The sequence below is a fragment of the Anopheles coustani genome, chromosome 2, assembly GCF_943734705.1.
Source record: "Anopheles coustani chromosome 2, idAnoCousDA_361_x.2, whole genome shotgun sequence".
Lineage (NCBI taxonomy): Eukaryota > Metazoa > Arthropoda > Insecta > Diptera > Culicidae > Anopheles > Anopheles coustani.
This window is the reverse complement of record NC_071289.1, coordinates 5,335,437-5,562,178: the sequence shown is the minus strand read 5'-3', so window position 1 is coordinate 5,562,178 and position 226,742 is coordinate 5,335,437. Positions and strand designations below refer to the sequence as shown.

The window sequence follows — 226,742 nt, the reverse complement described above, 5'->3', positions numbered from 1 at the left end:
CAGAATGTCACATATTAAATTGTCGGTTTTTGCTTGGTGTCGTGTGGCCCCGACTGAACCACAAAGTCCCACGTTCCGAGCATCGAGCGTACTGCTGCACTACCCTTATCGCCGGGTTGCAATCGTTGCCCACGACTTTTCAATTCCCGTTCGGATCCGGTGCTTTTCGAACGCGACTCGATGCTGTTCGGCGAGAAAAATGCTAATAGAAATGTAGCTCGCAGCGTCCCGGGGGTTTGTGCTTTCCCATTACCCGGAAAGATCCTTTACATCCGATACACTCGCTTCCAACCGAGACTTCGCGATGTGTTTTGCATTTTTGCACTCTCGCGCTGGTGGATCATTTAGCTGGCAAAGGGCAATATAGTATCGTCCCTGTCGGTATTTTCCTTTACCTTGCCATTTTACGAGGTCAATAGTTCAGTAGGGCCGAACACAACCGAAGGGAACGTAAAACAAATCGATGGAATCTTTCGCCATGATCAAAGTGAAAGTTCACCTAATTTGTTTCATTTGCATGCGAACGGAGTGCATACATCGTATGGAAATGTTACGCTTACTACATTCCTGTTTAATGTATTTTTCTATGTGACGAAGCTTTTTTTCCAGACGGGTAAATTATTAAATTCGTGTTCAGTTTTTATTTCCCTACCCACTTTACAAAATAGTGCTTTATTGATACATTGTAAATTGAACCCGTTACATGTGTGCAATACCCGTGTTCCATCCAGCCAGAATAAATAATTTAAAATCAATTCCAATTCATGATTAATTTTAATGACTTTGTACGATTTTTCACATCCGCCGGAAAATATGGACTGGCACAATCAATCCGGGTCAAACGTGTGGATTCTTTTTTTTTGCCACCGCCACGGATTTATTGGTCGCTCATGATAAATGCAGCACTTTGATGTACTAGTGAACAGAAACAGTAGAGAGAGAGGAAATGCAGAGTGGTTGAAGTTTTTTTGCTGCAGGCATTTGTTTGTTTTTTCCCCCTGCTCGATCAAAGTCATTATTAATCGCGCTCAGCAAACGTGGAGGAAAAACAAACGCATCAAGCTGCTGGCAACAAACGGCCCGATATCGATTCGAAACCGATTAATGAGGTTCCTTATGGCGAGGGGGGAAAAATAACGGTACCGTAGAAAAACAGCTGGAAAAGCGGCACACAAAATGGCGCAAACAAATAGTAAAAATCGGTGCAGAAATCAACGAATGAGAAACATATTTTAAACTATCGACATGCATCATCGGTGCAAGCGAGAATTGATCGCAAATATGCAGCATATCCTAAAGGAGTCCTTTTTGGTAGAATCTCTTTGTTATAAAAAAAGAAAGAAATCGAACTATATCCAATTGTTGATACCATCAACGGTTGTGCTCCGCTTCCGTGGTGCAACTGTGGACAATTTGCGACAGTCACCGACGACGACGCACTCATTAATTTCGTATAACCTTAGGGTTGATACGGTTCTCGATTATTGTGTGGCTAATTAGCGCACTCCTTACCAGAAAAATCGGTGACCGAGAGATAATTGTGACCGATGTGTAATTTTTTCTAGGTACCTCGATTCGATTCGAATGAAAAGTTTATAGAATGGGAGACTAAATGTAACATATTTTAAAGCAAAACATCCTATTATGACTGCGAAGAAAATTGTAAAAAGAGATTTTAATTTAATTTATACTTCATGCGGTAATGTGTATAGAACGACAAAGTACTAAATTATTATTCCATTTTGTGAAACATCAAACGAACAATTGTAGAGAAAATAATTTAAATTTCGAAATTTGATAGAGTATTAATAAAATCGTACGGAAAACGACTCCTTGTAAATAGTATCTTCAATCATCATTCATACAAAGACCGATCACGAGCACAAAAAAAAACAAAGCTGATTATCCGTAACAAAAATCGAACTAGAATCGAGAAAGACGAACAGTAAATCGAGCTATCTAAATTCGCTTTAAATCAATTGATACGATTAGAAACAAACGATCCAAATACTCATACGCAACTAAAACGAAACACATATTTGCTCTGAATTTCGGGCCGCTAGTGAAATAGTTTAAACCTGAATCTCCAGTTATCGTATCGAAATGCTTGAGTAGCTTGTATGGGAAAGCGATTTCTCCAGCATGAGCACCGTATTGCCATCGTTTTGTACAAAATGTATATTAGACTATTCGTAAATCATTACTATAAGTAATTTTATCGCTAAAGCACAAGCTAGAATTTATCCGAGCGCTAGACAAAAAGCGAAAAATCGCACATTTGAATCGAAAAGTTTGATGTGCAAACCATGCAAACAATGATGCTGAAAGATATAAGTGTACTATTCCCAATATAAACAAAAACATCCCAACAAAACCGAAAAATCGATCATCTTCACTCACGTACAAGATGATGTGTAGTAACATTTTTATTGAATCATAACCCCCGAAAGACCCCGAAATGTGTATCACTTCCGTGAGGAAAATGTATGAGCTTCTGATAACAAGAAAAAAGTAAAGCTAAGCAAACACTAAACGAAACAGATTTTACGAATAGAGAAGACACATTTAAAAAAACTGAAAGTATTTGTAAAATCCGTAGAATCACAACATGTAAAACATAAACAAAATGGGAAGAGAATTTGTCAGAAAACCAAATAGAAATAGAAAGTAGTATCCAACGAAGGAGCTAGCGCATTGCGAAACAAAACAAAACATTGAATGAGCCAAACATTCGACAACACCTGGAAGATGTAGAATCCGATAGTGGCAACAAAAAAGTGGTAAAACGTTCCCAATTCGTCAACAATATTACTGATAGCATTTACCCGGCACAAGGGTCGGGGGTAAAGGTGAAAATAAGAAAAAACACAAGACAACCACACTATCATCCTAGCAGCGTAATGACAGCATTCAGTAACCATTTGGTAACATTATTAAAAACGGAAATAAAACATGTGAAAAATAATGGCACGTGGTTTTTGGTTTCGATAACGCAGTGGTTTTTTGTTTTTGCTATGGGTAACATATTTTCTGGTTGTAGCATTTGCTGTTAAGTATAATCGGTTCGCAACCTGAACTCATTTCCTGTAAATGGGTCCTTCAGAGGCCAATGTTAAGCCTAACGTAATACCGTGGACCGCATCCTCCGGCAGCAACAGATGAGATAATGTTGAAGGGCAGTTGGGCGGAAACATTTCATTTCATCTGCTGGCACGAAATTACTTTTTTTTCCCTCACCCGGCCGGGGTCTGGTGATTATACGGGGCTGTTCACCTTATTTTCCAAGCCATTTTCATTTTTGTTTTGTGCTTTTGCTCTTTCCCTTCAAACCCAGCCAGTTTATCGCATGTACACATGCCCTTCAAAGACCTATCCTTTTTTGCTTTCGTTGGCATTTTTTTCTCTCTTTCCGGTGGTCAGTTTTTCGTGTGTCCAAATCTACACTAATCCTTCGCCGGATTGGCGCAACATATCCGAAAGGACATCGGATGGAATTGGATGGCTCTCGCCAAATGCCGCTCGCCGCACTCCGGGCGCAAATGAACAAATGTGCCCACCAAAAACCCGCAATTTCGTTCGTCTAAGGGAGAAGAAGGTTGAAATTTTGTAATAACATTGACCTTTAGGCCGGCCGGGAAAACTCAGTAAAAAGGACCCACGGACGAATTCGGCCCGTTTCCTGTCACTTCCACCAGCCTTATCGCGTTCGCCCATCATTATGGAAGGACTCTTTTGGCCATTTGGCTTTTGGCGTCCTCTGGAGCCTTCTGGTTATGTACGATGGCACATTGCCTCCCACTCACCAACCCCCACCTCGGTGCCTTTCTCTGACGAAGCTCATGCAGACCTTCCTTGGAGCTTGGCGTTTTTTTTTTATTTTATCCTTCTTTTCCGACCTCAAAAGATTTCCAAAAGTCACATTAAAGCCGGAACATGCCCCACCTCCGTGGAATCCTTGGTCGATTTTCGTGGGCATGTTTTCGTTGGAATTGAAAAACGCCATTCGCTGGTCCCAGACTTTGACCTCGGTTTCTTCAAGACAAGGGAAAATAAGACGGGAAACACACGATGAAACTCACATCCAACTTCTTCAAGGACAGGAGAGGGAAAAATCCCGTTTGTAATCCAATTATGAGAACACGGGATTAAATATGGTTAGGCGACATTTTTCCATTAACCTTTCATTTTCCCGTCCCCAAAAACCGTTCCACAGGCCTTCGGAAAACCCTTAATTTCTACATGTGTGCCGGCTCCAATCTTGTTATTTAGCCCACTGCCTTCGGTTTCCATTGGTCACCCATTGGCTGGCCAAGCAAGCCTCTTCGTCGGTGTCCTTTTCAGCTGAAGTGATGCCGTTTAATAATCCACCCCGCAAACGGGGAAAGGTTTGCCAGCGGCGGGAGATTGACTTTTCCCTTTTTTTCCGGGAACAATCTTACCCGATGGTAAACCTTCTTTGGAATGTGTTTCGGTGTACTTTCTTCGGAGCTTTTCTTCGCCACGGAGATAAACAAGCGAGTCGAGTGTGTAGGACGCTGGAAAAATTCCGTTCCGGTTGAATAAAGTTGAATAAGGCGCACGTAATGGTGGTAAATTTGCGGAAAAACATGTGTTGGCCGGTTTTGCGGTAGAACAGATATTTGAGAAGTCAAAAAGAAAAAGTACGTCCATTTCAAAGGTTCGTGGAACGATGGAACATTTTATACGACCGAAAAAAAATCATGCTATTTATTTAATTGTACTAATTCACAGGTTTTATCTTCCATTCGGAAACACTTTTAACTGCTTTAAACAACGCCTTTCCTGTTCCATTGTTTTCCCTTTTGCTTCACCCAACGAAAGGTCCTTTGCAACCACAAAACGCAAGGACACAACACATTAATGTCCGAAATTGGGAAGATAAACCCCGACCCAAACCCGTCAAACTGCCCGGGCCATCAACATTAAAACTATATCGATGCGGAAGCGTGCGGACGGCAAGGGTTCGAAACGGACTGGCCAAGCCGAGAGAGAGGGTGGGGAAATTTATTGGACAATTTGTCCATCCGCAAACCGTCCCCAGCCCTGGAATGTATTTCTCTCCCAAATGCTGGGGGGGTTGCGGAAACTCATGGCCAAGGATGCGTCGAGTAGATTTTCGACTAATGGAAGAGGATTGGATTTTTTCTCCCCCACCGTGAGATGTAATTATGATTAAATTATAAATCAAAAGCATCGGCCCGGGAGCGGTTTTCCGAACGGCGGGGTGTGGAGGCAGATCCGGTGCGCAGATGCGTTTCGTTCGATGGGTTGTCGGTGCTGGTGGTTTATCAGAGAGATACCATCCTTTACAACCGCTGCGGTGTCCCTTTGCCGGGGTTACGAGTCGTAATTTTTGGTAAATCTCCCACTCGAAACCTCAGCGATAAAGCCGGCTTACCGGTTTGCCGGAAAAGCGCATTGTTCCGGGGGGGCATCCGAAGGGTGAGTTTGAGAAGGGGGGAGGGGATAATTACATTTACGAATTGTCACACGTCACCCGCAGATGATGTATGAATGCAGTTTTGGCATTTATGACCGTTCGGAGGGGAATAATTATCGCCAATTGCTGGTTTGATGGCAGCCAAGGTTTTTCATTTTTAAAACATTAGAAAAGGGATAAGAACGGACGATTGTTCGATGCGATTAGCAAACGGTAAAAGCGATAGGTTTCAAATATTTCCATTAGATTAAACGTCACCATTATTTGATCAACTCCGCAATAAACAACTTGTTTAAAACCATCCAAACTGAGGCAAGTTGGAACCAGTAGCAACATCTTTAAATTGATCATGAGTTTTAATATTACACAAAATTACACTTTAAAGAAACCCCCCTCATTCTTGCGTGGAAAAGCGCGGTTGCAATTAGGCAGCAAATGTTTTCCTCAACCATCGGAAAGCAACTGCCATAAAAGGAAAGTTTTCCAACCGTGTACGTACGCGATAATAAACACTGTTCCTCATCATGACGTTCCCGGGAAAAAAAAGAAACCCACAAGAGTGTATGGCAACAGCGTGGTGTCGATATGATAATCGACTCAGGGAAAACCCTTGCCTACCGCAAAGCATAAAACAAATAATCCACCCCCAATGATGAAGGGAAACATAATCTTCCGTATCGGGCGGGAGCATTCTGTTTTATTTTCCCATTTTATGGTATCACTTGTGTGCGGGAAAGTGATTAAATTTTTTTTCCCGCATCCATCGCGAAGATGTAGGATTGAAATTGAGCCCCAATGGCGCTTTCCGAAAACTTCACCTTAACGTTCGTCGTGTCGTCGGGAAAATGTGGGGTGTTTAAATTTCCAAATTTTAAGTAATTTTCTCCACATCCCGAAAAGCACAACCCCACGTGCTTGAGGTAACACCTGGCACGTGTGGTGTAACAGCAGAAGTGTGTGTGCGTGTGTACGTGTTATGTAACACAAGGATCCCAACAAGACACACCATGTTTCAATTAAATGTTACACGATTTTCTAACGACTCCAACGTCGGGGAAATGTTGCTTTTCCTAACCCGCATCCTTTGCCAACCCGGCGCCACTGAAGTGGCAAAAGATTTGGGGAAAAAGTGCCACGAAAAATAGAAGGCATAAAACCGCCAAACCAGGAGAACGGGAGTGGGACTGCAATCAAGCGGTGTAAAAATGTCAGGAAAAGCTCCAGCTACCCAGGTTTCGGTTTCGATAACGCGCCAACGGTGCTTACTGTGGCGGGTGGGTGCGGGGAAAACGAAAGGGGGCGAACCCACCTGTGTCGCTAATGGCTGGAAAAGCGGTTCCAAATCAGCACTTGTCACTAATTTCAACTCCCGTTCCGCGTCGTCGCTTCCTTTCTTGAGCGTTTCGGGAAAAACGTGCCTATCGAAAACCGGAACACTTTAAAAGGTGGCTGGTTCGACTCGGGAAACATAAGGGGAGCTTTTGGGGGAGTGAATTTTCCACTTGAGAGCTTGCATTTTCTTGCCGTTGCGATTATCTTTCGTTGTTCATCGCTTTCACCGTTCAGCCATATCATTGCCTAGTTTACTGCCAACTTTTTTTTGCAGAAGGAATGCAGAACTTTCTTGCAAGGGAAAATACTTCTCCACCATGAAAGGTGGGAAAGCTTTTCCATGTTTCTCGCAGATGGTGGATGTGCGTGAATATCTGTTCTTTATCTCAATTTGAAACACTCCGGGTGGTTTTCCTCTAGAGACTATTATTTTGTCGAGATAATATTCGTGCGGTAAATTTTGTCAAGCATTAATTTTGCTTTCTGTAAGTCTGCAAAAAGCTAGAACCACGAAGGCCATGCTTTTTCAGGAAAAATAAACGATGCGTTGCTGCACATTTTCCATGGAATCACAGTGTGCTGTGTGTGCTGTAAACCTAGCCATGGTTTCCTTTTTTTTTTGTTCGGCAAAAGAAAACACCACACTCGCTTGCAAACGAGCTGGGCGGTGGGAAAAGTTTTTGACTGGAAGTGAAAATTAAATACCCGTCCTGGTTCGTCGGTTGGTGTATCGATGTTGTAGCCTTTACCCGGGAAAACCCCCCCGGTCGGAGGTGGGTTTTCTGTCAAAAGTTTACGCCCTGCGGAAAAAACAGTCAACTGCAGTCAACTTTCGGTCAAACTGTTCGAGCTCCTGACGGGAAAACCTCCTCGCCGACGTTGCAACGAAGGGGAAAACTTCCACTTCCGGGTTCCGGCGAATGCACTCTAGCAACGGTGCAAAGGAAAGGAAACTACCGGCGAGCAAACATGGCCGACAGGTACGATGGGGGTTCGTGTAACTCGCACACCGTATAGAAGTGGCAGTTTCTGCCATTTTCTTCTTTTTACGTATAATTTTCTTCTCCGTGCGAAACCACAGGTAGAATTTTCTCCAGGTCCAGGGAGGGCTGGTTGTGGTCTTCGGATAAATGGTTACCTGATAATAGCCGCTGACATTGGTGTAGGAAAAGTTAGCTCAAGCCATCCTGAGGTGTCTCGCTGAGGGGATCAGGTTTCCCGGATATATTTTTCAAAATCCTTAACTGAAGGTGTGATTGTAACCTAGTTGAAAATGTTTCAAGAAAAGTTGAATATCATCAAAAATAGTTTAGAGTTACGTCTAGAAATAATTAGGTTTTTAAAGTTGTCAAAGTGTTAATTTTTATGAAAGTTATGTTTTACAACACTAAGCTACATTTTCAAACATTTGAAAACATTAACTAGTTTTTGAACTAAATCCTAAAATTTACCGCGTCCAATGCTTTGTTCGTTTAATCAACGAAATAATAACTCTTTTATGAGTGGCCGACAGAAAGCCATTAAATCAACCGGCCTTTACCACCACCACAACAAAGTTGACTTCCAACACAAGGGGACGAGCCAGTTCTTCATTACGAACTCAACATACGAATTTCGCAAAACAATGGTAAACATGTATGCAAATGCAACGGGAAAAAACCCATTTCCCTCTGGCCAGGCAGATGCAAATATGCTAGGATGAATTGCCATTTACACTTACTAAATCATAAGCCTTATCGGAACCTTATGGCACACTACCGTTTCCCCGTGGTACCTTCGTCTCTCCTCTTCCCCCACTTCCTGTCCTGCAGATCGCTGCACCGAGTGACTTGCAGCGTAATGTCTCGACACCGAGCTCGACACCAATTCTCCCCCCATTGGGTTGGGAAAGTGCATGCGAAGGAACAAGCAAGTAGTAAATTGAACAAACAACGTCTGCTTTTCTATTCACTCCCGGTTGCGCCACGCCACCGAGGTCGACGGGTTTTCCTCGGGTGAAACGATTTCCCCCGGATTCCACCCGTAAATGGGTGGCAGGGTTAGCATAAATCTTCAACCCCCCCGTTATCCCTCCCCGCAGTCACCCAAGCGCGTGCAAGGTGCAAGAGACCTGCGCGAAAGTCGTCGGGAAATTTATCGTTTCCATTAATTTGTCACAGCGAGATATAATTTAGTGAAGTATTAATTAAGTGGCTAACCGGTGTGAGGCCAACGCTGGTGCGGGCTTGTGTGGTTTGTGCGTTCTGGGGGATAAGCGAAAAAAAAGGAAGCCATTTGACCGGCACGGGAAAAAGAGGTCAATGCGAAGATTGTAATTATAGGGCCGGCAGGTGGTGAAAAACGAAATAGGTGCACAAACGAATCGAAGAAAATTACTGAAGTTCGTGCAATCAACAAATCATTCACAATATGACACCGATTCAATAAGCATCCTAAACGGCATCCCTTTGACGCACACCATCACCCGGAACGATGCACCGGTTTCTTTTTATCTTTAAAGAGTTCTTGACTGATAAATTGTTCCTGAAATTAGATTTCTTCACTTTTTCTTCCACCCCCACCCCCAAAGTGCCAAACGATCAAACGGAAAAGATGATTGTTTTCTTTTCTCTTTGAGCTTCCGAAAGATATCTCTGCGCTTTTAGTTTAGTGCTTTTTTGATTTCCCAACACAGACTTTTCCACCTGGCCAATGACGATTCTTTACTTCTCTCGTTATCTCCGCTAAGGGTATGTATGTTGGTGTGTGTGTGTGTGTGCTAGCCCTGTCCTTTGCCTTCACGTTTTCCCCCGTTGCAAAACTTTTGCCCAGGGTTTTTATGAAGGCAATTTTTCATCATTTCCCAACTCTCCCTTGTTTTGGGACCATATCTTTCATCAGCGGCACCTTCTCTCTGCATCCCACCCGGGGGAGTCTTTTCCCCGTTCTTGCTGTCTTTCAGCCTTTTTTTTCCTTTTTTCGGAAGGTCTTGAGTGTTTCCATTCTTTAGAACTTTTTTTTCCCCTGGTTGGGGAAAATAAAAACTTTCTTCGCACTTTTTCTGCCAAGCAAACAGGAGGTATGTGTAGGTCTGTGTTGTGTGTGTATGGAAGACGGAAAGGAGTTCGAGCCATTCTTGTTTGCATTCGTAATTAGTTCAAATTTATTGTGTCTTCTCCAGTTCAACCCCGGGACGCCATTGTTGCTTGCCATCGCAGGTGCTTTAAATTTCAATTTCCTCACCCAAACAGTACACCCGGAATGGTTATATTTATATATATATTTGGCAAATTAAAAAACACATTCAAAATGAAGCCGCTTCTTCCTTTTTTTTGTGGCCGTTAGGAAAGAAAAGCGATAAGGTATCCCCAGTCGGGCGAGATTTCCATCGCCAGCAATCACCGGCGAAGATAAGTTTAATGGTGCAAATAAATCATACACTTTGGTGGACTTGCCGGTTGGTTGGCCTTGCTAATCCGCCTGCGTTGGAGAAGCATTTTCCAGCAGGACATACCGAAAAAAATGGCACTTTATGTCTTAAGAAGGAATAATTCGGATTGGTGTTTTTGGTTTTCTATTTTGGCTTATTTCGAAGCTTATCACGTCATTGTGGTTGGTAGCTTTTGGGTGAAATCTAAAGCATAAGAAGGGATCTTTATGATGTAAATAGAATTAGGAAGAAGGAAAGTGTGTTTACCTTCTCGGACACGTGATTTTCATTTCCTTCTACTAAATATGAACATTTGCAGCAAAATAGCACCTTCATCCGGAGTACGTTTCCATCGATTTTCTCCGCACTCCCCGGAAATGCCATCATAAATCTTCGTAGACGTAAACGTGGCGCTTCGAACGAACAAGGGAGTGTACTGAATAATAAATACTTGTTTGGGAAAACCACACACTGTTGCTTGCACCGTTACACCAGCGTTTTCGCGGTGCCCCAAACACGGAGAAAATGCAACACTTGTCGTAAATTGGTCACCAGGGTGGCATTAATCTTTCATCGTGTCATTTGATGATGCTTTTTAGCTCGCGCTGGCACGAGAACCCGCCTGATGGTTTACCGTATGTACATGTTTTCGAACGTTCTGTGACAGAATGATAGAGTCCTTTCTAGCCCCCAAGGTTGTATTATTTGAAAAGAAAATTTAAATATTTACTTGTACCAAAATAGATACAATTTAGGTTTCCACTCCAACATCAGTTTTAAATTAAATGATTATGTAAAACATGCAAGCGATAACACTGTTTAATCGTTGCGCTGCGTAAAACACAAAACCCTACAATTCGTGTCGAACATTAGTGAAATCTAAGCATCAAAGAAAATAACTTCATTTTGATTGATGTCGGCTAAAAGACCACCCTGATTTGAACCAGCTCGTTGCAGCATTCTTTCCTCGCTGGCTTTTCATTCGCTGGAATTCCCTCCCCCTTCGGCCGGGACGAAAACGCGCCCCCTTTTTGCCGACGAGTTTCCGTTTTTAAAGCCGACAGTACGGGCGACACGTGACCACCATTATCAACGCGTAATGAGTTTTGAATTTTCAATTAAAGTTACGCGAGCGCGCCTTAAAAAAGACCTTTGGAAAAGTTACTCCTCGTCGAAAGATTAAAGAAACCGACCACCTTTAAATGCAGGACAAAGTGCTGCAAAAGAACCCTCAGCTAAGCCTCAAACGCTATCGATCGCCGAGTGGTTGTTTCGCCGGTGGAAAAGGTGAACTTTTCCACCCACTTGCGCGCCAAGTTTATGCCATTAATCTGCTGCCGATGCCGATGAGTGATGGGCTAATGAGCCACTTTGGCGTCCGAGCCACGCGACGCTCGGTTGCGGCGGTTTTCCTGAAGTGTGGTCTGTCCAAAACACGACAAATAAACCGATAACGACCAGTGGTAAGTCTTTAGTTCCGCAGGGAGGAACGCATTTTGTAGCACTTTTGCCTGCTTTCTCAAAGCCTTCTACAGTTCAAATGGAAAATATTACAATTTTAATGCAAACACCTGCTTTTATGTTGGAAAACGTATCTATGGAAACGCTGACTTCAAGTTATATGGTATCCTGTCTGACTTACCATAAAGGATGTTTCTAGGGAGTGAAAACTGAGCTGAAAATAGCCTTCGAATATCTCATCCTCGGGCGTCCCTCGTTTGTTTAGATTTTATTTATTATGATTAGCTTATGAATATGAATTTCATGAACACCATTTTTCAGATGTTTCCCATTTGAATCCCTTCGTGAAAATTCGATTCCGAACAATCCGGCGCGATGGAACGGTTTTTAGCCGTTGGGTACTGGCCCGGAAAAACAAGAAGGGAATAAATCCTCCCGGCCGAACGGTAGGGGGAAAAACCCTGAGCAACCACCCTTCGCATACCACAACCATTTCACTGGGGTTGGTTCAATGGGAGGCCTTGCGTGCATCCTACTGGACGCGCCGACGAATGATGGATTGGATTAAAATTTATGTACATTCGGAGATTAAGAGTCGGTGTAGAGATCCGTGGTTCCCTTCCGACACCGGTTGGTGGTTGGGCCGGCACTGAAGAGGGATTTATCAATTTTTCGGTTTCATCATTTAAAAACCAGTCAGTCGGCAGAACCCACCAACGGGGTGGGGGGATGTAGTCTAGATCATAAATTATCCAGAAATTAATTACTTCGCGCTATCACGACATCGATTTATCCTTCGCCAGTTCCGGCGGAGGGAAGTGGTGGAGATTGTGCTGACACGGGGCAACATCACACGGTGGACATGCCAAAGAACGAGCAAACAACAACGAATGGCGATAAAGCACGAATATCGCAACGGCGAGGGCTTATCTTTCCGATTCGCGTCTGCGGCTCGCAATCCGATTGCAAGCGATGCAGAAGGAGAAAATAAGGTGGATTAGTTGTGCGAGCAAATGGCGATGAATCAAATATTGATTCAAAATCCCGGGCACTGGGACTTACTTTTTAAATCGTTCCGGAGAGGATTTTCAAATGGTGGAAAAATCCCGAATCAAGGACGCACGGATGCGATTAAAGGCAGTACATAATTTAATAACTTTCCATTCGAGGAAGACGTTGCTGAAGAAGACGCTCAGAACTCAGGCTGCGATAAGATGAAACTGTTGCATGTGGAACTGGGCGGTTCTTCCAACGCTTGACACCTTCGGGAGTTCCATTAATCATCGCAATGATGCTCCCAAAAGGACGAGACTAATACAAGGAACATTTTGTTTGCTTTCAGCTAAGGTGAGCTGCATGTGACAGTTGTTTTGGGTGTTTAGCATACGTTTCAATGCCAGCAGACGACACACACAATTCCGAGAAGTTTGACGGCCAGACATGCCGGGACCGTCGGGATGCGGGATGGCGCTTTGATAAATTCCCTTTCGACGCAATTTTTCCACCACTGGGCTGGGTCCAAAGGAAAATCACTTTAATCCAAATAAATAACGATGTCGCTCGCAGGCGAAATGGCAGATATTTTAATCCAGCCTCTCGCCCGTAACCGGCGGCCTTTGGGGCAGGTTGATACTGCTGTCCCTAATTGCCCGACAGTCGCCACGGACGGACGGGGAGCACCAGGGGGTGGGGGTTTGGGGTTTCCGTCGAAATGACAAATGGAGATTTAATTGTGCAACTATTAATCCTGACAGACGCCAACTTCTTCTGGTAGGTTCGTCCGAGTACGCGAATCGTTCGAATCATGGCTTGCTGTGACTGCGGAAAACGGGGAATGGGAACACATCCTAGCCAGTCTGCCAGCTGCAGAAGAAGGACCGTTATCAATTTGGCTCAACGAGGGGTTCTCCAAATGGGGTCCCCATTTTCTGCGCACCAGGATGCAACAACACCTGCATCAGGTGTCAGTATACGTTTCGCTTTTCCGACGCCATTCCGAAATTGCTAGCAGATTAAATTGTCCGGTATTTTCCCGATTTTTCATTTCGATGTCCTGGAAATCGGTCCTCATTGACTTTGATATACCATACCAATAATGATTTATTTGGGGGGAAAAATAAAATCACAGTCTTTCCTTCGAACTGAACCTAACCGACCTTCGCATTTGAGTGTTTTGTGGATGAAATTATCAGTCTCACAACCGTTCAATATACCAACACTCGTTTGCTTACGGTGAGGATATTCAATGGTTACGATCGGTGCATTAATTTGCACCCAATCAAGCCTCATGCCAACTACATTTTGCTACGTGGCAAAGGTATTAGTAATCAAAGTGAAGCACTCACAGGGATCGGGATTACGAACTAATTTGATTGCACTAAACCATGTGCTGTTGCATCAAATATCAATCTCGAGAGTGTTTGTACAGTTCCGGGGGAAAGGCGTTCGGTTTACGGTTATAGGAAATTGAAACAATCCAGGGCTTTGTGTATTATCCGGTTTGAGATGGGATTAATTTGGAACTGCATTCATATGGTAAATTGAAACATAGTCCTGTTTTCGTATTTTGTGTTATTAAATACATTCTCATGATGATGTTTTGGATAAGCCTTTTTATTATCAATTTGTTATGCATTAAAAATTACAAAATCAAGAAGTTATAGATTTGTTTTAAAATAAAATCATCATATTAAATTGTTGTTTCGAAGTTTATATCCTTTGTGGAAAATGATGCTGTCAGCTTCAACTTACAGCACATTAAATCACTTCAAACCGAATGGAAGGATTGTTTTTGCGTCTAGACTCGAGACAATGTGCCCACTTTTTCAGTCTTCAGTCTTTCGTGCAGTCCCAAGGCAGCAGGAACGAGAGGGGAAGTGTTTTCCCACCAGAACTGCAACAAATTGAATAATTTATCGTCGAACAGATCGCACGATGCATTATAGAAATTGCTAACACTCCGAAGCCGTTTCTTCGTCTTACCGTAAAGGAAACTGCAAACGCTGCCCTCCAGCCAGGGGCCGATTTAATGCTGACTTGTTGAGAATCTGGCTGTAAGTTTACGATTCGAGGATTTTTTTTTTGCTGTTCCCAGACAGACTCCGTCACAAACAAAGGCTAGAAACGGTTGGTTTTATTTCGTGTCCTTCGAGAGAACGCATTTCACGGTTGGCAAGCAACACTTACTTAAAAACGAATTCTCCTCCCGGGGTTGTTTAAACGAATTGAAAAATAAAGTCCTTTAAAGCCATGCTCCGGAAAACTCCTCACACTACCACCCCCCGCGAGGGAGGGTATGAGCGGGAGTAAAGTTTGATTAAAACCCGCCCATTGAAGTCGTGCCCGTCAACATTTTTGGCTCAGGCCCGGCTTTCCAATTAGTGCACCCATTGTTGGCAGTATCAAATTTGCATTTTGATAACCACTCGTATTTAGGTAGGTGCGGAAAACCCTGGAAAAGTTGTGCGCTAGCGAGCAGTAGCGAGAAGGAGAAAAAAAAGAGTGCAAGCTAAATAGTCCAAAAAGCACTCGGGCGTGCGAAAGCTTGCTTTTGTGCGGTTAACCTTTACAATTTGCGAAACACAGCGCCAAAACACTGAGTGCACATTCACACACACACACAGCAACCTCCACTCAATCTCCATCACCAACGGCAACATCATCATCATCATCATCATCACCATGGTCGTCATCTCTTGCGTCGGATCGGACGCAGCCGGTTCATTAAAGTGCAAGAAACAATGGAAAACCCTTTTCGGTGGCGCGAGAGATTCATCTCTATGTGTGTGTTTGTGTGTGTGTGGGAAAATGCTAAATGCGGTTTTCACGGAAAGTGTGCAGAGCCGAGTAAAACAACAACAAGCGATAGTTGAATCTAGTTTACTCCATAATCAATTTGCATATTCCATTAAAATTTCGCCAACCATTTATCGTGTTTCGGACTCCGCTGATGCGTGTGTTGGTGATGGTCCTTCGCGAGGATCGAAGCAGGCGCTTTGGTGAAGTAGGCAGTGGCAGAGAGTTTCCCAACTAGCCAACTTCGGGCTGCGCAGGATGATCCTTCCGAATAGGGTGGATTTTCCACGAGTCGATGTTGTTTTTTGTAATCCCGGGTGAACATTTTAAACTATTTCGGACGCCATTATTACGTTTAACTACTTCTTGCTACTGGAAGCTCATCATTTTACCATCTACCGGAAGCATGTACCATTACCCTAAACCCTAACCGGTTAGTGGTTTTGTTGAAAAGCTGAGCTGCTCCCGAGAACGAATAATGTAATTGATTTTATGTTAAGCACACTCTGCCCGGCCATTGTTCGACGCGCACTTTATTATTCTTTTTCCACTTAGATCCGGCGCACTTTTGGCCACCGTTCCGTTCCGAGGGGAAACTTTTTAATAAAATCAATTACAACAACATTCCCTTCGCTCCTTGCGTTTTGCATCCGCTGGAGGAAAAGCGCACTACGGGGCATACCGGAAAACTTTTCCGGTTGATTAACGGGAAGGAAATGAATTAGTTATACCTGCTTCCACGCGAGCCTTGCGAGCCCCCCCGCTCTTGCTGGACCTCGGGGGGCCAATCGGTATTGGTTAGCCATTTTGAAAGGCGATCCGAGCTGATCGAATGTGAAAGTTTGGAGGTTCAAACGGTGGCACAAATGGGTGAAAACAAAAAGTTAAAACCCACCCCACTGTGAAAAGCGGGGCTATGGAAATTTTACCCAACGGTTGTTGCTGTTGAAAGTGTTCGATGTTGTATGGAGTGGAAAATCAGCTCCTCTTCCTTCTTGTACGATCTGTTGAACCTATGCAAGCTCCCTGGTAGAACAACAAAATAAAACAATTGAACCACGACGTCAGTCTGGGCAGGATGTTCAAAAGTTTGGGAAGCTGGGAAGCTGGAAAAGCGATGACGTTGAACATAATTGTGTGCTTTTGTGCGTGTAAATGTTTTATGCAAAATTTCTCCGCTGTTTTACATGCATCTAAAAACCAATATTTTTCAATAATTACAATCGATATGAAAATTAGTTGTTTTTGACGTAAATGATATTTTAAAATGATTTGAAAAATATGCATTCAACAAAATTGCTTCTCAACAAGTTTTTCAATACAATTTACCCTTTTATGGATATGTTGTCGAGATGGATTTCGTGTTTTCCAATTTATTTATTTTGCAAACCAAATTCACTTTAGTTCTCTTCCCGATACGTGCGTTTGTCATCAATCAGTGCGGCAAGTGTTGTCCACTGCTGCTAAACTAGACTACCTGCAAATGGACATGCCTCCCGTCCCCATGTGTGGACGGAATTGCAATACTACACACAATTTAGAACGACGGAAGCTGTGGGCCAGTGAGTTCCTCATTTTATTTTTGTCTTTTCGCAACCGAAACGATACGCTTGACGAGCAACGGAATTTCCCGCAGGCTGGCCGGAACGATACCGTAAATGACTTTTCTTCCTATTCCCGATCGAATCAAGAGCGAATCGGGCCGCTCCCGGGCGCCATTCGACGTTCCACCGACGATGTTTTCCAATCGGTTTTTGTGGCTTTGACGATGGCGTAACTTTTTGGGGGCTGCTGCTGCAAACTCCCGTCACCTGGCTGCGTGTGTGGCTTTCTGGTACGTGCCGCAGGCAAATGTTTTCGTGGAAGCTGCCTACCCGGGGAGAAGCGATTTTTTTTACCTTCAACCCGCACAAACAACAAACAACAGATGAAATGACTGCGTGAAAAGCGAACCCGCAACGCGCACGCAATCTGCGAGTGATGTTTTCAAATATAAATGGATACAAACCGATTGGATTCTAGGGTTTTGTCGAAATGAAGTTAGAATGATTGGGCCGCCGATTTTGTGCGTTGTTTTTCAGACCTAAACTTGATTGTGTGACGATGCGGAGTTTGCACCACGCGACATAAAACTGATTTTGTTTATCATTCCTCAGAAAGGCTCCAATTTCTCATCATTACCGAAACTTGGATCAACTTTATGAAATAAATTAAATACTTTCACGTCCAGGAAATCAGCATAAGGAGAAGGAACATCAACTCCATCCCACCGGATACCAGCAAAGCGGCGAACCAGAAGTCTAATAAAACGGTTGGCAAAAGTACTTACAAATGTTGGGAAGTGGTCCAATAAAATACCTTTCCTGATCGATGAACCTGCCCTACGTCCTGTGTGGTCTGGGCTGGCCAGCAAATGATAGAACGGTCCATTCTCCCACAATCGCGCGCAATATGTTTGAGGGTTGATTGTGATTTCCGCCATTTCGGTCTGCTCGGGTCCGGATTACGATTCATGGCGCTGGCGGAGTGAATAAATTTTCCACCGACCGGAAAGCGGAATCATTCGGTGAAGGAATATTGAATTTATGCCAATTGCCCATCATGAATTCGCGGTACCACCCCGGCGGGGAAAGAGTGGAAAGGCGGAACTCGGGCTGCCGGAGAAATTTTAATATTCTTCCATTCGCCCATCGCTTCGTGGTCAACGGGGTGGTTCTATGGAAAGCCCGACGAAAAGCTCACCGTACGGAGCGGTTTGACGTCAGTGAAAAGTTAAATTAAAGTTAGACGGCCAACATCAAAGGGAAACGCGTTGGTTCCGGGATTAAACCGGGTTCGTCACTCGGACTTTCCGTTGGTGGTAAAATATTCTATTAACTTGAAGTCCTCCCATATTCCGCGTGATTGCATTTGGTATGATTTGCTTGATTGAGGGAGTGAAATTAGTTTGCAGACGATTTTAAATTTTCCATAAGAATGAAAAAAACCATGAGATTGGCGCTGGATTTTATTTGAAACCCAATTTTCAGAAGCAAAATGTCCAACTAACCTCATTATTTCTCTGTTACAAGTGGTTGCTGCCCAAAAGACGCCCGGTCAACTATTTCCAAACTGGAAAACAGGTTCTGGGAAATGAAGCAAAATGCCGACTCAGCGTAAACTAGCGATTCATTGGACGAAAAAATTCATTCCCTCGGCCGGGAAAATGTCGGTTTTGCTTCGAAGCGACTGCAAAACTTTTCCCAATTTCAAGTGCCCAACGCCAATGCCCAACGAAATCCGGTGTGAACTGAATGATACAGAACACCACGAGAAGGAATCCCAAAAATGTCAATGGCAATTGCCCCGCGCGCTTGCCCCTTTCCCTCGCCCCTCGCGGCGCTTTTGGGGGACAGATCTTCTGGGACACTGATAGCGTTTTCGGGATGGTGAAAGTTTCAAATGCCATGTGCTCCAGTGTCAATCGAGAAAACGGAATTTCGCACCCACCGCGGGGTCTTCTATTTCAGCTGGGGACACGCTGCAATGACGCGGTGTTTTGTGGATGAGGATAGGAGAACGTTTTTTTTTCAACATTCGTCCCAAAAAGTGCCGAATTTTTCCATTTCCATCTCGCTTACCTCCGCTAGCATTGGAGTCAGATTTAAGTTTTATGTTTGACTTTCGAACCGTTTGGCCAATTTTCTACCCTCGCTTGTGGCGCCGATCGGGTGGAAATGGGAGTAATAGTTTTCCCAGCATCCGATGTCACTCCCGGTACTTTTGGAAAATGTGCGAACCAGCCGGTATTCGCATTGATTTTCCTATTACTTTGTGACAAGTGCTGTAAATTCATTCTCATTCAACGAACGCTAAATCCTGATGGGTTTTCCCTCCGGATCTCGGGAGGGAAAAAATGGCTAACTGAAATTGCTAGATGAGTGCGTTTTACATTTACCCACCCAAGGGCCATCGGTTGTGCAACGCTGCGTGCTAACTTTCACCGTAAAATGGCGCACAAAACCTCGACCTGGCCTGGCCAACCGCTTTTGCCAACGGGAGCTACGTCGCGTTTTCCGCTGGCATTCGGTTAACTTTTGCAATTGAATTCGCTCGATTTGATTGTGCCAGCGGCACAACAAGTGCCAGGATTTCCATAAAACCGAACGACCCCGGGAGGATGGTTTCATTTTCATTCGCCACCGAGCGCCATCGGTTGCACACTCGTTAGCATTCAGCAGTTTTGCTATTTTAGCTACATGTTGCTTTCGACACACACACACACACACCCACACACGGGGAGCGTTGTACGAGGTCGAGCCTGAGGTGTAATATAGCCGTTTAATTTGTAAATTTACTGCAATGGGGTTTTGAATGTAAGTAAATGGAAAATAAATCACAACCCACTAAACATAAAAACATACAGTTTTATATTTACAGCCATGATCAACTGGTTGTTGACAAATTATTTCAATCTGTATAAGATTGTGATTGGACATCAGGGTATCTCTTTGGAAATTCTTTACACCTTAATTAGAGTCACGCAATATAGTTTCTAAACCATTTATTTTATTTCTTAACAATTTTACTGAATACAACAAATATAAAAAAAATCGGAGCAGATCAGTTTTGCACATATTCGAGCGATGGAGGCGCCTGGTTATTTAAAGACAATTTCTATATGTTAAATCAAGCAGTTGTTCATAGTATTTTTCCTTTAAACAACGAATGGGTTGATAGATTCACCATTATTCCGTTCAAGCGTACCCAATTTGAGCGCCTGCTGAAGCGTTCCATATTTGCACTGGTATGCTTCAAAAGAAACCGTACGTGACGGTTTGCTTAGTCATGCGTTATGCAACTATTCCTTCTTCAGCCTGGCACTTCAATATATCTTCATACACACCTTTCAAACTGCTGCACCGGGCTGTGTTGTACTCCCGGAATGCCGAGCAAAAAAGTGGTATCATTGATTTTCCCTTTGAGTCGGCCGACACCCCCGGGGAGGGGAAAGAGGAAGGAGGTTTCTTTCGAAAGCAACCACACACCTTCCCACCACCCACCGCGTCGATGACGAGTTCCCTTTTCCCAGACGTCGCCGAGACGCAATAAATTATTCCAGGGCACACAGAATGCACCGGAACATATTTCATGTTGTATCATCCCGTCCTGCCTAAGGGGGTGAAAAAGGGAAAATGGTGCAATGCATCCTTAGAGAGGCTTGAAGAATTTCCCGATGGCTTCTAGAGAACGTTGCGGCTGTTGCTATGCAACGGATCCAATCACTTTTTGTTCTTTCAATTGGCTATCTTCACGAAGAGTTGTTTGGAAAAAACTTTCGCAAAACAATCTGTTCAGTTCTCAAACTTTTCACGGTTCATTAAATGTTTTTGAAGGAATTGAATGTTACTTTTTCCAAATGCATCACGCCGCATGTGGCAACACTTACAGTTTGTTCCTCGAAGAAAGTAGGATCACCCAACTCTTATGCTTCCCCACGACAGACTCCTGTTGAATTTTGAATGCATCCCTAAGCGATTTTCAGTAAAAAGAGGAAACAAATGCGAAAAATGTACCCAAAAAATCCGACGTGTAATGCCGGTTCAAAGGCGCGCGGGGAGATAAAAGCCACCTTGTCTCGGCTTGGTGGGTCGTTGGGTTGCTTCGAGTCTGCCACCTACAGAAGATTCAACTTTCGGAAGGTTGGAAACGGGAGCAAGAAACATCTCCCACATGGAGCCGAATCGGTAATGTGCATCCACGGAAGAGAGTCTACCCATGCCTGAGGGAAGAATCATTTCTATATGTTTTTTCTCTCCCCCCCAGAACAGATCATGTTCACAGACTTTTCCAGGCCGATGTCGAACATTCGGCAAACCGTATGCGTTGTTCCGGCGTTGAAGAGGATGAGCAGATGAGTTGTGGGAAAGGAGGGAGGGAGTGGTGAGACTGAAATGCAACGGGCGTATTCCGGAGCCTTTTGCAAACACTGTCGATCCTTTCTGCGTCGTTGCATTTAACTAAAGTGTGGTGCATTCTTCAACGCGGCCTGGCGAAGGGTGAAGGAATGTTTCGACGCATTTCTTCGGGGAAGTTGTACCGTTCACGATTCATTCGAGCCTCTTTTCGGTTAGGAAACACATTTTGCAAAGAAATATTTAAAATTAAAAAAAAATCTTTCATATATTGTTTCCGTTCTTTTGTGTTGTTTCTGATGCACGCCTATACCACTTTTGTTTCATTTGTTTACATTTGTTTAATGAAACCAGAGTATAGTTTGTGTACGTTTCTTACGTACTCTATGTTGAATTTACCATTTAATTCTTCCAAAATGGTTCCCACCCCCCGGAAACTACCGTCGGTGGGGTTTGCCGATCGGAACAGAATGCGCCATATTTCACCAGCTGCGACATCTGCTCCAAATAGTCTGCGTACATCGGCACCCGAACAGGAACAGCATAATGATGACAGGGAAAGTTTGATAAACAATGTAAAACACATTCCAGCACCAGCACCGAAACTCGAGCCGACAAATGCACTATGAAAGTGTCCTTCCCGAACGAAATTCCCCGCGCGTATCCTTCTAGGGCAGAGATTCTCAAGTTGGATTATAATGAGGAGTGGTTTTGATAATTGAAAACATTGGAGATTTACTAGAAATAAAAGCTTTCATTTGAAATATTATTTGCAACTCTCTCGAAACTGTTTTAAGAAGATAAATTAAATTTCATAAATTGGCAATTAATTCCAAATGTACATAATTAAGATCAACAACTTGATCATAATGACGATCGAAATAGATTCTCTGTAAATTTTTAGCTTCACGATTATTTAATAAATCCTTTTAGAGTGTTTCTGTAACGATATCTCAACTTCATATATTGAGAATCACTGGTAGAGAGGCACCCAATAACCAGCGTAGGACGTGTACACCATCTGGTGTAAATTCCTTCGAGAAGCTGCCATATGAGGATCTCATCCGTCCCATCCGTCGCACCGATTTGGCCCCGCAATCCCGAAATGCAAATATTCCTTCTAGCGGCGTTGGTGAAACACTAAAATTGAGGAACCTTCGTTCATCGGCGCTGGTTTGTGAGACGGTTCCCGCAGATCGTCGAGCTGGTATGCATCGAAAAAACACAAGAACTTCCTCTTGCGGGTTCCATGGAGTGAGTGAGAGAGGGCAAGGGGGAGTGAAAATATTTACTCCACCAACGGGGGTGCTTTATTATTAATTTTCTCTTTTTCCTGACACTTTCAGCACGTTCTTGCGCTCCGTAACAAAGACACTTCCGGGGGGAGGATGACCTACCCCACCACCAAGTGTATATGTCTTTCGTGCAATGATGTTTGAATTTAATTTTTCCCTTGGGTTGAATTATTTTAAATGAAACTGTATCCTAAACGTCGTTAATTTTTAAGTTGATATTTTTGCACTGGTACGAAGTAAAAACAAAAAGGCATTCCAAAAGAAGCATTGAGTCCTTTCCTTTACAGGTTTTCCATCAATGACTGACCTGAGTGCATTGTGATGGGTGGCACTCAAAGAGGATTACCTTTTGTTTCCGTCGAGAAGGAGGCAACTATCACGAGACCAAACACCTTGCAGTTGGAAAACTTTTAATTGAATCAACGTTCGATAAAATATTTGAAGAGTCTAGCTCGTAAGCTGCATCAAATTGCCACTTTAACTAACATAACTAAGAATCGGCAGGTTGCCATAGTTTAATTTCAATATCAAGAAAATTCGTGATTAATTTTATACAGTAGAAGTAGAACAACCAGCCACAAACAAGGTTATGGAAAGATTCCTTCAAAACACAACTTCTTAATTGAACTGAAAATATAATTACCAGCTGTAAAGGAAACTGCTTGTTAATCGTTTCGTTTCCATGCTTTCGGGCATTGAGTTAATAACATTTAGATTTGCATCTGCATTGTTTAAATATTGTTCCTTGTTCAGAAATTATTTGACAATGAAAAAAACCATACAATTCCCATAACATTCCCACCCCAACGTACCATCATCGCTGGGCAACAGTGGCCAGGAAATCGAGTTTTATCATCACAATAATGGGGGACAGGAAACGCATCGAATTAGAGCCGGGCGGGATGGCGACCAACCATATTTCCCGGCTGGTCGAGTGACACAATGAGACCTGTCGACGGCAGCAAAGCCCCGGCTCCGTTGCAATCTACCTTCCGGCGGCAGGAACTTGCTAATTAGCAATTATTTGTACTTGAACTTTTCAGTTGGTGAAACTTTACCACGCCACGCAATGCGAGCTGGCCATTGCCTGCGAGCGCATCGTGAAACTGACGAGCCCGGTCGGCCCGGGTTTCTTTGTGTGTGAAATAAATTAAATCTGAAAATGCTTTTACCTTACCCCTGGGTGGCAAGGAAATGAATTCCGGTTACTGCTGATTTAATTTGGAGCGTTGAAACTTTCCGAAATGTAAGCAATGTCCGAACAACTTTCTTCGCAACGATTCTTCGTGAGAGCTGATGGCAGGTATGGAAATGAGATTTATAACGAAGATTTACAGTAGGAAGTTTTCGTTTCTTTCGTCGCCTCGTAAACTCCACCTGAATTCTTTTGATATAAAAATTTCTTTTATTTACAAACCTATAACAACATTATTTATCGGAAAAGAAAAAAAAACGAACGAACAAAATTGCATCATAATAAATGGAAACGATCATCCTTGCTCGCGTTGCCTTGGCTACACTCGGAGTCGAAACGATGTTGTTGACTACTGGCGGCAATTTGGAATAGACACCGTTTCAACACCGATGACGTAGGCAGTAGTCCTTAAGCCTATCTCACCGGAGGAGCTTTTCTACCGCGTACCGGTTCTATTGCAACGATCATTTGTTACCTCAATTTAATCTACTTACATCTAAGGTTTTTTTTTTCTCTTTCGTTAGCTGTCTGCATTCTTGCGCATCTTTCCCATTTAAAAACAAGTTGGATGAACACACAGTGACTGTTTTTAGTGTTTTTCTTCCGCTTTCCCCCTTTTCGGTTTTCGCACCGGTTCGACTTCCATTGCCATACCGAAACAAACAAAAAGAAAAGGATATTTACAGCATTTACTAGGCTCCAGGAGCTGCTTCTTTTCCCGCTTCTCGACCGACTGCCACCCACTGCCCACTGTTTGCCATCCGGCAAACGGATACTGATTTTTTCTTAACTACATATTTACTTTACTGTGGTGGAAAGTGCCCCCGAATGTTCTTGTCTGTTACAAAAACAAATTAAAGGAGTGTAGAAGCTTCATTTGACTCAACGAAAAACGGATAAAATCGATGGATTCAATCCTCACCCGGAGTGAGGTGGAGTATGTAAAAGCAACGAGAAAGCTATTCAAACCAGAACGGAACGGAACTATTTCGCAGTGAGTAATTGAAAAATGGCATATAATGTATAACTGCATACTGGGAACATGTGTCGCCACGAACGTCGGATTTGCGTTTGATAGCATCCATCACGGAGCCGGATAACCAGGCAAAAGCACCCGCCGGGGGTGCCGCTTTGCAGAGTGACGAGTATCGTATGAAGTCACGTAGGATAACCAGTTTATTTCTTCCACCCGCTACGAGAGGCACAAATTAGCATTTCTGAACTAAGTATTCCACATGAAGAACCTCCTCCTCCTCCTCCTACCTATCCTCCTTACCCTGCCGACAAGCAGTGGCGCTTTGTGATATGTGTGTATCTCGTCGTGTGCGATGGCAGAAAGCAAACTAAATTACGCGGTTTAGGTACTAAAGGCGCGTTTCAAACGCAAACACAGAAAAGAAAAACAATTGTCCTAATTCGTCCGTGGCATCCCTATTTAAAAACTGCCCCTCCTTCCGTACAAACACACACGCTCAATTTCCGTTTTACCTCTGGCTACTATGATTTTCCATTCTGTTTACTGTTCACACTTTGCTTCGCTTTCATACACTTTTTCACTTAACTATACACTAAAGTATCACTTTGTTGTACGGCGAGAAATGAAAATCTTTCCCCGAATGCATGATTTTCGTCCCTCGTTCACGACCTGACCCCAACCCCACATTCAAAGCCCTCAAAAATTCTGAACTTCTGAACAATTCTGTGTCGGTTTCGACTTTTAAGACCAGCCCCGTTAACGATTGTGAGTTTTGGAATTTCGTTCTAATAATTCATTACTATCTAACCCGCCTGGGTGGGGCCGTGACTTTCGTTACCTTGCGCTCCCGTCCCCCGCACGTGCGGGCTTTCTGTTCCTAATGCACTAACTGCAATCGGTTTACTACTATGGCGTCGCTTTTGATGCACTTTTTTTGTCAGTCTTCAGTGTGTCTGCCCGCTGTTTGGCAAGCTTTTCCTTCAACCCGGTGACGGACATTAGCGTGAGCTGTGGGAAAGGGAAAAATGAGGTCATTCATATGCTCACTAGCGCTTGAAGGATTTTCATCGTCCGATGGTTTACGCACCTCCAGACTAGGCTGTTTCTTAACCGCCGCGATCAGTTGTTCCGCTTCCTTGGTGAACAGGAATACGACGGGAATCTGCACGTCGTCCCGACCATCACCGGACATGGCAAACATTTGCTGGTTGTTGATCGAGGTGTTTGGCGTGTTATCAAAGACTATTGCCGCGACGGCACCTGGGAATGAAGTGGGTGGAAATTCAATAAAATTTTCGGCGACGATTCACATAAGTTCGTTTCGGTTATTACCGGCAGATTGTGCTCTCCTTGCCTTGTCGACAAAGGTACAATCTCCGCGTTCCATGATGACAATTTTCCCCCGAATTTCATCCGCATTTTTGAGTGCTGCAAAGTGAAAAGAACAACATATTAGAAATTCCGTCTTCTAAACAAATCATCCGGGGATCACTTACCGCTACACATTTTCGGAGGCTTCGCGAAAACGGCCCGCTGCTCGATGGACATATCGTTGACAAGCTCCATACCGAAGTGGCTCGGACCAGCCTCAAGGATGTGCAATTCTTGGTCGCCCTCGCGCTTGAAGGCAACCGCCTGTAGTTGCGTGTTGGGGATGGAGTTCGATTTCGACAGTTCCACCATTTCCTGCATGAAAATGAGTCCTCGTTCTGCATCCTCCGGGGATTTGGCCTAGGACAATATGAGGATCGGTTCAAATAAAACTGTACGTTCCCATTTTCTTGTGTACCAACTTACATTATGGAAGCTGTGTAGAAGCTGAACTTTACCCTCGCCTAGAGAAACCATCGTAATACCCATGTCATAAACTGTTCGTAGATGATCCGTATTGCTTGCCTGAAAGTCAGCCGCTCTAAGTCGTTTGGCACTCGATATGCGCGGACAGACTCCCGTAACAAGGTCACGTAGGGGGCGCCGGACTGTTTCGGGAAATAACTTGTTCGGGCTCGGGCAGGACCGCATGTAGTCGAGCATGTGCACCTGGTCGTCCTGATCTCGCACGGCTGCAATGGAAGGACATTGGTTAGCTCGTCACACCTATGGCAACCGTGCCCCCGGAAACGCCCGTCCTCACTGAGTGTGTGGTTGCCCAGCTGGCCGAGCGTTAGCGGCAGAAGGTGCGCTTCGGTGGTGAAGATGAAGTCTTCGATGTTCAGTATCAGATCGGCCGGATCGGAGAACAGTAGGAAGAGATACTTGAACGTTTCGGACAGGACGTACGAGTCCATCCGGTCCTCGTGCTTGCCGGTACGGACATCGTTCACCGCGGCGTACCCGCACGGGACTTTGGCGTGCTTTTGGAGAGCTTTTAGTGCTTTTTTGCCCGCCTGCGGAGGAAAAGAGAGACATAAGCATTTCCTACTCCAAGCAATTAGTATCGAATTACTCACGTGTAGATAATAATGATCTCCCGTGGCGCGGTACAAAAAGTAAGTTGATTCTATAAATTCCGGTCGAAGATGGTGCTGACCCCAGTGGACCTGAGAGTAGAAAACAAACAACCTGTAGCACAAGCACAACCATCATAGCAAGCGGGGTGTTTACCTGGAAATCGAACGTAAATGCCTCTGGAATGAAGGTGTGCATTTGCATCACCTGGTAGAGCATTTCGTGTGTCTGCACGGCGGGTTTCAGATCGCCCGATAGGACCTGAAGCCCAGGCCAGAACGCTAGCAGTGCATCCATGAAGTTGCGCGTCTTGGTGTGCGGACGGTGCATCTGAACGTCGAGCAGCATTGGTCCTTGGCTGATGTACTTCATGATCGCGTGATAGTGCCGATTGAAGCGGGCCAGATAGCGCTCGTCACCGAGCAGAATGTAGGACTTCAGACAGTACTCGTAGTATGAGTCAATACCGGCCCCGACACCAGACTCACGCCGTATCCAATCACCCGAGTGTACGTTCAACACTGTCCCCATCAACTCCGAGCTTCGGTGACGCATTTTCCACAGCGAGTCCATGGCGGCGTGCGCTTTCACCTCGAAGATTGGTTCACCGCTTAGCCGGGACAGGGCGGCAAACTCGAGTAGGATCGTACCGGCGCAGGCGGTGCACGTTTCACGCGAATGTCGTAATGCTTCCACCTTCATACCGTGCTTTAGATTCACCTGCAAATTGTGAAACAGCGTTAGTGGTGTTTCGGTTTGAATATTTTACAAACCTTACCCTCGCGTGCGGTATTCCGGTGGATGTGTTGAACGCCGGTAGTAATCGATAACCGAGATCCTTAGCCATTTCCAGCAGTTCTCCCCGATACCAGGTCATAACGTCCGCCTGCTTCTGTACGTACTCGGCCAGAATGTGCCCAGACAGAAGGCCACTAAGAAAAAGGAATCAAACAACAGTTTAGAAAGTTGCTTTACCAATAGGTTGATAGTCTTTACCCGATCATTCTAATGTTGGTCTCGAATACGGATACGATGATGTCGTTGTCAAATTTTACATCCTTTATCACCAGTTTGACGGCATTTTCGAATTCCTCCAAATCGCCCAACACTACCAGCGTGTCGAGCGTATCCACCAAGGTCATGGAGAAACTGGAAACGAATAAAAAGTAATTATTTGATGAGGAAAATGATTTAAACAGTGCTCTGTCTGGATCAAAACACTAAAGTAAAAGTAAGCCACAGTCTCTTGGCCACAGAACCAACACTGATGTTCTCGTCTATTTAACTAGCGAAAGGGACATTTTCATTTAATTCATGTTGATGATGATGATAAGATTCTGCTAGGTCATAACCATTTTTTCATAAAGGTGATCTTTTAGATAATTAATTTTAGAAAACATCAATCCAAGTGACCATGGAAAATGAGACGTTGATCGTTGAGCAATTCATTGCGTTGCATTTTTAAACCAAGCGAAACACATGATAAGACCTCGTTCGAGGAGTACGATACGAGGCTTTCTTGAGTTTGAATCAAACACATATTGTACCAGTTGCTTCTGTTTATCAAATGAAGCTACGTATTAATAAAAGTAAACAAAAACCCACGACAAAGCGGCAACTAGGGCGCGTCAGTGTCGGTGAGGTAATTCCCTTATCATCTCGCTACTTTCGGTACACGTCATCTGTTTTCGTGCGGTTTTGTTCATGGGCCAGGAGTGGAAAACATTTGGCTAATTAACTTACTTCCCAAGTGTATCGTCTAGGTCGCCTCGTGACGGCGTCACACCCCGATAGCGGCCAGTGCAACTGAGGGGCATGAGCTCGTCCGCCGGGTACGCGTTGTCCATGTACGCCCGGTACGCGTGGTAGAACATTTCACGGGATTCTTCCCTATGGTGAGGGGGTGCAATAAATTAGTGATGAGAACCATTCGGCACCTTCCTTGTTTCCGGAAGGACCTTTGTTGGGCGTCTTGATGATCGCGGATCTTACTTTAATTCGTTGCGTTCTTTGTTGGACATGTTGTGTGTCGGCACGGAGGGAATCTGGTCATCGGCCAAGGCTGCCGAGAGGACCAACACCAGCACCCCGGTCACAACCGTGACCAAGGTAAGCGGCTTCGGGGGTGTCCAACGGGTTGGCTGTTTTGAGGCTGTTGCCCCATCTTTAACTGTCCTCATTGTGTCGTTGGTGGCCACCGTTGGATGTATGTCACTTACTGTTCACGCACAACACACGTACACCTTCCGGAAGTGCTCACTAGCGAGGGGTTGCGCAGGGGTGGACCTGGTCTGTCGTGGCGATCGGAGGCGTTGATCCACTTCGTGATGAAATGAAGTGGATTACGTTGTGTTTCCTTCCCTCAGCCGCACCACACGCACACACTCCCCTCTGACCCTGAGACTGCTGAGACTCCGCTATCAGGAAACGGACAACCACATCGACATATTTCTGACCGTGAAAACACCAACCGAACCTGTACCTTACGCTTCGCGGAGCGCGTCAAAGACGAGGGGAAAGCGCGCTGAGGTGGCCCTGAGGGCGCTGTACCATTGGTGATTGGTGTGTGCCCTTGTTTTCACTCCGCCAGGTACTGTTATTCCATGCGTATTGGGCAAAATAAAAACTACACGAACTGCACTTCCACCGTGGATCGCGAAACGATTTCGTTCTGGCAAACAACACGTCGTTGAAAGCGTCGACTTTTTGGGGGCTGTGTTGGACGGGATGGAACAATAACGGGGTTGACTAGCGGTTCTACGTTAACTAGTTTGCAGCGAAGATGGACTTTCCTGCTGCTGAATTCCGTTTTTATCCCGTACAGCAGCCCGTGGCGACCTTTCTCCGAGTGTTGTACGATTATTTTCGCCAGCGACAATTTGACAGAGCGCAAAGACAAGGACAGCAAACGCAAAGCGAAACAAAGATGGCAGACCAAACGTCACTAGTGTCAACGTCAAATCGAACGCGCACTTTTTGATACAAAATAAAACGCGTTGTTTTGGTCCGTTTATTTATCGATCCCAGAAAAACCCCCGGTAATGGTAAGGATTTTACTAGTGCCCGAAAAAAGACAGCAATGATAATCCCAGTAATCATATTTCCAGCGAAAAAGTCTCGTGCCCCAGCGGTGCGTACCGTCAACGTCAGTAAACTCTCCATTCAAAAGTCCCTTGTCGGCGCAAAAACGGAACCGAGAATGTCGCAAACGGGACTCGGACAAGGGCAATGCCAGCCCCCAACCGGCACCAAAGCTATCGGTATCCGAGCACGAAATAATGATCATGAAGATTCTCAGTCAACCATTCAAAATACCCATCGCCAACTACGTCCCGGAACACTCCACGAGATGCCTGGGGATGAAAAGGGCGGCGGCCCGCCGCGCGTTGCACGATCCGTTCGCTTGCAATGCGCTGGTCCTGTACAGTCCTCCGGAACTGTCCGAGCACGATAAGCTGAAGATGGATGCGAACAAGATCCAGGTGCACGTTGTGGTGGATCCGCTGCTGGGCAACATATTGCGTCCCCATCAACGGGAAGGGGTCCGGTTTATGTACGATTGTGTAACCGGCGCAAAAGGAGACTTTAACGGATGTATTATGGCCGATGAAATGGGGTATGCATGGCGTAGTCAAGAGCAAGAAGGACCTTCTATCTTTATTCGTTATTTTACAGACTTGGTAAAACGCTACAGTGCATCACGCTACTGTGGACACTTTTGCGCCAAAGTCCTAACTGCAAACCGACCATTAGCAAGGCTATCATCGTGTGTCCGAGCTCGTTGGTAAAAAATTGGTACAAAGAGTTCGCCAAATGGTTGGGGTGTCGGGTGAATTGTCTTGCGATCGATGGTGGCTCGAAGGAACACACGACGAAAGAGCTGGAGCAATACATGGCCAACCAGAGCCAACGTCATGGGACACCGGTGCTGATCATCAGCTACGAAACGTTCCGCTTGTATGCTAACATTTTGAACAACTCCGAAGTGGGTGCGGTCCTATGCGACGAAGGACATCGTTTGAAGAACTGTGAGAATCTCACCTACCAGGCACTGATGGGATTGAAGACGAAGCGAAGGGTACTGCTGTCGGGGACACCGATCCAAAACGATCTGACAGAGTATTACAGCCTGTTGCATTTTGTAAATCCAGGCATGCTCGGCACAACAGCTGTAAGTAGAAGAATATGTTTAAAACCGTTTTCCAACCGATTAAACATTCAAACGTGATTCTGGTTTCTTTGCAGGAATTTCGGAGACAGTTTGAAAACCCCATCCTCCGCGGGCAAGATGCAAATTCGACCGATTCCGAGCGTGAAAAAGCTGCTGAGCGCTTGCAGGAGTTGGCGGCGCTGGTCAATCAATGCATGATACGACGCACGAGCGCCCTGCTCACGAAATACCTTCCGGTCAAGTTTGAAATGGTCGTTTGCGTGCGGATGACTGAGGTGCAGGCGGCGTTGTACAAAAGTTTCCTGCAATCCGACTCCATCCGGCGTAGCGTGTTGGAAAAGTCCGAAGTAAAGGCCAGTCTAACGGCCCTTTCGAATATTACTTCGTTGAAGAAACTGTGCAATCATCCGGATCTGGTGTACGAGAAGATCCAGGAGCGTGCGGATGGGTTTGAAAATGCGGCCAGCATACTGCCGGCGAACTACAGCACTCGCGAGCTACGGCCGGAACTCGGTGCGAAACTGATGCTACTCGATTGTATGCTTGCGTCCATCAAGACCAACACGACGGATAAAATCGTACTCGTATCGAACTACACGCAAACGCTGGATCTGTTCGAGAAGCTTTGCCGCAAGCGAGGCTACGGGTACGTCCGACTCGACGGTACGATGACGATCAAGAAACGTGGCAAGGTGGTGGACGAATTCAATCGGCCCGATTCGAACGATTTCATCTTCATGCTCAGCTCGAAGGCGGGCGGTTGCGGGTTGAATCTGATCGGTGCAAATCGGCTCGTGATGTTCGACCCGGACTGGAACCCAGCCAACGATGAGCAGGCAATGGCACGCGTTTGGCGCGATGGGCAGAAGAAACCATGCTACATCTATCGGATGCTCGCGACCGGATCGATTGAGGAAAAGATTTTCCAGCGGCAAACGCACAAGAAAGCCCTCTCGACGACGGTGGTGGACAACAACGAGGATGGCGAGCGACACTTTACACAGGACGATCTGAAGGATCTGTTTAAGCTGGACGAGGGAACACTGTCCGATACACATGACATCTTCAAGTGCAAACGGTGTACGAACAACGTTCAAACGAAGCTTCCACCGGAGGACAGCGACTGCATGTCGGATCTCGTGCACTGGTACCATTGTGCCAACAATAAGGGCATCCCGGACGATATCCTTTCCAAGTCGTGGGACATTACTCGGTGTGTCTCGTTCGTGTTTCACCACCGTTCGAATTCCGCCGTTGTCGAGCAACAGCTGGCCGAACAGAAGCGACAGGAGGCACTCGCGGCCAGAAAAGAAAAGGAGGACGATGACGCCGGCAAGGAGAATCGCAGGTACGATTCCTGTGCGGAGGAGGAGGAAGACGAGGAAGCGCCCGACGACGACGATGAGAAGGATAAAGATTTCGTTTTATAATACATACGGGTTTACGGTCTTGTAAGCTTTTTTTTATTCTGAAAGGAATTCCATCTGATGTTGTACATAAAAATAAAACGATAAAGATACGCGCGCGTGGCGAGATAGAACAAGAATTACTTTAGTACTCGCAGGATGAGTGTCACTTACTTCGGCTTATACTTAAGCAACGTTTCCAGCAGTTCGTCCGCTTCTTCGGCCGTTTTCACCCGCAGCAGTACCGAGGTCGGGGGCGGTTTCGATTCCGGCGTCGGCAGACACACCATCATCACGTTGTTCTTTCCCATTCGCTGCAGTGGTACGGTTTCGTTCAGGACGATGTTCAACAGAATGTTACCCAGGCTCGTTTCCGCCCGCACCAGCAGCTGCACCTTAGTGTCCACCTTCTTGATGTGTAGCGTTCCGATGCCACGGTCCGAGAACGAGCCGCCCGCTTTCACAAACAATTTGCAGCGCTTCGAGTACAGGCTGTCCTTTTCCTCGACCGGAGTAAACTCCACCTTCGGTGGTTCGTCTTCGTCCGCTTCGGCTTCACCATCCGGCTTCGCGCCGGCAGTGTCTCCATCCCCGGTGACCGGCTTGGATACGTTACCGAAAGTTAGCCCACCGGGTATGGAGGATCCGAAAAGAGTGCTACCCGGAGTGGCTGCCGGTTTACTGCCGAATGTGGACGCACCGGCGAAGAAGGAAGGAGACGAAGTCGGCACGCTGGTGGACGATGGAGTGCCAAAGGTGATGCCGGCCGATGGTTTGGAAGCTCCCAGTGGAGTTGATGCAGTTATGCCCCCGATGGAACCGGAACCGAAAGAGAACGGTTTGGCCGCTCCGAAGGTGAATCCGGTACTGACCGTCGCAGTCGCCACCGCCGCCACCGGTGAAGATTCTGGCACCTTTGCCGGGGAGTCTTTGACCGGAGCGGAAATGCCAAAGGAAAAGGTGGGCTTCGGTTTCTCCTTTTCTTTCTCCGGCACCGAAACGTTCGGTTTCTCTTTTTCCGGGGTTTTCGCTCGTTTCTCCGGTTCTTTCGGCGGTTGTTTTTCCTTGGCTGCAACTAACCTAAGAGCTTGTTCCTTTTCTGCCTCCAACTCGGCGAAGAACTTTTCGTAATCGCGGAATACCACGTGGAGCTTGCAGAAGGGTGCCGCCTGGACATTCGAGGAAATCCAGTCGACGAATGTTTGATTCAGTTTAATAACGTCGGCCTGGAAATTTGCCTTCGCCTCGTCAGCACTCGAACATATCGGCCTCTCCCCTGGATCGGTTGGTTCGTCCCCGCTCCCGGTAGGTTTTGGGCCAAACGTGCTAGTAGATGATGGCACTTTGTTGGACTCCTTATCCGCCTCTTTGTCGGTTGTGTTTTTGGAAGCCCCGGTGCCGGCAAAACTGAACATTTTCTTGAGCGTATCATCGGGTTTCTCTTTCGCGGCGCCGAAGGTGAACGCCGCTTTGTCCGTGCTTGCCACCGTCGATTTGGTGCTGCCGGCCGGAACGCCAAAGGAATATGCCGGCTTCCCGGTATCGGCTGCACTTTCTTTGGCCGGTAATGAACCAAACGTAATTTTGTTAGCTCCAGCTCCTTCGACAGCATCATTCTTCGGTGGAATCGAACCGAAAGAAAACGTACTTTTTGTAGCTGTGTCTTTTGGGGTTTTGTCTTTTGATTCGGAATCTCCCGAATCTTTCGCCTTTGGCGTTATCGATCCGAAAGAAAACGTACTTTTAGCAGCGGCGGCACCACCCGGCGAATCGGATTTGCCGGCGAGCGAACCAAACGAAAACGTACTTTTCGGGGGAGATAGTGTTGTTGTTGGCGTTACGGCGGTGTCCTTACCGGCAGACCCAGAATCGGTTGAATCTTTTTTCGGTGGAATCGAGCCGAAGGAAAATGCACTCTTCGAGAGTAAATCAGGCTTGCCGCCCAACGATCCGAAAGAAAACGTACTTTTCGGGGAACCTATTGTTGCCGGTTCCTTTGCCGCCGCTGGCTCGGCTGAATCCGTTTTCGGTGGAATGGATCCAAACGAAAACGTACTCTTTGGGGCGCCTATCAGTCCAGTCGACGAAGCATTCGGTGCGTCGGTCTTGGGGGAACCGAATGAAAACGTGCTCTTAACGGCCGTACCGGCCGAGTCCGATAGTGTTGAGGTTTTTCCAAACGAAAACGTACTTTTAGTGGTAGTTGTAGAGGTTTCCTTTTCACTCGCGTTTGGTCCTGAATCGGTCGTTGCAGGCGAACCGAACGTGGATGGTTTCTTATCCGCCTCGGCCGTGGCTGCCGGTTTGGGGACATTCGATCCGAAAGAAAACGTTTTACCGGCTACATCTCCGAAGGTGGTGTTCGGTTTCGCTGGATTAGTTCCGAAGCTGAACATGTTCTTGTTGGTGTCGGTATCGTTGTCCTTCGAGGACGATATGCCAAAGCCGGTGGGGGCCGGTTTTTTCGCGCCTTCCGTACTGTCCGCCTTCAGGCTAGCCTGAGATCCAAATGTGAACGTATTTTTGCCAGCATCCACTGCTGCCGCCGGTGCGCTTGCGTTGGATCCGAACGAAAACATCGGTGTGGCGCTACTGCTGCCCACAGTGCCGCTGGAAGACACACCGGCGGCGCCATTACCGTTCGAGTTCGCACCGAGAGTCGCTAAAAAGGAGAATGTTTTTGCTGCACCGGCTTCCGGTTTCGTGGCCAGCGGGGTTGACTGGAATCCCTTGAATCCTCCGAACACGGAAGACGTCGCTGCCGCAGTACTGTCCGCATCACCCGCAACGCGACGCCGGGCCTTCTTGATGACTCGCTGTTTTATAACATCCTCGCTTGCCTTGGCAAACTCGCCTACTTCTTCCGGTGTTTCGTCTTCGTTCCAGTTCAAATGGTCGAGCGTCGATTGTGCACCGCGTTTGGCCATCCTAGGGGTCGAGTATCTTCACACACGGGAAACTGAGCTTGGCTAGGATATAGATTTTCTTGCGTTTCTGGTCGTCGTGCGATGTAAAACGTGAAAAGCTGTTTATAACAATTTGATCTGACAGATAATTCCGCCATCTGGTATCGTACGGTTTACAGGGGTTGGGGTTGAAGCGGTGTTTTATTGAATTATTACGTGAATCCGGTTTGAAAGTACTAGTGGTGGCAAAATAGAATCACCGCTCCAACTCCGAATCCCAATCATGCATATCATGATTGCATATCCAACTTTTCGGTTATATCTATCATTTGATTAATTTATTCAATGATAATTTACGTGAGAAAATCACAATCCAATCAAGTTAGCATAAAAGCAAATAGAGTTTCAAACAAATCAAAGTTCATTTGAATCCGTCAAATAGGATTTGACGGCCACGGTCCGAGTTCTCCGAATCCCGATTTTGCCAACGCTACAACGAACCACAAAATATCAACAAACGCAACGATAACAAATGGAATTCCATGCAATATTTATTGAATTGGTCAAAGAAAAGTTTGTTTCATTGCTTTCCGATGTTCTCAAGCCGGTAGAAGTTGTGATAAACTTGTGAAATCGTTTCCTGCGTCTGCAAACCATGTGCACACAAGTGAATCATGCCGATAGAAAACGACAAACTAGTACCAGCATATGCAGTTCGCTACAAGCAAATGGCCATATTTTGGGAATTGTGTTAAAGCCATAGTTTGTATTACGATGTACCCACTTGGTCTCGTTAGAATACTTCAGTAATACTACGCTCCGACGCGTACCATATACACCCGTTCTGTTAGAAGTTCGTGTTTGGAAGTTTAAGTACCCCGTAAAACACCGTCCAAAATGCCATTCCGCGATTGGAGAATCGTGCGGGTGCTGAGCGGAATTGCTATGCGAATATGGGCCGCCAGTGGAGCAGCTCTGATAGCGGCCTTCCTGATATACATCGTTTACGGTGGTCTTTTTACCTTTCTGCTACTTTTATTCGCCCTATCAGGTAACGTAGAGTCGCTAGCAATTGTTTGTCAAAACGCACCTTATAACTATCATTTCTAACTTACTCCGTAGGTATTCTTTACCACGCACAGGACAACCTACTGTACCATCCAGAGCTGCCAGCCAATTCGCGAATATTTATCCCGGTTCCATCGATGCACGGGTTGCCTTACGAAACGTTACACCTGAAGACACGCGACGCCATATCGTTGCACGCTTTCTGGATACGACATCCGGGAGAGAAGGGTCGCTATGTGCCTACGATCATATATTTCCATGGCAATGCGGGCAACATGGGTCATCGGTTGCAAAATGCCAGCGGATTTTTCCACACCCTTCAGTGTAACGTGCTGATGGTGGAATACCGTGGATACGGTCTATCCACCGGCACACCGAGCGAGAAAGGTTTCTTTGCCGACGCCCGTACGGTGCTCGACCATCTGTTTACCCGGCACGATCTGGACCATGGTCAGATAATAGTGTTCGGTCGGTCACTCGGTGGAGCCGTTACGATCGACCTTGCCGCCGATGCCGTTTATGGCTCTAAGCTGATGGGCGTGATTGTGGAGAACACGTTCACCAGCATCCCGGATATGGCGGTCGAGCTGATCCATCCGTGCGTCAAATATTTACCCCTGCTCCTGTACCGGAATCAGTTTCTATCGATCGATAAAATTCAATTCGTTTCCGCCCCGATACTATTCATTTCCGGCCTGGCCGATACTCTAGTGCCTCCGAGGATGATGACGATGCTGCACACGCGGTGCGGTAGCATACGCAAGCAGATGCTCCAGATCGCTGGTGGATCCCATAACGATACCTGGGCTGTGAATGGGTAAGTAATAAGTTGCTTATATGTATTTTATCTAATCACACATTTTCGTTCAAGTTTTTGGGTTGACTGAAAACTGAATTCTTTATTTCATCAATGGCAACTTGATTGAATCGTTTTTATGCAAAACGATTTGCCACAAGTTAGTATAATCATAACATGACTTTCCCAGGCTTTTCTTTTCTTAATACAAAAAGAAAAATTATTCACGATGTTTGCAAAGGTATCCAATTAACATTCAAATAATAGCTCGGTTTAAATTATCCTCTTAAGATTAGCTATTTCACTCCGTCCCACGGTTTCGGTAGCCAACCACCCCGAAACGTTTCTTGATCTTTGTTCAAAGGCATGTCGGCAATCGGTTACGGGGTTTCTATTCATCGTTGAACGTCGGCAACACAATATCCATCTTGCCGTGTCACTGGCAAGCGAGGTTTCTAACTGTCACGTCTGGCGTAGCCAGAGCGATCACTCGGCAGACCAAAAGTAATGACATGGATCTGCTCTTGACGGCGGTTACAAATTCCACTGGCCCCGGTAAACCCCGTTTATGTAAAACCGCGAAGGTGAAGGTATATGTGGGTGTGCGTGATAAGGAGTCTCAACCCCCAAAACGGTTGAAATGGCTAGAAGCGAGACGCGCGGAACGTCGGAGATACAATCAACCCCAAACGCCGTTTCTATCGTTTGTAATTTCCAGTCGCTTTGGGCAGATTCCTCCTTCGACCGACGGAGGACCGACTTCATGTCATTGGCGCATGTGTGACACTTTGAATCCTTCTTGGCATATTTGTCTGATATGGTTAAACTTCGCTGACGTCGAAATGGCTACAGTAAGGGATGAAATTTGTTTCCATCTGTATTTGTTCATACATGTTTTATAGTGCCATATTTTGTATTTCGATCTGGTAACGAAAGAAAGGAATACAAAACCAAATGCTACACAGGGATTCGGTATCATGCATTTCCCTTCGAACGTTTTGATTTCTTAATCCGTTTGAAAACTTCATCTTGCGCAACACTGTGGGTTATTAGCTTGCAACACAGAAGCGACCCCCGCCAGTTTGCGACCGAGCTTCCGTCACAATGATCCGAAAGGGCTTCCTCTTGTTCGTATCCATGTTCGACGACCCGACCCGGTCCCGGTTTTCTTCTTCCCCAAGCCAGCGAAAATATATTTCAAATATTAATTACGCTCGTGCTTAAGTCGGTTTTATCCCATTTTATATTTCTGACAGACGGATCAGTGCGGCCGGAGTTTCTCACACTCGTTCGTTCGTTCGTTGGAGGTTGCACCGTTTGTGCCTTTGCCATTGCTTATTCGATCCCGGCGTTAGGGATTCTCCCGGGCTATCTGTTGTCGGGAATATGTTGGAAAGGGGGGAGCGAACGTTACTTGAATGTCTGGCGGTGTGAATAAACCTACACATGATAGTCACGTCGTTCGCGAGTGCTTTAAGATTTCCCTTTAGGCAATTTACCGGTTTAGATTCCGGTGGGAAATTTTGATACAGCCTACTCTTCCTTTGTTGAATTGTGATGCTATTTAAACAACTTTCTCGCATCAGAAAATAACCTTGTGTTTGGATTCAATTTTCATTATTTCACACAGAGTCTCGAATAACAAATTTAATGTTCTTTAATGAAGGCTTTTATTTGCGGACTCCAAAACGAAAGGGTTCCGGGCAACACTCCATCGCCACCGCGTAATGACAATCTGTTAATGTTTCCCTGCAGACACTGCCTCAAAGGGGCAATATGTTCGCTCGTCATCATCATCATCGAGCACGAGCGCCCGCAACCGATGGCCGTTGGACTAATTCCACTTCCGGCTCCTTGCTTTCACGTACCGGTGCGACTAAAAATCGTCAGGAGGACGGAGTGTAGTATTGATAGGATTATTCTACATCACTTGATATGCTCTTTTACATAAATTGAAATGATTGTTGCGATTTCCGTTTTTTCCCGGTCCACCGGTTCCGTTCCCCTCCTTCGCTCCCTACCAGGCGTTAAGGGGCTCGGCAAATGTACGTGCTGTTTGTGCGGTTCGGCAAGGGGTTTTTTTTGTGTCTCTTCTACAGGATGTTCCCTTCACCTTCACCATCACGACGTTGTGCGTTAATGTGGGGCACGGTATGCAGGGCACACGTTAAAAGTTGCTTTGTTTGTTAATGGGGGACACGCTGGTGACGTTTGATGGCATTAGTGCTGCTGACGAGGGAAATTTCTGTCACAAAACGGCGCCGAGGCCCTTTGCCCCTCCCAACCACCGAACGTGTTAGTGAGGATTCCGGATTCCCTCAAAGGGGCCATTTTCGTGCACGACGTGGAGCAAATCTTTTAAAGGCGGCGGGGAGAATGGTTAAATTTTTCCGTTTCCCCGAAGGTACGAGGTTTTTCGAGCGCGCCTCCGTATGTCTGTCCTTAGGCTTTACGACACTTGACGGGATTAATTTTACATTGTTCATTGTTTCCGCCTTTTTTCCCGGGGCCAACGGGAGGTGTGTGTGTGTGGCAAGGGCAATGAATGGATTTGAACCCATTTTTCATCATCAACGCATTTTGCACCGGGCGATGATGGGCGTGACCGGGACGGGCGCGGGTTTGGGTTGGGAGGACAAGTCTTCACAATGCAAACACTAATGGAGACGCCGTAAAAGGTGGAATGGGCGTTTTGGGGGAAAGGTATTAACGCCACCTTGAAGTGTGTACGACTTTCCCTCTCATCACGGTTTGTTTCATTTGTTGGTCATAAAATGTAATAGATTTAAAATGCTTTACTTAGAGTAAGTATTAGTTCATGTCATTTTAACCAAAAAAGGAGTTACTGCGGTATCTAATTATTCAACGTTACGATGGCAAAACGTATTTATAGCTGCGCATTGTTGTGTGGAAAATGCGTTCCGATTGAACGACGAAGGAAGGATAAACGCACCGATTTTACAACAACCCGTCGCATGACTGCCAATCGTCAAAAGCCGAATCGGATCTGGTTGCTTTTAAACCCCCGTCCACCTAATGCACTTCCGTCTTATCCTAACCCCAGAGGATGATAATTTGCGTGCGGCACGGGAAATTGAATACCAGAAAGACACGCACGCATATTCGGGAAGCATCAATTCATCGGTATGCGACTCCGGCAACGTCCAGCCGGGGGACATATTTCCGAAATCGGAGCTCGGGTTCCCCGGCAGCGGACAGGTTGTGGTTTACCGGTGTGTGAATAAAATATCAAACCAGTCCAGCGCTCCTCATCAACCACCATCAGGTAACATGGCCTGGGGTTGGACTGGTGTGTATGGCTTCGGATGTATCGCACCCAGAACCTCGGCCCAGGGCGCCCTGATGCTGGTCGGGTGCTTCAATATTCATGGCGCATCGGATTCGGTGCCCAAGCAGCAGGCCCAAGTGCACATTACTTTGCTTAATGTAGCGGCGGTGCTGCGGTTTGGCGTGTAAGCATTATCCCGGTTAATGTGAATGCATCAGGTAATCGGATTAGAAAATGAAGCGAGAGACACTCACAGGCCTTGCGGTGGAAATCGGCGGCTGGGAAAGGGGACGATTCCTGTTCGAGATTATTCCATCGGAAGGGAATTACTATTCGGGTGGGCAAACCAGATTGGCGGGTTGTTGAAATAGGGAAACTCACATTTCTCCAGAACCAACATGCTTTATGGTTCTTGTGAGAAAAGAAAATGTTCGTATGGAGGCGCCTGGTACTTTATGAAACTCTCTGGAGAAACTTTTCTCCCAACAATATTTCTTTGAACGGGAAAGGGCATAATGAATAGTTTCCATCATTCCAGTTGATCTACAAATAATATTGTGCGTTTAGGACGCTGGCCCGATGCTCGACGAACGTTTTAATTACATAATTATTTCTGAAACACGCCTTGTTCCCGCCAAGCTAACGGCATCGTTCACGCTTCCGCTACGACATACTCTCGGAAAACCTGCGCGCCAAGATGCTGCCATTAATTTTATAATGAGATGATTTATGTAGAAAAATTAACTTCTTCAATCGACCCCGAAATCGGGCGCCGGCTGGCAACCAACAAAACACTCGCCGCCCCCTCCTCCCGGCCGGAAAAGTGATTTTCTGCGCGCGTGCTGATGAGAGAACCGTCCACCGATTTGCGGCGATGGTGATGCCGTCCGCGATTTGGGGTTTTCTTTGCCCGACTTCCGGAAACGCGATCGGTGAACGCGACGGAAGCGATGATTAATCGTTTCACATTATTCAGTACTTTTCTTCGGGGTGGAAGAACATTTTGTGCGTGAAAATTTCGCCTTTTTCCAGCCCTAAAAGGCCCGACCGGTGGGGTTCTATTTTGGGTTTATTACATTCGACACCCGCCAAAACGCGCACCGGTATGTTGCAAAAAGGAAGGCAACATTTAAATATGAATAATGTGTCCTGATTGTGTGGGATTGTGTGCCTAAAATGTGCTCCACCGCTAACGTATTCTTTTCCATTTTCCCTTTTCTCTCGGCAGGTACTACCAGGGAGTAGCCCAATTTCTGAAGGAATGTAGAGAAACGAAGGGACCACTGCAGACGGCCCCGGTAAGCCACAACGTGTGGCCGCAGATAGAGGAAATATGAAGTCGTCTAGTCGCCTTACTGTGGCGAGGGGTGTCCATTGAATCACCCGTGCCCGGTGGTGGTAGTAGCACATAGAAATAAGCGCGTGCCCCCCCCCCCCCCCAGGAAAAAGCGAAAGTAATGGATAGAACAGCAATTGACCCGTAATGATGATGACTTAACGGGATTGAATTGAAGAGGGTCGGCACGACCGAACGGGAAGTACCGAGTTGTTACCGACTCTCGAGCAATCGAGATAAGCTTGCCTAATGAAAAACAAGTGTGTAGTATAAATGTAGAAAAGTAAGAACGCACCAGAGGACAGTGCGTGTGTGTGAGAGACAGGAGGATAAAGCTCCCAAATGCGCGCCAAACAATTAAAGCCTAGAGAGGAAGAAATGTATAAAAACTCCCAACCGCCCAGCCGCACGGCGGTGGAGCACATAAAGCAAACCGAACAGCTAACGCACCGTGGCGCAGTGGCCGTCTAGTGAAGCCAGCAACAGCAGCAACCGTAACAATAAACAGTTAAATTTTGAGCATTAGCATAATAACAATATTAAAATAATAAATTAGCGTAAAAGTATTTCTCCTGCCTTCAATCGTTTGTTCGGCTCACTCGTTTCGTTTATCCTTTTATTATGTTAGCGTCGTGGTTTGTTCGGCACACCCCATGCCCACCTTGGGTGCAGGGAATCTCAATTCTGGTGGCCTCGACGCTTTTGCGAACGTTCTTCGCGCGCACGGTAAACCTTCTAACGTCGGTGCGGCTCGGATTGTCGGAAGACGAAACGCAAATTACATAAAATTTTTATTAGCTTTCTTTTCTCTCTCTCTCTTTCCCCGACAGGTACGATAAAAGGTGTGTGCGTTGCTGCCGGCCGGGTGTAGGATTTGTGCGTGGTCGTGATTTTACGGCCGCTGCCAGCCGCCCGCAGGACGTGCGTAACGTGCGTTCGCGTTCGTGCTCCTTTCGTGCGACGGTAGACAAGATAAATCGCGGCAATTCGAAGTTACGAGTGGTGGGGGAGGGCGGCTGGGAGAGAAGAATATCGGCAGTGTCAATGATTGAATTTCACCGTCAAAGAGAGAGGACGAAGGGCGACGGGGGCACAGGTGAAAGCAACCGTGGTGGCATCGATCCTTATTAAATATTGACGGGCCGTGTTCGTCGTGTAATGCTATTTATTGGGTTCGATTTTTTGGCATTACGCGTGCTCCTTGGCCATCCGGTGGATTCGGTGGGTAGTAAAAGGAACCTTAGCAGTCCGTGGGTAAAAAAGGAGCATCTCGGAAGGACGTCTTTTCTTTATCAGTTCTGTTACGCATGATTTGATATGTCTTACGGTGGAAGGTTATATTTTCCATGGCGCAGTAAAAGATTCGCATTTTTCCATTTAACTTGATTATTTTTGGACATGATCAAGGTTTCGGGAGAGGCATTTGGATTGGGTACTTTCTATATCATTCGGAGAAATGAATGGCAACACATTTACCTTACCTTTAACTTTTTGTTACAACTAAAGTATGAATATTTGAAGTTCGCAACTTTTCGCTTTTATAAATCCTTTCGATTCGATTCAACATAGTTTTCATTGGAAAGAAATTCAAATACAACCATTTGCGCAATGTAAATTTACATCAGGACTCAAACAAGTAGGCGAACATTACGAATTCAATCATCTTTCATTCATTGAAATAGAATTTCTTCCCTTCTACGGTGTTTAACAGGTAACCAGCACCAGAAATCGAGCTATTGTACGTCGAGCGAATCGTAAAAAGACTCCTTGGAAACGTTAACATTATTTGCAATGTCAAGGAATATCTAACACATGCCCCCCCAAACCCAGCAGCACAAAGGCTCTGGTGCGCCAAACTTTCCAATAGGGGTTTGGTTCCACCATTGGGAAGCTTTTCCATGGACTTACGGGTGGAAAACGTTTCCGAAACACCCTTCGGGCGCTAACTTGTGCCGCGTAATTTGTGCTTTCAATCCGTCCAAAGTGCAAGAGAAAACTTCCCATTTGCGAACCGAAACCAGCATCGTTTGGAAATTTGACTGCTCGGTGTTCCGTTCCTTACCACAGGCTCTCCTTCCCCACCATTGCCAACCAGTGTTCCGATCATTGTCATTTTCAAACGTTATCGTACCGGTATAAACGCTGGTGGATGTATTTGGTGTTGGGTTGGTGTGCGCAAAAAGTGTCCACCTCCTTGCGCCCCTGAATGGAAATATATTACAATTAATCCTTTTTGTGAGGCAAACTCTTTGCTTTTATTTTCTTCTTTTTGAGTATCCTTGTACGGTTGTTACGCTCCTTGAGGACCAGGCCAATGTGGCATGACAATGGAAAAGTTCGCCCTTGCCAAACCCCATGGCCCCGATGGAATGGACGTTACGGCTAACAGCGGAGAAATGAGTTCTTGTATTGCCCCAGCCCTCGAGAGCTCCAATCATCCCGGCACTCTGTTGCATTTGTTTCTTTTTGCAGCGGAGGCCAATGATTTTCACCTTGCCTTGTTCGGGGCGTAAATTTTCCTCCTTTTTTTAAGGTGCCTCCCCGCTTCCTGCAGAAGGAGTTTTTGAAAGAATGTATTGTACGTTGGGGCTGGGGGGTGGCGCTTTGAAAGACACACTCTTTGGGAAAGAGAAATAATGCATGCAAGAAGCATAAGGATACTTTTATGCCGACGGGGTACGGTTCGGGTGGAACATATTTTTAAGCTTCTTTGCATACTTTTTTGTTCTTCTTTCGGGTGGGTTGGAAACTTTTCACTCGGGCCGGAGTCCGAAGGACGAGAGACGACGTGAGTTATTAATATTTTTTCGGTAGCGTCCATCGCTCGAGCGTCTCGCGTGCACATCGACTTCTACTGCCGAGCCGTGCAATCAAGCGATATTGAAAATGCAATCCGCTTTTCGGAACGAAACTTTTCCTGCAGAGAACCGCGTCAGCGCTCACTGGCGGTGCGGTGCATTTTACAGGGTGCCGGTTTCGGAAAATCACTGACGTGGCTCGGTCCGTGCCGAGGATTGGTTAGATGGGTTGAAACAAATTTATGCTAGCCCTTGAAGTCATCATACATATTTTATTTTTCGTGGCGATACGTATTTTGGGAACGTGGAGTGCGGATCGGTGTTACGATAAAACATGGTCTAACTTTTTTAAAAAGCAATCGAAAGTGTTAAAAAAGATACGTTAGAGAAATATCATTGATCTTTTTTTTAGAAAACAATACTTTGTTGACAATTTTTCCTGTAACCATAAATCGATATAAAATAAAATTTGGGTTCAATCCCGAGCGATTTGCAAAACATGCCCCGGAATAAACTAAGTCCGTATCCACAACTTCTGCATGCATCCTTGATTTGCCTCTCCGTTCTGCATACATGCACAGAATTCCATAAGCATAGTCTAATGTCCTTTTCGGACAGGTCCAACAGCCCAAGGACTCAACCCAAGCAAAACAAAAACAGCATCAAACAGATACACTTTTCCAACTCCAGAATGTGTAAATACACCCCGGCAAGTGGCACAGTAAGCATTCTAATTAGTGTTGTCCGCCGTACGGTATGAAATAAATGTTGAGGATGTGTCCTACAACATACAAACACACACACACACACACACACACACACACACACACACACACACACACACACACACAATATATATATATACACAGATGTTCCGGAGCGTAGCAGCAGGATCGGAGCAACTCAGCGTTTTACTTATCCGGGGTGGTAAGTTGTTTTTGCCAGCAACTTCGCTGTAGAATGAAAAGTTTTTCCGCCCCACGAATGGCCACAAATGGGTTGTGTTGGTTCACAAAGCTCGGTGGCCTTAGATGGCTACGACGAAAATATATAAAAAAGAAACTACTTTTTACTATTTATGCACAACCGCAAGAGCTGCGAGAAATCCTGCCACTACAAAGGGCCGAAAAGAAGAAACCCGCTACCAACTGACCAGGGTGGCCACCGAGAGCGAGTTGGTGGTGAAAGTTTTGTTCCAGCTTTTTCGTTTCCCCAAGCAAAAGTGTGTGTGTGTGTGTGTGTGTCGACCATTATTATTGTATTTTGCAAACTGTCCACCTAATTGGTTCTGCTCATGGGAGGCAGCCACTTACCCCCCCCCCTCGTTTGATGTTGTTTTCTTCCGTTTCTGCTGGCGCTTTCCGGTTGGTTGGAATTTTCGGGAACCCCCGAGGCAACGCCACACCGAGTTTTGGGCGCTGCATGCCCACATGATTTATTGTAACTCAAACCGGTGCTTAGAGGAGATGCGTTTTAGCTCCGCCAGCCCACTGTTTTGTCTGGAATGGGGGGAAAATCAGCGGGCTCGTTGCAATTACTGGGCACACACGATACGCCCTTATTATCTGCGATTAAAATAAGTGCACCAGCAGGGGGGCGGGGAGAAGGTGGGATGGTTTCGGAATGCCCGCTGACAACGGGTTGCAGCGTGATGTAATCGTATGCACTTGTCGTAAACTCGTGGCAAAGCTCCCGGAATGCGTTTGATGCTATGAACAAAAGTGCGTGGTGATGTTTCAAGTACTTTATTTTGAGCTGCATGATTGACCAGGTTTTGGGAAAGTTTACTGGTTTATTTCCGATGGAAATGATAGTTTGAAGGTTCGAGGAATAACATAGAGTCAAAAATCCTATGGAACTGTAATAGAATCAAAAGGCGAATAGTAGATTACAAATGTGATTAATTTTAATTAAAGGTGAATAGTCTGTGTCAATATAAGAACCCAATATAACAAAAGTAGTACAACAGTATCATAAACCAGGTATATAAAACTTCGTTTGCAATGTTAATAACGTAAGTTAAAAAGAGCTTCTAATGTAATTTTACTTTCGCTATCCAAAGGTAAAAAACCAACATAAACAACGATAAAGTGCCTGGATTCTCTGAATAATCAGTCAAATTTGATTGTGCCATACCTTACACTTTAATTTTTCACCTCTTCATCAGTGGACGTATAACACTTTGAATACAATGTACTGGAACTCGAATGAATTGAGGATAATTCCCTTCCCAAAAAAAAAAGGTCAAATACGGAATGAAAGAACGTATGGGTGTTTTTCAATAGGCCAAAAATTGGACCTGCACAGTTTTTCGAGAGGACTTCATTGGGAAGGGGCGAAACCGATGAGAAGTGCACGTGGTGCATCGTCGACCAACTTTATTGGCCACGGTATGTGCAATGTGCACCGATACTCTTGCCGATACGCATCGCACGAAGGACGCACCCGGTCACGGAACCGAAACGGAATGCGCACTGATTAAATTCACTTCGGATAACCTTCCCTCCGGCTCGGGCTGTGGCTTCCCTTCCCCGTGGGGTTACTGGCGATGCGGTTCACCGCGGATCCTCGGACGATTCGTCCTCACGAGCACCACACGGCGCACATATTGCCACTTCGAACAACTGCGCGGAGTGGAGTGTGCGTGTTACAGTTCGAGTACGCACGCACGAACACGCCAAGGGCCGCCATGGAGTAGTTCATCCCTAAAAGGGGGGCGGAAAGGTCCTGGCCGTGCGTGTCTTCATCCGTCCGCCAGAATGGATATGCATGAATTGATCCATCTAATTGAAATGTGCACAATGCCGCTGCACAACCTGCGCCATTTTGAGGGGGGAGGGAAATTTATCCGTCCGGGCCGACTCACACCAGGAGGACAAAATAATGGATTCAATGTCAGAATTAAAAACCAATCAAAATGCGATTCAGCGACAGCAAACAGTCAATGCAACCGCAGCACCACAGGGACAAACATCGCATCCAACCGGCAACCCGGTGGTCTTTCCGGATCCTTGGACTGGGATTTTACTGCCGGGAAATTTAATTCGCTGCGATGAGTCTCAAGCGGGGAATCAGTCTAATGCTCAAGCTCTTACCTCACAGCGTACAATATTGCTACAATTTTTAGCACTCGGTGCAAAGCATTTTTATCAATAAATAAATAATAAGAATAATATTGCAACAAGCAGGATAAATAAAATACTGCATAATACGGTGCAAAAAATTTCACGAAAAAGGTGTTTAAATCAAAAATGTTTACTTTTGAAAAGTGTAATTAATTAATTGACAAACACCCTCGTGATGTAAATTCAGAATTAATTTAATTTTTTCGTCGAAATACAATTTTGTTTTGTACAATAGAAACCAGTTGCATATTTTCCCAAGCACATTAGTTAGCTATCTCGAGCACGAACAATTGAAGCTCAATTAATCTCACTCACTCACGCAGTCGCGGAATTATGTGCTGAAGTATGCGATTGCCTGCGATTCGGGAAAAATCAATCAATTTTAATAACTACCTTCGAAATTGTTGGATGAAAGTGATGGACATAGGTACAACAACTTGCCACAATATAAATCATTGTGGCTCGTTTAGTTGGAGCCGGCAAAAATATGCTAAATGTTGGTAGAAATTTACCCTCGTAGTCATTGGGGCTTCCAGGGAGGGTCATTATGACGCAGCAAGTTATGTTTTTAATGAAAGCTTTCCATTAGGGCCAACCTGACAACGACACACACTTTTGCCACGTCCACGTCAACCGCAGCCGGCCTTCCTCAGGACCCTCCGAACGCCTCACCCACCCCAGAGGGATGATTAGAGCTTTCGTGTCAATGATTTCGAGGCACGTACCAAGGGTTCGATGGGGCAAAAAGGGGTGGAAGGAAGGTGTAAAGTCTCCTCTTCGGGATGGAAACTGACGTGTAATAGGCTGAAAATGTTCACAACTATGTTTGAAAAGCATACACCATTACACAAAACCAAACAAACGCACACTCCCATCAAAGCATTGGGTGGGTGGGGTGATTCAACAAAAATAAGAAATAGCCCTGTTTTGTGAACGATAGAATATGTTTTGGTTACGCAGGGCTTTTTCGCCCTTTGAAATGTTTTCCAATGAAAAGCCAAATGCACCCATCGAGTGGGAAGCTGTGTGTATGCGCATTTTTTCCTGCTGTCCATGCAAAAACTATCCAAACATCAACAGTTTTGCTCCCTCCACCGCGGCCACACCAACCTTGGTTATGAAAATTAAATTAACTTTCCTTGAATAAATATTTGCATTATGTTTTCGCTCACGCACGCACCCAGACAAAGGGGGCTTTAGAATTAGAGAAACAATCCAATCATAATTCTGCCGAAGCTTCAAACAAACCGAAAAACAAACATACCGGGTTTGGGGAATGCGGGTTGAAATAGGGAGAGTTTTCATTGGTTTTTGATTTGTTAAATAAGTTATGTTGGGTAGGGTGATGCGGTGGGCAATGTTTATTAGCGCCCATTGTTTGCCTAGTCAGGATTATTTTAGGCCGGAGTTTGGTAAAAAATAACAGTAATCCAACGCAAACCAGCTGTAATTATTCCACAACAGCGCGATGAAGGATCCTTTGTGAGTTGTTTTAGGATTGGATACAAGTTATTAATAACACAGTAGGCAGTAGCTCTTAGAACTCGTTAGAACATAATGCTAGAGCTGTTAACTTACCTGTTCGATTGGAACGAAAGTATTTTTCTAGTTTCTTACTTTGTTTAGTGGAGGTATGAGGAGGGGAAAATCATACCAAAGTTTCTCACTCCACATGAGATTGTAGGCAGCCTGCTCTGATTGACTGTACGCAGTTGCTAACTGTCAGCTTTTTTTAGCTTCTCGAAGACAAACTTTTTGTTCTACGAACCAAAACAAAAAAGGACACAGAAGAAACTGGTGCATGTGTACGTCAAAGTTGGCCGTAGAAGAAAGAGCGAATCTTGTGCGAAAGTTTCGATCCCCAAAACTTACACACGACATGCATGCAACAGGGTTTCTTTTCTGTAAAACGCCAGAGTTGCCCATGGTGTGGCAATTAGAAAATTGAATCTTAAACACAACTCCATCGTCGTGCTTTTCCCCGTTTCCGAGGAGGTGGCTCGTCCTAACTGAATTCTCGCAGTAAAGTCGTACGAAAAAGTTAAATAAGAACTTAATTCCATTTTCATTCCTAGGGTACGTAGCGAAAAACGCCCACGCCCGACGAGTGTCCCCAAACCCGGGCTCGTTCTCGGTACACATTAATTGCCGTCCTGGCCAGAAGATGCTCCAGGCAGGGATGGATGCAACGCCAGCAGGGCAAAGATTTCGAAGGCTTTTGCTGACGGGAAAAAGAGTTATTTCTTGCATGCTGCTCGGTTGCCTCCGCTGCGGTCACGTGCTCAAGGAAAAATCCGGAGAAGGAAATTTCCTTCCACCGTACCGAAACCGTGATGTGATGGATGCCGAAGGCAACCTGCATCCTTATCCCGCTCGCTACTAGGACACGTACGCCGTTGGGGGAGAAGGAAAGGACGCTGTAAAGGAAAAGGCAATAAGGAAAGCTAAGGAAAAAAACCTTCTCCTTTGATGGGTATTTAAAGTTTTCCCTTCTCGTCGTCCTTTCCTTTATCAGCCTGGTGGGCGGATGTTTCTTGTCGTTTCGAGCTGACGTTTTTTTTTCTTCCTTTTCGGCATCACTTTGCCGCTCGCTGCGCTGTTTTGGAAAGCCACTTGCCGCACTCGGTACAATTTTCACAAGACACTAATTAGTGGGATCGAGTTTGTAATGGAGACGAGTAATTGTATTACACTGCCCGTACCGGATGACGACCGGGGACACTTCTGCTCGACCTCCCATGCTGGGATTACTCAGCTTAAGTTTGTGTGTTACTTTAAAAAATGCTCCTTGGAACACCCATTTTCCCAGGTGGATTAAAATGTATAAGCCTGCTTCGATCTATTTTCAATATGACGACACACGCACCCACCCACACACATACGCACTGATGAAACATCAACAGTTGGTCTTAATTTCCCTCGCTGCTCAATATTTCACGTACGCCAAGGCGCTGGGAAAATCGCTCCGGTCGGCGCACGGCACGGCTTTCCCTGAGCCTCAGCTGGCGTTCTTGGGAGCCGGTAGCGTTTGACACCTTTCTCACAGCGTCACACGCTGGTTGCTGGTGGCAGTTGTGTAATTAATTTCGGCCCAATTTTATGGATTTTAATTAATATTCCCGTCACACCTATTGATTAATTTATTGTGGCAAGCGCAGCAGGTCTTCGGGCGTCTCGTGCGTCTTGCCGTGGCAAGGGCGATACTTTCACCCCAACAAGAAGGCCGACAAGGCTACTAAAGCCGGTTGCACGAAATGAGCGAGCCGTTTTCCCGAGGTTCGTTAAGTATACATTGTTGTTTTAATTTTTCATGAACTGAAACTAAGATGCTGAGTGAACGGTTTGTTGTATTACAAAGAAGAAAAACTTTTAATATTTCTTAAATAAAAAGTTCAGTTTGTATCAGTGATACTTTATGCATGACGGTATTGGTTCATGATTCATGGCGGTTTTGGTGGAGTCAACTATCGCCAGATTTCTCTATCGAACTGATTTCCAGATTAAGTTAATTGTGTTTAGCTGGGGTCCCTTTAAGTCTTAGACCACGCTGGAGCCTCGTCCTCGTGTTTTGGTGAAAAGTGAAACTGCGTTTGTCGTTGGTATAACGAACGCCGACGATAAAAGAGCCGGTGGTGAAAGGTGGCGACAAATGTTTCCTATATTTATTAACATAATTAGGACGAGAACGCACGGGCGAGAGTGGCGACGCGGCCCCTGTGAAGTTATGGATATGCTGCTCCGTTTTCTTTAATGCGTTGCGCTGTAAAACGGGCAGTCTTTGCCAAGTCCAACATCGGGCCGGCCCGATACGGGATCGAGCACATCGGGGCCGGGAGAAAATCTTTGCTTCTCACGCGGCCCGCGTCTCGTTCGTGCCGGGGCAAACGTATTTAATAAGCCCCGACGTCGGGCGGCATGCGGCATCTGTTGCGATTGTATAATTGTATAATTATCGTTGAAACCATTCCAGTACCGGGACGTTGGGAAAGCTCGGTGGATTTCCCAGCCCGAAGCCGGACGAGTGCAGACGAGTGTGGTTTCTTTTTTTCCTTCGTGCCTTTCCCGTTTTCTTTCCCGGAGCGGAAAAGTGCTTCCGAACGTTATTTGCATGCGCGTTCAGGGCGCACCGGAGTTAGTTTTCCCCCCGGGGGGTTATGAGCTTCCATTTGCGATGCGGACCGCGTGCCGCTTTCCAGCGTGTTTAATATTTAATAATCCAAGATTTGGAACTAAAATGGCTTCTTTTCGTGTGAGGGCACGATTCGGGGCACAAAAAAAAAACAAGCATGTTTCACGTGGCGCATATCAAACGGAGACAATTGTTTTGAATGTTTGCCTTTCATGCTGCAATGCAAGAGGAATAAAAAGTGGCGTGGAAACTGTTCAAGGAAAAGAAAAGTAGATTGTATGCTCTTGATGTTTTTTTTCAACAATAGGTCATAACGGGTTTAAGTAAAAAATAAACAAATACACGCTTTTCTAGCTTGCAGCTCGCCGTAGATCATTACTCTACAGAATGCTGGCGTACGCTTTGGCAGGCAACAAAAAGTAACCACCGCCATGAGCTAAAACGTTATCCAATTACCATAGATAAAGGAACCTGGTTGTGGCCGGTACAAAAAAAAACTGGCTGCCAGACATGTAAAACAGAGCATAAAAACGGGCTCTTGGTTGACTTCTACCCGAAAACCTTAATTAGTGGCGAGCTAAAAAGTGTAATAACCAGCGGATCGGAAAGGGATTTAAAAGGCACCTGTCCCGATGGCCAGCGGTGCAAATGGGAAAACCCGGTGGATTTTCGGAGGAGAAAGAGAGAGAGAGAGGGGAATGAAAAGGAAATCTGGATGCTGGAAGCAAACATCACCAAAAATCGCCCAGCCTCGGTCGATTGGGCGGAGAGTAGCGTATTAAAACATAATACAACATTCAGCCGGGCGAAAGGAAAACAGCGCACCCTACCATGCGCACCGTCGACTGTACTTTCATTAAATATTTATGCTTAATTTTACATCCACGGGCGATAATAGCAACAATAAAGGCGCACCAACGGCAACGGCAAACCGGTGATGCCAAAAAATATAACTAGCCACACGGATTTTCCCCCACTCGCCCACTCCCGCACGGTGGTCGGCAACGTCGTTGGCCCGATGTTTTACGCTTTCCGGTCCGGTTCCAGATCCGGCCCGGGCTTCCCTCCGTCCGTTCGCATTCACTTTTATCATCCTGTTGTTTTTCTTCCGTTCACCCGAAAAACTTTCACCCGAGCACATTCGTCGAGGTGAGGACGCTGTGGGACGATACAGTGCAAGGGCCAATGGTGCTTGATGAGTTTCCTCAGGAAAACCCCGAGCGTTGTCATATTTATTTTACGAATTCGTTTTATTTTTTTACCCCCCTCACCGTCCCGTCGTCGTTGCCCTCCTTGGGGTGCACCAGGTTCATGCTGGCGAACTAATGAGACCATTTCCCACGAAACACCAGGGCTAGAGAGATAGGAGTGCCTGTTATCTTTCGGAGGTGAAGGCGAGAGGAAGCAGGGACGAGGGATGTTCACATTTTTCACCATGGAAAGTTGTGGCAACTGGTGCGCCTTTGCAACACACGACGAAGCGCAGGTGTTGTTCATGACAACTCCCTCCGAGCGGGAGTGCACATGTTCGTGCTGACCGCTTTCTGCTTCGCCCGAGTGGATCCGAAATATGAATACAATAACGGGGACACACTCGGAGACCCTGGAGTGGAATATTAAAACATGCAGCTTCCGGTTCGGGGTCAGTTGTCCGGCTCCATTATGAGGTAACGAGAACAACCACTGTGCTGACGGCACGAGGACATATTTGTTGCTTACCTAAATATCACAACTTCTTGCATCATTCATGGCCTGCTCAGTTCCAATGGGACTATATTTTTGAAAACTATTTAATGGAAGAGGGATCTACGTCACATTAGAGCGGAAGCTTCATTAAATTATAATATAGTTTGTAGTTGGATATAATTAGCTCGTGCCTTTCCCGAGTCTATTAAATATCAGTCCGCTTCAGACGATGTTCAGCTCTAACTCTTTTATATTCTTCCTGCTCCTTTCTAATTCGTTCTTCTTCTTCTCGACGCCGTTCATGTTCCAGTCGTTGTTCTTCAGCTTTGGACACTATTTGTCGAACAGTACCAACGTGGCCGCGAATTCCATGCTCCAGGAACACATCGAAACTAACGTCAATCGAGAGCTTGCCCTTGATACCGACCTCCTTCGCTAGCTGACTCCAGTGGATCGCTTCCAGGTGTGGACACCTGAGAAGCTCCATGATGTCCACGTTCGGACGGAACGTCTCCACCACCTGCAGAAAGTGCTCAACGACCGCCAAGAGTTGCGGCTGATCGACGAACAGGGGTAGTAAGTCTTTGAGGCTATCGTGCGCCTGTTGGAGGCCCCGTCGGACACCTTCCAGATCGACGCTTGCGAGCGGGTTGCCAATCCAGGACTCCTCCAGCTTCAGATAGTCGGCGGCGACCGTCCACAGATCCCGGTAGGTGGCGAAGTTATTCCGGAGCTCGAATAGATTATTCAAGCTAATCGGTGCCATCTCGAACAACTCCTGGCGGCGATTCATCGTATGCCCTTGGTCGATGAGTGCCTGCAGGGTCTTCCAAAGACGCCGCACCTCGACCGCCATCTCTGCCACCTTCGACACGTCGTACAGCATGGTGAACTTGGAGATGTAGACATTAACGTCCTCGATACTGGCCGTGAACGACGCTTCGTCGGCAAACTGTTGCTTGCGGAACTTCTCCACCTCGGACTCGTGGAACTCCCGCACCTTATCCATCTGCTTTACGACCGTGCGGGGGAAGGAAAGGGCGTTCCACTTTTGCTGAAAGTCGGTATCCGGTAGATTCCACAGAAAGCCGTCCAATATCTCGTACTCGTACAGTATCCCTTTCATGCGGTCTTCCATGCGGGCCACCATGTCCGGCACCGTCTCCATGTACTGGCGGATATCGTATATATGCTCGATCGAGACCGGCTTTTCGCATATGCGCTCGCTGATGGCGTTATAGTCCGCTATCATGGCGGCCGTCTTGAGTTGGAGCTTTTCCGTGAGCATTTTTAACAGTGCCACGGTCAACTCCTGTCGTTTTCGAATCAACACCTTCCGAAGTGGCTGCACGTCGATAAGGAACGGTCCGATTTTGATCTCGAGAGGTACCGTGTGCTCTAGATTCTCCCGCAACCGGATCTGAAGCGCAATGTCCTCTTTGATTTCCGATGAAGGTTTGTCAGCCGACTTCGCGCGTTCAATAAACTCTTTGATATCGGTGAAGAAGAGCTCCTTGTAGGCTCCGTATCGTGCGGCATACGAGCGAAGGGGCAGGAGTGCCTTTTTGTAGTAATCCAACAGCTTACTGCGACGTTCGACCATAGCTTGGTCTATCAGCCCGACCGAAGACAGGTATAGATCTCCGGAGAAGATGAGTGATTGGATCAGCGATGGCTCGACCGTGTGGATGAAATGACTTTGCTTCACCGTATCGTCCATGATGTACTCCAAGAGTTCCGGAAACCTTCCTGGCTCAGTTGAATAGTACGGTGCTTCAGGTCCCATCTCTAGGGTAAGACTAAACACTGCCGGTCTTGACGGTACAAAGGGACTGTCGATGAGGTTGCCATCCCAAGAGTAGTCTTCCTCGATATCCCAAACAGCGTTGCAATCGTTCACCAAAAAGTCTACGTACTCACGGGTTGCGCCAAGCAGAAGACTCCGGAGAGCATCTTGCATCCGATACTGTATCTGGTTCACGAGTCGTTTCAATTTCAATTTGGAGTAAATTGTCCACTGCGTCACTCCGATATTGAAATTACCTGGTCCGATCCGCGACAGTGTCCGGTGCAGATGCATTGTAGTTCGTTCGATCCAGGTGTTCTGGAGGTACTTCATGGTCTTTGCTATCTGCGCAAGGTTCTGCTTTTCAAAGTCATCGAGCGCCATTGCCTGCTCGGATGTAGCGATGAACAGCGGAAGTTTTCGTACCATCTCACACTCGAGGTTCACTAGAGCTAAGGCGTGAAATACGTTCTTGTCGACCAACAACGTTTTGCGACGAAAGAGATCTAGTAGCTCATCAAAGTTTACGGCTTCTTTTTTGGCGAAAAGCGTCCTGTATGTAGACCTTCTGTTCAGTTGGGGCTTTTTAATTACAAAAGTTGTATCTTCGTTCAAATGTGTCCCGACTGCCAGTGCAATATGGTATTGTTCAAATATTCTCTTGAACACCTCATACACCTCATCACTGTTCGAACGACGGCGAATACTCTGCTCGAGCATTTTCCCAGGAGCGTAGTGACCATCATTGAATACGTACGAGCAAAGGAATCGAAATCGGATGGCGTTTACAGCCTCCCGTCGTTCGACGATGGCGGTCTTGAGGCGATCAGCGTATTTGCAGGGGTTCTCAAATGCAAAATATAGAAGAAGGCGAGGAACCATATGATTCGAGCCAGCGTTGGTGCCGTTCAGCATCGTCACTTCCCAACGATTAGTGGCGGGATGGTGCTTTTCTACACTGACTCGTTCCCAATGAAGCGAAGTCGGAATGAAGGCGAAGGCCTCCGATTTCTGCCACAACTCGGTTGCTTCCGCGCAAAAACAATCGTACTCCAAATCGTCGAATAATTCCAGCGGTAGAAAGGAGGCACTGGAGTTTAAAGCAGGTTTGTCAGGAACTCGAATATGGAGGTCTGTATCTTTGATCCCTTCTTCCGTAAGAATATTTTCAAGATGTGCTACTTTATTAATGCATTGGATCGAGTAATCGGGAATGAATTGGTATTTTACAGCACGTTTAACCTGGAAGTAAATCAAGAGTAAATATAATGGTGCTATACTAGCTTAGCTTAGAATAGCTACATACGAGAGAACCAGTTTTACAATGTCCAGAAAAATTGTTTAAGAACTTATTCTTGGAAGCCTGTTCTGGTAATGAAACGTGCCATGGCAAGTGGTGTTCGTTATGCCAGGAAAATAGTGATGGTTTTCGGCTCATTTTCACCACAGTTTCGAATGGGTTAAAGCAATACTTGTGGGCACTTTACAACTATTGAGTTATTGGCTTTCGAATGGAACAGGTTTCTTGGATGATTTTTAAAAACTTAATAAATGCAAAAGGTTTCCATGGCAAACGTCAAGATGAAACGTACGACATGCAATGAATAAAACAGCATGTTTTGGAATGAAAAATATTCTTGTCGATATCGATTTCAACTCTTCGTTACGAATTATTCGTTTGCATAAATCGAAGGTTGAGCAACACCACTTTATAATAGCGTCCGGTTGATTAAATTAGTTTTCCAGAAAATATTCAAATCCTAAATGTTCCGCAAACACCAAGGACGTTGGACCGACGGAAGGGAGAAACAGACGAAAAACATGGCGCTCATTTTCACCCCACATCAAACGAACCGAACCCCGGCAGTAGATGAGCTCCGAACGGGCGAAGAAAGGGATATTTATTCTATTTCTTTTGAGTTGGTCGGTTTTTGCGGTTGTGTATTTTGCTTCCTTTAAAGTTTATCTTTTTCCACCGTTCCCCAAACCCTCCCCCTTCCGAGCCAAAGCCAGTCCGAGCCAAAACACGGGCCTCGAACAATGCCAATCAAAAGAGATGTCCATTTGTGGCGAGCAGCATTTTTTTATCTCTTCAACGCTCCGGTGTTGTGTTTTTCAGTGAGGACCATTTGTTTGCTAGGCTCAGAAGAAGATGAGAAAAAATGGCGCACCCCGGAAGGTCGGCATCGCAAGAGATAAACGAAGCTGGGAAAACCTCGATGGGTCCGTGAGGGAGGGCTGCATGTTTGTTGTGGCGATTTTTCCTTCATCCGTTCGTGCACCGGACGGCGTGGCGTTCCGTCCGGTACGAAACTTTCTGACCGCAAAATGGTCAATCTTCTCCTTTCTTGAAGTGTGTGTAAGCGTTTTTCTTCGGACTGCTCAAAACGTTTTTGTTTCTAAAATTCCTCCGACCCTCGTGGTTCTCTCTCTCTTTCGGTTGATTTCTTGACAATGGTACGCTTTATCCGATTAGTGGGAATAAAACGGAAACCCCGGACGAGTAATGCGTCCGAGCCATGCGGATTTGCAGGAACAGCTTCGGATCTCAATGTGCATTAAGTCGGGCGGAGAAGAATAGTTTTTAATTAAACTTCTTGACTCAGCCTTTCGAAGAAATGAGTTAACGCACTGCTGCGGGTGTTTGAGTTTTAAAAAAACTTAAACTTTATTTCCTACAACATATGTGCGGGTTAATACCCAACTATCGTGTTCGGATGCTGGATACCAACTGATGATCGGTTCGCGATCTGGATCGTTGGTTCACGGTTTTCTGATTCTAGGTGGTCCGCGTCGCTGCGGGAATCTGCAACTCAGCATAATGCGGGCGGTCCGCGTTGCTATGGGAAGCTGCAACTCAGCATAATGTTGTGGTCCGGGGGCCGCGTCGCGATGATCGAATGTTGACTCACAATGTATGCTCTGGCGATGTCCACAATGTATGCGATGGCGTTGTCCACAATGTATACGCTTGCGTTGTCTTGACTCCTCCCTTCTTAAATGACTTTGTCCTCAAAGTCTTGTTGCTGCGTGGAATGATGTTGGTCTGCTTACGAATGTTTCTCCGCGTTGCGGTTCTTGGTTTATGTTTACTTTTACCATTCTCTTTCGATTGACAAATAAGCAGATTACGGTTGCGCATATGAATAGTAACATGAAAGTTCCTCCGAATGCATGAATTTTCCATTTGATGGAGTTGTTCTGTAGATTTATACTTTGTAGCGTTTCTCGATGTTGCAACGTAAGATTGTTTAGATATTCTATCGGTGGTCTGTCTTCAATTTCGCTTATGTTGACTTTTATTCCCGCTGTCGAGTGGTATGGTTTACCGGGAATGATGGCTTCATTGTTTGAATAAATTTCTCCGTTGATGATTATGTTGCAATTTTCAAATTGTATCAAGTATGACCCGTTCAATACTTGGTTTGCATTACTGCAATTTGACGATATTTCTGCGATTGCATCATTAATGAGAATATTGGCGTCATTAATGCGTTTCACCAATCCTTTCGAGTAAATTTTTTCGTATTGACATTCGGCGTCTTCTCGTTTCACGAGTTTTTCTATGCATTTGGTGGGTTGTTGCAGATTTACTTGTTGGCATATGTAGAAATCTTCCTGCTCTTGGCATCTTTCCGTAATTTCGAATACATGCGTTCGATTTCGTATTATGAAATTTTGTTTTACGATAATCCGTCTCTCGTGCTGGATTATGGAGTCAATGTATTCGTATTCGTACATTTGTGTGGTTACTTTGGGGAACTTTAGTATGTAGATAATATGCGTTTGGTTTACAGCAACTTGCGCAGTTGATTGCCCTAGCAATTCCTCTGGAGTACGGTAAGTAATGTTGTTACTCTCTAGGAATTGGGCTATGGAGTTTAGATCATCTAGGGATAGTAGCTTGCTGCTTGGAATCCCGTGTTTCGCGAGTATGATGGCATCTTCAATTACTTCTAATTTTTCTTGTAGCATGTTCATGTTTGATAACAGGATTAATTGACGAATCTCTGTCTGGTGCGTTTCGTATCGTTGATTTTCAATGTTGATAACCGTGTTGGCGACTTCTGTTATTTGTTGGAGTCGTTCATTTAAACCTTGGTTGATAACTACTTGTTTGTTGTTTTCAGCAATTAGGGAGTTTATCGTAGAGTTAATAATGTGTAGGTCGTCTGCGTCTGGATTTCCTGCGATCCATTTCCAAACTTTTCCGATCGTGTCCCATCGTTTTTCTCTGTTTGTAAACGGTCTAATCTTTCTAAAGGTTTCCTGTAGCGTTCTAGCTTTTATATTAATCAAACTTTCAATTGATGCCGTATAGATTCCATTTGGAATTTCTTCTAACGTTTTTTCTACTGCTTCTTCTATGTTTGATAAATCGATTGGATGTATCGTCCTTACATATCCGATTTGAACTTTAGCTTTACTTATTGGTATTATAGCTAAGGGATTATTACTTAGATCATATATGCTTATATCTGCTACAATAAGCTTGATCAACAGGGTTGTAATCACTCTGTAACGATAGTTAAAAGAATTTCAAAGAGTGTATTAATATTTCTTCCTTATTTTCTTAGATTCATTTTATGAATTTTTCGATTATTCGAATCGATTATATAAGTTGGATGATTCTCCTTTACTTTCATTATATTAAAACGACTGTCGCGTTTATTATTTGTTTTCTTCCTTTCATATACGTATTCATTTTCTTCATAGTCTTTATATTTTTCATCTTTGATTTTTTCATCATTCTTTTTGAATATTTCGAGTATTCTTTCATTTGTAGCTTCTCTTATTCTTGCTCTTTCTTGTGGATCATCTGATCGTTCTCCTACGTACACATTTCTTGGTGTATCCTTTATAAATGAGTGAATAGTATGATTATATTTATAAACGGCTTGTTGCACTAATGTTATAATACTCATTTCTGGATTGAGTTTTTTCGTACATCTCGCTATTTCTCTGATAGTCGAATGGCATCTCTCTACTTGACCATTCGTTTCTGAACGATTAACTGGAGTTTTGAAGATTTTGACTCCTAGATTTAGTATTGATTGTTCGATTACATTCGATACAAAAGTACATTCGTTGTCTATAACAATTTGGGCTGGCAAGTCCCAGTCATATAAAAGTTGTAGTAATACTTCCTTTATGTCAGCGATTGATTTCGATTTTATCGGTCGAATTTTAACGTACTTTGAAAATTTATCGATTGACGTGATAAATAAAAAGTTTGCGTTGTATGCAAATATATCAATATGAATTATCTCTCCTGGATATGTCGGTATTGGTGTTTTTACTGGTATAAATACTTGTGGTTTTCTATCGTATTTTTCGGTTTTGCATATCTCACAATTTTTAACAATATTTTGAATACTTTTTCTCATTCCGGGGAAGTAGAATTTTTTTATAAATTGCAATGAATTTTCCTTAGCATTTCTGTGTGCAAAATTATGGATATTTTTAATCTCTTCGATTTGTTTTTCTACGTCGCAAAGATCTTCAACTTGTATTTGAGAAAATCTAGCTTTAACTGTTTTTGGATTGTAAAGGTTTTTATAGACTTCTTGGATAATTCCCATTGTTTGTTCATCTGTATGAATTCCATTAATTACGTTTGGATTAATAATTTTTTTGAATTTATCTTTGATAAAATCAGTAGTAAAATTTGGTTCAATGAAAATATGCCTTTTAAATTTCGGGAAAGGGCTTATTAGTTCGGAAGAGGAATTAGTTCCGATTTTAAATATTAGTTGGTTGCGGAAAACATTAATAGGTGCTTCTGTTGAAGGAATATATGAATTATCGTCTTCATCAGCTGAATGCTGGGTTGGTGTTAATGAGTTAATTTGTATTCTTGAAAGGGCGTCGGCTACGACGTTCGATCTTCCTGGTTTGTAGCATAACTGGTAATCATGTTCCTCTATGAATGATTTCCATCTTTTCAGCTTTGCGTTGTTGTTCTGCGGTGATAAAGCAAATGTTAATGGTTGATGATCAGTTTGGATATTAATTTTCGCTCCGTATATGAAATTTCTCAGTGTATGTAGTGCCCACACGATGGCAAGCATCTCCTTTTCGTTTGTTGCATAATTTTCCTCAGTTTGGGAAAGAGTTCGGGAAATGAAGGTTATTGGTCTATCTCCGTCGTGGCATTTTTGTGAAAGCACAGCTCCTAGTGCTTTATCTGATGCATCTGTTGTCAGTTCAAATGGCTTCTGGAAATCTGGAAAAACTAAAACATCATTAGAAGATATTATGTCTTTCAAGGTTTGGAATGCGTTCTTTGCATTTTGATCAAATTTAATAGGAACATTTTTTGATTCGTTTTTTGAAATTTGGCGATGGCCATCCTCCCCTCTTAGGAGTTTTGTGATGGGTTTTGCCAAGTGTGCATAGTTTTTAATAAACCTGCGGTAATAACCTGATAGTCCTAAGAATCTTCTCAGTTCTTTAAGGTTCTGTGGTTCTGGGAATTTTTTTATGGCTTCAACTTTTTTTATGTTTGGTTTAAGTCCTTCACTTGAGACAATGAATCCGAGGAATTCTACTTCTGTTTTTAAGAATTCGGATTTGTCTGGCTGTATTTTGAAATTTGCGGCTCGCAATGTGTCTAAGACAATTTTCAAATTTTGCAGATGTTCTTCAACTGTTTCACTAAAAATGATAATGTCATCGATGTAAACGTGACATATTTTTCCTATATGTTCTCTTAATGTGTCGTCCATGACGCGTTGGAATATGGAGGGTGCATTTTTTAATCCAAAGGGCATGCGTACGAATTCATATTTTCCATTGTTTATCGAAAATGCAGTTTTTTCGATGTCGTTCTCCGACATGGGTACTTGATGAAATCCTGATGCTAGATCAAGGGTAGTGAAAAATTTATTTGAGCCTAAATTGGCTAAAACAGTAGATGGATCCGGAATAGGATATTTATCACTTATTGTTTGAGTATTTAATTTTCTGTAGTCTATGACAAGTCTATATTTTTTTTCATTGGCAGCGTCCAGTTTTTTTGGAACAATCCACACTGGTGCATTGTATGGGGATTTTGAAGGTCTGATGATTCCATCATTTAGTAGTTTTTCAATTTGCCTGTTAACTTCACCTTTAAGTGCTTGGGGATAAGGATAAGTTTTACTGTAGATTGGCGATTCATTTTTTGTCCTTATGGTAGCTTTTACTTGTGAGGTAAAAGGTAATTTAGAATCAGGTGGTTGGAAAAGATCCTGATATTCCTGTAATAGGTTATGTAGCTGTATTTTTTCGTTTTGGTTGAGATGACTATCGCGGATGTTTATTTTATTTACTTCCTGTAGTTCATATTGTTGTAGGGGTATTACATTTATGCCGTCAATGATTAATTCATCATTGGCTGTGTCAATAACTGCTTTGATTTCTTTCAGTGAATCGTGCCCTATTATGGCATCGAATGATTTCAAGTTTTCAAGATGGCAAAATTTTAACATTTTATCTGAAAATGGTTTGAATAGTCGAGCTTGTGAATAAGCTTCGATTTTTATGTCTCCTGCTACTGAAGATACATAAAATGGTTTATCGATTTTATGGGAAATTTTAGCATGTTTCGGGTGGATATAGTTTTTATTAGAACCGGTATCAATGAGCATTTTTAATGGCTCCGAGGCGTTACCATAAAAAAGAAAATAAGGCAACGCCGAGTTTAGTCTAAAAAATTAAGTTCTGCGACTTCGACAGTGTCACTGAAGTTGCATCCTTCTTGTTTTTCAATGGTTCGGAGGTATCTCTCGAACGATTGTAATGTGTTGTTATCTATTGTATTGTTCGCGGGGTTACCGTTTTCGAATTGTTGTGGCGGATTGGCATCCGTTATGTGGTTCACCGTATTTGAGTATCCTGGCTGTGTTTGGATATTGTTGACCCTGGGACGTTTTGGGGGTCGAACGTTGTTTGAGTTAGGGCGGTTTCCATAGTTCACTTGTTGTGTTCTGATGGAATGGTCAACTTCCATAGGCTCTGGTGGCGGTTGACGTTGAAAATTGTTAAATGGTTTTTGTTGGTAATGTTGGTTGTTCTTTTGGGCGAAATTATTAAAATTTCTGTTTCCCGTGAACGGTTTGGGATGGTAAGGCCTTGGTGGCGGAGGTGGATTTGTATACCTTATGGGCGTTGGTGGCGGTAAGGGAATCATATTCCTTGGTGCCGTTGGTGGGATATATGGCCTTGGTTTGGTTAGCATTTTTCTACACTCAATATTTTGAAATGAAATGCAGTAGCTGTACGCTCCTGCAAGGGATGTCGGTTCATAATTTCTAATGAATTTATAAACGTCTCCATCTAGTCCTCTCATGAAAGCATCGATTGCTTTTTTGTTGTACATTTCGATTAAAGCTCTTGAGGCTTCGGGGTGTGTGAATCTTTCGTCAGTGTTTATTTGATTTGCTATAAGCGAGAGCAATCTATTTACTTCGTCGTAGTATACTTCCAGTGAGCGGTTCTTCTGCTGCACGCTCATAAGTTGGAAGTCTAATGTTTCCAAATCTCTCTTTTCACCGTAATACGTGACCAATGTTTTTTTGATCAGGTTCCAATTAATGCCTACGTTTGAAGCAACGAGTGAATCGTTCGCTTCACCGCGGATTTTTCTGCGAATGAATTTGCAGATCATATGGTATTTGTTTTGGCGTTCAAGTGTGTCTGTACTTTTAGTTTGGTACAGTTTTACCAAGCTGTCTACGTCACTCAACCAGCTATTCAGTTCGCTGGGATCCCCAGTGAAATTTGGTAGATCCTTTACCAAATCAGGGATTTTTTCAATACTTTCGGGATTTACACTTGTTCCATCTGGCTTTGTAAAATAAAGCGGTGGATCGGAATAATCGATCTGAGCGGGGGCGACATTGCACGCTTCGAGTGCGGCAATGCGGTTAATAATTTGGTCAAGGTCTGGTCTCGACATTTTGAAGGAAAAAGATTGTAATGAATTTATAAGATCCTCCAGGATTTTTTGTTTGTTTTAACACGTTTTTCACTTCACTAGGTAATTTTACTTAATATTTGTTAATCGCGTTTTTGTAATCACTTGATTTTTGTTTCACAATTTTGTGTTTGTTTCACAATTTTTACTTACTGTTTTTTTTGTTACTTACAGTACCATACGCATCCTGTATCGGGCGATGGTTTTATGATTTATGATGCTCCTCTGACGGGCGTTGTGTTTTACTGCTCCTCTAGCGGGCGTAGTTTAGTTTCTGGAAAACCGGCTGTGAATGACTTCCTTCTCGGTGTAATGGATGGCTCCTTTTTGTCCTGTGTGAGCTGCTAACTGCACAGGTGACTCGGGATCCTTTTTACACGGCTGCACTCGGCGATCAGGAAAGTCTTTTTAAGTTTGGGATTCGGTGGTAACTATCACTCTAGCGTGGTTACTTTCACTTTCACTTGTACTTAATTTCACATAGCGCGGTCCCTATTCGGGCGCCAGTTAACGCACTGCTGCGGGTGTTTGAGTTTTAAAAAAACTTAAACTTTATTTCCTACAACATATGTGCGGGTTAATACCCAACTATCGTGTTCGGATGCTGGATACCAACTGATGATCGGTTCGCGATCTGGATCGTTGGTTCACGGTTTTCTGATTCTAGGTGGTCCGCGTCGCTGCGGGAATCTGCAACTCAGCATAATGCGGGCGGTCCGCGTTGCTATGGGAAGCTGCAACTCAGCATAATGTTGTGGTCCGGGGGCCGCGTCGCGATGATCGAATGTTGACTCACAATGTATGCTCTGGCGATGTCCACAATGTATGCGATGGCGTTGTCCACAATGTATACGCTTGCGTTGTCTTGACTAATGAGTCGTCCGAAACAAAAAGACCAACATGCTTGGATATGATTGTGCAGATTAAGAACAGCGGAATCGGATTAGACTGTCCAGCTCGAACAACCATTTTGTGGTTTAAAAACCATTCATTAGCAACATTTGAATGGTGTAATGTTTGTTTAATTCTACTTTTCCTCATTGTTGTACCTTTGATATGTTCTGATGTAGTATGAAATACATCAAATGGATTGAATGTATGTAACGTTAGTTCGATTGACTTAACAAAAGTCAGTGATAAGTAATAGGCAGAACTTACTTCATGTATTGTCCGTGTGACGAGAGTATGAGTAAAAACTGAGTGGATTATATCGTCCTGTTCATTCCGACGAAGTTGATCTTGGTTGGTAAATTTCTTAGTAAAGCCTTTTCAAATGTGTCACCGGTGGAAACTTTTGCCCCCCCCCTTTTCCCAGCTAACGGTGCATCAAAGAAAACCTCACGGCACATCTCCGGAAATCTAGCCGATTTCCGCTTCGATATTTCTTCCCTGGAAATCACATGAACAATCTTCGGAACCCTGTTGCAAGGCGAAGGTGTGGGTGACACCGGATGAGGATGGCTTATAGGAATATAGGAAAGCATTCCAACAACATCAAGCTGAGACAGTTTCCCACAGCTTCTAAATGGATACCCTCCACCGCCATCCTGCCCACAAACGCTTTTCCGGCACCGAAGACGTTGGTTGGCTTTCGGTGCTGAAAGTTGGAGAATTTAGTTTTATTAACTTTTCTCATATCATTCATATCGATTATGGATTTTCCTGTCGTGTCGGTTTGTCCTGCTGACGGTGTGGCATTTTCCTCGACCGGCCCACCGTGTGGCTTTCCGTTTTTCCGGGGGCTCGAAAGGAGATGGCTTCAACATTTTCGGGGCGATTTAGGTTTGCTGGGTTGGAAAATATAAACCGCCAACACCGGCAGGGGGGAAAACGGCAACATATTATTGTTGTTCCCGAATCAATCGAGAGATTTTCAAAAGGAAAGGATGAAACGTGCATGTGTCCAAAGGAATCGTCTTTTCCCGAACCCGGGGCGCGTGTTTCGATAACCGTCACGCCGTTCTGTCTCTATTGTGTCGCCCAACAATGACAAACGAAACGGGAACGGAAGTTTTTCCGCTCCTTCCCAACGCCCTTTTTTCTTCCCTTACCTTCTCCCATTCCTTTTTCCAGGTGAAAGAAGAAAAGTTTCTTCTCGGCGACCAACGGAATGGAACGTCGCGTTTGATAGACCGTGCCACGTTCTTCGGAAAAACCCGTTCGATTGACGTTTCGATGTGTACCGAATGTTGGAGACTTTTCCGCCCAGAATAATGCTTCAATTAGCGTCGTTCATGCAAACTGTAAACGCCAGCAGTTAGCGAAGAATATCAATCATTGCGCGGGAAAACTGGAGAGCGATATCACACCGCCTCCCACCCTTTCCCAGGACGAGGCGGAAAAAGCCACCCGGAAAAGCACCGACACGTGTGCGAGTTTTCGAAACAAGTTTCGCTGGGAAATTGCTTTTCCACGCACACACTGGGAATGACTAGCGAGAGTTGTGTTCCTTTGGCAATTGTGTTTATCTTTGCTATTTTACAAAAGGCGCCTCGGAGTTGGGAAGTGAAGTCATCCAGTTTTCCCCGCCCGAGCGCCCACGGTAATGTTAACAATTATTTTTGATAAATGTGTAACACTCGACCGACACGTGGAAATGATCCCTCCCTTCCTGACTCATCGTATCAATCATTGTGGTGATTCGTAGCTCGTGCTTTCAGAAATTCCTTCAAGCAAATTTAGACTGTTCCTGTTGGTTTTAATATGAAGAACTCATGAGTTCAATTATTTAGTACCATTTGGAAAAGCTGCTGGAAGACTTCAGAATATGTGCCATTATATTCGAGTGAAAATTTGCTGTCACCGATTTGGCGACGTTCGGTTACAAGCCCAAATTGGCTTCGTAGGGAAAAAAGGGAAAACCCTACAGCAAGTCGATTCCCTCGATACATGACTTTTGCGTCGACAGCCGGGTCCTGCTGTTTGCTCTCCACATTAGCATACGTCTTGTGAGCCTGGATAAACATCTTTCGGCCAGTGATACGGCAAAACAAATACGACTCACTCGTACGTGCACGTACGTGCGGGGCGACCATGGTGTTCGCATGGTCGGTGCAATTACTTTGTATTTCTTTCACGTAAACCAAACCAATCGATATTGGTTTCCGTTATTGCCGGTCCGGGCGATGACTGGCAGTGATGTAAATTCGCCCGTCACCACACGTGTGTATGCTCATCAGCATACGCTGACGAGAAAGGGGGTTCCGAGATCTCCGCACGCCAATGTACACGCATGGCCGCTTTCCAACCACCTCACCCCAACCTTTACCCCATGCTGCAACGCGTCAGGGATGGAATGCAAATCGGATGGAACCGAAACCGAACCGAAATGCAACCTGCGCTTCCAAGTGTGTCTTATCGATCGAGTCGCTTGCCTTAGCGTCATTCGTTGCAGTGTGCATCGATGCACCGGGAGAAACCCACCCTCCTCACTGGACGACGCTTTTCGACTGGCCAGTATTTCTCGGAAGTACCTCCCGAGTAGAGCTGCACACAATAAGCTTCATTACAACTGCCGGAGCCGGACAGGACTAGCCTCCATCCAATCGAGAATCGGACCCCTGAAAAAGGTGGGTTCGTTTTTAATTGAATGACCGAAGAGAGAGAGAGAGGAGGCCGTTCCGGGACGTTTCGGATGGTGTATTGTTGCAGATTCGGTCCGAAACCCAACCCACTCAACGATCGGGATCCCAACGACATCCGATACGTTTCCCTCCCGTACGTAGGAAAAGCGCTCTTAAGAACTGTCCCCACAAACCATTTGCATCGAACTTTCGATGGGTTTTCGGAAAGCGAGAGGTTTGCTTTCCCGGGGCCTGTAAGTGTTAATTAGAATTTTTACTCTTCGACCGTCAGGGCGTGGAAAACTCATCTGAAAAGTTCGAGGGCAATTATTGTGAGTTTCAGGGGATTCTGCTTAGGTTCGATTTTGGTTGTTGTAATGCTGTAACAACTTTGGGTTCTCACTCTGGTTTTTCAAAATTCGCTATCTTTTTTTTTTGTTTTATCGTTTTCTAATTATTTGTCAATGACATAATGAATTTATTACGGCTTTATGATTAACTAATCCAAATCTAAAACGGTTGCTCTCTACGTTTTATTTATATCGAAGACCATATTATCCAACCTGTATTTTATTATCCTTTCGTTATGCCATTCGATATATTTTATTTTCCCTCATGTCAAATTCATCTTCCCGAGAAACCTTATCTTCTGTGCGTTCTTTCATCAGTTAATTTGCGGTATTTTCACGGTTCTACCAAACAACAGACCACCTGAATGCCTACCCGGGAACGACATGTTTATGTTTTTCTTCTGATGTTTTTGTTTTCCATATCCACTGGTTCGGAATTACGATTCCCGTGCTTTCACGTGCGTGTCCGTGTGTGTGTGGGTGTATATCGTTTTCTTTTGCCCAAATGGTAAACAAACAGAATGGGCTTGGAACTTGGCGCTGGTTGGTTTTCCGGATCCGGAAGACATCTCTCCCGCTGGTGGAATGTTTTCGACCGGAGATGTATGTGCCGGTTCCGGAAAGGACACCCGCCCGGGGGAGGTCTCGTATGAAATTATAAATAAGTCATTAAAATAACATTACTTCAGCTTCCCGGGAATCGATGACGGCATGTCGTACGGCGGTACGACAGCGTGCCCCGGTGTTTGAAGTTCTATCTGAAAATGCGGGAAAACAAGGACAGAAAAAAAAACCACTGGCGAAAGCTCCATCAGCGAGCGGACGATCTCGCGAACGGCAGTTCCGGGAAAAGCGAGGACTCCGCGCGGTCGGAAAACATATCTTCCTATCTCCCCGGAGAATGGACTTATTTTTTCTCTGCTTGCTTTCGATTTCTTACACGAATTGTTTGATTTTTTGTTTCCGTGTTTTGCTTCGAGGTCTTTTGGTGTTTTCGTTTTCGTGGCTAGCTTGTGTCGGGCTGGTCCCAAAGGAAATCGATGGGTTTCCATCTCCCGAGGCGCACGAAATCGGAGCACAATCGGAGCCGGGGGAGAATCAGATACGGCTGTTGTTGAAATGTGTTCTTACGTCGCTCGCTTCATCTTTCAGTCTACGCGAAAAAAAAAACCTTCCGTTCCTTCTGTCCATTTACCTTTCCTTTTGCGTTTTTGTTTTGCATTCCCAGTGAAGGTTTATTTTTCTTGGTGAAAAATATGATTAAATATGCCGTTGCCCCTGTTGGTTTAATGTTGCTCTTCAGCGCAAGACTACGTTCGTCATCGTTTGGCACACATTTATTTTTGGCTGCTTGCTTTCACGCCTAATTTAGGGCACATTTTCCATTTGCCACTGATTGTATCAACGCTGCTCATGAAGCGTTATAGTGTTTTGGCGAGGAGAAATGTTTGTTTCGGTTCTTAGTAATGACTTGTACTTTATAAGGTTAATGTAATGAAAGTATCGGGTAATTGGGTTAAGATCTTTCGGCATTTAATTGAGAAGAAAACACATTTCTTATCAAACCATCTTCAAACAGATGAGTGCATTACGAAATTTGTTTATTCAAAACAACATTTTTTAATGCAAGATTAAATTTATTAAAAAATTAACTAATATTTATAACCTTATTTGTTCTAATAATTTGTTAAGAGTTTATTTTAGTATACTTTAAATTATGTGTTAAGAACGAAGAAAATTCTGCGAGTCTTAGATCATTTTAACTTCACCTGGCACAGCTTTTCCCTTAAATTCCACCTGCACAAAGCAAGAGATTATGGTTCCATCACGAAACTCTACCGGCGCGCACGACGCATCAAAAGCAACGTCTTCGCCTTTTGTGTCACCTAAATGTTTTATCTTCTCTCTTTTATGTTACTTGCGGAAGGAAGAAAGGAGGTGGTTCGTTCGGTTGGCAGAATCTTTTATTGATTATCATCGCATATCGCTGCCTGCCGCATGCCGTGCCGGCAACAATGGCATCGGGGTGGTCACAAAGCCAAAAGGATCAAGGCACAGATAATCAGGCTTTCCCCCCGGGGGGGAGACAGAATTCAACGGCACAGAATGCCGGCGCATATTATGTGCTCGCCCCGACGTGTGCCTAGGGTTTCCTTGAAGGGATTCGCCGGCGCACACTGATGTGTTGCGTGCTGCACCCGGAAGCCCGGAATGGCTCTTTTACGCTCTGACACATGTCGGATTTTTTGCCATCTTGCCGTCCGTCCGGGTTGTTGGAAAACATCTAAGGTTGAACCACTGGGCCTTAGATCTTAGGGCCGACTTTGGATGGTCGTTCCTTTCGGACGGACGGACCAAGGAAAGGTTGGCTTCCAAAACGCGAGGAAAACTCACTCGGAACCCGCAACGAAACTGGCACGAAGAGAATGTCCATTAACCGAGGTTGAAGATGCACGTTTTTGGACGTCGGTGGAAAAGTTGGCTAATTCCTCTCCCGAAAACCTTTCCGACATGTGGCTCACACACACACACACATACACCCAAATGCTGCGTGCCAGTCCCAACGAGGCCAATGAACATGTTCATGTCGCTGGCGGGACGATGCTCCTTGCGTCGGAAGGTGTCTCCTGAAGGGGTAGTTTTTACGAGTGCGCCATTTTACACGCGACTGGTAGCAGTGGCAGGGGGTGGACGAGGGTGCTAGTGGGCAACATAAATAACCGACTCGCAGGATGCCGCTAATCTACGCTCATTTTCGAGGGCGTATTTTATTCACGCCACTCGTGATCATCTAAAAGCGCACTCCAGCGCTTACATTGGGATCTAAATGTGGCCCAAGGGCTTGGGGAGGGAGACGGGGGTGTTTGGGTGGTTTTATGGTGATGGAAAGGGGAAAACCCACCACCAACCATCCTTTACCCTTCGCTTGCCGGAGGGAGGGTGAGGGTGCTGCATGGAGTGTCATAAAAAGCTGGCACAAAATGTGAATATATCATGTGATGTGCAGCGAGTATGTTTTCACAATCCGCAAGGTATCTGCCCCCCCCCCCCCCCCCCCGTCACCCATTTCACTCCAGTGTTTTTCCTCACGTAACGTGTCGGTTATTACTCTCTCATACACACACACACACACAACGTTTGGTCCATGGCGACCCAAATACCACGGTGACATTCGAGCCGCGAGAGCAAAGTGCTGCTGTTCGAATATAAACAATTTCGTGGATGGTTTCATGGTGGATGAAGAAGATGACGACGATGATGATGGTGATGGTGATGATCATGGTGGGCTGTAAAAGAAAAGAAGCGAAGGGGGGAAAAATAACATATCGTGCGGAGAGTTAAGTAATGGAGTGCACATACTTTTGGGCTAAATACAAACTAGCACTCGTGTGTTGACGCCAGTTGGAAAATGTCTGGTGGCTTTTGTCTGTGGAAACTTTTTTTTTTTGTCCCCAATTACATACACCTGCACATCCGAAACGGTGGCTTTCGTGTTTGGTGTCGTTGAAAGGAATTATTTCTTTTCTCTCTCGTTGGATGCAACACAAAACTGGTTCAAAGTAGGCGGTGACACTTTCGCCCAAGAAAATCGCAAATGTATTTTACATGATTGCTAAATTTTCTTTAAACATTGCTTTAGTATATTTCAATTTTGTATTTTATAATGATCCATCTTACTTACATTCGAAATGTAAGGAAAAATCTTTCAACCTACCTCCAGCATGCGCATCGTTCGCCCACAAGTGTGCGTGTTCGAAGGAATGCCGGCTCCCGCATCCCAGTGTACCAACGCCAGCCGACACGGGCGTCGCATTTTCTTTTATTATTCATTATTATAATGAGCCAGAAAACGAAGAGTATAACATTTTGATGATACAACAATACCCTTTTATCATTCATTTTCATCCCGGGGTCCGGGGGTGTGCCATTTTTCCGGCGAATCATTTTCCCGCTGCGCACATCCATCCTTACACGTACGCACGTTATCTCTTTCCCTGGCAGCTTTTTTCCCTCCCCTGCATTTGGGGCCGATGGAGGAAAGGTGGGGCAGTGGGGCGACATCACTCATAAACATTGTTTGGCTAAACCCCATCCCGGTGGTTCCTTTACCGAACGGAATGCGTCTCTCTCTCTCTCTCTCTTTGCCCTGGTTTCGGAAGGAAAAGATTTATTTGCGCACGTCCTTTTCCAGCGAACTTCGGTTTGAATTGTGTGTGTGTGTTTTTTTGCACACAGTCTTTTTTTTATGAAATCGCTGAAGCTTTGCGTGAGGTGAAAGATCTAGCATTTTCCGCCAAAGGAGCGTACACAGACAGCAGACAGACAGTCAGGAACGCGAATGGCGCGCTCCGATTTTCCGACGATCGTTCCGCGTGTTCGTGTCGGTTATGAAATCTGAATGCATAATCTTGGCGGATCTTTCGCAAGAAGGGAAAAATATCCGTCCAACCATCTTCGTAACGCAAGCGAAGGACCGAAATCAAATGCGTTCGTGCATTCTAGAATTCACCCCGGCCTTTCATCGAGGATGTTCTCTAGCATTTGGTGTTTTCTTTCCGCCTTGCTTTCCTTTCTTTGCCCACCCTATTCCATTTGTTTGTTCTTGCAATACAATATTTTTCTTTGTGCCACAATCTTTTCTTTTCTCCCGGCCAGTCCGACTGTCTTTCAGCTCCGGCGACTCGCGCCATTAATGGACGGGAGTCAAAAGGCGGCGGAATTGAAATGGCACGCATTCTTTAGTTTTCGCGCGCGTTGCGGCCAGATTTGCATTTCTTGCTCACGGGTGCAGCGTGCTCCGGACGAGAAGTGAGACTCTAGGGGATGGAGGTGATTTTTTATGGCGTTTTTTCGTGATGCATATTCACTGACGTGCTGACAGTGCCCGTCTTGTAAAGATGGGATAAATTCAAACCATGGTTGCATCACAAATGTATGAATGAAGAATAAAATCGTTCTTGTTATATTACATACCCATTTCAACATAATAAAAATCATATAACAGTTTACCTTATTGGAAGAAAGATGGTTTAAACGTTAACATAGAATAGCAACGTAAACAAACTATCTTCAAATACCAGCAGATGAGAAGATATTATAGAAAACTGATGATGTAACTCACAACCCTTTCAGTACATGTTCTCAAAACACTGACGAATACAAAAGAAACTGAAAAGAACATGTTTGTGGTCGTAGCGTCATTGTAGTTCCGTATTCATCTTGAAGGAGTTGTTTTTGAAAAGACAACACAAGCGCATTGTTTCCACCCCAGACGGTTCTGATTATGTGCTCGTGTATTCCAGCATTATACAGAGCTTTTGTGCCCGATTTCAATTTGAAAGCCCCTTTACATCGCAGGTTCTGGTACGTACGTAACTACACGTCAATAATGCCAATGTCGCTGATTACCAACAACTTTGTTTTTAAGAGAATGTCTATATAGAATAGTTCCGTAATTTTTCAGATCAGCTTTTTGGTTCAAGTTGTTCAAACCGAAGATGTTTTGTTAGAGTTGTTAGAGCAAGATATTCTAGAAGAATAACCAGGCGCCTCCATTATGTTGACTTCTAAAGTATTTCTAAAAAATAAATTCCATGTAATATTGTGTTTTAATAATCACTCCACTCTCGTAGGGTCGTATTAGAAGAAAATAGAGTTACTGCGCATGTTTTGTTCACATGTTTCTTGGATAAAATTTTTATGACAAACACCAGGCGTCTCCATTTAGTATGTCGTACTACTTTTCTGTCGCAGAAAAGAAATTGTTGGTTTTACATGAGGTCAGTTTAAAACACATGGTTTTTATACACTCACGAATCTCCCCTTGACAACTCGTTTCATTCAATTGCTTCTAAGGTTCAGCTTCCCCTTTGGCAGAAGTAGCATAAACCCACAGAAACTAATTATTTCCGATCTTGGAGCAAAAATAAAACACTGTCCATGCAAAAAAAAAAACCCGGGTGAGTGTCCATCAAGGTGCATCGAGAAATCTGTCACTCTGCGGTTTTCGATGCCGTTGAAAGAGGATGTCAGTGCCCAGAGGTCAGCGTGCACCTGTGTGGAAGGTCACTTCGGAGTCAATTTGCATCCGCATCACTCTTGAGACTGGTGACAAAGGGCCCGAGTTCCGAAGGCGAAGCCCATTACGACCGGAGCAGTTGTGGTCAGTTCGGGGAAGAATTCTTAATTTTCCGAAACGTCCCCTATCTCGACTGAATATGATGGACGCTGATCGTTGTCCAGGCAAAAGAATGGGAAAGGTGGATGTAATTCCGGTGGGAAATGGAAAATGCTTCGGGCACTCGGGGACATGTGATGTATTTGGGAGCTGCGACTTCCAGAGCTGCAGGCCGATCCGAGGTCCAGGTTGTTTCCGTTTGCGGTTCATCTCGAGTCTTCTTTGGAAAACCGGGTTGGGGCATCGTCCTCGAAATGGAAAATGCAATCCCGTAGGGCTGGCCAAGGGTTCTTTCCAATCCTTTCCCCGAGTGAAGAGCAAGAACTAGCGTCCAACCAATTGTTTTTCTGTTTTTTTGAACCCAATCCTTTCCGTTTTTCCACCTTTGGACCGAAAACACCCCCTGGGGGGGAGGAAAAACATGCCGATGGCGTAGTTTCTCGGTTCGGTTGTGCAAGTGCACCGCGCGCATAGTTTGCATACTTTGCACCCCTCGAGGGGGTTCGGCTTCCGGTGCCGGTTAAGTGAAATTTCATACGCAAAGTTGCGGCCGACCTCCGACGTTCGCAGTCGGATCGGAAGTAGAACCTTCTCCCTCCCTAACGCTCTCTTCCTCCCTCTCTTCCGATCTCCCATTCGGAAGGTACGGACAGATAAACTTTCTTCATTATTGCGCCACTAGCTCCACGAACCATTGGAGGGAAAATTCGGCCGAAGTTTGGCCAGAAAGGAGGAGAACGCGCTTGCTCCCACGCTGGAGTGCAATATCGGATTGTTGTCGAACAAAATTTCCCGGGTTCGGCCCCGTTTTCGATGCGCGTCCGCGGCCACCGTTTTTCGGTGGTTGATTATTAAGCACTCGATGGGAGGAAAGTGTGGGAAGCAAGGGGAGCATATTTGTGGGGGGAAGGATGCAACGGTTCTTTAAACTTCGCCAGAAGTTCCGCAGGGATTGTTTAATAAATCATTGCGTTCTGACTCTTTGGGTGTGGTTTGTTAAGCTTATTTGGGTTGTATTTTGTTTTGGCTCCTGAAGAGGTAAAAAGTAAATCAAACTATCCCAACTAAATTGTTTATCAAAAACGATCGTTAAGCTAGGGTAAAAACATGGTTCGGAAGCAATATGGAAAGAAGCTCGAAATAATTGCATGTTAGGTTTGTTCTTTTTGCATTTGCGTCATTAATCAAGGAACAGATTTACTTGAAAAATGCATGTTTTAACAATGTATGCAATGTCATGAATTTTCCGGATTTTTTTTCCATTTCCGCTTTAGCTCTCTTTCGCGCTGTTAATTTATTTGCAGTTCATCACTTTTTGACAGATTTGTTGTAAATGTTTCGGCTGTCTCCAATGAACTCGCACCAAACAAAATGGCCCCAAACTTACACCCCATTCATTAGGCCTTCAAATTGACCATCAGCCATTTTCGCTCAGATTTAGTGAAAATGAAAATGGTGGGAAAAAGGAAAATAAAACAGAACGTAGACTCTTCCCCCGAAAACAGTACGCGTCATTTTCCGCAACCGACAAACACAAATCAACCGCCGCAACCGACCTCCGGTTCCGGATCGGCGCAGCTTCCCGTGTGACATATGGTTCAGGTTACGGAGAAAAGTGGGAAAACCCAGGAGGTTGGAGCCGAAACACACTTTCGCGCGTTGATGGGAAGTGTTAGTGCCGTTGTTCCCACCCTGTGTGACGCCCCCCCCCCCCCCCCCGCTCCGCGTTCTAGTTTCCATGCCCAGGCCGTTTATGAGCACTCTAAATGCTGATGAGAACTCGGGAAAACCGGTGGAGCTTCGGTGGACTAAATTGAACCCCTGGACCACCTCCTCTTCCGACGGTGGTTGGTAATTTTTTACACTCCATGGGCGGGCTTTTCCATCCGGAACCTTCCCGCTCCCAACAAAACCATCGCACCGAACCGTCTGGTCAGCTGGTCCGGCTTCGGGTTTGACCAGTTGGCAATTTGTTTCGACTCCCTTTTCCCCGGAAAGAAGAAAAAGGAAAACATGATATCTCCAACGAACCGGTGCCAGTTTTCCCTCCTCCATTGTCGACGCTCTGATCGTGTGCCGTAGGAAATATGAAATGTTCCGCCTCTGGATGCGACATGGAACAGCGTGTCGTGGGACGTTGCAGTTTTCCATTTTTTCCCCCCCATTTTTCCTGGGTGTCCTTCCGCGCATACATGGTCCATTTAATTTAGGGCGCTTGTTCACATGCTTTATTGATGCTGACGACAGACTTTCGTGGGTGAGTGTGTAGTTTCGCAAAAGCAAAAAAAAAACTATAGCCGAAAAAACAGGAAAGAAAAATGGGCACCAAACAGGACACATTTCCCACCGATGGAACAAAACAAAAAACCAAATAAAAAATTAACGAACACTTGCACCGAAACGTGCCTTATCGACGGGGCAGGCCTCGCCCATTTCGCCCCACGCCCCGAGGCGGAAAACTGCACATGCTGTGGAAAATGGGTTTCCGTTTGGTGATTATTGTTTACTGCCGCTAGTTACTAGTTGCTAGTTTTGCGGCCCGCAGCCATTTTCCCCCCGCAAACATTTACTCCCGTTTCGCCGTTTCGGTTTCGTTACCCCGAGCCTCGGACATTTTCCCCGGGAAACGATGTTGGTGAACGATGGCCATTTTTCGGGCGCATGGTCTTGGGGACACATGATAAAGTTAAAATTCATTACCATGTTCAGCTGCTTCTGGTGCAGTTTTGGGTTCGTTTTTCGGCGGAAGAGAGGTGAATTTAAACATCCAAGTATTTTCAAGCCCGTCTCGGTGGGATAAAAGGACACCGTTCGAAGTTGCATTTCCCCACCCCGCCCTCTTCGGGGGGGTCGGCAAACATGGCGTGTGATTATAATAAAAGTAAACAAAATGTAGTAAAATTCGTTACATGCACGAGTGTGCTTCGTCATACGATCGCGAGTACGAGAGGGAGAGTTTTTCCAAGGCAAGTTTCGTTCGTCCCCTTTGGGGTCATAAAAAGAACTGGAACTGAAAACAACCATCAGCACTCAGTGACAGTGGTAAAGTGAAGGGAAAAATGTTTGAAAAGAAATGCTACCAGTCCGTCGCCCTCGCGCGAGATGCTGTTTACGACGGTGCGCCACTTTTTATACCGTTTTCCTTACTCCTTTTTACAACAAGGATTTGTTTTTGTTCAACGTGTATTTATTTTGTCTCATTATCAGCAAACGACACCAGCTGTTTGCTTGTGTTGAGTGTGACGAAAGGTGAGTTTTTTTTCTCTATCTAGCCATTTTCGCTGCAAAATGAGGTCGAGAACTCGGTCATTAAAACGGTGTTTTGTTGTGTTGTGAAGTTTATTCAACCTTGTTCCGGGGAAAATACACTCGGCTGAAAGAGTTTCTTGCTGATGGGATTGAAATAGTTGAATAATGACTTTATCAGATGAGTTACTTTTATTTTGCTCGTGTTTTTAATTATTTGCAATTTTCATTTCAAGTGGCTCGTACATTTTTAGTATGTGGTTTTTTTTCGTACAACCAACGGTACAAGAAAAGTGTTGTAATAAAATCTAACTACGTTCTTTGTTGTTCATAATAGATGGATATTGCCGGTGGAAAGTAGAAGAAAACCCTCAGCAAATGGTGGTGAAGCAAATTCGTAACAAAACTTCTGTTGCAAGCAATGACCATCAACCGGCATACGGTTTAACACAAGAAGTAAAAAGAGCACACATACACACAGTTACAGACTAATCCTTCCCCAATCTCAGACTTAACTTCTCCCCGGCCGCACCGGGGTTTTCCCGACCCCGTCCCGGTGAGCTAAAATTAGTCTGAATAATTAATGTAACTGGATAAAATACAACCGAAATAACTTTCTACAATTTCACCGCGATCCTTCGCCCGGAACTCGGCCTCTTTCCTTCCCCGGAACACACACACACCCACACACACACTCACTTGTAGCGTGTGAGACTTCAGCCCCGGTGTACAAAAGGTGGTACTGAATTTTTAATCCTCAATCCCATCCGAAAGCGCTCGCAACAACACGAACGCTGGCCCGTCCGAGTCGATTGCCGGAGTCGTTGTGGAGGAAAATTGAAAAAGATTACTTCGGCCGGTGGTTTTGGGCCCGAGGAAGGGAGGGGGAGGGGGGGGGGGGCGAACCGTGCGCAAACGATGCTGTATGTTGATGGGCACTAATTTTAATTCATCGTTGGGCATGTCGGTGGGCAAAAAGGGACGGACCCGTGGAGAAAGTTCCATGAATTGTTGAATAATTTGTCCACATGTTCCGCAGGCGGAGGTGGATTTCATTCATTGCAGCGAATGTCTGGGAAAGGTGGAAAAATAAAAAGGCCAGAGGAGACCCGAAAAGGTGGAAGAAAACCGTCAACATGGGCAGAGAGTGAGTGATACGTTGACTTGATCACGTGAAGGATTGTCTTATTTGAACCTTCACAAGATAAACCCATGCCATCATGTGTCTGGAAGATTTGATTGAGATTTAAAACGCTTCCAAAAGCAAGAATTGGGACATTTTGCATTGCGAACAATGTATTCGAGAAATAACAAAGCTGTTAAATTACGAGAGCTGTCATTTCGATGTAAATTATTAATTATTTACCTGTTAGATTGGAAATAGGTTATAAAGCTCTAATTAGGAAATAACAAATCATTGATGCTGTATTTTAATGAAGAAGGAATGTTGAAAAAAGAGTTCACTTGTCGATCGTTTTCCCCGCTCGAAAACCTTCGTGCAGTAATTGCTTAATGACGTATCGGGGCCGGCCGGAAGGAAAACAAAGTGTCTGTCGAATTCGGCATCGAACGAGTCCATCTGGCGGGCTGGCAGGGAACGACGACTTTTACCTCTCAAATTACCCATTATTGGCCCATCCTGTGCCCCCTCCATCCACCCTCTGTGTGTGTGTGTGTGGCTTCAAGCTGAATAATTCATGAACGGTTTCCGTCGGTCGAATGCTGCCGATCGGGTCGGAAAATGTTTTCCACGCTAATCTACCGCCTCCTCCTCCATGCGGGGTCGCTCTAGAGACGGATCCTTTTTTCCGCACTCACACGTCCCAGCGTCACTGTCGGTTGGCCAAACTTACCTTCCCTCTCCCCGCTCCGCGGTCGACCCATTTTCCTAACCAACCTTTCCGAAGTGACAAAGGTTTCAATTAATAATAAAAGCTTTTTCCGCACTATTTCCGTTGGCAATTTATTCGATTAGCGACCAGCGGACCGAATCTATCTCCATCAGTTCGTGGATACCTGACCTGTCTCTGGGGTTCCGCTTGATCCGGTTGCCCCTTCCGTCCTCCGGGAAAGTGGTCAGTTGACTTTCAGGTTGTACTGAGTGAGAGAGAGAGAGATAGGTTGGTGGAGATTTTATCAGCCATCGGTCGTGTCGTCGAGTCAAGTGATCCCGCATTCCGGCCACGTACACATTCGACCAGCCACTGGCCATCTCACCCGCCACCCCCCCTCCGGAAACGTCGAACGGTTGGATCGGATGTGCCGCTTTTTTCCGATTCCGTGTCACCGAGGTGATATTTTGCCGAAGCCAGCCTGCCTGGATCAACCCGCGCGCCGCTTTCCACGGAAAATTGTGATGGAAATCGGATGGCTCTGTGCATCGTTAATCTTAACGCTCGCCTCGCTAATGGACGAGGATGAGCCTCTGACGGATGGTTGGTTATTCGGGCCGGGTGGAGACTGACGAAAGGATCTGTTATCGCGCGACGTTCAGGCCGGTTAGCGAGCTGTTATCGGACAGTAACAGGCAAGCCTGCTCGATGGAACGGAGGCGGACAACACGGACAAAAGAACGCTTCGAAATCATTCCGTTGTTCTACAGAGCGTATGATAATTACAGCGAACAGAACTTGTACAGCCATTGTTGAACAATGCTAAGCTAATTAAAACGACGGTATCTTACAAATCACCTCGGAGAAAATTTTATTACAAAGAATACTTACAGAAGACATTCAACTTAATAACCTCTGCTTCCGGAAAGGTGATCTATATTATTTTTTGTTGAAATAGAATGCTCATCCTGGTTTACGAACTGTTTTTGAGAAGTTGTTAGATATCTAACCAGAACTATGTTTGATTCAAGTCTACTTACGTATATTGTACGTTCTTCTAGGTATTGTATGGTGAAGCATCGTTTTTTGTTGACACTTATGTGTGAAATTCTCTAGAATATAAACTTATAAACAACATTGATTAAATTTGTTGAAAAAACAAAATTTTTTTTATGAAAATAATAACAAATCCTGACCTCTTGCAAATCATTCTGTTTAAAAACAATCAATCTCTAATTTGATACATTCATAAAAAATGTTAAATTTGTAAAACAAGTTTATAAATTAAAACAATATCTAATGTTTCTGAATTATTGTAGAATGTAATTGGTCTTGTCCGAGTAATGTTTTCGAATTTGAAAAATAAGAGAAGAATTCGGTTGGGAGCAAGAGAATTTCTGTAATTGGAAGAACTTTTGCATCATAATGTATTCCCAAATGAATAAACCGAAACATGTGGCAGTTTAACAAATACGGAAAGGCTTTAACACATCTCTCTTTGCTCATTAATACCAGATTTTATCAAAAGTTTTAAAAGATGATTTAAAACACTCGCAGATTAGAAACACTGGCCATCAGTGTGCAAGCAAACAAGCATCAATCATGGCATTAAAAACACGCAATTCATTAGGTACGAAGTATTAAAACACGAGCACAAAAAAAAACCTCCGGGACCCTATCAAGATTTCTCAACCGGCAGTCATTTAATTCAATACAAAAACCGGAGCTTATTCTCGTTATATTTGGCGAAAACCCACCGCTTCCGGTGGCGGCGAAGCGGGCGGAAATATTCCGTTCGCATGCCACGGCCTTCTTATGGGCAGATGAAATATCTGTCTTCTTCTTCCCCCTGCTCGGCTAAAGGTGCACATTTACCATCCCGCTAATGGTTTCCTATGCCGTAAGATGTGTGTTTGTGTGTGTGTGTGTTTGGTGGATATGTTTTTGAGGATCGTTAAGCGCCCACCGAAGAGAGCTAATGCCCTAATGGGCCCGGCGCACGTTAGCTCACCTCCGCCGCTAACATATTACCGCCATAAAGCAACCCGCTTCGACCTGTTCCTTGCGCGCCCGCCCGCCTGCACCGGAGTAACGGTGACGGTAATCCATTGGCCATCAAACAACGCCCCATGCAGGGAAGGAGGTGGGTAAGATGGAAGGTACGTGGAAAAATGCGCAAGAAACCCGAGAGCGCACAGTTTCCTTCAAACTTGACGCCCTGCAGTAGGAAGGGGGTGGGGAGAGAGGGACATTAGGGGAGCAGAATGGGAAAAGGAAATCAGTCCCGGGTATCGCTTTGGATGTAATCAATTTCAATTTGCGCTCTGCGGTCGCCTTTTCGATTCCGTTCACCGAAATCTTGTTGGGCGCTCGGAAGATGAACGCCGGAAAAACTCCGTCCCAAAAAGAGATTCCTTTCCACCGAACGATTCATCATCGCGATGGTTTACGGCCAACTGCAGTTGGCGGGGGAGCGGGGAAAACTCTCCCGGAAGGGGATGAAAAATATTCGCCCAGCGTCCAGCGTTCGCCAACGGGATTGGTGAAGATTTTTGTTTTCAATTTTACTTTTATCCTCCACGTTCTGTGGTTTTTATTCTTTTGCTCTCGGAAAAACCCCGAAGGAAAACGAACCCCGTCCGGGGCTCTAACATACCGAGCATGACCGGTCGATTCGTTCGGGACTCGAAACAAAGCCCCCAACACCGGACCTTCCATTGGGGGCGGAAAGATGGTCGGAAATAATTATTCGCTTTCTTCACTTTTTTGATGAAGATTAACTGCTTATCGCTGTGGTTCGCCGAAGATGGGAAAAAAGGAAGGAGGACGGGGGGACGGAATCGAATCGAAATCGAACGGACCGAAAGTTTCCTTCGTCGTTTCCTGTCCTGTCATTACTGTGAGAGCCGGCATCTCGTATCGGTTGCTTCCGGTATTTTTTTTTTCTCGGATTGGCTTTCGCTTCGCTTCCTGTTGCGATGGGACAACAAATTGATCACCGGTTCGATGACGGATGCTTGCGTGGAAAGTGGGGAAAAAGAATAGAACACTTTCCCCTTCCTGTGAAGCAAGGCTGTTTTGTTGGCGGAAAAGTTGTAACTTTTTCGTGGCAGTTAGTTGAGAATAAGATAAATGTCTGGCCGTTCCCCCTATCGAAAGAGTTTTGAAAATTAATTACCGTAATGGTTTAAGACAGTTAATGGAATAGATAATCATAAATTAATAAACACGCAAAATATTAACCTATTTGTACATGTCGAAATTGGAAAAGAGAAATCCATAGCCTACCTTGCTGCGTCAAACAAACTTGTTTTTGTCAGTCAACCATCTAGTTGTCTTGTTTTCAGAATGGAAAAGCATTATACAAACATTGCATTGAACTAAACAACATCAAACGTAAAATAAACTGTGTCATATGTAAAACTGTTAAAATAAACTGTATTTCTTCTTTATTGTTCTTGGAAAAAGGGGTAATAAAATTGAATTCAAAATGCAAAACAAGTAGAAAACATGATACTCTGAAGAGGTTATAAAGAATTTGAAAAGTACTTATACAACATTTCGGAGTTCATCAGTAACGATTTTAACGAGAATATTTAATTTTCAGATTTTAATTAGAATTCGTGATGCAACAACAGTATCATTCCAGTGCTCCGTGTTACGAAACCTTCTCACCTTTCTTTTCAAATTAAACAACACAAAAGCACAGATGAACACCGCTTTAAGCTGAACACCTTGACGTTGTAAAGCAACACTTCGAACAGAAGACAAGAGGTGGAACGTGTTTAATTCGGTTTTTCCTCCCGATTAACGGGAATTTTGCGAGTTGAGAGAAGGGAATAGCTTTTTCCCGGAGCTGTAGATATGCTGCGCGACTCTTCAGCACCTCTTTCCTTCCCTCTTGCGTTGCCTTGGGGTGCTTAATTATTGAAATTTTAATAACAAATCTGCCTGCAGAGTTTGGGTGGAAAACGTGACGGTTGAGAAAGCCGACTGCTGCTGAGAGAGAGAGGAGGAAAAGGAAGTGAATGGTTCACGTACGTCCTCCGGAACGCAGCCGAAACGAATCAGAGTAATAATCTCCGCTGGGGAGGAGGTTTTTCCGGACTTTCACTCTGCCTGATCTCTGCGTCAGGAAAATTGGAGCATTTCTTAAAGCCTTACAAATCCTTCCCATTCACCGACATGCCATGGGTGAGGAAAAGGTGAAAAAGTGGGCAAAGAGGAAAGGGAAATCCCTTTCGGTCGCCTTTTCGCTCGTTTGAGAGAAAGGCCTTTTTATCTTCATTCAATGGGATTATCGGAGGGTTTTCATTCCCAGCCTCCACCCTCTCTCGGCCGAGGTGAGCTTGCATTGATAACAAATCGTTGGAACGTGAAGATTCCTTTATCTTGATGTTTGCGCCTGACATCGTTCACTTGGGAGCCCGGTTTTCCCCTTGATCTTACCGTTAGATGCAACTCTAATGTTCCGTCTTCCGTCTTGGGTTTCCAGAAAGATGCGTTCGAAGAAAGACGATGTAAGAAATTAATCGCAATGTTAGCGGACTCCGAAGGTTGACGGTACTTTTCGGAAAGAAAATGGAAAGATGGGGCAGGGTTCGCAACGTTTGTCAACGGTGGAACGGAGAATCGATAGGTTATTCACTTCACACTTCGGGTAATCCTTCGAGTGGAACGATTTTCACGTAACGGAAACGTTGTGATCTGCCTTTCGAGGACTTCAGAAAAGAAAGGTAAAGTGAGTGCAAACAGGAACTAGTTTAGTGGAAACACTTCCACAAACTCGACCGAGGTTAAGAAAGTGGTCTGTAACTCCAGCTCCTGTTTGCTTTGCCTTACGTTAAGAAACCTTTGTGGAGAAAAAAATCATTCAAGATCGATTTTTATTTCACAGTATCAAAATTACTTACCTGTTAAATATTTCACTAGTGTTGTACAGCTGACTTCTTATATTTGTATAGTTTCGGAACCGAACAGCACAAGAAACTTCTCATTTTTTTTTATTAATTCAATAGTATTTCTTTTGGTTTTATTTGTTTTGTCTTTTCAATAGAAGCTTACATTTTTTCACCGTTCCCAGTTTTTGAGCCCACTTGTTTTCATCTAGGTATGTTCCATTCCGTTTATTTTATTTCATCCGGTGCTTTTATCTCCCTCTTTCAAATCAAAACTTACTAATACTCTTATGCATGTCGAAACTGTGTTTGTGTGTGTGTAGTTTGTGATTGGATAACCTTTGGGGGTTTCGGGTTTGTGCATAACATACCATTAGTTTTCTTAAACCAGTTACCAGCAAACATCTGGCGTTGATTCTCCCCCTTCACTTCCTGTATCAATCTCCTTCATTCTTATGTTTAGCAGTGCTTGTAATCGAATTTCTGTAAATTTCGGTCTAACCTGTGGGAATTCACTTTATTTTCATGTTTGTTTCCTTTTCTTACCTGCCTAGAATGATAAAGAACATTCTTAGCTACATTGTACGACGCTTTTATCAAGGTTTTTTTTTATCTCTTGTAAAAGGGCCACTAGGACCAGGGGACTGTCTGCCTCTTGTTGGAGTGTTTGTCATGATGCGATTTCGGGTTTTATTTTCACTAATTTGGTTATCTTGTTGTACGCTCTAAGAATCTAACAGTGTATGCTTAATGGATGTGTTGCACTTTTGTTTGTCTTTTCTGCAACGTTAAACGCTCTGGTTTTTGTTTATCTCTTCCGTGAGTATTCTGTTAGTACAGAACAGAATGAACATAATATTAATTATGTTACATTTATGGCTATTTCTATGTTCTCTCCTTTGGAACTGTGGCTCTCCTCGTGTCCACTCTTCATGTCTAGTTTTAGTGAATATTTGCGCGTTGTAAAATCATACTCACTTTCTCTACTTGCAAACTGATCAAATCCCCACTATTCTCACTTTTCCGCTTGGGTGATAAATTTATTAAGGTTCTAAAATTGATTTCCCATCCGTTAAATATGTCTCGCCTCTTTTTCACTTCCTTTCTCTCATCGCAGCATCGTTCAAGGGAGGAGCCGGTTTTCCGTGTAAGTAGTTTCGTCTGCTTTGCTTTATTTATTTCCTCTACAATATTTAAGCTATCTTATATCAGTTTGTCATCACCTTTCTCGCCCTTTTTCTCCGCGGCCCCGGGACGCGCGGATTCGTGTGAGGTGAGGCGTGATAGAGTGTGTTGGTCCTTTAACAGCGTGTGGTTTTTTTTCTTCATTTTTGTGTTCATATCTATAGTTTATATATGTATATGGAGACAGTACAGGTTCCGCCGTTGGGTTTGTATTTTTAACCCAAAGCTTCCATCACTACATTCATCTCTACAAGTAGCTTTAATAATGTATAACTTGTTTTTTTTGTTTTGTTTCTGATTCCTTCTGGGGGCTCGATACTGCCCATTAATTACTGCCTTTCCACCGCTTTTCTCTTGAGGGAGATATGAATACCATCTTTGTTGTTGGTTGGTTGAATATAGTGAATTGCCTGTGTTTGCGTGTTTGTGTCGTGTGGTAGTGTTTGGTTTCTTTCTTAAATTCCTTTTTGTATAAGATTCCAGTAACAAGTACGCCTTTTCGCTCCGGGCTTCCAACCTTCCCTCCAACTCATCCAAAGGGATTTCAAGCAGGGGGGGGATAGGTTTAAAGATTCCATTGGTTTGTCCCCTGTGAAGGGGTTCATCGGTGAGGCGGCGGGATTGAGCACCCTTTTGACCTCTTGACCCCCGTTTCCCTACGCACTAACAGCGACGGGGGTGCATAAGAACTACAAGCTAAGGGATCTGTCTTGCCTAAAGTAGATTCGATTCGCTCTCTCACAAGGGTTTTCCTCACTACACATGGAGCCACTCGGTTCGGAGTACCCCGGGTCACTATCGGTATAAGTCTCGTTAGGGGGTATTTTTCTCTTATATAAAAAAGTGATTATCAAGTCGGATTTACAAAGAGCACGGCTCCCAAAGTAATCCTATGCACTTAGTTGGCTACGCTTTTTTTTTTGTTTTCATCTGATAATTTTATATTTTGTTTTTAGTTTTATAAGGATTTCTATCGATTTAACGAAATTCTTTACTCGTGGTCGTTAAGGGCATGTACAATCCTGAACGTTCTAGGACTTGCTGATTGCTAATCAATTTTCAATTTCGATAAACTATTCTTTCCTAATCTTTTTCCTATTCCTAATCCCAATTTCTAATAATTTTGATATGCCATTTCGTTCAAGCAAACTCAAGCAAAATTAAATTTTGTATTAAAAATGGAAAGAATTAGTAAAAGGAAATGGAAAGAATTAGTAAAAGGAAATGGGTCACAGTCGGGATGAAATATTTGTCAAAAGAAGCTATACATTTGGTAAGGCAATAGTTCTTGGGAAGAGTTATGAAACGGATAGAATGGTTAAAAAGTTCCAAAGCATCCTCCTGAATGGAGGCTTGGTGACCTACTCCATCGCATTATTTTACATTATCATACAGAAAACCGGATTATGATTTTCTCCCAGTAACGTTCAAGAGTTTTCTTCTTCAATTCTCTATCTATTTAGTACAGTTGCATCGATGCCGAGTTTGCTCCGTTACTTTCCACTTATTCAAGTACATTCGGCATGTTACCCGGTGTGATCGGGGACCTTACAGTCAAGCGAAAGTTTGAAGCTCTACGCACTGGGCTTTTGTTTGCTAGTTTCGTTTTTCCTTTATACACTCTGCCACCGGGGTGAAGACATGAGTCTCACGGTCTTTCCTGGTGATGGGCAGATATTGGCTTAGCTCGTCCTATTCGAGGATTGTTCGTGATGTACGTGTGGTAATCCGTTTGGTTTTTGTACAAGTTTTGTTTTTTTTGTTGCTATAATTCTTCAAATTCGTTTGCATCTTTTTATGGTTTTTCTTTAGTTTCTGTTTTATTTTATTACCTTCGTTTTCCTCCGATTGCATCTGCTGATCCACCCCCTGCTAATGTTACTCTATCGCTTACGTCCTAACTCTCCCACCCAAATCCGGGTTTTGGGGGTAGATTCCGTGGAAAATGCCTACCGCCTCACAATCCTTCCCCCCGTTCCCATGAGTGTCATTTTGCTTCCAATACACATTGATCTTATTTACAGAGCTCTATCTCCCCTGGGTTGTGTTTGTGGGTGTATTTTGTGTAGTGCTTGTGTGATTGTTGTACCTTACGATTATTTTAACACGAGTTTGTACAAACTGAAGGGCTTTAGGCAGGGAATTATTAGTGCGCACGCTGTCCAACTCCGGCGAGCATTCATTTTCCTCACCGTGCTGTGGTGCTTAGTGGACTAATAATGTGTACCATAAGGGGGGTTTCCTTCCTACACTTGACAGAGAGAGATAGAGAGAGAGAGACTATAACCACCGTCTTTGAGTGGGTTTTTTTTTGTCGAGGAATACAGACAGGATACAAGCATGCCAGGGGTGAGAGATGGCTACATGTATGGGTGCGCGTGTGTGTGTAAGTGAGAGTTATTGTGACGAGCATATCTGATAAGTCTGATAAAAAGGCACGAGGAAATTTTCTTTTCTTCTTATATCTTCGTTTTTCTTTCTCCGGAGAAAGTGTGTTTGGTAAAGTTCCACCAGAAGCTCTACGTGTGTGTGTGTGCATGTGTGTGGGTTGTTTGGGTTTTCTTTTGCTTTGTAATTTTGTTGTTTGGGGAATGGTGAGTCGAACGGATATTTTTAGAACTGAAAGAAAAGGTCCTTGAAGACTTAAATCAATAACAAACGATTAGGCCAAAGTAAAATTTCCTTAAATTAGACAATACCATTTCCGTTAGGCTTTGAATTCTTTTATTGTGTAGTCAATGATTACTACGATCATGTTACATAGAACTTTTGTTAAATAGTAGAAACTTAAACCCAACTTCCAATGAACTTCCTAGAGTCACAAGGTTAGTGGATCATCGTGTCAATTCATCTGCAAAAAAAAACGATCCAATCTTTCCTCCTGTTTCTTCTGCTCTTCCCTCTCCAACTTCACCCACCCACCTCTACCATGATGGACACCCACAACAGATCCAGGGATCAAGCATGTAACTGTTGCGTGGCAGGCATGTTTTCGCTTCCGATACTTTTCCTTTCCGGCGTGTCAGATTGCGTGAAAAGTGACACAGCTGTTTTGAGCCAGTCAGAGATCATTAATTTTTCCCACCATTGCGATGACAAGCGTCCCATGGAAGAATGATAGATTTCCTTTGTTACTACATCAGGGTCAAAAGGAAACGATGGAAGTAAATTCATCAAGTTGGGATGACTTTTAAAGAAACATTATTTCAAATAAAGTTTTTGGAAAATTCAAACACGATGTGGGACTTACTGATTGCAAGGGGAGAATATATTTGGTCTATTGAAATCAAATAATTTCTTTAAACTTGGATTAAGTACGTTATATAAATGAACCATTGAAGCCCGGTTTTGTAATGGGTATGATTAAGAAAGCATTTAGAAATTCAATAAACGCTCCAATCAAACCTTGCAACACAACGCTGACGCCGACGGAAATTGTTATCATTACTTGCACGGCATTAAACCGACCTGCTCTCCCTCGTCTCTACCACAAACCACTTCCGCTTCCACCCGATTCCACCAGCGAGCGAACGCATTGTTGTGGTAAATTAAATTATCTTAAGACTTTATGTGCATCGGAGGAGCGCTGAATCTCTGGCCGGCCGATGGTTCGGTATTGATTGGAAAATATGTGCAATGATGCCGTTCCGAGCGCTGCCGCAAACATATTGCACTCTCTGTAATGTCCGTCCCGGCCGGGCACTCGAAGGATGAGGAGTTAGTTTTCCCCACTTCCCACTTCTACACCGGGTGGAAGCGTTTGAGCGGAGACTTTAGTTTAACGTCCGCAACGGTCGGAAAACCCGGCTCCGACGGCTCGACGTGCTGAGCTGATGCACTAAAATGATTACGATGTGATTATTCGAAGCCACCGAGGATCGAGCCCCGGACGTGGACCTTACCCGTCGCTTTCCCTGGACACGCGTGGGTGCGAAATTTCATAATTGAATTCTTGATTACTATTGACGCCGTCAGCCGTCGTTTTCCGCAGGCGGTCGGGAAAAGCATCACGAAAACCCCGTCCCATGGCCTTCTCGTCTGCATCGGTGCAACTCCTCCATCACGGTACAGGATTCGATCGAGATGGATTGAATGGATGGACGGGACCTTTTTTGAAAAATTTCCCTCAACCTCAACGTGCCGAGAAAAATGGAGCGAATCAAATTATGAAAATGGAAGGTCTCGGGGGGAAGACCCGTCCAGGCTCGGTCGGCGCAACAAAGGGAAAAACTCTTTTCCCCTTCCCTGGTGTGCGTGCGTTAATTGGTTTCGGGACGCCAGATACCCGCCCCTAGGTTGACCTTGGCCGGTGGAAATGGGTTGGAAAAATCAATTACCCTTTTGAGAAGTGCACTTTTGCGCGCCCGTGTTCGAGCTTTCGGTGCACTTATTTCCACCTCGGAGAAGGAAAATAATTACACGAGCTTCAGCTGCACTCGGAGGTGGATTTTCCTTCTCAAGTGGTCTCCATTACACGAGCATGGATGTTTTTTGTGGAAATAATGAACGACGACTTCGCGATGTTCACCATAATTACAAGCGTTCGACGAAGGAAAGATCAAATGTGTCTCATGGAAAGCCGTTGGTCTAGAGCTGATCTCCGTATTCCTATGGCGAGGAAAACAAAAAGTTGAAAGAGGAAAATTTCGCGACCAACCCAAAGACGAAACGATTCGTCGGTAAGCCGCTTAAAAATCGAGCGTTTCTTAACAGATTTCCGTGCCGGGCGGGATCGTCTTTTCCACCGTTATCGGCCGGTGTGGTTTCTGGTGTGGGGGAAAAACCTGCCAGCAAACTCGGAACATTTTTCCGTCCGTTGTGGCCACATCAAAGGCTCCCGCCTTTTGGTTCAGCAGATTTAAATGAATCTTCGAACGGCATTTTTCTGCCACGTCGGTTTCGCACGAAAAACCTCCCCGCCGGTTTTCCGCCGGCGATGGTGGCGTTCAAAAATATGAAATTAGGGAAAATTAGAATATCCCCGGCACCACGGCCAGCGAGCGGTTTTTCATGGGGCTTTTTTTTTGTTTGTGCCATCCCATTTTGGTTTATCTTTACGTTCGCGTTAACTTTACCGTCGCCACCACGCGGTGATGTACTTTTTCCGATTTTTCACAGCCACTAAAGTCGCTCTTCGCGGTTGGTCATTGCTAAGCATTTTTCCTTTTCTGTCTGTTGTTGATTTTCACAAAACGTTAAACCAACCGAACGGAGAACAAACAGCAGCCTCAAGCTGCCGGAGGGGACGCAAAGGCGAGAAAACAGTAAAATGGACATTCGAAATCTGCTTCCGTCAGCAAAGAATGGAACAAAATGAGAAACTAAAAGGAAATCGTCTTTGCGGATGAGAGGGGGGAGGGTTCTTACAGCTCCAAAGGAAATCTTCAAACCGTGTGGCAGTTGGATGGAAGTCGGTGCTGATGGAAAACCACGCCAGCGAAAAACACCAAACGGCCAAAGTCAAACGTACGGCCCTGGGTTTAGTTAAACAAGAGAGAGCGCGCGTACACACACACACACTCTGTGAAAATGTAAAAAAAAGAAAAACCCAGGGCAAAAGTATGCGAGGAAAAAAGAAAAACCCGAGATGTCTTTATCTTGGAATTAGGGCATGGAATTAAATTACAATTCCCCCTTCGGCTCGGCCCGTCGGATCGCGGCCTGGTTCTTCGGCAAATGGTCGTGATAAGATTAAAATACGCCGATGAATTTTCACTTTTCTTTCCGCGAACTGCGATGGGCGATGGCATTATCAGTACGGTTATCATTATTACTGTGAAAGCGCCGGCCGTGTATTTTGTTTCTCGCGGAACCGGCGTCCGTCTCGGATTTCTCCGGCCAGGAAAAATCCCCGACCCGGGGGCGGGCGGGAAAATACGTGGCGAATTTGTGCCAACAGCTGGCGATAATCTTGCTGAGAGCTTTTCCCGACAATCGCCGCCAGGGTGAAAACTCAACGGGCTCGTTGTCCAGATGGATTATATCGGTAAGAAGAGAGAAAATGTTATACAAGGATTCATGGGAAGGAAAAATGTCCCAAAATTTGTTTATTCAATTCATTTTCCGCATGCAAATAACCTGCTGATGGATTTGATTTTTCACATTGTTGACTTTCACAAAACAAAATGGCCTGCCCATGGAATTTGTTTTAGAATGACGTGCGCCTTCAAAAATCGTCCTTGAAAGTGTTCAAGTCAGTCTTCACCGAAATACAACAATTAAATCGAGGCAATCCAATTTTCCGGTCGCCTCCTTGGATGGCTTGTTCACGGAAAGCGGTTTAATTGGGCCACGACGTTTCCCATAGCATGCTGGATGGAAGTTTCGTTTCGCGTTTCGCGTTCGCAGTTGATCGACGTCCAAAATAGGAAGCGCAACCCGATTTTTCCGGCGTTTTTCAGCACGGTTCGTTTTTTTTTCTTATCTGCCTCTCAACCGAACTTCCCGGAAGTGCGGTACAAAGCGAGGAAAAATAAAGTTTAGCTTACGTAACAAGCTAAATTGATGCAACAGTAGCAGCATTCGGAAGGGAAACTTTTGCCGTCTTTTCGAAAGGCAAGTGAAAACTCGCTGCGCGGTCCTAATTTGTAATTTCTTACCCATTTTCCGCCCCCGGGGGTGCTGGAGGAAAGAAAAATGCGAAACGCCAAGAAATGGCATCGCAATCGCGTGCTCCATCATCGAATGGTGCCACGGGTGGGTATGATACCATTAATTAAAAAGTTTATTTTATAATTTAATATTTACGCCGCACCGTGGAGTGCACTTTTTCTTCCCTCCGTTTCATTCGTTCTTTGTGGGAAAATTCATTCCGACCCCCTGGAAAGCGAGTAGTTGTTGTGTGTGTTGTGATACAAAGTAAACGGAAAGCGCAATCCTGATGGATTGTAGATTTCCATTCGTCTACTTCGGTCGGAAAAGTTTTTTCCGCTTGTGTCCATTTTTACGTTTCGTTGCTTCCGAGGGGTTGCATATTATGCATCTGCATTCCGGGTGCAACTGACGTACGATCCAACATCCGGTCCATTTTAAACCGTTTTTTTAATGCTATTGTTTACCCCGATGACCAACTGACCTCCGACGTTCCGGCTCGTGCTTTCTCAATCCGTGTTGACGTGCGGAAACGCAAGGAAAAATTCTTTTCAAACAAGGTCGTTAGCCAAGGCTTTGGCCGAATTTTGTAGTATTTGTGTGTTTCAAAGGCTCGATATTCCGGTCGAAAAGTAATCGGGGCGCAGGGAAACTATCTTGGAATCGATGCAAATCGCACCGGCCACGGTTGAATGGAGGAAATGAAGGCAGTCTTGTCCGAGGCAGCGGTGGAAAACAACTTTGGGGGGGGCTTTTGGGGTTGCAGGAGAAAAATTTCATAAAAATGCAACGAACTGAAACGAACGAACCGTGGCGGGCGAGGTCAAAAGGGTGGTGAGTTTTCGGTAACCTCGATTTTTCCGTACGCCTGCCCTACTTGCTCATGCATGAAAAATTGAGTGAATTTTAGTATGGAACAAATATGCAGATGAAAAACCCCCCGTTGCTCCAAAGCTTCCAGAGCGCACCCTTTTTTATGGAGAATGTTTTGTTTATTTTATTTTAGGTTCACATCGATTATAAACCGATTTTGGGTATAACAGAAATTTAGGTTTAAAAAATCGCAAACCAAAAATTTTACTTGAAAATTCTATTTTCAATCTTTCTTGTGGCCTAATCGTTTGTCTTGGTTATAGAAATGACAAAAATAGAAAAATAGTGTCGTCGAAGTTGTGCCTATTGTGGACTGAATGCAGATTTGAAAAATTCGAGCAAAGAAATTGTTCTGTTGTTTTTAATGTGTCGCTTAAAGTTATCCTACACTTTCCCTCCCATTTCCCTACAACCGAGATTAAAGCTTAAGAGACACAGTATGGAAATATAGAAGTAGTCATTCGTCACTTTATGTTTCTTTTACCGCCATCTTCTTCCATAGTGCATGTGATGGATATGAAACATTCCTTTCGATCATTTACCATTCCGTTAGACAGACATTCGAATTCATCATTGTACAACAGGGTAGGAAAATATACTAGAATTCACTCTTAAGCGGGTGCCAAAGTCGGTTGGATTGGCTTCACGATAGTTTTTATCTCTCTTTCCGATACGCTATGGACTTTGATAGCTTCCACCGCAGTTATGATTGTTCTCCTGTAGGAAAATATAGTTTCATTATAGTTCATTACCTTTTTCGTCTTCATTAAGCATTTTCCACTCGGATGGATAGGTTTTACTTGCTTTAGCCTGTCGAAGATTTATGTTGTGCTCACAACACATGTCGCTTTCGTCTTGAAACTTGCCCTTGAGTTTGAGAGTTTCGATAGGTTTGTCACGGCACGAGCAATTCGAGTAGTTAAACATTTGTTACACATTATTGTCACAGAAAGTGTTTTACAGGGTTGGGGCTTGGGAAGAAAGAAGAATTAGAGTCTAGCACCACAGATGAAAATAGTAGGATCTGTATCTTTGCCCTCAACAAATGTTCTCTTACGTCCGGTAGGTTTTGCAAACGATGTGTGTTTTGTGTGTTTCTTTTTTACATTAAATTTCGTTCAATCGCCTTAGCAATTACATTCGCTCGTAATAATCAAAGCTTCGTTTCGTTTGTAACATGGGGAAAAGAGGGTTTTAATTGATTCAATCGTGACCGGTTATGGCGGAACGTAGGCTTTTGATAATCTTCGGCTTATTTTACTGTTCTTTAGGCTTTCGATTCAGCCCGTGCTGCCGATTTGTCAACTGTTTTGTAGCATCTTCTAATTCTAATTCGTGTCACTAAGCATTCAATTTAAATGTACAATTTAGTTCAGCGGGAAGACAAGGTTCACTTATGCGTAGGTGCGTTCGTTCGTTTCAGTACTCCACTCCCCTAGGGAACTTGGCCCAGGGAAGTAGTTATCCTATTACTTTGCATTACAATTCATTTTTCAGAAGATTTTCTTTAAGGAACGCAAGTAGATTTTGTTAAACAGAGAGAAAAGAGACATTAGAAATGACGATAAAAACAAATAAAAGCATACTTACAAGAAACACGAGTAAACCAACGCAACTAAACAGTTGGAAAAAATAATAAAAAAAAGAAACGTGTATTTGTGTGTATGAGTTCTTCGGGATGTATGCCAGGATAGTGTATTTCATTTGACAAAACATTGAATCCACATTTTAAAACAACCGCGACTCATGAACGCCAACAAAAATTTCGGCAAAATAAAAAAAATCGATGTTTGTATTTCTGGTTTAAGAGTGTGTCACATGCTTTCTTTATTTTCACTTCGAAGATTGTGTCTTAAAATGTCCTAAAGTGAGTTGTATCGTTACATAATAATTAGCGTGTCCTGATGTTTGCGATTTCCCTAGCGATGTTGGTTAAATAATGAATAAATTCGAATTCCAGCCCGCGCAAAATGATGATGTAGGAATACTTTTTACGCTCATTTAGACTCAATCAATAAAATAGAATGTACAAACTAATTTACCTGGAAATTATCTTTTACGTAAATTAATTGAAGTGCTGTTGTGTTCAGATAGTTAAAATTTCACTTCAAAACACAGACAGAGTGTTTTCCTTTTTTTACTCATCCTTCCAATGTACAAGCTTAACGCTCTAATGACCGTGATAACCTAGCTCTTATGTATCGAAAACAGTGTCGAGGGGTTTTCTGAACTTATAAAAATCCCAAAGTGTGGTAGAATGTTTAGTGAAATTCTATATTTCCCTGTCTCGTGTGTGAGCTGTGTGATGTAATGTGTTCGGAGTGTGTGTATTTCGGCTTAAAACAAACTGGCTTTAGGGGTTAAAAGGTAGGAACATATTAAATGCGTAACGGAATTAAATCAGACATTAATGGCGTAAGATGGAACGAAAGAAAAGTTTTTCCTTTATGATGCCCCCCTCCCGTTATATCGCAAGGATTTATTATGATATCGTAAAAAAACTTCACTGGAATCGTTCTCGTTGTGTCGCTACTTACAAACGTTTGTCCACGAACAACACAATGCCCGCGGGACACTTGATGTAAGGTTCCGTTACATATCCGTTACATAATTATAGAGAATAATTATAACTATTTCACTAGATTATCCTTTCCCTTTCTTCCTTCTTTATATTACACATGGCGTTTTGCTTCATTTGGTTTGCTTCGGTTCACAATCTTCCCGTCCTAAAAGCGACAAATGTACAGCTTTCGTAGTCATTTCGTCAATTAATCCCACAACGAGAGCTATTGGGGGCGGCTTTCTGGTGCCTCGATTCTTAATGCCATCAAATCCTGTTCGATGTTCGACCAGAAAGGAGGATACTAACGCGCACGGGGGTTCGTTTAACTTATCGTAAAAGCTTTTACTATGGCGGGTTCGAACGTTGAGCTAGCGGTGGCCCTCCCCATGCATGTAACAGGAACCCGGTAAAGTCTGTTTAAAAGTCCGTCCCCCAGCGGCGCCATCGGATGTAACGGATCCCGCGTGTACCGAGTATTTGGTGGGATTGATTTTGCTTCAGTTTACCTTTTTTCCCCCCAGATTAGTTAGCTTTCCCGTACATCTTCTAAGCCGTGGTGCGGATTTTCCATCTAACTAAACGCTCTCTAAACACAGTCTCGGAAAGGGTGTTAAACTATTCACAGCGAAGTTATACACTCTCACCTCAAACATCACCTACAAAGGGCATGAGTCTTGATGAGTAGGTTAATGCTTTCGAAATCCTATGCTGCACTTTTCGATATGATTTGTGCCTTTCGCTCGTGTCCTTCGTAGACTCGACAAGCACTTTCGTTTCTGCTGAAGGTTATCACTTTGACTATGGTCTTCAAAGATGTATGGATGGACACAAATTGTAAGACGTCGATGGATTGCATTTTCCACTACTAAAAATCGATTATGTCCACCGCCGTTTTCCCATGCTTTTTTTTAATTTTACCACCATTGTCTCATTAAAATCACATTTATCTTGTAGTTGTTCGGGTCTGTTCTTTGCTATGGGAGTGAATTTCGGGGGAACTTTTCCTTTTGCTTTGCGTGTGCCATTGTTTGATCCACCGAAAGCGGCCAACAAACGACATGGAAACAAAGTAGTTCACCGGTTTATGCTCGATTTTGGGACAATTACAAGATGTTCTTTTCCCTGTTCCGGGAACTTTTCTTTAACTTTTCCATTTTTGCTTAGTTTCTGGTCAGCGTTTTCGTGCGCTTCGCCGTCATCAGCCGGACCGGATCAGCTAGAACGGTGTGCGGTTGTGCTGCGGGTGTGGAAGTGTGTTTGGGTAAGTATTTTAAATTTTGTTTTAAATTTGTACAGCACCACAAGTACAGTTATCGTTACAAAGTTCGATCAACCATTTTGGAATTTTGTCTTCTTAAATGTGGTGAAAATACTCACTGAAAAGAAGCAAAGAAGTGGGGAGAGAGAGAGAGAAGGAAGAGAGAAAAAGAGAACAGTTTTGATTTACTCTCGGTTGTCCATAACGGTACAGTTGTGGGATGGTGCGGAAAACAACAGTTAAGACATGTGAACAGAAAACGGAAAAATCACAAAACAAACATTTGTTTGACAGAAACGGTAAAAAAAAGGATCAAATCAAAGTTGCCAAAGAATGTGAAAAACGAAAAACACAAACGTTCACACACACACAGGCACACCAACACGGGACAATGGATCGAAAGTGCACGAAAATCGGGATACCAAAAGGTGCAAAGCTGGTGCCAAGAAAAAAGGAGAATGAAAAAAACATTTGATACAAACCAAATTTCGAGTATAAAACGAAGCAAAATGGAAAAGCAAACGGAAACTGTTTTTGAAATCGATAAAAGAAAGACAAACGTTCGAAAACAGGGCAATTGAAAAGACAATCGAATAAAATGTGGGAGAGTAAGTGAAAAGCAAAAGAAAAAACACACTCCATAACAGAAACAAAATAGTTGCATATAATGAACAAACTAATAGAGCGAAATTGAGTGTCGCCAGGGACAAAGGATTAAAGTGAATTCACGAAACATTCAAATCGGACTAGGTACAAATGGTGGTTCGCGACAAAACACACGAGATACCGGTCGAAGGGGTGGTTTAATTCGATTTAGTTTGATCAATCGTTTTGTTTCGTTCGTTAGTCCAGTTTGTGTGGTACTGGTTTTTTTTTGCTCTCTGTTTTGACACTACGTTTCGCTTTTTATATGGCAAAAAAGAAAGAAAACATAACAACACATCCGGTCTATGGCAAAACGTGCGAGGTGATGATTGGTGCTTATGTTCTGGTTGGATGCTTTTTCTTTTCGTTTGTTGAAAAATTGATTTGTTTCTCTCTCTCTACAAGGAAGAAGAAGCGGACGGTCTGTACCCAAGGTTTTTCCGCTGCAGAAAGAGGTGGATCTCGCGGAAGTTCGGCCGGCTCGCCTCGTTGCGCTGCCAGCATTCGCACATCAGATCGTAGATTTCCCGCGGGCATCCGACCGGTATTGGAAGAAGTATCTGCGAATGAGAGAAGGAAAGGAAATTTGTGTTAAATTGTCTGAAAATCGTCCGAAAAGCTACAAACGATTTTTGGGACCATCATAGCAAAATGAACCTTTGAAGGGTAACAACCATTGAAATATTCTTTGAAATTCACTTGGTCAGTGACGAAAAAGAAACCGGTGTAAAAACGTCTCCCACAACTTTTAATTGCGTCCACTTGAGACAGTTCCTTGAGATGGCCCCCCCTTTTGTGTTGGGCTTTGTTTCGTGAACAACATGAAAATTCTCCTTCCTCTCCGACGTACACCTGCTTGAAGAAGCCCTTAATTTAGCAGCGAAACTCCACAAGGAAAGTGGAAAAATCGTTTCAAGTGGTGTGTGCCCGAGTACGGCAGAGGTGGTGGACATTTTTTTAAAAAGCTCCAACATCACACTGATGAGGGGGCGATTGTTTTTTCAGAGAGGGAAAAGGAGAAAAGGGTGACATTAAACAACAGTGAAAACGTTCATTAGAAAAGTTAACGATGAAGTGGCTCTTCATACGTGGTTGGACCTCGGTGATTAAAAGGAGAGGAAAAGTGGTTCGACTTGAGACTCGAGTCTGGACTAACAAACAAGACAAGTGGAATGGAATGGGAAATTGTGGAAAAAATGCAGGTACACTCTATACGGGTTTGCATGATTTGTTTTCCAGGTTTTATTTTGCCCAATGAAATAAAATTTGTGGAAGGTGAAATTTCGCCCGCTCATGACGGAAATCAAAAATTCACAAATCGAATTGATACTTTGTTATCTTCCGGGAAGTATATCCAGCAAGCTGACTATCAACTAAAAGAAAATCTAATCCATCTCTGTTTTCCACTGCCGGAAGCGGAAACTGCATGTGTTATCCTTTATTTTTCCGACCAAAATCAGAGAACAGTATAGGAGAAACATAGCACTTCCTTGTGTTGTAATGGAAAATGTTTTACCTTCCATCGATGGAAGATGGAGGACAAGTTACGGGACGGTACACGGAGATGAAGTAGAGAAAGCTTCAAAAGCTCCTTCGCTTTACGTGAATCAGTAAGCATGAAAAAAAAAACCGAAAGTGATCCAAAAATCACCTTAACAACTGACAGTCACCATTATTATGCCGGGCTTCAGATCTTCTTCGGTCAGGTAGTGCTCGGAAAAGCACGGTACCCGGGGAAAATTTGCTCACCCACTCCGTCAATCACTCGAAACTCAATTCGACGGAAACATAGCCGTTCCCGAAGGAAGAAGGTCTTTGCTAGCTGCTTTTTTTTTGTGTGTGTCTTCGTTACTGCTCACTGCACTTCCGTCGTGGTAAATCGTGGAAAACCTGGCGCGATCGATTGATGATTGAGTGACGAGTGGAGCACCAGAATCCGAATGCCTGGTTGGGTGGTGCCTGTCGTCCGGAGGTGAATACCATGCCAGGTGGAAACGACTATCAATTTAAATTACAACTGATGAAGAAAGACACTTTTGGTCTGATGGGTTCGATGGATTTGGGAAGGATATTTTTGAAAATGGAAAAAGAAATCTTACAGTGAAGAGAGTAATCGTAGAATTTTTAAAACATGCTTCAACGAAACTGTATTTGCATTAACAAGCAATTTCATTGAAAGTTTTGTAGTTACCTGTTTTACAATATATTTTTAATTGGAAAAAAACTTGTCGTGAATGAAGAATAGTAGCCTATGGAAAAGCCTTTTCCGATCATAAAACCAATGATTGCTACGATTGTGGTATCTGTTGTATTCGCTACAAACACCTTCCAATGATGTCTGATTGAATGGAACGTCAACTATAGGAGTCTTTTTGATGATTTTAAGTGTTTCTTCTAATAAGATGAAACATTTCTCAACTGATTGAACCGTTTATGCACATGTATTATTGTACAATAATACAAGCTCATTTTTCCTTCAACATTCGCGACCAACGTTCCCATTCCCGCGTTGAGCGACGGAAACCGAGCCAAGTGTTCGGTTTATGTAAATTTACATTAATCATTCATCGTCGGCACTAGTTGAAGCGTGAACAGGAATAATTGATAGTTCAACAGCATCCAGCTTCCGATTGCTTCCAACACCACCACCACTACTACCACCACCAACCGGGAAAAGCTGGGCAAATTGTGCGACTAATAAATCGTTGCTCGAAAGGATTTGTTTGTTTAGTTTCACAGGGAAAGCGGGAAGGAAAGCGTTCGGAAGGAGTGGATGAAGTTAAATAGAGTTCTGCAGAGCTGTGCATGTCTGCGAATGGGAGGTGTCCGGATGAGGTAGCACAGAAGTGGGAACGTTGCTTCCGCAATTGCTTCCTGGGGACTTCAGTAGTCTGGTGAAGCTAATTAAGATGGAACAGTAGGTTCGAGTAGTCCTTGAAGGTGTCTTCGGTCACCGGGAAAGCGATCGGTAAGAAAAAGATGCCACAGATGGCAAACGGGAACTATCGCATCTTCTGGGCTCGACTCGATCGTGGTGATGGTGATGATGATGATGCGAGTAATCATTATTCATAGTGTAATTTAATATTTATTACAACACCAGATTGTGCGTATGTGAGTACCGGAGGTGGCCTGTTTGTCGACGGACCACCCTCTCGTGGCATTGCCACCTCCTACTCGTACGAAATGAAGGGTGTTTTAAAGGGGTAGCAAGGAACTCTCGCGTCTCGGAGAACTCAGTTTGTCAGTCAGTCAGTCAGGAAGTCGGTCCCATTGTTTCGAGAGCGGTTACGGTCACAAATGATTGACGTCTCGTCGTTCGTGATTCGCGAAACGAACAAGACGATGCCACGGACTGTATGTCAAAGAACGGGGACAAATTTATGAATTTTCAGCCCTTCGTTAGGAGCAGGGCTTTCCAGCTTCCCGGTAACGTGTCTTGCGCGCCACATTAGTCATTAATATTAATTACCTGATTAAAGTTTCAACCGTTCCCCCGTGGTGGGCGACGTGCAAGCTGTTGTGATGCAAAGCCCACGTGTTTCCGGCGCTCTTAAAGATCATACGTGGCCCTCTTCCCTTTGCCTTGGCAAACGATGATTGACACAATCATTGGCACAACACACAACACTTTCCCTGCTCGTGATTAATCGAAAAATGGGACGCCATTCCGGTGAGGAGTACAATGGAAACAAATAGCTACCACAGAAACCGAGGTAGGCTGAGACAGAAAAGGATTGGCCTGTTGGGCCGCAAAGAGTTTTGGAAAATGAATGAACGACAACCACGAATATGGCACAGGTTGAGACACCGACTTGGTAACATTTTAAGAAGCAGTTAACTTTATGCTTTAGGGGGCAGAAAGGAACTGGGAACGGGTGTTAGGAGGAGTTCCCCCGGGGCCGGGAACGCAAGGGTTGAATTTCATTAAAAGCGGCCTAATGAACATAACATTACGCCCAACACAAGGGTGCCATATATATTCTACCAAATGATGAATTTAATTATTTTTCTACCCGATGGAAAAACGCGTCCTTGCGTATGAGGAGTTGCGCGAAACCGAGGGCACATACGATGCACGGAGTTACATTTTTAATGACGGAATGGAGGCCCCAGTTTTTCCACCCGGAAAGAAGACGCTGGTTTTCCAGCTGTTACACGGACGGTGATTTGGGTTACGAGTTCCCGTACAACCCGTTCCCAGGGCGATGGATTATTCAGGTTCATCATTCATTCAAGCTTAGGGAACCACAAACCAGGTCCTAGATAAATATAGGACATATTTTGCCCCGAGAGTGTGACGTGTGTCAGCTTTATGTCCTTAGAGGTTCTAAGAGACACTTCAATGGAAAATCCAACTTCAATGGATTGGGTTCATCTCAAACAAAGACCTCCGTTGGCATCATTTACATAAGTGCAATAGACTTTTTTGGCCTTTATTTAAATCAGCACCGGAACTCGTTCAACTCGGTGTGGATAAAAATCCATCCAACACTTAAAAACGTCAAAGAAAAAAACATGTATCTCCCCATAACCGAAAAGGGTTTCTAACCATCAATAATCATAAGAGCATGAAAAAGCTGTCTACCGGATGGAAAATGAAGCATTACGAGGCGATAACGATAAAAAAAAAAACACAAAATCCTCCGATTTTCCATCGGTGATAGCAATCCACACGAGTATTCCCACGGTAGGATCATTTTCCAATCGGGGGAAAAGTCCGTCAAGTGGCTGCCAAAAGCATCGAAGCAGCATAAATTGCAGTTAAACTGAAGCATTACACGCGGATGAGAATTGCAACTCGGGAAACCCCACGCCCATCGAAGGAAATGGCGACGCGCGTAAAATATTATTCGAAGCAAGGAAGCTTCAGCGTTCCGGCAGCGGCAAAACACTCACGGACAAAGCCCGATTCGAGCATTCCCGGCATGGCGAAAGTGAACGACATTCGCGGCAGAATGTTGTACGTTGTTCACTTCCTCTTGATACCCGGAAGGGATTGTGCTGGATGAAATCAACCGTGTGATGTTTCTTCCCAAGTGCAATGTGCCATTCTTTTACACCCCGGTACGTGTTTCAAATCAAATGAAAGGGATCATACTCGTAAATGCTTTTGCGGGTGTTTTTTCCGTTTCGAAGCTTGTTTCTATTTTCTGGGTTTTATTCCAACGATATCCCAACGGTTTCCGGTTGTGCTTGTGGGAGCTTTCTTCCGGTGCGTTCGCGTTAAGCTTTGGAGCGTTCCAGACATCTCTCATCAAGTTGATTGCAAAGCTACCGGGAAAGAAGTGTAAGTCTTCTCCATCCGTGATGTTTCATTTACCGAATGTATTGAAGGTTTTCGCATTTATATTCCCCGTTGACAAGCGTCGGAATAGATGAACCTAACGATATCGGAACACATTGACGCATCTCATGAGTCGTGAGCAACCACCATGTTTCGTCATGCATTTTTCACGATTAATTGTCCTCAATGATCCTTTCAAATGGAACGGTGCCCTTGACATCGTTTCCAGCTGCGCTACTTACGTGTTTCTTGTTGTCCTGATACATGTGACCGATGTTCTCGATCACCTTGTCGTCGCTCAGATTCTCGAACGGTTGTTCGCGCGCGAAGGTCAAAATTTCCCACAATGTCACCGCGAACGACCACACGTCCGACTTGGAGGAGAATTTGCCCTGGAAAAAGGAAAAAAAAGGGAAAATGGAATGCGAAATAGGACACGATAATGGTAGGCTTTCCCTGGTGGTTTTGGACTTACCATCAGCACGCTTTCCCAGGCCATCCACCGGATCGGCATGGGTTGTGATTGTCTTCCGGCACCCTCGAGGTGGCAGTAGTCCGCAGGATATGCTATACGATTTATCACAGTTCCTAGTGTACAGATTTTTATCTCCAGCTGTGGTCCAACTAAACAACTCCTGTTTGGGGACGTCAAAGGAAAAAGGGGAAACATCATGAATGATTTGTATTAATTGACCATAATAATTATGAGAGTAAGCAAGAACCACACAATCTATTTATTTGAAGTTATAATCTGTTTCTTTTATGCATCAAACTAATGTAGCATTTGATTTTTAAAACGAAACGTTCTAATCGACACGGTTAGAGTGTCTTATTGTACGATTCGTAGAGAATTTTCGCACAAACTCTCCTACACCACAAGTTAATGCCACTGCCCTTTCTCCGATTCGGACCGTGCTGTATAAATCAACTGCACTCCAGATTAATTATTCAGCGCCGCCGACCGCTCGCCATAACTCATTCGCCAAGGAAGTAAGCGTATCAATTTCCTGGCTGGTCGTCGGAACCGGGCGGAAAGAATGGAACATGGTTGCCGTTGCCGGAACCTCCCTTGCATGCTCGGTTGTTTGCGTAAAGCCCAGACCCGCCCGGATGGTTTGAGGACCAACCGTTTGCGTTCCGGAACGTCCAATTTTACGTTCGAAACCACGCGGCGGTACCCGGGAACGGTTCATCACCTCCGTTTGCGATCGATCGGAACACCGGGCAAAGGTTCCCTGGATGGACCGTTGTTACTCGCCGTGTGCCGTCTCGCAACCATTACCAAGTGTGTGAGAGAGAAAGAGGGAGTGCTACAACAATGAACCGGGAACCGTTTATATAATAAATTAAATCCTAAATAAATAAACGCACTTATTTCGATTTTGGCATCGGTTCAGTCGGTATCCGTACAGTGCCCCGGTATTGGGGAAATTACTGAGGCCCTCAGTTACCAAGGGCAAGATTGGCTGGCCTCTTCTCAGGCCCGGTGGATCTGGGCTTCCCAAGCCTTCGCCGAACTCCCGAGCGATAAATAATGCGAATTATGGCACCGGAGAAACGGAACCGGGAAAGGGGTTTAATTTTGAGGTCGAAAAATGTAACAGCGTTCCGCAAACAACATAGCTTATGCCGGCCGGTCTCTCCGCCTAACCCGGGAATGCCAGCCAGCGCGCTTGGTCTTCATTTTCCCGGTGCATCCAACGGACCCCGCCGTGCATCGTAGTTTGTATTGATAAATTATTGGCCACTTCAGAGCGACCGTCGGTTGCCATATCGAACCCGACCAGTGGTCCAGCACGGATGCTGATAGCCATAAGTGGCCAGGAAAATTGGCTGGGGCGAGCGCGAAAATGGGCGCGAAAATAATTTCGTCCATTGGCTGGCCTTGCGGACGAATGCGAAATGCCGTCGTTGTGAACGTTATTTAATTTCGACACGACTTCGCCGATGCATCGCCGAACGCGCTGTCTTGCCAGAGAACTTCATCGGACGAACCCCCTGTAACGTGTGTGTGTGTGTCTGTGGTTTCGGAGGTTCCATTCGAACCAGGGTTCGGCCATCGTTTCCATCGACAGCAAATGGATGGCTTGCGGTGCACAACGACGGCCGGTCCGTTGCAACAACGCCAGATGAAGGAAATGAAAAATTTGATTGCTAATCAGGTTTGACTTTGGTGTCCATGGAGAGAAAGAGAGCGAGAGGGAATTGGCGAAGGGATGGAACGCTAACATCAGCAAGAGTGGGGTGTTTGATTCGGATCAACAGCAGTCATGGCGATCGTAATCGTAACTTCGGCGGGATGTGTTTAAACAGTGGTCAAGCTGGAGCGTTTATATTTGGTCATAAAATAGGTCTCAATTTTCCCAGCCCTGGATCCCAGGATTTTTTTTGTTCCCAACACCTAAACAACTAAAACTTATACAAAATAATACTGTTTTCGATAGTGCTTACAAACATTTTTCAATATTTTATTTATTCGCAAAAGTTGGCCAACGCTCACCTAAAGTTTCGACCATGAGTGATGACAACCCTTCACCCTTTGCTCATGGGTCGTGGGGTAATTTTGGTGCTCGTAATGGTAAAATGTATCAACAGCCATTCCAATACCACCCCACCACCACCGAGACGGACGACGCATCCCCATGGCCTCGGCCATCCAATAAGTCAATCGAGCAAAGATTAGCCCACGATGCACCAGAACGACGGATGCATTTGGACGGTGGTTGCGCGAACCGAGTTGCATTTAATTTCACGACTAACGATGGGGTGTTTGGGGGTGCGGTTCGTGCACCCGACTCGCCTCCCCCCCCCTCTCCAATCGAAAAACCGGCAGTAAAATCCCGTCGTCCAGGCCGTAAAGCTTGAACCATTCGCGATGACCGCCGCCGCGACCGGTGCAATATTCTTGATTGGATATTTTATTATCGTAATCTGCAGTGCAGACGGATGATGATCTCCAATGGGCTCGGACCCACATGGTACTCTGTGTGTGCGTGTGTGCATGTGTGCATTCCCCGCCTCGTTTCGATTTTTCTTTTCTCGCCCCATATGTTTGCCGTTCGCATCTCTTGGCGGGGCGATTGCAAAAAAAAACGAAGCAAAAGCCAGTCGAATTAAACACTTGTGCGGGAAAGTCGTACGCACATCAATTTGTTGCCCGTTGCAACGTTGACCTCTGCGGGGTACATTATTAAAATAAATTATGGCAAGCTTTTTGCGCGGTAATGTTGATTATTGAATGTAATCAAAACAAATGATCCAAACAAATGCAAAATCCGGCCACGTGAGCTGCACCCAATCCGCGGCTGGTCTGTTGCGAATTTGCAACCCTCGTAAAGCTGATGCTGTTCGAGGCCTCTTTTTTATTTATCATCAATTGTGTTGAAATTGCAACTAAAAAAAAAACATCTGTTATATTTTAGCTACATGCCAAAGGGCAACAAATAATCCTCTATTATTGTTAGAGTAACGTTTCGCCAAAGCTGATTTATGTACTTCGGGACAGGTTTCGATTGAAAAACCGCACCGACCGTTTTTCGCAGGACACAAAGGGAATTGAATATGTGAAAGGAAACATTTTACAAGTCATACCACGTAGCAAAATTATAAGCTCCGTTACAAACATAATTACGAGCTCCATTGTTTTTCGAACGTAAACTCCGGCGGTGTGGTTAATATGTGCGGTAAAATTGTCACATGTCAATCACCTGGCACTTGTTTTCCATCCTCCATGCCTGCCATTGTTTCGGAAAACTGCGTTGACAAACTACACTGCGGCCTGGGGGAGGTTGGCGTTGGGGCTTTCCACGAACGGACCGTGTCGTCACGCTCGGAACCGGGGGTAAATTGTCCAAATTGTGCGAAATGACATTTGTCAAAATTACATAAGAGTTCAGTACGGTTCTCGTATCGGCCCCGGGGCCGGGAGGTTATTGGTGTCAGCCCACTCGGACACCAGACGTGACAATTGGGGGAAGAAAAACCTTTGTCATGTTGCAAATAAATAAATTATTCAAACCCATCACCAACTGGCGGCTGCAACTGAACGAATGAAACGGGAGGAATGAGGTTCGGAAAAGCTCCGACAAGTGGATCTGCAATATAACGACGGAACAACAATGAAAAATAAACGCTGCGTCGAGAATATGTGCAAAATGTGGTGTTGAAAAGTGACTGAGTGTGTCCGTCAGGGTTTTCACCGGTTTTTCCATCGGTTTCCTTTTTTTCTTCCCCATTTTTCCTCGGCCATTTGTGTTTTCGGTACGTTTTGATGTAGTGAATAATGGATGGTGAGTTGTGCAACTCGTGCGCCTGTGTGACCACCGAATGGAAGCTTCGGAGCGCAGAGTGTGGAAAAGCCTCGCCCCCCACGAAGGCTTCAGTGGTTAGTGGGCAGAAAACTTGCCAACCCGGTCGGCTGTTACAATTGTTTCCCACCATTTGGGGAGAAGGAAGAAAAACAGTACATCAAACAATTGGGATGGGAAAAGGGAAAGATGTTTGATTTACTGACGCGCGACTCAGCTCGATGGGGAAAATTATTGCTGCTCCCCCCCTCCGGAAAGGAGTGAAAAGAAAACTCTTTACTCTTTTGGAGTCATTTTTCACATGAAAAATTGTGCAATAATTCAAAAGCTTAGAAGTGTAGTAAATATGTTTGAATATCTGTTTTTACTTTCTTTGTAACTTGTGTAACGTTTGGAGGACTTTTCTTTCTTTGTAACGGGGAAAAAAAAACCGACCAATGCTCGCTGTTGCACAAACATGGTTGATTTTTGCAAAACCACGTAAAGCAAACAATCGACTCCACCATCGATTGCGCCATCGTCAAACAAACCGTTTCGTCTGTCAAGTGCAATTCGATTCCTACTTTCAACAGGTTAAGCCCACAGTGGTTGGCAAACAAACAGAGAAGCGGTGGAATAAAAGTGGATTTCTCACACAAACACACACCTGAGTTGGATGGAACGCACAATATCCCCTGAGGGAATGCGACGTAGCTTTCCAAACCCATGGAAAGGAGTCCTTTAGAACCTTTGGCTGGGGAAAAACGGGTGTCCAGGGACGTGTTCAATGGAACAATTTTCATATTTATTTGGTCGGGTTCTGAAAGTGGGCAGCTCATCGTCAGGAATCAAGAGCGTTTTATTTTTATTCGTTGCCGGCGTAATGTAATATTTTCCTCATCAGCAACAGTTGATGCTGTGTTGGCCGTGCTTACGAAGCACTTGAAACGATTTCGTGCAGCAGGTGCACGCGGTATCAACGACACTCCAAATTAGCTCCGTTTCGATTGATGGAGAGTGAATTAAATTAAAAATAATACACCCAACACGATCGGCGCACAACTGGGTCCTCAAACACGGGCCAAACTTTGGCAACCATTGATCGAGAGGAAAGTTTGATTGATCAGGTACACATGTGGGTGGAAAAAGTATCACAATTTTTTCCCGCTTCTCTGGTGGAAAATTGAGTTACAATGGAGTAGAACGGACGAATCAATGCGAACCAGTCTGTCCCTGACAGCAATGACATTGATGGATGAGTACCGGAAAACCCCTCGGCCGGCAAGGAAGTGGATAGCTTCCCGGTGGCCACGAAATGATTCGTTATCCGCTTCCCCCCCCCTGTTTCCCCGTAGTATCGGTCGGTGGAATCAGTAATTGATCGAAAGTAAAACGTAAAATACGTAACCGGCGGCCAATCGACAAAACGCGGAAACACCTGAGCGAAACCTGCACAAGGAAGGCGAGTGTTTAATTTATGGTACGACATAAACCCCCGGTTTCGTTCGCAACACCCATTTCGCGAAGGATGCCACTTTGTGTTTAGAGGGTAGAGTTGGAAAGCTCCTCATCGGAGCTTCAGAGTTCGACGCTTCGAAGATCCGATACCATGTGCCGAAGGTGAGGCCATAAATTCGAGGCTTTACCGAGGAGGAGCTTCCATCTCGACTCTAATCTCCACCGTGGTGTGTGTGTGTTTGTGTGCCTGTGGTAGGCAGAATAAAGGATAAACCGGGTACTTCTTGTGCACCTGACATGGTGGAAAGGTGCGAGGAATTATCGTAAAGTATTATCGTAAGTACTGTTACGGTCATTTATGGGCATTAAGTGGTGTTTGCGATCGATGAGGAAAAGCCGGGTAATCGGCTGCGAGCGAAACATAATACATGGTTTTTAATGATCACTTTGTAGGGATTAGAGATCTTGTAGATTTCCGGGACAAGAAAAACGGTCGTTTGCGCCATGCATCATGTGCACATTTCAATATTCGAAAATCGTTAAGATGTCTATACACTTCAACCAACGGGAAGTAAAAACCATTTCAAGGGCATTACAAAACTCAGTCAAATGTTTAATAGATGTGTCTTTACATACAACGGAAAAAAGGAATCAAGGATAATGGTTCGTGCATGCGTAATTGAGATAAAATACCTTCAAGTACCGTCCGGGATACTTGTCATTAAAAGTACTCGTACACCTTTCCAAAAGACATCGAATGGAGGGGGGGTGGAAAAACCCTCATCTCGTGAGTAGCACCGGTCAATTACCTCGGCAGCTTGGTGTTGTTACCGGCATTCCGCCGTATTATTAGTCATCGTTTTAATGCTCATGCGTCCACGAAATGTTTCGCTGGGTCGAAATCGAGGACGGATTCTTTCATGGCCAGTGGAGAACGCAAGAATAATCCATTCTATTACTTTGCGCCGTCTACTAATGACGCCACACGCCGCGGCGGGTAGGCAGGATTTAATTTATAAGCCTACAACGGGGTTTTATTTTCCCTGGGAGTACGTAGCAATTATGGCTTTGCGTGTAATATTTACTGTTATTATGAAAGATGTCCGACGATCCGAGGGGTTCGATATTCGGGTTCCATAAATGTCCAAATGTAATCTTTTCTTTTTCGGACGCGCCGAAGGTTTTGGCAGAACGAGCGACCGCAACTGAAGGATTATCGACCTCGGAAAATCCTCCTGTAGAACGGGGTGGCCGATCGAGGGCGTCAAATTTGAATTTTATTAGAACTAAACAGTGCCGTTGTTGGTGAATTTTTATGAGATGGAGTAGTGTGCTCGAGTGAGGGTTCATGCTACAAATCAACGCGAAGGTCTCCCCACCGGGTCGGGGGGAAAACCCCCTCTCCTCTGGTGTTGTGCAGGATCCTTAGCGTACAGAGCGATTTTCGATGGTGGATGGTTTTTATTTGTTTTAGGATTTATGGGCGCTTGACACGAAACGGGTCCCTCCCCCACTTGGCACTGCTGTCCCCACTTGAGCAGGGTTGATGTTGCGACAGGATAACGGAAAGGTAAAAGGGATCCGCCAGTGGACGGAAGTTCTCTATCAGAAACACTAGCGTAAAGCGCATACATACCACTATAAAACCCAAGGTGCGAGTGTTGTGTGGGGACCTTCACTCACATGAATAACGTTGAGCCCGAGCTGCAACTGACAGCAATTGTCGAAACGATGTCAATGATTAGCTTCGTGTGCCCGGGCACTGTGCGTCATTCCACACATTTTGGCAATAATAGTAAAACTAGCGGTGGAACTACGTGCGGCATTTGTTTAATGCACTTTGGTATGTACCTTTGCGGTGCGATAAAATCTCTGTTTATTGTTAATTTACCAACATTAAAGTCAATGATGCCAGGGATATTGCTTGAAACCGAAAAAAGAGTCTCAGTGCTCAGCGGGAAAACTTACTAAAAGTATATTAATTTACATGAAGGAATTATTTGTGTCTCATCACTAAAAGAAAAAGTATCGCAGGTTTGCAGGATGGCTTTTTCCTTCCACCCACTTTTGGCGAGATTTTCAAATCCTGTTTCACAACATCCTTTTGATTTATCGCGCTCCTGAAGGCAACATTCATTTCATCTGTCGTTGGGAAGGCGTTTTCCCCTCCACGAATTATGATTATTTTGCAACAACTTTCTGGCTCGATCTTTCCTCGAATTCCTTTGCGCTTTCCTTTTTCACTCCCCATTTTACACCCCATTACCCACCACTCCCAACGCCGGGGGGGTTTTTCCCCACCGGCATTCACGCTGTCAGGTGCTGAGATGAATGGACCTCATTATGTGAGCATCCATTTTAGAGTCCGTCCGATCTTTCATCTCCTTTCGCGTTCGGTTTTCCGCAGACTGGCGCGAAGGGTGTGTCATCATTATGCAATCTGTTGACTTCGTGAAAATGGATTGAAACAAAAAAGACCGTCCCTGTTCAACCTGCTTTTCGGGAACGGTTGTTGTTCGGTTCCTTTTCGCACCTTTCGGTTCGGGAGAGCTTTTCTCTCTCTCTTTTTCCAAGTCAGGTGCGTGGAAAGGACGTCCTTTGCGGGATCCGAATTTTCCTTGGTTTTTTCTTTCACCCCGGCAGGGGTAATGGGGCAAGCATGCAAGCAGATGAGTAAAGGTGGGAAAAGTAGATAATATTTTCTCGCTTCCAGAATGTTCCAACGTCCGACACACTAAGCTTTTACCGCACGGTAATGATTATGATAGTGATTTATTTCCGCCACTCAGCTCGGCCCGGGGCCAGCTTTGGGGTGTTCATTTATCAGCGCCGGTAGGTGGTAAACAAAATTGGAAAATGCCCACCCGCGTCCTCTCGCCGTTTGGGGGTGATCATCTTGCCACTTTCACTCGAGGGCATCCTCCGGGCGGATATGGCGCACCTCATTGTCTGTCGTCGACGTGAACCATCCCACCACCGTCGTCCTGAAGGGATAGGGCGTTTCCTACTTTTCCTTCGGACGATTGAAATCGCCTCCTGCCTCCCCCTCCCGTGGTGTGGCCAGTCTGGACCCAACCCAGGAGCGGTGTAGGAAAAGTGCATTAGCAAATCATTTGAATAAATAATAGAGTTTGTGCAGGGCGGAATCCATTAGCCCACGGGGGTTGCACCAGGACGTTCGCGGAGGGTTCTTCAATCCGTCGTCGTTGAAGCTTCGAAAGCTCAACCCTGGAGGGTGGGACCTCGAGGTACTTGGCGGCGGAAAGCTGATTCGCGATTCTGCAAAATCGTTTAGCAAACCCGTCTTGGCCAAAAGGACTCAGCAGACAAAAAAGAAGAACTATTTCCATTTCAACACTTTCTTTTATATCCACCCTTAAGTTTTCCCGATGGACGGCCAGAATGCTACCCTTCGAACACAAGGACATCCTCAGTGGCGTGTGCGAGTGAGTTCGGCAAAAACGGTTCGATGCGTTTCGCGCATCCGTAGAGCATGATGCAAAAGACGCCCCAACGCGGCAATCGCGGGGTATCATAATGAATCCCACTTAATAGTGAAACTCTACTCGATTTCTCCATTACCCGTCGCTCCTCTTCTTCGCCTCTCGATGTAGAAGAGAACTTCCGGTTAGTAGCACGAGGCGTCGATGGGATTTAAATTAGACGTAATTCAATTCCAGAATAAACAAAACGATGACAAGCGCGTGTAGAGCGGCGGTGGTAATGGAGATTCTTGCCAATTGATCGGTTCTCGGATGAACTGTTGAGAGCTATCGATCGAGCAAGGAAACTTGGGAAGAAGTTGTTGGAGAACCGCTCATGAACACTGGATCGCGATAACAAATTGAATTCAGTGTTTTGATGTCGGTGTACGATAATTTAAATTATTCTTAATCAGATATAAAGCCTCTTTTACCAGAACAAAATTAAATAAAACCACTTTTACATCTGTTTTTAGTTGTTTCTTTGTTTTATAAAATGTACTTACCTAGTCGCTAGATCGCGATGCACTACGTTCATCTGTTCCAGGTATTTCATTCCCGAGGCTATTTGTGTTGCGATGTAAATTAAACACCCGTAGCTGCAGAGTAAAAATGTGAAGAAAAAGAACACATATGGTTACCATACAAATACCCATATTTTAAGTTGAGTTGAAAAAGCGTTCATGCACAAAAACGGTTCCTCCGCAAAATGTTTTACACGTACGAGGAAAATGTTCGCCAAGAGAAAAAGAGTTTAATTCTACAAGAAAGATGGCGTTAAATTAATCGAGGTACTTTTTTTTTTAGTGGATGTGGGCGACGTTTTCCCAGCGGGTTGGGCAGGAATACCGTTGTTTATGAGGACTTCTCCTCCATGGGCCGGAGTTAAGGCTGTTCGCAAGCACTTTCCCGATGTACTTTATGGTTTAAAAAGTCACACAAACGCGGGCGGGAGGACTTTGGAAAGGAGGGGGAAAAACGAATAAAATAAAACCGCCACATAGTGAACAACGGTCGGCGAGTCCTTCACGCCCATGCATACCGCCAGTGTGCGATTGTCGTAAAACTTTCTCCCCGACGCTGCAAAAAAAAAAAACATTCATGTGCACAATTCCCCGAAGTGGGGTGGAAAAAATGCAACTGTAAATTACTTAAAGCAGTTAGCGACTGCAACGCCTCGCAATGGCACCCCGGCGGAGGAATAAAGTTTAACCCGGCACAAGAGCAGGGGAAACAAAAGTTTTTTTCCTCCAACACAACACAGTTTCTCTCTCGAGTGGCCATTATAGGCGTACGTGTACGGACTGTGGTTGTAGTTGTTCGTAGCAAAAATCCTTAAATTTATAAACTTAATTTCCTCGCCCCGTGGCAACACAAACGGAATGCGTGGTACGTGTCCCCGGGTTTACGGGGACACTGTGGCTCCATCGCCGAGGTCCACGTTTTCCAAATGGGAGGCCAACTTTATCAAATGCAGTTTTTCCAACCGCGTCCAGTTGACCAACCAGGCTAGCCAAGGTTGACCAAAGAAATCCTTTTCCATTCCAATAACCCGCTCGAGGTGGTGGTCATGGACAAACAAACGCACACGACACCCGGGGAGGTGTTGTTTCAAATAGGAGGCGAGCGTGTACGTCGTGAGCTTTCCTTTATCCCCCGTTGGTGCTGGCAATCCTTCGTGGTTGCGTGGTACGAGAACTCGGGCAGTATTAGGTCTATCAGCGGTCGCCCGGGGATGCGACGAGTAAGTCAGGTCTGGTTCCGATCACAAGTCACCATCCGGGACGAAACACGCACACACACACACGGACGAGAAGGACGCCGCCGATGGCCAACGGAGCGCAAGTAAAACCTAGCGGATGATGCAGGCGTAAGGATAAAATTTGTGTCCTCCCAGGGTGATTCTTGGCTCGGTTGGCGCTCGTAATATTATAATACCCTCGGTTGCAATCAAATTCGCAACCGCTTCCACCCGAAGAATGCGGTTTTGTAGTGTGTTTCGTTATCTGGTACCGAGGCCGGCCTTTGCTTGGCCAGGATAAACCCCAGTCGAACCGAGAACGGCAAAGGCTCGAACGGGACAGGCCGATGTCTAACCGCTGTCGTTTCGCTGTCTGACGCTGCTGTTGCTTCGCTGTTGCCTCTGTGGTGTAGCTATCAATTATTAATCTTACAAAGATAATGCACAATGATGATGATGATGATGATGGTGCCCGTCTATCCATCCGTGCATTGGACGGTGCAGCGTTTGGGGATCAGCATCGAGTCTCGGAAAACCAATGTCACCCCTGTAGAAAAGAGCCTGAGAGTGTCATCGGGGCGATAAGATGTGACAGACAGGGGGTGAACTATGCAACACTGGCACTCTCGTTTCCCCGAGCCTTGTACAACGCCAATGGCAAACTTTACATCGCGTGGTTCGTGTGGTTGCCTCGGACGGGGAAGCTTTTCCTCCTGGCATCGGATGGCCTGGTTTGTTCCGCAATCTAAACTCATGCATTCACGGAAACGTTTCTATTCGGGGCAGCGTCGAACAAACCAACCCGAAAGTAATCATTGATTTACTCGAGCCATCCCACAGCATCATTGGGAACATTGTTGCCCGGGGAAAAGGATCCTCGATGATGGAGGGAAAGTTTACGTTCTATTAACTTCACGCCATAAGTTATTCAAGCAAAGTGTGGAGAGCGTGGACCCGGTTTGATACGAGTTAATTTCTGCAGCAAAATATCGGGTTAACTTTAATTACGGAGGGGTTTTTGGGAAGTGAATTTTGTTTGCAAACAACCAGCGGAATATTTACTACGACGAAAATTAACGGACACACAAATGGATCGGGCTGGAAAGTTTACCTTAGCGAGTTGTGCTGCACCAGCGAGCCCGTCTCGGCCGTATGCTCCTGCAGAAACTGGTTCAGATCGGTGCTGAACTTGTAGTCGAGCACGATGCAGATCGGTTCGTCCTTCAGGCAGGCCCCGAGCAGCTTCACGATGTTCGGATCGCTCAGCCGGCTGAGCTGTTTGGCCTTCGAGCGGAATTCTTTCTTCATGTGCTCGGATGCGCCCGGCCGGAGCGTCGAGACCGCGACGAGGCTGGAACTGAAATGATGCGTGAGAGTAAGAGAAGGAAAAACACGTATTAAAGATTGCACTGTCAAATTCTGCCCGTGGATATGCGAATGGTTATGCAACTCTGTTTTTTTTATTGGAGCGATTTTGCAAACAAAAAATGTCATGGCAACTGCGACAAGTTTTTCTCCACCCCTAGCGGCAACGATGTGAAATGCTTTCCACCAAATGGTTGCTGAGTTCACCGATGGCCGAAAATTTCAAAACGGTAATGGAATGACCTGTGGGAAAACACTTCCATCAAAAAAAGTTTCTCAACGTCCAATCGACGGATTTCGACAAAAAGCTTTCGTCCACGCTTAATGGAGTGCCTTTGGCCACAAAATCTTACTTACACGATGTCGCTAAATTTCACATCAAATGGTTGTACTTTTTATCAGATTGTTCTGTTATCACAAAAATAGGAAACATGAAAAATTTAATATCTAGAACAAATAAAAAATGTCAATTGAAAGACAAATGATATCTTGAATCAACTGTGGCTCAACCACAACATGGAACCATGGTAAAACCCTGCGCCCATTGTGGTACTGACGAAGACACAGTTCTCGGAGAGCTGTTGTAAACAAGTTGAGTTGATATTTAAAATTTAGAACACTACACCTCGTTCCAATGTTTTCGGCCCTCCAGCGGCAAACTCGAGTGGTTCATGTTCGGCGTGCAACGCTACGATCCCGACCGAGGACATGATGCTTGCTGCAAGTTGGAAGTACGACAAACGGTCTACAGCGGGTGAGCTCTTGGTAAGGAAGAGGTAAGGATTGCATCCGAATCCGAGACCTCTGGAACAACGTCATCTGACGACAGACTCCGTACTGTACGGTGTGTTCTTGTGTTCTCCGGTGACGCTCGTCCCAGTGTGGCCAGTTTTCTGGCGGACGATGCAAAGTTTCGTCTATTTTATTCATCCGTACACTCCTGTGTTTCTGGTGGTCTGGAGGGCTTACAACGGCCGAGCAAGGACGAGAGCGTCCAGGGCTTACAGTTTTTTTTCTTGTCGTTTCCAAAGCTTACGGAAGGACTTTTCCACTCGTAGCAACGGGCCGGGATAGCTCGACGAATTGGAACTCGGACGTTTCGCGACGGGCTAGTACCAGAACGTTGGGAACTACAACTTGCACGAAGCTTGAAGCTTGTGAGTTGTGCAAAATGCAAACGACCAACTTCGGTTCGGTTCACTTCCTTCCGTGTAGAATGGCTGATGATGGTGTGTTGGTTGGCCGTAATATCGACAAACAGATAAAAAAAAGGAACACAAACTCTTACACTTCCTTGAAGTGAAACTTCCTCCTTGCACGAACTGGCCACACACCGTGCAGGGGTGCTTTAGTTGAATGATTTTAAATATTAATTCAATTTGTTTGTCGACGGCGACGATACGATAAGGTTCCTTGAAGGATAATTTCACGAGTAGCAAAACCCGAACAGTGGATTTCGAAATGGCAGCATAAAGCCGTAAGGAAATGGTGCTAGATATTGGCCCCCTGATTACAAGGGTATAAATAATAATGGACGTTCCCCGGTTCGACCTACATTTTTCCACTTAACGCGAACCCGGTTTACGGTTGGTAGTTATCGGGAGGGAGTGGTTTCTCACCTGTATCCTTTCGTCTCGCACAGGTGCAGCTCGCCGAACACACCGCAGCCCAGCTTCTCCACTATCACCAGCTTGTCGCGCGGGTACTCGCTCAGCTGCAGATCGTCGTCCGAGATGCCGAGGTCCAGATCGCTGTAGGCATTTAGTTGCTGCTGCTGTTGCTGCTGTTGTTGCTGGTTCGAGGGAGTGGTCGGAGTAGTGGACGACTTGCAGATGGCCGTCGCTGCGTAGTACTTCTCCGGCGGCGGCGGAACTGGTGGTGGTTTCGGGAAGATGTTGTTCAGTGTAGGCGGTGTCAACCGGACGCTCACGTACCCGCCGGGAATCTTCGGTATCAGGTCCTGCATGTGCGGCACGGCGTACTCCTGGCAAACGATGTCGGGAACGTCTACAAAGAGGGAAAAGCGGTGGTTATGGAGATGAGAAAAGGGCTTGCAGTGTAAAGTGTTTTGCTGGTAAAAGACGACGGCACTACATACTGTCCCCGTTTTAACATTCCCGTGCCTAATTGGTAGCAGCTTGGTTCGGGTAAAGGTAGTACCATGACCACGCGCCCGGTGGACTTACGTCCGCTCGACTATGAGAAATGGAAATGACGACGATGGAAGTCCCGGGGGGACAATAATTACGGAAGCTTCTACACACCAGACACTCACTCGGGCACTCGCCATAAGGACGGGATATCCGGTAGCCAAGGTTGCCTGATCGAGGATCAGTGGTTAGTGGTCGAAAACTTTCCCTTCTACCGAAAGGAGCGGGTCACTTCTGGGCGGAAAATCCTAAAAACTTCCTACCCGAAGGGCAGCTTCCCCGAAACGACACCGACCGATGGCAAATAGAAACATTAAAATATTAAATGGTATTATCATAAATTTCTATTAATATCATTCTTTTCCATCCATGGTGTTGGCAAGAGAGTGAGAGAGAGAGAGAGAGAGTGATGCCGGCCAATTGCCATTTGCGGTTCGCACTTTATCCGAGCCGGATCCATTTTCTCGCCCCTTCTCGAAAGGATTAAACTTTTGCGAGCTCGAAAGAGTAATGGATCCGGTGGAAAAGCGGGCTTCACAGGCGAACGTCTGCTTTCTTGCGAGAGGTCACATAAATGAAAATCAACCAACCTGCTCGGGATCGTCCTCTGGATCGTAATGGGGCACCGTGGAGGCAAGGGAACTGTATACATGAGCACAATATCCGGCGATGGATTCGGGATTCAATTTTCTCCCCCTTACCAGCCGTGAAGGGAAGAAAAACTATCTCCGCGCTTTCCTACCCTTTTTTCTTTTCCTTTTTTATTACCGTTGAATAACAGAAAAAAATGCCCTCACGGTAATGGTTTACAGCAAGACGAGTTTTCCGCAACTTTCCCAGCCGCGCGGGACAGCCGTGGATTGCGGTGGAAGCAAACTGTTTGTGCCATTATTGTTGCAATTGCAATAAAATTTTATGTGCATGTTGTCATTTCCAATTTCGCCATCAGCGTGTGTGCACAAACGGGGGGAAAACGCCGGTTTGGTCGTGGGCGAATCCTTTATGCGCATATGCAGAGTGCGTCCTCGTGGAGGGTGGGGGGAACAGAACAGTACATGATGGGTTTAATGCAAAATCAGCTGCATCAGCGGTGCGGCCCTTGTGGTTTGGTTCGGTTTCCTCACCCCACACCAACTCCACCCGGCTGCACTTCCGACCTTGCACCGGCACGGAACAATCCGCCCGGTCGCCGGAAGTGCCAAAGCAAACCCCTTTCGCCGATTGGCGTTCGAGTGGAAATTCCACCGAACGGAACAAACAATCTTCTTCCGAAGGGAATTTCCTTTTCCCCCGAAGCCGTCGCTTTGTAACGATTACCTCAAGGAGGAATTCAATCGATCGGAAAGTACATAACAGGATACAAATCGGACATCCTTCCTTCCGAGCTGTGGTCGAGGGTGATGGAGGTCGATTTTCCCAAACCCAACCCAACCCGGGGTTCGCTTGGTCGACATTGATGCATGCCGCAGTGGAAGGAAAACGGTTTTCCACGGTGCAATCGAAATGCATTAAAGGTGGGGGGGAGGTGAGGGATGAAGATGTAAATTTCAGTTGCATTTTGCAAACCAACTGCAGTTCGCTTTCGGTGGGAATATAACTCCAAATTATTACACTCAGAAACACATTTTACGATTTTTGGAAAATCGCTCCATGCGAGAGTATATCTTATTTATTGTTATCCCTAATCGGTGGCCATAAATCGACAATGTTTATTTCACGAAATACTTTTGAAAGGATTTGTAAAATAGAATTTGAACGCCGAGTGTGAATAATATTCTAGCAAGTGGAGAAGAAAATTCGACACAAATATCCCAAAGCACTCAGAGGCTCTTTGGCGTGCGTTTATGTTACTATATCGTTAAATTATTGCTAGATATTGTGTACCGAAGGCCATATCCGCTACCAAATGTAGCATTAACTTTATGCGCTCCCTCACTCCACCGGCCCTTGGCGCGCGAGAACGGGGCAATAAACGGTAATGGTAATGATTAGATTGCGAAAACGTTTACTACTACTCGCCGCTCTGCGAGGCGTTTGATGGAAGGACGTAAACGTCAACAATATTGCATCTAAAAGAAAATCTCTCTCGAGCAAAACGCTGGCGGCCACTTGGCGGACGATCGAAAGGAAGCGAACGGAACACATCCTCAGGTACGTTCACCCCCTCCAAACAACAACTACCGGGTGTCGGTGCTACTTCGGTGCCGACGGGCCAAAACGGTCGAATCTATTCCACGTGGGAAGGCACCGGGCACCTTTATCGGCCACCGGTCGTATCATCATTCGTAAAACATAGGAAATAAATGTTCCCTCAATTGACACACCACACCGCACACGTGCTAAGTGGTTCTAAATGATTTGAGCCATAAAAAAACCGAACCGAACCGACCCCGCACAACGCACGCGGTTAGTGTATGACTGTGTGTGTGTGTGGCGCGGGGGAAGACATTACCGGGTTCTCGTCCTGGCCACGGTTGAGGTGGCGTCGAAAGTCCGTCGGTAGCTTTTACACCGAACACACACTCCGGTTCGACTCCCTCGCCCTTTTTTATCGTTTCGGATAACAACATCTTTATGATGCAGTTTTTCTCGTCTTTTTTCCCTCGTTCCATCGGTGGCCATCATCCTCATCAGGCGTGTGTGAGTCTCCGAGTTCGAGTTCCTTCCAAGGACGCTCGATGGTCGGTAGACGTTTTGGAGAAGCTTCTTACCGGGGAGGAAAGATTTCCTCGCCAAAACCCGTACAAGGTTGTTTTAAGGATGAAAACAGTCCTCCAGTGGGAAAGGTTATGTTTCCTTCGCCCTTTATTGATGAATCAATTTTCTTCCTTTCGACGACGGTGACGAACATTCCGTCAGCGGAGTGATAACGTCTTGGAGAAGTTCTTTCCCTTCGAGCAGCTTCGATCATCATCCGTAGGACGAACAAACAATCGTCGGAAGAGAGCCAACTCCACACCCCTCGGACTCGGACGAACAAAAGGTGTGCGACACATTCGTTTTTCTATCATAAATATGCATAAGGGGTGAAAACAATTTATCGGCTGTGGTCGGAAGCCAGCCATCGAAGGCGGGAGGAGTTGCTGCTGCTGATGATGATGGCGACTTTTGATCTGCGCGAGTTCATAAATTCAGCGACGTGAGGAACGGAGAGGCAACTCACCAAGACGCCATTTGTTGCCACTTTATTTTTATGCTTCTGCTCGCGTTACATTTATCTTTTTATATGCGCTACCCGCACGCCGGAAATTGAAGGCCCATTCGAGATCATCGGTTTCGATGGATCGAGCGAAAAACACTGAACACAACGGCGCTGGATGGCGAGGATGTTGACGATGATGATGATGATGATGATGTTACGGAGGAGATGGCCGACATACGACGCGGTCGACAGGCAATGAATAAATTAATCTAACGCCTTGTACGTCAATTCAAGCTGGTTGGTTGTGGTTAGTCTGCCTTCAAGAAAGGATAACAAACATCCTTTCATCCGGAATGTTTTAAGAAAACCAATTTCGGTTAGAAAGAAATATTTTCAGAAAAGTATTGAATCGACCATACTTCTTTAAAAAGGATCCATTTTGACGACACTCTTCGAGATCATGTGTCTTTAAAAGTTGCTCTAATTAAAATTGTATGGACTTTTAAATAAGGCAGAATCCTTCACCCTTCATAGACCGGTGTGACAGGTGAGATAACAGATAGCTATCCTTCATTATCTCGCAAGGCCACAAATTCCTCGAACAAAACCGCAAAGATTCATTTACACAGAACGAGCCCCGCTTTGTTGCTAGATTTAATTTAAATAATCCCGTCGATCGTGTGCGAGAAGTACCTTCGCGTCGCTGCGTTCCATCGTATCAGCGAATTGTGCCGTGCGTTACACGGGCGGCTGCTGTAATTATGGCCAACATTCAATGAAACTCCCCGCGGCACGATGCCGAGCAGAAACCCAACCCCGTGTTCGTTCGTACGACGACGGAGTTGAGCGTGAGATCCCCGGGCGGGCGTGTATAGCAACGAACGGTAGGACGGTGTGGCCACCCGGTTACTTACCGGTATAGTCCGGGGTGATATGATGACGCTGCATGTCGTTCATCGAGCATCCGCTGGCGGCACTGGTGTACATATTTACATTGAACGGCTCGTGGTAGAGGCTGCTCTTATCAATCGATTCATTATCGTCAATCGATACCTGAAGAGGGAAGAGAGAGCGAACAGGCAGTGCGTTAGGTATCAGCAGAACGTGGGCCGGAACACAAGAAGATCGATGCCAGCTTCCGACGAAGCGTGGGCCGCGAATCCGAACTGAACGAGTCGTCGCACGGAACGTGCTCGATGGGATGCACTCGAAGTAAATGCATGCAAATAGTTTCCAAAATGCTTCTCGATCGACCGACCGAAGAAGGGAGTGCAACCCTAGGGGGGCTGAGTAGTTGTTACTGATGGATGGTTAAATGCACCAGCGGCGTGGGCTTTTGGGAGAAGTTTTCGGTACACTGCTCGTGTAGGTAACTACCGTGGGAGGTAATGTGGGTAAAAGTTCCGAAACTGGTTCATTGAAAACCGGGTGGATCGGGCTAGAAGTGGGAGATTGTAAAGCTGAATCCTTCACGAGCCCAGCAGTAATTGGAGGCAGTTTGTCAAAATCGTGCTAAATTAATCGGTTTAACGTGCGCTCGGAAAAGCTTGTCTATCAGTCACTGAATAATTGATGTAGTAAACCGGCCTTATAGAGAACATAGTGTATTTATAATCACTTTGCTACTTTGATCTACTTTTTAGGTTATTACTGTTGAGTTATCGATTACAACTTCAACAATCTAGTAGTCTATAGTTACATCTATGTTATGTATCTAGTAGACTGTGATGAAGATGCAGCAAGAATTATTCTTAGTCTGTCTGTTGGTCTCATCTGAAGTCTGTTGAGTCTAGTTTAGTCTAGTCCGTGGTCTGTTCTGTACGTGGAATAAAAGAGGAGCGCGGTGGAAGCGAACTACATAAATAGCCAACAATTACATCGTTCTCTAAAGTTATGAGGATTTAGCACACAATAGTGAATATCAAGTCATACCCAACATATGTATGTTTATCAATTGAGTGTAAATGACCGTCGGTTGTAGAACACAATGTTTATAACTGTTTCTTAACTCTTTCCACCCCGCTAGCTATCACGATCGTTAGTTATCCAGGTACTTAAAAACGTCAACGTTCACAGCTCGACGACTCTGTTTGTCCTGCGTGCGCCCCATTAATGTCCCGGGCAAGAAAGGCTAATTACCTTGAAATTACTGTTCAGCCGCTTGTCGATACCTAAGCTATCGGTATGCAGATTGTGCTGCAGCGCATCGAGTACGGCCGCCGTCCGGGCCCGTCTGTTCTTGGCGACGATGAACATGATGATGACGATCAGCAGCAGGATGATGGTGGTCAGGACCGCTATCACGACGCCGATGAAGTGTGGCTCCGGCTCCTGATCGATCGGTTTCGGTGAGATAACTGCAAGCGAAAGAAATCGTAAGAAAGACGTCCGAGAACGCTGTAGGGAAGGCAGGCGAGCTGGTTCCCCTTTGAGTTATTAGCATTCGTTTCGCCCCCGGCGTCGATCGTTCTTGTTCTCGGTGCATCCAGCAACAGATGGATGAATGAAAAAGCTTAACCCGGGGCAGGAATGCGCCCGCATTCGCTTTCGAGTGGCGCAAGTGCTTGATGATGATTGAAATTAATTTAAATTGCAAATACCATATAATCACCACCATAATGTCGTGATTAATTTCAGAATTGTAAGTGGCAGGATAACAAGCGCCAGTAATGACAGGCATTCGTTGGACATCTGTCCTCATCTGGCTCGACTGCATTTGGTTCGCCAAGGCAAGAAAGTGAATGGCAACATCCAATCAACATCCTGCAATCACGAGCAGATTTTCTGCCGACTTAACAAGAGGCCAGAGAAAATGTTCTTTGATAACAAATTAACAGACGATTACTGTATAAATAATCTTGTACTTTTAACATCTCCGATGTTTTGCATAATGCAGTTTTATGTAAAACATTAATGTGATAGGAATCGTTGCTCAGAAATATAACATCTAATAACATTTAAATAGGGCATGTCAGTTTCAACCACTCACGATAAAAAGCTTCACCATCGTACGTCCGTTAATGCATGCAACCGTTCCGTTGCATTTTCCGTATCCATACCCTCGTCGATGCAACGGATCCTTCTCGATCCCGTGATACACCAGAGATGCATACAGCTGATTGCTAATGCTCAACATCGGGTGTCTTTTGACAAGTGTTCAAAGCGGACAGAGAGACCAGGTTGGCAGATAAATTCATGATTCACCCTTGACTGCCCGCTGGATGGATGGATGGCTGTTCCGGTGTGTTTGTGGGAGGGTTGGCGCAATCGACGCGCCGCCCGGGAGGATTCAGTCGCTAGCCAGGAAGTGGCCGGCCGTTTATCATCACTCATCTTTTCATCATCATCGGCCAGTGAGAAGTGATAGTAGAAGGGTATTTACGGGAGGGCACGAGTCCGCTGCAGGACATGACCATAACGATGACGACGACGACGCCGATGATGATGATGATGTTGCTGATGATGAAGCACGATGCGGACAGAATGTGCACCGTTCATCAAAGGGAATTGATCGGAGCGAGTGTGAGAGATGAAGATCAAGGGATGCAAAACGTCGGGAGTCATCTCCCAGGGTTTGCCGCACTGACGTGTCCTTATTTCAACAAACAACTAGTTCACGCCGGGGCAAAGTATGTGATAATTTGAATAATTGATGAGTCACATTAGCAATGCAAATTAGTGGAAGATATTTGATCGCTCCTGAAAGGCCTCGCACCGGGCCCTCGAGGATTGCAGCCGTAGGACGACTCAATATCGTCGTCGTGGCCGTGACGGACGACACCCTTCTTATCCCTGTCTCACATCGAACCGTTCCCAGGGCCGATCCGTTTGTCGAGCAGTGACGACCTGTGGCCATTACCTCCGGTCTGCTACTGAACTAACGGTTGAGACGGGGCGACAGTCTGTCGCAAGAAGGAACGGTTGGGTGAACGGTCAGAACACGGGCTGATTGTAGTTAATTTGCAATTATTTTATGCTAAATATTAAGTAATTTCTTGGATGAATATTTGATTTGATATTGATTGGCGTCGCTTCGACCGCTGGCGTGTTGTTTCTTGTGGTCTCGGAATTGCACCACCGGGAATCGATCGAGTGTCCCTGACGCCATTCGTGCAAATTCTATTTTCCACCCAAGAAGAGGGAGAACACCTTACCGTACACTTTCCCGCAAATAATAAACGCCTTTCATCGTAACTTACTTTGCGTAACGTGATTCCGTTCGCCCTTGTTGACGATATTGATGCCGGACTCGTCGCGCTGCAGTGGATACTCGACGGAGTTTTCCTGCGAGATGGAGTTCCCGTTGACTTCCTCGTCGGAAAAGTTGCCAGTCACGGGCGCTGTGAGGGGGGGAGAGGTAAAGAAAATGAGAGATGATTATGACATTTTGCAACGAGATTCGAGTGATAGTTGCCGAGGCAAAGATGTCGATGGTACTCGTTCGCTTACAAAGGAGAGTTTCTTCGAAGTGGAAATTGTAGCACCATCGAAAGGGAATGGAATTGATTTCCACCGGGGATTGTTGTCTTCTACCATATTGATTTCAAAGTGAGTCCTCAGGAAAGGAAAAATAATCGTTTTGTGAAATGATCGTGCACTCAAAATGGATCTCATTAGAATCACTATCAGCTTTGAACCAGGATTATTTTTAAACGTCATTTGGGTCAACTGTCATATGTGTTTACTGTGGAACAATCGGTTATCATGAGTTGAAATAAATATTTGTTTAATCTTTCACTCAGCAGCTTGACAATTTCTTGCATGTACTTTTTTCTTCCATTTAACGGACAATTTTCTCTTGTCAGAACGGGACATTCATTTTCTTCATTTCGCCACAACACGAACGAGCTTGGCTTCGCCTCAACAGTAATAAGGTTCAGTGATGCATGGCATTCTGCAAATATTTATATTTCTCAAAAAAAGCGAACCCAGCAAAACAACATTCTGGCATCTCTGAGGAAACATTAATTGCCCTACGCTGGGAAAACATGTGGTCTTGGGAGAAAGAAGGAAAGAGAGCAAGCCAACGGAAAAGATCAATCCACGAGAGTGACAGCAGGGTGGCCAAGGCAAACCAACCAACCAAACCTTCCCGATGGATGGCAAATTAGCAGAAATGTGCGCAAAATGCTGCCACTCTTTTGCAGTAGAGAATTCCTTTGAAGACTTTTTGAGAGCAGAGGAGGGAAAAGGGAGAACACAATCCTTAAAGCGCATCAACGGGAATGAACTGCAAAGGCCCCAAACATGTGGCGAACGAACCCCAATGTCAGTGGCAACGGTCGGGGCAAGAGATGTGTGTGTGTGTATGTGTGTTTTAAACATCATTAAATTTATGATCCTTCGCACGCTCGCATAAACGCCGGCATTTTACGACCTACCGAACGGTCAAGAAAATGGCCTCCGTCCCTTCATCGGAGCAATCAACCGGATCAGCTGCATTCTAGCTGCATGGGCCGTGGAAATTAATCACAAAAAAGGCGGTTGCATCGGAAGCGACTCACACCCGCAGCACCCCCGGGGATGCACCGGGTGGAATTAATAACATAATTTGATATCAAAGCCACGGGAAAGTAAACATAAATTAGCTTCAAATCCACGTACGGCATCGCTGCTCGTGGCAGCCGTATTGACTCAACCGACGGCCGTCGAGAACGTACGGGGGTCGCTGGATTTAGTTTCAGATTTTGATAAATTACCCCTCGCGAGCTTCGGCTGGATCTGGCCCCCCCTGTCTGTCACCTCCGCGCTCCGATCGGGAACCCTCCCGCGTTCGATGGAAAAAGGGGGTGGACTTTCTGGAAGATGATTAACTGCACCCGCGGATTCCGGTTCGTTCGTTCGGAGGGAGCGGCTCGCAGAGACCCCAAAGACGTTAGTGGAGAGCATTGGTACGTGTGTGTGTGTGTGTGTGTGTGTGTGTGAATGACTCATTCATCTCTTTGCGCACACCTCGTTAGGGAAGGCGTGCTGCGAGATGATCGTCGGGGTTGTTTGATTTATTAAATTTAATGACTTGCTGCTTTTGCCGTCACTCTCCGTTTCGCGCGTTTCCTTCGCTCCCTTGCCTATCGTTTCCCTTCCTCCCCTTTCCATGTGACACTCTGTGGTGACATTTGGACGCGGGAGTTCGGCGCTCGGAAGGAAAGAATCTTGGCGCAGATCTTGACACGCGGAACGGCACCGACGATCACCGTGTGTTGACGTTTTCCGCGGAAAGTGAAAGCGCATCCAACGGGGGGAGAGAGGTTGCCTTTACCCGAGCCAATTACAAAGTCGTTGAGCGGTCGCCAGGAGTTGCTGTTTTCCGAAACCCGATGGTTTTTCTTACCAACCAAAAACCATCCTTTGAAGATCGCGCGATCCACGCGGGAAACAAAAACACTCCCATCCCCGGGGAGGGAATCTCTTGAACAAGGCGAAAGACCGAAAAGAAAGGCCACACTCTAAAGCCACACACATCAGCGCGGGAAATTAGGTAAGCCAAATTGGTTTGGGGTTAAATTTAGCATTCCATGAACGCTTTCGTTCGCTGCCGCTGACAGCAAATTTATGATTACGTCCGGAACTGGGGCTGGAATAGAACCCAACGGGCATGTATTGGAAGCCGCCGGGTGGGGGGTTTTTGTTGCCAATTTATGCTTCAACGGGAAGCAAATGGACGAGCGCTGTTTAAGCCCGAGCATAACTATTCTCGCGTATGTGTGTTGTTACATGAAAGCCAAACTTTCTTTACGTCCAGTCTTGCCGGTGGTTTTTGTTATGGTTTTGCATTCATGCGTCATCGGAATAAATTGTTCGATTCGTTTTTTTCCCCCCGGTTCGTTAGCTATGTGTTTAGTTGGGGAAAAAATCTATTGCCAATAATTGACTGCTACCATAAACTAGATCGAGCGAGAAACGTAAACAAACGGCACATAAATATGAAATGGTAACAATCGCCCGTTAAAAAAACATATTTTTAAATGGTGCCAACCAATTAAGACAACATTAATCAAAGCTGTTGATAATGGTTGGTTTGAAATGCAACATAACATTTGTTCATGTTGTCAATGGCAATGTAGATATTTTTCATAATATTCGAGTTAGCTTTTCAAACTCTTTTCTAATATGTTTTAAGCACGTCAGTTTATTAATTGCCATCCTACGATTCTGAGTATCTTTACGATTTATGTGATTTTAAAATCATACAAATGGAAATGGTGGCCAGGAAAAATAACTCCCTCGCAACGAAATACGGGCTGCCATCACTTATCGCGCCGATGATAAAGCGTATTCCGTTGCACTTAAAGCACTTGCAATGAATATTACTTCACCGTGTGCTCACTTTTGCTGCTCGGTAGCGGTCGGCAACATCATCGCCGTAGAATCGCACGCATTTACACCAAAACCCCTCCCGCTTGAAGGAACCGCACCGATTCCTTCGTCCACTCGCGCGAGGGAACGTTTCGAAAACGATGGACGGTTGCGGAATTCCAAAGGTGGCTCTCGCTAATGGGTCACAATTCATTCTCTTCCATTCATTCGCTAATTCAAGATGGTTTATTTATTCCCCTCTCTCCCCCCGGCTGCCCCTTCTGTCGCATGCAGTGTATTTTTGCACTTATCTCCACTGTCTGGAGAAAGCAGCTTTCTTCGTGAGGGTGAAGAAAAAGGGAACGTCTCAACCAGCACACCAGCGTACCCGAGATTGAGCGTCATAAATATCCTCTTTGTTATAGATCAGTTACTGAAACAAGTTGCCACACAGCCGAACACGGAACGCGTAAAACCCCGTCCAACCGAGGCGCGCTTGTTGGCCACAAATGGCGCACTGACCAATTTCACGACCGACCCGGCTGCGCCGTGGTTCGTTGCGTTTGTCCGGTTTTGAGTAATGGTCGCAAACAGGAATCCCCCGGCAAACACAACAATCAAACAACGGGACCGGGGGGGTGTGTGTGTGTTTTCGCATTTTCCACCTTCCGAAGCACCGTTCCGCGGGATTCCGGGTGGTTATCGTTTGCTTAAAACTACCGCTAGATTTGCAGTTTGTCGCAGTGGATGCACCGGGATGCACCCGGCCCGACGATGGTGTGTTGATGATGATGCACTCGCGAGACCGAGCCGCCCGACTGCATCGGGCATGACAAACAACCGGCGATCAAACAAATAAACACCGGCAGTATTATTTATACGATCTTTTGAATAATTTCACCCTATTTATTACAAACTCAAACTCGAAGAAACGACGATGCCAAACGATCATCGCACAACTCTATTGCACATTCGCCGGCTAAAAGTACTCCTCCGAAAGGGAAGTACGTAATCGCTGCAAAATAAGGCCATTCCGATGGAGATGCAAACAACACAAGTCCTCCTAAAACGCATCCTCCAAACCGTTCCGGTCGCTCGGTGGATGCAATAAAATAAAACCACAACAAAAACGGCTGCCAACACCGCTGGTCTCGTTCCAAACGGGGGGTTTTTTGCTTTGGTGCCCGAGAAAGGTTTCGCTAAATTTATCGCCAACAAACAAACCGACCGTCCGACCGACAAGACACCCCGGGAAGAAACATAGCTTCCGTTCATTAAAATCTTGTTAACCGACAACACATCATTCACAGTACAGGGGCGAACGAATGGGAGGGTGGAGGGAGTTGGGACTCAGGGGCTGGGGCTCAGCTGGAGCCTAGTTGGGTGTTGGGAATTAGAATGCACCGGCTTGGTCTTCTTATGTTGAAGTCTCGTGTGCAATGTTGTGGACGAACAACCTGCTGTTGGATTTTCAAAACTAAATTTGCATTGTATGGATTTTCTTCGCTACACAATGTTGTTGTAAAACTATAAAAAGATAAGGTTTATCCATTACATGTTTTCATTAAGTTTGTATGAAAAAGGATAAAAATCGTTTCTGTTGAAAAATCCGCAAACTAACGACTTAACGTTTCGGTTCCAACGCCAGACGATCAACAAGATGGTGGCGACATTTGCACATTAAACAATACCGCCGGTAAGTTGTTTACGCCGGGCTAACATCGCTTCAGTGATCCTTCGCGACCTCTTTGAGGCGTCAACAGCAAGCACATCGTTAGCAAAGAGAATCCTAACGCTCGGATGCAACCGTAAGCTAATAAGAAAATGACGTTCGAATAAATTTGATCAATGGCGGTCACCCGCGGATTTCGCATCAACACGGTGTTGCGCTTTGCCGGAGAAGTTTTATCCCGTCCCGGTTCGTTGGTGCATCTTTTGCAAATTGACACTTGGCCCGGGCGCTCCGGAGTGGAGTAAGTACAATTACGCTCGTTTCTACGGTGATAAATACTTTGTTTTGTTTAGCATCACCTCCAGCGCTTCTGAAAACCCAAACTGATCCTTGTTAAGCAAACCGATCTTATTTTCCGAGAGTTGTTGCGAAAGTGTTTCTACCAACACTGCCTTCCCGGAGTGGAATCTTTGTTCCCTTTCCTACCGCCACTGACATCGGAGAAACAGCAATTAATTTGAGCTGGAGGTCCAACGCATCCGAGCGCACCACCATTTTACTGCTGCAACACTGCACTGATTGCACTGCCGATGCGCTCGCGAGTGAAATTCGTGTTTCAAAAGCGTACGGAATAAAAACGCTTAGTTTTTCCCACCCCGCTTTTCCCTCAAACGTAAACAAAACTTACCGGAGTTGAAGGATATTTCACTCAGCATAATCCAGCGCAGCGCGAAGTAGAGATGAATTTGCACGTAGCGTCCGACGCGATGGTGCAGCTTGATCGTGACGTCACGGGCGTTTTCCATCACCGTGTCGGGCATGTAGGAAAACTGGACCGGCTCGCCGGTAAAATGCTGACCGCCGATGCTGAAGAATACCTTCGCGTGCACAAACACCTGGCAAAAGGGGGGAACAAGTCAAACAAACAATTAGTCAAGAGAACGTTGAGATTGGAGTTGTTGGTTTTTGGGTGGGATGATTACTACATAAGAATATTATACAATAATAATTCCAACGGTATTTATGTCGCAATTAACAACTGATAAATATAAATCATAAATGATCATAGAAGCGTCTTTCTGCTTTCGCGTACAAATAATTGAAGCAATCAGATCTCTCTCAGTCACTCGGAAAATGGAACGCTTCCCGCGATCACGAGAAAAACTAATTAGTGTGCACTTGTCCGTCTTGTGTCATGAAGAAGAATATCCCTTTTAAGCTGATCGCTTGCGATGGGCAGCAACAACTAGAAGAAGAAAAAAATTATGATCCATAAAACGGAAACGAAATGAGCAAAGGAAAATCCTCACAGAAAAACAAAAAAGCAAAAAAAGCGCTTTCCATTTACCCAACCGTATCGATGGCAATAAGCAGCTTATAAAGCGGAGCCAGCCAGTGTCATTTCCTTCCCCCGGCTCGAAACAAGGACTTCCCCTCACCACCCCCGGACCAGAAACGGCAAAACTGGAAGATCTTTTTAATTCCAATCGCTTCGCACTCCTCGAGCGACGTTTATTAGCGCAATAAGCGCCAACCGAACTGAAAATGACGATAAAAGCACATTGACCAGCCAGGGCAGGACGAAGTAAGTGCCACATTGCAATCGAAGGACGCTGATAAGAGGTTCGTTCGTGGAAGAGGATGGGGAAGGAATAAATAGAAAAAAAATGAAATTGTCAATCCTCCGGAACAGAGGGAGGGAAAAAAATGAAATCCCTCCAGGCGAACGTGATGCCGGGAAAAATCGACCGTTAGGAAAAGGAAAAATTCCAAGAAAATTAGCTCAGTTCCAACCATCTACTCCCGGGCATGTCCGTTCTGGCTAACACATCCTTGAGAACCTGCTCAGCTGCGTGGGGATGCGGGAAGACTTGAAAATGTCATCTTATTCCCTGTTCGAAGCGGGTTTTGTTGCTTTCCAACTACATCTTTTTTCTTCCCCTGTTCCATTAGTGTCCCCCCTCGGATATGTTTGTGAAGAGGTACTTTTTTTATTTGAATTTCCCTTCCAATCGCCTTCCGGGCGGTTTTGATGCGCTGCAATTTTCATTTATCGGTTCGAGAAAATGAATTGAAAATGGGTTTGTTTAGTGTAGTTTTTATTTCGTTCCTTCGCGTTCATTACGATCCCGCTGCAGGTGAGGAAAAGTTTTAATGAACCTATCGATCGAATGTTGATTTTAATGCTAATGGTAGCGTCAAATAATGTTGGAGTAGAGCATTACAGAAGCCACGGTAAACGAACAACTTGCTGTGCTTATGTTGGGACGTGAAGGAACATTATTTTGAGAATCTCAAGAAAGGAAAAACAAGTGTCTATGGATCCTAAATGGATTCGATCTGTGACGGGGTGAAGAATTCCTGGCAAAACAGAAACCCCAAAAATCAAAACCAAACGACATCTCCGCTCAAGTGGAAAGCATTCGCTAACCCCGTTGGGGTTTTGATTTCCTTTCGTGCCCCTTTTATTCGGGCTGGGAAAACAGTTTTGTCCCCACCTAATTAAATTGACTTTCGCTTTTTCATCCACCATTGGGCAGCCCCGGCGTTCCGTCATTTGGTACGGAAAGTTTTCGGGTCCCTATTTCTGTCCCGCCATTAGATTTGATGTCCTTTGTATTTTCGGTGGTTTCATTGACTTTACAGCGATCCGGAGGAGTTTTTCTTTATTGTTGCACAAATGGATCCACAGAATCAACCCCTTTTCCAGGGTTTTCACCTCTTTACGTATTACGAAAATTCTCTCTAAGGCAAATAGAAGCCAATAACAGAAAGAAAACAACATCTAAACCAGCTCACCGGATAACCGTGTGGCACGAAGAAGCACCTCGGGCTCGGACAGAGCGCGCCTTACGGTGCGGGCCATGCCCTTTTTCATTCCAAATGGATGTTCTTTGAGAGGCACTAAAGGTTTTTCCTTTTTCTTTAATTATATTTTGCAGAAAATTTATTTTAACGTCTCGAACAATTAACGAGAAAATAAGTTTTATCGTGCGCTCCCGGCACTGTGGGCGCACACACACAAACACATTCGCAAAACCTGTGTGTCTGATGCCGGAAAACTCCAACCCCGGGCAACCCGAAATAACACTATAAGTTTTCCACGGGTAGGTTCCCTCTGGTGCCATTAGCCTTTCATGTGCCCAAGCGAGTAAAACCAGGCAGCGAATGGCAAAGCTTCCAAGAAAGAAAGAAAAAAAGATGGAACCGAGGTTGTGGAAAAGTTTTAACAGGCTCCCATAGAACATGGCTGTTGCCAAAACGAAGAGAATGAAGAAAAAAAAAAATTAAGCAAGAGGAATGTGATAAAAAAAAACTGGGTAAAAACACGACCCGGGTCCAATTATTGATACTTAGCATTTTGGCGCCGGAAGGCAGGCAGCCTTAAAGGCGGTAAAGGGGATGGGAAAATCGCTCGCTTTTCGCTGTTGGCGCATTGATAGGGCGGTAGGGAAAATGAAAACGAAATAGCGCAAAGGAACTCCAAAGAAGTATAGCTCCGTTAAGAAGATTTACCCTTCATTAGGCTGACTTCTTTATGCTGGCAAATGGCCGTAATGAGCTGTGTACGCGAACGGAACATAGTCCCTTTCATAAGGCCTCTCCCCGTTTCTGGTGGGCCCAAACCGACCGATAAGAAGCTCGCCCGCCATTATGTGTTTTGATAATTGTTTATTGATATGGCGGCGGCGGCGGCGGGTTGGTTTTTCATTTGCCCAACCGAAAGCGAGCGATTTTATTTTGGGAATGCGAGTCGGGCGCATAAATCGTCCAACGACCGACGCACATTTCGGGGGGCGGGAAATGTCGTTTCCCTCAATCAATGGCAATCAAAATGAGGTTAGGGAGATTTTTTGATAGCACCAGATGGTTCTGGCTCGCGCATTGTAAACAGTCCGTTGTTAAGATTGCCTTGCTGATGGAGTGTCATTATTTTTCCACAATCTTCCAACGACTTTTCGCGAGCGGTTTGATATTTATACGATTTCGTCGGAAGCATCTGAGGCGAAAGAGGGAAGTTTAAAGTTGAAAATGATGACGCTTGGAATCGAAAAATGAAATAAAAATGTTATATCACAAGGAAACCGAGCTAATTTAAGGAATTGTAAGTGTAAGAAATAGATTATAGAAGCATAAGCTCATAACAAAGTATTAGATCTTGCGAAATAAAACAGACGTAGAAATAATCCTTTGGCATGTATTAGGTAACACCACTGAAACCTAACCACGTCCTTGAGCTCTTTGAGCGGAAACCTATCCCTGTTTGGTTAAAAACTAAAACACCTTAACCGACACACACTGTTGGAGTCTTGGCGGAAACCCCACCGCAGGAGAAAAAGGGTCCACCGGGCCACACAAACTCACCTGTACGTCCTTGCTGAACATGTTGTTGGTGTGCAGGACCATGGAGCTGAAGTTACGGACCGAGTCGAACTCGAACACCATCTCGACCGGCTTGCCAGCCCAGCCGAGCGAATCATTACGCCAGCCGACCCAGTCGTATCCTGGAAGTACAATGAAAAAAAAAGAAGTGGAATCTCCGTAAGAACGATACGGGAAAGAGTAAGACGGCCGGGCCGGGCCGAAGTGGCGAGCATATTAAAATTTATGTTCCTACAACATGTGATACTTTTAAGGTATTTTCTTCCAGCTTTTTTCATCCCTTATCTACAGGACGCTCAAGTGCAGGAGAAGGAAAGAAGGAAATGTGAATGAAACGCCCTAACACAAATCATGGAAAAAGGGTTCATTGGAGGAGGAGAAGCAACGAGTAGTTTGTGTGTGTGTGTTCCTTGAAGCGTTCTCGTAATGCTTCCCAGCTTCCATTGGGTTAAGGATCATGCTCCACGTTCCGGTGGGGAACCTTCTTCAAGTACGTGTGTGTGTTTGTGTCGCGGGCTTCAACCGAATGCAGCTGCACTTGTGCACGGAGGAAAACACTGCTCGGGTGAAATTGGCGTGATGAAATTGTACAAAGACGTAGCCGACACGATTGCGGAACGTTGGAGAACCGAGCGGGTGAAAGTCTCCGGGGAAAGGTTTTGTAAAAGAAGTGCTTTAAAGTTGTAGACTTTTAGAAGAAAAAAAGCAACGTGCAGCTGCTTAAAGGAATTTTATGTCATCATCATCCTCGGGCTTGGGTTCTCGTTGCGAAGCACCGTACAACAATCATGTCCTTCAGGACACGGCTCACTGCCCCGGCGACGGATTTCAAGTGTAAGTGTGTAAGGAAAACCCCTCGTGCTTCGCGTGGAAAGGTCGCGGACAAAGGTTGGATAATTGTGCACAATGTGATCGCATTCGTACGAGCTTCTACGGGAACCACGGGTTTGACATTAACCTCCGTTCAAGCCGGTACCGGTGGCAGTAATGACATTCAAGTGGCACAGAGATGAAGTGGAATTTGAGTCGGTTTGTTTGTATGGAAGCATTTTGTGCTTTTCAATGACGCGCTCCTTAAACGGGGAAAAATGGTTTCAGTTTCGAGCGAGTGAAAGCTCCCACGAGTGTAAAATTGGCTAGTTAAAGGATGTTACGAGCACTTGCATGTTTCTGTGTTGATACACAAACAAATGTGGAAGCTTCTTATAAGGTTATCAAATAGTAACATTCGTTGTAGAACAGGAGTCGATTTAAAAATAGGATAGTAGACTATATAATCACCCTATTTAAAGTTGGGGGTCCGCGACAGCCGAGCGGTAGCGCCGGTTAGAAAATCGGCCCATGTGCGCCGGGCCTCACCACCTCGACGGCGTGGGTTCGAATCCCAACCGAGACCGGACCCTCCCCTGTACGAGAGGACTGACTATCCACGTACAACAGGGAAACAAGTCTCGTAAGCCCTTAACGGGCAGGCATGACCAAGAGGTCGTTACGCCAAGAAGAAGAAGAAGAAAGTTACTCAGTTTTCAATGTATCCCTTGAATTATATGCCATTTTTTTCTGTGCGGATTAGTTGCCGGGGAACCCTTCTGTTGGGCTTTAGTGAAATTCGCATCACATTGTAGCAGACTATATCTTCTTTATGTTTCGTTTTCCGGTTAGATTTTGTGTTGTCATTGTTCATCTATCGTTAGCCGACAAGGATCTTTGACGGTTTTTTTTTTTCTAGTACTGAAAGACCCTTGGAATTCTTCCATATTACTGACCTACGGTCGGGAAATGGCTTAGCTTGAGCTTTGTCCAGCTTAACCGAGCGACACTAACCCCAGACACATTGGAGATTCCGAAAGTGTAGAGGCTTAGTCGTGCTGCTGGTTCAAAGCGGAAAAATAATTCTGGTTGGTTTGTGCTTTCTTGTCCCAGTGTTCGATGTTTTTTCTCGTAGTACCATCCTCTAACTTTCCGAAGCGAGCCGAGTTAGCTCTAAACACTAGCTAGAACCAGGTCAACATATGCCCTGACTGTCGTCGGAAAAGCGCACTCGGAGGATTATGGAAAGAAAGTAACGCTACGTGGCAAGAAAGCGATAGAGGAAAACACGGGTAGGGCATTTTTATGTCGCCCCAGACCCGTTGTTTAGTTGTGAAGGAATCCTGGCTGTGAAAATTAAAGTTGCAGATGGATTTGTTGATAATTGAAAAGTGCAAAAATGGGTTGATCTGCTCAATTGAACAATGCAGGAAAATGTTTTTTTTTATGTAAAAGTATATTACTATACATAAAAGTCCGGAAATGGGTATAAACATTGGTTGACATTTCGTGTTAGATGTTTTGTAACCTCATCATGTAGTGTTGTTACAAGATAATTTTGGTTTCAAAACAATTTAAAAAATGCTTCGCTGGCTTCAACGAAATTAATTTTGAAGTAAAAGTAAAAGCATACCAATTACGATAGAATAATAAATCTCATGAAACAACACGTTGCTGGAATATCATTAGATAGAAGCACCGTGGCAGAGAAAGTCCCGGCCCATGCTGCGGTGGTGTTTATAATCGTTTGTTTGTGCAGAGGACTTCCATCCCGCGGCGTGTTCCCGTGCGTAGTTCATTACTCGAAACAAACACACACACAAAGTGTCCTTTACAGAACGGGGTAAGTGGGACTGTGCTATGCAGCTTTTTCCAGCGGAAAAACACAACATCTCGCACGCACGCCTTTTTCCGGTCGACTGGCGCGCTGGGGCCACGGAACCGGAAGCTGTAGCTGTAGTGTCTGCCAGCAGCGAGCGTAATAATCGTTACGGTCGTGGTGCTCGCGTTTTTCCCACGCGAGAAAAAGCATTTTCCACCGTGTAGCCCCCGTCCTCCGATATCGGTGGTGTTTGTTTTAGATCATTCTGCACGAGCCGTTTTCGGCTTGAATCTGTACGCCTCCCCGGGTAGCAGCTGGGGAGATGGGTGAGGAATAAGCCCGCTGGTTGCTGCTGGGACGTACATGGTTCAACCGGGTTCGTACGACGAAAAGCCTCGGCGTGGATCCGGATCCGGGAATGTGTTCCCAAAATCACAGAATTATTTTCGTCTTCAAATGTTTACCTTGAGCGGGGGAACTGGGAAAACCTGTACCGAACAAAACAAAAAGAAAGCCTTCCCACTCTGCATCGGTGGAGTTGTCTTCGCATCGATGTCTTCCCTTGATGGAAGGATGAAGATCCACAGAAGGATGACATATTTCACATGCTGATTTCAACTATTTGCTCCAAGAAAACCATAACGTAACGTTTTCCCAACGCTCGATGCGATGGCGGAGAAGAAAACGAGATAAAGTTATCACTTGCCCGTGACAAAATCTAATATTTATAAAGAAACCATTGTGGAAGCCGAGTTGGAGCGAAACTTCGTCTTGCCTCGGGGAAGGAAACGCAACCCACCACCCACCGTTGCCAGGTGATTACGAGGTGCATTACAGGAATGTTGAGGGTGGAAAGGCAGCGAAAGGAGGGAAGAGGGAAAACACGAACATCGGCCGCATTATTCCGGTCGCTTTCCACCACAAGCAACGAGAAAGACAACGGTACGACCCATTCCGGGGATGTGTTCCGGGATGTTCGGCTCCGGGTTGGATGCTGGTAAGAAAACACGCAGACAGCGACAAAAGGATTCCCTCCTCACGCCACCCCGGCGGGAAGACGCGAGACGGTGACGAAACGGACGAACGGTCGAAGGATGAAAGAATGGTCCGCTTTTTGCGTCGGTGGTAAAACGTGGTGAAAAACGGTTGGATGGTGTTTGTTTTTCATTAAATTTATCTCCGGGAAATATTTTTAATTCAGTGCAAACATAAGTGGGTTAGCAGTGAACGCTGGGTAACGGTTGCAGTTGTAATAGAATTCTGCCTTCTCGTCGAGAAAAGGAAGGCCCCTAATGTTCGGCCCGTCCTTTGTCATTTCCAGGCAAAGTTCGAATGGAAAAGCAAAAAGCTTACTTTGTTTTGTACCATCAAAGCACCGCAGAAAAGTAGCACGCAATGGGAACGAGGGCTTTTGAATCAAAAGCCTTGGGCAAACAGTTTCCCTTCATTTTGTAATGCAAAAATGGTGGATAAAAATTATGGAAAAAGGGGAATTTTATTTGAATACAAAAAGTGCAGCAACTCGTAGCAAAGTTAATTGTTTGTATATAATTGGCTTCACCAGAAATCGCTGAAAGGGAAGCAATGTTTTTGGTTCATACCCCATCAGAGACGAACTTATCTAATACAGTTTTACATGACCCCTTCTTGTTCTGTTAGTACGCAAAAAGATTCTCAACCTTGCCGGACAGAATCGTACATTATTCATCGGCACGAATCGAGAATCCAAGCTCGAACTGCTTTCGACTGCCAGATGGTTTCATAACGAACCGTAAGGATGCTTCCCAAACGGTGTGTGTGTCCGTGCAAATAACCTTTCCGGAAGTGTGCTCCAATGTTTCGCGGATATGCAAAAGCGCCACCGCGGGCAATGCTAAAAATAATAATTTCCATTCGATGCGGACAGGCGGATGACGACGAGGTTGCGCCGGCTTGGTGCAAGTTTATTTGCGTCCACATGCGGACGACTAAAATGGCAAGCGTCGAACAGTGTGATGCTCGATTGGAGAATTAACCTGGCGTCCGGAAGCAATAAGCGTCAGCGGATAGTGTGGAAATATGATACATTGATGTCCAAAGTTTATGGAAAGGAATTTGTTAAACATGATGCAAAAGCACATTGAATTAGATCAAACTTATTTCATCCTTTAGGAAAAATTGGTAAAAGTAGTTTGAAAAACTTTCAAATAAAATAAACCAATAGCTTCACCCCTTCAAGTTATACACAATGTTGGCGAGTGTTGACAGAAAATGAAATGGTTTCATCCGTTCTAATAACACACTTTTGTCCACGCGTACCGCCAATATATCCCAATGTGCACACCATACGCCAAACCCGTCTAAAACTCAACGTCACAAAAACCTGCTTCCAATGTAGAACATATGCAGCCTTCGTGTGGCCACCCAAAATGACCATTCTCCCCCGAATGATGAGCGCGATCACAACTCCGCGAACGCGTGGAAATGCTTTCCGGTGTGCGCTTTATTTGTTGCCCCAGTGTTCGCTGCAGGATCACGGTTGTGCATTCCGGAAAATATCCTGCGGCCGTGTCCGGGTTCGCCGGTTCGATGTGCTAGCCAGTAACACGACGTCGCCTGGTGTCGCCATTCCACCATGGAGGATAAGGACACATGCACACACACAAACACACCCACCCAGATTGCACTCGAAACCATTCCGGCGGAAATGTTCAACAGATTTTCCACTGCAATCCAACCGTACGCTCGAATGATTTCACTTCTCTTGCTCTCACGCACTCTCACACACACACACTCATGGACACGTTTTCCGTGTCCTTTTCCCTCGATGGGTGCTGGTCTCTTCTGCCTGGGAGTTACAGTGTAACGATTGCAGCCCGAAACACATACACACACACATATACACTCCATGCAATGCGATTAGACGCATCGATCCGGAACCATTCATTCATGATCCCGTAGTTGATAGGATTGCGAGTCCGTGCCAATGTCCGTGTACCCTACGGCGTCGATGGTAGAGAGCTTAGAATAGAATTAGGCCCCCGGCAAGGAAACCGGAAATAGCACACAGGAGGACGAAGGACGAAAACCGGCGATCGAGCTCGATGTATCCACGTATGGCATTGCACTTTTGGGCGGTCACGGAAAATTTTAGCAAGGCGTTTTGGGCCTTGGTTTTTCGTACGCATTCAGTACGATTTTCGGAAATTGAAATTCCACGCACGGAAAAATCGAGGTAAAGTGTTTTTTCCTTGCAGAAATATTTCTCCTAATAGCACCGGTGCTGGAAAGGGGTGATCATAATACACAACATTGATAAGTATTTTGGTAAGTTGAACCTTAGTATCGAATGTTTCCAAAACTGGCTTCAAAGCGATGGAAATATAAAACTTAGGATGCATCATTGATAATGTTTTTACCAGATGGAAAATGACCTGTTTTTAAAGTATGTATAGATCACAAAGAAATCAGGGGTGCTCAGGACATTTATCTCTAAAGTTGCCTAGATCTTAGAAAACCGTTCATTCCAACCAGGACGTTGAATCCTTCTACTGCCTATCACACACACACACACACACACAACTAAAACTCGCCATCGCTGAAGGGCGATGACTGATACATCCTGCCACCGATTGGCCGGATTAGTACTTGCTCTGTTGGTTCAATATAATGATGTCCTTCGATGACGTCGCTGCGGACGAGAGTTTGACTGAAAATCAGACAACCAACCCCTCCGATTTTTTTTTTCTTCGTGCACGCCAGACAGATAAGAGCGTCGAACCTCATAGCGATTGGTACACGATAAGGGAAAACGACCGGTTTTTCCCGCCACCCCTTCCCTCCCGGAGGCGCCGCATCCGGTTTGCGGGGCGGCGTTACAAATCGTTTGCGCCCGGCCCGAACCATCGAGCGCCATTAGAGCGAAGCAAAAGCCCACCTTTTCCTCTTCGTTTTCTTTGTTTTTTTTTTTTTTTACTGAAACGACCCCAAACACTCGGTCTGTGGCGGTACTTAACGATTGGCAAGATAACGAATGGAGGCGCACCGGACTCGGGTTTTTGGTGGCTTCTTAGCAACCGGGGGTTTTCTTTTGGAAAGATCGGCTGGTGGAAAAGTGAAAGCGAACAGAGGGAGGCGAAACGACACCATGAAAAACGGACACCAATTTAAAGAAACCGACAATAAAATGCATGTCTACACCTTTTTTTTGCTGTTGTTATATGTTGCTAACCGTGTCCGTTACAGTTTCTTGTGTTCGGGGTGGTTTTGCATTCTTTTGTGTGCCGAACGGCAGCTTTACGTTTTATTTCTGAACCGGATTCAACGGGCTTCCGGAAATTCGTGAAGATAGTCGTTATGGTAACATATTCCATTCACACATTCTTGCCATGAGATACGTAAATTGGCAAATACGGGAAGTGATTTGGTACGGTTTTCATTCAACAGGAAAAGGGAATTACAATCATTCGTCTTCTAGGTTTGATCGATGCTTTAAGTACTACAAACATATTGTACGGATTTTATTATTACTTCTGGTTTGAATTACATTTTAATACAGGAATATTTATATCTATTTTTCTCATCCTTCTTATCGAAAATATTTGTCCACAAACTACCTTTCGTTTGTTTCGGTATCTTATTTTTCCACTTTGAAGTGTGTTAGTTGAAAGGCGCAAAGGACACCGCCAACGGCGTTGTTTGTCGCGCGTTCGCCTGTCTAAGCATCGTTTACCAAACCATAAGGAAAACCAACGCGGTCTGGTGAAACGGAAAAATCACCCTTTCATAGGTTCCAAAATGGGTCTCTTTTCTACTGGAAAAACACGACTATGACGCGGAAGAAAAAATCGCCAACCCAGTGTCGCTAACGAGTTTATCTTCGTTTGCGGTTCGGCGGAATGGAAACCTGAAGAAAATGGGATGTTTTTTTCCTGTTCGTTTACTCTTGTCAAACTTTTGCCGCGCAGTGACGCAGTGGGATTTAATTGTAAATAAAATAAAATTTTATTTGTTTACAAATTCCCCTTTCGTAGTAAATGTTTTTTTATGGTGTGCTTAAGCGGCATTACAGGTCGAAGAAAATCATAGAATATTTAAATACACACACGTCACACCACCAACTTTTTAATCCCATGTTGGCATCTATGTGATTTCCAATTTTTGCAATCGATTTAACTCTCCTCCAGTCCAGGCCACGAAGGACGTTGATAATCGGTCGGGAAAATCGATAAACTCGCTTTCCAACACTTGAATGCCGTCAGCGAAGGGTGAACCGGTGTGGAGGTGGATTTGAAACACTTCTTCGTTGTTCGAAAAGATTCATGTTCTCGCACCATTACCGTGCCCTTTGCCCGTGCCCCAAAACCGATCATCTTTTGGTACGGTAATTGTGAAGGATTAAAACGGTACCACACCCACCGGGTACGGAGGAAAATGGGTGGGGGAGGGGCTGCTTTCCTACGGCTAGGCAAAACCGCTTCTGTACGGTGTTTGTCACCCTCCTCTTCTGCTGTTCGGGTTTTCGAAAGGAAAGAAGCGAGTTTCTGCCGTCTACAACAACGTGCAACCATCTCGTCCTCAACTCCTCGAGGGAAGAATTCCGAGACTTCGGTGTGCCCTCGGGGCACTGCTTGGTGTTTTCTTGCAAGGCATGACTCCCCCGTCAAGCGCTCTTCTTTCCTGCACGAGTAATGATTTCCATTATTAGATTTTTCGGTGCGTCTTCCGTTCGCCAACGTGTCCTCTCCTCGGTTTCACGGTAGTGAACTCGGAAGGTCGAGCAAGTTTTCGACTTTTGAGTTTTCAAAAGGCGCCTTCCCCGCCACTCCAATGTGTTGTCGCGTCGCTATCCCTCTGCTATCGCACTCTAGGTTTTCCCCGAGAGCTTCGCATCCTTATGACGACGGTGACAAAGAACAGCAACGAGCAACGTCATTCATCTCCACACAGCTCGTTATCCGGCGACTGGGAGGGAAAAGTCCTCGATGAATGGAGACGCCTGGTGGGTGGAAACCGGAAAAATATCATGCTGCAAGCAGAAACGTGCGACGGCAGAGCGTTTATTGATTTAGATGATGGTATTGATTTCATTCTAGATTTCAACCAGCTCCGATATTTGGGGAGGGTGACGCATTGATACCGCGTTGAAGTGAATAATATCGCCGGTTTCATATCGATACTTCCTCCCCCACAACGTAGTCTTTCTCGGTCGGGTCGAGTCCCTCCGGTCGGTTCGAATTGCGGGAATTAATTATCCGCAAAGTTCAAGAGGGGTTAAATTTTCCACAAATATTTGGGCTTCTTTGGCGCAACCTTCCTTTGGCGCCCGAAGTTTTCTCAAGCCAATCGTACGAATACGGTGCATGAATGCTTGATAGATTTTCTCCGGTATTCTGGACACCGGAGATGGGAGGGAAAAGGGTGGCTCGGTGGGAAATTATGATCGAAATCAGATTGTTTGCTCTTAGTTTGTGGAGCGAAGTTTGCCGATATTTTTCCATCCTTCCCTTGCAAAAAGGGTACTAATTCGTCTGAAACCGAAACCGAGCCTCATCCTCGTTGCTCTGGCTGTTAATTGAGCATCGTTTGCTGCAATCTTCATTTTCATTAAAGCGTTTAAAATCATCATAAATTAGAATGATTGAATGAGTTTGATTATATTTACTTTTCGATATGATTTCTTCTTTTTCCTACAGGGATTTTTGATTAAGTTTCATTAGCAATTGCTTCAAAATGTCACAATGAATAAAATATGAGCTTTAGCAACTATCAACTACTACTTATTAAATCTAATCAAATCAAATTGAACATAATGATATCCATGCATGTAGATTAATTTAAAAACGGCTCAATATCAAAATGTCTTTCGTTCGGATCAACGTCACTCACAATATAGTGATACAAAAGGTCAGACCAAATCAGGGGAGAAACTATTTCAACTGTATCTAATCCACATTAAAAGCCAAACATTGGGGTAGATGTTTCACTTCACATAGGACTCTGCAATTCTTAGAGAATATTGACACATTTAGGTTTTTCCGATAACAAAGCCTGATAAATTTAAATATGCCCACAAGGTTATGCCACATTTATCACATATGAAACCTAACATTGCGGCAGGCAGTAGGTAGAACGGTTTTACTTCAAATTACAAACACGTCCCCGGCAATGTACAATGCGGTGATGAATATCCCATCAACGCACACCCCCAGCACCGCACACGCACACACACACACACACACACACACACACACATACAATTTCCAATCCAAAAAACAATACCGCAAGCTGGAGAAAATGCAAATGGAAAATATGGTTTTGAATTGCAGATCACACCGGTCATTTTATATTCATTTAATCGAAAATTATTGTCACAATGGTTTTAAAGGTTACTGCGGCTTTCCCTGCCCTGCCATGCACACACACACATGCATGCCGGGATTTTCCCAAGCATTGTTTGAAAGAGGGCAGGTGGTTTGCTGTCCTACTGCGTTTCAGGAACAGATTACGTCGAGTGGACCACAAACGTAGAGAGGTCCCGACCATCTTCTTTCTGTGCCCGGGGTCGCTTTTTCAATCTGTCTGGGAAAAGGGAACGCAACGGGAAACTCCCGTTGAATGGGGGGGGGGGGGGGGGGAAACCACACGGCACATTCTACGACATACATATATCCAGGATTTGAGGAAGCATCGAACGACCTGAGCGGTTTTCCATTCTACAGTTTATGCTAGAGAGCATGTGTCTATGTATATGTGTGTGGATTTTTGTCGAATCTCCCAGACCGTATGTTACCAACACCGGTGGGAGGGAAGTCCGATGGGAAGGGGGGACAGGATCGGAGCAGCGAGGGATAAAGTTGCTCCGGTGGAAAACTGCTGCCTGTGGGAAAATCGAGACGCATGTGGCCGGTCGGAGTCCGGTTTTTGCTTGCAAATCCTTTCAAGCTTTCTCGTCCTCTCCCGCCCTCGCCATCAACAATAGTGCACTGCACTTACAGGTACTCCCGTGAGGAATGGGAGTTTCAAGGCTGCCGATGTAAGCCGTCGAGCGAAAGCCAAGGTATCGAAAGGCAAGCCGCACGAGTTGAATAATATGTACGGTCGCCCGTGTGGTCCGGATTATTAAGCTTTATTGATTATGTAGATTGTAGACGTTGACGCTGGCACGCTTCTCTGTCTCTGTCCGTGTCCGTCTGGCAATCCTTTTGCATTCTCTCAGCGCCAAACGCCATCACTCGTACTCGGTTGGTTAGAATGTAAAATAGTGCCAATATTCTAGGACTTTCACACAAACGTGACCGGGGAGTTATTCTCTTCAATCTTCTGCCGCGCTTCGGACGGGAGCTTTTTCAAGGGAATTTCATGTGTGAAGTCAGAAAAAAGGAAGCCAAAGTCTGCCAAGGAACGAGCATGTGAACCCGGTTTGCCATTGGCATATGTTAGAAACTCTTGTGCAACTTTAGTTCATTCGGTACGGGGAAGTATTACGAAGTAAATTGCTGCACAGATGCAGATTGAAAACACTTCAAGCGTTAAGCTAATAGCTTTCGAAAACAAATAAGCAAATTTTCCGAGAAACTACCACCGAGAAGGGGTAGAAAAGTTTCATTTTTCGAACAATTGTGCTTCTGCTGCAGACGCATGAAACGAGCGAATGTTTCGTGCGAACAAGTACGCAGAGCAAGCATCATTAAGCAAATGGTGGAAATGGGACTTTGGACAAAAAAGTTTTTGCCCATGAGCAGAAACCGGTCCGTCTGAACTGGGGGGGGTGGGAAAGCTGGCAGAAATTGTAGAAAATTTATCAACTAGAAGACGGTAATTAATAGGAAACATTTCAACACCACCGGGCGCACTCGGGCTCGAAAAAAGAAACATTTTTCCCCGTGGCAGAACCTTGGCTCTTGGCCTGATGAAGGATTGCAGTTTCCGTTTGCGGGCGTTCAACATTCCTCCGCTGTGCAGAGCAACTGCAGCTGTGACTCGATGACCCTTGACCTCGCACAGAGGGAAGGCGGAAAGGCAGGAAGTTCGGTAGCCCGAAACCCTGAATGCCACATTAGTTTGATCGAGAAACATTTTGTTAATTTAGTCGGCACCCGGCAGTCGGAAGGAAAATTTCTCCCGGAACAGGAAAGACGCCTTTTATCCGCTTTCATCCACACACACACTGGTTAAGTAAATTCCCAATCCTGTCGGGGTGAAGTGTATAAGGTGGTGGAGTGGGAGTGGGTTGGTTGGACGGCAATTGGCAAAAGCCGGGGAACACAAAGTGCAAACTCATATACTTCGGGCTGTCAGTTGCAGAAAGAGGGACCCCAACTCGGCGGACTCGGGCTGTTTTCCACCGAACGAACGAACCGATTGCCGTCGGGGTTTCCGTGTGCGGCTCTGAAGTGAGTGTGGTCTGTAGGGTGCAAGTGACGAGGTACGATGGAAACAATTAACTTTCGAAACAAATAGAGGCAAACAATTTGCTTCAACCCTTCCGAGGGGAACCGGGGTTGAGGGGGAAAAGTCAAGTCAAAAGAGAGAGATCGGTCGGTACTTCATCGGAAAATGCTTTCTCATGGAAAGTCCACACCGCTTCATCCTTCTCCTCGTTCAGTTCCTCGAAGGTAATCTACGCCGGATGGAAGGTGGTAGAGTTTGAAGTAACAATTATTTGCATACATACAGATGTACAAAGGCGGTCGGCGTTCGTTGCCAGGGTTCGAAATCTATCCGTCCCAACCAATACTAACGCCCAACCGAAGGTTCCCCACGGGGAAAAGGGGAAGAGTTTTCCTCTTGGGTCACTCGCATGGAATCTCCGGCGAACACTAAAGGAACGCTTCAAGAAGTGCTTTTATGGTTTGTTAGTTGTGCAATGGAAAGAAAAAAATCTTCAATGGTAAAGGACGTATGTTTGGAAGGGAAAAGGATACGAAGAAGATACACTTCAGTTGCATTTTTCCCACTAGACAAAGGCAAACAAACAACCGTCTGCACATGAACCTGCGCCAAATGCACCTCTCGTGCCAAACATGGCTCATGGCTTCGGCTAAGGAATGCAAAATGACTCGAGTCGGATGGATGGTAAATGAAAACTCATCCTTTTCCAAAGAAGAAGCGACTCGAGGAGTCGAAGAAAGAACAAAGAAAGTGATATGTTTGCGCATCGTGCAGGGAAAGGCCGATGGGAAATTCCTCCGGCAGCAAATGGTTTTCCTATCGCCAGCAGATCTGATCCTATTTTCACCAATGTCTCTTCCTCCCCGTTCTTCTGCCCAAGGAGCAGGAATCGAAAGAATGGGCACTCAAGACCTTCTACAACAACCTCTTGGCATTTGGCAAGCACACAAATCGAAAGTATTTAATACGTTAGCAAATACTCGACCTCCGGTGGCGCAGGCAATTTGTAAGTGTGCATGGTTGGTGTTTGCTACTTGAACAAACATTCTTTAACACGCACTCATACACACACACACACACAAGTTCAAGCCATGGGAAAAACGGGTGGCGCTTCTGATCAAAGCAGACATTGCTAATGGGTTTCTTGCACAAACAGCGTTGGCGTTGGAGTTGGATTTGAATTATTATCGCAACATTAAGCTCCCAATGTGTAGCATGTTTTCCTCGGCTGTGGGAAAACTTTACATAAATTACACTCAAAGGATAAATGTCGAGCAATTGAAGGCATTTTTCCTTGAAGTGCGACTTTTAATATGAATGCTTTCTTGAGTTTCCTTGGTGAAGGTGTTGGGTTGATGAAATGTAACCATGTTGCTTACCTTTTCCATATCCGTGTATGTCGATGCGGAAGTTATCGGCGCCTTTCTGGCCGTCGACCAGCTGTCCGAGGCCACGGACGAGCCGATCGCCCTCCTCCTCGCCATCGTACGTCCGATCGGAGAGATCAACCTCCACGCCGCGGATCACGCCTTTAGGAATGCTGTACGAAAGAAGGCCCTCTGGAAAGAGAAACGGTTTAAAGCAATAGGAAATGTTAGGATACACATTTTTAATTGGTATTTAGTTCGGGAAAAAGCATAAAAATAAGTACAATGTTGTACATGAGAAAAGTCTTAGTCTCGTTATCGTTTTTCGAAGACACGAAGTAAGAAACAGCCCAACATCAACAACACTTCTCGAATGATACTCTTTCTAGCTGAAAGTTTTCCTCTACTCGAACAACTCTCGATAGGTTCTCGATTGACTGCCACTGTTTGGTGCTATCGATTTGCCAACTTTTCCTGATCACTTTATTGAAGAAAAATTGCAAACAAATACCGTCCGCAAAACTAACTTCCTCCAGCGGTCGGAGCACGGAAGGCCGATAATCATCGTCCCCGCAAGAACAACACAACGCTGCAAACCACCCGGGTGTGTGTCGTCGAGGAACGGACGGACAGCAGTGTCAATCTAATTTGCTCCTGCAATAGGTGTCCCACCGTGCTCGGTGCTGCGCTACAGATGAGGCCCCGGCCTCGAGGCGACCAGTGACCATTTCGTGCTTTTTTATTTTCTCTCGCCGACGCTTTTCACGCGGAATGGAAAGTTAGCTGCTTCCAGCGCAACCCGCCCGAGTCGTCGACGGTGGCCTAGAACAAGCTGGGACTGGTCGTGGCTGCCGCACCGGATGTCCCATTGATCCCCGGAGTCATTATCAACTTTTATTGTATTTTCTCGACCAATGACAATTTCCTTCCCGGTGGCCTCGCGTTTTCTGCGGGAAAGCACAGCTGCCGAGTGCTGACAGTGGGGGGGAGCGTGGCAATTGGCACCGTGGGGACCGGAACGGTAGAGATCGTACCGTCTGGTGCCGGTCCGAGGGAGGATATTGCTCTATTTTCACCACCCATCGAATGCGGCTGTTGTGGGTGTAATTTCACCTCTATTAGAGGCGAGCAACAGCAACTTCCACATCTGTCATTTCTGGCTCTCACAAGAGTCACCGGTGGGGCAAACCCCCCCGGATTATTCTTCCTCGTAATCACAACGTATTAGGGAAGAAGAAGAGGGAAAAAACGACAAAAAACCCCACACACACACAAACATATTTCCTAGGTGACAAATGCCGCCGTCCAGCGGTCGAGCGATTTTCCCGAGGGACTCGACACCCGAGATTAGTTTTGAAACGACATAAGGCAAACGGAAAAGCATCCTTCGCCTGCGAACCCGAGCCCGGGGTCAACACACTTGATATGATTGAACGTCCGTGCGATGCGAGCAGAAGGGGACCAATAGGAAAAGGACGCTGACTTTATTCCTTTCCCTTCGCATGACGAATGGTCAATCCCAAAAGGCAACCTGTGTGTAGCTGTGGAAGGATTACGTGAAAAGCTCAATCCGTGCGGTAGAATCATTCCTCACAATTTGCCATCACCTAGAAAAGCTGATTATTCCACTAGAGAAATACGAAGAATGGAATAATTTTGCAGATTTGAGATGTAATCGATTGCATAATGGTTTCATTGGCCATTCATTGGTAAACATTTGGGGAAAATTCTTCTTAAAACAGTTGGAAAAGTTCGTTCCATAACATAAACAAAAACCTTCAGGCTGAGTAAGAAATCATGTTACCTAATTTGAGCATTCATAGATGCAACATTTCCATTACAGAAGATCAAAGGAAAATGAAACACTTTCTTGGAGAAAGACAAGTACAAGAAGCTACTGTTACTTTGAACTACCGAAGTGGAACGATTGCCCCCTCGGGGGGTGGTGGGGCTAATGTCTGCTGTTTTTGTCGGGAAAACCTTGTCGAACTAAGATGGCTGCTACCCTTTTTTGTGGGTTGTGGAGCAATAGACGCCACGTGAGGGTCGTTGCACTGAGAGGAAATTTAATTACACTGCGTCTGATCGGCGAATACCGTGGAAGGCGTCCTATTTAAATTTGTTTACTTTGGCTGCGGTAACCGTTGGCAGGAGAGGAAAAGAGGGAGAACACACACATCTTTGCTTCAAACCCCCATGATCGAACAGTTTATTAGTTAAAAAATCGTCCGTTGGACAAAAATCAAACGAGTTTCGAGTGCATGTTTCGAACAAGGTGTGAAATAAAACTAGTATGTACGTCTTGCAGGGGAATAAACCGAATAAAGATCAAAGAATTCACGGAGTGTTTCCTTATGGCAAAGAAGAGTTGGAAATAAAGTTGTCAACGGATGGCGAAGCATTAAAGCGATGTGGCGCCAGGAAACCACCACCCACAAAGCCGTTGGAATCACGTTCATTCCAAACCTCAACCATTAGGCCATCTGTGAAAATTCCCTCCTTTCCCGAAGCGTTTCCTCGTAACAAATGGAATACCGGAGCTGTAACATAATTACCGAAATGGAACCCCCCGGCATCCGATGACATCGGAATCGGGTTGATTCCGGTGGGTGGGTGGACGTTGGAACACGAAGATCACACAAATGGATTATCGCGCACGCATATGTATGCAAGCAGGGCAGTGCTTTTATTCCGCCAAGAAAAGTTTCCCAGCGCCGGCTGCCCTTCGTCGCTTCGCTCGTGGCTATTCTCCCCGGTGCCATGAATAAAGTATGCAAACCGGCCGAATAAAAGCATGTTAACGTTAATTACGCACAATCATTAGTGTTATTACGTTAATGCAGCGAGTTCCATTACTGTTGCGATGGTAATTATTAATCCGTTCCTTGCCAGCCGACTGCAAGGACCGAAGGTATCTGATGCGACTCGCTCCGTAACCGGCTTAAGAGCTCGGCTCCATTAATGATAATTAGTCGTTCGATTTGTGATCGGTTAGCGATGCATCGATGTTATCGATTAATGGATACCGGGGAGGTTGGAAATATGGTTCTAATAATGGAACGTGAGCGAATCGGCTCTTGTAAGAGGGATGTGAGGTAAATGATATACACAACAAATCACAAAACGAAAAACGGTATTGTATATTGATATAGAAAGATACATTCAATGGGGAAAATCGAACTAGAAATGGTATAAAAATCAGAATAAAATACGTTTCAATCTCCTTGAAAGTGTTTCACTCAACACAATAAACTAGACAATCCTGCTTTGCAATGTATTTTATCGTCCTCCCTTTCGGTTCGAACTTCTTCCTTCGCAATCGTTAAAATAATTATCATCCACATCCCGCGCCGCAAGTGGAGCGGAGAAAATCAAATAAGAAAATCAATTCGCAATCGTAAAACCCATCCAGCGGATGACGACGACGACGACGGGAGTCTCTCTCTCGGTTCTTTATTTGACAGCTGCACCATCTGTGGCCATCAACGCATCGTGGAGCCATCGGTTGGGGGGTTTTTTTTTATTTAAAAACCCAGCCAGCCAGACTTGTGGGTTGTGGAACGGCCAATTACTACTAGATGGTGGCCGTTAGCTCCAGCCGCGTCCGCAGACAGACGCACACACACCGTGGTGGCTGGAGCAGGAAAATGTAAGAGAAACGATAAAAAAAAAAACAAGAACGAGGAAAATGCTGCCCCACGGAACATGTGCACAAAGCTGGCCGTGGGATAGGGATAGGTCGCATAATAAAAATGCGCCGTCACGATGGTGCCAGACCCGGGTTGCCGAGTCGGCCAGAAAGGAGAGACATAACGAGGAAAAATAGGGAACCGTTGTCGATAAACGCCACGGTTAAACGGCGAGGCATAAACAGGAGACGAAAGCCGGAGGTGGTATGTGAAAAGCGTCTCGCTGTTTCGCCCAAATTAGTTGGAGTGCGATATTAAACAGATTATTAATTGGAATGATGTGAGTCGAGAGGCGATTCGGGGTGCCGGGATGAGTTCTTTTTGGTAGCGTGGAGCCGATCGTTTCGATAAAAAAAACGAATAGAACAAACGGAAAATGTAAAAGAAAAAAAAACCCGAACGCAACTGGTGGCATGCTGGGAATGTTATAGATGGCATTGTTATGTTTATGGAAAGACCCAAAGCCGCTCGATCACAGTACGAAAGAAACATATGTTCCATCGTGTCGCTTCTCATGCTTCTCCCCTCCCCGAAGAAATGTTTTGATTCATCTATAGCCTTTAAAAAACGAAGCAAAACACAACTCAGCCAAGTTCGTTTGGATCAGCATGGAAAAGCAGAAGGTAGCAACGTTGGAGCATTCACGAGGCGCCAAGAAAGTATCAAACAAAGAAGCAACACACTTCGGTTGTGTAAACAAACACCCCAATAACAACACCACCCATATCTTGATCCTATTTCCCCTCCCCCGTCACTGCGCGTGCAAGCTTCACTCAAATTCGGTACGGCTTATGTTTTCCGGTAGGAAAATCTGCTCCGGTTTACTGCTGTTTGATGATGCCCTATTTTTTTACCCTTACAAATCGAAGTGTTGGTTTTGGGCCGGTTTAAGATTTCCTTGAATCGTGTGAGCAATCTATCACACGCTGAACAAGATATGTTGTGTCCCTCGGTTTCCTTCGTCGGGTGTTGCCTGTTGCGCCCAAAGGATGCTTGAGAACTAACCGAAGGGGATTTATGCTTTCGAGTGAAGACGATTAAGAATGATCGTCTATGGGTAATAAATCTTTTAGGAAAATATGAAATATGTTGCCCGTTGCTTGGTGAAATTGATTTAGGAAGGACCAGTTTGGGTCCCATAAGACATCTGCGTGTGAAGATATTCTATTAATTATGTTCCATAAATCAGTACAGACGAGGGAAAATGCGACACTCGGACAATGTCACACAAATCACACCAAACAAGCTGGTGTTTTTCACAAACTTTCAACGATATTCCTATTTAAAGGCATACTTATGTGTGGTTAAATTCTTTCTCCTACGCCGAAATAAATAAACCCTTATTCAAAGAGTCATATTTGTGAAGATTATTTAAAACACAACATTTAATAGAAGTAAGAGAAAAAGAAAAATCCCCTGCAGTCTGAATCGGGTTTGATTTGCAAACATAATTGTGGTCGGCGTAGACAAATAGCAGTGCGTTCGAAGTCAGACAGGAGTCAGGAAAGTCAGGGCCCCGAATATTATCGATTCAACCATCGGCAAGCAAATTCGTGGCCAATAATAAACCCATCCATCAATGTGATAGAAATGAGTCTAGGCTTAAAAATTGTATCAAAATCTAAAGCCCTAGCGATACGTTATGACATTTATTGATATTTCAATAATCATAATGCATAAAAGAAGGAAATTGGAACGAAACAAAAGTTTTATTGGGATGCCAACAAAGTAATCGGAAAGAAAGAATTGAAGAAATGAAATTGTTTGGAAATCGAATGATTCCAATGCCATTCATTCCCAATCGGAGCGAAACGTAAAAGGCGACGCCAAAGATTTGCACAAAATAGCGTCAAATCGAAACATTTTCCACAACACGCCGCAGGCGCGCAGGTGTCAAAGGATAGCATAATGTTTGTGCAAAATCGTCCCCCTCTTCTTGATTGAACCACCCCCTCCTCCTCTCTCTCTCCACGTAGCAACATAATGCACCCCAGCCACCGTTAAGTATTGTACCGGAAGAATGCACTTCCATCCAATGAATTCAACACTGCGCTTCCCTCCTCTGTTTTCGTCTGTCGTTCTGATGCCATCAACATAATCGCAACCAGACAGTCGCCCCTCCCCTCCACCCCACCCAAACCCCAAACGGAGGCAAACATCCGACAGTGCGATTTTCATCGCGATTGTGGACAACAATGAGCTGGGTCGGTCCTTTTTTCCGCCAGCTTTGTCTGGGAGGCTAGTGGAAACAATCATATTTGCATTCACTGTGGTCTGCAGATTTGACCGAAAAGCCAACCTAATGTAATTTTAAATTTCCAGATTACAAATGAATGTTGGTCGCGATGCCTTTATGGTTAAAAGATTCGTATTGATCTTTCATTGATTTAAACTGTATTTGAAACAATTGGAAAATGTTGTTCTATAAGAAGAAAAACATTTTCTTCAACTTGTTTTATTTATGTATCCCTAGACCAACACTAGATCGGTAAGGTTTCCTTCTTTAAACATGATTCCATAAATTTATTTATTTTTATTTGCTCCACTTTCTATTCAACACTATTCTTTCTTTAACCGCTCTGACTATATCTGGAAGCTTCTAAGCACTTAGGCGCTATCAATCGAATCACCGGGAAGCGATATGTTTTTATTCGCTCCTGCAAACCGCTCTGAGCTTCGTTTCGATACGACAAGTCCTAGCAAGACATGGTGTGGTACGGAACGCAAGAACGTAATTTGTTTAATGCAATTTTAAATAAATTACCAATCATTTTTTGTGTCATGTCAGTCGTCTTCGTTTCTTTTCCTGCGATAAATTATTCTAATGGGGTCAGCCACTATGAAAAACATACGCCACCACCACCACCATCATTGGTCGTAGTGGATGTCGCGCTTACAGAGCCCGACAGTCTGTGGAGTAGAGAAGAGTATCCCACCGACGCCCAAAGCCAAAAGGGTCAACCGGTGCTAACTCGCCCAAGCCTTTCGACATAAAATGATGGATGGATGGATGGAGATGTTGATGGGTAATTTATTATCCTTTCCGGACAGGATCTTGCCCGGTGCCCGGCACCCTTGAGCAGGAAACGAGACATCGCTGTTCACGTTTTTATTACCAGACTGTTGCCACTGCCCCGACGTCGATCCAGACGAGATGCAGGAATAGATGGAACGGAAATATTTTAATGACTAATTTACAATCTATCAGGACTGTGTGACTTGAAGGGCGTTTACTTGTCCCGATAAGGGACTGCCCGTTTTTTGGCGCAACAGATACTGGCACTCAACTAGTGGAATATTGTTCGAAAGGGTTCATTTCAGTATGCAGTTTTTAAATGGAAAAGAATTCCTTTAAAATACGAAATAAATACGTCCCTAAGCGTGTGAAGTATTGAAAAGCCCAGCTTTAAAAATTTATCGCTTTGAAAACTATAGCATCCCATGCACATTTTAAACCTTTATGGACTTCACCAAACACGATACACACACACCATTGCATCGTACAAACCATTCCCTAAACCATAATCAATATCCGGAAAATTGATTGTGGCCGAAGCCTTTGACGTCCGAATCAATTAATTTGTCGTTCCTTAATGAACGCAATCAAGACGACGATGACACAGCTCTCCAAAAAGAAACATAAATCAAACGGCGCTGGGTTGAGGTTGGACGCTGCTTTCCACCGCTGGTCAACAGTTGAGGTTGTAAGGTGAGAATCAATCCTAGTGGGTTTGTCAATCAATCTTTGAGTTCGATCTGTTTGACTATTTGATGACAGAGACATTCTGATCCAAGAGATGGGCGGTAAGATAATTTCATAGAAAAAAAGGGACAGGTTTTCGAATCCTGGTTTAAAGTGAATATTTGAATTTCGAATATGCTTCAGCATCATTTGAAAAGAAAAATGTCATGGCAGTTATGTCCGTGCTGGTAAATCATTGCTTAAACTCCTAGGAATGATATCACAGTCATGTTGTGACCCGAGTGCTCTTAGATGCCTACATGCACAGGGCTTGTGGAATCCTCCTTGTCAACTATGAACTATCCACGGATGCTTGAAAGCAATGAAGCTACACTTCTCTTTCCCCTAGTAAGGTCATTCTCCTTTTTTGCACCGCTCCATCATCATCATTATCATCATCAGCATGTCACCATTGTATGACGACTGTGCAGGAAGAAAAAACGCTTACAGAACGGAATGTCAGTTGTGAGAGCAAGGCTGGCCCCAGCCGGGAAACACCAACGCCATCATGCCACGAACTCTTGAGCAAGGATAATACGGCTCGTTAGCCGGAATTCACTTACCGTCCCACTCGCACCCGATGATTTCGGCCCGCAGACAAACCGTCCGATCGTACAGACTGTACGGGTATATGCGAATTTTCGAGGCGAAAATAATTGGTTGCAGCGCCTGCTCCACCTCGCTGTAGGTGTTGATGTTGCCCGAAAGGATCTGCAATTGGAAAAGGGAGAGAAAGAATCGGAAAAGAAAAAACCGTGAGTACAATTACTTTTGATTGCGTTGGAATATTTTGTTCGTTCGAAAGTTTTACGTTGGTCAAAAAGGAAAATAAATTACAGAAATTAATAGTGCAAGCGACTTTTTAAATTAAACTATAATTAGAAATGGAATCTAGCTGTTAATTTAATAACAAAAATACGGCCAGCAAAATAATTTCAACCTCCAAAACAATAGAACAACAAAGGAACATCAATGGAAAACACGCAAAAACACAAAAATTTACTGACTCAAAGCAAAAGAACGAATTCAAACTCAAACATTTGTCCCCTGTGGCCAAGAAATGGAACCGAGAAGGAAAGCAAAACGCCGCCAGAAACATCAACTAATTAAATTCAGGTAATTTGAATTTCACTTGTTAATTTATGACAATTTTGCCGCCGTACGCCGTGCCGCCATTTTCCTCCGAGAGTTGTCTTTGTTCGGTTTGTTGAGAAAAGCTTCTCGGCAAAAAAAAAAACAGACGTACAAAAATGTCCCCAACCACTTCGTGTAGGCCTAGGGGTGACTTTTCCAGTGGGACAATTTCCCGGTGGTTGTGTTTTCCGCGCTCCTGCTGCCATCTCGACTAGCGGCGAGCGTTTTGTTTTACTTTTTGTGCTAGAAATGGCTGTCGTTACGAACAAAGTTCTCAAAGTTTCAATTAAAGTGAGGCTTAGTTATGGTTTCGTGTTTTGCATTGTACTGGACCGTTTTCTTTCTGTTCAGAAAACACCTGTTTATTGAATTACCGGCGGTATGAGGGACAAAAAATTACCAAACCTTCGGTTTTTTGTCTAACTTTCAACCAAAGGACTTTTTTTTGTGCCGTACCCTAATTTGTGTGTCCATGTAAAGTCGTATAATGAAATTATCAAATATTCAATTAAATTTTTAGATTGTTTTTTACAAGTTCCTACGCATTAACAACGAAAATAAACTTAGTGTTGGTTGTTTGAATAGGCTGCGTTTCGATTAAATTTTAAAAGGTTGTTTTCCATTCGCATTTCTGAGGGTAAAAGGATGAGTGGCTTTGTGTTAAAATACTAAACCCAACGGAATAAAAAGCTTTTTAAATTGTTTTTTTTTTTTTAATGAAAAGTTTAGTTCGTTGAGAAAGCGCATGAGCTACAAACTGGTTTTCCCTTAGCTGTGGCAAGGTCCTACCAACGAAGAAGACACTCGGATGCGCAACGGTGATTATCGTGACTTTCGCTACACTTGTGTTTCTGACACCGCCAGGTGCGGATCATGCTGCAGCAGCTTCTTTTGAAGCTTTGAAGTGGTTGCTTTCATTTTCATTCAACAGTCTTTTACACAGTCATAGGCAGGTTGGAATGAAACTCATTTTTTACAGCCACCGAGCACGCGCATTTCAATTGACTGCACACGGTTTTACCGACGTTCGCTTTGCTAGTCGAGAGGTATGTGGTGCTTTCACCGCAAATAAAAAAAAAACACTTTGAGCTTTGAGCGGTTTTGTAGGTTTTACTAAAGAATATTTAGTAGGTCAAGAAGGTCTTTTCTTATTGCTTTTCCGTTCATGCAACGATCTCATATTCAAGTACAACTAACCGCCTGGTGACTTTTCATACTTTAGTTATATGTAAGCCTGGCGCATTGCTATCTTTATTTATCTCCTTTCTGTGTTTGCTTACCTCATTATCGCGCGTGTTTTTCCACCGCTTCCACTTGGTGAATCCAGGACGCCAGTACTCCAGTGCGTACGCTTCGGTGTACTCGCGACCTTGACCTTTACCAAAGCGGCCCTGCGTTTTGATGGCGGTAATGACGTGCATCTTCAGCAGGTCGATCTGCAAGTACTCCTTCAGACCCCGGGAGACCATGTGCTTCGGGCACCAGGCGCCTCCATTGTTGTCCACTTTTAATCTGAAACGGTTGAGGCGAAAGGGAATGGTTATGAATATGATACTTGAAAGGTAAATTGGAATGAAAAATGAATTTCAGTTTTATATGCGCCCTAGAGAATGTGCCACATTGAGGTTGAATATTATTTCGAAAAAGTGGCTCACGTTACATTAATGATCTGGAGCATGTTAGCCCGCTAGCCTTGCACAACACAAGTAGTATAAATAGTTAGAATTACAAGTCAAAACGAGATGCTTTGAAAACCTGATAAAAGAACAAAGCATTCTATAGCACCCATCTATATAGCACAGCAATATCCTTTCACAATTGCAGTGGAAGTATTCCCTTTTTATTTCACATAACTAGAACAAAAGTTTCAATTTTCCCGATTTTCCCTAGCTCCACTCCTGGATTGAATGGTGTTGATGGTAGAACCAAAACTCAGTTTTATGTTGAAAAGTTATTTTTCACAATCTTCTTCCTCACCGCGAAATGAAAATGTCTTTCACGAAGAATTGTGAGTTTTGTCTTTTTGCGGAGTCCTTTTTACTCCAGATATAAGAGTATTTTTTTATTCATTGCTTCGTTTTCATTACATTTTTCATAAGTACCAGTAACTCGGTACCTGGTAGACTTTTTCTTTCCTGGCATATCATTATACCAGCAAAGCGGTTAAGAGCCATACAGCGGAGGAACAAACACGTCATTCATCTTCATTTCACATTCATGTGTTGAGAGAGAGAAACAACCGACAAAACTTTTCGACGACCAGTTTTGTAGCACAGGTTGAAAAAAATTCAAACAAAGGGAAAGTGTAATTCAAAAATATTTTTGTTTTCCTTCGTGACACACTTCTTCGCAAGGAAACTTTAATACGACTGGAAAAAGGGGCGAGTGACATCAAAAGTCGACATTTAATGCTGAAGATAATGAGAAGATAGAATGAAGTATTGAAGATGGTGAATCCCATCTCCTACCTCAACATAGAATTTTACTCACTGCAAATATCTTTAAGCCGATTCGATTTCAAACAATTCTGTTGTTTCTTTAATATGAATGTTGTACATAATGGCTCCGCTAAGCGCCATCATTTGTCAATGTACTGCATTCAACAGGATGTACACATTTCCAGCTGTTTCACAACCGCGGGAGCTCGAGTCTCGCTAGTGGTCGAGGCCTAACATTTTCCCAAATGCAAGAAAACTTCCTCGAGCAAACGAGCAAATCTTCGACGGGAAATGTGTGCCGAGTGTGTCGACGGTGGTAGGTATCATGTCGTCAATTGGAGTCTCCCGCTGACTTCCGGAATGTTTTTTGGCGAAATCTCCCTCCCTACCAGCACCTAAGTGTGTCCCACCTTTTCCGATTGCTATCGCAGGCGTTGTATTTCTCCCTCCCCGAGGGCAACTCGTGGGAAACACCACCAGTGGAAGCACTCTGCTTGGGGGGTTCGTTTCTCAATCGTGTTCTCCTTGGTGAACAAATTTATCGACCTTCAAAAGAAGTTTTTCGTACCTTCCTTCTTCGGCTTCGCTTTGTTCACGGAATCGATAAGCGATTCCATTTGTCGGATGATTTTCTTCAGTTGCGAAGGGAAGCACAACTTCGAACTCTAACAACCCCGAAACGAACGACAAACAGGGCCAGCCCGAAGAAAGGAGAAGTAAACTTCCTCCCGAGTGGAACAACATAAAATCAGAAGCCGTAATCATTCCGGCGGAAAACTGGGCATCTCATCTCGCTAACACCGCGTAAGCAAATTCCCGGAAAAAGCCAAAGCTGCGAACCTCCTCCCAGCAGCCGCCCCGCTCTCCCCCGCTGCCTCCACCAATTCATTATAATTTCTCCGGCCCAACAATAATAATTACTTTCCCGCTAGGAAACGGAAAACTTGGCAACAAGTTTCTCCTCAGGTAGCGCAGATAAATATGTGTACTTTACTGTATGCTGCCATCGACGGCGCTTTCCACCGGGGTTCCGTAGACACCCGACGGCGGCGGTGGCGGCGGCGTGGGACGAGTAACGAGTGGATTGTCTTGGAAAAGTTTACCTTTTTACCTGTGGAAAAGTTTCCAGTTGTTATTTTTTGGAACGATTTCAGTTTCTTTTTCTTTTTTTCTCCCTCGCATGCTCCCCTTTTTTTTGGGAGTTCTAAACCAACTTCAACAACTCGTGCGGTTTGTCGCCCGGTTGATTGGGCGGTTAGGTGGAAGCAAATGAAGGCCGGGAATGGGAACATATTCATGTATTTTCATCATCACCGGGCAAAACAAACATTCGGGGGTTTTCGGGGTGGAAAGCTCGACGTAGGCTGCTGGGAGAGTCGGTTGAATGTTTATTGAATCCATTTCTGTTGTAGCTTTTACATAATGCAACCCATGAGTTTCCCAATGTGTCGTATTTTCCCCGGTCATGGTGGTGGTTTAAGCCTCTTTCATCCGTTGCCGGGCAAAAGGAGTTTGGGAAGTGGGAAAAAAAATGTTGTAAAAAGCTCAACAAAAACCTCCAATTTAGTAGAGCGACGGAAATCGAAAGTGAGTTGGGCGCGGGTGGAGAAACAAAATGGCAAAAGTTTGCGCACAATTTATGCACGTTGTCCCCGGTGAAAAGTGGCGGAAAATGGAGAGAAAAATCGTGACAAGTCAAAAACATACACAAATATTGTTCTTTTTGGTTCCTGCTCCTGTTTTTCTTGCCCCGCTGTGCTGTGCTGTTTTCTTTTGCCCCGAAGGCTTTCAAAGCCAACTCGAAACACCCAAACCGGGAGGGAAATGGGGTACCGAAAGTCTGGCAGAAAGATCGAGATCATCGGCGACGAGTCGAAAAGGCAAATGCTACCGGAAACTCGTGCACCACCAGCAAGGTTGGTGGTTTTCGGACGACGATTTACGGGTTTCGATAACTTTTTTTCCCCGGTGGAGAAACACACGAAACATCACTTCAATACGTTGGTGCGTATGCCTGATCGATGCTTCGGGCATGCGCCTGCAAAGGAACCTTTTACGGTTCGATAATTTTTCAATTATTCATAAGACAAGAAATGCGTGACCGGTGGCGTGAGATGCCGGAAAAAGTGGTTAAACTTTGTTGGGCAAAATGTTTGCTTCTATTTCCGTAAACATGCCAGCGGTGCCGCTTCCATGCGATGGATTTAAAATTCACCATAAACAAACAACCTTCTCGGACGAAAATAAACGAAACCGTATAATGAACATTATTATGCATTTTTTATATCTCTTTTTTGACCGATTTTTTTTTGTGGGAATCCAAAAATAAAAATGAAACAAATTGGAAAGACAAATAAAATTAAGGAAACTGATTACTCTCCGAAAAAAAGCTCATCAGCATAACGATAATTCAATGATGAGTTTGTAAACTTAACTCGTGACGTGAAACATAAACATTCTGAAATATTTTTTTATATTTCCAGAAAAGTAAATCTGGTGAACAATCTGTTTTAAGAGATCAATTTGTCGATGAAACACAAAAGATATCATAGTACCATTTTTCCAAAAGCTGCCACGTTTTTCTGTATCTCCCACCATGCTACCATTTGAATCGAAAACATTATTCCTTACGAAGGAAATTTTCCGTGCGAAAATGTTTGATTGAAACGTGCGATAAACGCCCTGGTAAATGTGATTCCTTTTCTCGTATTTTTCTGGATGTTTAGTCTAGCACAATGGTGTAACATTCCGAGGGAAAAAGAAACGCATGCCCCACGAAAAGAAAATACATAAAAAGGAAAGTCTGCTGGAAGGATAAAGGCAAACGAGTGTCAAAAACGACATAATAATGCACGGACACGTCTGCAATGCTGAGGCCACCAACATTGAGTGCCATAGGTTTTTTTCCCGAACAATGCTAAAATACAGTTTTGTTCTCGCAAGCACATTCCCATAAAGGATCGATAGCAAAATGGCACATTCCCGGTGATAGTAAGCATAAGAAAGTCAGCATGTGTGGGACAGTTTTTCCCATTCTGCGACTGCAATCCCGATTGCAATCTTGTGTGTTACGAGATATTTCTTTTATGTTTTAATTTGTCGCAACCACGCCACAGCGCATTTGACGCCCGAAGTCACTGCATAACCAACGAGTGGAAAGATATGGAACGGAACATAAAAGTAAATATGTGCCAATGAAAGGGAACCAATGAAAGGTTTCCACCATCAGCCAACATAATCGACATCATCATCTTATTGCTGTTATCGACAGCTTTCGGTTTCATTTGGCTGGCGGATTATGGCTAATGGAGATTATCTGCTGGCATTATGGGTTTGGCGGCGAGCCAACTACTGGCGGACTTTTCTGCACTCGCTCTCTTTATTTTCACAACCACCCAAACTAAAGGTGATGTAGAATGCTCCCTTGTTGTTGCAAAAAATATATATCGATAGGGAAGATGATTTAAAACGTACTTTTTTCCAACAAGTACCATAGAATTTGATAAATTTCTTCCATCAGCCAAACTGCACCGAACATGTAACAAAGTGCGCGTCAAACGCAAACACAAAACTAAACTTCGTTGGGCAAAGCATAAGTATCTAACCCAGCCAACGAATCGATTAATTTCCTGTGACTGCGAACCGGGACGACGTTACAACTTCCGACTCCACCAACGTTCGGGGCCCGTCGAGGCGAAGAAAAACGGCTTCCTGCCGTTAAGACGTTACGACGACGAAGCAGAACGCGGCCACGACGGTCGCCTTCGACGTCGCCCCTAGTGCAGGCGCCGAGCAGTTGACGTTGGGGCAGAACTTTTGATTATTTTCTGATTACTTTCCCCAATAAATCAGCAAGTGAACCGTGATTTTTGCCATTACCATGCTCCGTTCGGCCAATGGGGGAGAGCGAGCAAGGAAAACCGGTCGAAAAGGAAAGGGAGAGTAGTTTATGTGCCGGTAGAGTTTGGAAACAAATAGAAATGAGTTCACGGTTGTGCACTCGGTTTATTCTTATCCGTTTCCTTCGGAACGATACATGCGGAATGGAAGGAAATTTATTTTCCTCTCTTCAAGCTCGCGTAAAATAGCGTCAAAAAATCTTACAAACTAACCCAGTCTAGCGGTTCTTTTTTTATTACTCCAACTCAATATTGAATTTAAGAGCTTTGTGTCAACCTGGAAGCAATGCACTCTTCCATTCTACCCCATTGACTTTTGAAGCGTGGCGTTAGGGAGTACTTCCTCTAGCAGAATATTTCTTCCTTCGCGATTTTCGTGTCCCTTAAGTACGCACAATCAATTTTTATAGACAACTTTTTACAGACCCAGATTTAATAGGAATCAATAATTTTGCTTTCGCTCTTCCCCCACGAACTCACCCAAAACACCAGTTCTTCGACGCTGCCTAAAACCTTAAATTTATTGACATCCACCGTCGAACGCGCAGATGGCGCTCGGGAAAATCTGTACGAAGTTAAATGAGCCCGAAATTATGACGCCCCATCAAGCGTCGAACCGGGGAAAGCCGGGACGGAATAAAGGCGCCGAGAGACCGGGGAAATTTATTCGAACCGCGTTCGAACTTTTTCTCTTAATGTCCCCACCATTTCCCCCTCTTGGTGGGAGGAATTTGTGGGGAGTTTTCCTGTTTTCTTCTTTCTTAGTTGACAACAACACCAGGATTGTTGCTTCTAATTCCGATTCGCTGTGATTTGCCAATCGTCGCCAGTCGATCGGTTTAGTATGACTTTGGGGTTTCTTTTTCCTTCCATAGGCTCGCTAATGTTGATCCAAGTTTTCTCAACGAAGCCTTTAAAGGAAAATGAACACAACACGAACACAACACAAACAACAAAGGGCTTTTTTAAGTTTTGATGGATACAATACTGTTGGTTAATGTTGAGCTCTATTACTAAAGCTGCAAAACTTTTGAAAAATCATATCTTACTGCGAGTAAGAGTAATTTACCTTCAATGTGGCGTCCATTAAGTACATGGAATGCTGTTCCAAAGAAAATCCATGAAAGGAAAAACAAATTTCTGCCGAAACTCGTCCCTAAAAACGTGATTAAGAGAAGCGGTATTACGCTAATCTCTCTGTTACCTTTTTCCTGGTCCAGTCCATGCCCGTTCCTCGTTAGTGCCTGCATCTCTTCATCGTCCTTTCGTGCCCTTCCACCAAGGGGAGCTAATTTTCCACCTCCACAAACTGTGCCTCGATTTTTTTTGTCCAGTACGACCCATGAAGCTTTGTTTCTTTTAACGGACGGCCTTTCGAAGAGCGAACGGTTGTCCTTGCTAGGCCCCTTCCTTATCGCTACCCTTTGGCCGATGGCCATTTTCGTTCGGGACCGTTGCACACGCATGCTACCTCTCTCCCTCTCTCTCACGCGCCTCCCAGCGCCGGTCAGGGTTGTCGTTTAATTTCCGTTCCCCCTTCGGGGTTTCCCCCCCAAAACTCTCTCTCTCTGTCCGTTTACCATTGCGTTTATAGTTGTAGCCGATTGCGCTAGCCATAGTCGAACGGGTGGCTTTACGCGTCCAACTCCACGGCCCCAAACCTCCTTTCCCTCGTGACTCACCAGTCAAACATTTCGGTTTGATAACTGTATAAATATGTATGAAGGAGTGTATCGCGTTCGTGAAGGTATGCCGAGCGGGCGCCAGCACGTTAAGCGGAAAACACTGACCGGATTTCCGTTCTTTCTGCCTAAGGCAGTCGGATTTTCCCTCCCCCGTTGGATGGCGGTCGGGGGGAAAAACATTGCGACAAAGTGATTTGTTTCCTTGATCTGCAACCAAACGGTCCAACCAACTCCGGGACCCCTACACACCCTCGGTTGGAATAGTTTTTCCATTTCTTTCTCGCTCTTTCCTTCCCGCCACGAGGGAGCGATTTCTTTCGTCTGACCAATAAGATGGACGACCCGCCCGGGAACTCGTTAGGAGGACAATGGAACGCACACACATCGAATCTTGTGTGTTGGCCATTGCGTTTGGGTGGAAAAGTAGGAAGTATCGTGGCTAATAAAAATGTTGACTTATTGTGTGCGGTGTGCGCAGGCAAACGACTGTCGTAAAAGGAGAAAGCGAAATTAAGACCAAAGGTTTGCCTTTAAATATAATTTATCGCTTCAATGTGCACGAAGGATATGAGACACACATATTTGCTCCAAAAATAAAGAGCAAGTACCAACCATTGAGAAAACAAGTTTAGCTTAAATTATAATATAATTAAAGCTACATTGGAAGCAACACGAAAAAGTTTCAAGTGAGCGTTACAAATAATGTAACTTACAATATTTTTCACGACGCTTTTCTCGCCTCTCGTTTGGGGAAAATTTGTTTAAGTGCAGCGCGTCTGGTGGAAAGAGCGCGAAAAAGCATCCGATAATTTGGCACAATCAGTGTTCGCAAATTCGCAAATAAATTTCAATCGCGTAAGTTACCGGCGGGTTCCGTTGGACGCAGGGGGAGATAAATTTGAATAACATTCCAACTCGATCGTGCGGAACGCAAACACTTTGTCGAGGCCCGGGAAGGGAGGTCACTTTCCACGGCGGTAAACACGCTCTCGAGATGAAAGCGAAGGAAAACTAAAGCCGGCGAAGTTAAAGACTGGTAGTAAAGATCAGGTGACTGGAACGGCAAAGTGGCTGAGAAGATCCCCGAAAAAACCGATTCCGATATCGGGAATAATCGGAGCGCAAATGGGATGAAAATAAAAGATTGCCCAGCGCCGAATGGGCGAGTGCAGCAAAGGGAAACCCGGTAATGGTAAGTGGAAAACAAAGTAATTGCTCGGGAGATCGTGGAAAAAGGACTGCGGAAACTAATGTTTCTCGAATTGAATATTCATAAGCTTTTCCGTTGCACCGAAACCGTGGCGGAGGGAGGATGAAAAGTCTCTCTGTCTGTCACCAAAAATCAATTACGAAAGTTGTTGTGCGTTGTGCGAGCGGCGCGTCTGGCGAGAGTTGCAGGTTGGTGCAGTTGTGGGAAAACTCGGAGTCTTGGGGAAGGTACGTGCTGCACACACACAGAGATATGTGGAAGGAAAAGTTCTCACCAAAACGACTCGCCCCGGTGAGTAAAGTTCACGTAACGAAGTTGCAATAAATGACAGCATAATCAGTGCAATAAAATTAAAATGCTGAACTTTGCACCCTCGAGGGGACGAAAGCCAAACGCCCTGCAAGAGGGAAACCACTGACGAGCGTTGGCAGCATGTTCCTCCAGCATCAGCCAAAGAAAGTTTCTTGTGGGAACGTTTGCTTGTCCCTTTAGGACAAAAGAAAAAAAAACAGAAAAAAGGCCAACCAACATGCAGACTCCTTTATGTGTGTGTGTGTGTGTTGCCCCAATGTCAATGCTGTCTCCGTCACTTTTTTTTGGCAGACATTGAATGGAAAAGTCACTCCCACCGGGTTCCAGTAGTGGTCAAACACAATGAGGCTAATGCCGGTCCATTTCGCCTGTGTTGGACAACACTTGTCTTTCCGACACATGGAAGAGAAGGTACGGGGTTTTCCTCCGGTCTGGTCAAAAGGTAAAGGACACACCAGGCAGTGTTTTTTTTTCTTCAGTAGCATCAATTTGTAGACTCAATGGGAAAGGCCGTCTTGGAGTCGTGATCTTCGGTCTAGCCTTGAGGGCAAGTCTTTCACTCGAAACACTTCACCTTCAGGACGCCCTCGGTCGGTGGATGACAACGACGTGCGCCTTAAGAATGTTTGTGTCGAGACATTCGCCGTGGGATGAACACAAATAAACAAAAAAAGAAAAGGGAAAAAGACTCGCCCTGACGAAGCATTATGCTACGCGATTACAATAAATTCAACCGACTGCGAACGATTTGGAGTGCAGCCAACGGCGTTCCGACTCCGACGCTTTCCCGAGGAGCCATTCCGAGCGATCCGGTGTCCGTCTGGCCCCTTGGCGGGGATAGACACATTCCTCTGCGACGACGTCGGTCGGGCCTCAAATGTCGCGATGGTAATTTGTTTGGTATGCGATTGTGTGTCTGTTCTTTCAAGGGTGAATGGATGTGATATTCTATTCTATTTTGCTTCGAATTGCATGAATGGAGAGGCACATTATGGAACGAATTCTGCATAATGGTGGTAATGAGGTGTAGAAAGACTAATTTCGCTGGATGCTGCACGAATACTGCGGTAAGGATTTTTTTTAGAAACGTGTACGGGTTCATTGGCACGTGTCAATGTTTATTTGAAAGCACTATAAAAGGATTCAATTAACATTTTAAACACCTCACATTATATTCTCCATGGCTTAACTATATTTATTTTATTGATTGAATCAGCCCTTTATTTTTGTTTATCAATCACTACAACATGTGGCGAGTATTAATTAAAATCCGATTTAAAAAAAATCCTATATTTAATCAAACCAGGACCTTTCATAGGGCTTCATATTTTTACATCACATCAACCTCACATTGCAATGTATTGAAATATTGACAACGATTTATAATTCCACCTACGTCGATGGGGACGACACGTGCCCTATGCTGATAGCGTAAGCCGTACACCAATATCCTCGAAAGCACTAAAAAAATGCAAATGGAAAGATAAACCGGTGGGACTGGTTCAACCGAGCCGCAATGCCTTCAAACGGAGATGAAAAATCGAACATCCTTAAAGACAACCGAGGGGGACACTTTTTCGACGAAAGCATAGTTTGAGTAGCGATATGGTTTAATGTGATCGAACGAGGATGGTTGGTAGGGAAAGTCGGGGTCGGAAGTCGTCCCTCCGATGTCAACAGGGACGAATGGTTTATCGAACAAATTTCCCACTCAATGTCACAATTTATTCGGCACGAGTGAAAAAAGATAGTCTCCTCCTCGTTGATCAAACACTAACGAGAGAGAGGTTTTCTTTTCGTTATTTGACTAGACTTCGGTTGAATAAGTTCGGTGGGTTCCCTGCTTCCTCCCTGAAGGAAACCCCGAGCCAGTACGTTCCTTTACAAAATAGTCAATATTGAATATTCTCACTTATCAGCGCCGAGGCGTGCCCACCAGTCAAAGTCACGGGGGTTTGCGATCTTGTTAGGCATCGTCGGTCTCGGTTGGCTTGCGAAGGGGAGACATTTCCTTCGGTAGAGTCGCTTTTCTAAAGAACTTCTAGTAGCGATAAATAAATGATCCCATGCCTGACTGGCGTGCCGATATACTGTTCCGTGTGCCCGGGGATGTAAATATTACTTTCCCTGTAGAGTGCAAGGGGGTTTCTGTTTTTTTTTTCTTCTTGCCCGGAAAACCTCTACAGAAAGTGGGCAAATAAGGGACACGAAGGACGCGAGTTCGAGTGTCTTTTCTCCCTCCGTATATGCACAACTTCGCCATTAAGGGGGCGAAAAAAGGTAGTTCCTCCAAAGCGCCGACGGTTGCACAGGAAATTCACCACCGGCTGCATAAAAGACCGGAAGTGGTCCGGGCACGAACCGACGTCCTCCACCCCCGCCTCCCAGCCCACTGTCTGCGACTCCGAGAGCAGCGGTTCCTTTTCAACTTCACTTTCACCCGAAACGCCCCCGGTCGGTCGACCTCGAGGGGGGCGGGAGACAGTTTCCTTCCTTATCGTGAATGGCTTTTATTAGCTCAGGCATCGACGCGCTCGAGTGGTCGACGCGAGCGGGCTGTGCAGAGACATTTTTCATGGCAACTTATTGACATTTTTAAGTAAAAAAGCATTTTAAACGCCCGAGCGAATTTCGTCATCATTCAGCCGAGCGAAAATTAGCCGCAAGGGGAGCAGGGCGAGTGAAAGGCGAGAAAGAGAGGCAGACGGATGAAAGTAGAAAAAAATGTACAAAAAGTGGTGAAAGAAAAACGAAATGAAAAGAGGGTACTATCAGAAGGAAAGGGAAGCTAAAGCAGCATCCCGAGACAATATTGAAGGTAAAACTTGGCCCACAGGGAGCAGTTGAGTGCAAAAAGTAAAGAGGAGCACGTAGTCTGAAGTGACTTAAAAATGTGTAAAGTGACACCAGACGACGTTAGCAATTTATTGTGCATTTGCGGGAAATTACGTATCCAGTTACACGCCTCAAGTAGCTCACCAGAGGAGCAATTTAAAATAACTGATAAAACCACCCTTCGGTGTGTGCATGAGAGAAGAATCTCTTTAGGGCTGTCCATGTATGTTTCATGAAAGAAAGCGAAGGTGCGGAAAGAGAATTTTATAAAGTTTTAGCTTAAGAAGGAGGAATGAATTTTGAAATGAAAACTAAAAGATTAAACGATAACATTGAGTGAAAATTTAAAGAAAAGAAGATAAACCAATAAAAAAAACCTTCAATAGATGATGTTTTCCATAACGTGGTTGAAAGTATGAAAAATTCAAACACAAAATTAAATGGGAAGGTTAAAGGAACTTAGTCCGGTCGTAAAACATGCCATTTAATGACATCGACAGGGCTCAGACAGTCGGGACACATGCATGCGTGCAAACACACACATAAGATATGGAAAAAATGAACGCACATTTCTAATTTATTACAAATGCTTTTTCACTTATCACAAACACCTCCATCTTTGCCCATTCCCACCGTCCACGTGACGTAACATAATGATGGCACCATTGGCGTTTTATGAACACACCTTTACCCTCTTCCCTATGTCCCGGTCCTGTGAATCTTTTTCTAATTCGCTTCTCTTCTTTGGAACACCCATTTTTCCACTGCTTCGCTCACGGTAACGGTTATTGCAGTTTTTTTTTTAAGGCAAACCTGTTCATCCGTGCCATCGTTGGCCCCCGGGGGAAAACGGCGTGTCCCAGCTCATCATGCAACGATCCTCCGGGCGTTGGGAAAGATAACGCACACGAAGCGTCTGAAAACCGCAGCGTTTCGTGGAATGTCGGTGGGCTTCGGGTTTGGTGTTTGCCAAAGAGCTAAGCTAACATCTTGCCACTTCCGCAGGCTGCGTCGTGATAAACGCAGATCTTTTTTGCTTATATTTTCACTCACCCTCCCCCCTGAAGGCAGGGAGGTCGGTTTTTCATCGCGTTCCGGGTGGTGAAATGGTGAAGGACGTACGTATTTCAATGATGCACAATTTGGTACACCTTTTTCACTTCGTTTTACAGCAGTTATTGAATGAGGCTTGGTGCTTGGTGCGGAATGATTTTCTTTTTCTTCATTTTTAAGCGCACTTTTCTGCCGCCCTTAAAATGTACCGCGTCTTTCAGATCGTCGTTTCAAGGAGGAGCCTTGGGGCCACCCTGCTGGGAGGAGGGGTGTCTGGTGTGTTTTTTGTCTCTTCCAAACAAACTCACGAGCTCTAGCAAGCAGTAACAGGAAGTAAAAGGGACTACGAGAGCGAAAAAAAAGCCCGTACATGATGATAAGGCACATACTTTTCCACCCACAGCAGCGACCAAGCCAAGGCATTTTCCGGCTAGCCTTTTGCCAGCCTTCCGGGCGACCTTTGAATTTTTTTTTCCCGTCGCGTGTACCATCATTGTCACGGCCAGCAGCATCATCATCATCACACGATGGCTTTTCCGGAAAAAGGTGAGTATGTTGTGCATGGGTGTGTGCGTTCTCCGACGTGGCGTAAAATGACAAACGGTTTTGACAAAGTGCTCAACAAACGAAGAACGGAGCGAAGTGTCCGCCCGGTCCATCGGAACGGCTCCGTCATCGCCACCCCCCGAAACGTCAACGTTGTCCAGCGTGTGTCCTGCGGGCGCCCGGAATGTGATACAACAATGTGGGCTGAGCGGAAAACCCCCACACAACGGTCGGAGTAGGAAAAACTAGCCAGAATGTGCAAACCATTGAATGGGTTTTCCTTTTTTTTGCAATGGGTTCCATTGAAGCTTATTTTAACATCAGCTTCAGAACAGTTGCTTCGCTTCGTTCCTTTTGCCTTCCAGCACATTTTCGCTTCGCAGGAAAATGAGCCGGTGAATGTAATGTATTTACTTTGGTGCACACAGTTTTCCAATCTCTGTGGCTAGCCGACGATGTGGTTTCGGTGTGCAATTTTCACCGTTATCTGCGTTGCGCCATTCGTGGCCTTACCGCCTCCACTGGGAAGGAAAGTTTCAAAAACTACGTGCAAAGAAAACGGACTTCTGATTTTTTCCGCTTTGGGTTTTCTGTGCCGATTTGTGGTTCAGTTGTTGGTCAAGTTGAACTTTATCTCCGAATGAAGAACGGAAAAACAAACCACGATCGGAAGCGGATTTACTTCACCAACATTCTTTGCATTGAGGTTTTCCAGAACTCTTATTGTAGGCATGCAAGTTCGTTTCAGAGGCTTTGTTGCCGAGGTTTTACGCTGATTCTGTTTTGCAAAAAGTATGTAATACGTAGAACTGAAAGTCAAATAAATAAAACTAACAACCAGTTGAAGAATACTTACATCGCAAATAATTACGTCAAATGAACGCATCGGATGGAGCAGAACGAAAAGGGAAGTGACTGGAAACAGGCACCCGGGGGAAACGGTTTGCAAAAAAACACACCGCGACCCGGTCGATGACGGTGACTAATGGTGATCGTTTGGTTAAACAAAACAAGAAAACAACGAGCTAAAGGTTAACCACAGCAACGTTTCGGTTGGTTCACGACCATTCCGCCGAATGATCCTGACGACAATAACGATGATGGGAGGTCATTACGGGGAATGAAAATGTAATATTAATGTAGAGATGTCGAGCAGTAAGAATGAATGGGGAAATGGTTGGAAAACACAATCTCACACACACACACAAAATGACCATCACTTGCTAGGGAGCGCGAATTTGCCGGATCTGGATGTCATTTTTGGGTACCACAAAGAGGCGCGTACAGGTTGTAGCTCACCAGAGTCCAAAAAAAGGGAACGAACTCAAATAACCGGAAGGACCTACAAAACTACAGAGCGAGAGAGAGAAAGAGACTTATAGAGAGAAAAAGTCAAAAGGGAAAATGGATGGAGCATTAATTCCGGAAAAAGCATATTTCTTCCATTAGGCTGTCCGAGTCAAGGGCTCAGAAAAGTGGCAAGGTATCCTCGACAGATGGGACGATGGCGTTCTACGACCGAAACCGGTTGTTTATCATTTTCCGGCGAGTTGTTCCGAGACAACGGGGAAACCGTACCGAAACTCATTCATCAACTTTTGGAGGTTTTACCGGCGGATATTTTCGGAAGGCAAAACAATGTCTAATAATTACAGTAATAGAATGGTTTGTGGAAGTTTCATGACATATTATTTAAAACTGTGTAGGGTTTCAATACTGGTATTTTTTTTAGCTCACCTTCTAAATTATGGTTTGATAAAATAATAAATAAATTTTTTCTTCGTTACGTTCAATCAATTACGGAAGATTGTCAATACGTGTTTCATGTCTCGAAATATTATTCCCTTCTTCCCATTTTGCCTTTTGGACCTCCCGGAAGGACGGTCATAAAAAGCGATGTCCATTTAATTCCCATTTCATTTGCATCTTGCGGAGATCAACCATTATCTTTCCCCAAACGTAAATGAAGTGAGTAAACTGGATGGGCTGACCAAAACTGGTCCCCAAACTGGGGGCCGGAATGTTTTCCTCCGGCCAGATTTATATTACTGCAATCGGTCACTTAAAGCGGTCATGCTTTCGTTCCGCTCACCACCTTCCACCCGTCCCTGGGACCGCTGTGTTTTGAGGGTCAGAAAAGTAAAAATGACACCAAACCTTTTAAAAGCATCTATTCAAATCCACCCTTAAATGGCGGCGAGTAGGCTCGTAATGTTACGGCCAACGGACGTGCCAACATTGCCATCATCATCGCAGCCATCGCCGCCATCATCATCGTCGTCGTCGCTCGTGACGTCTAATTCCCATGGAAATGGGTCAAAAAAGGACGAAAACCATCACCGCCGCTCCACGGGTTCGGTCGCAAAACAATGACTCGAAATGTTTTTAATGACGGCTAGGATTTGAAATATTAGATTTTATTAACGGCCATCGTTCCCCGGGGCGTGGGGAAGGAAACATTGACGATGACGGAAAAGGACGACGACTAGGAGGACGACGACGCAACAATGCTACGATGGTTTTGGCCACCACCACCACAACCATCGTCACACTCTACCATCTGGCGGTGGTCATTAGAAAAATCAACATCATCGTCGCCTCGAAGGGAGTGTTCGCCATCTTTTCGCTTCAGGAAAACGGACCATTCTTCCTCGGAGGGACGCTAAACAAACGAACCCACACCACACGGCGTCCGGGGCGGGGGAGGGGAGGGTTGGGGTGTTAATTTACGACGACGGATTTTTCTTTTTATTGTTTTTAATTATATTTAATGGCAAGTGGCCGATTCGCTCGCAGTTTGCGGCGGGAAAAAGGCTAGACGCAACCGCGGCGTCCTTTCGCGCAATCCCATTTCTGACCGGGCGGCATGGGAAGGGGAAGCAGGGGGATCCTTGCCGTGGCTGGGAAGTGTGAGGGGGGCACATGGTGGAGATTAATTTTCGCTTTTTTACGACACAACACGACAACAGCGAACGCGGCGACGAACCATAAAGTTATGAGAGACCGGGTTCGTTTGGAAGGAAAATAACGCACGCGGCTTAACGCGACGACTGGAAATAATGGGACGCGTCCGAGCGACCGCCTTGTGGACGTGCTTTGCTCGTCGTCGGGGTCACCCTAAGATGGCAAAGAATGATGTTGAGCCGTGGCCATTCACCGGCGGGATTTGCAAAGATTTATTGGAGAACCTGCGAGACGCTGACGCTGGTTCGAACCCTTTTGTCGATGCACATTTGCATTGCGTACTCGTGGAAGGAAACTTGTCGTCTTGAGGGGCCACTGCTTGTTAAATTAACATGTCAAACGGTATGGGAGACCGGCACCGCGGTTTATGTTTATTGCCATGCCGTCGCACTTTGCGCTCTCCTTGATCGAGGGATGGCTTTTCACGTATTTTCCGATCAGCTTTACTACCCAAGACGTGTTCATAAGATGATAATTTGTGGCACGACCACCAATAGAAAGAGTTGCTGCGCAACAAAGTGTTACCACTGTGTTATAAATTGCACAAAAATGTGAACAACTCTAAGAACACGAAAGGAATATGATTGAAACCAGCAACAAATTAAATCCTTTGGTACAATTGACCGTCAATGGTAAGCAAAGCAACCCACAAAATAGCAGTTTCTTTTGGGGTCAAAACCACAGAAACCATCCCGTCGGTCCCATTAATCATGACTAATCGACTGAACTGCCCCGGACACACCGGTCCAGGCGCAAACGAAGCGTGAAACACAGACGAACGAAAATCATCATCCTAAAACCCAACCCGTATTCCACAGCGTTAGAACGACTTCGTCCGGTGCCAAAAGTCGAGTGTGAGGGGCACTCCAGAGGGCTCCTGGTGTCGTCAAGACTTCATCATCCCCGTCGGTGCGACGAGAGCGAGAGAGATGAGTGAGCATTTGTAATTTTCTGTTCAATCTCGAACGTTGACAGGGCGAGCATATTTCCCACGCGAGCTGAAGCTTTTAATGAAGTCATCCACCAGTCAAATTGCTGCTTCGATGGTTCCGAGCCGAAGATCTTGAGCGCTCAACGAGGCACGGTGCGAAGGGCCCTTGGTAAAATATTTCCCCATCGTTGAGTCCGACGTGACGTGGTAGATAACCTGCGGTAGGAAGGTTGACGAATGTCTCTGCGGTCGGTGGGAAAGTTCAAACCTGCAATCAACCAAATCGAGCAACCGAAAGATAAAACCAAATGACATAGTTGAACAAAACATTGGAGTAAAAACAGAAAAAGCTAAACAGACTGCGAATGACGAAATAGTCGACATTGAAATGAAGTGCAAAACTATTTCCAAAGTTGGAGGGCACCTTTCGCAATGACATTTTTCCCTTATCTCTATTCGTTTCAACATAACGATCAGGAGGGAAAATGAGTAACCTCGTCAAGGATAAGAGTTAGCGTTCAATGTTGAAGTTTCTCTCGGCGAAAAGAAGTATTTCATTTCATACAAGGTACGTTCAGTCTGACCTACCGAAGCTTTTTGCCACTTGCTGGCTTAGATAAGCAAAAAAACAACCATCAACCCTTTTGCTCCGAGCTGCGATGGATGAAGCCATCGGGATGAAAATATGGCTCCATATTGATTTATGAAGTACGCCCCGTCAGTCAGCTGTGGCCTGTCGATTTGACTGGCCCTCACAGGGTTGAGTTTTCCTTTTACTACCTCTTTCTCTATCCATTTTCCAGCCCAGAGCTTCATAAAAACGCTACGGTCGTTTGGGTGACTGGAGCAAAAAAAACGGCCGATTCCAATCTTCGTGAACGTCAATCTGTTGCTAAGTTTATGAACACTATGAACAGCGCCGTTCGTGACCGAGGACATCGGTCTGGTGGGTGGGAAACAGACGAAAAAAGTCCATAGTGGGTTTTAAAGACATGTTTCGGAAACCATTTTACAAAATGTTTCCCTTGTTGATTGACGGTATTTTACTTGGAAATAAATTAAAGGAGTCAGGGTTATCTGGGGGATACAAGCGAACAGCGATTTTTCCGTATTCAACTGTACTCGTGCGAGCTCATTTTTATGTTTTTTCAGTCGTGCTCAGACCTTCAATCGGTCAAGGATAAAGGAGGAACAAACACGACCGAGAATAATTTCCTTTGGCATGCAAAAGCTTGCTGCCTTCGGCGTAGGACCGTCGGGTTGCCGATTAGAAAAACCCTAGCAAAATAAAGACATAAACGTCAGAATTGACAGAAAGCAATGAAACAGTATCCGACTGGGCAGAGAAGCGAACCGGTGGTACCGTAACATGTCCGTATGGCAATCGTGGGGAGATTTCACTGGAAATTGACCCGAACACCCCTTCCGACCACAGATTGCTGGAAGGGCACCGGCACACAATTTCCAAGTGAAACAAAACAGAAAAACTTGAATCCAAACTAAACAACCGAACGAGCAGGACGAAGACGACGCTGCGTGACACAAGTATTCATTCGTTCCAGTTTTTCCACATTTTTTTGTTCTGTTTGCCGCATGCTTTCCAGCAAGCTTTTAACGGCTGAGTCGATCGTTTGGATCGTTCCGCGGCTTCGGTTCAAAGGACTCCAAGGACATCGCCGTGGGGATGATGAAAAGGTTCGTGTTTCGAAGAGCGCCCGTTTGTAATGGCTGTGTTGTGATGGTGATCGAAAAGGACGGTGGCGGAAGGAGGGGAAAAAAGAACTCCTGCATGACGACTTCGAAGAGCAATCATAAGTGGTTGATGAAAAGGAAAACACCGTTGATGGATCGGCGGAAAACAGCCATCTGACTGGGAAGGACTGGGTTGGAGGAAAATCGGCAATAAACTGAGCGACCCGATCTAAGGCAACAGCAGTGGAGGAAAATTGTGTGCCAACATACACACACACGCCCTGCCCTCCAAAGGGTCCAAACACATGCACACAAAAGGAAATAAATCCTTCATATCATAAATGGACAATTTTGCCCATGGCGACCGAGTTAGCCGTAAAGTCAAGCAAGCAACACACACAAGTTCCCCGGTACCGGCCCGGTTCCATGGTCGCATTCGAAAGGAACCGAACCGCACGAAATGGAATAGCTTGCCGGCCATTTTATGGCGCACTAAAAATCGACAAACATTTATTGATTATGCACAGCTCAAGAGGTAACCGGGAACCGGGGGAAATATAAAGGCCCTCGTTGTTGTTGTTGTTGGTCGCATTTTTACTTCACTAAGACGTCGCGCACAAGTGTTGCACTCGGGACGAAAAGGCCCCCGACCAGAGATTAGGACCACCGTTTTGAGTAATTTCGATTCGAATGTTGTTTTGTTGTCTGTTTTTTTCTCTTTACCTCATCGTTAATATTTGACCGTCCGATTAGGAAGGTCTTTGGGACACTCGAAGGGCTTTACGGAGCGGATTTTGTCCCTTTCAACCACTTCATTCAACTGCAACCATTGTTCCATTCGGTTTTATGTCCAATAACGATCCCTCTGATCAATAACGGTCGGATTGGTGTATTGCGACGTAATTGAATTCCAGACGATTGTGATACGGATACGAACCTGCCAACTGTTGTTCTCAGGAAAAGCAAAAGCATATTTTTCCTCAAGCAAGGACATCATTTTGAAATACTTCCGAAGTGTTTGGGAGGTTCATGAAGAGAGCGAAAAATTTAAATTATTCATTGCAATCTTGCAAATGTTTTTCCTCTTTCCGGTCTCATTCCAAAGGTTCAAAGGAACAGGCATTCCAAACAATTGGGTGGATGGGTAAGTGAAAAATGTAGGCAAGGTAGACGCACAAACAGGGATCAATTTTTCTTCATTTCTTATGCACCCCAAAGCGGTGGAGAAGATGGTGAGTTTTGTTGTTTGCTTTTGAAGCCTCACACATTCACTAATGATTACCATTTTTCTTCGGAACGGTGAGTAACGGATCAAGATTACGGAAAAACAAATCTTTGTGTTATGCCTAAACTGTTACAGTATAACTTGGAGCTTTAATCTATACGTAACAGAGTCAAGAAAATGGAAATATTATAAAGGATTAAACAAACAACAACACTCAATCACGGACATTATTTAAAGGTCGCAATGCAATTCTGGTACACCACCTTTTATCAAACAATAAGCCAGGCGAAAGGGGGAAGATTGCGACGACGAATCAGAAACTGCACCAGACAATGCAACAATAACCGATCCACACGTCGTAGTTTACGCCGAAGGATCCTTCCTGACAAACCAGCAAACCACTGGCGTCCTCCTCCCTTCTCGGCGTGCACGAAGGACAAACCTCGCCGAAACGACGAGATAATCCGGTTGCCATTTTACCAGTCACGGTCTTGCCAAGGCGCGCCAACATCCCACCCCGGCCCACCCACAAGGCATAGGGTTTTAAGCGACATAATCATTTTCCTACGCGCGAACAAAGCGGAAAGGGAAAAGCCGTGATCCATTTGCAGATCCCCCACACGGCGAAGGATGGGGTGCTCCGTGTATCCAGCAGCCAAGGTGTGCGACGGGGGGGACGGGAGAAGGTGTTTCGAAAGGTTCGGAAAATGGAAAATAATTTTCTCCCATTGTGAAAATGAACGTTCGTACAAACGTACGGTTCACACACGGCGTGAGCCAAAGCTAACGGGCTCGAACGTCAGAAACGTGTCCTTACACGAACACAAGGGGGGGGATGAAGTATGGGAGAGGGTTGGTGGCAAGTCGTCCACCTTTTCCCGGGCATGACTGTGCAGCAAACCGAAGGGCAGGAAAATGGCACTGCAATGCTGGTCGTTGTTGTGTTTTCTCAAGCATTGTCTTTCCCTTTCCTTTTCTTCGTGCGTCTTCCTGCCGGGAAAACCGGGCAGGAGTTGCTTTGGTGCATATGTGGGTGCTCTTTGATCAAACGCCAACCTTCCCTGTGTATGTATGTGTGTGCTTAGTGGTGGGGAGTCTGCTACTGGCAGGCGTATGAAAAGAAAATACAAATAGTGATTTTTCATTTTAAATGAGAGCAATTTGTTATCCCTGATGAGGATAATGTAGATTTGTTATCCTGTACTCCGTTCGCTCCACTCAAACACACCATCGCACACATACACACAGACACCATGCCAGGTCATTTGTTGCGCCGGTTCATATATCCTTTCGGTTTTGCTGCGTTATTGCTTTCGCATGGTGTTTTCGTTGCGGCGTTGGTTTCCGGATGCGAAATGCCGTTGAAAGGCGAACGAATCTGTATCGCTGGCATCAGTGGGGCTTTTTTCTGCGCCTCCCTTTCTCGCCTGGCGTGGCGTAATCTTTCAAGAGCGACAAAACAATGGCTAGGAGAAGAAAAGGGAACAAGGAAAAACAACAGCTCCACCATTGCATGCCGCTCGCAAGCAGGAAGGATGAAAGTTTCCTTCTTGAAGATCGAACGGAGTGTGTTTTGCTGCCGTGTCTTTCGTTTCGCTTCCTCCCGACGCCTGTTTCACCCCCAGCCCCCTCGACAATCTTACCTAGCGCCCACGGTTTTCCCGCTTCCCGACTTAATGAAAGAATCTTGTACACTTCTCACTTCCCGCGCTTGATGAAGGAGAAGTCGGCTTTTCGATGGCTTTTCAGCCCGGGGGAGAGCTTACCTGGCATGCTGTGGTCCCACGTTGCCGATGTCGTGCGCCGAGCTGGCCGTAATTTGTGAGTCATTAATCGCGAACGATTCCATGCCTAATGGGTTTTTGCATTTTTCTGTAATTAAAAAGAATGGCAGCGAAAAGCGAAAAAGTTCGATTAGTATTTCAATGATAGATCTTAGGGTTGGAAAATATCTCGAAGAAGGAAGAATGTTTTTGGCAACCATTTCTAGGAAACAAAATGATGATAAGACGTTTTCTTCAAGTTTTGTCAATTTCAACCAATGCAATGTGAACACAATACTTTAAATAAATTTCCATCCACCCCAAAACCGGTTCGATTGACATGTGATAAATAATTGTTGGCCGTGTAATCAACTCAATAAACGCATCGTCAAAGTGTGTCATTATAATTTAATGCCATCGACAAGATTGCTTCCGTAAATCAAACCGTCATTCGATTTATTTAATTGGGAACACCACTTCTGCTCGGAAGCTTCTTTCCACCAAATTGACCTTGATGAACAAGATGAATTGGTGGAATAAAAGTAGACTTATAGTCTGCGCGTTCTGAATCAACTGCACTCGACGCGTTGTGCATTGAATGAAATTTAAAAGCAGACTGCATAAAACCACCGCCTTTTGTAGTCTTCACTTCGGTCTTGAGGTTCTCCCATTAAGCGTGCCGGAGTGGTTTTTGAAGAGTATAATTAAGGCACGGGGGCATCGCTTGGAAGTGGGCAAAGGCACCCCCCGAAGGTGCACCGTCAAATTTGAAGAGTTAAATTGCATCTTCTCGACCTGATTTTCACCTCGGACTCGGAGAGGTTTTCTTGGGAGTTGGCACCGAGTTCCATAACTCTTCGGACCGTCGACCGTCGTGGGGATGGCAACCGGGAGGGAGCGTTATATTTATACATATGCATTTATATGGCTGCAAATTTATACCTCTCCGTGGTCGTCATAAATTTCCGACCACTTTCGAGATGCGGTGTGTTTTCTCCTTCTGCTTCTACTTCACAGTCGACTCGAAGCTAGCGCTCGTTCACCATCAACATGAGGAATCTTTTGCAGGTCTCTTGACTCGATAAACTTCTGCCTTCCAACTGGCGTTCGGGAAGGCGGTTGATTCGAATGTGATCTTGCGAAATCTTAAAACTGAACATGAAGAGCGCGCGTTGGTAAAGCGAAAGCGCAGACAGAGAAACAGATTAACGAGCACCGGAAGTTTCGTTTCCTCCCAGGAAATACTTCAGGATTGCGAACGTACCGACTGATAGGTTAATGAGAAATATTAGAACATCCCGATGCCAAGATTGGTCCTTCGGGAAAATTTGCTGCGAAATTATGACTGCCACACTCTCCCACCGGGGGGAGAACAGTTCCCTATTCGCATGAATTAATCGCCGTGTCGGTTAGTTTGGCGAAACTTTCCCATCACCGTGATCATCGTCGTCATAATCATCATTATCGAAGGATTGGATGCTTGATAAAGGATAACAAGTTGCGCTCTCGGGCTCGAACGGTCCCCGATGACCGTGACCCCCTTTCTTTTCGGGGCATCGCTTTCCGTTAGGGCAACTTTTCCCCCGGTGGTTTTCCTACGGCACCGTCGTTATCATTCAATCGGAAAAGTTCGGGTCGTAGGAAGAGATGCTAATCAAATGTTGGTTCGATTCGATCCCTTTCACTTCTCGGTGGAGGTGGAGGGTGAAAAGAATGCAGCCGAGACGGGGACACAAAGACACGCCGACTTTCGGTGTTCGGAAAAACTTTTCTAATCACTAATTGATTGGATGGTTAATGTGAACGATCCAATCCGCGTCGAAGTACCCGTGGCGGACAGTCCTGCTTTATTATTCCGTCGATAATTGACTTGAAAACTGTTTCGGAAAAACTCTTGGGAAATAATTGGAGTGCTGGATATATTTGTTATATTTGTTTGGCCTTACAAATATTTCCTCGGAAAAAATTGCTGAATTTTTAACGGAACACACTTAAAGAAGTCTGCTTTCTTTCTTCATCCTCTTCCATCCAATTAGCGTGGAATTAGTAACCTTTTTTTTCGGAACCCGCAACCAGTAGCAATACTTTAAAATAACTTGTGCCTAACAACACTAATTGTCGTACCCGGCAGTAGCTCCGATTTCCTTGGGTCTTTGGGGGAAATTTGACACTTTTTCCTTAACCCTTTAACGACGCCGTCGTAAGTCGATTGGCCTTCGCTTTGGTTTGATTGCTGGCTCGCCCTGAAGAAACCCATTCCTTCACCCAACCGTTTCTAATTATCTTCAATCCGGTAGGTTTTTCGTGAAATTTGAAACACCGAGAAAACGGATGACGCACCACGCTACGAGGAAAATGAATGAAAATTTTCCACCAACCTTCGTCGTCGGTCGTTCGTTCGCGACGTGGTTAAGGATGCGCAAGATTTCGTTCCGAATAGGAATCGAGGCGAACACGAGAGGGACAAAAGAATAAAATCAAATTTCACACTGCAACATTTAAATGTCACTCAGCGCTCGATTCGTCATCATTAAAATCAAATCGTCATCGGCACATCTTCCCTTTCCGAGGAGACAAGTAACATTTGCCTCCGGCGAGTGCCGATGAAACTCGAGACAGATGAAGCCCGCACCGGCGAAATGGCTCCCATCGGAAGCTGCTCGGGACACAACAAAGTGTCAATGTGACAGGAAGGTTGGCCATAACCCACACACATGCGGCCACATGAGTGAGAGGTAAGTTGGATCGGGTGAACCCCGCCAATTTAATGTCGCAATAATTGCCCCGTGACTGGATCACATTTCCTCCAATTCAGCATTGATCCCGTTTTCGATCCGTGCCGAGCCATAAGCCACCACAAACAAACTGTTCAAACTTTAAACCCTTTAAAGGTAACCGGAACTCCCAACGAAAGGGTTCGATAGCCTCCAAACGGTGGGCGGGCGCACATCAAGCATAAGCAAGAAACAATGAGTTCACGGGCTTCACGGGTCGGAGGGCGATTATCTGGGACGGCATGGAAGGGTCATGATCCCACGGCGAGGTCGGAGGTCATCGATACGGTCGGTTCCCAACTCAGGCTTTGCCCTCAAACATTCCTGACGTCATTCTCATGGCCAGATAGCGCCGCATTTTGGTTCGCTCTTGGCTCGAATCCAGCACATTAACCACCCCGATTTTCCGGTCCTTCGAGTAGACAGGTTTGTTCGATGGGAAAAAGCAAAACAACTGAGTTTTCTTTGCCAGAACGGGTTTTGCAGAATAAAACTATTATCGATTTTGGTCTCTTGTTTTCATCGGAAGCTTGATGTTTAAAGCGGCGTACTTGAAAGAGAACATCAATGTAAATAACTTATGAATGATGAACTCTGAATGTAAACAGTCTACATTTGAATTATTTTTATTGTAGTCCTTGTTCGTGTTAGCTTTTATCTTCTGTCTCAATCCGACACTTTTATGATTTCCATTTGACGTCAAGAAAGTCCTTCGGTTTTGGTCCTCAATGGTAATGGATCGCATGGTAATGTATCCCACGCCGACCACTGTAAATGAATACTTAATGCGCAATTTCCACACATGACGGAAGTTTTGCATCGTTGCATTAAGTTTTTCCACACAACGGTATCGTTCCGGAAAGGCACTACTACTCGGTGAATCTTTGATTCTGTTTTATCTGTGCAGTGTAAAACACCCCCCAACGCGAAACACAACCAAGCGAAAACCATTTTTCCCGCTCCCGGGCACATAAAAGAAAACTGTACCTCCACAACTGGCCACGCTGGCAGGAGGGGGAGCAATTGTTTGCCCCAACGCCCAGGATAACAACGGGAAAGAAAGAGGAAAAACAAAAACACGATGGAGTTACTTTAACCCTCACTCTCGGAGGAGGGAGCTCGCGCTCCGGTAGTAACCAACCATTTCGTAGTCGAAACCACGGCTCACCGGAACGACTGTTCCGAATTCGCGCGCCGGGAAAGGAAACAACGACCGGCCGGAACGCAAAGCGGAGAGCTGCCTGACAAACGGTATAAATTTGTAAATAAGTAATCGCGTGTCTAAATAAAATATGTATTTTTATTATTCTCGCTCATGCGCCGTTCGGTCCTGGTCGGGTTTTATGTTTACCTGTACCTGTCTGAGGATGGGCTGGGACGTGCTGTTTTATGCTTTCCCCCCTTTTTCTTTTGCATTTCCTGTTCCACCGACTCCACCGACTGCCGAGGCCCATCAGGTTCACCATCGGGTCGGCCGAGGCCGAGCATAGTACCCGACAGTAAAAGACACTCTCAATCACCTCTTGTCTAGTTTTCCTAAGTCCACGGAACGTTACTCCGCTTGCCCTTGGAGGGAGACCATGTAAATGAAGCCAGTCTGTACACGAAAGGTAACCTCAACTTACCGAGAAACAGTTTCAGCACAGTAGCAAGTATGATTAAAAGTTTGGTCCTTATTATTTAAATTATAGAGTACTATTAAATCGTCATGAAGCAGTTCTTTCTGCTGATGTTCACTAGTTCATAAGTTCAAGAATAAAATCAATTCGAGCAAAACCAAAATATTACTTGTTTATTATTGTAGGCTACTGTGCACAATCGGTGAACTTCCAGCCATATTTCCGGAGTTTCGTGACGAGACAAGAAAAAGGACACTTCCTACTTGTTACGAAAGCAAACCAAAAACCCATAGCGACCCGAAATGAAACGAAGTAAAACTTTCATCAATAATAAATTGATTTTCTTCCACGGGGCAATCTTTGCCAATCTCCGTTACCGTCACCGCTGCGCTCTTGCGTTTTTCCTGCCCAGCGCGGAAGAGGGCTCTTTATTGGACGAGACACGGGCCGACGTCTCCGCGGTAGAAGTTGGAATTGGTCGCTGCGAAAAACAACAACACTGGCCGAGGATTAATTATTCAAAAGAACAGTCAGGAAACTGACCGGTTCTGTGGAAGGTTCTGTAAGACTCCGAACTTTTACAGCGCTAGACTTCCTCCGGCTCTGGCGGATCTCACCTGCATTGGAAGATGATGTCAATCCAAACCCAACGGTACCACGGTTTATTGACCCTTGGGGAATCTGAAGAAAATGTCCTGTGCTTGGCGCAGAATGATGGGCATGTCTCGTCCCCAAACGGAAGGGTCATAAAACTGCATGACAACGGGGTTTTTCCTTTCCTTATGGGTAGTTGTTGGATGGGACGAGGGAAGTCCTAAGACGTGTATCCGGACGTGTTCGAGGAAGGCGTGAGTGTGTGTAGGATAACATTCCATCGAACCCTCGTATCCTACATGTGGAGAATGTTGTTAGGTTATGTTCCGCACAGGGATTCTACAAGTTCTTCCCTTCTAGACGAACCTCTCTTAAGTTGCCGATTCGTATGCGTCAGACATTTCTCGTCGGTTTATTGAACCACCATAAAAAAGATCCTCTGAACCGGCCGAGAGGCGAATAAAAATATTAAATTATCTTCCCAAGTGACCGCGCTCGGGTAGGCAGGGCTCTCAAGCTGAAGCTCTTCGGAAGGATGTGTCGCAGTGTAGCAAACTTTGCTCCAACTCTCCACCACTCTGCTATCTGGTGTCCCACGAGGGGTCTATTATGTTATGTTTACGGATATGAATTTTATAGCAGATTAATTCTTTTACCACTCCCCTCCGTAAGTCCACATCCGACGTCTCTCTAGTCGATCTGAGCTTGGGAAATGATCTCCGTAAAAAAAAGGGTCACTGCGTAAGGCCGGCTCACTGGCGGAGAACCTCCATGGACATCTTTCGATGGGCGACTGACGGAATGGTGATGGGCTGTGGTTTTTGGGGGTTGGTGTGACTGTGAAATTGAAACCTTCTTCTTTTTGCCTAATTTTATTTCCCACCCAAAAGGCGAAACTGGACTTTACGCACGATTACACATTATGTGTGGGTGCAAATTTGATGACATTCGCAGTTTGTGTGTCGATTGTTTTATGTGGTGCCGAGATTTTCGGTCCCTTCGGTCGAAGTTGGTAGTCGTTGCATAACCCAATAATGAGCTGTCTGATGGAGTGTTTATCGGACGTGTTTGTGTGATAAAGAAAAGTTAGGATTCGAAACGTATTTTGGAAGCAAAGAAATTGTAGTTTTGAAAATAGTATTTCACAAATACGTACATTATGCTTTTTAAAGGACTAGAAAACCTTAAAAATATTTATCTGAGTCTCCTCAAACCTACCAAATAAAAGACGTTTAATACTTTTCAGTCACTAGCGGTAAACAACGACATTTTGCTAGACTACAAATTTAATCCAAACCTACCGAACAACACAGAAAGGTCTCCCATTCTCCTTTCGGTAAACAGTTGCGGTGCACAATTTTCTCGTACCATTTTCTTAATCCCAACCCCCCAAAACCCACAGTCGGTTCAAAAATTGCGTCAATAATCCCGAGCAAACAGCTCCCGCAACAAACAACATCCCAATTACGGCCCATTGTCTCTGCAATTTGCGCAAAATACTTCCTGCTTCGATCTCTCCCAGCCTCGCCAAGGGGTTGGGAAAATTGCTCCCAAGCAGCAACCCGTTTTGTCAAATCTCGGCGTTAAGCATTTTGTAAGAATGTCGCCATGGCCGCATGTCGTTTCATCGGAAAAGCAACCACCACATCGGGCTTCTCTGCTCGGGAGGGAAAACATTTTCCCGGCCAGTTGTGCACTGACCGCTTGCTCGGTCAGATGAAGATGCTGGATCCCAGTCCCCGCCCCCTTCCCCCTCCAGCTGGGAACGGCTTTTGGCTTCTCTATATCTGCGTCGTGCCAGCAGAAGGCGCCTTTTCTCTGAGCGACAGGACAGGCGACTTTGGGCTACAACTTAAGCCCTTCGGATACATGCTGACGGACGGACATCGGGCCCGGATCCCGACGCCGTCGTCATACTTTTGCGCCTGTAATACGAAATGTATTTAACACAGGAGAACACCGCCAACCAACGCCTTTTCCCACCTCCGTTTCCCATCCGTGTTGCATAATCTACGGCACTTTTCAAATTGCAGAAACGTTTCACCCCGTTCGGTGGGGAGAATGAGAGGGAGGACGATGGGGTAGACAACTATTATTATTATTGCAACGTTGCATCATCGTTGCCGGTCTGTCTGGATGTCCATGGCCAGGACGAGCAGTCAACTGGTATGTAAAGAAATATTTGACATGTTTATAAGTTTGCTAGGAAAACATTATCTTGCCGGTGCACACGTTTCCTTGGCCACCCCTCTCCCCCCTCCAAGCAAGCACACATGAATGGGCCCAATCTTGGAGTTGCATACATATTTGCCCACCCGGTGGTAGAAAAAGACAAGGCAACCTACCAGGTAACAAACAACCACCCGGTGGTTCGCTGGAGTCCGAAACAAATTCACCAAACTCGTGTTTTGGGAATGCCAAGTTGGATGCCATTCCGAGCCGCAGCAAACAAGCGCACGTGCGAATGTGTGGTGGTGGTGGTGGTGGTTTGAGCGAAAATGTTCTCGAAAACTAAAAACACCGAAATTGATGCCCACATCCTCCCATGCAGCCTGCAGTCCGGTCCGAGGGAAGCGGCTTTCGGAACGTCGCGGTCAAAACTCAAAAGTGGAACGTTGCACCGAAACCATCGACCCGGTGGTGCTGTGAGATGTGGCAACTCCCCAAACACTGGCTGTGGTGTCCCGAAAAGGCTTGGAGATGGTCAGTGATGGCTCGCGGGATGTGGTTTGGGTGAGCAACAAAATGGCGAAGTGCTAGTTTGTTCATAAATGCGCACATATGGGGGCACGTGTGGCAATTTGCACACATATGGTAACGGTTTTAGCACGGTCATGCTGTTAAAATGCGTGTCGGGGCTACATACAAGCTTCTTACAAGATTTGATTCTTGTTTAGTTTAAGTACGTCAATACGCGAAGCAACACTTTCAGCTAAATTCTGTTCATTTTCATAACTCATAATACTTTTGTTGACTAAACTTAGCATTATAAATGCTATGCTGTTATGTTTGACTTGCTTCCACAAAAACCTTTTTATTTTCTTAGACAAGTCACTCTTATGTATTTTATTTCTTGAAAGGGTTCAACTCTACTTCTTGCATCTTTGTGTCTTTCATAAAAATCTTCCTTGTTCAGGTTCGAGATTAACAAGATCCTGGTATGGCGGGAAATTTAATCGCAGCCAGATTTCTCCCCACAATCGAACGGTGGCAATTGAGCACGTCCGCGGGAAAACAATAGAGGCGAGTTAAGCATATTTAGGAAGTTTTCCCAGCAACGGAAGAGACAAAAAAAGCTATAACAACCAACCAAATACCGTCGGGATGATGGCAGACGTACAAAAATGTACGGTGCACCCACATGAAAATGTTGCTGACGCTGATGAGCTTCTGGCGTGCCCGGTGAGGTCTCGCCTCCATCGCATTGTTCTCCGGGCCGAAATCTGATACGATTACGCTGGACTACAAAAGACGGCAACATGAAACTGCACGCTCACCCGAGGGCCGGGCGCGTGTGCTGCGGAAAATTGCGGTCAAATTTATTATTAATATTTTTTCCTATCTCCCCGAGCCAAGTAATAGCTCAAACTAGCGCAATCGGTCCCGGGGAAGGAGGTCCTGCCCCCGATGAGGGCGGTTTAGGTTGGTTTCCTGTTCCTGTGCGGCAAACCCGACTGAAACTGAGCGAGATGAAGTCGCTCCTGTTCGCTTGATTACTTCGGTTTCGGTGTCGCTTCGGAGTCTATATAGTTTTCTGGGTCAATTTGTTCTCCCAACCCGAGATGTGCTCCGTTCGGCACAGGAAATTAATCGGATGTAGTGCAATATTGGTTCCGTAACCGAGTGCCAAATGGACCGAAAATAGGCGGCAGATTTCGGTCCATCCACGGTATTGTTTTTTTTTGCCCGCCGCAATGAGGCCGGATATTTGTGGGGAGGGTTTCTTCGATACGCCCAGGATATGAGAAAAAGTCCTGCAACCGTGGTCGGAAAAATCTCGGCAAGGAAAAGTTTTGCGCCAGCAAGAACCACCTACCTCGTTTGAGGAAGATTTCATAATCTTTTGTTCTAGCTCTTGATCAGCAGTAAACAATCTTGACGTTATTTGTTTGGATTTGTCCCATGACTTCAGATGCACTAAAGTGCATTCTCGGAGGCGAACCTGGTCCAAAGCCGTTTGCTTTTGGCTTCTCGTTACCACAAAGAGCCAAACATCAAAGCCAACTATATTTACTTTACAGGGACATCATCATCATCATCAAAGTGCATCTCGCCTGCATTTCCTCGCTCACTGTCCAAACACGCTTCAAAAAATACTTCATCGCCAGAAACGAGATTACTGAAGCCTTCAGGAAATCACCTTCGCCCGTTTTCCGCCCGTCAGTGGATAAACTCATTTCACCGGAAGAGCTTCTGAGCTGCGGGCGTCGTTTGGGAAGCATTTCGCGAGCACCGCCGTATCAGCAGATTATGCGTTTCCCTTTGTTTTCATGAACTTTTCGGTGAGTCAGTCAGCCACCATAGCGTAGCGTTCATTTGCACAAAGGGGGTTTTCAGGAAAGGTTGGATGGAAGGGAAGGTCTCTTCGCTCAAATTCCACCCGAAAACTCTCGGGCTCGGGTGTAACAAACTTCACGAAAAAACGAGATTATTTTGCTTCCAGCGATGGGCGGAAATTTACCTCACTGTTTTACCGGGCAAAAGGGCGCAAGGTTTTTCCTTGTTTTTCGCCAAGGAAAAATACCCCAACCGATAGCTGCTAGCGAACAGGTGAATGATGAAACTTTCGGGCAAAAAGTGGTTTAATGTTACCGATTGTGTTACGAAGCAGGAATTGATTTCTTCCAACCAAAAGTTTTCGGCTTCTTGGAGCACAAACTCGTGAGGGGGGAACCTAACTCGCGAGATTAGGGGAAAATGCAATAATTATGCAAATCACTTTTTACACACTTACTTCGGGAGAGAAAGATTTGGCAGAAGATTCCGTTTCATTGCCCGAAACGAGCGGAATTGTTATGCTAAAAGTTTGATTGATTTACACTATCAATCTTACCAAAGGCCGCCCCGACCGAGGGGATGAAAGTTATGATCTTATTTAGGTAGCCAGTCATAAACCGGGTACGTTCGCCTTTGCCAATCTCTAGCGGAACATTATCCTAGGAATGGTATATTATCTTGAACCCCCCTTTCTTAGCCGGGATGATCGTGAGAAACATCAACAGAACCGAAACTGTTTCTTCTTGGTCGGGTCGGTTCCAATCGTGAGGGAGGCAGAAGATTGAACTTTATGGCTGGCAATGAAAACAATTGACTTTCCATGGCGGGAAAAATGGGCGCGGTAAAATACCAGAAACCTTTTCCTGGCGACTGACGCCACCCCCGGGGGGTATGGCGTTTTTTCGCCCCCCTCCTCCCCTGAAACGACCGAAACAGGATCGGTTAAAAGGCAACGGATAAACATAAGCGTATTATGAAACCGCAATTTGCATACATAATTGCTCCCGCACTAATTTGCATAACCATCAACGATGGCGATGGGGAGAAAAACCTACCTAGAAGGATGGTAGAAAAAATATGTCAGAGCGACGGAGGATCACTTGTTGTGAGGTTTTTATTTTTCCTTCGCTATACTGTTCATTTTGCTTGCCAAAGAAGCGTGAAAGCATTATGCTTATGCTTGCGCAGGCGAGAAGTTAAACGAAACGGCTTAAAAAAAAGCCGGCCGCAACCGAGCGGAACAAAGCAGACACACACACACACATACACATACAGAGGCAGGCGGATGGAATTAAAAAATAACAAAACAGCGGGGCGTGCCGATGATTAAAATTATGATGCTGATGATGATGAGCCTCGTCAACGTTGGCGTCTTTGCTAATTTAAGAACTTTCGAACAACACCACCGTTTCCCGGCAAGCATTCTTAAGCTTTTCCTCGGTTAGGGCTGGAAGAAGACATGTGGGAAAATAGCATTAAACGATTCATTTTGCCAAAATATCTAAAACGCCCTGATACTATAAACTAACATCAGTACAAATCATTACTCTAAAATAAGTTTAAAAATACAACTGTAACGGGTTCAGTTTTGTTGTCGAAGTAAACCCTTAAGGAGTTAAAACTTAACTTAAATGCCACTTGCTAAAAACACGAGTCGATTGACTGCTTTCCACCACAAAGTTCATGCTGATTAGTGTTCGCATGGTCATAAACGTCCGCTTATGAATGTAATCGCTAATTAGTTTAAAATTTATGCTACCACCGAACGTTTCTTCCGATCCTCCGAGCGGGCCCCAAAATGTTGCTTGCCAGAAAATGCAAATCGTTCATAGTTTTTCTTCCAACCCCTGCCCAAGTTCGAACGCTAAAACGTGAGGGCAAGATGTTCTTTCCTCCTTTTTGTGGTGGTGGCGTTTTTTCATCGCATCTTTCCAATTAGCGAGCAAAGTCACCAGTCGATGCTGATGGAAAGCAAAGGGTGAAAATCTTCGCCCCGAAAATGCGGGTCAATGGGACAATCATTAGCGAATCAACAGAACGAACGAACGAACGAACGAACCGTCGGCAACGTCCGCTCGATGGGCGATACATTTCGTGGTTCAATTAAAGCGTGACCCATGGAGCACGCGAGATTTCTCCAAAAAAAAAACCCGAAATGAAAACAGACCACAAACTGAAGGTTAGATCGTCCGTTCTATTTCAAGATTATTTTAAATTCGATTCCCGCAAATCTTCACCATTCGATCGACTACGTTGAGGTTGAGCTCTCGTTTTTTTCTTCCTTTCAGTCTCTCTGCTCGAAAACCAGTGACCTTCGAATAATGTGGAGGTGTAGAATCGAATTCAATCCTAAACGTGTCTGTTCTCGCTTCGCGCTGATGCTGTTTTTAACCGTCTTAAACCTAAACAAACAAGAAACCGACCCGAGGCCGGTGGAGCATAAAACCAATTTCGCCCGCCAGCCGTTGCTTTTTACACGCCCATTAAACCAGCCGTAACGTTTATTAAATTACGTTCAATCGATTTCTTTATCGACGATGGTTTATCATTCACTGGGCGCGATTTTTGCACTCGTTTTCGTCCGTCTAGTCGATTCTCGTTGGCCACGTCGATTCCGGGTGGGTCGATAAATTGTCTGCACCTCGTTTTTTTCTCCTTTTCTTCGGGATGCATACACTGACACTGCACTACATTTAATTCCCACTTTTGGAGCGTTTATTCTGCGTACATTCGCATATTCACTTTCGAAAGATGATGTATAGTTATTGCATTTTCGTGCACCCGATGTGAGAAAAAAAGGGTTTAGATAATGCGATCCGATATCGAGTAATGGCTTCCGACATCGGCCGTCCATCGTTGGCGGACGCGAGCGCATAAGACGGTCGCACACTTCTCCGGAGCGCACTTGAAACTACAATCTTTCAACCGTCCTGTGTCGCTCTTGATTTGCCTAGCCCTCACTGTTTGCCCGGGTCTTTAAAGCGTTTGTGAATTTTGTCGCAATCTTAAGACGGACATCCTTTCGCCCGGCGGGAAAATGGGGGGTGGGGTGGGCGAACTTTTATTGAACGGGGTGATTTATTATGCTTCCACAAACATGAATTATAAAATGGGACGGAGTGAAGGGAAAACGGGGCCAACAAAGCAGCACCACCAGCAAGCCCAAACTGTGAATGAACTATCCCGGCTATCGCCACCACAGCCCGGAAGTCCCGGCGACGTCCATGACGCCCGGAAAATGGCTGGCTGGCTGGCTGACTCGAGTGCAACGGGCCAAACTTACTTCCTCGACGGATAACTCTTCCCGAGTGCGCTCGTCGTTCTATGGGGTTTTTCCCGTACCACAGGAAGGGGTGGGGGGCGGAAAAGTTGGACACAGTCTCTCCGGGGAGAAGTTCATTTTTGAAAGCTGTTTGGTTCGAATTTTTCTTTTTCTTCTGCTTCTTGCCGGCGAGTCTCGGGAGTCTCGGAGTGGACGTGGAGTTTGTAACGAAATTGAAGTAAGTTGCAGTTGCAGTTTATTGTACCAGTGGTGTCGAAAACTGCATCGTTTACTGCACCCCGGGTGTGGATCGAAGGGTTGTTCGGGAAACACGAAAAGAAACTCTAAGACGATCGAAATTAATGTAGAGCTTCCCATAAATTCTAAATTGGATTTCGCTATCCGGGGAAGTGTTTGCTGTGGTTATGAATATTCACTTTAAAAAGAACTATATTTCACCAGTGGGATTGGATAAACAACACGTAAAATCCATTCAAAAGCAATGGTTCATAAAAAAAAACAAACGCATTATCATAGAAAGGATAAATAAATCCCGCAGGCAATAGCAGAAGAAGCAGCGAAATACGTCCTCTTCCCAACTCCTTCAAGAAACAATTTTACAAAGAAGGGGTTCGTACGTCCATTTGTCCTGTGTTTTTCTTGCGAAAAGCGAAGCCAGGAAGATGTTTCTTGCTAAAGAAAGGATGTTTGAAGCACCAAAACACTAACTGCCGCTGGTGGAAAACCTCCGCAACGAAACCGTAGGCTCATAGAACCCGTCAATCGATCGTATCGGGTAGCTTCATGCCACCGTCATCGTCCCCATCAATCACTGGCAAAATATCTTGCCCGCAGGGATGGTATACTTTTGGATTGAAAAATCGAATATCGACCGCCGTCGCTTCCGTTCGGGAAGGAGGGAAAGGCGTAACAATTCACCTGCAAGAGGGAAAATTTCCCGGAGGCGTTTACATGCTGCCTAGGTACCCGGTTTTGGCGAGGGAAAACTGGTAGAGACGTTATTTCGTGAAACAACCCATCGAAAACCATTCTTAAAGCACCCTAGCTTTATTTATACGCATAGCGTTTTGAATGTCAGCACATATAGGAACATTCTAAATATCTATTGTAACCATTTGTTAGTACATAGTGAAATTCGTTGTGTGTTGCGGAATGTTTTCGTTGCCATGAAACGAAGGAACGTTACATTTATCTCACTTTAGTCGTCTAGAGTTTTCATATTTCATATTTCATTCATCGACAGACATTTCAATCTTTCAGATTGGTTTAACATTGTACGCTTAACAATTATTATGGTTGTTTGCATTTCAGTTAGGCCCCCTATGGCAACGTTCGTCATCATTATACCACGATGCATAGAAGCAAACACACGAAGGTACATCACCCCGCAGGCCGATCATATTATTTTGTTACATGAATACATTTTTGCACAACGCCACCCCTCGCCTTGGCTCATCCTCTACGAAAAATACCTGGATTGCATATTTTTACCAACCTGGAAAAGGTATTTCTCCTCGAGAATCCACCAAACGAGAAGGAGAGCACGCCAGGTATTTTTATATTATTACAAAACCCACACCTTCCGCTCGGTAAGTTTAGGCAATTAAAAAAAAAAAGAATTTCTCCACAAAAAAGTACGAAGAAGGATAACGAGGTTTTGGTTATTGTTGGTCGGAAGATTTTCGGTGAGTTAAAATTTTTGAAAGAATTTTAATATTGCCTTTGCGTTGTTTGTCTTGTTTCTTTGGCTCATTTCACGCACCTTAAATTCCTGCCGAAGGGAATGTGGGTGGGATGCAAACAAAAGGGTTGAAGTTCTTTGCATTTTTAACCATCCTTTGAAATCCTTTGGAGTTGTTTTTGCTTCTCCAGTGGTTTTAAAGGTGGAACAACACGAATGGAATTAATCCGAGCGTGCACATGAAGAATGTTTGAGTGAGCAGACGCAAGGTTAGAACAATATTATTTAGCAAAAATTTGAATCCCAAATACCGACCGACAACTGATTTCATCCTACCAACAACAAATGAGTGTGTGCAAAATTTGCGACTTAAAATGCAGCAGATGCAGCGTCTATCTCGCGGGAATTTTGCGAAAGGGTTTTGCACAAACTGCAGGGCCCATTAATAATATTGCTGCATCCGCATCATGTATCAGCGGGTATGTGTGCGTGTTTTACTAACTGGCCCAATTTTACCTGATGTAGCCGAAAGCCCCCACTGGACTAAGGCGGGCCAAAAAAGCGGGCCCATTGCATTCATCCTTGAGCGAATGTCATCGACGACGGTGCGGTGCACAAACTGGGTCAGCGAGCATTGTTTTAATGATTCACAGGCTGCAGCAATATGCAAATGTTGCACGGGGGAGTGTTTCGCGCGGCCGCTGCTTTCGTCAACTTTGCCGGCACATTTTCAAATTCGCCCGGGAAAAAGGGATTCCGAGGACGGAATGGGACGAATTTTCGGCTGGCCCAGTCATGCCGCGGTGGCAGCGCGAAAGGTCAGCTCGTGACATAAAATATTGATTTTCGCCTGACAGACTCCGGGGTCTCCGAGTCCCACGGGAGGAAGCGGGTGGTGATGGCTGACGCCAAGGCTCGTTGACGAACACCGAAGGACACCATCGAGGGAGACGACTGGGAAAAGGGTTTAAATGTCACTGGAGTAGTAGCACTGGAGTGCATTGTAGGCGCCAACGAAAGTCGGGGTTTACTTGCAGTAGAACCGACCAGAAAAGCGACCGCTTGCCGATGCATCGATAACATCGGCGAGCTGTCACGATTTTCACGCGACGATGGCGCATAGGTGAAACATGATTTTCTGTTTTTCTTTGTGTTTGGAAGTAGGCGTACAATTGCGAAAATTGTTGCACTCTCATGTTCACATCTCCAAAAGGAGTGAAAAGTTGATTCAAAACTTCATTACTCAATTTACTGGACAATGATAGCGTGAGGATTAAGATATTATTCGAACCGATAAAATTTCCGTTTGGTAAATTGGAATAAAATTTCGAAGCCGCAGCTGGGAAAGCTATTCAAAAGGTAGTAAATATGGTTTTTAATGGAACATTTACATAATAAAACCCAGTGTAGAATGGTCGAGTAGATAGTAAAACCACAAGTTTGTTGGCAAACCACTCCTGAAGAAATTTATTTACGCACACTAAACATCGATTGCTCAGAAACAATGCATGCTCGGTTCATTGATGGGAAAACGTGCATTGTTATGTTATGTAGCTCCAAATTGTTCTCGAGCGTAAACTTCTCAAGTAATAAATTTAACTCTACAGTACACTCTCAAAGCCATCGCTCGGTATTGCGTCCCTTCTCCAATATGGCGAATTTAGGTGAAAATTTCGCTTTGGACGCGATGGAAAACTGGAAAAGGTACAGCGGGTGGGCAATAAAAATATAATAAACGTGCACAAATTTTACCTCCTGAACCCTCCCGTCAAGTTCGCTCTACCCGACCTGGGTCGATGCCCTTGGACTCATTTAAATTCATCTCGCATCGATGAGTAAAAAGCATTTTCATCATGCTCCGCATTTCCCCACCCCGCCATAGCACACCTTTCGTGTCCTCGGGCGCAACGGGAAATTGATTTTCCCATGGTTTAAGACAAGGTTGCGGCAACCGTGAGCAAACGGTGAAAACAAAATCACCAAGAAAATTTTCTTTCATATCGACTCGAAAGATCGATCTACTCTCTCAAGACTGGAGGAGAAAAAGAGCCGGTACTCGGAAAACCCTGAACCCTTTTTCCATCGCGGGCCGTACGTGCGTGACTGTGGGCAAAAGATGATATTTAGAATATGCTTTGACGAAAGGTTGTCGTTGTGGTGGGGGGCGTAGACATAGCAAAAAAAAAAATGGGAAGCAAAGATGAAAAATAAACATACCAATTTAAACGAAGCAACTTTGCGAGATTAATAAAAACAAAATACCAAAAGGTGAAAAGGTAGAGCTAACTCCTAGAAAGCCAAAATAAAACAAAATATTGATCCTGACCGCCAAGGAAAAGCTAGGAAAAGCCATCGTTTGTTTTTTTTGCGACCGACCTGTGATGAAAACTGCCGCCCGAGGAAAACACAGTAATCGATACCACAAACATCAAATTGAATCAACCGAAGGCGGTGAAGAAGAGGAGATCCAAGAACCACAAAAACACTCCCCATAAAACCTACGAACTCCAAAACCACCCTCACTCCCGCACATTTCCATCCCCCCGGCAATGATGGTCGGGGGGGGTTGGTTTGAACAAACCGTTTTTTTTCTCGTGCCCATTTCCGTTCCTTCGCCTTCGGAATCGATTGCGTCCGCACGTGGAATGCCGCTCGGGAATCGGGAAATTGAAATAAATGATTCATATTAGATGACACTTGACCGGTCTCAAACATAATTCAAGGGTTCGGTACCAGCCGTGTGGTAGAGGTGAGTCGAGGATATGGTTCTTCTTAGCCTCTACTTCTTCTTCCACCTTTTTTGTGACCGATTTCACACCGTCTTTCCAGTCGATCGGATGTTTCATTCTTTCACCTCCGTATCGGGCATGAAGAATGGGCTTCCATTACAGCCATTTTTCTTCGTGGTTTCTCACTCGCTCGGTAAAGGTTGATCCTATTTTTATACCGGTGGAATTCCTTTATTCCCATTTGTCAATTACGTGATTTATTGGACGCCATTGGAAGTTAAAAGGCAAGGAAAACGGGGATACGATGTATTGGGAAGTGAATGCTCGAATGTGGTGTACACTTACATTCCAAAAGAAACGTCATGGTTTTACGATTGTAGCACACAAAATACAAAAATGTTTCTAATCGAACTGCGGGAAATATTGTCCCAGTACTTGTTTATTGTTAGCAAAAAACAAGAAAACAAATCTGACTGCACTTTTCCCACGATAAGAACCGAAACCACCAACCCGTTCGGTCCGTAATTCAGCTCAAAATTAATTCAATTTCAGAAGTGCAGTTGTAAAACTTCGGTGCCTTCTGTTGACTTTGCTAGCTGCAATATTTTGCCTCCAAACGATCCCTTTTTGCATTTATAACAACCGGGCAGGGCAGATTCTCACGAACCACCGAAGACGACGCAAAGGCAAATGGAACGTAAGGCCAATAAAACCACAGCGACGACGTTCTCAACCGTGCCGGAATTTATCTCACGACCATTCAGAAAACCTCGCGGACGGATCGGCTTCGATTGCAAATTTCATTACATTTATGATGTATTTTGATGGCAGCTCGATATAAAAAAAGAAGTTGCGACCTGGTGAGAAAACTCATCGAATGCCGAAAGGGATGGGGGGTGTATTCTTGTTTGGTCTCTCGTGAGGAAGGGCGGCTGAGATATTAAGCGGCCTTTGCGGTGGAAGCAAAATGAAATGGGAAGGAATCGAGCACTAACAATAATAAAAGTGCCAACCAAATCTGTGGTGGAGGGAAGGAAGACAAAATGGATGAAACCAACAACTTCCACCAAACGGTTTCCACCGAACGACCAAACGTTCGCAGGAATTTGAGTAGCCGCGGATTTACGAGCCCGATACGTGGTTGCATCTGTCTCATTAAGTTGGCAATTTATTGCCCCCAAAGCCGTTGGCCCGGGATCGACGAATCGACGAAGCCCAAAGGAAGAATACGGCCGGCCGTCGGTTATCTCGCCCAGGGAATCAACCCGAACGCCCGACGGAGCCCACAAAATTGCGTTGATGGACCGGACTCCGGACTGTGGGAAGGAGTATTGCACCACGCCGTGGGTTGGCGAGGGGTTTGCGGTCCGGGAACGCGAAGTCTTCCAGGCGCTGACAAACTAACCTCACCGAGGCGAAAACCAACGGGAGGATGGTGGTTATGATCCTTTTTTTATTTTGGGATCTCCCTATATTTCGGGGCCGAACCGATTATGCTTCGGTTAACCATCGCGTGTGCACCGTGCCCTTATTCCGTGCCCTTTTTCCCGGCTTTCCAGAACAGAACGTAGGCTCGGGAGTAATATAATAAGGTAAAAGATTCACAAAATGTAATCAACCGCAAGGATGCGCCGACCCTTCGGCGAAAAAAGGTATCGAGAGCGTGCCGGCGACCCGATACTAATCCGAACGTCGCTGTAGAAAGAGGGCTGGATGTGGCCGATCCCTTAAAAAACCCGCCTTGCCGTCGGTTCGGAAATTAAAAATGAAATTATAACAAGCTCCCAAGGGGCAATCAACGACATGAGGTCGGAACAGTGACCGTCCCGGAACGGTGCGAAATCGACCAATCGACCACAAAATGTGGTTTCGCGCGAATTTGAACCAAAAAAAAAAATGTAATCAAAGATTTCATCAAACATGCAAGAAGATGTGGAAGGAAAACAAATGGCTTTTATTGGAAAAGCTCAACAAGGGAAGCGCACGAGAAGTTGCATCTTTTTATCCAACCTCGAACAACATTCCTGGTTGAGTTTGAAATTTGAATCGAAAGATTCCAAATCAATAAATTTAAAAAAGATTGCTTATTTCATACTCTTCTTATAACTCTTCTGAAACTCTACAGTATGTCCCATAAAAAAATGCGAAAATCGGTACCTTAGATTCAAATAATTTTTTTCAAACAAAATAATCAAACAAATTGTAATTTAAGGAAGGGAATCGTTTTTTAAGCTTTAAATGATTACATTAATAATTTGGTATACCATTTTTCTTGATCGCCTCCTCCATACGGGGACAAAATCGAGAGCATATCTTCTCAATGTATGAATCAGTTTTCGAGATCCACGCCTTGGCAATTGTAGCTGTCAGGGATCCAACGATGGTGCTAGAACGTTCACAGGCTTTAACCTGAGCATGTGCCCATGTTGTTTAATCCAAAGGATTCAAGTCCGGACTGGTGGGAGGTCAAATGTAATAGCCCAAAATTCCATGTTTTTATTCAGCCATAGTTGAGTCCTTTTTGAAGTACGTCACGGGGCTCCAACCTATTGGAAAATGATGTGTTTTTGTGCTCCAAAGTTTGCTTTTATCCATGGCAGAACGTGGTCCTACAAAATGTTCAAATTAACCTCGGTATTAAATTTTAATTCAGCTTTGATGAATGCTGATGGCATTTTAAAGCTATTGGGCGAAATGGTCTCAAAATCTATGACTCCGGCCGAATGTTTGGTTGTAAACTTGATTTTCAGGGTCTCTGGAACATCCTCAATCTTCTTGGGAGTTATAAACCTGTCTGTACGTGTGTTAGACACGGGATCGACGATGGACATTTTTTCATCAGAGAATACGACGACGGTATTCTTTTGTTTTGATGTTGACACCAAACGTGTCGAGAACTCCAGCCGTAGTTGTTTGATTCGGTCTGTTACAAGGTGACGCTTTACTCTGACTCTGGACGAACATTTCAAGTCATGTTTGATCAACCGATGCATGGTAGATTTTGAAATATCGGCTTCCTTAGCCGATTTCCTAATCGATCTGCTACGATTTTGTCTCACTCAACCCCTCATTGATCTGATGCCCTTTGGCGTGCGAGTGGACCGTGAATGGCCACTTCCTGGCATCATGGGATGTGGTCCATCAAGGAGTGATCGTTGGATACGGTAAACAGTAGCCAGGTGGCATCCCGCGATCGATACAATTTGTTTTACGGGCATTTGGGCGAGCAGTAAACTAATCACAATGTATTAACGTACATTTTTCTCAACTTTATTACTCGAGAATCACTTCTTTGGTTACATCTTCTCATAGTATACTACCAGATGATTACACACACACATGACCACCGTAAAAATAACGTTTAAAGTTACCCAAAAATAAGCATTGAAAATTTTCGCATTTTTTTATGGGACATACTGTAGATATCGATAAAGATATCAATTTGGATTGTGAATGCTTTCGATGAGGTGTTGGAACCCGATACATACAAATTTAAATAGGAATCGGGAGGACCACACCCTTCTAATAAATAACATTTTTTTTCACAGTACCATGCCTTTTGCATAAGCCTCTCAAAGAAGTCAATGAAAATTTAAATTTTATTGTATGCTATTTTTCAGCAAACACTCGTTTTGTGCGAATTTCTTTAACTCCGTTTTGTTCCATCACAAATTCGGGTAATGTTACATGATGGAATAATAAATTCAGCAAAGTGTTCCAAATTTCAATTACCAGACAGCATAAAGTTTAAACCATACGGAAAGCGATTTTCACATCGGAACCGAGATGAAAACGAATGGTCCACCAAATTGGCACGTTCCCGGTCAAGCATTGGACGGAGGTAAATTGACTTCATTGATCATTTTAAAACGTTAATTGTAGGATCGTTGGCTTGATATACCACTCTTTAGCGCAACTTCACGGTGTGGCTTTTGTGAGAAATGGAACCGAGCGAGGCTGAACCAGAGGATACCATTTTCGTGGATCGGGAGGGAGATGATTAACTCGCAAATATTTCGCATCTTAGAAACCATAAAGAAAATTACAGACCTCTGCATCAACATGGGCACATGCACACACATACACGGGCGCAACTGGAGAATGATTAATGGTTCCCAATTTTCCCAAAGTTCAGCAGCATCTGTTGTAAATTATTCATTCGCCTTCTGTGGCGGAAAGTTATGTCCAGTCCAGTGAGTCGTTTTCAGAAAAGATTTTCGCTTTTGAACCTTGACTTGAATGATTTTTAACCCAAAGTTGGGGTGGTAAAATTTAAAAATACTTAAAAGATCTAATATTCTTATATCACAAAAAAATATACTTTTAACTCATGAAGTTGCACAGGAACTTCTACCTAATTAGGTTCCATTCAAATGAAAGTGAAACATAAAGCGCATACGCAATCCAGTCGTAGCCAAACACAACAATAGCAAACCTTGCCGGAGTTTAATGCAAAACTTAGAATGGATAGTGTATGTGCAACTTTACGACCAATTTGTGGCTTTACAAGTTGAGCAAATTGGTTTGGCGAGGGCAGGGGGCCATCGTTCCCTCTCTCAGTCTTGACTCTTGCTTAAACGCCTGACAGCGGAAGTATTGCAAACGAACTGACGACCGACGCGAAGCTCTTCGTCCGGCTCTCAAACTCTTCGGGGTCGAAAGTCAAAGTTATCTCCTTAAGCCTCACACAAAACTGGGTAAAAACTGCCCCGGGAACTTTATTTGCATATTTTAACGACCGCAAATAGTGTGTGGGTGTGTTTGTTTGAACGTTTGTGCATCTTTTTCTGCAAGTTGGTCGTAATTCTCTCTTGCCCGTTCCATATGTGTTCGGTTTAGAATGAGAAGTTGTGATTTCTGGCGGACATTTTCGGGAAGGAGCGTCGGGGGGTGGAATATGTTCCGACGCCCTTCCATCTATCTATCAGGGGGACCAAGGGTCCGTTGTGTCAGTGTACAAATGTTGTGTTGAAATTGAAATTATGCTCCTCACTGCCATCTCCTCCCGGTTGTAGTCAGCCCAACAGGTCATCGGGATCTGATGTTTGTCGAATGGGAGTACCAAAACGAACCAGAGTGAAGCCTCCGTTCCCGGAACTGCTCCCGGGACGCTACATTACAGACTGTGCAGCCACATTTCTCCAGCATAAAACCCTACTACTCCCCGGGAACTGAACTGATTCATGACAAAAATTTAAAACGAAATGAAAAGTGATAACTTTTACTCTCCGGCCTCCTCGGTGTTCGGCACGGGACGGCGTGACTGTTTGCACTTCGGTGCCTCGGGCGGCATGGGAGCACTATGTCCGTAGAACATATTTCCGATGTATTTCCCCCAAGCCCACTCGCACACAACCTCCTTTCCACTGGAGGGTTCCAATGCCTGGCCGCATTCCGTCGGCCGGTGCGAAAAGTGAGAAGAGCAACATTGTCTGGAGATCGTTAAATGAAGATGTTTGCAGCCGGTCCATCCCGGTTTGGAGCATAGACAGTCCCTCCCTCCCACTCCTCCCCCCCTTCCATCCCGTTCTTCGTGCAATTAGTAATAGGAAATATGAGACGAGTTCTCCGAAACGGAAGCATAAGGCTTACAATGCAGAAACGAGATTGTGCCTGCGAGAGAAACGACGAGTCGGAGACCAGCGGTGAAAATATGAGTGCCCGTACCGGCAGCCCAGATGGAAAATGGAAAAAGCCCCCCACCGGTGGGCCGCTGGCGGTGTGGAAAGTTAAACGGAAAACTTTGTGTAAATAAATAAAATCAATACCAGACCCGTGGACTCTCGCCGAGCGCCCAAAACGTGCCTGAGTCTGTTTCACTACCCCCTTCCCCCTCGCAACCACCGGCTTTCCAACCACCCCCACTCGCACCGGCGATGAACGATGATTGGTTGCAAAAACTTGTCCGTTCGGTATCCTTTCGGCCAGAGGTTTTCCACCGTACCGTTGTACTGTGGGAGGATGCTTTTTCGCCGTATGCAAAAAAAGATAGGACAGTAAGTATCTCGCATTTTCACCCCGCCTCCCGCAGTTCTGGACGATTTCTTCTCATTCACCAGCAGGAATAATGACTCGAAATGAACCCATCGTTTACCGTTCCTTTCCAACCACCGACACTGCGCCAGCAAATCTGGCCAGATATGAAACTCCGGAAAAGTCCATCCAGCTCTAGTGCACAAGGTTTCGTTTGGGATTTAATCGATTTTTGAATTTGAAGTGTTCAAACCCCAAATCGGTTGCGAATTTTCTCAACCATCTGGCCCAAAGTTTGGTGGTTGGAGTTCAGGAGAAGAGTCTCAATCATTCCCATAAATTTCAAGCTACCCTTGGCGTGCACTAAAATTACCGACGTTTAAGAAAAGGAATTATGAAAAGGAGCATTTGGAATTTTGGCGAGCAGAAACGATCTTCATAGATACCACAAACGTAAAGCCATGAGCCATTTTCAAACGCACTCAACGCGGATCTGGATGGAATGGATAGGCTTTAGCTTAGAGCCTGTGCACTAAATAACTGCATTAAAAAGCTGCTGCACTCCAACAAGAACTGCATTTTGGAATAGATTGGACTAGAATCACGCTGCAGAATGTATCTGCATTGGGAAAAAACAACGCTTACAACCACAACATTCCAACCGTCTAGGGTGAAGTATTCGAAATGTAGAGCGTTGAATAGATAAAGTTTAGTCAATGGACTTGCGCCGCTAGGTGCGGATAGAGCAGGTTTGGTTCCTCATTACGACAGGCAAAGTCTATACGGCCAGGGAATGGGTGGAAGTATGTTGGGCAGCGGCAAAACCCAACGGTGGTGGTGGTAAATTACAAATTCCGAACCATAAAATTTGCTTCCTAAATTTCTCGCAAATGTGCACACCGACCTACACTCACACACACGCACCCACGCTGAATGAGAGTGACATTGTGCCGGTTCAGGAATGTGCAGCTTGTGCAGCTTCTTTGAACCATCATCATCATCATGCAAGGTGGGTTGCATTTCATGTGCATTTTCGCACCCACCCCCCACTTTGAGGGGGCGGTTTTCGGGTGCACATCAAAGCGTGTGGCGTGAACCCTACCCGGAAAAGCACGATGGCGTTGTGAGGTGAGTGGAACATGCCACACACGAGGGGCTGCGGTCCATAGAAGCTCATTTTCGCTGACGGGAAATTTTCACCTTGGTTTCACAAACGCGCGCGCGCGGTCGGATGTAAATCGATTGGAGGAAACCGACCTACCCTTCTCCCCCGCATTCCAGTGGCGACGGGAACCCTTTCCCCCCCGAGCTGCAACCAGGGTCTGGTAAAGTTTGCAATGAGCTTGGTTTTGAAATAATTGTGCATGTCTTTTGCAATAATGAGGTGATCGGGTGGTTCCCGGCGAGAAGTTTGGTCGGAAATTTGCAATCAATTGAAATGCTTGAGGTTTCCGCCTGAAAGGACGTGTGACCTGCATCAATGCAATTTACAAGCACGAGCTTTCGGTGTGCATGATTACTTCTCATTTCCTGAGGTAAGGAATAATTTATGTAACTGTTACAGGTTAATAGCTGAGGATCAAACGATACCAAGAAAGCCGGTTTGATACAAGAATTTATAACTTCGTGCTAAACATATAAAAGTTCTAAGAAAAATTAAGGAGTTACTTCGTAAACATATAGTGCTTTGACACGTCAAAGTTCATTCCAACATGTTTTGACTACAGAACACACATATGCACGCTTCTTCCTAGTAACGTATCATGTTACATATAACCTTTTTTTCAGTCCCTCCTTTCAACAGAACCGTTTTCCAATTAAAGCGCCAAAGCAGGAACTCAACCGAACGGTCCAGTTCGTACCAGCGACACCTAAAGCTCTGCCCGACACCACCGGGAGCTTCATTTCATAGTTCGTTACCGACACCGATTGTTGATGATGCCTATTTCGCTGATTGATAAGGTTGTTTGACTAAATTATTATTCACTTGTCGCAACGCCATCCACAGCCGATCCGCCGTGTGGCGCCCCATAAAAAATCGACTCGCGCGCCAGAGAGCTTCGCCAGCATCTCGCAACCTATCCGGGCACCGTGAGTTCGGAGTTCTCTTTGCATTTTTTAAGCTCCGTTTTTTGCTCGTTAAATGCCATCGCGGGATTTCATGAGATCTGATGTCAACAGATCCAATCATCTGCCGCCAGAACGGGGAGGTTTTTCACTCCGACACCGGTTCGATTCCGCGAACGCGTCAGATGCCCCGGCGCAATGATAAACGCGGCCGATTATTACCTCCGGCTTAATGAATCTCCGACACACCAGCTCGTTCTACCCTTCATGGCAGCAGAAGGGCGAAGATTGGCCGGGAGTAAATTTCATCAGCGCGACACAAACATCGGGTTGCTCGAATGGCAGTTTCTTGCCGGAACCCCCTTTACCCGGGTGGTCGGTGTTTGCGAAACTAATGGTAAATCAATCGAGCTCTGGAGGGAGCGCACAGACGCACCAGAGGCGCACACTTACCTAGATCGAGCGTCTCGACGTCCAGGAACACCTGCAGGAACAGCAGCACCAGCACGAACCGTATCCACCACGTGCTAACGTTCACCAGCACTTCCGGCGAGCGGATGACGGCCATATTGGCATTCAAATGTCGACCGGTACACCGCGTGAGTAAAATGGGGGAAAAACTGAATAACGGCTCCGCTCCGTAACGGCTATCGTTGAGTCGGAGTCGAATGGATATTCCTCTATATCGCTCGGCTTCACTCTGCCACTATCGGATTCACTCGTTTCTGCAAGCGAGCAAATCGATGTGTGCACTTACACCTCCATGAAGACACACCTTCATACACACGCGCACACGCACTTTCGGGAACGGGACAGGACACGCGACGCGACTGGGGTGCAATCAGTAGCAATCACTTTCGTGTAGCCATATCCTTTTTGGATGGACGATGGTGGACTCGTTCGTGGAAACGTTTTAACTGGTCGAATCTGTAAAAAAATGGAAATAAGTTGTTAGATAAGTTTTATGTGATCTACTTTACGTTCAAATAAACAACATGCTACTAACGGATGCATTTATACTAGTGTTGTGCTTAATTAATCTTTTCGCGAGATTCATTCATATGAATCTTTCACCTAAGATTCATTCAGATGGATTCATGAATCTTTGCGTATTCGTATCTTCAAAGTTTAATGAATCTTTCAAAACCTTAATGAATCTTCATGAATCTTTAGAAACCTTAATGAATCATTATGAATCTTTCATGGCTCTGTCATGAATCTCCTCGATTCTTTCATAGGGGTGAATAATGCGACCAAAGAAAAAGGGGTTCATCAGTTGATGTGTTTTCAGGATTAATGACTCTCGACGAAAGATTCATGAATCCCTTATAACGCAGAGATTCATTCAGATTCATGAATCTGAATCTGATTTACACAACTCTAATTTATACTAAATCCATGAGTGCTATGATCGTTGCAAAAATTCTTAATAATGATCACCTAATATTATAATTGCTCGAATAGTTAATCTCATCACCACATTTTATAACTTAATCTGTTCAGTTCGTAAGTCACGGTGCAAACGTTCCTTTCCGGTCTTGCTTTGCGGAAAACCCCTTAGATTTTCTTCAGCAAACGACCACACCGAGCGCAGAAAACCGCCGGATGGAGGTGCGAGCATAATGCGCCAGCGCGTTTTAATTACGACGGGTAAATGATATCATAAATTTTAATTAAATTCATCTTTACGACGGACTGCTCACGTGGTATCCGCTTGAAGGGAGGGGGGGTAGGGGGGGGGGGGGAGCAAGAGTAAATAGAAGGAATCATAAAAAGAGCATCATTTGGCGCAGTTGAAGGTGTCTGAAGTGCATGTTCATCAACTCCACCGGTTGAAGGCAGTCGGGCAACATTTCCGAGGAGAACTTAAGGAATCCAACATTCGTTACGTCGGAGGTAAAGAGTATAAAACAGGCTAAAACACAAAGGCTAAAATAATGATAGGGTATAGTTTCAATTATATTTTCGCTAAGATTTCCTCTCCCTTCAAAACGATGCTTCGAAAATAGTACGTTATCACTTGTTAGCAACGGATGGAGAAGCATCAGTTGAACGTGATTATAATTGCAGCATTGAGACCTGGGGTTCAAAAGTTCATCTCTTCAAAATTTAATTGAAACCCATCCACCACAATCAAGCCCCAACCCCCCCACACTCCAGTAACCAGATCTCCCGAAAAAGGAACAAAATGTTTCGTTTTACTTTAATTGAAAGCAGTCCCGGTAGCGTTTGCTTTACAGAGTCGGCGCGCCACGATCACTCGACGGCTCGGTAAACGGACTGTCACTTCTGGTTGACGGATGAGAATAAGATCGTGACTTCAATTTACGGTCGCGTTCTTCTCGTTCTCGTTCGTTTTTTTTTTTGCGCGAACGAAAGAAAGATGGAGTTTCGGAGTTGGCTCAGACGGTTACGGTTGGCTACGGAACCCCGCGGATATGTAAAAACCACCTCCGGCGGTTTATGTTCGCCAAGTGTGTGCGTCTGTATGTTTCTACCGAGAATTGCACTTCACCGGCCCGCAAGAGTTGCGCCGTGGTTGGTGTTAATCAAAACGTTAAGAACGTGGCCACCGGTTTGAGTGGCGTGCGCCGGACGAGATTGGTTTGATGTGTTCTGTTTTGGAGGCCTTCCTTTGAAGCGCGGCGAAAGATGGACGGGATTATTGCTCGTTTAGCCACTTTCAGGAGCAAGCGGGATTAAGTTATGGCGCAATGGCTTAGGGAATTTCTTGTGAGCATTATGAATGTCTTATAGACGAACACCACACTATGGAGAAAGGATTGTTGTACTTCTAGTAGTTTAAAGAACTAAAGGAGATCCTCATAGGTCAAGTAGAAATGCATTGAATGTTGAAGATTTTGAACATACTCAATCGAGTTTAAATAGAATGGAACTTTAACCAATTAGTTATGCCCTTCTAGAAGCAATGTGTGTCATCGTCCACAGCATGACTCAACGCGAACGAAACCTCATTGGGGAAATTAAACTCGAAAGCAGTGTTTTTTCACCATCGTGCACAAATTGATCCCATTAAAGCCCATTACAAAACCCCGTCGACGCCAGTTATGGTTCGCCAGCGTTCGTCGTGTGTTGCCAATCGTGCGCTCACGGCATCGTCCGGTATATTGGCAGGATACAATTGAAACCGAACAAGAAAGAAGACTATGCGCCATACTCAACCAGCTCGAGCTGGGGGAAGCAAATGCAACGTTCATAATTTTGCGCCACACAACCCCCAAGGGCATCTTGCAGTTCCGGACGTCCAACCGTGAGCTGGAGGAGTTGCAGCGAAACCACGTCGCCGCGCGTTTTCGTGTTTTCGTGGACAACCTCGACGGCGTGGAAGCGCGCGTGGAAGCCTAATAAATTACCGTAACACCGTGTTCCTACGTGACGGATGTATATCGGATCCGGGAGGAAAAGGGGCCGAGCTCTCGCGCGGTGAAACATGTACCAGGCTGGTGAGATATGCTCCCCTACCCTCCTGATGACGATGTACTCCGATGTTCGCTGTCACGATGCAACGGCAAGACGATCGTCGCGCGTGGTCTGGCGCTCCGAAAGGTAGGCAAACAATAAATAAAACTCCCTGAAACCTGCTGCGAACCGAACGGAGGGTCCTTCCGGACCATCCGCAGCTGCTTTCTGTGAAGGGCCTTGAGGACACATGTTGCTCGAGATGTTGGTTCGGTACCAGCTGGGTTTAATATGATTGCGTTGGGTGAATTTCACCGCGCTCGAGTCGTGCTGGAAGATATGCTTGATGTGGAATTGATATTACAACTGTTTGGAATTTATTCGAGCGAATTGACGTTCCTATGTTTCGTTAGGAACCGCGGGACGAAAGGCAAACTCAACGTCGTGCGCAAAGTCAAATTATGACTAACGGAAAAGCAAACGGACTCGCAGGCAACTGACATGGTTCGGTCGAATAAATCTCTCTTCCTCTCGATTGGCCAAACGGTGGTTTCGCGGAAAAACCAAACTCCACCAAACCTCATTGACAGCTCCGGTCACGTACTTCGGGCCGCGACAAAACTCCTCCCGTACAGTTAGGTTCGCCAGAAGAACCAAGAACCTGCAAGGCTTCCAAGGCCGATCATGGCGGGCGACTCCTTCCGGGGGACCCTTTGCGAAGGAAGCATACGCACTTCCAAGAACGATGGGCTCGACTCGATTGAACAAGCCGACAACAAGCCGGGGCACGTTGCTTTTTGGTTCGGTGGAATTTCGTGCCGACCGAGGGTTTGCATATCGATGAGGGACCATTTGTGGAGCCGGAGCTGTTTGGCCGATAACAATGTACGATTTGGCAGATTTGTGCATGCTGCCATTGTGTTTGCGTGTTTATGAATTTATTTTTAACTTGCCGAAGAACGCAAGGAACACAAACGTTTTCCGGTTTTGGGATAATTCGACGATTAGATTTCCGCAAAAATTATTCAGCGGAGGATAAACAACGTTGAAGGTCGAAACGGCAAATCATGAGTCGTGATAAAATCCACTTTTCCACCTGACATTACTTGCAGGATGTTTAAATAAAATGATGTAATCATAAAACCGTCTTTAAAACTGCCATCCAATTCATGTGAGTAAGTTTTGATGGTTTCATTTTCATCATCCATCTCGACTTTATTGTACCTTTTGCAAACTTATGCGTTTTTGACGAGTGCGCCATAAACCAAACGAAAATAACTCCCACTCAGCTTCTGGTGCCGAATGATGGATTGGATGATAGACGAGTATTTAAAACAAAATCGCTTCCAAAGCAAAACATGATGATTCGATTATTTAGAAATAAACAACCGATCAAGATTGAGGTAAAAGATGAAATGTAAACTAAGAAACAAGCGATTCAATCAAGTCAACACATCACTATCGGATGCTCTCTCGGCACATGAAGCTCAACAACGTCCAAGAACGATATCATCCCGACCCTTTTTTGATCTTTTCGCAATGATTGAGTAGGTGAACTCAAAGTGATCCCTGATGCAAAGATTCAAATATGAGCATGTCTTAAGATATGGAATCATTATCAACACGTTTGACAGCTCGCTCGCCAAGGAATCGTTAGTAACCATCTGAAATTAATCAGCAGTACTTAAGATCAATCGCTCAATTTACACTCCTTGTCATCGTGTTCGTCCAATAATCTTCCAATCGATTAATATCGCTCCACGCCATTCGAACGTTAATTGCATTCGATCAGGTGGAAAAACAGAACCCCGTCTCGGTCCGCTGATAAAGTGGAGCAGGGGACTTAAGGGAGGTTTTACCGTACCGAGGGGATGTATGTAACAAGGATAATGTGTCCTTCTCGCCTTCCCTTTTGCGTCCCGGAAAGCATGCAACGGACGAGCGTGATCTCAACATGACAGGATAATGGAGACCATGGTGGAAAGAAGAAAGAATATTCTCACACCCACCGGAGAAGGAAGCAATGGAAATCCCTTACATGTGCACACACCTACAACGAGTGGTTGTCCGGGTAATCCACCCGCACCCTTTTCCCTACCCTCGGTACCCATTTTGCACCATTCTGTGAGAAAATGAAATGTCAGTCCCTTTTAACCCCGGCCAGTGTACTCGGTACGTGTCATGTAACATGTCTTGTGACGTGTTCCGCCTATTACTACGTTTTTTTTCTCTCGTTAACCACATCCTCGTAATTAACAGCCCGAGCGCACATTATCATCGTCATGCACCTTTCTGTTGTTTGCGCTTAGGTGCCATTCGGAGTAAAATATTCCGAGGACTCGCTCGCCATACCGCCAATGCCAGGTTCCTTAGTCTTAAGCCACCGCAGGCGCGCGCGCCCCAAAGCAATCACCGATGGCGTGTCCAGGACGCGCGGCCAGGCTATTGATTAATTAAAAAAGCATGCAACCATCGGGCGCCCTTTCGACCCTTCGCCCCAGCTAGGGGGGGGGGAAATAATATTACAAAAAGAAAACTCAACACGGGTTGTGAAGCTCTTCAGCCGACGCTTCTTGCACACAACAAGGTGCAGGTGGGATTGGCGGGCTTGCAAGTACCCAACCCCATGATGGTGCTTGGTTTTGATAGGCTACGCGCCCCCCTTAAAGGACCTTCTTGCGACCCACGGGCGTCGGTGCACGCGGGTGTTCACACCGTCTCGCAGGACGACAACAACGAGGCCGGTTCCCTTCTCGGCACGAAAGGAAACATTTGTGCATGCTATACAACATAAAACCGTCCCGCGCGCTCGCTTCTCCTCCCCATCCGGACACACTCTGCCCTTTGTCACCAACGCCACCTTCAACGACCGATGTGCAAAGCGGGGTGAAGGTGCAGTTCACCGTGCGTGCTAATGACGGTTTCTTTTGACTGTTTCTCGTTGAAGTAGCGTCCCGGGCTCTTTGTTTTATTCCCTCGCCGTGCGATACTGCGGCATATTTTATTCCCGTGATGGATGTCCCACGCAAATTGGACGGCATGGTGTTAATTTTTCTAATGTGCTTATCCCTTTCAGGTACGAGGGAAAACTATGTCAAGTGTGTGGAAAAAGTGGAAAAACGGCTGAAACTTTTTCTAGCCATTCCAAGGAACGTGTGTTTGCAGCTTTGTCAAGTTGAACTTAATGATAAGATTCTTATTACAAAGAAACCAAATAAGTTGTTTTTGCTAAGAAAAGTATACACTTATAGAGTCAGGTTAGGTTAAGTTAGATATAGAATAGATTATATTGTAAGCTATCAAAAAGAATTTGTGTTTGTCAGTAATGTGTTGTATAGTCAAATATCCCACGACGCTCCAGTATTCAATCTTATTTCAAGTAAATATTAATCAATGAGGAGAGGTGTAATCGAACCCGTTAAACAAGCAGACATTATTGTAAACTTCCTTTGTAAAACTATAGAATTTATGATTAAATAAAACTACTACTACTACTATTACTAAGAAAAGTATTAGGTACATGTTTTGATCGTCGCACATTGTTGGATGTGGGAAAAAGTAAGTAGCAAGTATTAGTGAATAAACCGTGCGTAAGTTTCCCTCCCGATAATAGTTTCATTCACTGGAACAGTTTTCCCACTGTGCAGTGAATACTTAATCCGACAAATCCTTCTTACATTTGCTTTACCGTACATCGAGTGCTCGAGCGCCTTGTTGTTGAGGCACGTCCAAGAAGCGTGAAAATGATTAGCAACACTAACTGTCTTCCATCTACTCACACCGATTCCCGATAATGGAGACAGATCGTTGCGCAAAGAACAACAACTAATCCGGTTTCTACCGCTTTCCCGACCGCCGAAGGACGCTCCATAATCAGCTCCGCTTAACCACTCCGCGACGTTGACGGTGATCCCATTTTTTGGGCTTTTCGTCCTCCGAGGCGGAAGGAAAACCCGGCACGGAATCTCGCTGACGTTCGCCAAAACTTACAACGCCGGGAAGGCTCGCCGTGTTTTGGATTTTGTCGAATTAAGTGATGCGAAGCGAGGGAAAAATGGAATCACAAACAAGCCCGTATCGTCCTCGGGTAGGAGGGGGGCATTGCCCAAAAGTCTTGACTGTACAGTTCCGGATATTAACTCATCCGATTAGCAGCCGGCGATGGGAAGGGAGGGGACGGCGCATCATTTCCGATCCGCTTCAGCGCTCGCAAGCGGCTGGCGATGAATCTTCGTGTCGTGCGATTTGATGAGCAGAAGGAAGATTTTCGGTTCCCTGATCCCCGACTCTGATGGAAGTCTGTCTGCGGAAGCTGCGAGCGAAAGATACGGAGCTGCCAGACGTCACTCTAGCGCGCTTTGGAGCGTAGCCGTGGCATTACAGTGCCCGGAAGGCAGGCAGTGAAGGGCATAATGCTGTCTTATTGTAATTCTGGCGCGCATCTTGCACGAAACATCTGTGTTTTCATATTTCCAGTTCCCCCAAATGGGCGGTGGGGAAATCTTCCGAGCGCGCTGTCTATTGATTTTGGCTCATATTTGCTTGCGCGCCTACCCACCAAAGTCTGACGTGATTCCGAAAATATCGCCCACCATTCCGACGGGGGGCCCGGTTCTTGAGCAGGTTTTGAGCCTAGCGAACTCAACTCGCCGGTCGGCTTCAGATATCCATCTCCAGGGCCGTTCGCAAGAAAAAAAACCGAAACTCCCCCAGCGCGAGATGATGTTGCGTACGCTCTTTCGCGCATTATTTTAGCCGCACTGCCGCGGAATGTAAATAAACATAACTCTGTGAAAATATTTGATTTCGATCCCGGACGATCCGTTCGGCAAGCGCGCGATATCGTCTCGAACACGTCGCGTCGTTTTTTGACGCTCTTGACGATGGTTGGATTTCATTCGGCGTTTTTGACTTGCGAGAATGCAAACCGAACGTTTGCTATATTAGCCACAAGGGTAAATGGCACGCGGAGGATGAGCTCATGAGAGATTGGCAACGTCTTCTGGTGTTTCGGATGAGCTCAACTCCGGACGGGCATGACTCAAGCGGTAAGGGGTTTAATGAGCAGCGATTGACGATTGGACCGCAGCAGAGGGAGATGCCATAAGAAAGCAAGATGTTTGGAATATCAGTCGACACCTTGTTTCACGTTTTGTACCCATGATATGCTACATTACGTCCAAGTAATGAATAAATCTCCTTTTAAAGGCCGTGTAATCTGTTGTCACAAGAATGTTAGACAGAGTTTTATATATTTCTGCCATTTTTAAAATGAATTCTACATGTTATAAACTTGTTTACAACATGATACTTTGGCCGGACTCTTCACATCTTCTTGATGTTTTATTTCACTAGAACGTGCCTTTTGCTCGATGAGTCATAAACCGTGAAAGATCAATGAACGGCGTAATGGCTCGGGCAAATCGAAACTCGTTTGCATTAGCTGCACTTTTCTATTTGCTTCAGCTGGTTTTAACACATTTGCATTTGATTCTTGCCTTTCTCTCGGCAATGCTTCGCCTGTTTTTTTTCCTCCTAAGGTCCGCTTGAGGCGTGAGTGAGGTAAACTAAACTCACATCTTTGGCACGATGATGATGGATCCATCGCATTCAGTAGCTACGACTGGTCGGGAAGTTCCGTTCCACCTTTTTTTTCTATGCCCACCCCGTTATGGGCCGCCCGAAAAGATGACCACGTTCCTCGACCCGTCGTCCCGAATCGTGCCGTGCTGCCGGAATATTTAATGAAAATCAATCGAACACTCGATCCGCGCTCCGATCGACGATAGAACCGGTGGAGGTTAGAGAGAAGAAGAGAAAAAACATCTAAAATCAATGAGAAGTCCATTTTGGAGTACCTTCTAGCCGGGGCCAAACAATCTTCCACGAAAACGTGCCACCGAAAGCGGCGCGTCGTGACTAAACCGCCTGGCGACGGATCAGCGACACCCGCGGACTCGGGACTCAGAGAAGGAAGGTGATCGGAAGTGAAGATACTGACAGACGTGGTGTCGACAGCGAACGATACAGCCGACACTTGGAGGCCTTCCTTTTGCGCCTCCGACACCAAGAATTTGTTGCTTCTTTTTCCGCCCGTGCAACCTTTTCCCTTGCGGAAGGAAGCGGAATCATGTTCCGGTGGCAACGTTGCAATGATTAATGGGCCCGGAAAAGAGGGTTTTTGTATTCGTGATTGAGATTTGTACCAGTTTCGTCACAACGAATGCGAGGGGGGGGGGGGGGGGGAGAATGAAAGTCCAGGGCAGGTGAGAAAGCTTTTCGATATCGAACTGCACTTAGGGCTTTTCCACGTACGCGAAATTGATTGAGTAACGAGAATTCCATTTTCCCAAGTCGATGCTTCCTTGGAGAAAATTAAATCCCTGCACAGGTCGAGAAGGTTTGATAAGGTTGATTTAAAAGCCAAAACGTGACAAAATTCAGCATAAAACATAATCCGGTACGTATTTTCGATCAAGCAGAAATGAAATTTGAAATAAATATTTTATCATGATTTTTATCCCATTGAATTGGTTTCAAACACAACAAATTACAAAACTAAGGCACAGATAAAGCTTACAGTGTTTCTCGCTGAATATGACCGTAATTTTATTCCATTTAAAACTTTCCTACATCCATTATACTAGCACGAGGTACACAGTGCTGTAATATATCTGCTTGAATCGGCACGGTTGTGTCCTTCCGCATGATAAAGTTCACTCATTTGGGCTCATGAGTGTAACATTAATTACAACAAAGTTGAACACATGCAGGGCCACTTCCGAGAGTTAGGTGTCAGTGCGGGCATGGTCGGGGGATTTCGATGGTTCACATTATAAAATGTTGTCAAGGAGAGGTGGGACGGAGGGTACAAGGGAGGGCTGAAACACTCATCACACACTCGAGACATCGGTCAACCGGGCGGTAAAACATGCAGATAAGCCTAGAGAGTTTCGTCAAGCACCGATCTCTCTTCCGACGACGAACACGAGACCGTGACCGGAGCTCCCTGATGGATACGTGTGTGTGTGTGTGTGGTCAATAAAAACTCTAATTAATTACGAGAAACATCCATCATATCATTTTAAATGAATCAAAGGAGTTGATTTAATTAGTAGCGTGCTCGGTTCAATTTTCCATTTATATCACCCTTTGGGTTTCCCTCTGGCTCGTGCTCGCCTCACACTCGCTCGATTCGGCTCTGTCACAAACGGATCGTTTGGAACGGCACGGGCAGGGGGAGGAGGTACTCTCCATGAAAGAGCCATTTTGCGAAACAGTTACAACCATTCTCAACCGTTGGATGGAACGCGAACCCGAACCGGGGTTCTTCAACGCTAGGATCGACTCCAGAAAAACCTACCCAAAAGCAATAAACTTTTATTGCAGTCTCTTTAAGGACCCACCCCGGTGCTCCCCGGCTGGCTTCACATAATTTCAAACGGTTTCGCCTTCGCGCGGTCTCGGTGCATGGTGTTCGGGGACTGGCAGTTTTTCCGTGCGTAAACTTGAGGGTGTGCTTGTATGACGACATGATCATGACGGTGATGGCATCGAGCGTAAAATCGTTCATTCTGAGCATCGCCCGGAAGTTACTTTGATATAATTTTGCCAGACGCATTTTCCACTTGCACGGGTGGGGCGTTCCGGAGCTTCAAAGAAGCGTTTCACATTCAAGAGTATTCGAATATATCGTTCGGTTCGAAGTTGGTAATTGAAAAGGTTGGAAAAATGTCCCAATGATGTCAACCACTTTAGAACTGGTTGACTTTGATTTAAGCAATCATGGTTTATTTTTGAGTTAATTGTAATTTTGACAGCAGCAATACATTTATAAAGGAAAACCTTCATGCTAACATTCTTCACGAAACGGTTCCCTTACGATAGCATATAAGTGCGAACAAAGAGAGAATAAATCAAGAAGCTTTCTCGAAGCGTACAACACCAAACTGAGCTCAGTTTATCACGTTTTGATAAATTGCAATTTTCCTTTCCCGATTCGGTTTTGCATAATGCACTGGGAAATTCCCTGCGGGGGCAGCAAGGCAAGCGGCCAAACCTACCAAACGATGTGTGTTTTTCCTTGTTCTCTCCTTCACGAATCGAGTTTACGAAAGCGAAATTGAAATGCACCAAAGTCCAAAGACATTGGAAAGCGTTCGGAGAAGGGACGGAAAGGAAAGGTACGGAGTAGGAAATGAAAATACATTTGCCCGCGCCCAGGAGGACGGGAAGAAAAACTTTTCTCGACTTCGATGCACAAGTGCAACCTTCAGACAGACACCGTCGATTGATCGTATGTGTGCCGGCATGTGTGTGTGTATGTATTTTTGCATGGGTGTTCTTCTGAAAACGGGCGGCTGGAAAAACAACACCTAACTCACGACGGAAGGCAAACGTAAGGGAGTGGGCAAGGAGTAGCATGTGCGAACAACTTTTCAACTCCCACACAACCGCTTTTCCATCCCCACCGACATTTCCGCCGTAGGAACTCGAGTTTGGCATTCCGTTTTGCACCGGAACTCGATAATGGCAATGCATTTTTCTCGGTTGCAAATCTTCGCCGCAGCAGTTGCAGCACTTTTCCCATTGACCCCTTTTATTGGAGGAAAATGCCGGAGTGACGCTGTCGGGCGCGAGGGGAAGTTAAAGAGTAGTTGTGAAAATGGTATGCATCTTCGTGCATGACATTTGCGAAGAAGGAAAATGCTGCCGAAAGCGGCCACCGCACGGAAAGGCACGGAAAGGCACAGAACCGCAAAACTATTCGATCTCTTTTGGTACTCGAAATTATAGAGACAGTGTATTTTTTTTAGTTTTTGAGAAAAGGAAAGGAAAAACACACATAGAGACACCCGTTTGCCTAGAAAAAGAGCGTGTGAAAACTGGAGGAAGAATTCTAGGTGAAAGTTTTCTGGCTTTTCCCCGACGATATCTTCCTGCGATTCTTCGGTATTTCAATTTTCTGTTTCAAAAAAGGGTTTCGCCAAGAAAAGTTTTCACGAAAGAAAAAATTTCGAGTCAGAGGAGAAAAAAAACTAAAAGAGGAAAAGCGGAAACGAAAGCACTATAGAACTGAAGTTGAGCCCATTTAGCTTCGAGTCGGGGGCTTCAACTTTTCGTCAAAGTGAATGGAAAAAACAAAGAAAAGAACGGGGTGGGGAAATAAAGAGAAAAGTCACCCCTATTTCCCGCTGAAACAAAAATGAAGACAATCGCAGCTCAACACCGCACAAGATTTTGACACACTGGCACTTTTGGGTGGCATGTCAGCTTGCGACAAAGATACGCAAGTCAGCACTCCCACACTCCGAAACGGCGGCTGGAGGTGAGAATTTTCCTCACAACTGAACAAATCCCTCAAAACTTTGGGGAACTTTGTTTCACCCGCTTGCTTTCCCCCGTGGCCAGGTGGACTGATTTGCGCGAACAAACCACCAGTCGTTGCACTTTTTTCGAGACGTTTTTGGGATATTTTTTTTCATTAGGTTCATTTGCTCGTGTGTATTTTTCACGCAATGAACTGTTGGTACACACAAGTGGAAGACAAACAAAATTAAACTCCTTCGTTGATGGTGAAAACAACTGTCAGTCGTTAGCTTATTGAAAACATTTTTAACCATATTAATTTCTAGTGCATGTAATAAATATATTACAACTTTCCATACGGAATGTAATGTTATTAAACCACTTTTATATCAACTTTCGTATTTAACTCAGCAAAGATTTTCGAGATTTACATCTTTAAAGGCTTAAAAGGGCGATGAACAGAGCTTAATCGCCACTTTACCGAGCTCATCGATCGATCACCGAGCAAATCGGGAAAACGATCGCCGTGTTTTGCAATTGGGTCGAAAGAAAAGTCTTGTAACTTGAGTGCAAGCGCTGAGGTCCACGCAGTCGAGGTAGCGACTTCTAATAGGCCTGGCAAAGATCGCGTTCACCAAGCAGCGGCCAACGCTCCAGCGTGAATTATAGTGGCATTAGTGTAAATGTTTACGACTATTTGTTATTCTTTCCGGAGGCTCGATCGGGTGCCCCCTTCTCTTCGCCAGTTTCCCGATCGATTTCCTCACGTTCGAAGTGGTTTTTTGGGACAACATTAAAATCTGCCACGAGAAGACCTAAAGCGTTGCGTCACCGCGAGCTCCCGTCTCGGAAAAGCGGGCGTTAAACCCATGCATGATCTACGAGCGATCGACAAACGGCTTGAAGAATCGTCTTTCGCAACTCGTGTTCTGCTATGGATGGATTTATAAACACCCTCCGAGCACGCAGACGCCTCTCTGGTGCAAGTTCATAAATTTACTGCCATTAATAGGAAGGGTGCATTCCAGCACTAAAATGTTTGCTTAGTGCAGAGAAAACTGCACTCGGGCGGCATTGTTTGATCCTCCCCGGTCGTTGAAACGGTTCAATTTGCTCGCTCGAATGGCGTTATCTTATCTGCGCTTGTTTAGCGTTGGTGGTTTTTGATAGACGTCAATTAAATCAGCCCATCGATGCATCAGTAAAACCTTTTCGTAACACGTACAATTGATGTATTTAGAAGGCTATATAAATCGTTAAAATAAAACAGACCGTAATTGACCCTGATGTGAGGGAAATATAAATTAAATCTCGTTTTATATCCTTTCAGCGTGAAAAGATTTATTGAAATAGGATTACAACGCGTTCGCCAATTTCGCTCACGGTTCGGAACTGACGCGCCGTAATCGTTTGTTTGGCGTGCAAAAAACGAAACACAATAACGATCTTACACCGGCTGAACCGGGTTTCCTCCGTTATGACGGTGCAAGTAATGTCTTCAAATTGATATAATTAATTTTTCGCACACTGCACAAAACACGAACACGAACGCGAGCGTGCTCGAATCGTATCCCATTCTATCGCTCCGCCCTGGAGCTGCACTTTCATGATTCACTGCAATATATTTAGCAGCTAGGCGGGCGGTAGTAGTCCACCATTGCCCGTTCCCCCCTTTCCCGGACCAACGAATCCGATTTTCGATTTTCACGTCAGATGGAATCAATTTCGCCGATCCGTGCCAGCGTTTGGAACGAAAAAGCCGTGGCACGAAACGTAACAAAATAAATATGAAAAACCTTTCAAAAACAGACAGCATCCGCGAAACGGCAAATCATCATTCACCAGGCACCAGGGCCGGAAGCAGGGTAGGCAGTGGGTCTCTACACACACAAACACCCAGGCTCACACATCAACTGACCACCCCGTCGGGAGAATCGTCTGTTTCGTGTGCACACGCACATATACCTGCATAAAATCGCTTTGCACCGAAAAACATGAAGTGAAATTTTCCACCGCCACCGGGAAAATTGCCGTCTGGTTCGTGCAGTACAGTTTCCATATGTGTTTTTGCCTTCGGGTGGTGTTTTTTTCCCCTGCCCACCAAACGCTTCAACAGTGGCCGGCAGTTGGTGGGCGTACTGTTTTCCCAAGCGGGAAGAGGGGGAGGCAAACGGAAGAGGCAACCGTACAGTGTGCCGTGTCCAGCAGGATGCTGGAGGAGGAAAACGCCGGAAAAATCTGGACTGCGCGCGTCACAGGAAGTACGGGGAGAAAAGTGGATGATTAATAGCTTTCGTTCAGAGCGAGCGAATTAGAAACGATATCTGCACTTGCTGTTCAATTCGTTGTACAGCAGCGGGATAACTTGTTCTGAGGGCACACACACATACACAAGAAGATAAAAATGTGTGCACGAAACTGCACGAATTAAGGAAGCCATAACTTCCGTACAAACTTCATCCGCTTTCACCTCCTGGGGCAAACCTTCCTCAACAAAAGTCCACACAAACGTTGAAGGAGAAAGATGAACAATATGTTTGTTATTTTTTACTAACCTACCCAGCATGAAATAATTTGATTAATGTCATACAGCTGGTTTGTTAATAATATTAAATCGTTGCTATGGTTAAACGCAAGGTCAGATCAAACAATGTTCACTTTTGACTGAATTCCTGTAACTTCCACTTGATTTGATAAGGAGATCGCATTATAAAATGGTAAGTACTACAAACAAATCAAATTTGCGATAAGATAACTGCTCAACTTAAGTTAAAAAGAACATTCCGTAGCATTCGGTAAGCACAACAACTCTATGAGAACCGTTTCAAAGGGTTTAGAAATTTTAAAATGAAACCTGACGTGTTTGACCTACATGTCTCGCATGCACATTTTCATGAACCCACCCTTTCCTTATGGTCATTATTTATGAAACACAGTTCATAGGATTGGCCCCTCCGAAAAACCAATACCTACGTGAGTGTTCTGAAACGCAATCACCCTTTTTTTTCGTAAGGTATTCCGTTTCCCCACCCGAGGGCAGGAAACAACGGTTACATTGCCCTTAGATAAGCATTGCTTCAAAAACAGCCCAAACATCCGACACCGGGCGTCGATCGACGGCTGGGTGTTTTTTCCGCCTTTGTTTTTTCGGACTACTTCCAAGAGACTTGGACCTGTGGGCCCACCACCGCCCATATTTCACCCGGGGCCGCCACATCCGCCGGTATCGTATCGCGCGTATCGCGTGTACATAAACACACTTAACCTCAAAATACACTCCCGCGAGGGGCTGCGCGGCTAAAAGCATCTCCACCTCAAAAAACCAAAACCCGTCAGTTCCCGTACGTCCGACCCATCATCTCCGTTCCCCCGAAGCGAAGCGACACTCATTACGTAACGGATTTCGTACGAATCATGAACTCATCGCACACTAATAGCGGCGCGTCTTTGTCAAACATGTGTCCGCGTGAAATATGCTCTCGTTGGCCGCTCCAAGAACGGACCGTTTATTGATGATGGAAATCCGCAATCTGCGTAAGTGATTGGAAATGGGAGATCTGGGTGGGGAGTGGGGGAAATATGGCCGACCGAATGAAATGGACCGATCTCTGATCTCTGGCGAACTAATTCAACAATCAATTAGTGCCCGTGCCATTTCGGAATCCCATCAATCACCATCTCGCGAAGGGAAAGTGATTGTTTTCGATTGGATTAGCAGACAGTGCGTGTAGTATTCGAGTCGTGTAATTAAACGTTAGGAACTCAGTAGATCATTAAACATTTCATAAATACTATTGTATTACAATTTTGAACCACAAATGCCTTAAGATTTTAACTAGAGCTGCCTTGTATGAGAAGAAACAATTTCCGTTACAATTCTTTCGATCTCCGCAACATTAAAGCTGCCCTTCAGACGAAATCTCATCGTAACATTAATGTTTCTTCAAGCTATTTATTTCTACTTCCGAAATGACTCCCCTTCGCAATGGGAACGGGGGAGACCAGCATTCCAATTTTCTGGCTCAACCAAGAACCTTGTTCACCAACCTTGCGCGCCCAACCCGGCGAGTGCAAAAGTATCCAACTTCCCGCAACCGGAAGCTGCGGGCACCAGTTGAACACAAAGACAAACACGTAACAAACCAGAAAGGACGAACTGGGAGCTAGTGGACGTAGCAGTAGAAGTAGAAGTCCAGCGCGCAGTAGCGCGTCGTACTGTTTCAATTTGCTTCTAATTAGTTGTAATTTTAGGATTATTATTTCTTTTCTGCCCACCCTCCGAGGGGCTGGTTTCCTTCCGGTGCCGGCTTCCCCCCGCTCTATCGTACCATCTAAATCCGATGGAATGCCTCCGTAATAGCTCGGCAGCAATTTTCTCATCCTTTGCCCGCATCCATGCACGCAGGTTTGTGTGTGCTGCGCTTTGGATGTTGGACGGACCCGGAAATGGTCCGGCACACCGTCGGAATATTTTGCCTCGAGCTCCACTACTTCTCCCCCCTACTCACCCTCATCTGGTTTCTGTCCAGCATTTTTGCGTTGTTACGTCTCATTACGGAAAAAGGCTCACCGCTTCGCTTGGCTCACCATTAGCTCCATCCGCTAGAGCCCGGGCACCTTGTCCTGACCCTTTATCTTTGCACGGGGGTGCGGGGCAGTTTGTCCTAGTTCCTTGTTGCTCGAGTTTCCAAACAACACCGCGCGCGCACACAGCACGGAGCCAATCGGATAAACCGGCAAGTTCCTCTCTTCCCACGTCCCGCACAAGTTGTAGTCCAGAAAACATAAAAACCGGAACTTCCCACCAGTTAGGCGGAGCGCCAGGAGGGGGGAAACGAAAAGCACTCGAGAGCAAAGTCGAGAGATGAACAGAGATTTTTCCCGCTTCCGGATTTCGGCGTTATCAAGATACGCACCGGGGGAAAATGGATGGAGTGGATCAAGGAGACTGCAGGGTTCCGAAGGCTTTTGTGTTTGAAAAAGGCGGCCGAAGGTTGATGCCGTTTAGTTCGTTCTAACTCGCCAAAACATTCTCAGGAAGTTTGAGCATCTGCTTTGAATCTCTTTGTACGATTGTTGCCAGAAATGTTTCGAAAATGAGGCAAATTCTTTCAACTTCATAACGCGAGGAATGAGGTGGGAGAAAGGAGAGTATAGCACTAACTATTGGGGTTCTGTTCTACAGGGAAAAATGTGTAGATGAAGAATGTATTCTACCAACGATGAACAACTTATTTCAGTTTTTTTCCAGATATATCTAACTTTCTGAATTCCATGAATAGAAAACTATTTCTATCTAACTCTTGGTACAACTTTTTAAAAAGAATAAACGTTGCTAATCTCTTCACGTGGAACTTCTTACTTACTCAACCAATTTCTTCAACGTCTAGTTGAAACGTTCGCTAAGTCCACCCATGAGCAATTTTTCCACCTGAACTGAAGGCACTCGCACCCTAATCAAAGGTGATTCCTCCGACAAAACCGGTGGAGCCGGAAAAATAATACAACATCATGTTTTGACACTAATCTTTTCCGAAGATGTGTCGCTCGAAGGCGACGACGTTCGAAAGCTGTCGGATCTTTTCCACTTCGATTGCACGATGGTGCTGGTGCCTGGAGAAAAATTCTTTCTCCCCACCTCCCTCACATTCTTTCCCCTTCGTTTCACTGTTACATAACGCCCCCGGGAAGGTGGGTGCCGCCCTGGCAACGATGTCTTTCGATACACGGAAGAAATCCCCACGTCATTCAAGTGCGCCTTTGCCACGAACGACAGTTTTACGCTCATGTCTTCGTCCCCCTTCGCGGAGCCTTTCCACCACGAGAACAGATGGCATTTTCTCACACGACCAACAAATCAGCACTAGCACTACACTCGGAGACACCCGGTGAGGGCGAAATGGGAAAAACTTCCTCCCACCCATACACACTCTTCCACACGCGAACTATCCCTCGGACATGGGGAAACTGGTCGCGTAACGAAGACGACACTCCGGTTGCCGGAACCCGAAAACGTCGCGCCGTCGATGAGTAGCCCTCCATTTCCGGAGGGCGACTTTTCCGCAAAACTCGCAAACTCCGGGACACGGTCTCCCTTCTTCAAGCGTCGAAGCAAACGATTCCGGACACCTGCATATCAACTGCTGGAACAGGCCGGCAACACTATGTACATATATTTCGCTATCTTTTGGCCGACTTTTTGAAGAGAGCACCGAAGAAAAGCCCGTCCCGCAGCGAAAGCCATTCAGCGGAGACAAATGTTGGTCTTATGTAACACCCCCCCCCCCCCCCCCCCCCCCATGGTCCGGATCCTGGCGACTTTTCCGAGGCTTGCCAAGGGGTCGTCGTCGTCGTAGAGCGAACCTTCGTGCGGAGCTTTCCACGGCAAACATTGACAGGTCCCAAACCGAAAAGGAATGGGGGGAAAATATATAAATATAAATTTGGTTCCGCTTTGTCTTCGTGGGGTGTACCATTTTTCCCGCCACCGGCTCGCGTGGCGACAGGTTGCCTTCTACCGAGGTGAAGGAGAAGGATTCCGTTTGCTTGCTTGCTTGCTTGTTGTGTTTCACGGAAAGAAAAGTCGATGAAGAAGTTCTCAGAGCTCCAAGACACGGGGAGAGAGAAAGCGAGGGTGAGCACACTGAAGAATGTAAAATAAAACATCCTAAGGTAACAAAGTCCGGTTCCGAAATGGAGGTGACATCGCCTCACTAAGCTCTCGTGGGGGGGTTGCCTTTCGGGTTGCAAAAGCTTCCGTACAACTTATGCTTTGTCCCGGGGTATGGCCACATGTCGTCGTTACCGTTTTACGTTACCCGCCCGGAACGGAGCAAAATAGATGGAATAACTTTTTAGCAGATTATGGTGCTTAAAATATTCCCTACAGACTACGAACAGCTCTCACAGCCGCCGCAAAGACCGGTAGCAGGGTGACTTTCGGGAGCCCGTCTTACCTGTTCCAAAAACACTCACCCGGTTCGGGTGACAACTCTGTCCTGTCATCATCCGCAAAGATGATGATGATGATGGAAGAACAAGTTGTGCCACATGTCTGCAAGTATGTCGGAGGAAATGAACTAAAAAACTACTTTAAAATAATAAACCGAATTATGACTAAATTATAGCTTTTTTTACATCATTAATAAGCTTTAAAAATCGTGAGAGATAATGCGTTATTACATTAAATATATTCAAAGTAATTTTACCTAAATTTAAGCTTTTGAACAGCACAACAACCAATTGTGCGTTTAATCATCCAGTGAACTGTATTACGCAACGCTTTTATACGCAAAATAATTTTTGATTTCGTTTTTCGATATCACTCATGGGAACATGACATGCGGCAACAAACGACAGGCCTGAAAAACCTGCTTAAAACATTCACAAACATGTAAAATGGAGCCATTTCCATGCGTCAGACCCCCCGTGACCCATTCTCCACCCTTTCCACCCTATCAGCCACAACGGGGGACCCATCAAAGTCCCCACTGCAGGTAGATCAAATTACCAATCACCTGTCAAATGGAAAGTGACATTTTAAGTTGTCAAAGTAATGGGCGCAACTGCCCTTTCAGGTTTTCGTCGTGCTCGCGAGCGCACGCCAACACAACGAGCTGTGAAAATTATCAGCTCAACCCATCAGTAGCAGTAGCCAGCCAGCACCGGACCGTACTCCATGGGTCCCAACTCCACCGTGTCGGACCCTTTCCCCCAAAGGATTGCCGAGCCGGTGGGTGGTCGGGGAGGGGCGATAAAAGTGAGGCGGCAAACGACTAACCAATTATTTCATTCACGGGAAGAAATCAATTGTACCGCCCCGGGGGGGTTTCCAACGCCACCCGACCACTCACGGCCGATTAATCCGCCTGGGATCCGGGCGGGAGTGGGGCTGCGGAACCCACTGTTTCAGCAGAAGTTGGGAGGGAGAGGGGTGGTAGGGAAATTCGATTTGCTCGATTTGGTAACCCGTTGAGTTCGTGGCATGAAATCAGTTTTCCCCTCCCCCCATCGTCCGTCTCATCCCTCCCAAAGGGTTTCCCCGGGATCTCCCGAACGTTGGGTTGGAGCACGTTGGGACCAATAAATCATGCTTCGGCGGTAAACGTTATGTTTCAACTCGCACCGAGAGCAAAGAGGATTTGCTTCCCCGTTCTCGTGGGTCTTCGGAGTATGTGTGTGAGTATGGGGTTGATTTTCCTCGCCCGAAGCAATCGGGAATTACGCATTAATCTAGCCCACCAGCAGATCAGTCGAACGCCAATTGCCAACGCAATGCCGGACGAACGAATGGAACGGAAATGAACCAGGCTAACAAAGTTGGTGCGAGATTTATTTTTCCTGCACATAACGGAGCGATTTTCCATGCCGTTTTCCGGGCGCGGGATGTTTTACCGCTCACAGCGGGCACACAAATAAACTAAACTTAACGAAATCGAAACCAACTTCGGGGTGGATTAACGAATCGAAGAACTCTTCTCTAGTTTCTTCGCCCCGGAACTTCCCGGCCGGGGAGATAATTAATCCGCGTGTTTATTTTTGTTCTGCTCATGTTCATGTTCCCCGCCACCACAACAACGGGGCGGGCACGCGCTCAAGGTTTCTCAACGGACAGCGAAAAAAAGTAGCAACTCCTCACTTTAAATTAATCGTTCAACAGTCAAACATGACAGTCAATTAATTAATTTGTTTACTCACTTCGAAACCGCCATCGGCGCTCGGAGAAACAAAAAAATAAAAGTTAAACCCCAATTCATGGTGGGCGTGTTCGCTTCAACATGAAAAAGGGCAAGAGTGAGGCTTAACTAAACGACACTGAATGTAGTAACAGAAACCGCAAGATTAGAATATTCTCCGGGAAAGGAGGGAAAAAGAGGACCAACGCGAATAATGCGGGCATGATAATGGATTTAGAATTCGTTAAACCTTATGCTACCTCCTTTTCCATGCTGCATATGATTAATCACTTGCCCAAGAAGACGGTGGTCTGCGTCGCCCCGATGCGATAACAAATTGTGTGAAATTAATGAAAGCTTCTGGGGTTTTTCCTTCCCCATCTCTTTCCGCTCATCGAAAGTACACACAAATACTCGGACTCTTCTCTGCGAGGTTAATGCGAGAGCTCATCCGGAAAAGTCATCCCCCGGCGTAGGGCGTTGGCAGGGATTTTCGGTGCCCGATCATCAATTTCCCTTACCCCCGGGAGTGGACTAAAACAATGCTCATTTGCAACGAATTGATTCCGAATCCACTCCGCCCAAAGCCCGAGGGATCCTTCCACCTTCAAGGACCAAAAACGAAGCCAGGTTCAAATCGAAGTTCCTTCCGTTCATTCGTTCGCTGCGGCTCAACCGAGATCCGAAAGTAGGCTCGTTAGGAAGGGATTAATTTAAGATTTGCCCTGCGCCCGGGCGAGGGCTCTTCAGGCATGCTCCACCAGGACACATTCCAATCTCGGAAGGTTGTATTTTGTGCCGTTAATGGTTTGACTAAGCACCGAGAGGACAGGGCGGCTTAGGTTCGCATCCGGATGAAACTTACTTAGCGGGTGTGGCTTTGCGGGTCTGTTAACACACAAACGCACCCCCACACACACACACGAGCTTGTGTTGGCGAGTGTCATTTTTTACGGCACGACAAGACGACATTCGAGTCAATCTTGAGGCAGAAAGGACAGTGTATCGTTTCAAGAAACCCATCCATCACACGGTCGCCCTCGGAGAAGAAGGGAATGGGGATTCCATGGTGGAGGGAGAAGAGGGCCGATGGGGAACGAAATGTTTGCTTTTGTTGAGCACTCTCACTTCTCGCCCGGTTGATAAGGATTTGTAATCATTGACTGATGATGTGCCTGTGGGCATGATGGAAAACCTTTAAGCTGGCGGATAATTGAAAGTTAACGTTAGGATTTTCCATGCAATACTTCTCATGTCACTTACTAAGTCCACGCGTCAATTTGAGGAGAAAATTCGGAATTGGCCCCAATGTTGGGGAAATATTTCACAAACATTCCGAGTTCCTGTAAGTTGCTGTCATTTCAAAAGCCTTGTGTATGGTTTCAGACTACTTCAGACTATTTTGAAACACTACATCCATAGTTCAAAAGTCAACTGCCATCAATTCTACGCCGATGCAGACGGGGG

The 226,742-nt window shown here is 45.2% G+C and overlaps 6 protein-coding genes across 6 annotated transcripts; 2 read left to right on the top strand and 4 right to left on the bottom strand.

The window, feature by feature from the left end:
- Positions 1–24,029: 24,029 nt before the first annotated feature.
- On the bottom strand, positions 24,030–30,123 carry LOC131266714 (ER degradation-enhancing alpha-mannosidase-like protein 3). The gene is made up of 12 exons (XM_058269327.1): positions 29,259–30,123; positions 29,010–29,156; positions 28,263–28,415; positions 28,045–28,198; positions 27,423–27,986; positions 27,269–27,358; positions 26,953–27,205; positions 26,616–26,881; positions 26,315–26,549; positions 26,151–26,246; positions 25,906–26,078; positions 24,030–25,826 (listed from the first exon to the last, which is right to left on the bottom strand). Exons 1-12 carry the CDS (start codon positions 29,444–29,446, stop codon positions 25,725–25,727), a joined length of 2,421 nt encoding a protein of 806 aa, XP_058125310.1. The 5' UTR covers positions 29,447–30,123; the 3' UTR covers positions 24,030–25,724.
- Positions 30,124–30,248: 125 nt separating this feature from the next.
- On the top strand, positions 30,249–32,915 carry LOC131266440 (DNA repair and recombination protein RAD54-like). The gene is made up of 4 exons (XM_058268962.1): positions 30,249–30,310; positions 30,374–30,882; positions 30,942–31,437; positions 31,512–32,915. Exons 1-4 carry the CDS (start codon positions 30,308–30,310, stop codon positions 32,865–32,867), a joined length of 2,364 nt encoding a protein of 787 aa, XP_058124945.1. The 5' UTR covers positions 30,249–30,307; the 3' UTR covers positions 32,868–32,915.
- On the bottom strand, positions 32,872–35,847 carry LOC131266439 (nuclear pore complex protein Nup50). The gene has a single exon (XM_058268960.1). The coding sequence runs from the start codon at positions 35,768–35,770 to the stop codon at positions 33,014–33,016; it is 2,757 nt and encodes a 918-aa protein (XP_058124943.1). The 5' UTR covers positions 35,771–35,847; the 3' UTR covers positions 32,872–33,013.
- A 426-nt stretch (positions 35,848–36,273) lies between these two features.
- On the top strand, positions 36,274–42,332 carry LOC131263141 (protein ABHD13). The gene is made up of 3 exons (XM_058265295.1): positions 36,274–36,800; positions 36,872–37,634; positions 42,131–42,332. The coding sequence occupies exons 1-3, from the start codon at positions 36,647–36,649 to the stop codon at positions 42,237–42,239; spliced, it is 1,026 nt and encodes a 341-aa protein (XP_058121278.1). The 5' UTR covers positions 36,274–36,646; the 3' UTR covers positions 42,240–42,332.
- Positions 42,333–54,181: 11,849 nt separating this feature from the next.
- LOC131267671 (dynein axonemal heavy chain 1) lies at positions 54,182–72,448 on the bottom strand. The gene is made up of 2 exons (XM_058270602.1): positions 72,350–72,448; positions 54,182–57,004 (listed from the first exon to the last, which is right to left on the bottom strand). Exons 1-2 carry the CDS (start codon positions 72,446–72,448, stop codon positions 54,182–54,184), a joined length of 2,922 nt encoding a protein of 973 aa, XP_058126585.1.
- Positions 72,449–97,212: 24,764 nt separating this feature from the next.
- Positions 97,213–204,439, bottom strand: LOC131262254 (discoidin domain-containing receptor tyrosine kinase B). The gene is made up of 17 exons (XM_058264218.1): positions 204,325–204,439; positions 178,658–178,763; positions 157,382–157,613; positions 155,531–155,678; positions 147,549–147,728; positions 134,148–134,287; positions 130,471–130,678; positions 125,014–125,154; positions 122,954–123,171; positions 121,729–121,867; positions 117,142–117,529; positions 115,269–115,514; positions 112,923–113,015; positions 103,666–103,825; positions 103,433–103,582; positions 98,333–98,463; positions 97,213–97,237 (listed from the first exon to the last, which is right to left on the bottom strand). Exons 1-17 carry the CDS (start codon positions 204,437–204,439, stop codon positions 97,213–97,215), a joined length of 2,820 nt encoding a protein of 939 aa, XP_058120201.1.
- Positions 204,440–226,742: the final 22,303 nt, after the last annotated feature.

Bases quoted from the DNA above. Each gene is read 5' to 3' on its own strand.
- LOC131266714 (XM_058269327.1), bottom strand. From the start codon at position 29,446: ATGAGGACAGTTAAAGATGGGGCAACAGCCTCAAAACAGCCAACCCGT. The intron at 27,206-27,268 runs GTGAGTAATTCG...TTTCCTCCGCAG, and splicing joins GAGATCATTATTATCTACAC to GCGGGCAAAAAAGCACTAAA. The intron at 26,882-26,952 runs GTGAGGACGGGC...CTTCCATTGCAG, and splicing joins GCTGGGCAACCACACACTCA to CCGTGCGAGATCAGGACGAC.
- LOC131266440 (XM_058268962.1), top strand. The intron at 30,883-30,941 runs GTATGCATGGCG...GTTATTTTACAG, and splicing joins ATTATGGCCGATGAAATGGG to ACTTGGTAAAACGCTACAGT. The intron at 31,438-31,511 runs GTAAGTAGAAGA...GTTTCTTTGCAG, and splicing joins GCATGCTCGGCACAACAGCT to GAATTTCGGAGACAGTTTGA.
- LOC131266439 (XM_058268960.1), bottom strand. From the start codon at position 35,770: ATGGCCAAACGCGGTGCACAATCGACGCTCGACCATTTGAACTGGAAC.
- LOC131263141 (XM_058265295.1), top strand. From the start codon at position 36,647: ATGCCATTCCGCGATTGGAGAATCGTGCGGGTGCTGAGCGGAATTGCT. The intron at 36,801-36,871 runs GTAACGTAGAGT...CTTACTCCGTAG, and splicing joins ACTTTTATTCGCCCTATCAG to GTATTCTTTACCACGCACAG. The intron at 37,635-42,130 runs GTAAGTAATAAG...TTCTCTCGGCAG, and splicing joins GATACCTGGGCTGTGAATGG to GTACTACCAGGGAGTAGCCC.
- LOC131267671 (XM_058270602.1), bottom strand. From the start codon at position 72,448: ATGCGACGCCCGTGTCGGCTGGCGTTGGTACACTGGGATGCGGGAGCC. The intron at 57,005-72,349 runs GTAGGTTGAAAG...ATTTACTTCCAG, and splicing joins GAACGATGCGCATGCTGGAG to GTTAAACGTGCTGTAAAATA.
- LOC131262254 (XM_058264218.1), bottom strand. From the start codon at position 204,439: ATGGCCGTCATCCGCTCGCCGGAAGTGCTGGTGAACGTTAGCACGTGG. The intron at 113,016-115,268 runs GTAAACTTTCCA...TTTACTCTGCAG, and splicing joins GTGCAGCACAACTCGCTAAG to CTACGGGTGTTTAATTTACA. The intron at 103,583-103,665 runs GTAAGTCCAAAA...TCCTTTTTCCAG, and splicing joins CCTGGGAAAGCGTGCTGATG to GGCAAATTCTCCTCCAAGTC.